At 38.6% G+C, this 217,500-nt stretch overlaps 1 protein-coding gene across 5 annotated transcripts; it reads left to right on the top strand.

Moving 5' to 3' along the window:
• Window positions 1-30,971: 30,971 nt before the first annotated feature.
• On the top strand, window positions 30,972-162,672 carry chl1a (cell adhesion molecule L1-like a). Of its 5 annotated transcripts, XM_036591289.1 has the most exons (28): window positions 73,951-74,127; window positions 83,013-83,172; window positions 84,959-85,067; window positions 90,789-90,979; window positions 91,070-91,192; window positions 96,575-96,745; window positions 96,854-96,883; window positions 96,996-97,098; window positions 98,468-98,649; window positions 100,372-100,506; window positions 102,187-102,327; window positions 104,694-104,805; window positions 110,584-110,750; window positions 110,844-111,009; window positions 113,664-113,788; window positions 114,793-114,894; window positions 115,114-115,311; window positions 116,188-116,258; window positions 121,548-121,770; window positions 126,317-126,432; window positions 127,899-128,103; window positions 129,753-129,875; window positions 132,540-132,719; window positions 139,492-139,599; window positions 143,447-143,608; window positions 145,771-145,902; window positions 151,366-151,438; window positions 159,064-162,672. In XM_036591289.1, the coding sequence occupies exons 2-28, from the start codon at window positions 83,091-83,093 to the stop codon at window positions 159,266-159,268; spliced, it is 3,735 nt and encodes a 1,244-aa protein (XP_036447182.1). In that variant the 5' UTR covers window positions 73,951-74,127; window positions 83,013-83,090; the 3' UTR covers window positions 159,269-162,672. The 5 variants fall into 5 exon arrangements, with proteins under 5 accessions (XP_036447181.1, XP_036447180.1, XP_036447179.1 ...); XM_036591288.1 differs by lacking the exons at window positions 73,951-74,127; window positions 139,492-139,599; window positions 143,447-143,608 and adding an exon at window positions 30,972-31,071 and having other exon boundaries at window positions 159,064-162,669; XM_036591287.1 differs by lacking the exons at window positions 73,951-74,127; window positions 139,492-139,599; window positions 143,447-143,608 and adding an exon at window positions 56,399-56,488 and having other exon boundaries at window positions 159,064-162,669.
• The last annotated feature ends 54,828 nt before the right edge of the window (window positions 162,673-217,500 follow it).

Genomic DNA, 217,500 nt, shown 5'->3' with positions numbered 1-217,500 from the left:
ACACACCACAGCCCAGTCCACCCTCTCACCAACACACACCACAGCCCAGTTCACCCTCTCACCATCACAGATCAGAATGATCCACAAAACATACCAAAAACAATATATCAACAATTGGACCAATGAAATTGCCACAGTTAATAAATTAGAATGCTACAGATCCTGAAGAGAGAATACAGACTAGCAGATTATCTGATCAAAATAAAAAAACCCCAAAGAAAGAAACATCTTACCAATGCACAGACTGAGTGACCACAATTTAGAAATAGAAGAAGGCCATAAAACACTGGAGGCCGAGAGAAGAACGAATATGTAATCAGTGCAGTTCAGGACAAACAGAAACTGAGCAACACTTTCTCTCCTCCTGTAACAGATATAAAGACCTCAGAGAAGATTATTCAGCTCAGTTACAACTTATATCCCATCATTTAAGGAGAAAATGACTAAAACTGAAGATCTGTTAGGGGTGTGTTTAGGAGAGACACCAGAATGTGCTGAACTATCAGCTAAATATGTTTACAGCTGCTACAAACGCAGAGAAGAGAGTGACACAGCGCCTTAAACTGATCCCATGGAAACGTATCATTTATCTGATGTTGTTTGTGTATTTTACAATGTATATGTGTATGTATGTATATGTGTGTATGTACATATGAATATTTTATTATTTTACTCTTTCTTTTACACATTATTTCCCTCTTCACCATTATCTTCATATTCTACTAGGATATTTTAATCGCTTTGGCAACAATTGTTCATTACAATTCATGCCAATTAAGTTATTTGAATTGAAATTGAATTTGAAATTGATTAGAGAGAGAGAGAGAGACAGAGAGAGAGACAGACAAGAGAGAGACAGACAGAGAGAGAGAGAGAGAGAGAGTATTTTTTGAAGCAGGCTGATTTAGTTGGCTACATTACGAGTGGTCGAAACAAAAAATAAACACAGAGTTTGTATTTTACAATCTTAATGTGTTCAATGTGTTAATTCGACCAGAGACTTTAACTAACAAGGTAAAAAAAAAAAATAAAAAAAGTCAGTTTTGATTTCAGGTTTGATTTAAAGACTGAGCTGTTTCCATAATGTATGAGGCACCAAGCAACTTACGTTCCACTCTATTCCAAGCCTAACAATATTCTCTCGCCCACTTATTCCGTTAATTGGTGATATTTGCTCGATACTGGTAATACGTTCATGACCACAGAATCCAGCTCTAAATAGTCCAGTACGCAAAGTGTTAACCACAAAATGTTTCATCTCCTACACACGCGAGAGTCTCCGATGTTCAAATTGAGGTTAGAGGGTGGTCAGATAGCTGTCAATCACACTCTGTACACTCCCTGCCTGCACTCTGCACGCAGAGGACTTCCATTTGAAGTACTCACCCAAGGGCTGACACTAAAAGCTTTTTGACAGCGGCACCGAAAGGCCAGATACGATCATGAACAGCCGTTCTGCTTCGTTTGCCTCCTGCGTTGATCTGCTGTTAAAGTCTATTCTCACTCCGAAAATATGCAGATGAGCCCCCCCCCCCACCTTTATCTTCACAGCAACTGTAGACCCCATCTTTAAAGGGAAGCACTATAGAAAATCCACTACAGAATCTGGCACTGAATTCGCTCCTCGCAGATCAGCATTTATCATGCTATGTTTCAGCTCTGTGGAAGGTTATTAGGCTGTGGAATCCATAATAAGCTGTTTAATCTTGGTAAGGGATGAGGAGATGTGAAATTATGTTTACTGTGTGCTTGAGAGGTGCGAAATATTCAGGCCTTGTTTGATAATGTGCACTCAAGCATGCGGGGCTGTTGTCAGTGAAGGTCGTAGAAGATAGCATCTTGGGTTTATAGCACAGAGCTCTGAATAGCGCTACCAGGTTTCGCTGAAAACTGTGCCAGCTGAATCATATGAGCGTGGAGCAACGTGCCTTTCACCCCACGGTCGGCCCGTTTTAGATCTATTATGTATGTTGAAACCAAGGTATGGTACATCAGTTCAGAGCATATAAAGGAGAGAGGGAAAAAAAAGACAGACCTTCTGTTTTGGCTGTAGAAATTCATGGCTTTACCTAATCAATTTTTCACCAGCAAAATCAATTCCTCTCCTTCTTTCACTTTCTTTTTGGAAAATAGGTAAAGAAAGTCTCAAAGATAAAAGGTTTGCGTGAAGTGGCAGCTTCTGGGCCCCTCCAGCCCCCGGCCTGTAATGATGTCATGTAGTACACTGTCTTGTCTCCACTCACATCGAAGCTATGGGGAAAATCAATTTTGAATAAATTGCTTCCTCGCAAACAGTGCTACTATCTCAGAATCCAGAATGATCATCTTTGAAATACTGTGTATGAGCCCTTTTTAACCCTAGGCCACAAATAAACAGTAGCTAAACCTCTCTGATCATAAAATGCCTCTCCTTTAATTTCCATTAACTGTAAATAGGGATGCACAGTGATATCGAAATCATATTGGTATCAGCAGATAATTGCTTACAATTACAAAACAAAAATTGGATAGATGCTTAGGTTTGACCAATATTACAAAACAGCAGCCAGTTTCTCCAGCACTTTCACTCTCGCGCAGACAAACTGTCAACCTCCAGCCTTTCTACCGTAGCTCCTCGACCTCTTTCGTGACCTAGCTGTTAATGCCCCCTCCTGTTTCCTCACACATCTTTTGTCATATTTGCCACTTCATAGACATAGAATACGCCTACACCAATGAGCCAAAACATTATGACCACTCACATATGAAGTAAAGAATGTTGAATATCCTGTAACATCGGCGCATGTCAAGGTCTGGGATATAGTAGACTATACACTGTTAGAAATAAAGGTTCTGTTCAGGTACATTTGTTGGTGGTGTTAAGGTCTGATTGTGAACCTTAAATAAGTTTCTCCAGGTGAAAAGTTCGTATTTGTTCCTTTTCATAACCGAATGTTTTAAAACAGAACAGTAAAATAAAAGCCTGGAGACGAGACGGGGTGTGTGGAGTCAGTACAGCTTAGAACATATCATTTCAGTGGATTATGGTTCAGTTATGTTCCCTGACTAAAGGTACTGAGATGGAGCCTTGAGGGAACCACCCCAGTGACAGTAGGGGCACTGCCCCAGTGACAGTTTCAGACTTGTTCGATGTGAGAAATGGGCAGACGTTAAGACAAGGGCCTCATTGTTATGGTCAGACGACTGGGTCAGAGCATCCTGTCTACACGCCCTGCTGTGTCTGGGGCTGTGTAGCTGCAGATCAGTCAGAGTGCCCATGCTAACCCCTGTCCGCCATCAACAGTGCCTAAATGGGTGCACAAGTGTTAAAACTGGACCTTGGAGCAATGGAGGAAGGTCACCTGAAAAAACAACTGGTTAATCATGTCTCAGAAAGAATGTATGCATCTGGACACAAGAAGAAAAAGCTTGAAGAGAAGAGTATTTTTTGTGGGTTTAATGCTGTGCTATTGTTTTCAGCATGTAGGATTTGGTCTGTTTAACAAAGCAAGTTGAACTTTCAGCTTCAAAAAATCTGACAAACTCTTTTTCTGTTGATCCAGGTTTAGATACTCAGGCTGTGATTAATCTTTGTGCACATGAAACCATGAACAGCCATCCGTGTGCAACATGAGGAGCCACCACACACATCCTCTAAACCGCTTATCCTTCTGGGTCGCGGTGGGTGCTGGAGCCTATCCCAGCTGTCGTTGGGCAGAGGGCAGGATACACCCTGGACAGGCCGCCAGTCCTTCGCAGGGCAGACAGACAGACATATATATCCTAACTCACACATTCACACAAACACAATCACACCTAGGGGCAATTTAGCGTGGCCAATTAGCCTGACTGCATGTCTTTGGACTGTGGGAGGAAAGGACGCTGGTCGCCCAGCTGGGAATCAGACCCAGGCCCTTCTTGCTGTGAGGCGATAGCGCTACCCACTGCGCCACCGTGCTGCCTGAGGAGCCGCCAAAGAAGGAAAAAATAATCAAACCACCTAAATATAGAAAGTAAAGCATTTTTAGGACAGTAAAAAATGCAATGCTGTCACCACCAAAGGTATCTGCAATTTAAACTGTAACTCATTAGAATCTCAAACGAGCATCCAATTATCAACAATACACAACGAGCCAGTTATAAACGTCTACAATTTAGACAGTTTGTGACAGTCATTGTTATTAGTTAGCCTCTAATTTTACAGTACATCAGCCAACATTATAGAGCGCTCCTAAAAGATCCTGCTTAGGGACTCCAAAATGCCAGAGTCAGCCCTGTGTTTATGTATCAGCATCGGCAGATATGTACAGGGACAATTCCCATATTGCTGCATCTCTAATTGTAAATACTAAACTGCTAGAACACTAAATGCTAAACAGTGAGAATATGCAGTTGTTGAACATGAGCACACAGGGCCCAGCTACCCCAGGATGCAATGCATGTGTCTGTGATATTTGCAAACTTCAGAGAAGGTAAATGCCACATGTCCATGCTTTGACTCAACAGGCTCTACATCGCTTTGTAGTCGTGACAGTGATACTACCATTACGCAGTAGTCTCACGTTCAAACCTCTCTGTTTTTCTTCTTCTACAACGGAGACTGCGAGCCAGGCCCTCTTGTCCAACATCAGTGTCTGACCTCACAAAAGCTCTTCTGGGAGAATGGACAAAAATTTCTACAGACATACTAAAATCTTGTAGAAAGCTTCCCAGAAGAGTGGAAGCTGTCAGAGCTGTGAAGGGGGGACAAACTTCATATTAATGCCTTTGGATTTACAACCCCATTTCCAAAAAAGTTGGGACGCTGTGTAGAATATAAATAAAAATAGGATGCCATGATATGCAAATCATGTAAATCATTTTTTAAAAGGAAAATACTACAAAGACAACAAATCAAATGTTGAAACTGGAAAATTGTATTGTTTGAAAAATATATGCCCAATTTGAATTTGATGCCATCAACACGTTCCAAAAAAGTTGGGACGGGATGTTTACCACTGTGTTTCATCACCTCTTCTTTTAACAGCACTCTGTAAGTGCTTGATACAGGATTTCAGCTGCTCAACAGTTCGTTGTCTGTGTGTTTTTTATTTCATAATGTGCCAAATGTTTTCAGTGGTGACAGGTCTGGACTGCAGGGAGGCCAGTTTAGCGCCCGGACTCTTTTAATACAGAGCAATGCTGCTCTAATACATGCAGAATGTGGTTTGACACTGTCGTGCTGAAATAATCAAGGCCTTCCCTGAAAAAGACGTGGTCTGGATGGCAGCATATGTTACCAAAACTTGTATATATACTGTTCAGCATTAATGGTGCCTTCACAGATGTGCACGTCACCCATACCATGTGCACTAATGCCCCCTATACCATCATGAATACTGGCTTTTGAACTGTGCATTGATAACAAGCTGAGTGGTCTTTAGCCTGGAGGACACAGTGTCCATGATTTCCAAAAAGAATTTCAAATGTTGATTCGTCGGACCACAGGACACTTTTCCACTTCCCCTCAGTCCATTTTAAATGAGCTCGGGCCCAGAGAAGGTGGCAGCATTCCTGGATCCTGTTTATCATGATCAGCAATCACAGCCAGCAAATACTGGTTTTTGGCTCTGTCCCTCACATACAGAGATTTCTCCAGATTCTCTGAATCTTTTAATGATATTATGTACCGTAGATGATAAAAAACAAAAGTTCTTTGCTATTTTACATTGATAAACGTTATTCTTGAATTGTTGCACTGTTTGATCGTGCAGTCTTTCACAGAGTGCTGAACCCCTCCTCATCTTTACTTCTGAAGGACTCCCCCTCTCTGAGACACTCTTTATACCGAATCATGTTACTGACCTTTTGCCAATCAACCACCAGGTGTTTTTTGGGCATATATTTTTCAAAAAACAATAAATTCTCTCAGTTTCAATATTTGATTTGTTGTCTTTGTACTATTTTCAATGAAATATAGGGTTTAAATTATTTGCACATCATTGATGTCACGAAAGCTCCTGTAGGTGTGATGTGTAGGTGTCCCAATACTGTTGCCCATATAGTGTATATACATATATATATGTGCGCCACGGTGGACTAGCAATAGCCTTTGGCTCTTCTGAGACAAGGAAATTGATGGAAGCCATAATACCTTCATACCATGTAGACAAGGTAGAAATCTACAGCTTTAATTTCATCCATATATTAACTCAATATATAATGCATTTGCCTTTCATTGGTTTCATCTGTGTTGCTATGGGGTTTTGTAACCCTGAGGTGACATACCTGAGTCTAAATTCAGAGGCGCCGTGGTATTTTAATGAGCTGATATAGCATGTCTGCATGTAGCCAGCATGAAGGCCCACACACCCTGTGGCACCCTGAGATGAGTGTTGCCTACCCTTGCACCAAACAGCCATGTGGTCATTATATAAACCTTTGGATTGGCTAGAATTAGCACAAAGCCCACCTCCTAGCACAGACCTAATTAGGCTTATCAGTAATTAGGAACAGTGTTGGTGGTGCTGTTCAACACAGTAGAGCAGAGGCAGATTAAAAACTCCTCTCCCAGATCTGCCTTTTGTCTCCTTTGCCACTAATAAGGCTTTGTATCTGATCTTAAACACGTCAGTGCTTTTCATAAGGAGCTGACACGGGCCTGGGCGCTCGTCCTGTTCCACGTGAATATTCATTTCCTCTATTTGCATTGTACATGAATAATTAACTCCTAAACCTTTCATTATGCTAGTTATTAAATCAGACAGATCTGCTCGGCTATATATTTTTGCTCTCTCTCTCTCTTTAGCAGACAACAGTCGATTTCTCACACCGCGTGTTCCACCTGTTCCAAAACCTGTCTCCCTCTGGAAAACGTGCAAGTTCATTAAAACTAGAGCCACCAGACAGATGATCAGCCTCATTCCCAGTGCAGTATCTCTGGCAAACAGGCGTTCTACATCTACCATACACACTCTCTCCTCTATTGATGTGGTAAATACCAGCAGTTTATTAAACCTGCCTTGCTTTTCTACTCAACTTACGAATTACACCCACTATACAGCCCTGAGGAAGAAACTATAGAAACCATGAAGTGTTTCTGGTGGTTCCTGGTGATTTTGTAATGTGTTTTTGGCTTTTTAATGGATTGATATCACAGTGTAAAGGTATCCTAACGGTTTAACAGGTGACTAACAGCTGATTTTAAGCGTATTTGATGGTTTCTTTTTAGGATCTAAAGGTGTTCTGTAGGAAACTAGTTAGTGTCTATTGCAAGTCATTCAGCCAATTCCAATTACAAAGCAAAGCCATTAGGTTTGAATCCTAATAGCTTTTAATGGTCCTTTTTCAGCAGGGACGTCCACTACATAGGTGTACAATTACAGACTGTAGCCCATCTGTTTTCACGCACTGTTTATCAGCTATTAATCAGTTTCTGACCACAGGACCACTAATGATACAGCTCCAAACAGCAGTGACACTAATGTGGGTACCGGTGTCACTGCTAGGTTGAGAATGGTCCCCCATCAAAATGTATATCTATAAAAATATATTCGTTAAGAGAACAGCATGCAAACTGTACATGGTAACTGATGGTTATGGCCTGTAAATGACACTAGCAAGGTAAAGCAGGGGTGTCAAACTCAGCCACTAAGGGTCATATTAAAAAATCTCAACAAATCTGTGGACCAGAAAACGCCTATGTTTTAATTCTTTTTTAATTTACATTTTGCGATAAACCGAACTGACCATTGTTTATTCAAAATATCCAAAACCTCAACAGTAATATATACGCACTTGTGGTAGACTTTGAAATATTACATGAGTATTTGAAATACTCCAAATCTAAATGTCCATCTAATTGTTTAAACTAGACACCTGCCATTCTTTCTTTGCTGAAGGTTCATTAATACTTGGGCTCAGTTTCTGAGCTGCTGAGATAACGTTAGGTATTTATATTGGCTGAACTGCAGTTAGTGATATGACTGGTGTGGAACTGTGTAGAACAGTGTAGAATTGACGTGTAACCACTGTCCCATAGACTGTTGTTGGAGTGGGAGAGTCAGAGGGCACATAATGTTGCAGTGCATGCTGGGGACTGTAGTGCAGCGCATTATGAAACAAGCTAATATTAATACAGACTAAAATACCTTTGCAGGCCTGAGTGGATTGTGTCGCAAGCCTGATTTGGCCCACAGGTCTTGTGTTTGACACATGGTGATCTGAAGGTACAGCAGTGTACAAACACCCTTCATTTAATTTTCAGTCAAAACGTCAATTTAGTACAAGTTTTGATTTTCCAAAGTAAAAAAAAAAGAATAAATAGACAAATATTGACAGAAATGTATCCTTAAAAGCCGTAACAGCTAAATATTAACATTTTTAATATTTAGTGTTTCCTCTCTGCTTTCTTACAGCTTCCATTCTTTTTGGGAGACTTGCTTTCAGTATTTCAAAGGGATATTTTTCCACACCTCCAAAGTTCAGTCTTAGAAGTTGGTTGTACTTTCTGCTTCTCACTCTCAGATTAATCCCAAACACATTGTGATGTTGAAGTCAGGAATTTGGGGTGGTCAGTCCACTGTTCTGAGAACAGCAGCAGATTTTTTGCTTGATTTGCAGTGAGAATTTCTTCTTTTTCATCTAGTTTCTTTCCTCAGTAATGGCTTATTGACAGCTACACATCCTTTCAGACCCACAGCGCTGAGTTGTCTTCTCACAGTGGAAGGATGGACAGAAACACCTGTGCATGTTTTCAGATCTGAAGCAGCTTGATTTTCTCCTCTCTCTCGAAGATGAAAGCTTTAAGTGCTGTTTATCTGACGGTGAGATTTTTGTTCTGTTTTGTTGGTCTACCAGCTCTTGCGCGGTTGTTAAGAGTCTTTATCTTCTAATCATTTTTTAACTCCTGTTTTTGGAAACCCTGTTTTTTTTACTTCACTCTTACAACAGATTTGTTAACAAACAACTCATTCTGTCTCCAATTAGACACATCAGTGTGTTCAGTTGGAGAAAACACCTTTTATTACTTTTAACACAAAATGTGCTGAAATATTTCTGAGCCCAGTTATGGAAAACATATTTTGTGTCACCTTTAACACAGAATGCGCTAAATAAAACAACAATATGACACCAAAAGTGTTAAAACAGGTAACACAAGTAAGTGTGTTGTTATTTAACACATCACTGTTGTTTTCCTTTGACGTTTCCCCTCCTTACGCCTTCCGTATTCCTTATTTCTTCTGAAACGTACAAGAAATTGTACATAATGGTCATTTTGAATGGGAATTAAATGAACGAGGCATGGTCTCTAACTTTTGCACAGCGCTGTATATAATTGGACACTATATAACTATAACATACTACATAACTATAGACTATATAACTGTAACATATATGCTACACGTTCATGTCATTGCACCCTATTTGCTGCATTCTGTGATGAGCAGCACCAAACATATTAAAGTTTACATTTACAGTACCTCACGTTTAATGATGAATAAAAGTCATTCTGACTTTTAATTAACTCGTCAAGAGTTTTGAGTTCAGATTCTTTTATGACTGGTGTCCACTGATGACGACTGTGTTCTGTAGGACAGCGTATAGATAAGAAAGTGGAAGGAAGTAATTCCACTAGCCATTTGCGTTCCTCATTTGAGAGAGAGAAAAGAGAAAAGCTTGGTCTGCCTTATTCTCTGTCTGTATGAGAGAGAAGGGCCTTGTAAAGCTCTCAAATTCCTCACATTCTAATTTAAATCTGCACTGCACAACTTAATTCCCCCCAGAAGAGTTAAACGATTAGAATGCCTATCTTTGCAGAAATGAAACCGTGAGACTGCCCCCTAATGGACATTGTACAGCATCACAGTGTGCAGTGCGGTGGGAATACTGATGAAGTGCCATCTGTTTGTATGGAGGACACCGCTCACACACAGACACACACACTCAAAACTCTGTCCTAAAAGATCCATGTGAGACACTGAGAAAGTCAGAGTCAGCAGCCCAGCACAGAAAATGACCCCACCTAATACTTAATGACCATTTCGTTCAAGGGACGCTGGCCTAAATGAGCTTTCTGACATTTGCACACTTGTAACTTCACTTATGTACGTGAAGCACCTGTACAAACTACCACATTATGCAGAAAGAACATAGTTCGCCAAAGTCAGAACTAATGCTGCATATACATTACACCATAGCCATTCGCTTACCTTGCAAACCATTGGAGTACAAGCAAATGCGTAGCCAGGCTTGTGCTCCAATGCAAAGCAGGTAAGGAGAGTCTTTATGTTGTTTTAAAATCTACCAGTGTAAAAATCTCCTGCTAACTTCTCCATTTTCTCATCACTGATTTCAGGAGATTGAATATGAACCTAACTCTATGGACTATGGACATGATAAACGCACCCAGTGGCCACCAATCAAAATACATTTCTCATCTGCATATGTAACAGAGCTAAAAAGAAAAGAGTTAATAATAATAATTGTAGCCCTTAATTGTGAGAATTCTCCCAAAATTATTGTTCATAAGAAATATTTTTTTTGTTACATATTTCTTGTTATTAAGGGCTGAATTGTTGTTTTATATTTCTTATTTTTTCTAAAAATACTGATTATGGCTCTATTAATAGTTCAGTGTGCTAGTTTGGACTACAATTCCCTGCTGACACGCGCGCAACTGCCAAAACTTGCGTTTTCTGTTCATTTCGTCCCTTCGTGCCTCCCTTACCCCAGCAGCGCTTTATACTAGATAGATAGATAGATAGATAGATAGATAGATACTTTATTGATCCCGATGGAAAGTTAGCAGCCAGTATCAGCCACACAGCACAGGACTGTGACAATGTTCTATGCAGTCTGCATCGGTTTTTGGCGCCAGTTGAGGAATGAGCTAGGAAATATGCTTAAACTTCTGTTTTCCTTTCCTTTTCTCACTTTTGTAGAGTTATGGGCAGCTGCAGCAAACATAACCTTAAAACAGACTGTGTATGTGTGCATGCAGGTACGTTGTAGTCAAATTGTCTTGGAATTGGTTGTACAAAGGTACAGGGTATCCCAAAAAAATTGACATCATTTCGTGGTCTAATAACAGCCAATTCTCCCTCAAATGATCTCAAATTTAAATAAAATGTGTAAAAACTAACCCAGTTTAATTTTTAATGTTTTTCAGGTTGAAGAACGGCGTTCACCAGAAATGAAGAGGCATTGTGTGTGTTAGAATATGCTCAAACAGTCAAACGAGAGTGTGCAGCAGCATTTTAGAGAAAATTCAATAAAAATGCACCAACTGGACAGCAGATCTGGACATGGCACAAAAAACTCAAAGAGGAAGGCTGTCTGTGCAGGACAGAGGGATCTGGACGACCACCAGTATCAGAGATATTACATTAGTGAAGCTGTGAAATCGGTTATAAAATCTACATCCCTCTGAATTTCTTGTTCGAATTTTGATAAATAAATCTTGTGTTGTTCAACATGAAGCCTGTTTAATTCCGTTTGCCAGGACATGTAGTTACTCAGATACTCACATCTCAAATGATGTCAGTTTTTTTGGGACACCCTGTATTATCTGTTCTGTGAAGCTTCAAGAAAAAAAAATGAACTCCCTCACTGTTCTAGCTACAGTTCGTCCACTATACGATCACACATAACTAAATGTACTAGCTAAGCTGTATATTGTTTTTATTATATTTAATTTTCCTGAGTAAATGTGTACTTGTAGTGCTGTGTACTACTGTGCTGGAGAGCTATGGGCAGTCGCAGCAAACATAACCTTAAAACAGATTGTGTATGCTTGTATGCAGGAACAATAAAGACACAGGCAGAGAGGGAAGCCATTGAGTCAGCCGTTTTCTGTGTGTCCGTCCCTTTAATGCGAGCTGTCCGGTATCACCTCCCATTACACATAAAGTTGCATAAACAAGCCCTCATCGACTTGACCTCATCACTTCCCCTGGAAATGATTTCCATTACTTTATTAGTCCAAGTGAAGGGTGTTAGATGAGCCCTCAGCGGGATGAGGGTTTGAGTGATCACCAGCAGCAGAACTTTCATAAAAATCACTGTGACCTGATACATTTCCCTGTTTAAACTCAAAATGATGGACAAAGCTGTTCATAAGCTAAAGCAATAAACATTTCAAAACCATGACATTTAATTTACGGGGCTTTTGGTCTCAAACAACTCTGTACTGTTATAAATGACTATACGGCGACTTCACTTTCCACTGCTAGCTGGTTTGTTAGCATGCTAAAGGCTGCACAGCTAAGAAGAATAAAAAGAAAGGCACTACAGTGCGGCTATACAGCCAGACAAAGCACTTACACTTACACACGTCATGTACATTATGCTCTATTCATTTAAACTTCTTAAAAACGTTTTGTTTGCATGGCTGTCTGATTAGCTTACTAAGGCTAACCTGCCACGTGTGGGTGCTCTCCACTGGAATAATCTGCTCTTCACTGACATTTTCTGCAGAACTACTGCAGGTAGGGTTGTTCGATTCCAGAGATTTTGCAGATGACTGTGATTACAATTCCAATTCCAAGTGAATCGATTCTGAGAGTTGATACTGCACAATAATCTCAATTCCAAAAACCAAGACACAGAAAAGGACATATAGCAAAAACAGAGTATGATATTAATTATATTTAATTATACCTTAGCAATAAAATCTGGAGAGCTGATGCTGTTAGTAGACCAAAGGGGGCTAATCTGTACATGATTCTCCTTTTTATGGGTAGATTCAGCGCTTACTTTGCTTTCCACTTTGACGAAAGTACAACCCCATTTCCAAAAAAGTTGGGTCGCTGCACAAGATGTAAATGAAAACAAAATGCCTTGATGTACAAATCATTTAAACCCTGTATTTCATTGAAAATAGTACAGAGACAACAAATGAAATGTTAAAACTGAGAAATTGTTTTGTTTTTTGTAAAATATAGACCCACTGATAACATTTGGCGCATTACAAAATGAAAAATACGACAAAGGAGACCCTGAACAGTTGAGCAGCTGAAATTCTATATCAAACAAAAATGGGAAAACATTTCACTTTCAGAGCTACAGCAGTGTCTCCTCAGTTCCCAAACACTTACAGAGTGTTGTTAAAGAAGAGGTGGTGAAACACAGTGGTAAACAAACCCCGTCCCAACTTTTCTGGAACATGTTGCTGGCATCAAATTCAAAATGGGCATATATTTTTCAAAAAACAATAAAATTTCTCAGTTTCAACATTTGATATGTTGTCTTTGTAGTATTTCCCTTTAAAAATATGGTTTACATGATTTGCAGATCATTGCATCCTATTTTTATTTACATTCTGCACAGCGTCCCAACTTTTTTGGAAGTGGGGTTGTAAAATACAGCTGGGGAAAATGCTTTTTTCAGACCAGCTGTCAAAATATCTCACATTCTGTGTGCGTAAACCTGAATGTCACTGTATGAAGTCCAAAGCTTTGGAGTTGATTCTCTATTTCTGAATGCCTGGAATTGACAGATTGATTCATCTTGGGATCAACTCCCGGCTCCAGCTGCCAGTCTTCTCAGAAATCAATCGGAAGCAAAACAAGAGAAAAACTTTGTTAACTTACTTGCACGGAATAAAGGGAAGGGGTACTTAAATAAGATGGTATAGCTTATAAAACACTGTGCTAGTTAGCCAGGTCACTCACTGATAATTAGTGAGGGGTGTAGTGAAGCCTTGTGAAACATCAAGCATTCAAAACATTCATTCATTCATCATCTAAACTGCTTATCCTCCTGGGTCACAGGGGCTGCTGGAGCTTGTTATCAGTGCTATTTAGGTGGAAGGCAGGAAATAGCCTACCCTGGACAGGTCGCCAGTCCATCACAGGGACACACTGACATACACAGTCGCACACACTCACACATAGGGGCAATCTAGCATTGGCAGTTAGCCTGACTGCATGTCTTTGGACTGTGGAAGGAAACCCAAACAGACATGGGGAGAACATACATTTGCCCAGCATGCACTGGGCCTACATTTTATCTTGGTCATTCTGTCTATATACTGTAGTTCACTTTCCTCTTTCCATATTTTTTTAATCATTATTAAAAAGGCTTAATCCTTGTGTGGTGTTGATGTGTTACTCAGTGGTCAATACAGCCATAACAATTTATGTAAAAATACCAGATGTTTAAAATATCACAAGTGTCCAGCGTAGGGTTCTCCTTTAGCAGCTGTAGTCAGTCAGCAGCCTGTCCATGTTGTCCACCCTCACACACACACACATATACAAACACATACACACACAGACTCACACACACTAACAGCAGGCCATGTAGGAGGAGAACAGAGTGAAGGACACAGCACCTCCACACTTTTACTCCCCGCCGGTTCACCCAACACCACATGTGTAATATAAATGTGTGGGGGGTGAACAGAGTGAAGACACTGAAAATGGGTTATTTTATATGTTCTTCACAGAAAATGAGCAAAGGCCAAGAATCTGAGGTTGAAATAATAATAAATCACATCATTTTTTCTCTTGGTTAACACTGAAAACGGGTCCCACAGACCCCAACACCACACAAGGGTTAAAGTGAATAAGAATAAGTTAAAAGACGGAGTGTCTTGTTCCAAGTATTTAACAAAAAGGAAGAATTATTACACCAGTTATTATAATTATATAACAGTTATCAAAAGTAGGCTATATGGGTTGGGATACAGAAAGCAGAACCACTCCATCTTTATCTGCTGTGCCGGTGTTAAGGCGACTTCTTCCATTCCTCATCAGCTCTTCTCTTCAGCCTTAGAGAAAATACCTTCAGAGGGAGCAGTGTGAGCTCTTCTGGGATCTGAGATCAGATGATTGACTTGGCCAATGTGTCAATCACAGGTTAAAGCACCAGGTTTCAGGGGCTCAGTGATATGTTATGAAGCCTTGTTTATCTATGACCGCAGGACATTTGCATTTACACCAGACCTTAAAGCAGTGCTTGGAAACATCTGTGCTTCAAAAGCTTGACACAGCGCTGATCTGTTAGTATTGAGGGTCCCATCACTACAGAGATTTGTCTGGACTATGGTTTGTATGTGGTGCATGAATTGACCCTCCTGCTGCTGCTGCTGCTGCATAAACTCAAACTATCTAATTAACCATTGCTCCACCTGTTTTCCCCCGTTTTGTATTCTAATATTTTACACTAACGCTGTTTCCTATCCGGTGTCGACCCCTTCTGAGTCTTGGTTCCTCTCAAGGTTTCTTCCTCTTTGCTCTTAGGGAGTTTTTCCTTGCCACTGTCTCCATTGGCGACGCTCGTGGGGGCTCAGACCTGTATTTTTCTGTAAAGCTGCTTTGTGACAACACCTGTTGCGAAAAGCACCATATAAATAAACTTTGACTTGACTTGACTTGTGGTTGTGGTGAGAGGTAGCGAATGAAAGAATCTGCCCTAATTCTGATTGATGCAAAGAAAAATCTTGACATCAGCTTCCTCCAGCTTAGTCCCAACTCAAATCCATCAGAGGAAACATAAAAGTGCATGAATCTCTCACTCGAAATGATCAGCACTGTCCTTTATTTGAAAGCCAGCAGTGAACTCATGCAGGGTCCTATGGCTAACAGCGAAAAACGGATTAAGGAAACAAGCTGACAGGCCTTTTAAAATACACTGTAGTTCACAATAGAGGAGTCTACTTTGAATTGTTTGATAAAGTATCTTTTCCTTAAATAAAAGAAATATCATACAGGTCAAAGGGACCATGCAACATTATCTAATGCCCAATAATACCTGAACTACAATTATATGCCTAACTATATTACACTGGTGAAACTCAATCTAAGGCTGAATAAAGTAGTTGTTTGCTCTGTCGCTGCTGCTGAGTTGCATCACAGTGCCGTAAGCTTCAAAGGCCACAGTCTCACCCGAGACCAGACTCCAGCACTCAGACAGCAGCGGCTGTCCCCGTATCTTTAATGAGTACAGGAGAAGTGCTGGCATCCCTCTGTGGGCTCAGCGGGGTGTCTCCTCTCTCACTGCTTTTGGCGCGTTCTCTGGACTGAGTGACCCTTTCATTCTATGAACCTCCTGCGGAGAGCGAGCGGGAAAAGGCTTACATGTGAACTTAAAGGACCACATACAGGATGCGTGTGACCGCTCGAGAGCTGAAGATGCAGAGCGGTTGTGCAAGCTGCATGTTCGTATGGAGTTCCTCACAATTACTGTAGATGGCAGCACCATACAAGCAAGAGCAAGTCTATGCAGCCATCACAAGCATAAAATGACTGTGGAATCAGGGTTGGGAGGTTTGTTTCTGTCTCTCAAGTTCAATTTTCAATTAAAACCTTCAAAACATTCTGCATAGGCTGAAGCATTTGTACATACAGGATAGGTGAAATCGCTACACTCACAATATTGTTCAATCTGTATGTGGGTCATTCTACAGAAACATCCACTTTTGTGTCCCTAGCGTTTATAGATATAATACACTTAAAAACCATGTTAGGGTTATATATTATTTATATTTTAAAATAAAGCAATAAGTTATTTTAACAATTACACCTTTTTGATCCTCAATTTAGCAATATTGGTTTTTAAATCAATTATCTAGAATTCCAAGCACCACAGAAGAGCTCGTCCCCACAGTCATGTGTGAAGGCTGAGGCCATATTTTGAAGAAAAAAACATTTTTCTGAAATTTTAACTGCAATAATCTAAACATGATTATAAAATATATAAATTAAATGACATAAAGAAAACAAATGCCATATAAATATTATAAAATATATAATGAAAGTTGTCCCCAGGAGTCGTGTCACTGGTGTTACTGCGTAACTAAAAATCTCTTATTTTGAAATAAAAATCACACTGATGACATCACTTGACTTCCTTTTACCTGTTTTCTGAGGATCTATGAAGAAAAGCACATGGTGAGTCCACTGTGTCTTTCAGTTATCAGAGATTTTCTCATTTAGCTCATGATTTCATATGAAGCTTTTAGCTGAAGTCACTGGTGTGACCGACTTTATTCTGAGGTCATTGTGAAAAAAAAGAATACAAATGGATTAAATTCCATATTTTAGTGGATATTCCATGATTGACAACATGTGGTTTGATGTTCTGTAGCAGACATTTAGTAAAATGCATTTTTCATTAAAAATGTCTCTGGTGTTCCCTTTATTATGTGTAACACCAATGAGGATCAGTAACACCAGTGACTCCTATGGAGAGACAGAAAAGTGGACGTTTCTGTAGAACGAACCATATATGGCTCAATCTGTGTGCAGTGTTTTTGTACATACATCAGAAATTTCACAACAGGCACTATTTTGCTGTTTTATTTTATTTGGCAGTACAATCTCAGAAATAAAGGTACTAACCTGTCAGTGGGTCAGTGCCCCTCTTGTCACTGGGTTGGAACCCTCAAAGGTCCATCTCAGTACCTTTAGTCAGGGAACATAACTGAACCATAATCCACTGAAATGATATGTTCTAAGCTGTACTGACTCCACACACCCCGTCTCACCTCCAGGCTTTTATTTTACTGTTCTGTTTTAAAACATTCAGTTATGAAAAGGTACAAATACGAACTTTTCACCTGGAAAAACTCATTTAAGGTTCACCATCAGACCTTAAAACCACTGTTGTACCTTTTAAGGAAACATTTACACTGTTTGTACCTTGATGAAGGAAAAATGTACCTGAACAGAACCTTTATTTCTAACCGTGTAGGATGAAGAGCTCCATTGCCCTTCAACATGTCATGCCACCATCTAACAAGTCAGTTTATCAAATTTCTGCGCTGCTAAATCTTCTCATCAGCTGTAAATGCTGTTATTGCTAAGTGGATACGTCTAGGAACGACAACAGCTCAGCTGCAATGTGGTAGGCCACGCCTAGGTCACAGAAGGAGATTCCAAACCATTGGAAGCAATGTGAGACTGGCAGATGAGTCTGTGTGGATGTCAGGAGAATACACCCTGCCCAAATACCCACTGCCAACTGTAAATTTGGTTGAGGAGGAATAATAGTCTGGGGCTGTGAAGGGGACTCTTAATGCTACAACATACAATCACTTTTGAGTGACTTCTGTGCTTCCAACTTTGGGGAAGTCTCCTTCCTATTTCAGCATGGTAATGCCCTCAAGTCAAGTCAAGTCAAGAGGCTTTTATTGTCATTCCGAATTACATTCCTCCAAGGAACATCTTGGTGCAACATGGAACAAAATAGACAGTACAACTCACGCGCAATGGTGGGTGCATAAAGAAACTGTTTGCCAGGTTCGGTATGGAAGATAAACGGGATGAATTGGAACACAGACTTCAAGCCAGGTTGTATCGCATCAGTGCTCAACCTTGTGGCTGAATGGACGCAAATCTCCATGGTCATGTACCAAAATACAATGGAAAGCACATTGTGACATCCGTTCACTCTTTGTCCTGGTCTTTCACTGTTTTTGCCTTTTTCTTGTTTTTCCAGTGTTGTGTGTTTTTATATATCTGCCATGGGCCTTTGTTTTCTTGTGACATGTGCTTTTGTTGTCATGTTGGCTCCTCCCCTGTCCTGCCCTGTCTTCACCTGTTCTTTGTCTCCTAGCCCCGCCCTCTCATTGGTCTCAGGTGTTTCTCGTTTTCTGTTAGCATTTATACCCCCGTGTTTGCTCAGTCCCTTTGTCTTGCTTTGTCTATATGCACTGTTGCTGTTTCTTGTTTAGTGCTGGTTTCCTTTGTTTTGTCTTGTCCTGGATTTATCTGTTCCACTCAGCTCTGCCACTGTGTTTTTGGACTTTTTTGGATCTAAATAAAAGCAACTCGCACTTGCATCCTGCCTCAATGCCTCCTACGTTACACATAGACAGGAAAGAGAAGCATTAACACCCATGGTTTTGGGGGTCAACTATTATCTATGGTATAAATAAGTTATATCTTTCTTTTCCAAAACAACAAACTAATTCTAACTCTAATCAAGCAAGAAAAAGTCACGATTTTATATTTCTGTGCCACAGCAGTGACACAGCACACGTTCAAGTTAATGCTATTTTCAACTCCATTGTGTCTTCAGCTTTTACGTCTGAGCCAAAGAGCAGCCAAACCGAAAGATTAAAGGTCACAGACATACAATGCCTCACTCACTTCACCCTGCCAGCTAAGAGGTCAGTCTCTATATTCAGTCACTTGGGGTTTGGCTAAAGCCGCTGTGGAGCTCATCATTCGGAAGCTTAAAAAGAAGCCATTGTTTTAATTACCCCTGTCCCAATTTGTCAGCTTAAAAAATACACCAGGCGTGGTGCAGCATTGAACAGCACGGACGGCACGGCCTGTTAATTGACTTCCTGCATTCCAAAGAAGAAGCACTGCCATGACAACTACAAAGGCATTTCATTGGACAACGGTAGCGAAGGCAGCAAATAAGGTTCATAAACATCCATACTAAGGACTCGAATCTTTCTAATGCAAAACTGTTTCGGTGCACAGTGCACCACCACCAGTGAAATGAGGGGCTGAACGGCCCTCCAGTGTGTGTAGCTGAAAGGGACAAAACACATGGGGTCTTTCATTCTTTCACACAGTCAAATCAAAGACCAGCATTAAAATAACTCACGGAGTTTAACAGGTTTACCCACTGAGAGTCCATTTAGATTTACTGAAGGCTTATTATTTAGTTATCAGTCTTAAAAGGTATTATTCTGTAACTATTCATTAAATAGTCATTAAATCTGACAGTACTTTCCAAAACTGGAGTTCAAAAAATAATGAAAAGATATAGAGAAAACAGGACTCCTAACAACAACCAAAACAGTCATTAAAGCTTTCATCTTTGAGAGAGAGGAGAAAATCAAGCTGCTTCAGATCTGAAAACATCCACAGGTGTTTCTGTCCATCCTTCCACTGTGAGAAGACGACTCAGCGCTATGAAAGTTAGTCTGAAAGGATGAGTTTCACACCACTGAATGTGTTTGGGATTACTTACGGTGGGAATGTAAAAACCAAAAAATGCAACCAACTGAAGAATGCAACCAAGACTGAACTTTGGAGGTTTGGAAAAATATCCCTGCAGATTTCTATGAAATACTGAAAAAAAGTCTCCTGAAAAGAATGCAAGCTGTAATAAAGGCCAAGGGTGGACACACTAAATACTCAACATATTACACTCACTGAGCACTTTATTAGGAACACCTGTACAGCTACCAATTTGTGCATCATTATCTAATCAGCTAATCGTGTGGCATCAGTGCAGTGCATATGATCATGCAGATATCATACCAGCTCTAGGTAACGTTTAGATCAACCATCAGAATGGGGAAAAATGTGATTTCATTTATTTTGACTGTGGCATGATTGTTGGTGCCAAATGAGCTGGTTTGAGTATTTCTATAACTGCTGATCTCCTGGAATTTTCACATACAACAGTCTCTAAATTTTACTCAGAATGGTGCAATAAATATAAAAGTGTCAGTTTTGTGGATGGAAACACTGATGGGAGTGGTCAATTTAGCCTAGCCAGACTGGTTTGAGCTGATATGAAGGCTGTGGTAACTTAAATAACAACTCTGAACAATTGTGGTGAGCAGAAAAGCATCTCAGAATGCACAACCTGCCAAACCTTGAGGTGGATGGGCTACAACAGCCAAAGACCATGTCAGATTCCATTTCTGCCAGCTGAGAACAAAGCTGAGGCTAAAGTGGGCACAGGCTCACCAAAAGTGGACATTTGTAGACTGGAAAAACATAGCTTGGTCTGGAATCTCAATTTCTGCTGAGGTACACAGATGGTAGGGTCAGAATTTAGGGCCAACTGCACGAATCCACTGACCCAACCTGCCTTGTGCCAACAGTCCAGGCTGGTGGAGGTGGTGTAATGGTGTGGCCAACCAGTTTTCTTGGCACACTTTGCACCCATTAATACCAATCAGTCATTGCTTGAATTTGGGTATTGTTGCTGGCCATGGGCCTCCCTTTATGGCCATGATTTACCATCTTCCAATGGTTTCTTATGCCAATGCACAATATCACAAAGCAAAAGTTGTCTCAAACTGGTTTCATGAACATTACAATGACTTCAGTGTTCCATCCAGTGGCCTTCCCAGTCACCGGACCTGAATCTGAATCAAAACTGGACATTTGAAGACTGGAAAAACATAGCCTGGTCTGTTCAATCTCAGTTTCTTCTTAGGCACTCAGATGGTAGGGTCAGAGTTTAGGGCCCACTGCATGAATCTCTGGACCCAACTTACGGTCCAGGTTGGTGGAGGTGGTGTAATGGTGTGGCCAAAGTTTTCTTGGCACACTTTGGACCCATTAATACCAATCAATCATCGCTTGAATGCCACAACCTATTTGGGTGTTGTTGCTGGCCATGTGCCTCCCTTTATGGCCATGACTTACCATCTTCTAATGGTTTCTTCCAGGATGCCAATGCACCATATCACAAAGCAAAAGTTGTCTCAAACTGGTTTCATGAGCATGACAATGAGTTCTTCAGTGGCCATCCCAGTCACCGAACCTGAATCTAATCAAGAATTGCATACTGAAATCATGTCAACATGCACAGAAAGGAATGTTTCCAACATCTTGTGGAAACCATATTCAAATAACTGAGGCTTTTTTGGGAGCAAAGGAAGGCCTTTGCTTGGTGAGTGTATATTTAGATGTTGCAGCTTCTGTGTAATTTTCTTTTTATATTTATTTTTCTAGTTTTTTTTTTTCTGATGCTGAAAATGAATAACTTAATGGCATTTTTTTCTGGAACTAATATTTGAAGTCATTTATGTAGAGAGCAAAAAAGTGAAGCATGGGCCCTTGAAGTTTAAGGGATTAGCAGTGGTGATTTCATCTTGTGTAGTTCTGGGACAGTTTTCTAAAAAGTGAAAAACACCCACTGATAGTGATTATACAATTTAATCAAGACTAATTCTGTGTCCAGAAAACAAGGCCATAAAATCTTGAGCCCATCAAAAGTGACAATTTGCATACAGGGGTTATGTAATCATGTCATATAGCTTAGATAGTTGAGACTGTGAGGCTGATTTTTCATGTTGTAACTGTACATTTCTAATCACTGCAACATATGCCTGGATTAAAACAGAATCACCCATGCAGGGCATGTAATGACTAAGAGGGAACCAATTACACGCATGGCTGGGCGATGACTGTCTTCCTGCACTCAGATTAAAAAGCAATCACAGCACAATTTGAGAAGCTCATTCAAACTCTGTGGGTCCAAGTGAGCCCAAGGAGAACTTCATATTGAAGTGTAATTCTGTTCAGCTATGGAAATATTTAGCATTCTGTTTGGCGTATGCTTCTGTTTTGAGCACACCTCCCACCCAGTGCGCAGGTGAAGGACGTAAATTTAATTTTCCTTTAGCTCAAACTGAGTATCACCTCTGCCGCAACCCCACACTGAAAAAAGTGGGTGGCAAGCTGCACCTTCTCTCCAGCGAGCGTGAAATCCCACGTACAAAACGCCTAAAGGATGTGAGGACGTGAAGCACGAGAATAAGCACTTTGCTCCTACTGATGTCTTGCGCTGCCTGTTAGAAGCTGAGTGGGCACTCATGGTCTGAAAAAAAAAGTCAGGGTCTGTCGCTGCTGCATTAAATGTTTTTAAAGTGGATGCTCCTGACTCAAGGCTTTCATTTCAGCAACATGGCAGTCGTTTCAGTCAGCACAACGATTTGTCCTCTCTCACCTAAGCTGGGCTATGAAAGTTGCCCCAGGCTGTAGCCTAACTCTCTGGAGGTCCTAACAATTAAAACTGGAAATCAAAAGGGGAATAACACGTCAAACTATGTCAAACTACCTCAGTTGCGCAATGTGTCCAGCAACTCATATGAAACTCAGCAAGTTGCAAGTGTCTCAGCCAATCAAAGTGCCAATAACGCACCTCGTGATCGTATCAGACAACATCAATTTAAACAATTAACTAGATTTAGAGAATCAGAGTACAGGGAAATGAACACAGCATGGTATGTCGGGCGGTTGAAAAGGAGACCCCACCCTGACCCCCTGACTGACTCAAGGTTGTTAGTTCTTTAATTTTGTCATTTTCATCCTGAGCCTAACATATCTGCAGAGCTGCTTTAAGGTGAACCTGGCCACCTCCTATTTCTGCTGTTATATCAAAAATATGACTGCAAAATGGCAGAGGGCACCTGCAAGTGAGTCCTAAATGAATGGGTGTCAATGGACAGCTAAAGATGAAAAGATAAAATAGTTTATAACCTCTTGTTCAAGAACATATTCCACTGGTATTGGCTGAGAGAAGACTGACATCATGAACATGAAGCGCTAGGGATGCATAGATACAGACACCAGTATTGGGAATCGGGCCAATACCATGCTCATTTACTCACATTCAAAAAAATTCACTAATACCAACATCCAATACCTGCTGATTCCATGCAATATAAGCCAAGTGTACACTGCCACGCTAATGACCCAAGCTGGCAGTGTAGGAGGCTCGGCTCACACAGACTTATTGACTTCATGCCAGTTGGACACAAAGTCTCTGGTCACTTTAAACATTCTGCCTTGGCAGATTCCCGCCAGGACTATGCTGTGTGATTTTAGCCCATTTTTAACCACACACAATCACAACCGCTTCCCCAATATGGGTGGAGACATGCAGGCTACCTAAACGGAGACTAAAGATGTCCATGTTTCCTTTACTCTGTTTGACTGGACAGAACTGCGAGGTTAATAAGGTGATTTTTAAACTGTGTTTGTAAAGTAGGCTGTAGAGAGGTTGTATTGTCCTACCATGTATATTTCAGTGCACAGTGTTCGCTCAGTACTCGGTGCGCAATGTTATATTGAATTAAACAGCTTTATTTGAAACTATCCGTAGACAGAGCTATCAGCAGGATACGTTTCACACAGCATGGACAGAGTTTTTATACAGTGTGAGTGACCAAAGTGTATGTCAGTGTATGTCTGGCTTTAGAGGACATTCACAAGCTACAGCTCAACCAGCCAAACAAAACACTTCAGACATTAAACTTCACAAGTGAGCTCCATGGATGCATTAGCCTTGGACGTGATTCCTGCTGTCACTGAGCTACAGACACAGTTGATGAAAGAGACAGAAGTAAAAGGTACTTTACTCACAGCTGTAAAGAAGCGCTTTTCTGACGTGGAACAAAACCCGCTCTTCTCTACTGCTGTGGTACTTGATCCAGGGTACCTAATGTAGCATAGTCAGCTAATGCACATCATTTAAAATCAGCTAGATTCTGAAGATTCAACTGTTAGGTACATTGCACTCATTTACCCCAACAACTACATCATCTTAAGTAGGTTACTCAGTATGGTATCGGACTCGGTACTTGTACTCGGTCAGAAATAAACGGTACCTGATGCATTGCTATGAATCACCATTATCAAATCCTAGACCTGTTCAAAACTTCAAAAGTGCTCAAAAATGCACTGTTTCTATGCTGTTTCTACACTCATTGTCCATTTTATCAGCTCCACTTACTATATAGGTGCACTTTGTAGTTCTACAGTTACAGACTGTAGTCCATCTGTTTCTCTGATACTTTGTTAGCCCCCTTTTACCCTGTTCTTCAGTGGTCAGGACCCCCATGGACCCTCACAGAGCAGGTACTATTTGGGTGGTGGGTCATTCTCAGCACTGCAGTAACACTGACGTGGTGGTGGCGTGTTAGTGTGTGTTGTGCTGGTACGAGTGGATCAGACACAGCATGAATAAATAGTTACAATATTAATTAAATAAACCTAAACAGGATAACTGGAGTCAAATCAGTTAATGGAAAAGATCACAACCATTGCAGAGAAATCTGAGCCAGTAAGTTTCTCTTAAAGACACCTTTTCACAATAAATCACTCTGAATGATTTACTTTACTTTTCAACCTTTAAATTATGCCGAATAAAAAAAAAAGTCCGAATTCCTCTTTAGATCGGATCCACTGTTAACACACCTCCACGACATTCACGTAAAAAGCCTGAGCTTTTGTTCTTCGTCGTTTAAAAGGTGCTAAACATCTAAACACGAATTGCTAACAGCCTCCAGACACACACAGGCGCGTGACAGCCTCTCGAGTCTGGCAGTTTCCCATGTCTTTGCCTGTGTGATTGTTTTCACCACCCGTTTTCCTGCCCTTCAGCTGGGATTGGCTGGTTCATTCTCACAAGCCAGAAGACTGTGAGTAGGTTAACTTTAAGTTTAAAAGACTCTTATTAGTCCCACAATGGGGAAATTTCACCTCCACATTTAACCCATCTGTGCAGTGAAACACCACATTCACACTAGTGAACACACACACTAGGGGGCAGTGAGCACACTTGCCCGGAATGGTGGGCAGCCCTATCCACAGCACCTGGGGAGCAGTTGGGGGTTAGGTGTCTTGCTCAAGGGCACCTCAGTCACAGACTGTCAGCTCAGTGGATCAAGCCGGCGACCTTCCGGTCACAAGGCTGGTTCCCTAACCTCCAGCCCACGACTGCCCCATTTAAGTTAATAACTTAACTATTAACCAATCTCAGCGCAGGAGGGAGGGGCTTGTCGGAAAACAGGTGAGGAAAAAATAATCCTTCTTACCTCAGAGTCAAAATCAAGTACCACAACTTTGAAGACTCCAGGGAACCGATCTGTAAACACGTTCTGGAGGAGTTCAGAAGACCGAAACATCGAGTCAGGTAAGACCTGGTGTTTAATGATGAAGAAAAAAAGGTGGAGAAATAAATTATTTATTAATTATTAGCTCACAGCTCGCGAGACGTAGTCCAGGGTGATGTGTGAATGAAACTGATTTCACACAGAAAGGCTATTTTAGGCTATTTTAAACTGAGACCCGCTATTGAGATCAGTAACAGGTCTCAGTTTCACATGTAGACCTGTTACTGTTATTAAACTAACTGAGAAAAAAATGAATCGTGTTGTACACTACCAGTCAAAAGTTTGGACACACATTCACCAGAGAGTTTACCTTATTTTTACCATTTCTCACATTTTAAAATATCAGTGACAGCATCAGAAGTGTGAAATAAAACCCATGGAATTATGGGATATATGGAGTGTTAAACAAATTATGCTATCTCCTAATTTAGATTCTTTCTTTACTTAAAAATAATTTAATATATACAGTACTGTGCAAAACTCAGCAACCACCCTTCATTTAAGTTATTTATTTTCCAGCATCAGGAAGAAAGTAGAAAATATTTCGCTGATGTTGGAAGAAAACCTCGTATCTTAATTTTTTACATTTTCCAGTTTTTGACATAATTTGAAAATACACGTTACCCTTTACATTGTATGTAAATCTTCTTCCGACAGCAGTGATATTTAAGAGAAACTTACACAGAAGCCTCAATGATTGATAGCATTACATTTTTCATTATGTAGTTTTTCCACTCTTTGACGTTATTACATCCTCCGTTCTTTTCAGGAGACTTGCTTTTTTTTTAAAGTTTTTCCACACAAAGTTGCAATTTCTGCTTCTCACAATCCAAGTACTCACATTCAGTAAAGCTGAGGCCTGGACTCTGGGATGGTCAGTCCATTGTTCTGAGATCTCCAGCAGCTTTTTTTTTGTTTGATTTACAAATATTCTTCTTTCTTGACTTCTTTCTTTTCTCAATAACAGCCACACATCCTTTCAGACCCATAGCACTGAGTCGTCTTCTCACAGTGGAAGGATGGACAGAAACACCTGTGGATGTTTTCAGATCTGAAGCAGCTTGATTTTCTCCTCTCTCTCAGAGATGAAAGCTTTAAATGCTGTTTATCTGATGGGGCAGTTTTGGTGGTCTATCAAGTCTTGCACGATTGTTAGAAGCCCCACTTTCTCTATGACTTTTTATATATTTTTTTGAACTCAGTTTTTTTTTTCCCACTTATTTTCCTTTTACGTGCACCTTTCATAAGCAAGTGGATTATTTTACATGTAATCTTCTCAGAAAAATGAAAAAATGAATAGCTTGTACTCAATGGCCATTTTGACTGTATAAATGAAAACAAACAAACAAATAAATAAATAAATAAATAAATGGTGGTCTCTGATTTCTGCGCAGTACTTTATGCACCTTCATCATTTATTTTTGTCTTAGAAGCAAATTTCACTTGCATTTAAACCTGTACCTTTATATGAAAATGTTTTATCATTATAAAAAATGCACATTCAGTTAGGTGTGCCCAAACTTTTGACTAGTATTGCATGTGGACAAGTGAAACTTTTTTTTTTTTTTGGTTGAGTTACTGGTGCATTTAATTATGCAGTATTTATTCCAGGCAGTAGTCTCAGCCATCGTTTACAGTGCATTAATGAATGCGTAATTGTGATAATACTCTGTTGATTAGGTTTTTTTTTTTCAATAACAATTTTTATTTAATTTTCAATTATGAAAAACAGGAAAAACAGAAAACAACAGCAAAAAAAAAAAATTAAAAAAATATAAAAATAAAAAAAATAAAAGGAAAACAAAACCCAAAATAAAAACCAAAAACAGAGGAGGGTAAGAAACTACAGAACCACCCCTCTAACCCATCCCACTAACAACAAGAGACAGCTTGCTAGACATAATGGTGGACATTCTAGACATTCCATTCAAAAACATTTTTAATCACAAACAGACGATATTATGTGAGTTAGACATATCCTACATTTTTTGTACATCTTATATTTTCCTAAAGGTTTACTTACAAGGTTTCTGTGAGTTTGTGAGTCGAACACAGTTCTAATTAATTTTGACACGATATTTTTTCCACCTCCCCTTTATCCCTTAGAATTAAGCAGGCTGTTTGTGTTTAAGGCTTATATGTATATGACATCTCTTCAGCCTGGTATTGTGCCTCAAACCCTCCTTATAACTTCAGTGTGAATGGGTGGAGCTAAACTGCTGTAAGCTGACTAGGCAGGTATATGTAAATGCATTGAGTTTGTGACATTACAGAAAACAAATATTCAAAATGGGCCGTTTTGCTCAGTAACTGTCTACAGGCCATAACAACTGGAGAACGAACAGCTTGCTTTGAAACCCCTTATGGAAAAGTAGTTGGGTATGTATTGTTTATAGTGACATTATCAAACACAATATTTGATTCCAAAATGGCCAAAACCCATTTTTGGTCATTTTCCTGCGTTTTCAAATGTATTCTGTATAGTAAATATTCTTTCCACAGTTTATATGCTGTATCAAACTTCTACTTCAAAAAGAAATGAGAAAAAAATCAATTTTATGAGCCTTTTAATGTTATCATGTTAACCTGTCAGTGTTGTAAAGAGCCTGTGCTCCTCTCAGGCTGAGGTAAAAGTGGAGGTCAATCAGGCTGGTGGCCTTGGTTTTGTCTTCTAAAGGTCATCTATTCAGGCTGCTACAGCTCTGCACAGAGAAATGGGTCAGGCCCCTTTCATTGTGACCCACCTTGACTGGGAATCTGTAATTGGCAAATCCAGAGATCCTCCAGCACCCTGCAGAGAGCAGGCCTTCTGCAGCTTTGTACCTAGACAGCAGACATTGGTCTGTAACAGAGGTTTTATTTTGATGTGGTTTGCAAACCGCTCTCCTTTGATATGCTCTTCTTGCTGTCCTGGCAGTTTCATGCTGTTGACCATAACCACACACAGAGATAAAGGGATGATGAATGACAAAGAGTGAGAAGAAAAGTTACTGGGTTACATTTTACTTAAGGGGGCTTTTATAAGGCTACAAGACTCCTACGTAATACATTCATGGTTTAACTGACATCAGCCTACATAAAGATGAGTCAAGGCAGACTGTAACTGGTGTCATCTGGCTGTCATAAAGGATGCTTTTTGTCAATTTTGATGTGTAGCAGCCATAACATCTATTTCAAATGACAGACTTGCTGGTGGATCATTCTCAGCACTGCAGTAACACTGACGTGGTGGTGGTTTGTCAGTGTGTGTTGTGCTGGTACAAGTGGATCAGATACAGCAGTGCTGCTGGAGTTTTTAAACACTGTGTCCACTCACTGTCCACTCTATTAGACACTCCTACCTTGTCAGTCCACCTTGTAGATGTAAAGTCAGAGACGATAGCTCATCTGCTGCTGCACAGTTCATGTTGGTCATCCTCTAGTCCTTCATCAGTGGTCACAGGACGCTGCCCACAGGACACTGTTGGCTGGATATTTTTGGTTGGTGGACTATTGTCAGTCCAGCAGTGACACTGAGGTGCAAACAAATAGTACCTGCTCTGTGAGGGTCCATGGGGGTCCTGACCACTGAAGAACAGGGTAAAAGGGGGCTAACAAAGTATCAGAGAAACAGATGGACTACAGTCTGTAACTGTAGAACTGCAAAGTGCACCTATATAGTAAGTGGAGCTGATAAAATGGACAATGAGCATAGAAACAAGGAGGTGGTCATGATGTTATGCCTGATCGGTGTATTGTTATATAGCAAAGGCTTTGACTATGAGTTCTCTCAGCTGTGTGCATGAAAGTTTTCTCTCATGAAATTGCATAAAGTTGAAGTTATCAATTTCAGAAGAAGTTAAAAAATAGCTTTTTTTCAAATGTAGTAGCCAAACAAGTGGTCCATGCAAAGTCCCCAAAACATGCCCTGCCTACACACTTAAAAAGATCAAGGGATCTTTAGTAAAGGCAGTGGATCTATTTACATCCATAAGTTCCATATAGAACCATTTGCAAGCTTAAAGAGTTCTTTGTATGGCAAAATGGTTCTTCAGATTGATGGAGAATGTGTTGGATATGGTTCTATACAGAACCTTTTTGAAAAAGGTCCTATATAGCACCAAAAACAGTTCAGCTTTTGTTACGATGTCAAGCCTGTAACAACAGCAGAACCCTTTTAGTTGCTACAAAGAACCCTTTTCAAAAAGGTTCTATATCAAAAATAAGGTTTAATTTTTGGCATCTGCATCATTTTACCTGCTGTTAATAAGTGACTAGAAGCTTTGGTATAGTATAGTGTAGTGGGTAACACCTCCTTGGGCAAGATTCCTAGATTGCCAAGTGCTGTAAATGTAAATATATAGAAGCTGATTATTTTAGACTTCTGTGGATCCAAGAACAATATCTCTACCAGAAGGTCATAAGACAAATAAAGAAAGATATGAATATTAAGATAAGCTGATTTTTTCATCCACCCCAAGCTGCAGATTTACTCTTTCATTGTTTCCATGTCAAATGCGTTGCTATGTATTCCACAGAGTGAAACGCCCCCTGGATTCATTATCCATTTGGACATTTTGTAAGCCCACATGTCTAGGTCTGTCTTCAGCAGTCTGTAGTCAACAGTGCTTGGGGTGAGCAGGTCCGATTCTAAAATCTAAATGGCTTAGACATGTTTAAAGTCATAGTAAAATTATTTTGCTTACACTGGGAGGCATCTAACGACTTTCTCAAATTGTATGTCATTAGATGTTAATATTTAATACAGGAATGTTATAAACCACTTATCCTTCTGGGTCGGTTTAGATGATGGATGGATGAATGGAATGTTTTAATTTGCTTCAAAAGAAGCCTGTATTTAGCTTATCTCCACCACTACAATAATGCTACTTTCCAAAAGGCACCTTATGGGATTTGCAGTATTATGTTAGCACCATGTTAACAGGGATGTTATAGCAGCAGTGTATGGACATTTAGAACTTAAAACACAGTCAATTATATCTTCTAACTGCTTGTAAAAGACATTCAAGTGAGATGTTTATTATTTGCACTTTCAGTAATGATTTGAATGTAATCATCTCATGTTCTGCTCATGTAGTTCATGAAAAGTGCAATTCTGGTGTCCACGATTTTCCTAAATTTGTAGCCAAAGCTGTCTGGTTCTCGGTTAGAGTTTTTATGTTCTAAACAAGTGAAGTAGTTGCCACACAAAAGCATTAAATTGTGGCCCGAGGTTAGCTATATTGATATAGGTAATTATTTTGTCCTCTCAAAATGTGTAAATAGTGAAGAGCTATGGAACTATAAAATCACAGAGGCATGCAATTACCTGTATAGCAACAGAACAGGAAAGGCATACAGCAAACAACAATCTGAAAGTTGGGGTAGAGCCAAGTCATGGCGTCACCCAAGGTAAACATCAGGTGTGGGTAAAGTTGAGCGAAAGTGGAGTGATCGAGATTGTGGGTTGCTCCTGCATTGCAGTGTTGGTGAAGTCCTCCAGCCACACAGCAGCTGTCTTGTGGAAGGTAGGAAGAAGCTCACATACATCCTATTTGGAGGATATTTCAGTTTTAGAGCTGCGAGCCACACCAGTTTGCTTTCCTTCTTCTTTGGCATGGAATGGAGCGCACAGGGCTCAGGGCTCGGGGCACGGACAGTGTTTATAACTCTGCTGTTGATCTAATGTACTTTCCAAGAACAATTCAAATTTTTTGGAGTTGTTGTGGCACCTGACAGCAGCACACATTGAGCCTGAGGCCATGTTTGAACCATGTAGTCATTACCAGAGCCAATTTAAATTTTATTACTAGAAATTCCCTATAAGGTCCAGTTAAAGAACATTTCCTCAAGCAAAGGTCCAGAACATCATAACTTGCATCATGATTCAGTGCCATATACTGTTTACAGAAGTAGCCTAGTAGGTATATCAACATCTTATACAGTCAACAACTGAATGTCAAATCAAATAAAGTACAATTCAGTCATATTTCAACAACATTTATCAGTTTTCTCTTTTTAGATCATGACGTGAAATAACTTCCCTCTGACTCACTTTCCTCTCCGACTGCTGTTTCTCGCCTCGTCCCTCCCCTGTGTGTGCATCACTCACTGGAGTCTCAGTGCTCATCGTAATGCACAGATCTGATTGGCTGAGTAGTGTCACATGTGATATTTAGAATGCATGCGATTGGTCTGGGAGTCTCGCAGGCCCTTAAAGCTTCCGTAAAGCTAGAAAAGTTACGCTGATTAAAATAGACCACCCCGTTGAAATGAAATGATTATCCATAACTTATTGGTTATAGGTCCAGGTCCACATAGGACAGCATCTGGGTCCAGACTCAGACCGCCTATTATTGACCTCTGTTCTAGCGTGACTGGAAACAGAAAACCGGCAGACTGAAATAGTGAGGCCTTATGGCATTTTCAGGAAAATTGCAGATACTGTGATTGTTCTGTTAGCTTCCTATAGCATTCTTTAATGATGCATGTCAGCATTTAAACATTTAAGTTCAACCTGTATTTAGCAAGGCATGTTGTTTTATTGATTAATAGCTGTGGCTGGTAAGGAGCTCTCGAATGTGATGCTACCCCTTTTGAAGACACAAGCACAGACCAGCATGCATTCAATGCTGGTCTAAGCTGGTCCAGGCTGGTTTATGGTGATCTGGTGGTGCTGGTTTAGCTGCTCACCCAGAATGGTCATTACTAGTATCCAAAACACAACATATTGTTGCGTTTACCACTATAGAAGAAAACACAGCTCAGGCACAAGTTGTTGTGCTTTACTAACAGGCTGTATTTGGCCCACATTGTACATAAAGAGAACTTTAACTAACAGTTTGCTCTTTAACCCAAACAAGCCTCAAACCCCCACCCGCCCCCCCACCCCCCTCGATCTCTCTGTCTCCAAAACATAAACACACAGCCAGGGGGCTAGCCTGGCCTTACAATAAGAGTCTCTGTAGAAAGACCCAGTGAATAAATGATGTAGAACCACCACCCAAAAACTAACAGGAAAAACATTTCCCAAACATGCTGCAGTACGCTGGTTTTGCTGGTGCCCAGCTATGCTAGTCTGTGTTGTTTTATCTAGCAGGGACAATTTGTGAGCTATTGATGTTACTTTTAGGCCTTCTGTCCAGTACTGTGAACAACCATGACTGGCCACAACTTCATGACAAGGACCTTCACACTGGGAAATGAAACAATTAAAAGGAAAATACTGCACAAATTTGGTTTTTTTTTTAGTTTTATTTGGTTAATGTAGCTTAACTACAACTATTAACACAAAAAAACAAGATAGTTAGCTTGCAAGCGAACTGGCTCAAAGCAACAATACAGATGGTCTGAAAAGGTTACAGCAAAAACGGCTTCCCTTACCTGAGGGAAACACTGAAGACGCTTTCAGCAACACACTTCTTACTTTAAGGTGAGGAGAATCTAACCTGTATCTGCTAACACGAGGAATCTTTATCTAACCAAGAAGTCGAACTATTACGGCACCATTTTAAGAAAATAAACGATCATATGAAACTGGTTTCTTATTTGGTTTCTGTAAGTGTTTTTGACTTTCTGAATGTCATATTTTACTGACACAGTATTATCACTTTTCATAATCAGCAGTTTAAGATGTACTGCTGTAAGAATATCCCTTTCCAAAGAGCAGCTTTATGTTAAATCCTCAGATGTAGATTAGATAAATATGAGCGTGTGGCTCTTTAGACCTTAGATGAGTCGCTGTTGATAGAGCCACAACAAAAATATGATAAGATTCTGGAGAAACAACAATTCACTTATCCATCAAAAACACGGAGAGACGACATTCCCGGTGAATTTAGCTCAGACTAATCAAGGAGAATAGAAGTCAGTCAGGAATGTTCATAAACACTATGAAGCCCTGCTTCTGTTCTCTAAGCACCTACGTTTTACACATAGGCTAAATAGCAAATAGCCCAGTTATCCAGGTTTATCTCCATAGGAGGGGTCATTTAGGCCAGAATACACTTTCCTGCTGGCACCCACGGCATTCGACTGGATTTACCCCTAAGTAATGTCTGCCTTTGGATTACTTGTGCGGATTCAGGGCTAAACCCATTCGTGTGAATCCCGCTGTGGTTTAGGGGATTAGGAGAGCCACTGTGTACTTCACAAACACAGAGTTTAGCACAATGAGCACTAAAGGCTGAGCATCCCCTTTACGCTTGTTAAATGTAGTGGCTGTTCTCCACCCAGGCCAGAGGCTATGCTTACTGACAAGAACACACTCAGTGTGGATTGTGGAGTGAGGGCAGCGGTCGTTCTGGCATTATCTCTGTGTTTTTACACGTACAGTTGTATGCAGATGTTTAAACACTCCCAATCAAATGACATGTTGTGTTGATTTTGCGAGTGTAAATAATTTAACACATCCTTCATAGGTAATAACTCAAATATGGTACTTTCCTGAACATTTTTGTGCAAAATTTCTGTTTATTTGCTGAGTGTAACATATTGGAAAATATAAAACATAAAATATAAAATGTGGCATAACTTTTGCACAGGGTATATTTTATTATTATTTTTTTTCAGTATGTTAAATTCAGCAAATAAGTAGTCATTTTTACGGTGGCCGTAAAACTGCAAATAAAAACGAGCTGCTAAATGCAGAAAACACTTTCATCAAAATGACGACACCGACGCTACATTTCGTAAACACACTGCAAAAACACATACAACTTCAGGAACACTGCAAAGCCGGTCACAACACACTGGACATGTCTCTGGAAGACTCAAAGGGCTCAAAGGGGATGAAATATCTGTGATGGAAAGTCACTGACAGTGTGTGGACTGTCACTGACAGCTCATGGTTAACCTGGCTGGCTTGTTTGCTGTCTGACATGTCACAGCTGTGCTGTGGTTGTTAATCTGGCGTCACTGGTTAAATGTTCACTGTTACACTCTACAGCTGATTCCCATCACGATACTGTGACGTCAGTAATCTACTCAAACAAAAGTCAGCTTTTACAGGTAAATGTTTGGGCTGCACAGAATTTAAACATCTGAATGTCTCCGTCCTCTCTGAGTGTCCTCCAGAAACACATCTGCTCTGTTGTGACTGGATTCAGCATTTCTGAAGTTGGATGTGTTTCTGTATTTGCAGTGCGTTTATGAAATGTAGCATCTTTGTCGTCATTTTGATGAAAGTGCTTTCTGAGTTTTGCAGCTCATTTTTTATTTGCAGTTTGTTGGCTCTTCTTGGCCACCGTAAACTGTGCATTAAAATTGCAGAAATATCTTCTCTGTAGATGATGTTTGAACTTATTTTCACTTAGAAAATCAACAAAACATGTCACCCGAGCAGGGGTGCCCAAAATTTTGCAGAAAAATGTAGCTACACCTACACTTAAGTAATTTTGAGGTGAACGTTTCCTGCAGAGATCAGGGGGAGTGGATAAATCGTCCAATGTTCTGGAACACATCTAAAGAAGATTCATATTCAGCATTATAATTTGAAAGCAGACTTTAATGACGTTGGCTTTGCTGGATTGCAGGTCTTTGTATGATATATATGAATAGTAAATGAAAACTCTTTTTTTAGATGGCTTGTAATTTTGGTTTTCATAAAAGAAGTTGCCAGGCATTTAAAATCTTTGGTATTTTTACATTCATGACTTAAGCAGTTCGTGAGGGTCTTAAAAGTCTTCCTCCCCAGTTTAATGCACAACACTGTAGTGGTAGTGTGATAGCATTATAGCCATTGATTGCTGGGCTGCCATTATTTGCATATCTTGCCTATAGCAGAGGTGTCAACAGTGCTGCAAATAATTGCTGTATTGTAATTTAAATGCACTGTTTGGGCTGCATTCATAAGAGTTTTGCTGAAGCAAAATTGTATCAGGGCTGGTATATATGAAAGTACACGTCCCGCCTTTATGTTAAGCCTGAAGCAGCTCGTGTTTTGAAAGCATTGCAGAAGCAAAGGTTGTTTTGGGGATTTCGCAGCTAAAGGCTTGTCTTTACATGCATATCTCTTTCACATAGGTCTTGTCTATAGTACTGACAGCATCATGCTGTGGAGATCACAGTGAGAGTTCAGTGTCCTCAGGGGCCGCTTAGGGAATTCTTCACTGCAGGGCTGTCCTCAGCCTCAATAATGAACCGCGCTGGGGTTCCCAGCCTTTGGCGTGCAAGCAAGGCATGAAAACACCATGAAGGCGCTGCATTTGGACTCTGTGACCAAGGCAGTCATTTCTTTTGAGATGTAGATCTGAGGGATCATATTTTATTCCTATATGTTGCTTCGTCAGTGCTGCTTGGTTAAACACAAATAATGACCCTGTCAAAGTCTGATTTTATAGTGCTTGCTTGGGTTTTGCCTCAATTCTGAGACTACGGGAGCTTTCTTTCACTGTTTTGAACTGCTAACCTGAATTTCAACTCCTTGAACATGCAGAAAGTATTTTGTTAGCTTTTTACCAACTGTTGTTTTCTTAAGCCCCGCAGTGGTATATGAGTTACCCTGGTTTGCCGTCACCCGACTGGGTAAAAAATGGGGTCACGACTCCTCCCGCTGGCCGTAGCTAATGTAATTACCGTATCACACGTTTGCCACAGAGTTCTATGACGCTCCTGACAAAAGAAAACAATATTCTACACGTACGCCACCTGTGGAGGGAGAGGAACTGGGTTTCAGTGACCTTTACAGACACGAACGTCCACATGCGCACTCGCACGAACATGCACGAAGGCATGTAAAAGGTGATTTAAAAAAAAAAATAATATAATGATACATTTACAATACACGCTATAGTCATATGCAAAAGCTTGGGCACCACTGCTCAATGTTTTGTTGACTTTTTAAGTTAACACAGCCTTTACAGGGAACATACTAATTTTAAGGCAGAACTGCTGTTTATTTGTTGAATTTAACATATTATGGTAAAAAATTAAAACATAAAATATGGCCTTTGCAAAATGAATGTTTTTATTTTGTTTCCAACGTTAAAGTCAGCCTATAAACGGAAACTGTGCTCTAAAATTTGCAGAACAATATCATATTTAAGTTTGTTCCCTGCAGATTGATGTTGCATTTAATTATTTTCACTTAGAACAAAACATGTCATTGGACTGGGGGTGTTCAAACTTTTGCATAAGACTGATTGCATCACAACATTTTCATTTTTCTGTTAGCAAACAAGGTAGCACTGAAAAAACACACCAACAAAACAGGATATTTAAAAAAGGCAAACAATATGTAGATTGATTTCTTTGATTTAGCGTTAGCATAGAACTAATCTACAAGCACATATCCTGAACAGTTGGGACAAAAAACAGAAAGAAAAACAGAAAGGAATGGTCTGCAAATCTTATATGAAAGCAATTCAAAAACAAAATATTATATTTTTACTACATTGTTTTATCTTAAAGCTGTATTTTCTAAATATTTGCTCATTCTGAAACTGATGCCGGCAACACATCCTAAAACTTGGGACAGTGGTAGTTTAAGACTAGGAGTGTTGTTAAATGATTAGAAAACATTTTAACTAAACCATATAATGCATTTATTCCACATTTTAAACTGTTCTTTGATGTCTATATAGATGATTTGACTTTAGTTGGGGTGAAAAATGCCCAGATGCAGTTTAACACGCCCATTTACAACCCTATGATTTGGCCCTGGATTGAAATAAGCTGTTTTCCATTTTTTAGTGGGTTCATGAATAATTTAATGAGCTCTGCTCCGATTTGCTGGTTTACAGGGAGGCACCGCGATGGCTCACGCAGAAGCAGTGTGACGAAACACACATAGGCAGGAATAAAATGAGCCTCTGTGTAAATAACTAGCTCCTCACACTGTAAAGTTAGCTATGCTAATTCATTACACCAGTGTTTGTAGCATAGCTAGACATTGCAGGATCTCACTGTAAGTAACTAACTTCATTTACAATGGCTTGATAGGAAGTGGTTTAACTTAACTGTAGGAATAAATTTTAGCTTCACAAAACCACAGTTAACCCCTTAAATGGCAAGTTTTATCACACACGTCTATAACCTAAGAACAGCTCAGCCAGTTTGCATTGAAGTTCCTGTAGTTACTGAATAATAAGCCTTAGTGTGTAATAAGCCTGGGATTTTAAGAGGTTGTTTCATGAAACAATGCCGTCTCCACCTCCACCAGAAGGCAGAATAAAATCCCAATCCAAAACATCAAGGCTCACAGTCTTTCCTCACGTTTATACTGTACAGGTGCAGTTTTAAGACACACAAGAAATTTCTCCACAGTGTCCGCAAATACATACATACATACATCATCTAAACCGCTTATCCTTCTGGGTCGTGGTGGGGTGCTGGAGCCTATCCCAGCTGTCATTGGGCGGAAGGCAGGATACACCCTGGACAGGTCGCCAGTCCATCGCAGGGCAGACATACAGACATACACAGTCACACTCACACCTAGGGGCAATTCAGCACGTCCAATCAGCCTGACTGCATGTTTTTGGACTGTGGGAGGAAACCGGAGTACCCGGAGGAAACCCACGCAGACAGGGGGAGAACAGGCAAACTCCACACAGAAATGACCCTGGTCGCCCGGCCGGGAATCAAACTCAGGCCATTCTTGCTGTGAGGTGACAGCGCTACCCACTGCGCCACCGTGCCGCCCCGTGTCCGCAAATAGCTTCAGTTCAAAAGCACAGTCCAGCAGTTGGCCAGCTAGCTGTAGGTTAGGATTTAACGTTAGCGCTGCTGAGTGTTTAAATATGTCTATGATTTACCCGTCATAAGATGAATGTCTGAGTACTCAACATTGTGCAATTAGAGCTCTAACATGATCGCTGGACAGCTTGTTTTGCATGTTTTGCCGCGGTCACTGGTTGAAATATGAATCGGAAAGCTTGTAATGCTCAACATGATGTCTGTTTGTGAATGTTCCACCCAAGCCAATCAGATTGCCCCCATCTTATTCTTGGTTTTACTTCTTTTACACATACATCAGTGAGTTTCCCCTATGAGCCATAGTGCACGTGCATGGCATTGTCGTGCTGTAACACAGAGAAAAACGGCATCAGAAACAGCATTTTTTATTCTGAATTTTATTAAGGCTCAGTTGTTGTGAGGTTTTTTCACATCTAGTCAGTTTTTATGAAACACAAAAGCAGAGACGATGTTTAACCTACAGTAAACTTTACATGGTTCAGTGTGTTTTTTGAAGAGGGACTGGCAAGTAGTGATGATGACAAGGTATCATTTTTCCTTTAGTCACTGCAATTCAAAGACAGAGATTCAGACACTGTGTGTCTTTGTGGGTGTATGGTGGAGTTTGAGGCTCTGCTTCAGCTCGGATCTCTGAGCGTTAAAGGGAGCAAACAAACCGAGAATGGCATTAATGTTAATGCAGTTCTGAGTGATTAATTGTTTTTTTTATATTGAAATTGCAATTTGAAAGAGCGAATTTTGTAACTCAAAAGAGTTGTAATCTTATCTTATCCTACATTATTCAACACTGTCTTTACAGTTTTAAAGTGGCACATTACATTCAGCATTCAAGCTTCAAGCCCCAAAAAATATGTAAGTGCTATTCAGACATATTGCAATATAGAGAGACAATGTAATCACAGTAAAGCCAAACTACTGCCAGTACTAACTCTATCTATTATTTTCCATAGAAGGATTTGAAACTCAGTCACCAGCATACAAAGCCATGGCGTTTCTCAATATTCAATCACAATGTAACTGTCTCACATGCCTCTGGCTCTGACTCACCCAAGGACTCCATTTCCCAGAATTACCTTCACAATCCACGTATCACTGTTCACAATCACCTGAATACTGATCTGTTTCACCTGCTCTGTGTGTCATGTGACTAGCCTTCGTTTAGTTTATAAGCCCAGGGTTTAGACTAGATTCTTTGCGAGGTACTGCTTCTCATTGTTGAGCTACTGAGCGTTTCCTGTGCCACTGTGTCTTATTGTGTTGTGACTGTGTTTCTGGATTATCTGACTTTTTGCCTTGGATCTGGTTGTCTGAGTACTTCCTTGTTATGTTTGTTCTTTTCTGTGTTTTGGGTGTGACTTACGCTTGTTCACCTACTACAATTCTTGTCAAACCCCTTTACAAGTAAAGCCTCATTACTTGTTTTATCATGAGCGTCTGGCTGGTTCTGTCAAGTTACAGTAATGTTCAGTTATAGCTCTATAACCAAGCTGTACTGAGCCTCATATAAAACCTCTCTTTTTCACAATAATGAAAACTTGTATTAAGTTATTAACACTCTTTATTGCTGACATGTTTGGTTGTTGTTTAAAATAACCACATTATGGAATTTGATGCTCTCTCAAAGGGAGGATCAGCCTTTTATTGGTGGCATTTCCAGTGCTGTGGTGATGAGTGACAGGTTGGAGTTAATGAGGAGAACCACAGGTGGTGGTACTACACTAGGCGTCCAATAGTGATGAATCTTGTAGAACCCAGGCCAACACACAAGCTCTATTCCTGGTGTGATGCTGAGGCTCATGTCACTGAAACAGATCTTGAGGAAAATAGAAAATAGACATTGGAAACACCAACCAAAGGGGTACCAACCTGGGGTCTGTGCATGTGCCTCATGCTGGCTGTTTAAAGAGAAACACCTAAAGCGTGATTTTTAGAAAATAATCGTATTTCATTTACAGACACAATATTGGTCAGAATTAATGAATTCAGCACAATTTAAGTCAATTTACATCAGAATAAATGAAATCCTAATAACACTTCTCCATCCTTCAGCACTATGTTAATGTGTATGTTGACTTGATATGCATTTGCTTTGTTTCGTTTTGTTTATTCAATGTCAAAACATGGCCCTGGTATGAAAAGTTCTCAAGGCTGTAAAATACCTGTGGTTTTGTCCCCAAATAATGGACTACTTATCATCCTAGACCTACTATACCCTAGTTGTTGTGTAGAGACTGTCTACAATTCCAAATCTGTCTTTTTATGGTCTTTTATACAGTTGATAGACTCAGAAAAGTGTAATGTGATGTAATTTATCATTATAATAACATTATAATGTCATCATATTGCCCACCCTTTAATGTGCACCCCTCCACCTTACACAATCTTCCAGTACTCTGTTCTCTTCTAGCCTGTCCGCCGCTTACTTGGACAACCTCTCCTCTTACAGAACCAATTGTCCACATTCCTCCTATTGAGTATGGACATGGTTTGCTGGCACTTGAAGTGCGCTTCACTCCATTCAGCCACGCTCTCGCCGTTCAACAGAGCTCTCACTGTGTCTCCCAATATAGAGCAATCTCTCTATTTCACTTTTTCTTCTGCGGCCATGCATCGCAGACCCAAAATACCTCCGGTCAACAGTGTCCTTCAGAAGCTGGGACATGACGTAAAAAAGTTTTCCATTTCTCACTGACTCATCCCCCTCCCACACTGTCTCCTCCTTTGGCACGCTCCCTCTGACTTAGTGTTTTCCACCGAGAGGACGGCCACAATAATTTAGCAGTCATGCATGTTTCAGCTGAAAGCCAGAGGACCTACATGGTGGTTATCTGGCACGCTACAAAGGGTTATCTCAGTACAAGGAAGCGTGAAGAGCATGTCAGGTATTGTGAGAATCTTTCGTGACAGGTCAATACGTGATTTTTAGTGGCGGTCTTAAAATTTTAACAAAGCTGCAAACAGAGAAAAAGCATGTGGTCCCAGTTTGTCCTTCATCACATTCAAAATTCTGACTAATACACTGAAAAAGTCTGAATTGGTTCATTTTCTCATGAATAAAATACACCAAAAAAAAAACATTTTGTCTTTTTAATTTTACTAACTTTTGGCTCTGTTTACACTGGACGTTAATATCCAATCAATGTGATCTGGGGTCTGTCTCACGAAGCAAGTTCAATATTGACAAAGCTCCTGTCTAAATTTTAGCTTCACAAAACCTAACCAATGGAACCACAGTTAACCCCTTTAATGGCAAGTTTTATTACACATGTCTATAACCTAAGAATAGCTCAACCCAATTGCATTGAAGTTCCTGTAGTAACTGAATAATAAGCCTTAGTATGTAATAAGCCTGGGATTTTAAGAGGGTGTTTCATGAAACAATGCTGTCTCCACTGCCACTGGAGGGGTTCCACCTTAGCCAGAAGGCTGTACGTGATTGGTCAGAAGCTCACCGTAGTTGCTCTGAGAGCTGTTTATGGTCCAAAGTCCTGAACTTAACCAGCCCTGGAGGAGGTTAGGTATGCAATGTAAGTTATTATGGTGATGTAGGCCAGTAAAAAGTGGTCCACAGTTGTAAGACAGAAAATCCAGGGTTAGATCAAACTAAGCTTAAAGTTAGCTGGCTAAACAAGAACTCTTGCTTTGTTAGACCCCCCGATCATGGCCATCAGATCATCATCCAACCAAGACATGGCACATTTACCATAGACCCCTTTCACTCTTCTGTATTCAATGCAGAATTTGTCACAGTAGTGAAAACATTACAGCAGCTGTGGCATTTGCGATTGAGAATGTAGAGGAAGTCTCCTTATTACGGTATTTATCTGAAAGATGTTTATTTAGTGGAACAGTTTAGTGGAACAGTTTTCATTTTCAAAGAGGAGCAAGTTTGACAGGCAGCCTGTTTCAATACCGGTTTAAACAAGCCCTCGTCCACTTGGCCTCATCATGTCCTCTCAGGGGAATCCACGGCACCATTTTAAGAGGCATTCCACTACTTGAAGGGTGTTAGATGAGCCCTCATAGGGGTGAGAGATCAAGCAAACACCAGTGCCAACCTCAGTAGCAGAACTTGCCCAGAAATTGTTGTGACCTGATGCATTTCCCTTTTCAAACCCAAAATAATGGCAGACAGAGCTGTTTAGAAGCGATAGCTATAAACTACTTTAAAATTCTGGTAATTTCAAAACCATAAAATCATATTTGCTGGGTTCAAGTTACAAACTACTCCATCTCCAACACATAAATGCTGATAGAACCTTATCGCTTTACTCGACTAGCTGGTTAGTTAGTATGCTAAAAGCTACATGGCTAACGACAGGAAAAAGAAAGGTACTACACGACAGTGGTGAGTCAAAGTGGGTGACAGCAGTCTACATTAAAAGTAACCAATGCTGAGGGCTCCCATGTGGCGCATCTGTCTAAGCGTTGGCCCTGTCATCAGGAGATCGCGAGTTCGATCCCTGGTGATGCTACAGCCGTCTGTAGCCGGGAGTCCGAGAGAGCACAATTGGCCTCTCTGGGTGGGAAGGTTGCCCCCTCTTTTCCCCCCATCACCCAACGCGATGCTAGTCAGTGCAGGCATCTGTTAGCTGACGTAACAGATCTGGCAGTTGGCGCTTTCCTCCGAGCACGTTCGGCTGTCCAGTGGCGAAAAGAAGCGGTGGCGCTTCACAGATCTCAGAGGAAGCCTGTGCTGCCTTCACCCTCCTAGTGTTGGTAGTATTGTGTTGTTGGGGGAGTCCTAACTAGCGGGTGGAATTGGCGACAACTAAATTGGGGAGATAATTAGAGTTAAAATCCAAAAGTAACCAATGCTGTGGCACTGGATAGGAGACTGGCTAAAGAAGATAACAAGCTCTCTGTGAATGGGAGAGAAATTTTGTGGCATGGTCTGTAAATTGGTAACGAGTGTGGTTACACTTGTCTTTTGAATGCATATATGAACAGCACCAGATCTGGGATGCGATTTAATGCCAAGTGTAAACCGTGTTGATGTAATATATTATTCATGTGGAAATGATGTATAACAGGGTGTAAATGTCTGAGACTGCATTAAAAATCAGATTTTTTTTATTTAAACCTTGAAATAAACAACAGTAAGCTTTAGAATAGGGGTGTCCAGACTTACACACAGAGGGCCGGTGTGGCTGCAGGTTTTCACTCCAACAAAGCAGGAGGTCACCTGATGAAATGTGTGAAGACTAATTGATTAAACAAGTAGAATCACGAGAGCTTCAGCTTGTTCGGAGTGAAAACCTGCAGCCACACCGGCCCTTTGCAGATAAGATTGGACACCCCTGCCTTAAGGCAATGTTAGGTAAATGAGCCAGTAAAATTTGAGGACAGGTAGCAGGTATTAATATGACTTGAACCTGAAACCCTAAAATACTAAAGTAATTAAACATTTCCATGTCAGTTAGCTTACATAGAAACACAGATCGGACACTATTCAACATAACATACACTCTATAAACGTAACAGTAACGGTACACACGAAAGTGAAGTCACATAATGTGACCAAAAGACTATAACTAACTAAGTTAACTTTACTCCTAGCCTGCACAACGTCGACTGTATTCTGGTCTAGATTAGACAGGTAACTTTAGCTAACCTCTTTAGGTAACTTGTTAAGAGATCCTTAACTTACTTTTGTAGTTATGCAGGTAATTCTCAATAAAAAGCTTGTACACCTTGTCAAGCTCACTCTTCTTAAAGTTACTCTTCTTCATGGAAAAATGGGGTAAACTAGTTAATAAAGACAGAAACTGGTGAGTCCTTTACATCAGAGACTTAAAAAAGGCAGATTTTTTTCTACATGCCCATTTGTAGATGTCTTCGCTGCTGCCGTCATGTTTTCACCACTGTGACAACCTCCCACGGTGTCAAATATGGAAGTGTGAAAAGAGTCTGTTGCCTAAAATGTTGCTTCTGCTTTCAGATTGAGTTCAGATATCAACCAGATCTCACTTTCCTATACAATTTGTACATTTTAAAATCCAGTGGTGGACGAAGTACACAAACCATGTACTTGAGTTAAAGTAGAGACACTCAAGGTAAAATATTACTGCAGTAAAAGTAGAAGTTCCTCCCTTTAGACCTCCACTTGAGTAAAAGTACTAAAGTATTTGCCTTCAAATGTACTTAAGTATCGAAAGTAAAAGTACTAAAAGATTAATTATGGCTCTGATGTCCTATTATCATTTTTATAACAAGACTCGCTTCATTAACTCATTTTAGGTGAAAATACTCCAGTGTCTCTCTTGGTAAACCAGTCTTTTAATAGAATGTCATTAATTAGTGACGCTGATGTCTATTAAAATTATCATCAGCACAAAACACTGAAGGCCAACAGTTTCCATCAGGTAGAACTGAGTGGCTCTGAAATCACTTTTTGCAAACAAGCAAAGTTTCAGTTTAAGATTTATTTGAACTTAGTTACAAGTTTAAGTTTAATAAAAACTTTAAACTCAGATTCACAAATGAGTTTCCTTTACTAAACTGCATCTGTAGGTCTTCATAAACATAAACTAGCCAAAACTAATTTACTATAAAATGAAATGTGTTTGTATAAATTCAGAAAAAAGACACGTCAGTCACAACTGCATATGAGTACATATTTCTATATTGTGGTCTGTTTACACAAAGTTAGGTTAGTTCATCATTTATGTTGAATAGACTCTCCCAAAATTTTACGCTGCTGCACTGATGTTGAACCGTGTGCTGCACTGGGTCGGTATGACCAACAGGTCAAAACAAGCTCAAAACAAAGTGACCGCTGTGCCCTGATTGGAGTTCTCGCTTCACGCTTCTTTCGTTTTGACGTTACGTTTTTATACACAGATAAACCAAAAGGAACGACAGATTTCTGATAATGTAGTGGAGTAAAAAGTGAGATATTTGACTTTGAAATGTAGTGGAGTGAAAGTAAGAAGTCGCCCAAAATGGAATTTGTTCAGTACAGATACACGAAAAAACTACTTAAGTACAGTAAAGAATTACATTTACTTTGCTACTGTTCACCACTGTTAAAATCAGACTGGAGTGGTGTTGGAGCAGGGTAGATGGAGTCTCATCCTCAGCCTCAGATGAGCCAACCACAAGTAAACGGATATGTTTTGTATGTTAAGCTTCCGAAACATTAATAAAAATTTTGTCAGTTTCATTTTGATTGAATGACAGCATATCTGTGTGAATTGAGCCTTTCAAGGCAAGATATAGTTGCTGGATTAAAAATGTTTGTACAGTTCATGGCAATACATCTTTAAAAGTTATTTAAGAGCCTTCTTTAAAGCATTTAATAGCTTTAAAGAAGATAAATGTCCCTCTCCTGTCATAGTAGGAGGTTCCTGGCTGCATTAAGGAACAAAATGCCTCAGACATTCTGATGCAGAACACTTACAGGCTATGCTGTGCTAGTGCTTTCTAAAACATTTTGCAATGGTGGAGAGCATTCCAGACATTTTAAGTGACAGAGAAGGAAAAGATAGTGAGTTATGTATGTTTAGCTTAGCAGCAGCCACAACTGAAGCACAGCTGGAAGAAAAATATGGCTTAAAAATTGCAATCGTGGGCCTGTTTACAGTTTGAATCAACATGTGGGTCACGTTTGGATTTCACTTGGCCGCATGAAAAAGCCAGGTGAAAGCAGCCTCCGGATGCACTGAGATCAGATTACAATCAGATTATTCAAACCACATTCGGAGGTGGTCAGAGATGGATCTTGACCACATTTAATACAATCGTAATTGGAGTGTGTTTTCTGTATCAACCACTGAGTGCTGACAAGCAGGTGGGAGAATAAACAAGAAAACAAAAGATAGAGGATATGTGAGGCTGGAGTTATCCCCAAACCAAGAGCTTACTGGTATTCTGAGTTGATGACAGTGTCCTAGCTGAGCTTGACCACTTGTATCATAAAAGAGTAAAAAGTAAACAACGGAAAAACAGAAATGACGTTTGAACTTTTCATGCAGGGAGAATAAAATCAGACCTGATCTGGTCATACTGGGCCACATTTTAGGAAAAAGCGTAAATGTAATCCAGCCAAAGTATGTCCAGATACGATCCTGACGTTAGACGTTATCCAGATGTTAATGCAAGGTGTGAACATGCTTTAGGAGTGGTGGGAGAATTGTGAACTTGTTCATAGGTCTGCATTTGAATACACATGCAGGTGTCTGAAATGAACCTGTTTAACAAGAGGTGGAAACAATATTGAAAGTTGTGAGCATAATGTAATGTAGCCACAGGTCTGATCACAATGCATACAAGCAGGTCCGATCACAAGGGGTACAGGTTCAATCACAATGTATACATACAGGTCTGATCACAGTGTGTACATACAGGTCCTATCACAAAGCATACATAAAGATCTGATCACAGTGTGTACATACAGGTCCGATCATAAAGCATACATGCAGGTCCGATCGCAGTGTGCACATACAAGTCCAATCATAAAGCATACATACAGGTCTGATCACAGTGTGTACATACAGTTCCTATCACAAAGCATACATACAGGTATGAACACAGTGTGTACATACAGGTCCAATCATAAAGCATACATACAGGTCCGATCACAGTGTGCACAGGTCCAATCATAATGGGTCCAATAATCATACATACAGGTCCAATCACAATTCATACATACAGGGCCGATTCCAATTCGTAGATACAGGTCCGATCACAGTGTGTAAATACAGTTCCGATCATAAAGTTTGAACACACTATGTACATACAGGTCCAATCACAGTGTATACATACAGGGCTGATCAAAGTATACATACAGGACGGATTACAGTGTGCACATACAGGTCCGATCATAAAGCATACATACAGGTCCGATTACAATTCATACATACAGGTCCGACCACAGTGTGTACATACAGGTCTGATCAGAGTGTGTACATACAGTTCTGATCACAATGTGTGCATACAGGTCCAATCACAATGCATGCTCAACCACCCTGGGATCAGGATGGCAAAATCCAATCATATTCCAATCACAAAAGTGGTTACACATGTTTTTTAAATGCATATATGGACAGCATCCAGATTTCGGATGCGATTTAATGCCAAATGTAAATTGTGTTCATGTAATATATTATTCATGCAGAAATTATATATAGCGGGGTGTAAATGTCTGAGACCAAGATGAAAATCAGATTTTTTAAATTTAAAATTTGAAGAAAAAACAGTAAGCTTTAGCATTTTGAAAAATTCATGAGTGAATAACGGAAAAGTTATGACAAGTAAAATGAAGAAGAAATATTCAATATTCTGCGCTACTTTTAGGTCATTATTTAAAATTATGCACATTTGTGGCATTGATTTTTTTTAAGTCTTATCTCTTCGACTGAAGCTTGTGTTCAGAAGAATCTCAGGTGGATTTGATCGGCTCATCTAAGGCTTTTGCACAGACTTATGGAGTCCAGCTCGAATGCAAAAGCAAAGGGGGGAGATACTCAATCCTACGAAATTCTGAAATTCATGTAAATATTTGAGGGATTCTACTTTTAACTCAAATTGTTATGCTGATAATATAATTTGTCATAAAAATAACTCATGAATTAAATTGAATTAAAATAATGCATTTAATGCATCACATTTTATTTATTGTAGTAATGAGGACCTTAACAATGATTACCGCCATGATCTCTGGGGATGTTTTTGGTCTGATTTGTTTCATTTTTCTATTTTCATTATCTTTCCTCCCCCATTCATCAGACGGACGCCTTCTCCACCATTTTTGAACTTGATTCATATGTAAATGAACTCCCTCCCATGGGGTCCCTCTCTTCAGCGTACATCCTTGGAATGCCTCCGAAATCTTAATTCTCCTTTGAAAGCGCCTTCCGTCTCACAAGCCTGCAACACCTTCGGCTCTTGTTATCAGATGCACAATGGACCACATTCACCAGTGTAACAGTAACTCAGAGACGCCCTCGAGGACAGACGAAGCCTGATGCTGTAAAGTGGGCAACAAATGCAAATGAGTTAGTCACAGGCTAGAAGAGAAATAAAAATAACTCTCTCGACATGCTGTGTTGAATATGTCATTCATATGATGCCACAGGAATAATTGGGGGGATTTTCTCAGTTTAAAAATGTACTGGTCATGAAGAGAGTGGACCTTTAGAGCCATTACGTAAGGCATATGTTCTTGTGGCTGGTTTCAACTGAAGTAATCTGGGCTTCCCAGATTAGTGACACTAAAACCATGTTTCTCCACTCATTAGTTATGGTCCTGTTCACTTTCTTTGCAAATTGCAAGCAAAAAGATCAAAATACATAAAGAAAATGCTGTGCAGCAGCTTGTTTACATCAAACTGACTTTTAGCATTAAAAATGCTGTATTTAATTGTAATTTCATGCATTTTCATAAACATAAAAAGTTGTTTTGAAATGCTATAATTGAGCTGTTTTAGTACTTTCCATAGAAAGGCTGTAGCTTTCTGTAACGTCCAGTTCCACTATGCAGTTTGTATTTGTTATGAAAGGCATGTGAGGGAAATCTGTGACATGACAACTTTTTCAATGTAGGTTTTTGCAACATTTCAGATTCACTAAAATTGAATGGAAAAAAGTTTTGACAATGTTCATAAAACAGTACAGACAACTTCAGTTTCCATAGCCTGCACCATACTGTTGTAGGCCAGAGCGCTAGAGACAAGTCTAAGTCTAGACTAGACTAGTCTATTTGTAATAGTCGGGTCAAGACTGAGACCAGGAGTGGCCGAGACCAAAACCAGATTATACTTAGTCAGAATACAAATCATTTTTAGTTCATTGTACATTCATACTTGTTCATTATCTGTAATAAACAGTGATACATTATATTATAACATATTTTGTAAAATATAACATTAAATAGTATATAGCCTAAAATATTATTAATTATTATTATATGATGGTCTTACACCAACTTTGCATTGTCACTTTTGAAAGCAAATGACTGTGAGATCCTCCTGTGTCCCATCTAAAGTCAACTTAACATAAACCAAACAACATGCATCCATTTTTATTCTTAAATGAAAACATAGTAATTATATATTCTGCCCTCAAGGAATGTTTGAATTTTGAAACCAGTGAACATCAACAAACAAATAATACCTCAGTTGTGTCAATGACCCTCAACCAGCAGCAAACAGTATTTGAACATGTAGAGAAAGGACTGTTTTATGCTGTTTGAAGGTTTTTGTTGATTTTCAGTGATGATAGAAAAACGTTCAGTTTCTAATTAGAACGACACATTGCACTCAGCTGGTCCTTACCCTGAGACCGAGACAAGACTGTGTAAAATCGAGTAAACCGAGTCCATCCATCCATCATGTAAACCGCTTATCCTTCTGGGTCGTGTTGGGGTGCTGGAGCCTATCCCAGCTGTCATTGGGCGGAAGGCAGGATACACCCTGGACAGGTCGCCAGTCCATCGCAGGGCAGACATACACAGTCACACTCACACCTAGGGGCAATTTAGCATGTCCAATCAGTCTGACTGCATGTCTTTGGACTGTGGGAGGAAACCGGAGTACCCGGAGGAAACCCACACAGACACGGGGAGAACAGGCAAACTCCACACAGAACGACCCTGGTCACCCAGCCGGGAATCGAACCCAGGCCATTCTTGCTGTGAGACGACAGCGCTGCCCACTGCGCCACCGTGCCGCCCTTGTCAAAATATAATAAAACATAATAATAGTTAGAGTATCTCAGAGTATTCCATTGTGATACTCAACTCAAGTACAGAAAACAACTTTGTAAGGGTTGCAGACGGAGTCAGACGCATGCAGTCGAGACTAGTTTGATGAGTTTTATTTACAAAGGGGCGATCAAAAAACAATGTCAAAAACCAGAAGAGTAAGTTCAAAAACCAGCAAGTCATAACAGGACAAAAGGACAAGGCAAAAATCAAAACTAAGCACAGGTCAAACACGATAAGGCAAAAACAAACAAGAGAAAAAAACTTGGTATGCACAACAAAGGGTGACGATACTTTGCAAGGAATCTATTCTAAAGCCTGGGCTAATATACTGAGCTAACAAACACTAGAAACAAGGAACACGTGCACATGATCAGACGTCAGGAGAGGCAGAATGAGGATAGGTGCAGATGAGTCCTGAGTCATGTGAGGGAGCGAGGGGTTCAGGGAAATGCAGTCCAAAGCGGGAAGGTCAGCTGCAGTTCCAGCCGAGCCGGAGGCAGGCGTGACAAACTTCAAGATATGTGTGCTCAATGGGTGAAGTTATTGTCATAGCATGCAATACTAGCTATCACAGTATCGCCATACTGCACTAATAAAGGTTCTGTTCAGGTACATTTTTCATTCATCAAGGTACAAACAGTGTGAATGTTCCCTCAAAGCTCCAACAGTGGTTTTAAGGTCTGATGGTGAACCTTAAATAAGTTTTTCCAGGTGAAAAGTTCGTATTTGTACCTTTTCATAACCAAATGTTTTGAAAAAGAAGAGTAAAATAAAAGCCTGGAGACGAGACGGGGTGTGTGGAGTCAGTACAGCTTAGAACATATCATTTCAGTGGATTATGGTTCAGTTATGTTAAGTTATAACTTGAAGTGGAGAATGCAGAACACTTTCTGCTCAGGGGTCTCATCTCCTCTCAGACTGAAGGAGCCATCTTCCACTGACAGTCAGAAACTCTATGACCTCCTCTTTCAATTGGATTGTGATTGGTTCCTCGGCGCCTCACGGTTGTACAAATATCTTGAAAAACTTTATTAAATTGAAAAATAAAATAGAAGAATTTTCACTAGTGCTCTCAGACTTAACACACTCTAAATTTATATATTTTGAGTTCTACAGTTTCTCTTTAGGTTGATTGTGATTTTTTTTTCAAACGTTCTGTAAAGCCACCTGCAACAATAGCTAGAAAAGAATGCATTTGTGGGCGGAGCATGGAAAGGTCAACTCCTCACTGATGCTTAAAAGTATGTGAAATTTAAAAATAATTGAAGGTTGCCGTGTTCACAGTTCCTGACACTCCCTGAGACGAGCTGCTTCCTCTCTGCTTTCTGTACATGTTGTTTTGAGAGGGAAAAAACACGACTCGTCTTGTGTGGCTGTAAAATGCCAGTTCTGCTTGACAGGTTGTTACAGGTAGCAAAAATGAGTAAAGGTTTTCAGCATAACTAGTGTGGCATTTCTGATGATTGCCCCCTGAAGGCCTCGAGGGGGTTTTCGAGTACTGCGGTTACTGCTCTCACTTTCTCACACACACACACACACACACACACACAGACACACACACACACACACACGCACACACACACATACAGACACACACACATACACACCTGCATGCAACAACACACAAACATACAACACATAATTGAAGACTGTATTTTTACAGTGTCAGAATGTGGGGTCTCATGTATGGGCTTGATTTATGTGCTCATACACAGTGGAGTCCAAAAGTCTGAGACCACTTTGAAAATCTTTAGTTGTTTTCATTTAATCCAGCAAATAAACAACAGAAAGTTTTCAGCATTTTTAAAAATGTAAAACAAAGAAAAGTTATGACAAGTAAAAGGAAGAAGAAATATTCCAGATCTGCACTATTTCTAAGACACTATTCAAACTTGTGAAATTGACCATGTTGACCATAATAAAATTTTTTGAGTGTTATTCTTTCTATTGAAGCTTGTGTTCAAATGACTCTCGGTTGGATTTGATCCATGCATCAGAGGCTGCTGTTGCTTCTAGTGATCAGAGTCAGGCCAGCTTGAGTGCACATTATCATAAACCAAAAGAGGGACAAATACAGGGTGATTTAAAAAGATTAATCCAATTTCAAAATGATAAATCATTGCAGATCAATGCAGTAAACTGTAAATGGTTTAAATGAGCATAAAGTTTATTATGTAATTGTAGAAGGTCTCAGTATGAACCTCCTCCAGCTGTACAGACAACATCAACACCATAGTCAAACTCATCCCATACTGGATTGAGCCTGTCGGGTGTCGCTGCACTCACGGCTCTTTCAGTGCGATTTCGGAGATCATCCAGTGTTGTGGAACCAACGCTGAATGCTCTGAGCTGTTGGAGCTTCACTGCCCACGAAAATCACGCTGCACAGTTATGACGGATTCACTCTTATTGAAGTGGAGAACGCAGAACGCTTTCTGCTCAGGGGTCTCATCTCCTCTCAGACTGAAGGGAGCCATCTTCCACTGACCGTCAGAAACTCTATGACCCCCTCTTTCAATTAGATTGTGATTGGTTCCTCGGCGCCTCACGGTTGTAAAAATATGGCGTTCCGAAATTGGATGAATCTTTTTGAATCAACCTGTACTGAGAAAGTCTGAAGTTCATGTTAAAATTTCAAATATTCTGCTGTTCATTCAGGTTGTTCTTTTGAAAATATGTCTTGTATTGAAAAACTTTATTAAATTGAAAAATAAAATAGAAGAATTTTCACTAGTGCTCTCAGACTTTTGGTCTATATTGTGTACAAGTATCTATGTATAATAGGAATTACAAGAACCCTAATCTTAACCTCTGAAATAAAAAAGTGGTTTTATTCTTTCAGTTTTTTAAAAAAAATGAAGCATGTTTTGCAAAGAGCACAAAGTTTTTGCTTCTGACATTGTTAGTTAGTATTTGACTTGTTTTCAAAGTCAGGACATTTTTGTCCTCAAATGTACAAAAAGAAACACACACACACACACACACACACACACACACACACACTCACACACACACACTCACACACACCCTGTGAGTGACAAAAGCAAATGAGCACTCTTTGAAGTCCTGTGGTTTCATTACCTTTAACCACAGAGGCTGGGTGTAAACATTATTTGCCATTCTGTGAATGCTGCTGCTGCAGGCGGTACCGTTCTTCTTCTCTGTCATTAGAGTGAGTCATGAGGTAAGACTCATGCATTGAGACTGGAAACCTGGGCTTGGCCTGACTTTGTCCTTGATTTCTAGTTTTTTTAATGGGCCCAAATAATGGAAGACTTAATTTTCCTCACTGTTTTGAAATGAAAACTAAGCTGCAAAAAACAGCCTAGGGCAGGTTAGCTCCACCCATTCAGGCAAAAGTTATAAGGAGTGTTTTTGAATGAGCCACAATACAGAACAGCCAATCAGAGCAGAGTTCATTTACATACATATATATATAGACAGAGAGAGAGAGAGAGAGAGAGAGAGAGAGAGAGAGAGAGAGAGAGAGTCTTAAAGGTACTGTAACAAAAACAGCCTGTTTAGTTCTAAGGGATAAGGTAAGACTGGAATGAATTATGACTTTTTGGTACATAAAACCACACATACACTGGTGTGCAAAAGTTTTGGCACCCCAGTTAGGTTACATTAACACAATGTCTAGAGAGAACACACACGATTACTGTTGCTGAATTCAACATATTGGTTAAAAAAAAACCAAAAAAAAAAACATAAAATATGGCCAGTGCAAAAGTCATGGCACATTTAGTACTGTATGTTTTATTTTTCCACATATGGTAAACTCAGCGAAATATTATACACTAAAATATGCAGATTTTTTTTTCTAAAAAACTTACTCTACTTAGAAAATCAATAAAACGTCATTTGACCAGAGGTGATTAAATCTTTGCATTTGTTATAAATGAACTTCAGGGGACAAATATAGGATATATTGGGCTCTTTAAAACGTTTCACTACACCTCCCTTCGTCTCTCTCTTTCTCTCACCCTGACCCGACACTCTGCAGAGCTCTAGACCTGCCGTTAATGGTGTCTTTCAGCGAGGCACACAGACTAGAACAAACACACTCATTCATGCATCTCCAAAATGCTAATGTGGCTGAACTACACCACTTTTTTCAAGGGGTTCCCATGTCATGGCACGGTGTAATTGCCCTCACAGACAGCCATTAGTTCAGTCAGCGTTGACGCCAACAGCGACCATCAAGCCCCTAACATAGTTTGGTACCTCCAACCGATGAAGAATGGGCAGCTACTCAACTGGCACTCGATAGTCTGTGGATGATTTGCTCTCAAGCTCTTGTAGGTTTGTTGGTCGCTTTTGTTGAACACCTGATAATTCTCAGTAGATGTAAAGTGTTAATAGGAGAAGCTTGAAAGAAGGCTGGCTAGTTAGGCTGGAGTTTTGAACAGACTTGGTGGAGGGTCAAGAGGCAGTACTCTACAGAACTAGCCTTAAAAAAGGGGGGCCAGAAAAGAGCGATGCCATAGAAGAACCACTTTTGGTTCCCTAAAGAACAATATTCGAAAAATAGAGGTGTGAGTCTGATGAACCTTTTAAAAGTTTAACCCCTTACATTGCCAGGGCCCACCGACAGGCTCAAAGTTTAATTGCACACTTCTATAACTGAAGAACAGCTCGACCAGTTTCATTGAAGTTGCTGTAGTTCCTGATTAATAAGCCTTAGTATGTAATAAGCCTGGGATTTAAGGAGTTAAAGAACCTGTCTACCAGTTTACTGATGTAAATATCCTTCCATTATGTGGAGGATCTTTAACTTGAGTAAGGTTCTTCACCCTCTTCTTTACCCTTCAGTAACTCATTTACAGCAGGACCTTGTCTAGTTTGAATTTATTGTACTTGTGTAGAAGTGGATAGTGCAGTTATGTATATGTCTGTTAGGTTCTGTGTGTTGTTTGTTTTCTACACTGAAATTTTTAAATAAAAATATTTTCACATAACAAATTCTCCCTTGCAGAAATGGTTCTCCTATTAGAACGATCCAAGTGAGGAACCAAGAATGGTCATTCTATAGCAATGCCAAAAGAACTGCAACCGTTAGAGCTAGCTCTGTAAATGTCAAAACTGAGTCAACAAAATTAAGAAAAAACTCCTCTTCAATAATGCTAATTTCTGCTGGCGTCCCTGAAGGATTCTAGTAGTATGTTTTAGTATGTCTAGTAGTTTTAATCTAATGACAATGCATGTGAACATTTGGCTGTTCTAGAATAAACATAGACTTTTGAAGCTTGTAAAAGAAATTCCATATTATACTTGAAGCTTATAGCTAATGGCTTTCTCTTGTATTCACATTTAGCGGTATCTAGGATTTTGAGAATGTCTGAGAAATTGGTCCCACCCCCTGGAAATCATACAGTGATTTGTGAAAAAGTTCCTGATTGGACAATTTTCTGTTTGCCCTTTCAAGAATTGAACCCACTTGTTTCCAACCAAAACATAATAATGCAATAAGAGTTCTGTAACATCTTTTCTGGTTTTGTCTGTTTTCCCTGTTTTAGCCATGTGCTTTTTGTTTACGTTTTCCATGTGCTTTTGTTGTTATTTTGGTTTTGTCTCCTCCCTGGTCCTGCCTCCTTGTAATGGTGTTCATTTGTCTGTAGTCTGTAGCTCCGCCCTCTCGCTTTCCCCAGGTGTTCCTTGTTTTCCCTTTGTGTAGTTATACCCCCATGTTTAGTTTAGTCTTTGTCTTGCATTTTCTCTCTGTTGCTTAGTGTTTTTCCCTGGTTTCTGTTCTTAGTTATTCTGTTTTTTGGATTTTGTTAAGTTTTGGTTTTGTAATAAAAGCAATTTGCATGTGGATCCAGCCTCTACGCCTCCATCATGACAAGTACACTTCTCAAATCTTCTCAAATTTTTAGTCTCCAGAAATTGTTAGACCTTCTCTGAAGGCTTAGAAGGCCCTGAGGGTTCCCCTCTGTCAAATTCATCTCACTCCTAAGGACTATACCTGTAAAAAATTGGAGTTATTTCATAGAAGAACCATTTTTGGCTCCCTAAAGAACATTACAGTTGATATTTCTAGGAAGAAAGAGATATGTAGGTGTGACAAATCTTTTTAAAGTTCAAAGAATCTCCACATAAAGTTCCAATTAAGGGTGTTTTCAAGTATCATACGTCCAAGCCAAGAACCTTTATTTTTAAGAGGGTACTGAGGACAACAAACCATGAAGCAAAATCAACTTACAATGCGGTTCCAAATCATAAACAGTGATTTGTTGTCATTACGCACTGAATGCCCTGTGTAAATAATGAATCCTCAGTGAGAATGAGTTTATGTGAATGTTTTTCCAGGTTGTGTGGGGCTTTGTTGCGGCACGCTCCGGAGATAACGATATTTGTGAAATGTGTGAATCAGCAATGAATCCGTCAGCATGTCAGGACCTGATTGAAGCCTTACTCAACACTCTGCACAGCATTTGTTGTTTTGTGCTGTGATTTTCTTTATTGCACTGTCCTCCATTGACTTCCTCGCCATTGTTCTCTTGTTTAGATCTCTTTGACTTCGGAAGGAACGGGTCCAGGTGCGTCCTTTTAATGCGGTTTTCTTGCATGTGGCAGAATGTCTGTTCATTTTTTGAGGATGTGTATTTTTTGATCTTGTGCTAATAAGTGAAAAGATCAATGGCTGATTTTGTGCGCTGGTATCCGCTTTGTTAAATGTAACATGACAAACCGCGCTTGTGTTTCTTTGATGTTCTGAATGAACCCAACACTGGGTGTGAAGGTCATCTTGACTTTGTATTACTCTTTCTTAGGGCCCAGCCTATATTGGTTGGTCACTAACAATAGTATAAAGGCTCCTCTGACATGAAGAAAACCACTCACTTTCGAGGCTTTGATGCTTTCTAGTAGAGATGGCACAATTTTCCAATGGTGATACCGATACTGAAACCTCGATACCAATACTCCTTTACACACGCTAAGCTGTGAAAGGAGCATCTCAAAGGTTCAGATGTCATTTTTCAGGTGTGCGTTGGGCTCAGATTTCACAATTGGGTCCTCATAACCTGCTTTTAACTTATTTTTTTAATATATGTTTTACTTTTTAATGTATAAAGTCAAAGCACACCACACATTGCAGAAACAATTGGACATATACACTACATGGACGTGGTATTGCAACACCTACCCACTCTAAATCCATAGGCAATAATATGGAGTTGGTCCCCCTTTGCAGCTCTAACAGCTTCCACTCTTCTGGGACGCTTTATACAAGATGTTGGAGAGAGTCTGTGGGAATTTCTGTCCATTCATCCAGAAAAGCATATGTGAGGTCAGACACTGATGTTGGGCGAGAGGGTCTGGCTCATAATCTCCGTTCTAGTTCATCCCAAAGGTGTTTGATGGGGTTGAGGTCAGGGCTCTGTGAGGGTCAGTCAAGTTCTTCCACACCAAACTCACCCAGTCAGGCCTTTATGGAGCTGCTTTCTGCACTGGGGCTCAGTCATGCTGGAACTGAAAAGGTTCTTCCCCAAACTGTTCCCACAAAGTTAGAAGCACAGAATTGTCCAAAATGTCTTGTTCTGCTGAAGCATTAAGATTCCCCTTCACTGGAACTAAGGGTTCTAGATCAACCCCTGAAAAACAGCCCCATAGCATCATCCCTCCTCCACCAAACTGTACAGCTGGCACAGTGCAGTCAGGCAGGTAACGTTCTCCTGGCATTCACCAAACCCAGACTCGTCTATCAGACTGACAGATAGAGAAGCTGATTGGTCACTCCTCAGAATACGTTTCCACTGCTCCACAGTCCAGTGGCGGCGCTTTACACCACTCCATCCAGCACATGGTATTGTGCTTGGTGATGTAAGGCTTGCATGCAGCTGCTCAGCCATGGAAACCCTGCCATGAAGCTCCTGGCGCAGTTTTTGTGCTGATGTTGATGCCAGAGGAGGTTTGAACTCAGTTATTGATCAGCAGAGCGTTGGTGACTTTTATGCTCTATGCTCCTCAGCACTCGGCGACCCGCTCTGTAACTTTACGTGGTCTGACACTTCGTGGCTGAGTTGCTGCGCTTCCACTTTTCAATAACATCACTCACAGTTGTTTGTGGAATATCTGGGATGATAGAAACTCACTTGTTGCAATGGTGGCATCCTATTACAGCACCACTCTCAAATTCAGTGAGCTCTTTAGAGTGACTGATTTCATTGCTTGCTTGATTTTGTACACCTGTGGCACTGGGACTGAATGAAACACCTGAATTCAGTGATTAAGTAGTGTGTCCCATTACTTTTGTCCATATAGTGTATATAAAGTAAAAATAATAATAAAAAAAAATCATAAAAAAGAAAAACAGAGAGAGTTGCAAGATATCTTTAATATATTTAATAGTCAATCTGGTCTTGTGTCATGTTCTTCATATAATCAGTAAACAGTTGCCAGGTTTTGCCAAATGCTTTTATGTTTTAAGCGGTATTTTATCTTTATTAACAGACTACAGCTGTTGATTTCAGTCATCCACATTCAAATAGGAATGTGAGTGTCTGATTTCTATTTTAAGTCAATACACTTTTTGGCAGTCTTATTAAGGTCAAGTTATTCAAGGTCAAGAGATTCGAGATAAGATAACCCACTTGCAGAAAACTGGAGCTGAAACAATTATTTAAAGAAAAGTGAACTCCTACCATCCATGCAGGACCTGGTAGACCACCAAATTATAAATTACAGGTGGTCTCTGACTTTTGCACAGTGCTTTACAGACTAGAGATTGCACCACTGTAAATTTTTACCAGCTGACTAATTCACCAAAGTAGCCAATTAGTAAGCACTTTGTTAGCAGATTGCTGCTGGGCACCAACAGGAGAGGATGTGTTTTGAGTTTCGTACACATCACAGAGGAGTTTTTGTTGCCAGCCTCAGATGGTCTTATCACAGAGTTACACACACTGTCTGAAGTAAACTGCACATAAAAACCGAGAGGAGTGATGAAGGTATGTAGATAAGATGCAACTTTATTGTCATTGTAGTTACACAACAAAACTTCGTTGTGTCTTATCTCTTGTGGCTGTCTGTGCTTCTGAGCACCACTTTAATCAGTCCTTTGAGAACCATACGATGTTTACAAAGCTACTAGCATTTGCATTTCACTGTGAGTGAAAATTCTTCCAATTTTGTTCAGGAATTTAACTGATAACCAATGGCTTGTTTTGACTGTGCACACGTTGTGCTAAACAGCTTGTAATGGGATGTTTTGCGTGTGCAGCCCTTGCTATCAAAGTTGGCTGTTCTGGCTTGTGACAGTATGATTTCAGTTTTACACAGCTTGCAGTGCAGTTGGGCTTCTGTATTTAGCAGAAAAGCAGTTTTCTCAAATCTCTTCCTGGCTTTTTTTCCTCTATTCATTACTGAACTCAGGCACTGCTGAGTCAAGTGCTGCCCTCAATGTAGATAATGCATAAATTTACTAGTTGTCCAGTCCGTGCTCTAAGGTTGGGTACTGAACTCGATACTTTTAAAGGTACTGACCGAATTAAGTCAGTACTACCCTTCACGTTGAGTCAATCAGTGCCAAAGTCCAACACACAGTCAGAGCAATGGTGAGATGAAGTGGTCTCGAGTGTGATTACACTTTTCAAAACTTGCAATGCAAAACTGGACTCTCGTCTCGAGTGACCCGTCTAAGCATTGGCCTCTAATCAGGCGATTGAGAGTTCGATCTATGGTGATGCTACAGATATCTGAGGCCAGGTGTCCAAGAGAGCACAACTAGCCTCTCTCTCTGGGTGGGTAGGATGGCCCTTGACCTTCTCCCCCATTACTCAGAGTGATGCTAGCCAGCGCAGTTGTCTGTTGGAATTGGATATGACTGAATTGGGTTGGAAATTTCGGAAAAACAACAACAAAAAAAAAAAGGCACAGCTGGTCATGGCGATACATCTAGCTTGAGAAAACACCTTGTCAAATACACCGATCAGGCATTTCATTATGACCACCTCCTTGTTTCTACGCTCATTGTCCATTTTGTCAGCTCCACTTACTATATAGGTGCACTTTGTAGTTCTACAGTTACAGACTGTAGTTCATCTGTTTCTCTGATACTTTGTTAGCCCCCTTTTACCCTGTTCTTCAGTGGTCAGGACCCCCATGGACCCCCACAGAGCAGGTACTATTTGGGAGGCGGGTCATTCTTAGCACTGCAGTAACACTGACGTGGTGGTGGTGTGTTAGTGTGTGTTGTGCTGGTACAAGTAGATCAGACACAGCAGTGCTGCTGGAGTAGTTGTAGAACTACAAAGTGCACCTATATAGTAAGTGAAGCTGATAAAATGGACAATGAGCGTAGAAATTCCTTACCAGCATGTTATTTTCTCCCAATCCCCCTAAACTACCCTTGCTGCACAACCCCTAGATTTTGGGAAGGATATCACATGTGCTTCCTCTGAGACAGACATAACAGTGTTTTCACGCCATGCTCTGGTAACAGACTGTGACAGGCTGGAGGTTGTAGGGATGGTTTTGTGAGGGGAGATGGGAGGTAGAGGGGGGTTTTATTTTGTGTGGTGTGTAAAATGTTTTAACTAAATCACATGTTTAAATTGAGAAGTTTGGACTTTTTTTTACAACTGAATCTACATTTTTGTTGTTACAGAGAGAATAAAGTACCGAAAACCACTACTGAAATCTAGGTACCAGCACCAGTACTGGTACCAACCTTCCCGTGCACCCTCTGTTAGAAACCGCTAAAGGCACAGCCATCACCTGCTCACTTTTACTACAGCTGAACTGATTAATCTGCTCACAAAACACCATCATGGTTAAAATACAGAAGCCCTAAAGAGCCACGGATTCATGTTCTATTTACACCATTTCTGCCATAGTGAGTTATTTTCATTTGCTTTCTTGAGGTCTTCAGTTACTTATATCACTATCCTGACACAATGAGTGTTGTTTTCTTAAGATCTCAAGATATTTATGCCATTTTCACAACATCATGAATGCCTTCTCAATAGAACAATGTCTGTCATGTTGTAATAATGATGCAAGTAACTTGAGAGCTCGAGAAAACAACAACAGAGTCACAAGATCTTGAGATTACAAATGAAAATAAGTCATTATCATGGAAAAAAGCAACAACATGTAAAACGGACCCAGACCTAACGTTCAGCAGGAGGATAACATGTTACGACAGGTTAACAGAAACCAAAACCACACTGAAGGCTCAACTCCCACACTATAATATTTGTGTTGTTTAATAATATATTTTTAATAATATATTACAGTTGTATGCAAAAAAACCAACCCTGGTCAGATTGCATGTTTTTTTGATTTAGCAGGTTTTAGTGCATGATTTCTATTCTTTAATTAATTTCAATGTTTTCTAATTTTTTAATTTTTGGATTTTGGAAAGAGAAAAAACGAGATACAATAAAACAAAATGTGCCATAACTTTTGCAAAGGCCACATTTTATGGAATACTTTTTCCCCCACTGTGCTAAAATGAGAAAAATACAGTAATTGAGCATTACAATGTGCAAGGGTTGTTCTCTGCAGAGGAAGTGTATTTATAATTTCATAAAATCAACAAAACGTGATTTGACCGGGGTGCCAAAACTTTGGCATACCATTGTGTTTAATAAGTTGTTTTTCTGCCGTTTGAGTTTATGAAATGTGACAATTAAGAACAATCATATCAGCCTCATTGGAGCATAAAAGTAACATCTATAAAATCTACAAAATCCATAAAAACATAAAATTTAAAGATAAATAAACATAAAAACACCAAAATCTGTATCAGCCACAAAACGTTCCCATTGTTCAGGCTCTGCTCTTCATGTTCCCAAATGACTGAAGTGAGCTTTATCATAATTTACTTGACCTTATTTTCCACTGAATTCCTGTATCTCGGGTCAAACTGAGGATAAGCGTGAGAGGAGCTGTAGAGAAGATTCCAGAGCAGCGCTGAAGAGGGGAGGTGACAGTTTGCTTATCTGACTCTCAGGCTGGCTGTGATTAAGACCTGCTCAGCCTAATAGTGCTGACATACAGTGATGTTTGCTGAATGACAGAGTGCAAGACGCTGCCGCTCGCCCTTTCTATCTGTGCCAAGTACAGCGGCAGTGCGAGGAAAGGCTGCCGAGGCCTGATTTAAGTCTCTCTCTCTCACTCGCTCTTTCCCATCTGCAGCAAACTGATAGCAAATGGCTAAGAACGTTTGGTGAGATTGTAAAGGACTGTGCAAAACACACAGAATATGCTGTGTCAAAAAATATTTGGCATATGCTACCAGTGCAAAAGCACATCTACCTCTGGCTACAGCAGGCCCCATTCGGTCCACAGCAGCAGCATTTATGCATGATTGACACCAATAGGCCATTTAATAAATTGAACACGTTGACTGTGGCGAGGAGGTGAAAAACGTAAAAGCGGAGCTCATTATCCGCCGCGTCCGATCGCGGATGTCGCTTTGGTATGCAGCTGAGGAGGATGACACGGTGGCTCAGCCGGGATTACTGTGTGTCACTGCATGTCGAGAGTCTAATTTGACTACACTTAACATTGTTTGCCGACGTGCGTCATTTCCCAGCGCCTGTAGCGCTGTTTGCATATTATCAGCACCAAATACTATTATTAACCTTTTCATCCAGGGTAAAGAAGCAGTGGCTGTCACATTTATTTTGACATGTAACAAACATCTCAAAATATGAACATATATATATATATATATATATATATATATATATATATATATATATATATATATATGTGTGTGTATTTTTACAGTACTGTGCAAAAGTCAGAGACCACCTTTAATTTATTTCGTCTCCAGTCTCCAGCAAAATAAGTGGAGAAAAAATGTCCAATCTCAAGAGAAAATTGGACTCCTAAGATTCATGCAAGACCTGGTGAACTAGCAAAGCTATCACCATCAGATAAACAGTCCTCAAAGCTGAAGCTCCACTCTTGCTTCAGATCTGAAAAAATCCAGATGTGTTTCTGTCCATCCTTCCACTGTGAGAGGACAGCTCAACACTTTGAGCTGCTGGTGTTCTCAGAACAATGGACTGACCTCAACATCACTGAATGTAGATTGTGAGTAGCAGAAAATGCAACCAACTTCTAAGACTGAACTTTGAATGTGCAGGTTTATTTGAACAACAATACAAGTGGATTAGAATATATTTCATACTTCAGTCACCTTTTATTGTTACTCGTGATGAAACAAGTCAATAATAATCTCTTTCTGATCTGAATTCCTTTCCCAGAAATTTGGAGAAGGTTCTGGCTGCAGACATGCACCACCAGTCTGTTAACGACGTCAGTGCACGCTCTGCAATGCCAATGTTTTTGTCGGTTTTATGAGGAAAAACAATGAATCGCAGACTGTCGGGCAAAACAAAAGTTGGACTAAATTTTGGCGTAGTGATAATAAGGTAATTAAATATAGAAACTTTCAAAATAAAGCCTACCACGACGATAAGATATGAATGTTGGGTTTATTTGCAGAAAAAACAACAGGCTATCCTGAAACTGATGAAAGAAGACGAATAGAACTGTTAGGAATACAACATGATGGTTCTGGTTCTGGGAACTGGCTTGATGTTTGCCATTAGAGACCATTATGAAATGATCAAATCTATCTGAAATCAGTCCCAAAACACCTGATTAAATGATTTGAATCCTTTACACTGTGATATCAACCCATCAGGAAGACACAGAATATCTTTAGCGACAAACTGAAAACCACCAGGAACCAACAGACACTTTTAATGGGTTCTATGACTTTTTCCAACAGGGAGGTACATTAAGTGTAACTCTCCAGCTGTATTATGGATGAAAAATGGATTAAGTGATGATATCAATAAGCAGAAGCAGCCAAATGTTACCATGCCATTGGGCCGCTTCTGCCATTGTGGCAGAGAGTGCATGTGCATGTGACGTCACTGGGGCTGAGAGTGCATCTGTCTGAGACAGACTCTACTGGCCATGCATTCAACAATAAAGTAAAATAATCATGCTTCTTTTACATGGTGATAGGAAACATGTTTCTACGATGATGTATTCACACAGTATCAGGGAGGGTCTCTGAGCTGGCTTTGCTTGATGATAGGTGAGGCTGGTGGGAGGAGGAGGTGAAACATGACATTATTTAGCTGATATTTTCCCCAGTTAGGATTACAGTAAAGCAAGAACATTATGTTTTTTTATTATGATGTCAATTTTGTTTAACATGACCAGGTACATGAACTAACAAGCTCAGTTTAGATCTCAGGTTGACTTTATGAAATTGCCATCTATCATGCTTTGAAACTGATGACAGCATAGCGAATGTACTGAGCAGACTCAGGTTTCGTTCTTGAAGCTGAGCATGGTCTCCAGCTCTGATGTGGCTGTTAACCTAAACCCGCACACGGCGCAGTTATCAAGGTGTTCAGCTGGAGGAGTTTTCTTCCACGTAAATCTATAGCATTATCTGACACACGGCAACAATTTGTAGCATCCAAAGCAGTTCCTTTGAAGATCTTTTTGAAATCTGACACCAGGGCGCACGCTGTCCCGCAGCCTAGCATGTTTTTACAGCCCTTGTGTTACCTCTCCTGACCACTGGTAGTACAGGTTCTGGCTGTCAGTAGCCTGTCAAAGGCTTGTTTTATTGTGGCTGTGTTTGGATTCCAGGCGTTTTCACGGTTGTGTTCATGCTTGTCCACGTTTGCTGAAGGACTGCATATGAGTGAGATAAAAGAGTGAAGCCTAGGTGAGCTGAAGAAGAGGAATCTGCAAAAAGTAAGAGTATTTTAAAAGCTACATATTTTTGAATGTTCTTCTAAAAATTCTAAATGTAGTTTTTAGGCATTAAAGAAACAGCCGGTGCTAATTAAGACTAGTTTGATTGATTAGGACAGGTGATGATGAAGTATTTACCCGGTGGATTTAACCGCCTCCCTGAAGGAGATCTATTTACAGTTGTTTGCTGTGGAACTGTGCAGGTTAATCATTACTCACGTTACTTATTGTGACCATTGGCAGATATGACTGATGCCAGTAAGTATTAAGTAGTAGAGGTGGCCGATATGGTAAAAATGTAATATTGCAATACTTGGAGACATGATACACGATACATAATACATATTACAATATTGGTTTGATAAGTTGATATAGACATAAAACCCTAGTAGTGCCACACTTACTATCAAAATATCAAAAACTCTGTGTACAATCATTTTTATTCTGCACTTCACCATATACACTGCACTAAATTCAAGTAAATAAGGCCAAATATGCTCTGTTTGTAATAAAACATGCAGTTCAATATCCACAATAAGCTCAGAAAAGCTTATTATGATGTAATATCTGACAATAACAATCAACGCCTCTGGTAGGTAGTGACATGATTTAATAACCTGGTTCAGATTTCTGTAAATGATGGAGTCATGCATAACTCCATCCTAATACTGTCCTAACTGTAAATGAAGTCCTCAGATTCCTCGCTGGGAAATGGTTTGTGGGCTCTCACATTTGTACACTTCTGCAGAAGCATTCACACATTCACTTATGGCTTCCTGCCCAAAACCACTCCTGTTGAGATATCTGAGTCATTGTGTGTCAGTGCTCACCAACCCTCCTCCTGCAGATCTGCTTTCCTGCAGAGTTTAGTTCCAACCTGCATCTAACGTGATGCTCTGCTCCTTTATCTAACTCAAACACATTTGATTCTGTCTTTCAAAGACTTCTGAAGAAGTTAATCAGCTGCAGCAAGTGTGGCTGGAATCCAGGCTCTGCAGGACAGTAGATCAGGAGGACCAGGGACTGTAAACGCTTGTGTATGTCATGACAAGTGATGATGGTTAAAAGGGAACACACTTCTGCACAGTCTTTGCTTTGTTAGTTTATTTGGTGAATTAACATTAAGAAGTTATGGCACATTTTATATTGTGTGTCTTATTTTTCTTCCAGTTTGTTAAACTTGTGGTGACATTCTGTATAAATAAAAATAACGCGTGGCCACAACTTAGTAAGGTGTGGGAACAAGATCCTAATGTATGGCTATGACTTGGTAAGGTGTGGAATGAGATAATCAAATCGTGGCCACTACTTAGTAAGGCATGGGAATGAGATCCTAATGTATGGCTAAGACTTGGTAAGGTGTGGGAATGAGATAATTAAGTTGTGGCCATGACTTAATAAGATGGGGGAAAGAGATGCTAATGCATGGCTATGACTTAGTAAGGTGTGGGAATGAGGTAATCAAGTAGTGGCCATAACTTAGTAAGGCGTGGGAACGAGATCCTAATGCATGCTTACGACTTTGTAAGGTGTGGGAATGAGATCATTAAGCCATGCCCACGACTTAGTAAGGCGAGGGGACGAGACCCTAACTCATGGCTATGATTTATTAAGGTGTGGGAATAAGATCCTAATGCATAGTTACGACTTAGTAAGGTGTGGGAATGAGATCCTAATGCATGGCTATGACTTAATAAGGTGTGGGAATGAGATAATTAAGCTATGGCCACGACTTAGTAAGATGCGGGAACGAGATCATGTCTTACTTAGTCATGGCCACGCATTAGGATCTCATTCCCATGTCTAAATTATCTTGTTCCCATGCCTTACTAAGTCATGGCCATGCATTATTATTATTTATACACTCTCAGAAATAAAGGTGCTAAACTGTCACCGGGGCAGTGCCCCTCTCGTCACTGGGAACTTGAACTTTTCACCTGGAAAAACTTATTTAAGGTTCACAATTAGACCTTAAAACCACTGTTGTACCTTTGAGGGAACATCTACATTGTTTGTACCTTGATGAACAAAAAATGTACCTGGACTGAACCTTTATTTCTGACAGTGTACAGGACGTCACCAGCAAGGCTCCATAGAAAATGAATAGGAATAAAGGCACTAAAATGTACAGAAACATGCAGTTTGTTCTCTGTAGAGGATGTGTTCACTTATTTCCACTTAGAAAATCAATGAAGTGTGTAATTTGATTGTTGTGCAGCTCTTGCGTCTATGAACTGTGCCTTAAAGCCGACGATCACTTTACAAAAACAACAATGTGGCGTCTACAACTCACTAAACTGGTCTATATGCAGCACGTACTGTATTTTAGTAGGACTCTCATAGTTGTAGCTCAGACTGCGCGTTGTCTGTAGTTGAACTTGTAATTATGTGTCGGTACGCCTTGGAAGTTGTTCTTAGTTCTGAAGGTGCTTATTGATATCAAGCATATCCAGCTTGTTGGGATTTTTAGGTTTGGTAATGACATTTGAAAGCAATATTTCATTCAGAAAGTTTGACGTCACAAATATCTTCGACTCTCACCTTCAGTAACTGTCTTACCACGAAGGTAGCAGTACATAGATCCCTGCTTCAAACGCCAAATAAAACATAGTATTAATCCTTCACCATATGGATGTTCAGATGCCAGAGAATCTCTACGGAATATAGAATGTAGTGGATGGTTTAGGAGGAGAGGTTTGTTGAACTGTTGAACCTGAGACTCTGACGCTGTTTCCCAAATTTATGACTCTCACAGACGTCCTTACCTTAAACAGCGTCTGAAAAAGCCAAGAAATGTCACGCAGGATTTGTTTCTTCTGAAAGTTTAGTCAAAGAGCTTCATGAACTGAAAGCATGCGTCTGGTTTTGGATGTTCTTTGGTTTCTCTTGCAATGACTCAAGTTGATATACACTCCCTGTCCACTTTATTAGAAACACCTACCTTGTACTTTCACTCACTGGCCATACAGGTGTACAAGTACAGGCTGCAGCCCCTCTGTTCTCATGCACAGTTTGTCAGCCATACTCAAGCTCATTCATCACTGGACAGTTTCTGACCACAAGACTGCTGCAGGGTTCTTGTAGTTGAATAAAACTATTACCAAAACAAAAACTAGCAGGGAGCAAATGTGCTTGTGAACTTTAAAAATACAAATGTTTTTCGAAAAGAAATTTTCAAAACCACAAGAACTAAATCAAAAGATTCTGCTGCAAAATTAACTAAAACAAAATTCAATAACTGAGAAAAAAATCTTTAGTTTTTGCTTTTTCAGAGCTCAGCCTAATGTGGTTTTAATTGTATTCTACCTTTATCAAATACCTACTAACACAGCATTCATCATTATACTAAAAACTAAAACTAAAACTGGAACTAAAATAAAAACTACACCAAAACTATTAAACTAAATAAAACTAAATAAACTAAAACTAAAATAAAAAACTACACTAAAGCTATTAAACTGAATAAAACTAAACTAAAACTAAAATAAAAGCTACACTAGAACTATTAAAACTATTCCACTAGTCTTGTAATACTGTATGTTGCACACAATATTTATTTATTATTAATTATTCCTTGCATTTACAACAGACTGTTCACTCTATATAGAATACAACACATAACTGCTTACTGTAACAGTACGTAACATACCATATATATTGTGTTTATAGTATTATGTGTATATATACATGTGTATATCATTCGTAGATATATTTGTCATTGTGTATATATTGTTCATACAGTTATATTTTTCATAGATACATATACATATTTATACCTTATTGCACAGTTACACTGTTCGTTTTGCACTATTGCTACTATTTGCACTTCTGGTAGATGCTGACTGCATTTTGTTGTCTTGTACTGAGCAACGACAATAAAGTTCTATCTATCTATCTATCTATCTATCTATTACTTTTAAGAAAATAAAAAAACTAAACTAAAACTATTAATGCACCCTTAAAACTAACTGAAACGAGACCAAAAATCAAAATGAAAAACTAAATGAAAATAAAAACTACTAAAACTTTAAAATTATAATAACCCTGGCTTGTTGACCCGATACTTGGGTGGAGGACCCAAGGAAGGACGCAGGAAGATGTTTTAAGATTTTTAAGCAGCATACAATATGCATACTTGATGTGAGCAGTGACATCATGCAGTATGATAACTCTGTGATTTTCTTTTCTTTTTTTTGTTGTGAATTTACAGCAAAAAGAACGTACTGTACCAAAACACAATTGTGTGACTAGAGATGAAATATGCACATATTACTGACACATCACACCACTGATAAACAGTCAGAACCTCTAGTTAGAACCTAAATACTAATGAAGATCCAGAGGATAATATAACTGATAATAAAGCAGACTGCAGGGACTGTGCAACCTCAAAGCTTACATCCATGTTTCATTTTAACTGGTTTGAATAAAATAGACATTAAAGGGGAATTAAACTGATTTTTAAATGTCTGTACAATTCAATCATTAAGATGGAAACAAAGTCATTTGGTGTGAAATACTCAATTCTAGAAACTTGCTGAGAAAGAATTGCTCACAGTGGTGAAGATAGGAACCAGACGTCTGAAGGAGTACACTGAGGAGTGCACTCTCAGAAATAAAGGTCCCAAACTATCACTGGGTCAGTTCCCCTCCTGTCATATGGGGCGGAACCCTCAAGGCTCCATCTCAGTACCTTTAGTCAGGGAACATAACTGAACCATAATCCACTGAAATGATATGTTCTAAGCTGTACTGACTCCACACACCCCGTCTCGTCTCCAGGCTTTTATTTTACTGTTCTGTTTAAAACATTCGGTTATGAAAAGGTACAAATACGAACTTTTCACCTGGAAAAACGTATTTAAGGTTCACCATCAGACCTTAAAACCACTGTTGGACCTTTGAGGGAACATTTACACTGTTTGTACCTTGATGAACGAAAAATGTACCTTTATTTCTAACAGTGTAATTGCAGGACATTGTATGACAAAATGGTACCAAAAAGAAGCTTTTTCATATTTAACAGTATTTTATCATTATCAACACCATATAAAAATGCAGCAGCCCAAATGCATGTTCACTGGTGGCTTTTAATAGTAAATAAAATGGCTATTTTTAACTATTAATTGTCTATACAATTAACCTTTTCACATACAACCACCCTGAATGACTTTATTTACACTATGATAACTGAAATATGAATATTTTTTTCATAAGAAATGATGAAACTCCCCTTTAACACATGCTATATTTGAGGGTGTGTTGTTGTGTGGTGGTAACAGTATTATTTTACCTTTGCTGAGAGTTTATACAGGTATTAGAAAGCAATGATTTTGAAACCCGAATGAAGATTGATTCTTCAAAAGTTCTGCAGAAGTGACTAATAACATATTTCACACGCTTGGTGAGAATTTCACAGGAATTTCCTCCATTCACCATCCTTCTTCATACTCTTCCAGTGTTCTTCATCATGTCTCGGAATCACCTGAATTCTGTGGCGTCGTGGATCTAGATATGTTTACAGTGATTATGGGACTTAATCCAGCAAATCCCAGACACTGCGCAGTGCTATGAGGGCTGTTTGATCAGCCTGGCACTTCCTTTAACATCTGTTTTTCACACTTTGCAGCAGCGAAACCACATTCTCACATTAATCCGGAACCTTCATCGACAGGCATGTTAGGACAGTTTTGAATGCACCTCCCATTACTGAGAACAATTACATTTTCAGTCTTTTGAAACAGACTCACTTCGAGCCTGTTGTTATTCCTAAGAGCAGTTTGTCGTCACGGACAGCGCTCTCTATTAGTTCTGTAAATAATACATTGGGTATCTGCATTCTTTAGGTCCATGCTGTTTACAGGACTTTATGTAACTACTTTGCGTTTGTATGTTTTGCAGTGAAGCTTAGACTTTGTAGCATCCTGTACTTTTGTTACGACCCGGTCTATGGTCAGGCCGTAACAGAGAATGAGACCGGGCTCTCTCCCCAGTCCTGCTGCCAGACCAGACACCGGACACCATTTAAACCAGAAAATGACAGGTTTATTTTCTTCAAAAGCTCAGAAAAGTCGAGGTGACGGCTTCAGGGACGAGAATTTGCCAAAATAACAAAAAAACTACTAAGGATGAAAAACTAACTAAACCTAAAAACAAAAAGACATATGGACATATTTTAACTAGTTTGAATAAAATACACACTGAAGGAAAATTCCACTAATGTTTTTAAGTCTGTATGATTCAATCCTTAAAATGTAAACAAAGTCATTCAGACTGGTTTGGTGTGAAACGCTCCATTCTAGAGAAACTTGCTGAGAGAGAATTGCTCACAGTGATGGTGATAGGAACCAGACGTCTGAAGCATTTAATGCCTCTAAAACTCCCTCACATTAAAAAAGTTAATATATGAAATGTTATGAATCTGTTGCCTGATGCTGGAGACATTTAATACATTCATTGTAGAGGAGTACATGCAGGATGTTGTCTGACAAAATGGTACCAATAAGAAGCTTTTTTTTCCAGAATTAACAGTATTTTGTCATTATTTACATTGTATAAAAACCTCTAAGTTTACTAGTGGCTTTGAATAGCAAATAAAATGGCCATATTTGTGTGGCCATCTCAACCCCTGGTTCCTATTACCACCATTTAAAGAATTTTGAGTCATTAATTTTCCATAGATTGAGCCATTTCACACCAAACCACTCTGAATGACTTTCATCATGTCATTCATCATGATACATCATGATAACTGAAATATGAATATTTTTTCATAAGAAATGATGAAACTCCCCTTTAACACATGCTGTATTTGAGTGTGTGTGTTGTTGTGTGGTGGTAACAGTATTATTTTACCTTTGCTTTATATTTGTTTATACAGGTATTAGAAAACAGTTAGAAAACAAAACAGCACCCGTCCTCTACTTTTCCAATGTTCACAAGAGTTTCACAAAATCTAACAAAGCTTTCACAACTTTACACACTAAGCGAAGCAAAGAGTGGTGTGAAGAGTGCCGGGTTGGTCTGAACAGGTGTTCTTCCAGGTCGTATCAAGAGGGAAAGAGCCCTGAACGTCTCCCAAGATGGTGGCTCAGCGACCTCTTATACAGCCAGGCGCCCCCGAGGGGCCAGTCATGTACCTGCACATAATACAACAATGGAAAAAACACACAAAATGGCCGCAAACAGATACAAAGAAGGGCTATTACGACTTGGGGTCGTAACAACTTTATATGGCCAAAAGTATGTGGACACCTGACAAACACCTTGGGTTTCCAATCCAATCCATGAACATTAATATGGAGTTGCCCCTTTGCAGCTACAACAGCTGTGTTTATAGGAATTTGTGCGCATTCAGTCAAAAGAGCATTTGTGTGGACGAGAAGGCCTGGCTCACAATCGACGTTCCAGTTCATCCCAAAGGTGTTCAGTGGGGTTGAGGTCAGGGCTCTGTGCAGGCCACTGCAGTTCCTCCACACCAAACTCTTCAAACATGGAGCATGCCGAGAGCTTGGACAGTCGGGTTGAATGTGTTTAATATCGTAGCCGCTCCCCTCCTGGGCTCCGATTCAACGAGGAATTATTGTGTGGATGTGTTGTGGATACTACCTGCTGGACTCGTTCAAGTAAGTAAAGAAGTTCCTTCTGTTTTATGTGGTGGGAAAAGTTCAAAAAGTAGGTGTACAGTTACATATTTTGCTTCTACTCTCTTGAAAATAAGGGTGCTACAAAAATAAGGGCGAGACTTACATTCTTAAAAACACAGGTGATAGAAATAGTTCTTCCACGTTTGGTTCCCTAAAGAACCTTTCAATGGATGAGATGTGTGAGTGTGAGGAACCTTTCTAAAGTTAAAAGAACCTTTGCATTATGTAAAGGTACCAGCAAGAACCCTTGAATAAAGATGAAGAGACTTATTATTTTCTTTCCTTCAAACTATGTTTTAATAGAGCTCGCTTTGTGCACAGGGGCTCAGTCGTGCTGGAGCAGGAATATTGGTGCAAATAAATGTCTTAAATGTCTTTGTATGCTTTAGCATTAACATCACCCTTCACTGGAACTAAGGGGCCCAAACCCTGGAACATCCCCAGACCATTATCCCTCCCCCACCAAACTTTACTGTTGGTACAACATAGGTAGTTAGCATTTTCCTTGGACCATCAGACTGTAAGAAGCATGCTGAAATGTGAGTCCAGTGGCAGCATTTAATACTGTTTAATAATTTAACAATAACATTTTGGGAACAGAAATGTGGCCTCTGCAAAAGTTATGCCACATCTTATATTTTATTTTCTATCTTTTCTTTTATCTTTTGTTGAACGCAGCAAATAAAAAGAGGTTGTGCACAGATTTTTGCAGAAAAATGCTACATTTAGTTGTCCTGTAGAGAATGTGTTGACATATTGTCATTTAGAAAATCGACAAAATATGTTATTTGACTAGGGATGTCCAAACGTTTGCATATGACTGTAGGTTTAAGTCGGTAAACATGCAGAGCTTATGTAGATGTCATGTAGCCTTATGAATGCAGCCCTTCAGTTCCTTCAATTCGTTATAAAGGTTATGTTTTTAATTCCACATGCCATATGGTGTCCTAAGTACATTCCTTTGGCCAGCAGTGGGACGAAAATTGGTGAAAGAATAAAAAAAAAAACATATTTTAAAAAACCTCATAAGAAAAACCTGTTAACATGAAAACCTACATTGAATGATCGAATCCATCAACAACTGGTTTCAGATTTTTTCAAATGAGCACCTCTGTTGTTTCAGGGAAAATAAACAATGAAAAGTGTGCGCATCTGCCAAGCCTTTAAGGAAGCATTAGGGATTAAGATGATAGGCTTTATTTGGCTAAGAGGATTCCCACTGTTGACACGCTGCACAGGACTATCACTAATCAAAGCAGTACAACTCCATTGTACTTCATTCCCATATATAACTGTAAAGACTTGCAGAACCACTATGTTTTAGCACACTGTGTAAAAGTTTCCGTATGAGTACCATTTCTTCTGAATAAAGCTGGTTTTATGCTGCTCATTGGATGGCCAGGAATTCCACCACTTCCTGGTCCATTCTTTAATGGTTTGTGAATAGCTCTCGGGATCAGGCTTTGTTGGAATCTTTGTCAAAGGCTTAGTTCGTCTCCTAGCCTGGAGAGAGGCTTTGCTGACATATGTCTCCTCAGTGAATCTCCTTTAGTGCTTTGCTGGAGTGGTGGGGCGTGTTGGAGGTGTGTTTATGTGTGTGTGTGTGTGTGTGTGTGTGTGTGTGTGCGAGAGGGAGAGGGAGTGAATGTGTGGCTTAGTGGAGCATGCCGAGAGCTTGGACAGTCGGGTTGAATGTGTTTAATATCGTAGCCGCTCCCCTCCTGGGCTCCGCTTTAACGGGGAATTATTGTGTGGATGTGTTGTGGATACTACCTGCTGGACTCGTTCAAGTAAGTACAGAAGTTCCTTCTGTTTTATGTGGTGGTGAAAAGTTCAAAACGTAGGTGTACAGTTACATATTTTGCTTCTACCCTCTTAAAAATAAGGTACAAAATTAAGGGCGAGACTTACATTCTTAAAAACACAGGTGACAGAAATAGTTCCCTAAAGAACCTTTCAATGGATGAGATGTGTGAGTGTGAGGAACTTTTTGTTTTTCTAGCAAGAACCCTTAAATAAAGATGAAGAAACTTATTATTATGTTCTTTAGGATTTTTTAAGCCTTCAAAAAGTTCTTCACACTCATAAATCTCTTTTCAAACATGGTTCTTCCAAGTGCCAGATGCGTGAGTGTAAAGAACCATTTTAAAGTTTAAACTTCTACATCATGTAAAAGTTTTCCACGAATTCAAAGATTTCCTTAGAACCCGTTCATTCAGGAGAAGAATCATTTTGGAACCTTTACTTTTAACAGTGTAGCTGAAGTTGGGAGCTCAGTTGCTGCAACAAACCAGTTCACAGCAAATGAGGTCTCAAATATTCAAACAAGGTTCTTCTAGGAATCAACTGTGGTTCTTCTATGGAATTGTTCAACGAGCCCTTTGTGGCACCTTGTTTTAAGACTGTAGTGTAAAGGTTCTGTACAAATTTACAGAACCTTTACATTATCAGGAGGTCCTTCACACTCATGCATCTCATTTACTAAAATTGTTCTCTAAAGAAACAGCCACTGAAAGTTTTTAGGGAACCAAAAGTGGTTCTTGTATGGCTTCAAACAAACAGCACTTCTGACACCTCTGACTTCTATAATACAGCAGAATTTATCCTGGACTGATGATCTGAATATCTTCTCTGGTCACAGGTTCTTGGACTTACATTTGAGATCCTCCCATATGCGATTTTTTGCCCTAATGTGACTCAGATCTGATGTTTTCAGAGATGTGTGGACACAAATCTGATCTTTCCAAATCTGACCACTTTCATATGTAGTGCTAGATCGGATACATATCTGATTCGTGGCCATGCGACCTTAACGTGACACTCAGATCGGAATTCATGTGCTTTTTTCCCACTGCGTGTGACCATCATTCAGCGTTACCATGGCAGCAGTGCCGAACAGAAGTTAAAGCCTGTAAACGGTGGAAAAGCAGCTCATCTCACCTTTTTCTCCTTCGTCTCGCTCTAATAATGAAGCTGAGAGCTGATCAGAGTTAATTATCTTCTCAGCGAAGCTCGTTCTGCTCGTTAGTTTGTGCTGATGATGCTCGTGATTCATTCACGTGACGTTACTGAGTAGGATGAGCTCATGAGGGTCATTTCAGGACGCCGGTTCGTCACATTAATGACAGATTTGAGTCACTTACCTAAACGAGTGTGAACCATCGTGTCAGAGAGATCGGATTTGAGCAAAAAATCGGATTTGAGCAACGAGGCTTGTAATATGAATGTAGCCAAAGATTCCCTGTCTCAGAGTGAACTGGTTTGTTGCAGCAATCGAGTTCTCAACTTCGGCTACTCTTTTAACAGTGAAGGTTCTGAAACGGTCCTTGCCCTGAATGAATGGGTTCTTGGGAAATCTTTGCATTCGTGGAGAACTTTCTATGATATGGAAGTTGTTCAAACTTTAAAATGGTTCTTCGCACTCACACATGTGGCACTTGGAAGAACCATCTGTTGAAAAGTTCCTAAGGAGACTAAAAGTGGTTCTTCAGTGGCATCACTCTCGAGAACCCTTTCTGGCAGGTTCAGGAGTGTAGATGGTTATCATACACTCTGGCTTATATAATAAGGTAGACTGTTATCAGAGGATCTGTTCTTGGACAGTGGATTTGAATATCTTCTCTGTGTGCATATTCCAGGGTATACATTGGAGATAATCTCTCATTTGCCTCTTTCAAAGATCCCTTGTGTCAAAATAAAGAGGTGTATCGCAGCACCAGTTTAGAGTTTCAAAATTACTCTACATTTTAAGGATAAAAATGGTTCTATAATACCAATATAACCAATATTTGTTAGTTTTTGTTTTGGATATATATGTTCTAGGACCTTTTTTGTAAATTGGTAATCTAAAATGGTTCTTCACACTCACCCATCTCATTTACACTGAAATGTTCTTTAGGAAACTAAAAGTGGTTCTTCTCTGGCTTCACTCCAAATAACCCCTGTTGGCACCTTTATCTGTAAGGAAGTGTGTATCCTCTGTAACTACTGGGTTTCACTAAGACTGTTCCTTCAATGTCAGTCCTCGCAGCTTCATAATACTGACATAAGTAATAATGACTCTTTGAATAAGAACTCTTTTCATTCCTTCAGAAGTTCAGTGGTGGTTTGTGTACAGACTGGTCGAACGTTGATACCCTGTTGTCATCATAATACAGATAAGCTGATCACGTGGATCACAGAGTTAATCTGGATTCTTCCCTCCAACACAAACATCTGTAGCTCAAGCTTTTTGGTCTGTCTACTAAATTCACTCTTCCTCATTGGCTGTGTTATCCAAATGTATTTAAACTAAAGGTGCAAATCATTTAAACCCTGTATTTCATTGACAGTATGAACAAAGACAACATATCAAATGTTGAAATTGAGAAACTTTATTTTTTTTTGAAAAATATAAGCTCATTTTGAATTTGATGCCAACAACACATTTCAAAAAAGTTGGGACGGGGTCAACAAAAAGCTGGTAAACTTGTGTAATGCTAAAAACACCTGGTGGTTGACTGGCCGCAGGTCACTAACATGATAAAAAGAGCATCTCAGAGAGGCTGAGACTTTCAGAAGTAAAGATGAGGAACCACTGTCTGTGAACACAGTTTGTTGCTGCATTCACAAATGTAAGTTAAAACTCTAAAACACAAAGAAGAAACCATATATAAACAGGATCCAGAAATGCTGCCACCTTCTCTGGGCCCGAGCTTATTTAAAATGGGGGCGAAGTGGAAAAGTGTCCTGTGGTCTGATGAATCAACATTTGAAATTGTTTTTGGAAATCATGGACACTGTGTCCTCCGGGCTAAAGACCATCAGGCTTGTTATCAGTGCACAGTTCAAAAGCCAGTATTCAGGATGGTATAGGGGGGCATTAGTGCACATGGCATGGGTGACGTGCTCATCTGTGAAGGCACCATTAATGCTGAACGATATATACATGTTTTGGCAACATATGCTGCATCGAGACGACGTCTTTTTCAGGGAAGGCCTTGATTATTTCAGACGATGTCAAACCTCATTCTGCATGTAATATAGCAGCATTGCTCCGTATTAAAAGAGTCCGGGTGCTAAACTGACCTGCCTGCAGTCCAAACCTTTTATTGCAAACATTTGACACATTATGAAATGAAAAATATGACAAAGGAGACTCTGAACTGATGAGCAGCTGAAATTCTTAAGCAAGAATGGGAAAACATTTCACTTTCTAAACTACAGCAGTGTCTCCTCAGTTCCCAAACGCTTACAGAGTGCTGTTAAAAGAAGAGGTGATGAAACAGTGGTCAACAGGCCCCCATCCCAACTTTTTTGGAAAGTGTTGTTGGCAACAAATTCAAAATGGGCATATATTTTTCAAAAAACAATAAATTTCTCAGTTTCAACATTTGATATGTCGTCCAATTACTATTTTCCTTTAAAAATATGTTTTAGATGATTTGCATATCATTGCATTCTAATTTTATTTACATTGTGTAAAGTGTCCCAACCTTTTTGGAAATGGAGTTGTACTCAGTAATACTGAAAAGGGGAAATGTGTGTTATTTATAACCAGTTCCATTTCTGTTGAAAGTCAGATCTGAAAACATGCACCAAATTACATAACTTACAACTAAAAATACCCTCACACCTTTAGCTTCGAGTTCCTATTTGACTGTGCTGCAGTATTTCCTCTTTAGAGGGGGCTCAGTGAAGCTGTTCACAGAGACGTTTTTGGGAGAGAAACTCATTCATTTCACCATGTCAGCAGTTCTGATGTGATTATTGCTGGCATATCCAGCAGGAAGTTGTCTATACAAGTTCTAGGTAGAGGCCATCCAGGGTTCATCTGCTTGTTCCGATTTACTGTTAGGCTCTGGAAGTTCTGCTTAAATCTGCTCAAAGCCCTAAACTTAAAGTAGGGCCTTGCATATCATATTGTTTATTAGTCAGACTCTTAATGTTGAGAAACGTGAAATGAAATGTTCATAGAGGAAAGAAAAACGTTCTTCACTTTAATGTGTGTGAATGTCATGAGATTTTACTCCAAGTAACTGTGGAACTTTTCTTTGTGTCCATTTGTGAACTTAACTGCTTTTGATCCAACTCAAAAATGTTAGTTTGGATGAATTAATACTATTTATTACGGTTTTATGCAAAAGTTAGAAACATTTCTGGTTAAATTACATGTTTTGTTGATTTTCTAAGAGAGTATAAGTGAACACTTCTTCTACAGCATATGTGTCAAACACAAGGCCCGTGGGCCAGATCAGGCCCGTGACACAGTCATTCGGCCCGCGAAATTATTTTTATTTTCGGTTCTTATTAGCCCATTTCACCCTGAGATAATGCCCCAGCATGCACTGCAACAAAGTGTGCATTCTGACCCCCAAAAACAATCTATGGGCAGTTACACAAAAAGAAAAGATGCCTGGTGTCTATTTAAAGCAAATAGGCAGTTTAAAAAACTACCTAAAACAATTTATTTTTGTTTAGAATGATTTTTGAATAAGTATTCAGTGCCTATTTTGCTGTTGCAGTTCTGCTCACGGATTTGCTGAGATTTTTTAAATCTCCTGCTCTACAGGGAACAAACTTAAAATATGGATTTTTTTTCCTGCAAATATTAGTGCACAATAAAGCATGAAGTGTAAAATGTGCCATAACCTTTGCACAACTTTTCCACCTATATGTTAGATTGAGTAAACACACAGTAAGTGTGCATTAAAATGTGCAGAAGTGTTCTCCCTATAGAGAATATGCACTTATTTTCAGACAGTGAACAAGATGCCTGTTAGCCAGGGGCGCACAAACTTTTGCATATGACTGTACATCAAGCCTCAAAAACATGTCAGATCAGTTTCTGCCCTGTTACATGTTTTACAGTGTAACATGTAAAGAGAAGCTAGATTTTTCAAAAAGTTTTCAATAAAAAAACAAGCAAACAAACAAACAAATAAATACATAGATAAATCAGATAAAATGTCTTTTCTTCTTTTTTTCCTCACTATGGATGTGAAACATTGACGTTGTACTGCTGTGCTACAGCCAAATTGCCACTGTTAATGTTAACATGTGTTATGTGATCCTGTTTTTTTTCCTTAAGTACGTATGGATCCATATACATCCATATATCGTTGCTGTCCAAAGAAAAATAAGTATCTCCAAAATAGTACCTTTAACTTTACCTTATAGTATAGTACCTTAGTAACTTTTAATGTAATTTAACGTAAAAAAGATTTAATTTGAAGTGATTTTGGAGCATTTCTATTGGTCCAATCACCATGAAATTTTCACATGATATAAAGGGTATATAAAGGCTGCCAGGTTCAAATGGTGTAAAAAAAAATAAAAATCGACAAAAATGGAGATGGGTCATTCTACAGAATTGTCCATTTTTGTGTCCCTAGCATTTACAGATCTATTACACTTAACAAAAAAAATATTTATATTTTTAAATAAAACAATAAGTTATTTTAACAATTACACCTTCTTGATTCATCAATTAGCAATATTGGTTTTTAAATCAATCATATAGAATTCCAAGCACCACAGAAGAGCTCATCCTCACAGTCATGTGTGAAGGCTGAGGCCATATTTTGAAGAAAAAAACATGTTTTTCTGCTATTTTAACTGCAATAATCTATACATGACTATGAAATATATGATTTAAATGACAAAGAAAACAAATGCCAAATAAATATTATAAAATATATAATGAAAGTTGTGGTCCCCAGGAGTCGTGTCACTGGTGTTACTGCATAACAAAAAATCTCTTATTTTGAAATAAAAGTCACACTGATGACATCACTCGACTTCCTTTTACCTGTTTTCTGAGGATCTATGAAGAAAAGCACATGGTGAGTCCACTGTGTCTTTCAGTTATCAGAGATTTTCTCATTTAGCTCATGATTTCATATGAAGCTTTTAGCTGAAGTCACTGGTGTGACCGACTTTATTCTGAGGTCATTGTGAAAAAATAGAATACAAATGGATTAAATGACATATTTTAGTGGATATTCCATGATTGACATGTGGTTTGATGCTCTGTAGCAGACATTTAGTAAAATGCATTTTTCATTAAAAATGTCTCTGGTGTTCCCTTTATTATGTGGAACACCAATGAGGATCAGTAACACCAGTGACTCCTATGGACAGATAGAAAAGTGGACGTTTCTGTAGAATGACCCACATACATGTTTTTCCTTGGACAGTGACGTTACATATATGGGTATTAAACATGTATGGTATTTCTATATGCATGCGTAGGTGCATGTAGAAGAGCTGCTGTTTTCATTTCTCCTGTTTCAGTCTTCTACTCAGCACTGAGCTGGTCACTGTCTACACCATCTAAACATCCAAATTAGAATCTCTTGCCAAGAAATCAATCTATGGGGAGCATTATCCATTACCTCTGGCTATTACTTGGCCATTCAGTGTCACTAAAGTAGTTGTTGTTAATTTGCACTGGCAGGTATCTGAGGAATTTCACCCATGCGTTCCATGTTTGAGTGAGTTTGAGTGATTAAGTGTGGAATGAGCCTTTGGCGTGTGGAATAGGCCTTTGGCATGTTTTCTTCAGCTGGGTTTTGGTCCATTAGGCCACTTAAAGTCATGAAACCAACAAGAGAGCAAGGAAACAGACCCTATACCTGGTTTATTTGCAGAGTTTTTGGTATATTTGGATTGTTTGGTTTCACATTGTAATTGTAATTGCAGTGTACCAAAGTATACAAACAGGCGTTCATTGATTGATCAGGAATTTCCCCAGGACCCCCTGTATTTTTACCTTGCTTGCACCTTATATTTGTGTTAATGACCTAGTTATGTTACTGTTGGCTTCTAAAGTGCTTTACCATATTCTCTACTGTTGAGTTTGGTTCCAAACAGACTGGGCACTGTCCTGACCAATTTTAAACCACTCTAGTAAGATAAGTTGGACTAACATAAGTTAAAGACCCCCTGCACTCAAAAATGAGGTTTTTAAAAGTTTAACTCTTCGTGGTTTATTGTGGTGCGCTGCTAGATGCTAGTCGAGGCCCGGGAGGCCCTGCCAGTGAGTCCATTGCTGGATTATTTTGATTATGACAATGTTAAATTGTTCCACATCTACATTCATTACACATCTTCCACAGCTGTCTTATAAACTGTCAAATGTGGTTTGTAGAGCTGTTCTAGTAGCATGTAGCATGCTACTGCAGTAGCTTAGCATACTACAGCTTCACACCACAGCACAGGTTTAATGTAGCTTCACTGATGCAGATAAAAAAGAGTTTAATCTGAGGGCTGTTTCTGTTTCTGTGTGGAGCTGTTAGCTTAAGCCACTTTAAATTCATACCCTTGTTAGGACCAGAGCGTAACGTTAGCTTAGCGAGAAGATGAAATCACCACAATATGTAAGAAGATTTCGGTAACACTTTCTATGAATGTCACCTTTGTAAGCATCTATAAACACATTCATAACATGTTATAACGCATCCATAAGACATTATAAACATAGCTATAAATATTTATAAAAATGCATTATATGTTATAGCCATTTTTATTATGCATTATGAATTAGTGCTACTAGTGCTGCCATCAGTGTTTTACCCAATGTGGGAAAGGTAATGTACACCACTGTTAGCTTGGTATTTGTCTTTACTTTACGCTCTCCAAGCTGGGACTGACTTCTTTGGCACTGACATTATAACATGTTATTAACACTACTTATAATGCATAATATAAATAATTCATAATGTATAATAAACATGGCTATAAAGTGTAATTCAGTGTAATTCTTTTTTATAAATATTTATAACCATGTTTATAACGCCTTATGAATACATTATAACATGTTATAAATGTGTTTATAGATGCTTACAAATGTGACATTCATAGAAAGTGTTACCAAGATTTCTTCTGTGTTAGTTCATTTTCTTGACTTTAGCGGTACTTTAAATTAACTCTAGGACGTTCAACAGGTTTAGTGGGTTGAGTAGGAAATGCACCAGCCAGCCATTTAACTGTCTGGACATCCTTTCCATGATTCAGTTAAGTTCAGGTGAAGAATGATGTTTTGAATGAACAATCAGATGTTAAAACAGTTATGTGGTCAGTACGGCGCTAATGTGCTGCTAGGATGCTCCGATGTTGAATACCCTTTTTTGGTGTGTTCCCACCTGCATCAAACTGAACCCTTTGAAAAGGGACCAAGACCTGCAAAAGGTTCGCTTGGTTAGTGCAGGTGGAGTTTGACACACCTGTCAAAATGTGCATACTAATGAAAAGGTTTGATAGGTCCACACCAAGCAAGCTAGAAACAACTCTGTTCAGTTATGTGTGAATCAAGTGACTCACAACATATTAGGCAGTTTTGCGGTTAAGCGTCTTAACTGCACGACTTCGTATGGAAGGAAAAGCGCTGGAAAAAGGAATTCATGCATATTGCGTGTTGTTTTTATGGGCACATTCTTCAACTGTGGCCACTAGTCAGAGAATACAGCCTGTCACATTCTAGGAACAGTATTCTATGCTCATTTTTTCCTTTCCAGCCTGAGGCGAAAAGGTTTTAGAATGATTTAGCCTTGTTAGGCTAGAGCTTACTCTAAATCTGAGATAGCAGTGAAGGCAGATCTCGCTCGAACGCTTTGAAGCCCTAGAGGAACTGAATCCCATACCTGTGCAGAAAGATTGCTAAATTTTTTGTCTGTGTTCATATTTCTCTTTTTAGACCTCTTGCTTCTAAGACTCAGTGACGTGTCTTAGCTTAGAAGTCGGTGGAAGCCGGGGTCTTCATCAGGTTGATGGGATGAGGGGGCTCGGGGGCCTTGCTGTTGGGCTCCTGTCGGCGTTCTTATCTACTGCCTTTGCTGTTCATATTCCTCCTGAGGGTAAGTAATCTGACACTAACATTGTTCAGTGGTTGCTGTTCTTGTCTTTGCTCCATTAATGTTAAACTACAGAGAGATTCACTCGAAAGAGGCCCCGAATATTCTGCTGTAACTCCTGTAAAGTGAAGCAATCTGAACCAAAAAAATATGCTACATACCTTGACGTATGTGTGTTCGATTGCATTACATGCGATGCTGAAAGTGATCTTCGTTTTCTGCCAGACACATGAAGGGGTACGGGGGGGCTGCACCCGGAAGTTGAAAACGGAGATTAACCGTTGCGATGGCTGTCCAGCGCCTAGGAGCACATTGCATGTTGTTTGGTTCAGATTGCTTCATCCCAGCGAGGGTTATTACAGGATATTCGGGGCCTCTTTCGAGTGAATCTTCCTGTATTATCTCTCACGGGCTAATTCTCCTTAGCAAAGGAAGATGCTTTTAGATAGACCACTCTGCTCTTATCGGCCGGTTTGTGAATTGTGAGTAAACAGTCCAAAATGAAGAACAAGCTGTCAAATAGGCATTTCAGAGATCTAATTACATTTTGCAGATAATGTTTGAGAACTCAGGCTTTCATCTAGGTAGATCACGAACATATTGTGTCCAATTTTTGAATGCTCCATAACCTACAGCTAGCTAGCTAACTGCTGGACCATGCTTCTGAAACTGAGGCCAGGCAAGCGCCATTGTGAGTTAGCACGGTCATATTTGCGGACACAGTGGAGAAACATCTTATGTGCCTTATTGAGCAACAAGCCCATGCCAAGTTCTGTGAGCCTTGATGTTTGGGCTAGCTAACATTACAGTAAGCTAACGTATCATTTTATTCCTACAGTGAAGGTGGACTGCTAGTTATCGAACCCTTGTAAATAAAGTAATAAGCCTTCAAAACAAGCACTCTTGGATTTAAAAATTTAGGAAAGTTTAAAAGTTTTTATTAAATAACTTGCTGGGAGTTTTGTCTGGGACTCAGCAGGACAGCAGCCACTGTATGTGAGGGAGAGGAACTCAAGTATCTGACGTATACATATAGCTCTGAATGGTACTTTGGCCGATATGACATCTCCTGTGCCAAATAGAGTCTCACCCAACTCAAATCAAAGTCATTTAGTCATTTAAATCAAAAAAATCAAAAAAAGACCAACAGCATTCTTTCTCTGTCCGTTCAAAAACTAGAAACAGAATGTATGGTAATGTAATGAGATGTAAAGAGATGTAATACAGTGTAGTACAAAAAATCTATAAGAAATGTTCATATGGTGTTCACACAATAGGTAAGTGGTGTTTTCAAATGATTTAAAGCTGCACTTGTAAAGTTTGGAGATTTGTAGTAATGTGGAGATTACAAGCAACGTGCAGAAGAATGTTTTGTAATGTCAGTTGTGCTTTGCACCCCCAGAGCAGATGAATCTGATGATTACAAGCTTGTTGAAAGAGTATTCAGAGATCAGTCAGTCAAAACTTGGTAAAGGATGTGTTTTCCAAGGATGTAAGTGGATGATCTACTATAGTCGGCCGATCTTTATCAGTATAAAGTTGATTCTGCATTTGAGACCTAAACATCGAGCTGGACCTCTTTGAGTGTGTGTGTGACATTTATACGTAAAGATGTATGAAGTGGTCCAGTGGGACAGAGTGGTGTCAGAGCGATCTCAGAGTGAGGGTAAACTGTCACTCCAACTTTGTAAAAAGCCATTCCTCATTCCTCACTCTGCATTTAAGTAGATTTTGGTGCTTCATAAAGTGATGCTTCACATCAGTGACACTGTGTGTTCTTGTTCTGCAGTGGAGCAGCTGCCAACAATCACAGTCCACCCTCCAAAAGCCCTCGTTGCCCTGCCATTTGATGAAAGTATCGCTCTGACCTGTGAAGCCAAAGGCAACCCAAAACCAGTGTGAGTAACCCCAACACTTCACTGATTGATGTGCTGGTTTCACCATTCAGTTAAAGCAGGTGTGTCAAACTCCTTTTAGGTAGCTGGCTGCATTACACTCAGTGCAGTATTAACTGGGCCGGACCAAAAAAATACATTTAGTAGGCCTTGTGTTTGTTTTATTATGTATTAAGGTTCATTTTTTATGAGAAAATTAATTGCACAAATATCACTCATAACGGATTAAGCTGGGTGTTCACAACACAACTTTCAAAATTCTAGCAGATTTTAATGTGGAGAGCATCACAAACAAAATTCTTGCAGAGAATTTCTTGTCTATTTGTCATGAGGGCGCGACACAAGACAATAAAGCAAGGAGAGAGTATAACACACATAACGAGTTTCTGCTACAAATAAAGGCTTTTACACACCAAGCGCATGTTATTACTGTGATTTATTTAGACTCTCTCGATGAGCAGGATGGCCCTGTGTTCCCCCATTCCCCAGTGCGATGCTAGCCAGTCTAACAGAACTGGTGGTTGGCGCTTTCCTCTGAGCATGTTCAGCCATCTAGCCGTTTGAAACAATGCAGTGGCTCACTTCAGAACTCTGTTCTAGCTTTTGCCCTCCTAGCACTGGTGGTATCATGTGAGTGGGGAGTCCTAACTAGTGGGTGGAACTGGATACGTCTAAATTGGGGAGAAAATTGGGAAAAAATAAAAAACATTTTGCAAACTTTCGCTGGTGGCATGAACTCAATGACCAATCAGGGTCATCTCTGCTGTTGGCATGATGACAAAGAAGATTATGGATCGGCAGTGTCCAATGAGCGTCTACACTGTTAGAAATAAAGGTACATTTTTCATTCATTTTTGAGTGTCTAGTGTTCCAGCAGCTAGAACTTTTTCACAAACGAGTCTCTAAAAGCAGCTCAGACTGGGCTACAAACATAATTTAATATGTGGAAGCACTCAAAGTTTCTGCTTTTGAACGAAGCGATGAAGCTCTTCACGCTGCTATCACTTTTCCAAAATGGAAAGTAGTCCAGTGCCACAGTTTGCTTATTCTGTGGGGAGCAAAGGATGTCTTATTTGCACCTGAAGACATTCAGTCCGTTTGTTTTGTGCTTTTGTCTCATGAGGAGCTGCATTTCCAAAAGTAGCTCAAACTGAGTTGGAGATATGAGCTGTGTGTAAAGGAGTTCATACAGTCTTAGTTCCTGAATGAGGCTGAGAAACTCCTCTTTCTTCTTTCTTTCGCTTTTCCAAAGTAGAAAGCCTCCTATACGCTCACAGATTATGCAGTTCATTCCAAAGGACCATTTGATAAATATTCTACTTTAACCTTCAAAAAGAAATTCAAAAACACACTGTGGTATCACATCAAAATATTTCACGTTTTTGTGTCATTTACACGTGCCATTGTGAAAAAATATAGCAGTGACATTGCATTCCCTCGCAAACATCTTGCGTTCCTTTGCAAGTCTAAATCCTTTGCAGGGGAATGCAAAACATTTGCAAAGGAATGCAAAATTATTCAGGGGGATGCAATGTCACATTTCTTTTTTAACCAACGACCCCTTAGGGGCTCTATATATTTGCATCGGGTTCAGTGTGTAACGGCCTTAAGAACTCAAAATCCCAGCACCCCTCCATTAACACAAACAAAGCAAAACTAGACCGGTGTTCTAATATTTTGTCCTACCCATCGATCGGCCCTACCAAGCCTGCGCATATCATTAGTAGAGCATAGTAACTTCATATGTCAAAGGTTTTTTGTATTTTTTATGTCAGTTTAGTACAGACTCAGCTTAAAATGACTGCTTACCCCCTAATAAGGTAATTTAGGCTATCAAAATATTCTACCTACCTACAAATATTCTAATGCTGGTAGTATTTTCTGACAATAATACAACAAAATATCATACATTCTCAGAAAAAAATATATTAAACTGTCTCTGGGGCAGTCCCCCTCTTGTCACTGGAGTGGGACCCTCAAGGCTCCATCTCAGTACCTTCAGTCGGGGAACATAACTGAACCATAATCCACTGAAATGATATGTTCTAAGCTGTACTGACTCCACACACCCCGTCTCGTCTCCAGGCTTTTATTTTACTGTTCTGTCTAAAACATTCGGTTATGAAAATGTACAAATACGAACTTTTCACCTGGAGAAACTTATTTAAGGTTCACAATCAGACCTTAAAACCACTGTTGTACCTTTGAGGGAACATTTACACTGTTTGTACCTGGAACAAAAAATGTACCTGAACAGAACCTTTATTTCTAACAGTGTACCAACAGTTTTATTTAGGGCACTACTTATAAATACGTGCTGCGGTAAGACATTTCAGCAAGGCAGTGTGCTTTGTCTGAACACTGGACCTGTTCTGGCAAAAACACTGGGTGAGAAATGCAGACATCACAGTGAGAACGGGAGAATATTTCACTACAAACTGGCAGCTGACTTAAAATTGTTAAGGGAGTGACTCGATGTCTGGATTCATACATTATATACATGATAAACATTTGCCTGTGTTTAACAAGCAGCTCCTCTGTCTCTGCAGTCTGCTGCACACATGGCTTGCATACATGTCTTATCTCTTCCCATTGCCTGTTGCATGAATCATTCATTCTGACCATCTCACACTACAGTGCTCATGAATGTTTTAAGTTGTAAAAAGCATGTTTGAAAATATTGGAAGGCCTTTGGTCACTCATTTTGCCCTCAAACACCACCAGAAATTGAGCTCCAGACCTGGAAAATTGTAAAGATTTGTCGGTAGGGGGAAATCGGGGTTAAAATCTGGCAAAAATTCATGTAGTAAGTCTCAAAGAAGGCAAAAAAATACACACATACAATTGCATTAATATTTATCTTCAAACAGAACGTTTAATCACTAATGTGGTTCTCCTTATAACATAAAGCTTTGCATGGTGTGGCTCCTCAATACTTGGCAGAGCTTCTTCATCTGTATGTCCCATCCCGTACTTTAAGATCACAAAATTTAGGCCTTCTTAATGGTCCAGGGGGTAAATTGGCTTCTATGGGTGGTTGAGCATTTATTGTAGTAGCTCCCAAATTATGGAATTCTCTCCCCCAGTCTATTCGGGATGCTGCCTCTCTATCTTCATTTAATTCTCTGTTAAAGACTTGTTTTCACTGTGTTATCGTTGATTGGTTCATACTTGAATGTTTACCTGTATTGTCCTCTTGTTTAACATGTTGATGTTCTTCGATTGTAAAGTGTCCTTGAGCATGAGAAAGGTGCTATATAAATAAAAGTGATGATGATGATGATGATGATGATGATAATGTGAGCGCTGCACAGTCCTGTTTAATCTGACTGATTTATTAAGCTGTCAGGATAAACTAAAAAAAGCCAACTTAGCTGATCTTAACATTGTTCTGCATGGTTGTTTGTCGTCAGAAATTTCGGGCAGAGTATCAAAAAGGTGTCCTTCGCTTTCCACTTTGGAAAAGCGAAGGAGAATGGAGAGATACTCCACCTCATTTCAGTGGCTAAAAATTTGAGAGTGCTTTCGCTGACGGCTGGGAAATCAGCCGAGTTTCAGTGGATTTTGGAGATGCAGCTCCACACGAGACGAAACAAACAAGCTGAATGTCTTTAAGTGCAATTAGGATTCAGTTCTTTGGGTCACAGAAGGGACAAACAGTGAAACTGGGCTACTTTCCATTTTGGAAAAGTGCAAGTAGAATGAAGAGCTTCATTTAATTCAGAAGCTGAAACGTTGAGTTCTTCCACATATAACTCGGATGTTTGTAGCCCAGTTTGAGCTGTAGCTGCTTTTGGAGATTCTGATCCTTTTAGTTATGGTGAAGAAGCTCTAGCTGCTTAAGCACAGCTGCTCCGTCACCTTGGGTGTTGCCATGCAAATGCCAAGATGAACGTGATTGGTCAGAGAGTGAAAAAGTGTAATGTCGTGAAAAAATAATGTCATGTTTTCGCCATCTGAAAAATCATGTTGTTCGTGGTGTTCAAGATACCGTAAGCTGTACACCTACTTGCATTAATTTATTGTCGTAAAATAAATTACACTAATTATTCATGCTTGGTGTGTAAAGGCCTTAAGCCTAATCATTCTGACTAATTTAATCCCACTGCGGTTCTCACTTCAGGTTTGTCCCGCGTTTTTCATTCTCTTGTCAGAAGAAGTAGTGCTTAGAGATGGTTGCTAAGCAGTTATTGGTCTTGACTTGTGTCAATCATTGTTTTGCAAATGGTCAAATATGGTCTACAGGATGATTTTAATTTAGAACATGGATTCTAAATTACTCTGGCAGGCTGGATAAGAACCATAGTCATGATATGTTTGACACCCTGAGTTAAACTGTTTATGGTCTGAAACTCTTTTTATGTTTTTAATGATGGCAAATATCAATATCAATATGTGTTCATCACTTTTAATTTATAAGACATTATGGTAACACTTTCGATGAATGTCGCATTTGTAAGCATCTATAAACATATTTATAACATGTTATAATGTATGTATAAGCCATTATAAACATGGTTATAAATATTTATAAAAAATGAATTACACTGAATTACACTTTATAGCCATGTTTATTATACATCATGAATTGTTTATATAATGCATTATAAGTAGTGTTAATAACATGTTATAATGTCAGTGCCAAAGAAGTCAGTCCCAGCTTGGAGAGCATAAAGTAAAGACGAATACCAAGCTAACGGTGGTGAACATTACCTTTCCCACATTGGGTAAAACACTGATGGCAGCTCTAGTTTAAACTCTGACATTTGAAGCCTGTAATGTGCTTTACTGTGAATGTTTTAGTGTTTCAGTAAATCCTTCAGTAAATACTTCAACTTGAAGCCTCACTCTGAACACTGGAGGAGGCTTTAGTACAGTACGCTTCACTTTACTTAGAGCAGACAAATACGACTTATGAGCTCTTATAATTTGTTATGATCAGTACTTATAATTTATTATGTTAACAATTCATAATGCATAATAAACATGGCTATAACGTATAATGCATTTTTATAAATATTTAAAGCTATGTTTATAATGTCTTATGAATGCATTATAACATGTTATGAATGTGTTTATAGATGCTTACAAAGGTGACATTCATAGAAAGTGTTACCGACATTATATTCAGTAATACAGTCAATAAGAAAATTCATGCAGTGCTCAAAAGTAGTTTTAGGACAATTTAGGTCTTGTTCATTTATTTAAGCCAAAGTTATTATTTATTATTTTGTATCCGTCAAGTTATAAAAGTTATAACAACCAGCAATAACGACCAGGTTTACTAACTGAAACAAGTGAAAGTGAATGAGGTAATTAAGTGAAAACTTAAGCAAGGCAGATAAAAGTACTCAACATTAGTAGGATACATTTTTAAAATACATCTAACTATATTCTTAAATGAAGGTCTCTTTTCTTATGTAGATCTGTTTCTAGTATTTTTTGACAAGTTTCGAACACTTACTAGTAGCTTTATAGATCTCATTTAGTGTCCCAACATTTGTTTTGAAGTAAAATGGAGTTTGTTGAAAGTTTTATGCTTTTAATATTGTATAGTTGGACCCAAAGTATTGATTAATAAGTTTTAAATATGGCTTTTAAATATGGTGAAGCACTTTTTACATAATCCATTAACAAATTAAATATGTCTGAAAAGACAAATGATGATACAGGTGTCCCAAGACTACTTTTGAGCACTATAAGATATGTTTATGAATTAAACAGGTTCCACTGGACTAAGAATGGACAAGACTTTAACCCCCATAAGGACCCCAAGCTGATAAAATATGAGAACAATGGGAGTTTTCTGATACCAAACAACAAAGACCTGGCAAAATATCAGGGCAAGTACAGGTGCTACGCCTCCAACAAGCTGGGAACAGCAGTGTCGGAGGAAACCGATTTCACAGTGTACAGTAAGTCACTTTCCATGACTGTCCTTATTAACTCACTGCTGTATATTGGTTGTGTGACAAGCATATATTGTTTTTGTGCTTGTTGCAAAGCTCCACCCAAGTTTCCAAAAGAAAGGATAGAGCCAGTGGTGGTGAAGGAGGGAGACTCTGTGATCCTGGAGTGTAACCCCCCCAAAGGCACTCCACCTGTACAGCTCTACTGGATGACCATGGGTAAGTCATTCACTTACAAGGTTCCACAGCTGCAGCTCTGGGGTTCTGAGAGGTCACAGTTCCATACAGTAGGGATGCATGATATGGATAAAGTAGTGGAGCGCAGGGCTCAACCTAACATAAGGTCAAATATAATGCAGCTATTTTATGCAGTTAAATAAATTCAAGTAGAACATGCTTTTGGTCATTTTCTCGTATTCTCAAAGCCTCTTCATCTGCAAATTTTCCCAATATTTCTTCAGCTTCACCATGTACCATGAACGTAAATTTGAATTGATTTCTGATTACTGATGCATTACACCTGGATTTTTAATCTTCTTCTCGGTGAAACTGCTTTGAAGCATATAACACTTCACAGCAAAAGCCAGGCTACAGTGCAGCCTCCACACAGCAGGGTTGGTTTTCATAGTGCTACGCTGCCAAAGCCCTATTCTGATCGGATTACTCTATCAGGGGGTCATCTTTAAAAACAATGTACATGTCTCCTCAGTAATAAAGCTCACACATCTGGATGGCAGTAAAGTTACACATATTAGGCTGTAATTTCTATTGATCTGGATGTGTGCCACACACGTGGTCATATGTTCGCTGCTCTGATAGACTTTATTTTGTTTCTCCTTCTGCTATTGCTGTCTCAGTGTAGAGAGGATGGAAACAAAGTTCTACCACCCACACCAAGACCATTTTTAACTGTCTAATTTAAATACCTTTCAAATATCTTTAAATATCTATTAAATGCAACAGAACTTGAAGTTGCGTGTGAAAGATTCTATTAAATCTGTCCCTAAACCTAACTTTAAGGAAAAACCTACACCTACTCCTAAACCTAATCCTTACCTTACTGTTGTTGATAATCAGTATCACCAGAAAGTTTGTTAATAATTTACATATCTGTAAATTATCTACAGAGGACCATCCAAATCAAGTGTGACCAAATGTTCACCAAAATCAAAGAGATATGTAACCAGACTGGACTAAATTCATCAGATGACTGATGAGTTTGGTGGAAAGCAGAAGGTAATTCCGTCTTTAATTTTTTCAGGAGAAGATAAAGAAAAACACGGACAGCGCCGATACAGACGGCAATAAAATCTCAGAGTAGCACCTGTAAAACAGAAAATTACCTCAGAATGCAAATTTATCCCATGTGAAAAGGGCTTAAGGCCCCGAAAGTAAACAGTGTGTGTGTTTACATGCACTTAACCCTTTAATGACATTATAAGTCACTATATATGTTCTGATTTTGCCACATAGTGCCATCTTGACAGTTTGGCAGATGTGAATATTTTATAAAATTGGGAGGTCAAAAAAACGAAAACACCAATTGTTTTTATTATTGCAAATTAAAAAATACCAAAAAAAAATTCCATTGTTTTTTTTTGGTGAGGACATTGATAACTGCAGAAAATTCATTCAACGTGTTTACATGCACTTAGGGAATCAGATAATGGGAAAAATCACAGTCTATATGAGTCAGGTAATTATTGGATTACTGCTTTGCAACCCGCCAATAAACCCAGAGAAGATGAAGGATGTGACACAATATCCGGGTTTTTTAAAGCATGGAGTCATTTTACTGGCAAATATGAATATGCATCATCTAGGACATGAAGAACATTGGAATTCCATTTTGTCAAGCATGTAGCTGGTTTCACAACTGCTCCACAAGTGTTTTGTTGCCATTTCATGGATGCTGTGTTAAAGGCTGCTTGCTGTTTCCAGGACAGCCCTACCCTCTGTTTGTGAACGTGTGCTAAGAAAAACAGAGTAAGAGAAAGAAATCAGAGTAAGGGTACACATGCGCTAAAAACCTGATTGCTGCGTTAAAGTTTAGGTCTCTTTATCAGATTTCTTGTCATCCAATAACAGCCTTAATCTGATCTAAGAAATCATAATATAGTTTTTACATGACCGCTTGAGTAATAAGATAAATGCCAAAATCTGATAATGATCGTATTATGGGAGAACATGTAAGTGCATGCATTGAGAGACTATGGGGACTATGCTGTCTGCTACTTCTATAAAAACTTGCTCAAATATTTAACCCTCATGTGGTGTTGGGGTCTGTAGGACCCATTTTCAGTGTTTACCAAAATTGAGAGTGGACAACATGGACAGGCTGCTGACTGGCTATAGCTGCTAAAGTAGAACCCTACTCTGGACACTTGTGATGTTTTAAACATCTGGTATTTTTACATAAATTGTTATGGTTATTATTTAAAAAAAACAATAATACAGGGAGTCCACTGGACCACTCAGTAACATCAACATCAACACCACACAAGGGTTAAATTTAATAGGTTGTGCCTTGCTCCCAGTTTTATAATGCTACAGATTGTGATTGCATTGCACAATATATTAAAAATGCATCGGGGAATCAAAAACATCACAAAGTTGGCCTACATTATTTTGAGCAATTGACCAACTTTCATGTAAGTTTGTTGGATTACATGAATGCCTTGATCCACAAAAACACATACAGAAACATTCACTCTGTACTGTGATTGGTCGAGATGCTCATTACGCAAAGTAAAAATCATTGTGATTGATAATGATAAACAAAGTGAAAATATCCATACACAGTAAAAATCCTCTAAAGGCAACAAACTTAAATGTGCCATTTTTCTGCTAACTTTAATGCATTATTCTACTTTTTCGCAGTTCAGCAAATGAACAGTAATTATACATTAAAATGTGCAGAGGTATGTTCTGTGTAGAGGATGTGTTCACTTATTTTCACGTAGAAAGTCATGTGATCATTGATGCCCAAACTTTTGCATGTGGCTGTACATGAGAAGGTGCAGTGCAAAATTGATATGGCTGCAATATTCGCTCACAGTTCAGGTTTTTGTTCCCCAAATTCTGTTTTTTGAGCTGAAGTTTTTACATGACCACTTGAGTAATAAGATAAATGCCAAAATCTGATAATGATTGAATTATGGGAGAACATGTAAGCGCATGCATTGAGAGACTATAGGGACCATGCTTTCTCCTACCTTTATAAAACTTAGCCTTGCTCAAATATTTAACCATTATGTGGTGTTGAGGTCTGTGGGACCCATTTTCAGTCTTTACCAAAATTAAAAATTAAGCTTTTTTTATTATTATTTCAAACCTCAGATTCCTTGGCCTTTGCTTGTTTTCTGTATATGAGAAGGTGCAGTGCAAAATTGATATGGCTGCAATATTCGCTCACATTTCATGTTGTTGCTCCCCAAATTCTGTTTTTTGAGCTGAAGTTTTTACATGACCGCTTGAGTAATAAGATTATTGCAGTTACAGCCCTGTAGAATGTATCTGTGGGAAAGAACTCCTTTTAATAACACAGCTATCTCTTCATCACTGAACTTTCATTTTCTCTTTTTATTTCTGGCTTGTTGACAGCTTCACTATTTCACTGCGTCTTTTAAACCCTGCACTTTTCAACCACAAGCATTTACTAGGCGATGCTGTGTGCACTTTCACATGATTAGCTACAGGCTTAGTAAACTGAACATTAATGAACGTTGTGGCCACATTAAGTTACCTTTGCACTGTGTTTGCTTGTTTCTTTCCTGGTGAAATGGTTTTGCTATTAGTATTAATAATACATTACATTATTTATTGAACACTTGCATACTTTATCATATTACATGTTGATGCCATTTAATAAAGCTGCTAACTAAACCCTTTTCCAGTGGTAAAATCATTGTAATACGTGCCCTCTTGTAGCTTAATGCTTTAAAATGTAATTACATAAATACATAATTTTGAATGAATAACATCGTCATTCGATTTATGTTCTGCAGTGACAGCTTCAGATCTGCACCTCTGACTTTCGGGAGGGTTAAAGTTGTGGTTTGATGTAAAATGATCCGTTCTAGAGAAACTCAGGGGTGGTGATAGTAACTAGATGTCTGAAGTGTTTAATACCTCCAAAAGCTGCCTCTACTACTTACTACATGAAGTAGATACATATTGCCTTACAATATATTGTTTTACAATAGTGGCCTAAAATATATGTTTTTAACTACACACACAGCAGAGAGGTATATGGGTCATTCTATGGAAACGTCCAGTTTTGTGTCCCTAGCATTTACAGATATATTACACTTGAAAAACATGTTAGGGTTACAATTTATTTATATTTTAAAATAAAACAATAAGTTATTTTAACAATTACACCTTCTTGAGCCTCAATTTAGCAATATTGGTTTTTAAATCCATCATCTCGAACTCCAAGCACCACAGAAGAGCTCGTCCTCACAGTCATGTGTGAAGGCTGAGGCCATATTTTGAAGAAAAAAACATGTTTTTCTGCAATTTTAACTACAATAATCTATACATGACTATGAAATATATTATTTAAATGACATAAAGAAAACAAATGCCAAATAAATATTATAAAATATATAATGAAATTTCCCCAGGAGTCGAGTCACTGGTGTTACTGCGTAACAAAAAATCTCTTATTTTGAAATAAAAATCACACTGATGACATCACTCGACTTCCTTTTACCTGTTTTCTGAGGATCTATGAAGAAAAGCCCATGGTGAGTCCACTGTGTCTTTCAGTTATCAGAGATTTTCTCATTTAGCTCATGATTTCATATGAAGCTTTTAGCTGAAGTCACTGGTGTGACCGACTTTATTCTGAGGCAATTGTGAAAAAATAGAATACAAATGGATTAAATTACATATTTTAGTGGATATTCCATGATTGACAACATGTGGTTTGATGCTCTGCAGCAGCCGTTTAGTAAAATGCATTGTTCATTAAAAATGTCTCTGGTGTTTCCTTTATTATGTGTAAGACCACTACAGACTGGTAACACCAGTGACTCCTATGGACAGATAGAAAAGTGGACGTTTCTGTAGAATGACCCATTTAAATTTTATGTAAGGCAAAGTAGTACCAAAAAAAGACTTATTTTTTCAGATTTACTTTATTTTATATATGTTCACTGGTCATTCTGGAGAGTAAATACAACTAATAATAGTAATATTAGACATTGTGACCCTTGGTTTCTATCACCTCCGCTCTGAGCTTGAAATTTTCTCTACAAAGAACCATTTCACATCAGACCACTCTGAATGACTGTCTTTACATCTCAATTATTGAGCTGTGCAGAAATTTGGAAAACTCAGTGGAATTTTCCTTCAAATATAGTTTACAAATTTTCAAATGAAGCTTAATTTACTCTGAAATGCAGACATGTAACTGCTCAAAGGTGGAAATCTCTATGGCAAAACAGCACTGCATGGTTTGAGGCCTGGAGACTATAATAGTGGACACTTACTGCTGGTTTCCCCACAATGAAGTTTGAGCTTTTTGAAAGATTGCCTTATTAGTGGCTCTGGGTGCTCATGTGGAGCTAACTGGCCCCTTGGTATTGTTCCCAGGTCTTCAGCACATTGAGCAGGATGAAAGGGTATCTATGGGCCTGAATGGAAACCTCTACTTCTCAAACACTCTGGTGAAGGACAGCCGCAGCGACTACTGCTGTTTCGCTTCCTTCAGTACGATTCGCACCATCGTGCAGAAAACCGCCATGGCTATCACCGTGATGCCCCGTATGTATTTACTTCAACTACCCTTTGAAATATAGACACAGATACATTTGTTTTGTGTGGTCTTAAACAGAAAGCACTTAACTTTTTTGGTGCCTTCTGTCTCTCCAGTAAACTCTAGCAGTAAATCAGAAGTCAGTGGTGAGTCAAAGTTTATACTTCTGTTTGTTTTTATTTTACTATAGATGTTTTGAAAATATCTGAATGGTTTAAATCGTGAGTTATGTAATGACGCTTGCATTTGTCATCTCAGGTTTGGAGAGGAAACCAAACCTTCTGGTGCCCCCTGGTGATCAGTCCCAAATAAACCTAGTGAAAGGTGAAGAGCTCGAGCTTGAGTGTATTTCAGAGGGATTGTAAGTTTATACTTTTGCTGCTGCTACTAAAATATTCAAATATTTAATGTAATATAGTACAGTGTAGATTACCCTTTAGTTTATCTATTTACCAGTCAAAAATAATTTACTTTCCAGACAGAGTTATTCATTTTTCAGTTTCAAAAAAGCATCAAATCTATCATTATTTAATGTGTCCACTCTTTACTTGTGCACCGCACTGTCACTTTAACTCTGCCGTCCTTCTGATCTTAAAACCATTTATTTATTTATTAAAACCTTTATTTTGAGTGTCTTTTTAGATGAAACAAACACTCAACAGACTCAAAACATATGAGGGTTAGGATTAGGTTTTGGGTTAAGATTAGAGTAAGGATTAGGTCCAGGGTGAGGGTTAGGATTAGGTTTTGGGTTGAGATTAAGGTTATGGTTAGGGTTAGGTCCAGGGTGAGGGTTAGGTTTTGGGTAAGGTTGGTAAGGTTAGGTTTAGGGTAATGAAAATAACATATTAACAATTCATCTACTAAATGTAAGTAATGTATCAACAGAACATCTACAGGATATTTACTATAGTGTATTTAGATGCTTCACTACTGCTACTGCAGTGATATGTTGTTGTTGTGTTACTGATAATCTGTTAAGAGTTTATTAATCATCTACAAAGGACTACTTCAAATAAAGTGTTACCAAAAAAGTGTTCCCAAAGGAGTCACTCACATTATGTTCCCCTTCAAAGAGACACTAACATTCACACAAGTAACTACCCAGACACACCTCAGCTGCCAGATTTGTCACATGCATCTAAAATGGCTAAAGGAGATATTTCTGAGGAGATTCTCAACACTATGGGTCTGAAAGGATGAGTAGCTGCCAAGAAGCCTTTCCTGAGAAATTGACAGACAAAAATTAAGGTTTTGTGGACTGATGAGACTAAATTTGTATTTGGGCTTACTTTGACTATGAGAAGCAGAAAATGCAACCAACTTCTAAGGCTGAACTTTGGAGGTTTAGGAAAAATATCCCTGCAGATTTCTTTGAAAAACTGGTTTTAAGTGACCTGAAAAGTTTAGAAGCTGTAATACAGGCAACGTGTGGACACACAATACCAAAAAAATGTTAAAAAAAATTAAAATTTATTATATTTAGTTGTTGAGGCTTCTGTGTAATTTTCTGTTAGAAATATGTTTTCTGCTATTTTTTCTATGCTGAAAAATGAATAACTTGTACTTAATGGCTGTTTTGAGTGGAAATTAAAAAAATGAAAGGTGGGCTTCTGGCTTTTGCTCAGTACTGCCTATAAAATAGTAAAATATTGTCTTAGCATTATTCTCAGACACGTGATGCCATGTTTCTGTAAGCTTAAAAACATGCAATGCTTTCTTTATTTTAGCCCCACACCAAAGATAGAATGGACCAAGCTGGGAGAGAAGTTGCCAAAACGTTCCAACATCAAGAATTATGGGAAACTGCTGACTATATCAAAAGTCACAGAAGAAGACAGTGGGAAATACATGTGCAAGGCTAAGAACTCTGTTGGTGAAACTGTCCACTACTTTCACGTTGAAGTTGAAGGTTTGCAGTCATTTAGTTCAATATAAACAACATGTTTGACATTATTCGATTCAAGTAATCATGAATGGAACATTGTAATATATTTTCATTTATATCATGTTTTACTGAGTGAAACACTGTATCAGACAGGATCTCTGAATTAGTTGAGTGCTCAATGATAGCTGGGGTTGGATTGAGAAGTGAGACATGATATTATTGGTTAATATCATAATTTATCTTTCATATATTTTTTCCAAATTCTTAAATTCAGCAAATAAATAAAATGTCTGCACTAAAATTGTCATATTTCTCTGTAATGCTAATATAGGCAGATGTGGATCCAATTTCCACATTTTATAAATCATGATGTATCAGTATCGATTTCAGGACTTATGGAAATAAAAAATATGGACGTTGGCCCGTAATTTCAATATTGGTGCATCCCTACTTTCAAGGAGTTGAATACTTTCACAGGGCATTGTATATAACCCATGTGTCAGTCACAAGGCCCGCGGGCCAAGTTAGGCCCGTGTCACAGGCCTATTCGGCCCACAGAATTATTTTAATTTTTTATTCTGAGATGCACTACAGTCCCCAGCATGCTCTGCAACAAAGCAGTTTAAACAAAAAAGATACCTAAAACAACTTATTTTGGTAACACTTTCTATGAATGTCGCATTTGTAAGCATCTATAAACACATATATATTATTGTTATAATGTATTCATAAGGCATTATAAACATGGTTATAAATATTTATAAAAAAGAATTACACTGAATTACACTTTATAGCCATGTTTATTATACATTATGAATTGTTAATATAATGCATTATAAATAGTGTTAATAACATGTTATAATGTCAGTGCCAAAGAAGTCAGTCCCAGCTTGGAGAGCGTAAAGTAAAGACAAATACCAAGCTAACGGTGGTGAACATTACCTTTCCCACATTGGGTAAAACACTGATGGCAGCTCTAGTTTAAACTCTGACATTTGAGGCCTGTAATGTGCTTTACTGTGAATGTTTTAGTGTTTCAGTAAATCCTTCAGTAAATACTTCAACTTGAAGCCTCACTCTGAACACTGGAGGAGGCTTTAGTACAGTACGCTTCACTTTACTTAGAGCGGACAAATACGACTTATGAGCTCTTATAATTTGTTATGAACAGTACTTATAATGTATTATGTTAACAATTCATAATGCATAATAAACATGGCTATAACCTATAATGCATTTTTCTAAATATTTATAGCCATGTTTATAATGTCTTATGAATGCATTACAACATGTTATGAATGTGTTTATAGATGCTTACAAAGGTGACATTCATAGAAAGTGTTACCCTTATTTTTATTTAGAATTATTTTGGAATAAGTATTCAATGCCTATTTTGCTGTTGTGGTTTTGCCACATTTGGCTTGTTCGGGTCGTGGCGAATGTTAGTTAAAAATGAAATAAAAACACAGCTGGCCCACAGATTTGCTGAGATTTTTTAATATGGCTCTTTTAGTGGTTAAGTTTGTCACCTCTGATATATAATGTACTCTACTATATCTAAAAGCACTTGATTTGACTTATTTTATTGTATTATATTTATTGTATTGAATTCCATCTGGAGCAGTTTTGTCTAAAACATTCTTCTGTAGTTTCTACACAGTTTCTTTGACATACACAGGATGGCAGTGTTGCTCTAGTTGGGACAGTGTCATAAATAGTACCTCACACACCCCTCCTGTTTCTCAGAGCCTCCACGCTGGATAGAAGAGCCTGTGAGGAGTCAGGTAGTGACGATTGGATCTGATGTCCACATTAAGTGTCATGCTGCAGGGAAGCCACAACCCACTGTCACCTGGCTGAGGAACGGCAAACCTCTCCATGGTGAGTTAAACCCAACACAAAGCTCTGACCTCGTCCTTAATAGAATCTGACATCTTTCAACTTCCTGCACACTGTGTACCAATTTTGCTAATTGAAGAGCTTTTTCTTTATAATAAATGTAAAATTTTTGTAATTGATTCTTGAAGATATCACATTTTTAATACTTCTTTTGCTAATACCAACTGTAATAGGACACCCAGTGTGAGTTTTTGACTCCACTGGCTTCAAATGACACCAAACTTTTTGCAATTTTAAAATGTGTTCTTCGTTTCATTGGGTCAGTTCTTCGGATCAGTGGTTTGTGTAGTCTAGAGTTCTGCCTTTGAATCTGAGGCAAACAGCTTGCGCCAAACCTATTCCTTCAAGAGGGACATCTGGGGCTGCATCTTGTGTGTTCTTAAGCCCAGATTAAGGCTCTAAAGATTAATGCTACATATTAAATGAAAGGAATTGTTATGATAGACCTAAACAGTCACATGCGATAGCTTGAACAGGCAATTTACATGTTTTGTAGATTTTCTAAGTGAAAATAAGTGAACAAACTTAAATATGGCTTTTTTTTTTTTGCAAATTTTGCTGCACAAGTTTGGAAATGTTGGGGAAAAAGCATGAAATAGTATGTAACACAGGCCACATTTTAATGTTTTATTTTTTTCCCAATATATATAATTTAACAAATAAACAGTACTCATGCATCAAAATGTGCAGAAGTGTGTTCTGTGTGGAGGATGTGTAACGTATTTTCACTTTGAATGTCAACAACACGTCATTTGAACAGGTGTGCCTAAACCTTTGCATGCAACTGCAGGATTGTAAAGCAGTAATACTTAAAGGGGATTAAATTACTGTGACTGACCAGTAGAAACAACAGACCACTATGATCATTTTTATAATTGATCCAGAAACCAAAAACAGATCTAATCCTAATAAATGTCTTATTATATAATTCCAGTGACAATGTAATGTAACTCAGACTTTTTATTTGGGTACATGGCACCCAAATACGACTGCAGCTCTAATTTAAAATGCTTGAAGCCTCATTATTCTTCGAGAAACCTAGAGGTTTCTCTTAACACACGTCATGTTGATTTTAGTATCAAACAACATTACTTTTGCAAGACATTTTGTGATGACATCTCTTTTATTGCCATATACAACAAATAAGACTTTACAGTCTTGTGCATTGTGAAATTTAAGCTATGCTAACCCTGACATTAACGGAAATTTCTGCGGAAAAATATTTGAGCATTAGAAACTGCAGCACTGTGCAAATAGACGTGTATTTTTTAATCAGATGTGTTAATTTACTGACACAACCAAACTATTTCTGCCCTCCAGGAACAGTTTTACACAGTTTCCAATGAACCACAACATTATAATTTTTATAATAATTTTATAATAATGACTTTATGCATTATTTTATTGTGTTTTTGCTGTCATTTGTCATCCTATTTAATTATGCACAACAAATGTGGAATTTTCTGTGTATATTAAACCAAGTACATTCATTAACTGGCAAAGTTAAGCCTCTAATCCAGTTGTGTAACATCACAGTTCCTGTGAAAACTATGTAATGCTGGAATTTCTTCACTTTCTGTACTCCAATAATAGTGTGTAGTATGTAGTATACAGTATAGTACAGTATATTAAGTCTAACCAACATAAATCTTTCCTCCCCAGAGTTCTCCTCACTCCATAGCAAAGTACAGGACGACACCCTTATCCTTCTTAGAGCACTACCAAATGACACTGCGGTCTACCAGTGTGAAGCCTCCAACACACATGGCACCCTACTGGCCACCGCCAACGTCATGGTCATGAGTGAGTAGCAGTAGCTTGCAGTACTTACAGTTTGGCACAGTCTTAAGAAGTAATGAATAAGCACTGTCATACTACCTATTAACCTCTTAAATAATCAGGTGTATTATGTGGAAAGTAATGCAAATGGTCTCAGTTATAGGAGTGAAGAATGGAAGCCTGGCCTCCTGGTGGGACCTGGGCATTTAAGGGGTTTATATATATATATATATATATATATATATATATATATATATATATATATATATATATTATAATTGCATTTACTTGCATTAAGCTATTGTGTGAATTACACACATTAATGACATAGAATATAATGTAGAATGTAATCGTACTGAACCCTTTTTTAGAAACACCGACCTTGTATCTACGATTTTTACCTATTTTATCAGGTCCATTTAGCATATAAGTGCACTTTGTAGTTCCACAATAACAGACTGTAGTCCATCTGCTTTCCTGTGTAATTTGTTAGCCCTTTTTACCCTGTTCTTCAGTGGTAAGAACTGCTATGGGTATTATTTTTCTGGTGGTACATTGCTTTTATTGCCATACATAACAAATAAGAGCGCTATAAAATTTAGGCTTGCATTACTTCGTATTTTAACCCTTGTGTGGTGTTCAGGTCTGTGGGACCCAAAAGAAAAAATGATGCAATTTATAATTACTTCAACCCCAGATTCCTTGGCCTTTCCTCATTTTCTGTGAAGAGCATATAAAATAACACCTTTTCAATGGCTACAGTGGCTAAAGGAGAACCCTACGCTGGACACTTGTGACATTTTAAACATCTGGTATTTTTACATAAGTTGTTATGGCTGTATTGATTTAGAAAAACAATACTGCAGTGGGTCCACCAGACCACTGAGTAACAGTGAACAATGAACACCACACAAGGGTTAAAGCAGGACAGATAAGCTTCCTTTGATATAAACCGAAAGTGTCTGGCCAAAAAAGTTTAGACATGAGCAACACTGTGCAAACAGGCTGGTTTTTAAAGCCCTTTTGTAAATTTACGGATGCAATCAAATTACGTCTGACCTCCAGGAATAGTTATACCTTTTGCATAACTATATAACATAACTTTAAAACTATATGATATATATGTATATAATGTATAAAAAACAATCCGTGGCCATGACTTAGTAAGGCGTGAGAATGAGATAATAAAGCCTTGAACACCACTTAATAAGGCATGATCTCGTTCCTATACCTTACTAAGACGTGACCACGCATTAAGATGTCATTCCCACACGTTAATACAGTGCATTATTCTTATTAATATGGAATGTCACTGACAGGGATCCGTAATTTAGAGCCACAAAGGGTACTATTAATTTTGAGATAAAAGGAGGGGCTTGAGCAAAGAATCCACTCTGTGCAACACTAACATGTCACTATCATGTCAGTGTCACTGCTGTGCTGAGAAAGATCCACCCAAATAATAGCTGCTCAGTGGTCGTCCTGTGGTGTCCTGACCACTGAAGAACAGGGCAAAGGGGGATGACAAATGATGCATAGGAGCAGATCTGTAATTGTAGCACCTCTATGGTATGATACTAATTTGGTGTACTTGTAGGAGAAGCCCACAAGTTTACAGTTGGATGCAAAAGTTTGAGCACCCCTGGTTAAATTACTTTTTGTTTATTTTTTTTTATAAGTTAGCACATCCTCTATAGGAGACAAACTTAAAAATGGCAGTTTTCTGCAAATTTTAGTGCGCAGCTTTATTTGCTGAGTCTAACATATTAAAAAATCAGAAAACTTGCATTATTTAATGTTTTTCTATTATATTAAATTTAGCAAATAAACAACAGTTGTATATCAAAATTTACAGAAGTGTACAGTTCTCTATAGAGGATGTGTGAAAATCAACAAAACATTTATTTGTCCAGAGCTGCCTAAACATTTGCATACAACTGTATAATGTTTAATGTAAACATCAACTAACATCAATACGGTTAGTATGTAACTAGTGTCATTTCTAGTTTTCGTAACAAGCGTTTTCATCAAGTCGTCTCTGCTTTCATTACAATATAATGTTTATGCTGACATATAATTGCACAAGGGTCTGAGCAGCTGTTCATTTGCAGCAGACATGAAAGTAGTATAACTTGCTGGGAGAGAGCAGCCGTGTGTGAATAAGACCCCTTGCTACAGAGTGTTTTGTTGCTTTCCGTCTTGTTCACTGCTCGCAGCACATCGACGCTCTTTTATATGTTAATAGCTTTCTCAGCACTTAATTGTGGAACTGACTGCGTCTTGCATGGCCTGCTTTCAAACCGCTCGGCTGAAAGTGGTCCATATGCCGCCGCTGCTGTTTGATGTTCATCCACTTGCATAAATGACTAATGGTGTCTGCTTCATCCAAGATCATCCGCCTTTGATTCTGACGCGGGATTATCTGGAGTATGCCACGGTCCGAGGGAAGGGTGTGACGATGGACTGCAGAGTCTTTAGTTCTCCACCTGCTACTGTCCACTGGTCAGTTTGATGCTCTAATAAGTTGACCAGTTCATCTGTGTCTTGTTTTTAGCTCTTAATGTTCATCAGAGCTTTGAGCGACTTAGTCTAAAGTGATTAACAAGCCTCAGGGGATGCTTAATTTACATATCAAACTCAGCTAATTATTAATTCTTGACTTGTAATTGCCATTCAAACGAAGCACCGGCATCTGAACTTCATATATATGAATTTTCATATTTGATCTCATTGACAACTGACGTTGCACCAGCACTGATCTAAGTGTTTTTGTCCAGAAGATTTAAAGTTATTAGAAGGTCAAGAAAAACATTTCACTGTAGTTTGATTGATTTAGCATCCCTGAGTTGCTTCTTTTTAGCAAATTCTTTCATAACTCTATAGTCTGCTTTTGTAGTTATCCCATTAATGTGTATATCATTCATGTCATCAGTTTCCTTTGACCCGTATGTTCTTGCCTGAGCACATATCTGAAGAAAGTTTTCCCGTCAGTCAAAACACACAACTAAGAACTTAAAAAATTCCAACAATTTTCAAAAAATCCAACAATTTTCAAAACTTCTGCGTAGTTCAGCAGCTGAGATGTAAGCTAAGTCATTCAGAGTGGTTTGATGTGAATTGGTTCAATGTGGTGAAACTTACTAGCTCAGATCCCTTTACAGTGGTGGTGATAGGAACCAGGGGTCACAATGTCCGGAACACAAATAACCATTTTATTTATTATCCAAAACAATCAGTGAACCTACACGTCGTCCAAGTTTTATGTGTAATGCTGATAATGGTAACACAGTGATAAATCTGAAAAAAAAAAGTTTTCTTTGAGGACTATTCTGCCTTATAACACCCTGCATGTACCTCTCCACCATAAATATTAGGACAAAACTATTGTAAATCAGTGTCTCTGGCAGCAAGCACTGTAATCTGAGGAAGCTTTTAGAGGCATTAAACTCTTTAGACGTCTGGTTCCCTTCACCACCACTGACAAAGGACATAAGACAAAAGAGTGAAAAGCCTCTGAATGTTTAAACATAAAAAGGGAAACAGAAAACTAAGACGCGTTTTTGGCTAAAGGCAAATATGAGATCAGACTTTCATAAACAAACCCTAAGTCATGCAAGTTTTCCTCAGGTTCCCTGAAGTTTCAGATGCGACAAAAAGAAAAAACAATCAACAAAAGTTTAAGTCAAGTTCTCCACAAAAATAAACAAAAGCTGAAATTGTTCAAACTGGCTTCTGATTGGGTAAAAGCATTTAACCATTTAATTATCGTTAACTCCTATTGATCATATTAAACATAGTCTATTGGTTTCAGAGGACTACTGATTAATAAGAAAACAAAAATGTAAAAAACCCAATGTAAACAGGCCACCTTATGTAGACAGTAGTGCAATAAGCAAGAGGCTGTGTATTACAATGCAATGTGGAATAATTATAACACATTATAACTCACTTTATACAACAGTTAGTTTTGGCCACGCAAGCTGATTGGTTGAGAAGTGTTCTAACTGTGCTGTTATTTCACCATAACATCACAGGTTTTTCACAAACACTGTATCACTCCAGTGAGACGCCGTTGCTAAGCAACGAATTTGACAGCTGTAGGAGACGCTCAAGCCATTTGAACGTTTTTACTTCTTACTTTGCCACAAACAGAAAATGGACACTTTTAAGATCACATTTGACCGACAGCCGATTTGGTCAGACTCTGAAGATGAGACGACACTAAATTCCCAAACTGTCAGTTGGTCTGTGTGGAGCTGGAGAACGTACTGCCGGCTGTGCAGCGAGTGGGCGGAGCTCGTTACTCTGACGTAGCAACAAGCTGCTCATTAAGGAACTATAATTTGGTGAAGGAACTGCGAACATTAAAACATATTAAACGCCGCGTTCACGGCCCAGTTTATGAATTTATTACTTTATTTATTTAACTGTTGTATAAAAGCAATAGAACACTGGAGGAGTGTGTTATCGCCAATACTGATACAAACTGCTTCAGTTACTGTTCCATTACGACTGTTATACTATAAATGAGCTCTGTTCTGATCGGCTGCCCTGTATGGCGCTTCATTCAAAAAGCAGTCCAGGCTGAAACACTTCCTAGCGTTCAATATGAATGGGTGGAGCTAAACTACCGTAGGCTGAATAGGTGTAAATGTAAATGAGGTGGTTTTTTATGACAAAATCACTGAATTCAAAACTGGCTGTTTTTGAAACGTATTTTTCATATATGGACTGTATGGACAGGGCAGTGAATGATATATGTTGAAACTTTGGCAATGTTTATATATTACTTAAAAATCCGTAACATAGTTATAGAAAATCAACAAAACATGCGATTTGATTTGTTCCAATATTTGCATATGAGTGTGTGTGTGTGTGTGTGTGTGTGTGTGTGTGTGTGTGTGTGTGTGTGTGCTTGTGCGTGTGTGTGTATATATATATATTGGGGCATGTATATATTGGGGCAGTCATGGGCTGGAGGCCAGGGAACCAGCCCTGTGACCGGAAGGTCGCTGGTTCAATCCCCTGAGCCGACAGTACGTGACTGAAATGCCCTTGAGCAAGACACCTAACCCCCAACTATTCACTGGGTGCTGTGGATAGGGCTGCTCAATGCCCCCTAGTGTGTGTGTTCACTAGTGTGTATGTGGTGTTTCATTGCACGGATGGGTTAAATGCGGAGGTGAATTTCCCCATTGTGGTACTGATAAGGGTCACTTGATCTTAATCTATATATATATATATATATATATATATATATATATACATATATATATATATATATATATATATATATATATATATAAATTTCTTGTAAAAAAGTCTGGTTCCATTGACTTACATTAAAAGTAAAGTAGGTTTTTTTCCGTCTCCTGTAAAGTTACTATTATGGAAATAAGAGGTTTACATACACAGCTTCAAACATGGTTCAGCCAATCAGATTTTAGAAGCAAAACTATCTATTATGTAATAGACATTAGACTTTCCTGAGGTATCAGTGCACTCAGGCCAAATGGCTATACTGTACTTTCAGATGGTTATTAATTCTGGAGCTGTGCCGTTCGGTACAACACAGCACTGCAAACTGTCCTGTTCCTTTAATACGGCGCTTACAGCTGCTGAAAAATGGACTGACTGTCTCTCAGCGTGATCACTGTTACACTCATGAGCCTCTCCACTCGCATTAACTCATCGCACCTGAGCTTCAGCTTTACAAACTGTTCTTGACACTGATGAGTAGAAAACAGTTATAAAAGCTTAGCTGTAGCGCAGCAAAGACAAAAGAAGGAAAGAAAGCCTCTGAACAGAACCTTTGAACATTAAACAGGGAAACAGAAAAATGAGAACCTTTTTTTGGCTAAAGGCAAAAAAGAGATCAGACCTTTATAATCAAACAAGGTTTCCTCAGGTTCCCTGAAGTTTCGGGAACAAACAAAACAAAACAAACAAAAGTTTAAACCATGCTCCAGTTCTCCACCAGTGTTCAAACAAATAGAATAATCAAATAAGTTTACGAACAAATGAATAAAATAATCAATGATGTAATGGTTTTAATGTTTTCCATAATAGTGAAACTGAAACTGTGGGGAAAATGAAACAGACAGTCACACATCGTCTCCAGGGAAACTAATCTCAGGATGCTTATTATCTCTTTACTTTTATCCAGTCTCCATGATTGTAATTGTATTAAAACAATATTCTATTGCTCTGACAGAAGCTTTTTTGAGCTCTATATTAGGGTAAACAGTCAGCTATTTTAATGCCTATTCAACCTCTTAAATGTGACAGTGATGAAACCATTATTACAAGACTTAACTTCCACACAAATCATTCCCATTTTCAGAGATCACATCACTCTGATCTTTTGACACTCAGTTTACTTTGAGTTCAAAGTACTGCTGTAATTGAGGCTACTGGAGGCGAGTCCGAGTCGGGACTAAGACCTGGAGACATGGAGCCAGAGTCAGGTCATATACTTTGTAGTAGTCGAGTCTGAGAGAGAACGGATTAAGATTTTTTCAGAATCTAAAATAAAAAGAAGAAAAGAGAAAAAAAAAAATTGTAGTTAATTGTACATTAATTATCATTCATTGTACATAATGTATATTAATGAATATAATGAAATAGTTTATAACATATTTTGTAAAATATAACAGTAAATAAGAAATGTAAAATATTATTAATTTTTTGTCTTACTCCTACTTAAATATAAACCAGTATAGACTATAAATAATATATAACATATAATATAGAATAAAAAATATAATAAAAATATAAACAAACAGACTATTCCACTGAGTGAGTTGAAATCATAAGACTACAAAAACTTTACCAAATGTTTCAGTAATGACTGTTTTAGCTCATTTTGAGCTCAGAAATGCAGCCAGGTAAACATATACTATCATAATATTTTTCTTTAAAACACTAAAAGGTTACTTAATTGCAGTTTTGGTTTGTTTAGCAGTGACAGTTCATGTTATGCCCTGATTGTCAGACTTTAGGACACCTTTACTTAAAAACACTGGGATCTAAACTCACTATGTGGTCATAAGGGACAGGAATGCAGCCTCACTTCCTGCTCTGCAGGGGCATGGCTAAAATACATCTCCATCTATGGACTTAAACTCTTTGTATTTCGGTGGTGACACAAAAATGTGGGACATAATTTTTTCAATGAAGTTTTAATTTAAAAATTAAACTTCAGTTCAAAAGAAATAATAATTTTTTTTTTTTTTGCACAAGTGTAAATTTAGGGGACAGACACCTCCTAATATAAAGTACACTACATATATATATATATATATATATATATATATATCGCTGTTGTCTGAAGAAAACCTCATATCTCCAAAATGGTAACTTTACAGGAGAAAGATAAAACATACTTTACTTTACTGTTAATGTAAGTCAATGGAACCAGACTTTTTTCCAAGTCATTTTAGCTGATTTCTTTTGGTCCATTCATCATGAAATTTACGAACAATGTAAAGGGTAACAGATATTCTTGTAAATTATGTCAAAAACTGAAAAACGTCAAAAGGTTTTCTTCTGACAACAGCCATATATATATATATATATATATATATATATATTTATATATATATATATATATATATATATATATATATATATTTATTTATATAGGTGTGTATGTATGTATCATTTTTTTTTTCACTGTTCTTTTGTGTGGGACCACTGTTTGAACTCATACAGTAGAATGGCCCTCAGGAATGTTTGGATTTTGAAACCAATGAACATCAACAAACAAAGAATACCCAATCAATCCATAATGGAAAGGATCAATAAGAGCCTCAACTGGCAGCAGACAGATTCTGTTCAAACATGGAGAGAAATTATTCTGTTTGAAGATTTTTTTGATATTCAATAATAGAAGAGGTTTTCTAACAAGACTGAGTCCAAAAGATGCCCAGATTCATTTACAAGGCTTGAGTACTATAACACTAGTTTAAAGTACTCCTCATTATTTAAAACACTTTAACAGGTCAGCTCTGGTAAATCTGACCAGTGTTTCCAGCCTTATTCACCTCCCCGAGCTCTGCAGGTGTTCATAGTTCTTCATAGTCACCCTCGGGATTCAGCAGGAAGCAGCGAGGGGCAGTTTTTTTTTTTTCCTGTGGCACAAACTGAGGCATTTTTCAAATTCTATCCGTTTGACCAAAATGCACCTCAGACTCCAATAAGCTAAAACTTTAAAACTAGGTTGTTCCCCAGGGCTGCAGTCTTAGGAAAACAGTGAGCAGCTGAGTGTTTGTTTTGCAGGAGAAGAGAAGACCCAGAGGGCTCAGTGGAAGAGGAGAGGTTCTCTCTCCATAAAAACGGCTCGCTGCAGACCCACACAGCTGAGGTGGAAGACATGGGCAAATATATGTGCTACGCTACAAACTCAGAGGGCACTGCAAGCATCAGTGCAGAGCTTTATGTAAAAGGTCAGAGATGCTCTTTCAGTAATGTCCTTTCTTTGCTCTTCTTCCTGTAATTCTCTGAGATGTGTTGTGAAAAATAGCATCTTTCCATGACAGAGCCGACCAGAATTGTTGTCCCTCCCCAAGACATGGAGGTCAGGAGAGGCTCCACGGCAGAGCTTGAGTGCCAGGTGGATTTTGACCAGTCGCTCAGAGAAGACCTGGAAATTCTGTGGCAGAAGGATGGGATCGATATATATTCCAACTTCACTGATGATTCAGGGTGCGTAGCATAGTTTACTTGTAGACCATAAGATCCCAGTGTTGTCCACAGTTATTTTAAACATAACAGTAGCTGTTACCTTAAAACAACCTTATATGACCTACATACATACTACTGGGGAGCCTTCAAGGTCTTCTAAACCTTCAGGGAAGGCCTAATAATTTCTGTGAAATTAGCTGTAGACACAGGCAAGCAAGCTGTCCCAATGGTTAGGACTTCAGGAGCCAAACTGAAGGCCTAATGTGTCTAAACAAGCACTAACAATTTAAAACCAACAGTGGAATCACCCAATCATACTTTGATTTCCAGTGGATGGGGCCAATTGTGGAAGAAAAAAAACATCTTTTTAGGCCCTCTGTATATAGCATTCTAGCCAGATGTTAATAATAAATAGCGGTGACAGTTCTCTGTCAGGGCTCTTTACAGAAGGAGTCACCGTAAAACTGCTACAAGGTAAAATATGTGTTAATAAGGCTGTTACCATCTGCAAAGAAATCATAAAATGTCTTTTTCCAGCTTCAAATGTCCACATTTAATCTAGAACAGTCAGTCGTGTGAATAAACATTAGCTTAGCATTAGCTAGTGGAATTCCATAGGGGCGCGAACAGAAGTTAGCATTGTTGTAGAGGAGCTTTTCCCTCATTTTTGTCCAAGTTTTGGGCCCAATCCTATTTCACCCCTCGCCCCTACCACTTAGCCCTTAGCCCTCTGTTTTGTGTGTTCACGTCTAGGGTTAGGGAGTCCCGATTCTTGTTAAGGTAGAGGGGTAGGGTGAAGTGTTAGGGCTACATGGCCCTCCAAATGGAGTGTTATGAGAAAAAAAGAAAAACCGGCAAGATGGCTGAACAAGAGACCAAAGAAACCCACAAATGTGAGAATTTTCTCTGTTATAAATTACTATAACCACCATATTATCTTAGTTTAATGTTGTTTCAATGTATTATGGTCATTTTCTTCATAACAAGCATAAAAAATCCCTAATAGCATGCTAACGTCTCGGTAGCTAGCTAGCTAAGTTTCCCGTTCCACCTTAAATAGTCCAGCAGTTCTGACGCCTGAATGTATGCAGAATGTACCTGCTGCTCCATTTAAGGTGGAATGGGAAAATTCAAACAAGAAGCTGGTGAATATCTGACTTCAGCTTCATATCACTGAAGAATTAGGGGTGGGTGATAATAAATAATTGTCTTATACCCCCTTTTAGATGCCCTTAGTGTAACTAAAGCCCAGCAGTGAGGAGCTGAACTTTACCCTCCTCTGCTGTCACTGCAGACTGGCAGGGTCGCCTACAGAGCAGCGCTGGTAGCTGTTAATGAAGTAATGTTTTTATTTGAGGGTCTCATTTCAGAGGGAAGATTTCAACCACTACCGCTTGTAACTCAGTTCCAAGGGGTTAAGGTGACACTCGAAAACAAGGGGTAGGGGTTAAAAGAAGAAATGGGACTGGGCCTTGGTGTTCACAGCCCAAACAGAAGACCTTACTTAACAGTTATGTTTCACCATTGGTACATACCAACACAATGTGTCAACCAACCCAAAGTGTTACTAAAGGTGCTTGTTATGAATCCTTACAATGAAGTTTTTGAATATGCTGTATTTCCTTTAGCCTTTAAAAAGTAAGGTGTATATATAGCTCACACAATAAATCATCCATAAGTAGTTTAAAACACCGGTTCAGTCAGTCAGTCAGTATATATAGAACATATATGAATGTTTAAAAAAAACAACAACAAAAAAATAGCTGTTTGGGTTTGAATTGGCTCCGTATTGATTTAAAGTTGACCTAAAGGACTGTTTCAGCCAGAAATGCTAATGTTGACAGCATTGAATGAAAGAGAATATAAAAAATTATGTAATGCTAAATTGGTGGCTTTCATGGATGACTAGTAATATTAGCACGCATGGTAAAAATATTTTATTATAGTGAACCCATTTTGTTGCTTTTAAGGCTGAATTAATATCACCTCTTTTTTGAAACAGAGAACATAGGAATGTTCAAAAACTTCATTTGTACTGTCATGATTGGCCCTTTGGGTCTGAGTTGGTTGAAGGGGAATTCCTCCAATATTTAAAATTTTCTACATTAAAAATGTAAACATCAAAGTTACCCAGAGTGGTTTTAGAGAAACTTACTTAGAATTATTCACAGTAGTGGTGATGGGAACCAGACATCTGTAGCATTTAATGCCTCTAAAAGGTACATCACAGAAGGTTATTACAGGCCACGGTCATGAATACGCTGTCTGATGCATGAGGCATGTTCTGAGACAGGGTTATGATAAAGATTTGGGATAAAACATATTTTCTTTTAAATTAACTCATGGCAGAGAGGTGCATGCCGAGGTAGCACTATTTTACCATCAACATTAGATATAAAACTCATAAGACACGTCTAGGTACACTGTTGGGTTTGGATAGTAATCAAAATGGTTATATTTGCATCAGTAAGTTTCTCTGCAGTGCAACGTGAGCCACGCCAGACCTCGTAGTTTACATATCAATGATTATATTATGCAGAATTTGAAATATCTATGGAATTCCCCTTCAATAAAACACTTATTATGTATGAGACCACATGACACTCATGGTGAACATTTAAGATCTGAGATATGAAACATGTAAACTACTGAATATTGTTTTCGATGATTCACAGGTTCTACATTGAAGAGAGAATACTGTATATATTCAATGTGAGTCACAGCGATGGAGGACTGTATACCTGCATCGCGAGAACGCCTCTGGATGAAGTTACAGCAGATGCACGTATCACTGTGCTGGGTAGGAATTCTCTCTTTATTCATCCTGGCAGCACATTCACAATAGCCTGCCCTGTCTGCACTGCGAAAAATCATATTGTGGCGAGTGAAAGCATCTTAAATGTAGGTGATATATCTGATACTAATACAGTGGATTGTTGTAAGAATAGTATAGTAATTATAAGATAATACCAAGATTTTCATAGACATTTTTTACCTATTTTAACTAATGATAACTCTTTATTAAGAAGCTAACTACACAGAGACTTCATAACAAGTGCATAAGTATTCAAATGACATTTTTATAAAGCAGTAAAGGTTCATTACTGGGGAAAGTTACTTTATAACAGTGTTATAAATGGAATAAATGTGTTCCACTTCAGTTTAATGGCTGTTATGTCAATGTAGCGTCATTTACTTCTTGTGTCATGTTGTAGCTGCTGGTATGAGCTGCTTATATATTGAGGTATTACTTTATAAATATGTTATTCATTGTTTATGCCACTGTTATGAAGTCCCTATGTAGGTAGGATAATAAAGTGTTACCCAAGTTATTTTATCCAGGGAAATTATCTTAATGCACTGGCAGATTACTATAAAATATGTGCAGTAATGTTATTTCACTTAAGATCAGTTTATGTAAGTAGAAATGTCTAGAAATAATAGGGCAATAAGCTTCTTACAACACTTTCATAATGAAAAATATTAGGTAACACTTTACCTGCATAGAAGGGTGTCTACATAACACATTCATAACATCTTACATGAACACTTCATAACATGTTCATGAATGTTTAAATCACCAATTTATAAACTATACATGTTTGACCATGATATCAATATGGACTACTATGTCATCTTACTGAAATACTTTTTTTTTTCAAAATAAAAGTCCTATTTTTTTATTTAAAAAGTGTATTATTTTCACAATCCTATTTTCTGGACAGCCAAAATAAAAATGAACTAAGCTGTTGTTTAATGTCAGGATAACGATTAATCACACCTGTGATGTTTAATGTTCTTTAGATGTTCCTGATCCTCCAGTGCGGTTGTCATTATCTGATTTGAGAGATCGTAGTGTGAGGCTTAACTGGGTGCCCACCAAGGACTATAACAGCCCTGTAACAGGTGATGTGCAGGTTCTTCCTTACACTTTATCCAAGGCTCAAAGTCTACAAAGATGATCCTCCTCCTAGTTCACTCTTTCTAGTTAAAGTTCTTCATATTTAGATGCTAATTCACTGCTCAGGAGCACTTGAGCCTGATCCCACTGGGACTGGCGTACAGTATATATAGAGTGTGTGTGCTGCATTCTGAATGACTTCAGCATCTCGTATTCATGAGCAGAATACAGCATTGAGTATGAGGAGAACCACTGGGAGCCTGGGAAGTGGAAGCCACTTTTGCGTGTATCTGGCAACCAGAACTCTGCCCCGCTGTCGTTATATGGCCACATTAACTACCAGTTCAGAGTCACCGCTGTCAACGCCATTGGCACAGGCCGTCCCAGCAAACCATCTGAGAGATATAAAACGCCTCCTGCTGGTAGGAAGACTACTTTTCTCTCTGGATACTTATGCCATGTGTCCAAACTGTTAAACATTGTAAAATTACAGTGAATGACAGGCTACTAAATGCATTAATTTATCACAGTGATTTGCTATAATATTTACAGTAAATAACAGTAAATTGGCAAAATATACTGTGACTCCACAGTCGCCTGCAGTACAAGATTAAAATACAGTAATCTTCTGTATTTTTATATAACAACTGTAAAAGTAATGCAACTCAGTAGCCAGTAATTTAATGAGAGACATTACTGTTACTTTGATCAAACATTTGTGTTTTTTTTCAGATGTGAGTTCAGATGTCACAATCTTTAACACTAATTTTTCACAGTAGAGTAGACCTTTGGCTGGTCTACTTTGAATTTTGTTTTTATGCAGAAATTTTGAAATATCAGTGGAATTTTTTCAGTGGAAGCATTTTAGTGCTTCAGGAATTCCCAAGATATTTGATTTTGTCTTCTATACATATTTTATATATCATCGCTGTCCAACGAAAAACAAGTATCTCCAAAATAGTAACTTTACAGGAGAGGGCAAAAACGTTCTTTACTTTCAATGTAAGTCAATGGAAAAAGTTTTTGTTCTAAGCGATTTTGGAGCATTTCTATTGGTCCAATCAATTTTGGAGCATTTCTATTGGTCCAATCATCATGAAATTTTCACACAACGTAAAGGACAGCTGCTGAGCTCAAATGACGCAGAAAAGTAAAAATCGCAAAAAATGGTACATGTTTTTCATTGGACAGCAACGATATATAAGTGATATATTGATGATGCTGTGTCCCTGACTGAAGACTGCACACTCAAGACAGACTGGACAGATGGTAATAATTCATATTTCTTTCTTAAACAGCCCCTGATAGGAATCCGGAAAATATTAAGATTGAGGGTCATTTGCCTCATCAGATGGACATCTCTTGGGAGGTAAACAAACTTTCTCTTTAGTGCATGCTGAGGTGTAAGTATAGGTGCATGTTTACACAAACTGACTATCACTGTCCCAAAGGACACACCTTCATAGACTGCGTCCTTCGAAGGCTGTGTAGACCTGCGAAGGCTGAATCGAAATGAGACAGGCTGCTCTACAGTGGATTTCCTGTTTGCGTCATAGCACCGCTGTTTCCGCCCTCACCGTACAGCACCGCTCCTGTACATTTCTTTTAAAGTCCTTTAAAGACAGAAACTGTTTTTTATTTTTTCATTTATGAGAGCTGGAGATGCTTCTCTCTGTCGGCTCTTTGCTCACTAAAACAAAACGAAACATTTCAAATTGGCTTTTTTAACAATTGTATCGTTCGCTTATTCGACTCAGTTCAAACCCAATACCTACATTTCAAAGTGTTTTGCTCCATTCACTCCTCTCCTGACGCCGCCATGTTATTGAATCTTCGCCGGCATGCAGTGAACCTCGGGATATGTTGGCTGGCAAAGGATCCACCAGTTGGATCCTTCGTTGCCATGGAAAAGAAGAACAAATTTCTCGGCTGCATATGAAGGAGGCTTCGAAATGAGACAGTCTAGTCATGCTGCTATGACGCAATCGGCCTTCAAATCCCATCCATCCCCTTCTACCCCATCCATCAATGAAACTGGACCACCATAAGACCATCACTGACCAGATATTATTAGGAGATGGACAATAGTGATACCAGCATGGTAGTGGGTGGTATGAGTGACTCAGGCGCAGCACTGTTGCTACCGCTACACCTTAATGTCACTCATGTGCTTAGAATAGTCGGCCATCCAAAAACATCCAGACAACAGTGGTCCTGTTTTTCGGTGTTTACTGTGTCCACCCTTTGCATTCATTATAGTTTCCATTCTTTTCAGGAGACTTGCTTTGAGTTTTGTTTAAGAAATCTGCAGGGACACTTTTCCACACCTTCAAAGTTCAGTCTTAGGAGTTGGTAGCATTTTCTGCCTCTGACAATCTTAGTGATCTCAAGTACAAGTGAAAACTCACCAGTCCATAAAACCTTACTCCACATCTTAGATGTCCCATTTTGATGTATTCGTGCAAATTTTCTTTTTTTATCTGTTCCTTTTTTCTCAGTAATGTCTTCCTGGCAGCTACACGTCCTTTCAGACTAATAGTGTTGAGTAGTCGTCGTCTCACAGTGGAACAATGGACAGAAACACCCGTGGATTTTTCAGATCTGAATCAAGAGTGGAGCTTGATTTTCTCCTCTCTCTCAAAGATGAAAGCTTTAACCCTTGTGTGGTGTTGATGTGTGTGTTACTCAGTGGTCTGCTGGACCCACCACATTATTGTGTTTTTAAATCAATACAGCCATAACAATTTATGTAAAAATACTAGGTGTTAAAAAAATATCACAAGTGTCCAGCGTAGGGTTCTCCTTTAGCAGCTGTAGCCAGTCAGCAGCCTGTCCATGTTGTCCACCCTCACACACACACACTAACAGCAGGCCATGTAGGAGGAGAACAGAGTGAAGGACACAGCACCTCCACACTTTTACTCCCCGCAGGTTCACCCAACACCACATGTGTAATATAAATGTGTGGGGGTGAACAGAGTGAAGACACTAAAAATGGGTTGTTTTATATGTTCTTCACAGAAAATGAGGTTGAAATAATAATAAATTGCTTCATTTTTTCTTTTGCTAAACATTGAAAATGGTCCCACAGACCCCAAAACCACACAAGGGTAGTGCTGTTTATTTGATGATGACAGTATTTGTGGTCTACCAGGACTTTCACGGTTGTTAGGAGTTCCATTTGCTCTGTATCTTTTATTCATTTTTTTCCAGTTTTGGAAACTGTTGACATTTTCCTTTCTTTTGCAAGATTATTTTATATCTCATCTCATCAGAAATCTCTCCTTTAGCCATTTTCGATGCACATAAGAGCGAAATATGCAAGGCGGCTAAGGTGTGTTTGGGTAGTTGCTTGTGTGAATGTTAATGTCTCTTTGAAAGAGAAACTAATCAGTTACTCCTTTGGGAATCTTTTGTTGGGAGGACACAGATATAATTCTTTTGTTTGAAGATTGTAAGAGTAGAAGAGTTAAAGTGGTTACAGGAAGCTCAAAAATAGAGTGAGCAAATTAAATACAGATAGATTTGATGTTATACGTAGTGCTGGAGGCTTCAGTGTTCCCCAGTGTAATTTTCTGTTACTTAAATGTTTCCTGTGTTTTTCTGACACTGAAAAACTAATAACTTGTACTAATGGTAATTTTTACTGGAAATTACATAAAAGAAAGGGTGATTTCTGACTTTTACACAGTACTGTAGCCTCTAATGAAGTGGACAGTACTTGTACAGTGTTAGAAAACCTCAGCAGCACTGCTATGACTGGTGCACTCATATCAGAGCAACACATGCTACCATGCCTCTACCCTGTTAGTATCACTGTTGTGTTGAGAATGGTCTACTAATCAAATAATATCTGGTTAGTGAGGTCCTATGGTGGTCCCTTTCCATGGATGGATGGGGTCAAGGGGGCCTGATAAACTGTGCAATGAAAAATGAGAGTAATTTTAAACCTACAATGTGCACCTTTATGGCAGGTGTACCTGATGAAATAGCCGATGTTTATGAGTGTTTCATGAGGCGTCTCCTGTATGTTTATCCTTCAAAAAGCAAAGAAGCTTCACTTTTAATACATTTCATTGTATTATCTAAATAATTAACACATGCTGACAAAATAGTTCTTCAGGGAACACGAGGGAAGCTGTGTTTCTCTCTGTATTTCCTCCCTGTAATTAGCTGTTATTTAAGACTGGGCCTGTCACAGGTACCTGTCAAAATAAAGGAAAGCTTTCCAGGCCAAATTCCCAACCTGATTTCCCAACCAACTTCACAGAGACTGCTACTAATTAGATACAATTTATCAGAAATTCTTTCAGAGGAGGTTGAGAAGCCATGGACGCTGACCCTGTACATTCTTACATGTTCACACAAAATCAATCAAATTAGCAATTATTAGATGGACTGTGCTGTGAAAAGGTAATTGCCCCCTTCCTGATTTCTTCTATTGTTGCATGTTTGTCACACTAAATCAATTCAGATCTTCACACAAAATGTTCTATAAGAAAAGGAGAACATAAAGAAACACAAAACGCAGTTTTAGAGAATAATTTAATTTATTGGAGTGTTAGTCTGCTTTCAGACAGCAGAACGTATTTCAACAAAAAAAAAACAGCATTAAACTGTGAGAAATCTGCCTGTGACAGTTTTGCAAAGTGTGTCTTTCTGCAGAGGAGGTTTAATTTTGGTCTGGATCTTTGTACGTTTTGTGCTGCTGAAGCAGAATCTCCAGAACATTTATTCTTCTCTTGTAGATTTCAAATAAAATTCATGATTGGTTAGCTTTTAAAAAAAGGGTTACTCCAGAATTTCATGCAATTTCATGCATATTGCAGAATGTTTCTGCAATGGTTAATCTAGTTATCATTATGGGGAAATACTATATATATATTTGTATGTGTAAGAGCGTTACCCCCTCTTATGCCTTCTTTATGAATAATTTTGTAAAGTATTTAGAAATATGCCCCAATTAATGAAAATATGAATGTTGAAAGCCTCTGTCAGTCAATTGTTCCTTTTTTCCCCGGTGACTTGTTTGTAGCTGTCTTTGTATTCGATAGTTAGTGACAGTTGATGTTCCCTGTTCATTTTTACATCCCTGACTTGTTTTGTAAATGTTGATATAAATGCAAAGTTAAAAAAAATAGTTTTTAAAAATAGCAGAGAAGGAGCCAGTGTTCAACACCACATCACGCATCACACATCACACTAAACGGATAGACTTATTACTGATACTTATTGTGCTTTGTCTGAGAAAGACGAGGAGGAAAAGCCCAGCAGCTTTAATTCTTCCTCATCAGCTCATGTGAACATTAGCAACATTGCCGAGTGCCTTGAACACTACAGCCTGCAAGCAAAGAGACGCAGCATCGTAGTTACACATTCAGGTTAAATGCTCACCAAGCTAAAGTGGCGTGAGGAACTCGTGGTATATTCCCCAAGGTGTTTTATTAGCAAACCTCAGTGACAACAACGCAGAGGATGATGAATTTAACAGTGAATTAATGTTTATCTTTGAGCTGAATACGTTTTAAGTTGCAAACACGAGCAAAACCGTCGTACTGTACAGCCCTGCGCTCACTCTCTGGCTCAATTTCACCTGTCTTCTTTTTTGACTGGTTGCCTTGTGAACAGCCTTTTTTGTGGAAGTTGAACACGTTTCAACTCAATCTGTGAGAATGCATGTCGGAAGGAAACAGTCCTCGGTGGAATAAGCAGAGCCCACAGGATCCTCGTCCTGCCTTTGGATATGATGCTGTTTTGGGTTGAATGCGCTCTTGGCCTGCTTTTTGAGACCTACTATCCTACCTTATATTGCTGGGAAGGATATATGTAAGTGATATCTAAGCTACGTTCACATTATAAGCCCCATTGCTCAAATCCGATCTCTCTGACAGGACGGTTCACACTCGTTTAGGTAAGTGACTCAAATCTGTCATTAATGTGATGAACCGGCGTCCTGAAATGACCCTCATGAGCTCATCCTACTCAGTAACGTCACGTGAATGAATCACGTTCATCATCAGCACAAACTAACGAGCAGAACGAGCTTCGCTGAGAAGATAATTAACTCTGATCAGCTCTCAGCTTCATTATTAGAGCGAGACGAAGGAGAAAAAGGTGAGATGAGCTGCTTTTCCACCGTTTACAGGCTTTAACTTCTGTTCGGCGCTGCTGCCATGGCAACACTGAATGATGGCGCACGCGCAGTGGAAAAAATTCCGATCTGAGCTTCACGTTAAGGTTGCATGGCCACGAATCGGATACGTATCTGATCTAACTCTGAACTCTGGCTCAAACTCATGCAGTAGAACAGCCTCTATTCTAAGAAACCCACAGCGGTGTAGACGTGGTTCAGGATGCCGCTCTGACAGTTGACTAATCAGAACAGAGTTGGCAGTCTGACCAATCAGAGCCCACTGGGCTTATCAGACCCCAACAATAAAATTATGAATATTCAAAATGAACATAATAGGTCCACTTAAATTTGATTTAATGGGTTGATTGAGTAACTAAGGGGGCATTTACTTTTTCACACACAGCCAGTTCGTGTTGGACAACTTTTTTCCTTCAGTCAATGAAATGATCATTTAAAAGCTGTATCAGGAGGGGGAAATATATTTTGGCACTAACTCTGGTTGTAAACACTGTCTTTGTGTCTTAGCCTTTGTTGCCCATAGAACACAATGGGCCTGGTCTAGAGTATAAGCTGAGCTACAGGCAGCTGGGCGTTGAGGATACCTGGACTGAGCACATCTTGAAGAGACACTCGTTTGTTGTGAAAGACACCCCAACATTTGTTCCTTATGAGATCAAGATCCAGGCCCGCAACCACCAGGGCTGGGCTCCAGATCCCAGAGTGGTGACCGGATATTCAGGGGAAGATTGTGAGTGAAACACCTCTTTATACTCTTCACCTTTACCTAAATCTATGTGCTTTAGGAAACCTATGTGTACATCATTTGCACAGTATAGTATATTCAACACAACCATTGACAGAAGTAAGTCAAAATCATGTTGATGTAATAAATCTTATTTAATGTATTTGAAATAAAACTGAATGCATTGCTCTTTCCAGTGTAACAGCAATGCTGGTGCCTCCAATGTCTAACAAAAACTGTGCACGTTGGCGCTCGTTCAAAATGTAGAAGCAGCGATGACAGCTGGTGTAGACATTTTGGCAGAATACACAAACATTTGTGGTGAGAAGAGAGATGCTTAGTCTGACGAGGCACTGCTGTCATTCATCTTTTATTGTTTAACTCACATAAATTATATCTTATCATTTGCCTCCTGGTCAATGATGTGATTTTTCCTTTGTGTGTAATTATGTTTGTCCATGTCTTCAGTTGCCTTTTGGCATTGTCTTGAGGATAATGCAACAGGTTTGGTTATTTCTATGGATCTGTTCAGCTCAGAGCACATGGACCCAATGTTCTCCAACAAACCCTGACATTTTAATGATGTATCAAATCATGTCAAACTGGGGTGCTGCACAGATTAGCATTTGCTCTCTTCTAACACTCTGAATTCTGTTTATGAAGGCCTTGCTAATCAGCTGATGAGCTGAATCAGGTGCGTTTAATGACGCTGTGTGCTGAAGCCTGCATTGTTTTGGCCTGCGAGGACTGGATCCTGACACATGAGCTCTAGAGCAGAGGTCACTAATAAGCAGACTGTGGTCTGAGTCCGGACCCAGGCACTGTCCTATGTGGACCTGAACCTATAACAAATAAACTAAGGAGAATTATTTAATTTGGACAGGGTGGTCCTGTTTTAATCGGCATAACTTTTCTAGCTTTACGGTCCCACTTCAGTGGCCCGGGAGACTCACAGACCAATCACATGCATTGTGAATATCACACGTGACGCTACTCAGCCAATCAGATCTGTGCATTATGATGAGCACTGAGCCTTGAGTGAGCGATGCACACACAGGGGAGGGACGAGGCGAGAAACAGCAGTTGGAGAAGAAAGTGAGTCAGAGGGAAGTTATTTCACATTGTTTGCTCTAAAAAGAGAAAACTGACAATAAATGTTATTGAAATATGACTGAACTGTACTTTATTTGATTTGTCATTCAGTTGTTGACTGTATAAGATGTTGATATACCTACTAGGCTACTTCAGTAAACAGTATATGGCACTGAATCATAATGCATGTTAGACATTATGATGTTCTGGACCTTTGCTTGAGGAAATTTTCTCTAACTGGACCTTATTGAATTTTACTCAAAGACCCCTGGTCTAGAGTGTTCCCCTCCATTCACACGGATTTGTTTAGTTTATTGTTCTTATTCTTGAACAGCCAACAGAAAGGGGTGCATAATATATAGGCAGACAACATATTAATAGTCTTTCTTAACGATTGGAATTACAAACAATAATTACGACTGAAAATTTAGCACCTTGTTTTTAGCTCTCACACTCTAACATGCAGATCACACGTGTCAAGCTCCAGTCCTTGTGGGCCAAAACACAGCAGACTTCAGCTCACTGCCTCATTAAACACCTCATTCAGCTCATCACCTCATTAGTAAGGCCTTCGTGAACTGAATTCAGGGCGTTAGATGAGCGTAAACATTAATATCCACAGCACTTTGGCCCGGAATGTCCCCGGTTTGACATGCCTGATGTAGATGGACAGCGTAGTTGATAACACCACCTCCCCACACACAAAACATTGGGAGTTTGGCTGAAGGTTGGAATGCCACTTTTCTACCAATACAAATATACATACACACAACTATACAGGTTATTTCACATGTACTAGCCATTCATACGTATGAACATATGATCCACTCAGACCAGCGCAACACACACTAACACACCACCACCACGTCAGTGTTACTGCAGTGCTGAGAATAATCCACCACCCAAATAGTACCTGCTCTGTGAGGGTCCATGGGGGTCCTGACCACTGAAGAACAGGGTAAAAGGGGGCTAACAAAGTATCAGAGAAACAGATGGACTACAGTCTGTAACTGTAGAACTACAAAGTGCACCTATATAGTAAGTGGAGCTGATAAAATGGACAATGAGCGTAGAAACAAGGAGGTGGTCATAATGTTATGCCTGATCGGTGTACATCAAGGTATGTAGCGTATTTTTTGGTTCTGATTGCTTCATCCTAACAGAAGTTACAACAGATTATTCGGGGCCTCTTTTGAGTGAATCTCCCTGTAGTAGTATGCACCATGCTCTATTTTTATGTTGTTTATGTTGGAGCTGGTGATGTGGACTCGACTCCAAAACAATCGTTTCTTTAACTTCAACACATCTGGGAGTCGGAGTCGACTCTCGGACAATGACTCAGAGAGTTAAAATGCTTGGGGTCGACTCTGTGAACTCTGTTTTCTTCCTTGTGAGTGATGTGAGGGACATTTTGACGGAGGCGTTTGTAAAGCAGAAACAGAGTCTGAGTTTGAGTAGAGTGATGTTTAATTACCAGGCTGTGAATGATGCCAACACGGCTCCCCAGCCGCTGTAAGGAGTATGTCACACTGCACCCCACACATTTTCTTTTGAAAAGAGGAGCAAGATGACATCCAGCTGCTCAGGAATGAAAACTTGGTTTCTGTTCAAAGAATTGAAAAGGAATTTGAAAATGGTTCCCTTTCAAAAAGAATTATGGCTCCAGTAATGATTTACTCAGCACATCACTCTGACTTTCCCTTCTCCCCTCACTGTGTGAAATAGGCTGATGGTAAGATGTGTTGAAACATTAGTCAGCTCTGATCATTTGTCAAGCTGCCTGATGTTACTCGCTACGACTTATCAATTTTTATCATAATCACTATTATCTGTACTCAAAAAATGGATAAACTTTGGTTCAGAATGGTTTAGTCTCTGTTATAAACCTTTGTCAGCAGCTCTGGTGCTGTCTTGGTTAAAACAAAGTGAAGTCAAGGAGTCGACTCAATCAACTCCAGCAGACAAGATCTTAGGATGAATCAAGAAATGCCTGAGTCGTGCATCACTAGATGAAGCAGCCTTGCAGCTCTTGGGAGTGCTCTCTTAAAAAATTCCCTTTACTAGATAACCCTTGAAGAACCAGCCTATAACAAGGGTCATCAGCTCCAGTCCCAGCTGCTCCTGTAGATCCTGTATGATAATGATACTATAGTGAATATCTTTCTGTAGACAGTTGTTTATTTTTTATGGTTATTTTATTATAAATATTACACACATACACAGATCAGGCATAACATTATGACCACCTCATTGTCCATTTTATCAGCTCCACTTACTATATAGGTGCACTTTGTAGTTCTACAGTTACAGACTGTAGTCCATCTGTTTCTCTGATACTTTGTTAGCCCCCTTTTACCCTGTTCTTCAGTGGTCAGGACCCCCATGGACCCTCACAGAGCAGGTACTATTTGGGTGGTGGATCATTCTCAGCACTGCAGTAACACTGACGTGGTGGTGGTGTGTTAGTGTGTGTTGCACTGGTTTGAGTGGATCAGACACAGCAGTGCTGCTGGAGTTTTTAAACACCTCAGTGTCACTGCTGGACTGAGAATCCACCAACCAAGTCCACCAACCAAAAATATCCAGTCATCAGTGTCCTGTGACCACTGATGAAGGACTAGAGGATGACCAACACAAACTATCGTCTCTGACTTTACATCTACAAGGTGGACTGACAAGGTAGGAGTGCCTAAATAAGTGCCTGACTCCAGCAGCACTGCTGTGTCTGATCCACTCAGACCAGCACAACACACACTAACACACCACCACCATGTCAGTGTTACTGCAGTGCTGAGAATGATCCACCACCCAAATAGTGATAAAATGAGCTGATAAAATGGACAGTGAGCTCAAGGTCATAATGTCATGCCTGATCGGTGTATTCTGCTATTTTAAATGAGATCCAGGCCATATCTGTATGTAATTATGGCATTTTAAAACATTTTAATGCAAAAAAAGCTACAATAAAAGCTTGGGTAATTATCCTGATCCCTTTTTTAAATACCAGCACAATGAGGTGTTAATTATCATTACTGAATGTTGGTGTTTGTTGGAGAATGTTGGACTGGTGTTCTCTGAGCTTTAGAGCGTGTTGTGTTCTTATATAAAGACTATTTTTTTGACCGTTTGTTCTAGAGTGCGCACCACCTCTGCCCAGTAAACCCTACAGCATGTGTCATGTAGGCTACATGTATGTGTACTGTTAATACTGTCTGGTTATTGCTGTAGCACAAACCCACTTTTCGCCCCTCACACCGACCTTCCTCTCTTGTCAGTTTACATGTTAGTGTGTCTGTGTTTGTGGCGAGTAAACAGCTGAGTTGTGTTCGACGCTGACCCATATCCCCCTCAGTGTTAAATCTATGGATGCACCTGTGTGTTATCCTGTAGTGTGTTGGCTCCAGCCCAGCGTTTGTTGTGTGTTTAACTCAGACCCGTGTGTTCTGACTGTCCTCTCCAGTGCCGCTGGCAGCTCCTGAGGACGTGTCTGTGGAGGTGTTGAACTCCACGCTGCTCAGGGTCAGCTGGTCCCCCGTCCCCCAGGCCCAGCTGAGGGGCCATCTTGGCGGATACAGCGTGAGTGTCTGACCCGCAGGTCTCTCGTGTCCTTCCCACCACTCGACACTGTCTGGGTTACGGCCCTGCGGTTCTTTAGCTAGGTCAGGAGGGGAAAGTCATTTAGCCACAACCCGGCGGTTTGTAGCTATTAATGGACCTCCTCCTCCTTTTTTCATCTCTTTACACTTATCTTCCTTTCATCTCTTGCCGTTCTTCTTTCTGTCCCTTTGTTGCTCTAACCCTGGGCCTCTAGGTCAAAATATATTATTTATGAAAAATACTTATGTATAATTACGATATATAATTATTATATATATATTTTATTATTCTGTTTTATATATAAGACTTTATTCTGAGTGGTCCTTTGTAGATGATTAATAAACTCTTAACAGATTATCAGTAAAACATCAACATTTCAGTGAAGTAGCAGTAGAGAAGCATCTGAATGCACTGAAGTAAATATCCTGTAGATGTTCTGTTGATACATTACTTACATTAAGTAGTTGTTTTGTTAATTTGTTACTTCAATTAAGCAAAACCCAGCCTTATCCAAAACCTAATCCTAATTCTGACCCTAACCCTAACCTCAACCTCAACCAAAAACCTAATCCTAATCCTAACCCTCATATGTTTTTGTCTGAGAATCTGTTCAGTATTTGTTTCATCTAAAAGGACACTCAAATAAAGTGTCACCGTTCTTCTACAAAACAAGACTTCAGAGTAACAAACCCCCTTTCCTCACTTTACTATGATGTGCTACATGTTTAATGACACTGAAATGGTTGATAATGATAGGAAAGGTTTTAATAAATCAAAATGACCTTGGTCAGACTTTGTCCTGGTGGACATATTTTTGGCATGGTGCACCTTGTGGATGATATGTTTCTGCATCAGTCAATTTTGCTCAGAAAAGCAATTTTTCATTGTCTGTTATCCATCCAACAATATGATTCACATTCAGTATCATAATTTTAAAAGTTCTCATAATGTTAGACATTATATGTTATGAGAAATTGCTGAAATATGTATGTTGCCTAGAAGCAACACTGTGCAACAAGTGAATTTAGCCAGTATAGCCTAATCCTAACACTAACCTTAACCTCAGCCCAAAACCTAATTCTAACTCTCTCCCTGGCTCCTTATATGGTTTTTTAATGTTATTGAGAGTCCGTTGAATGTTTATTTAATCTAGAAGCACGACTCAAAATAAGGTGTCACCCATATATATATATATATACAAATGTATTGTCCACAGAAACTCCATATCTCTATATCTCCATATTTTTCCATTTCTATCTTTCTACTTCAGCAGCCGTCCTTTACATGGAGATTTTATTCTCACTTTTTTCTCTTGTTCTCTAACCTCACTCTTCTTGTTTGACTCCTTTCCTTCTTATCTCTCAATCTTTTTCTTCTCTCTCTCTCTCCCCCATTTGCCTCCCTCTCACTCTCTTTTTTTCCACTTCTCTGTGTCTCTTATTCAGGTGCATTGGTGGAGAACTCGTAGCCTGTTGACCTCTAAGGAAGTTCCTGCTGAGAAGCAGTTTCTCACTCTCACGGGGAACAGGAGTCACACCATGGTTCCTGGACTGAAGCCTTTCTCCGAATACCGCCTCACTGTCAACGTCTTCAACAGGAGGGGCAACGGCCCCAGCAGCAGCCTACTCACCTTCACAACACCGCAGGGAGGCAAGTGCAGCGGTTACACATCACTTACATTCCAAACAGGGCTTTCAGAAAGCGTTGCTGAGTTTTATTTAAGCTCTTTCATTTTTATGTGGTAGTATAAGTGCTCTGGTACTGAAAGTAAGGCCAGCTAACCTCAGTCTCAGAAGCGTAGTTCAGAGTAATTCACTGTTATTTTTCTCACTCGTAGCTCTTTTAAATACGCAGAGAAATTGTGTTGAAACCATGGTTTCTTATCTTTGAAGCAATACCATATTTGTGTTTACAAATAGAAGGGGGGGAGATTTAACCCCTTAAACCTCTATTGCACATATTATGAGAGCAATATTTTCAGTTTCTTACATTGGACATGATAATTAAATTAAAAACAATAAAAAAGCGTGTTGCATGCCTTTTAGGGTATGTTGCCAAGAGGCAACATTGTGCGATGTCATAAAAGATGTTCTATATCCAAACATTTGGAAAAAAACTGAGTAACCACACAATCATACAAGTTCATCTTTAAATATTATAAATGCTAAAAATTTATATCAAGTTATTTTTAAAGACGTTGCCTTACTATGAGGAAACATTATGAAGTAATTATTGGATTTCTTGCAATACAATCATTTGAAACCACATGTATCAGTAAAACCATGCTAAAAATAAGTCATTTTCAAATAATCAGAATTGGCTTTCATTAATATACATATATATATATGACAATTATGACAGTAAAACATACTGCATACTATCTACCACATCACAAAACAGACTAGAATGGGCTTCTAGATACTAATGTTTCATACGCATTAATACTACATAATTTTGCTTGCATAAATACACAAAAACATGACGAGTTAAATCTTAATTTTCATATTATATTTATAAATGAAAAACTCTCTTAAGCGAGTGAATAAGTGGCACTTCCTTTGCTACTGGCTAAACTCACTCGTTGCGCAATGTTGCTTCTAGGCAACACATATATTTCGGCAATTTCTAATAACATATAAGGCCTAACATTAGGATTAGGGTTAGGATTAGGGTTTAGGTTTAGGTTGAGGTTAAGGTTAGGGTTAGGATTAGGGCCAGGGTGAGGGTTAGGATTAGGTTTTGGGAAGAGGCTAAGGTTAGGGTTAGGATTAGGGCCAGGGTTAGGATTAGGTTTTGGGTAAGGTTGGGTTTTGCATAATTGAAATAACATAACAACACATCTACTTAATGTAAGTAATGTATCAACAGAACATCTACAGGATATTTACTTCAGTGTATTCAGCTGCTTCTCTACTGCTACTTCACTGATATGTTGCTGATGTGTTACTGATACTCTGTTAAGAGTTTATTAATCATCTACAAAGGACTACTCAGAAAAAAAATCTTATTTGTCAAAATGAAATGGAAAGAGAAGTGTAAAGTTAATACAGAATGTAAATCAATTGTAATTTTAAGCATTGCATAACTCACAGTGTCGTTACATCATTACACATGAATAGTAAAGCAAAACAAAACTAAAAGCTCTTGACTTATAAAAGCTAAATTGGCTTCACAGGGTTAAATTTTAAAAGCTGTAAGTTGTATTAAATTCTCTGGTTCTGCGGTTCCACCATGCTTCACTCTGTTAGTCAGATTACTGAACCTGGGCCAGGGATTAAATGTGTGCTAATTGTGTGCAGTTCCTGAGAGACCTCCTATACTGAGAGCCACAAACCCTCAGGGTGACTCTATCACTCTGGTGTGGGCACCACCACTCGAAGCCAACGGCATCCTCACAGGCTACAGACTACAGTACCAGCTAAGTATGTGAACATGATCCCATTCCAGTTACATCACACACTTTGGCTGCATGTCTGTTCATTGTATAAGCAGTGATTAATAGACAGTGCTAATCTGTCAAGCACCACCGTCCTTGACTACTGTTACTAAACCCGTACATTACAAAATTTCACAGAGATAGACCTGTTTAACTGCACTCTCATAGTAAAAGGTATATTATTAATTATTTCTAGTATTTCACAATATTTCTTTTCACAATAAATCACTCATGTATTCATCATTTTATTGTGAAATCAACTGAAATCAACATCAAATTATATGCAAAAGAGCATACTTGAGATGGTGAATAAATATGTTTAGTCTTTTACTTGAATTAAAATAAAAAAATTCAAGTCATTATCTTTCATATATAAATTTACAGTAAATTACTGGCTGCTGAGTTGTTACTTTTACAGTTGTTATGTAAAAATACAGGAGAAAACCGCTACATCACTGTAATCTTGTGGTGCAGGTGACTGAAGTTACAGGAAGTTACTGTTATTTACTGTTAATATGGTAAGGTAATGTGAAAGTAATGCAAGTAGTAGCCTGTAATTTATAGTTTACAATGTAAATTTTTTACAGTGTATTAAATTGTCACTGGAGTGGTAACCTCAAGATAGTGGTCTCCATCCCTAGTCCTGGAGATCTATTTGCGACACCTGCTCCAGTTAATCAACCTCTTCCTAAGTCCCTGATAGGCTAGACCAGACAGTATTGGACTTAAGTGGGTGGTGCAGCTTATTGGATACAGATTGGAACTAAGGCTATGTTTACATTACCAGGCTGAAGTGGCACAAATCCATTTTTTGCCCTAATGTGACTCAGATCTGATGTTTTCAGAGCTGTGTGGACACAAAAATCTGAACATTTCAAATCCGACCTGACCCACTTTCATATGTGGTCCTAGATCGGATACGTATCCGATTCGTGGCCATGCGACCTTAATGTGACGCTCAGATCGGAATTCATGTGCTTTTTTTCCACTGCGCCATCATTCAGCGTTACCATGGCAGCAGCGCCGAACAGCAGTTAAAGCCTGTAAACTGTGGAAAAGCAGCTCATCTCACCTTTTTCTCCTTCGTCTCGCTCTAATAATGAAGCTGAGAGCTGATCAGAGTTAATTATCTTCTCAGCGAAGCTCGTTCTGCTCGTTAGTTTGTGCTGATGATGAACGTGATTCATTCACGTGTCGTTACTGAGTAGGATGAGCTCATGAGGGTCATTTCAGGACGCCGGTTCGTTCACATTAATGACAGATTGGAATCACTTACCTAAACGAGTGTGAACCATCATATCATAGAGATCGGATTTGAGCAAAAAGTCAGATTTGAGCAATGAGGCTTGTAATGCGAACGTAGCCTAAACTCTGCAGGAAGGTAGATCTCCAGGACCAGGGTTGGAGACCACTCCCTTGAAGGCACATCTTCAGTATACATCATTCAAAAATGTTCTATTGCAATTATAGTTTTTAAAAATTGGTTTGACTCCTGAGAAACTGGACGTAGTGTACCTTTAAAACTTATTTAAGGTAAGGTACACAATATGACCTTAAGCATCATGGTTGGGCCCTTAAGGCAGGTTGGAAACAGTATTGAATCTGCACTGTCCCAACAGCTTGATTTGAAATCACACTGTAAAAAATTGGAACAGGGCCAAAGTTGATTTGAAGTGTTTTTGCAGTTTTAATTGATGTAAAAGCGGATCTTTATGGATGGTGTAATAGGCAGGAAGTTCAACACACATCACATATCACAAATTTATAGACTAGCTATCATTGTGCTTCTTTTTGGAGAAGATAAGTCCAGCAGGTTTCTCATCAGTCCATGTGAACATCAGCAATGTTAGTGCTTTGGACACCACAGCCAGCAAGCAAAGTGATACATCACATTTCTGCATTAAAATGAACTACTCATCAAGCTGAGGGATGTGATAATGCAGAGGATGATACATATGCCTGTGAACTAATATTTATCTTCTGAATGTTTTAAAAATCACAAACGTGAGCAAACCTGTCCTGCTGTACAGATCTGTGTGCTGTCTGGGTCAGTTTTTCCTGCCTTGTTTTTGATTGGTTACCTCATTAAAAGTGACACATGATACACACAGCTTTTCCACTGAAGTTGAACATTTTTCAACTCAATCCGTGAGGAGCCTCACCAAAAAAATCTGGGAACCACAATGGGAAAAACTGGGCCCGTGGTGGAAGAAGCAGAGCCTGCGGAATCTGCATCCTGCCGTAGGATATGATACCATTTTGAGCGGAATATACTCTGCTATCTGAACGCAGCCTTAGTTCCTCTAAACTGAAATTTTGCTTTGCATTGTTTCATTCAAAATATTTATTTGAGTTGAATAAAACCAAATTGCTTGTTACCACATGTAGTATTTTTCTTTAGGTTAAACTCATGAACCATTTTTACAGTGTAATAACACCCTAAATTTCTGTTATTGACAAAAGCTTAAGTTGTGCTCTGCAATTTCTCATTGTTTTTCTCTTTCTATGCTGTACATTTGTCCAATTTCACAACAGTTGCTCCAAAAGAGCACATTTGTGGGCAGGGAATGGACAGATCTTTCACTTCTATGCATAAAATAGATAATATACAGCTCAAGCTACAGACCTGTCACTGTGTGTCTCATTACAGTCAATGAAACAATGGATGTGGACGAAGCTCACACAGTAAGCATCAGTGGACCAGACACAACACAGCTGGTTCTTTCTAACCTGAAGTTAGGCAGTCAGTACCAGTTCTACCTGAGTGCTTGCACTGTGGTGGGCTGTGGACCAGCTATCAGTGAAGAAGAGGGCACTGTACGCACAGCACGTGAGTATGAAACGTTGCTTGTAAGTCTGTCGTACTGTACTGAAAAAGTATTAAAACACCTCCAATAGGTCCATGAAGGTGTTTCCTTCCTTGCATTTTGTTGCATGACTCTAGCATTGTTTTACATCCGCCGTCCTTTGATCATCTTTTATTCATGTTCATCATGCCGTCCAGTGTTTGGCTTGTTTGTGGAGGTTTTGTTTGTAGATTATCCCACTAATATAGTGTTTCTTTCATGAAGACACATTTCATGAAGAGTCCACAACATCAGTGGCCACATCAATCAGTATGTATCATTTAGAGAAGTATGTAGCTGATTTAGTTGACATGTAGTTTTAGGTAGTGGATAGTCTCAATTTGTTAACATAGCATTTTCAAAAAGGGATGCATGATATCGGAATCATATTGGTACTGGCAAATGATTGCTAAAAAAAAAATAATATATATATATATATAATGTTATTGCATAGATGTTTAGGTTTAACTGTTATTTCAAATTATGGTTTAATGACATACAAGACTGTGCAAAAGTCAGAGACCACCCATCATTTATTTAATTTCCAGTCAAAATGGGCATTAAGTAGAAGCGTCAGTAAAAAAAAAAGCAGAAAACATATATTTGACAGAAAATTATACACAAGCCTCAGGGACCAAATACAGTATCAACCATTTTTAGTATTCAGTGAGTTCTGTTCTTTCAGTCCCGTTTTCTCTACAGGTTTTCTTGCTCTACTTTTTTCACTCATTTTCCTTTGACTTTTCCCTTCTTTCTGCCAAAAAGACTCTTATTTCTAATCTCCTCTAAATATCTCCTAATCAATATCATGTACTTAATGGTGGTTTTGAGTGGACAATAAAAAAAATGGTCTCTGACTTTTGCACAGTACTGCATTTAGGTTACTGTGAGAGAACAGAACATTTAGTAGATACTGAGCTACTCTGCCAAAATGTCTGCATTTTACTCATTTTACAGCATTTGTAAATGCTCTAATTCTCCATAGGAATATAGTGATATATTCATACCACAGTTCAATCTCAATACTTTTGTGATTTTGTATTCTCATAAAATTTAGAACTAAATTTGAATGAAGAAAAATGAAGACCGTAATCATGTTGTTGCATAACTTACTAACAACATTAGAGCTTGGAGGAAGTACGTGGAATGAATCAATGCACTTACATTAGATGACATGATTAATAGCATGTCACATCCCCACAAAGCACATTGTCACAGATTCAAATTGCAGTATCACAATATCATGTTGCATTTTTACACCCCTAAAGCTAAATTTGACATTGCATAAATGTTTATATCAGCATCCACATCGACAGATGTACATAAAAATATCAGAAATTGAAACTGGCCCACAATCCCCATATCAGTGCATCCCTACTTTCTCAACATGCTTTTTTTTAGCCATTTAATTTATTTTTAAGTTTGATGGTCTCTAGATTAGTTTGCCTTTACTGTATTTTTCTTACATTCTCATTTTATTCTCATGAAGATTCATTTCAAGAAGAATCTACGACGTCGTTTGTCACATCGCCAGAGATCAGTATGTATCAGTATTTGGGTTAATATGCAGTTCAGCCTAGCTGAATACTTGGAAGCTAATAACATCCATTTCTTACCACAACGACCTTCTAAATAAGCTTTTCAATTATTTCATTGATCTCTTATTTTTAAGCCTCACTGTAAGAGTGTAATGCATTACAGCAAGCTCATGAGATCTCTCCCCTCTCTATCCATTTTCTCTCACTAGGTCAGCCATGTTTTCATCCATTTTTTAATTAAATGTGCAAAGTAGATATTTAATCAATAATGAGCAGTTAGAAGGTCTATCTAATATTCAATACAATCCAGTTAAATGCTATTTATCCATATTCTGTGCTCTTTCTAAGCTGATTTTTCTTCACCGGCGTTCACGACCTCCCCTGAGATGAGTATGTACTAGCATTAGTAGTTAATAGCTTTTCTTTTAAAGCCTCAACCAGGATTCTACACAGAGAGGCTGGGTTTGGTGCAGCAACAAGAAGCTTTCAAGTTGCAGTGCTACTGGACTGTCGAAACCTTTGAAGTGTACATAATATGTCCAAAAGTTTGTAGACACTCATCCAATGTTTCTTCTGAAATCAAGGGTATTAATAGGCAGTTTGTCCACCCTTTCTTCCTATGTTGGAACAGTGCTGTGAGGATTTGATTGCCTTTAGCCACAAGAGCATTAGTGAGGTCAACTCGACCTATAGGTACTGGACGATGCCTCATCACTGCAGAGAATGCCATTCCAATGTTACACACTCGGGGGGCTTTATACCACTCTAGGTGATGCTTAGCATTGAGAACGTTGACCTCAAGCTCATGTGCAGCTGCTCCACAGCATCCTATTCTATGGCCAGTTCTTTTCTATGGAGTTTATACAAGCTGTGTATGCTCAATTCCCATATGGATGAAAAATATATCTATATATTTGCTCATATTAAAAATATATGCGCATAATATATGAGCCTGAATAAGAATTTATGTACAGTATACATGCAATGTATGAGATGCTTTAAAATATGTGCAAAATATATTTAAATCTGCCTGTTTTGAATATTTAAATACATGCCAGTAAATGTACTTATGTGGCAATGAATTGAAATATCAGCACATATGTAGATAAATATTTAAAGTGTCAATTTTAAAGAAGGACATATATGCCAAACATATATGGAAAGTAGTGCTGGGCAATATGGGAGAACTGTAATATCACAATGCAAGGTATTTTCACGATACCTTTTTTTCTGACATCTGGTATATTGGAATAGAGAAAGTGCCAAAGCGCCACATTTAAAAAATACTATCAAAAACTATGAATCCAATTACTTGTGTTTAATATTTGACATACTGAGCTGCATTGAATCCAATTAAACAGGACTAATTACGCTCTCTTTGTAATCAAACAAGCAACTGGAAATTGTTAAGTACTGACAATATTCACAATATGCTCATACAAGCCTATTGTGACGTATTGTGACATAATTCATCATGGTAATGATAAATATTGTCATATTGTTTAACCTTAATGTAAATATGTTACAAACTGCACATATTTTGAAAAAGATATGGAAATACATTTCATTTGCATGTGAGCTGAACGCCTGTGTCATCAATCAGCGTACTGAGTAGCCGGGTGCCTGGGTCCTTTTGGACATATAGTGGACAATAAATACATCTAGAATGGTTTCCGGCTAGTGATGGAATGCCTATGACATCAATTTGACCATTCCTGGGTGGGGCTTTAAAACTTCTGTGACCAAAAAATCTATATTTTTTGCTATTATGTGTTATATTATGTGTAGGCCAACATTACAGTAGTGACAGCATGTGGTATTGATAGTGGCAGTGTTACAGCTGTAGAGGCTGTAGTAGTAGTGCACTAGTAGAGTAGTAGTTGTAGAAGTAGCACTAGCAGTAATACATTCTTAAAAATAAAGGTGCCAAAAAGGGTTCTTTGGATCGATGCCGTAGAACAAATAACGTATTTTTTTGATTCCCTAAAAGACTTTATAATGGATGCTTCTTTAAAGATTAATGACCGCCCCTCGTATAACTCCACTCCTAGTATAACTGTAAAAAATGCTCAGAAGAGGGAGGGACATTTTGCATCATTTGGGAGGGGAAGAAGACGGACACTATGATGCAAAAAAGTAAACCAAGAAAGTAACAGTGCTCTTCTACTGTCACCTTCACAATGATTCAAACTTAGCCTTTTAGCATAATGGCAGAAATGCTGATGAAATAAACGCATGCCTTTATAAAATACTTTATCTTTCTTATACAGTCAGGTCATTTAGGTGAAGTTAAATGATGAAGATAAACTGAAAATGCAGACGTTCAGCTTTCCTCATTCTTAGGGACTCAAAAGTAATGTGAGAAACTTATCATCATAAATTAAATTGTGATTTTTAACTTGGTTTTAAAACCTTTGCAGTCAACGACTGCCTAAAGACACTGCGTTTTCCTCTGGGGATGCTCTGAGAGGCCTTTGCTGCAGCTGTCTTCAGCTGCTATATGTTCTTGGGGCATGATAGCTTCAGTTTTGCTTTCAATAAGTGTAATGCCTGCTTGATTGGACTGGTCAGGTGATGGACATGGCCATATGCTGTGGTAGGCAACTAAGATAACAATAACTTTGTCTGTGTCTTAATATATAAATGGACCTGACTGGAGTCTCAGCACGCAGACAGAGACGAAAACAGAGAAGGATGACTGATGTTATGTTGAAGTGTTGAGGTCCTTTGCTATTACAAAGCACTATATTTCAGTTTTTATTGAGAATATCGGTTATAAAGCGTAATTAGAACCATTTTTATAAATGTCAAATCTACTGTTAGTATAAAGAAGCTTAGTAAAATGAAACCACCACATAATATAAAGGTTCTATACCAATTTAGTTTTCCTTACACCTCCACATCCAAGCCAAGAACCATTTAGAAACCTTTATTTTTGAGACTGTAGGAGCGGTAGCAGCTGTAATCGTGGTATGAATGGTGGTGGTAACAGCAGTAGTAGCGATTGTTGTTGTATTACTTACTCAAAGAAGAACTGGAACTGGCTTTTATGTATTATTCAACAGAGGAGACCATATTGACCAGTAATGTTTGAGTTAGCTGATAGTGTCTTTGCTTGATCTGCCTTCAAAAGATGCTAAAGCATTGTCCCCGTGCTTCTTTTTAAAGAGCACACAGAAAAACAGCAGCATGCTTAAAGCTGCAGTCAGGAACTGGCAGGCCAATTTTTGGCATTGCAGCAACTCGCTTTGTTGGCTTTCAAATAACAACAGCACACCCACTAAAATACCCACTAATATTGTTGGCTGCTGACAGAAACACATTGTTTAAGGCTCATGCTCGCTGAAAAGAGGGGCTGCCGAAGCGCGGGTGAGCAAAGGCAAAACAAAGCATTGTGCGTGATGATTCGAGACTGATGGCTCATGGTTTCTTGAATCCGGATGACACACATGGATATTGCATTTTGGATGCTGACAACGAGATGTCAGCTCGCCAGGCAACATCAAGACGACTGACAAATCCTCCTCTACTGTAGTCTAACCTACTGTGATCTGCATGTGGTATGAAATCCTGTCTCTCTGTCTTGCAGGGCAGCCTTTCTCTTTTACTTCATCCTACACTGTCATTGCTACTGACAACCCCACCATTTCCCCCATAGGTATCTACCATGGTGCACCATCATTTTCTCAAGGCTTTATTTTTTGAAATCTCATGTTTCACATGATATCTGTAGCTTTAGGAATGTAGTACATGCTTTGGTAAAGCTGCACTATGTAAGATTTTTTTGTTACAATTGTGCCCGGTTTGGATTTCACAGGTTTTTCAGACCACGTTATACGTTTTTATGCATTAACATTAGCAGCACACAATCAAAACGAAGGTCCAGCTTGATTTTTAGGTTTTACATTTACAGCATTTGGTGGACACTCTCAGCCGGAGTGGCTTACAGTCTGGACGAAGTACACAAAACATGTACTTGAGTTAAAGTAGAGATACCCAAGGTAAAATATTACTCCAGTAAAAGTAGAAGTTCCTCCCTTTAGACCTCCACTTGAGGAAAAGTACAAAAGTATTTGCCGTCAAATGTCCTTAAGTGTCCAAAGTAAAAGTACTAAAAGATTAATTATGACTCTGATGTCCTATTATCATTTTATAACAAGACTCTGCTTCATTAACTCATTTTAGGTGAAAATACTCCAGTGTCTCTCTTGGTAAACCAGTCTTTTAATAGAATGTCATTAATTAGTGACGCTGATGTCTATTAAAATGATCATAAGCACAAAACACTGAAGGTAAACAGTTTCCATCAGGTAGAACTGAGTGGCTCTGAAATCACTTCTTACAAACAAGCAAAGTTTCAGTTTAAGATTTATTTGAACTTAGTTACAAGTTTAAGTTTAATAAAAACTTTCAACTCAGATTCACAAATGAGTTTCCTTTACTAAACTGCATCTGTAGGTCTCTGTTCATAAACATAAACTAGCCAAAACTAATTTACTATAAAATGAAATATTGTTTGTATAAATTCAGAATAAAGACACGTCAGTCTCAACTGCATATGAGTACATATTTCTATATTGTGGTCTGTTTACACAAAGTTAGGTTAGTTCATCATTTATGTTGAATAGACTCTCCCAAAATTTTACGCTGCTGCACTGACGTTGAACCGTGTGCTGCACTGGGTCGGTATGACCAACAGGTCAAAACAAGCTCAAAACAAAGTGACCGCTGTGCCCTGATTGGTGTTGTTGCTTCGCGCTTCTTTCGTTTTGACATGTTACGTTTTTATACACACATAAACCAAAAGGAACGGCAGATTTCTCATAATGTAGTGGAGTAAAAAGTGAGATATTTGACTTTGAAATGTAGTGGAGTGAAAGTAAAAAGTCACCCAAACTGGAAATACTTAAGTACAGTAATGAGTGAATAGTCTTTCAACACACTCACAATCAGCAGTTTCATCCACATGAGAAAGGGGTTCGAAGCACAATCGATGTTCTGCACAGTACGTGTAATTACACATTTCTACCAGAGAGGTCTCCAAATCCCCAAATCTTACATAGTATAGCTTTAAATAATTACTATTACACATAATCTCCTCTAGATCTTCTCAACTCCTTTATCTTCAGGGCAATGCTGGGTCTCTTGCCTTAACTAAAGTGTCTTGGTGCTTGTCTGTCTCTTTTTCTGTCTTTCTTTTGGTCTCTCTCTCTCTCAGCACTGTTCAACATAAGCACCACTGTTAGCCACAGCTTTGCAAAAATCAGCTGGACAGCAAGAGGAAGACAGTCAGACTCAGAAATCTATGTTGCAATTATGGACCACAGTAAGAAACTCCTGCTCTGCTTGATTGACTAATGATAGACTGATAATAGCAGTGGTTAACTGAGTAGGAAGGCCTGGGCTTGGGCACTGTCAGATTAAAAAAGGCTTTAGTGGTGTAAATCTCAGACTTCACTATGATTTGATTATGATCCTCATAACAATTCATCATTAAATCTCAGACTGCACCACGTTTTTTTTTGCACCACATGTTTAATTCAATGTGATAACACATCTCACACTAGTTTGGCAACCAGTGAGATCCTAATGAAGTGGCTTCACTTCATGCCTGAACTATTGATGTGTTGAAAATATGTCACAGATATATGATATATAATACAAGCCCATTTCCAAAAAAAGGGATGCTGTGCAAAATGTAAATAAAAATAAAATTCAATGATGTGCAAATAATTTAAATGCAAAATTTAATTAAAAATAAGACAAAGACAACAAATCAAATGTTGAAACTGAGAAATTGTATTGTTTTTTGAAAAATATATGCCCATTTTGAATTTGATGCCAACAAAATAGTTCCAAAAATAGCTATTCTTGAATTGTTGCACTATTTGATCATGCAGTCTTTCACAGAGTGGTCAACCCCTCCTCATCTTTACTTCTGAGAGACTCCGCCTCTCTGAGATGCTCTTTTATACCCGATCATGTTACTGACCTGTTGCCAATTAACCACCAGGTGTTTTTTTAGCATTACACAACTTCACCAGCCTTTTGTTGCCCCCGTCCCAACTTTTTTGGAACGTGTTGCTGGTATCAGATTCAAAATGGGCAAATATTTTTCAAAAAATGATAAAGTTTCTCAGTTTCAACGTTTTATATGCTGTCTTTGAAGCATTTTCAATGAAATATACGGTTTGAATGATTTGCCCAGCATTGCAATTAAACCTTTTTTGGAAATGGAGTTGTATAATATGATATCTATCATGAATTAACATATATTAATTTCTACTCCCAGTTTGTTATTACTACAGTGGTGCCATTTTGAATGTAAGAAATCACCATAAGAACATAAGATCTTTGATTTGATTGAACTCACAGATTGTGATAATATTGAATATTGGCCCAAGCCTAGTAACTCTTAACTAATAGAGTCATATACACTACTATTGAAAAGTTTTGAATCGCTTGTCCAATTAAATGATCAATTTTTCAAAATTCTGCAGATTTAAGTTGTTAAGATGTAAATAAAAAGTCATTCAGAGTGGTTTGATGCAAAACACTCCATTCGAGAGAAACTTACTGTTCGCAGTGGTGGTGATAGGAACCAGACGTCTGGTCTGCTTTTAGTGTCTCTAAAAGCTACTTTACCGACAGCTACTACATTAAATGGTATCAAATACATTGCAATATGCAGGAAACATTATTTTATGATACCTTTGAGATAAAGTTTTGGTCTAAAGTTTTTAAAAAGCCATTCATGATAGAGGTGCATGCATTGCATCATAAGGCAAAATCACTGGAGGTTAGGGAACCAGCCTTGTGACCGGAAGGTTGCCGGTTCGATCCCCTGAGCCGACAGTATGTGACTGACGTGCCCTTGAGCAAGACACCTGACCCCCAACTGCTCCCTGGGCGCCGTGGATAGGGCTACCCACCGCTCCGGGCAAGTGTGCTTACTGCCCCCTAGTGTGTGTGCTTACTAGTGTGTATGTGGTGGTCAAAATGCAGAGGTGAAATTTCCCCATTGTGGGACTAATAAGGGTCACTTAACTAAACTTAACTTCACTGATGCTCATCCACAGACATTTTGGGGGGGCAGGGGCCCAAAGGGGAAAGGGGCAACTTAAACATGATTTAAACTTAATTAAAATTACTGTGTATTGCAGTCACTCTTATCAAGAGTGACAGTGTAATCAGATATAACTAAACATAGTGCTCAAAAGTATTCCAAAGGCAGCTAAAAGCTCAAACCTATGCAGGTTTTCTGTGTAAATACTGTGCTTTGCATTTTGGAACTGTCAGTTAATGTTAGTTTACTTCAGCAATAAAATCTGGAAGCTTAATATTAGCAATAGTTCGATTCATAGCTACTCAAACTTCATACAGCAGCAGACGAGAATAAAAATCTTACTGTCAGATCAGCTGCTTTGGAATCTGGTGATATGGAAAAATCAAAAAATCAAGATATCTTTGGGAAAACAGTGCAGATTTTAGTTTGGATCTGCCAATAAAAATAAAATACTTTCTAAAATTATTGTGATTTCTTGAAGAAATTGGTTGAGGATATCTCTTCATACCCTCCCTTCTTCAAAACAAAGTAAACATCTTCAAATCTACACTATTTATGTAACATAGTTATCATTCAAAACAGTGAATTTTGACAAAAAGCGACAACTTTAATGCAATTTTAATGTAATCATGCAGATAATCACCTAGTTTTTATGATGTACCTGTAATCTAAATACTGCCCTGCCCACTACACCATTAATTCACTAGATATCAGTCAGTTATAGCTCTATTTAAGAGCCTCTCAGATTCTCCTATAAATCCCTGTTTTTTACAATACTAATAACTGTTGTATCAAATTATAAACATTGCTAATTTCTGACCCTATGTGTTGTGGTTGTTCAGAATAACCACAGTATGGAATGTAGCACTTTCCTAAAAACATTACAGTGTTTTATTGGTGGAATCTCCGTTGTTGTGGTGATGCCAGACAGAGTTAATGAGGAGAACCACAGGCAGTGGTACTGCACCAGAGGGGGCGCTGAATTCCACAGAACCCAAGAACTCTGTTCCTGAGGTGAGGCTGAGCCTCATCTTACTGAAACTGACCTTGAAGAATGACGGAGCCAGAACTATTATACAGACCAACCAAGAGGGCAGTTGTACAGTTTGAGGGCAAAGGCAGGGGCTCACATGCCCCCTGGGGTCTATCTGTGCTCATTTTGGGTAGTAAATAAAATGGTTATATTTGCATGGGTATGTTTGCGTTGTAGTCAATGCACCCCTGGTTCCTATCACAGCCACTATACAGACGTTTTTATTTTGTGAACCATTTCAAATTAAACCACTGTAAATGTTAGCATTTATATATATATATATATATATATATATATATATATATATATATATATATATATATATATATATATATTTGGTATATATCACTGTTGTCGGAACAAAACCTTGTATCTCCAAAATAGTAACTTTACAGGAGAAGGAAAAAACCTACTTTACTTTTAATGTAAGTCAATGGAACCAGACTTTTTTCCACGTCATTTTGGGTCGTTTCTTTTGGTCCGTTCTTTATGAAATTTACACACAACGTAAAGGGCAGCAGGTATCTCATATTAAAAATTGTGATATTTCAAATTGTGGCAAAAACTGAAAAGCAACAAAAATGGAGATACAAAGTTTTCTTCCGACAGCAGCGATATATAGTTACATACACGATCATGTATGGAATGTAGTTTTTAAACATTATAAACTAGACAACAGAAATTACTTTTATCCAACATTTCTGACAAATTTATTATTCGTTAGGAACGAATTATTGTTTTGAAAACAGCAAAAGGCTATTAAATAACAAAGAAAATACTTTTATTATTGTTTACCACAAAATTTGACCAACATGTTTGTAATACAAGGCATTTTCAGTATTAATTTGATTCTAACTTTATTTCTGTACAGCTCCTCAGTCAAATTGCAATCATTTGCAGCTCTTTTGATCATTCTGGGTGCATCTGATGTTAAACATACAATCCCAAACTTTTGAACAGTAGTGTGTACTGCAGTTTTCTTTGCATGTGTAATCACTTAGCATGACGGTAGTGGGTACTGCACTGCGCTTTCTGGTGAAGGGCTAACACTTTCTGGTTGCGGACCTCCTGTAGGTGATGGTATCTGGAGGATTTCTGAAGCTGTAAACACGTCTAAGTCTTTCCATGTGATTGAGGGACTGGAGCCAGAGACTGTGTACACAGTTCGACTGCTGGCTACCCACTGGCCTGATAACTCTAGTCTTTTTGAGGAGGTTTTCAAGACAAGAGGGAAAGGTGAGAGGGTGGAGAGTCTGTTTGGAAGAACACCACCGGAGGTAGAGCTAGACGCTTTAGCCATAGCTGTAAATTAGCTTCCAATTTTAGGTTTGCATGCATGAACACGAGGCACTGAGAAAATCCAGTCATGCTTTATTTTGACGGTCCTCTGCAGCTTGTCTGCAAACGCTGAAATTGTTAAAAACTAGTGGAAGTCAGTTGAGAATCAACTTCTACTAGTTTTTAATAATTTCAGCATTTGATTAAGATTAGATTCAAGCTCGTCGGATTATGTTTAGCTTTTGAACTAAGGTTTTGGTTAGAATGAGATATTTCCTTGAATATACACTGATCGGGCATAACATTATGACCACCTCCTTGTTTCTACGCTCATTGTCCATTTTATCAGCTCCACTTACTATATAGGTGCACTTTGTAGTTCTACAGTTACAGTTGCATACTTTGTTAGCCCCCTTTTACCCTGTTCTTCAGTGGTCAGGACCCCCATGGACCCTCACAGAGCAGGTACTATTTGGGTGGTGGATCATTCTCAGCACTGCAGTAACACTGACGTGGTGGTGGTGTGTTAGTGTGTGTTGTGCTGGTCTGAGTGGATCAGACACAGCAGTGCTGCTGGAGTTTTTAAACACCTCAGTGTCACTGCTGGACTGAGAATAGTCCACCAACCAAAAATATCCAGCCAACAGCGTCCTGTGGGCAGCGTCCTGTGACCACTGATGAAGGACTAGAGGATGACTAACACAAACTGTGCAGCAGCAGATGAGCAATCGTCTCTGACTTTACATCTATAAGGTGGACTGACAAGGTAGGAGTGTCTAATAGAGTGGACAGTGAGTGGGCACAGTGTTTAAAAACTCCAGCAGCACTGCTGTGTCTGATCTACTCGTACCAGCACAACACACTAACACACACCACCACGTCACTGCAGTGCTGAGAATGATCCACCACCCAAATAGGACCTGCTCTGTGAGGGTCCATGGGGGTCCTGACCACTGAAGAACAGGGTAAAAGGGGGCTAACAAAGTATGCAACTGTAACTGTAGAACTACAAAGTGCACCTATATAGTAAGTGGAGCTGATAAAATGGACAATGAGTATAGAAACAAGGAGGTGGTCATAATGTTATGCCTGATCGGTGTAAGTTAAAGTAAGCCTCTATAGTGTATCTAGAATGGACCATCCAAATACAGTGTTCATGTAAAATGTAACCCCCTTAAAGGGCCCACATATTGGTAAAGTGTTAAAACATACTGCTCTCAGTCTATATACGGAAACTAATCTGCAAAAACATCCTATTTTGAGTTCATAAATCAACGCGTTCAGCGCGTTTTGGTCAAGTTGCATGTTTCTTGATGACATGATTCGTGAAGTGAGAATAAGTTAACACGTCCTCTACAGAGAACACACTTCTGCACATTTAATCTGCACGTTTTTCATTTACTGCATGTAACATATTGGGAGGAAAAAAAATGGCATGTGAAAAAGTGAGGGCACATTTGATATGTCATGTTTTATATGTTTCCAATCTGTTTAAATATAGCAAATAAAAAAATGTCATATTTAAGTTTGTTGACAGTGGAAGATGTGTTAATATCCCTTAAAAAATGAATAAAACATATTCTTTCACTACAGGTATTCAGACTTTCGCATGTCATTGTATACCTGCCTAATCAGTCGGCAGCAGTTTAGCCCCACCCATTCACACTGACTTTATAGGTAGTGTTTATAAGTAGCCTGAATTGCTTTTCGAGCAAGGCACAATACATGGTAGCCAATCAGAGCATGTATAGTTTACATATCCTAAGTGCAGTAATATGATAAGGGGTAAAGAGAAGTTGTAAAAATTCAAGGAAAAATTGAATTAGGGCTACTTTTGCTACATAAACACATGCAAAAGTGGACTTTAGAGCTAAAAATTGACATAAAAGGGCAATGAAGGATATGTGCCTTGTGAGTTTTGGGGTAAGTCCACATTTTTAGGCTTTAGGCCGAGTCTTTACAAAGTCATAAAAATGAGGAATTGAAGCCAGGACCCACCAGCAGGTCCACGGTGTTTAAGTGGTCAATCCATTAGCCTGACAAAACATTCCAAAGCCTCGAGAGATGCACTCTCAAGCCACAAGACCACTGCTGACAGCTAATGCTTTGTGTTCTCGCAGGTATGGCAGGTGTGTATGAAAGCATTTCATCCAGCGGCTGGTTTGTGGGTATGATGTGTGCTGTGGCCTTGCTCACCCTGGCGGTTCTCATCGCATGCTTCGTGACCAGGAACAAAGGCGGAAAGTATGCAGGTACGGACAAGTTGATTGCAGAGGTCACTTTGGCCTCCCAGGGGGGCCGAATCACAGTGCCGTTTGCGGCTGAGGTGAGTGAATGCTGGTCGTCTCTCAGTGTCACGGCGTCAAGGCCTCCGTGACTTTTTCCCTGGCTGGTGCTCCACCCGCTGTGCGCGTTACCAGGAGTGTCAAACAGTCCGAATGAGATCACTCAGCTTTGTTCTTGTGGTCACCAGCACAGCCTGCCTGAGGCTCCTGCTGGGCTTTCTGATTCTCATCTCATGCACACGTACACATACCACACCACACATACACAGGGTTTTGTCCCATATGTATTATATGTATTTTATGTAGTAATAATAATAATAATAATAATAACGATAATAATAATAATAATAATAATAATAATATATGTCGGATCAAAACCTCGTATCTCCAAATAGTAACTAGTAACTTTACAAAAGAAAGAAAAACATACTTCATACTTTACTTTTAATGTAAGTCAATGGAACCAGACTTTTTTCACTTCATTTTAGTCCGTTTCTTTTGGTCCATTCATCATCAAATTTACACACAATGTAAAGTACAACAGGCATTTTCAAACCATGTCAAAAACTAAGAAACAACAAAAATGGAATTACAAGGTTTTGTTCTGACAGCAGCGATACATATATGTATATATATATATATATATATATATATATATATATATATATATATATATATATATATATATATATAATAGATATAAAAAAGTCTCGTTACAGTGACTTACATTAAAGGTAAACTATGTATTTTCCTTCCCCTGTAAAATTATATATATCTACATTTAATATTTTGCAGATTTTCCAAGTGATAAGTTGATTATCACATCCTCTACAGGGAACTCACTTAAATATGACATTTTTTATGTTTAATTCAATGTAAAATTACTATTTTATGATGAGTTTAACATATTTGAAATGAATAAATCATAAAATATATTAAAAAAAAAAAACAGCCGACAGTCTGTGACTGAAGTGTCCTTGAGCAAGGCACCTAACCCCCAACTGCTCCCCGGGTGCTGTGGATAGGGCTGCCCACCGCTCTGGGCAAGTGTGCTCACTGCCCCCTAGTGTGTGTGTTCACTAGTGTGTATGTGGTGTTTCACGGATGGGTCAAAATGCAAAGGTGTGTGTGTGTTAAATTCAGCAAATAACAGCAACTGTGCATTAAAATGTGCAGAAATGTGTTCTTTTCACACAAGACATGCATTTTGATCACAGGCACCCAAATGGCTGCATACAAACACATATGATCCATATGTATTATACCGTATTATATACAGCACTAGTACTGTGCAGAAGTTTTAGGCACATGAGAATGTCAGAATAATAGAATACAAAAGCTGAAAAAACATTACAATGAAATATTACAATAAATACAGATAACATTAATACAGTAAGTAGTGGTTTTATGTATTGTGAATTTGTATTATGTGAATTTCACTGTTGCCTTTACATTGTGTGTTCATTTCATAATGAATGGACCAAAAAAAAAGTCTGGTTCCATAGACTTACATTAAAAGTAGAGTATGTTTTTTTCTTCTCCTGTAAAGTTACCATTTTGGAGATACGAGGTTTTCTGCCCACAACAGCGATATGTTGTCTGCCAGAACAAAACATTCTCAGCTTTTAATATTAATTAATGTAAAGTGTTTTTGTCAAAGTAATTTTGGACCCGTTCTATTGATCTGTTCATACTCAATATAAAATGTCAAATTATTTAGAAAATTACTACAATTACAATAATAATTTAAATGGAGATATGACATTTTGATATGACAGTAACAGTATATAACTACTTAAACAATATATTTCATGTCCTACATAACTAAATCTACTTATACACAATATTCCCTTCATGTGTTATGTATTTATAAGTGTAATAGTAATTTTCTAAGCCTAATCCTAACTTTAATCTCTGTAAAGAAAAAAAAAGTTTTGCCCTTTTAGTTTAACAAAAGGAAACATTCTGTTTTTGTATAGAAGCCTTTTACAGTAGATTACCTTTCGCTGTTGTCGGAACAAAACCTCATATCTCCATTTTTGTCGTTTTTAAGTTTTTGTCATAATTTGAAAATGCCTGTTGTCCTTTACATTGTATGTAAATTTCATGATGAATGGACTAAAAGAAATTATCTAAAATGTCTTGGAAAAACATCTGGTTCCATTGACTTACATTAAAAGTAAAGTAGGTTTGTTCCTTCTCCTGTAAAGTTACCATTTTGGAGATACAAGGTTTTCTGCCCACAGCAGTGCTTTATTCCCTCTGATTTCCCTGCAAAGTCAGAGCGTTATTGTGCTGAAAACGTATGAAAACAAACTGACGCACACAGACACCGCCCAGTTGCCTGACTGCCTGCAGGAGCTGTTGACACAAAACGCTGAATATTTCATCACCTCTGCATTTCTCTTTCCTACCCATCTGTGACTTTTCATGAAACTCATCTTTTGTCTCATTTGAAGCTCGTTACTTTTTAATCATATTTACCCGAGCTGTTTGAAATAGGAAAATATGCACGGGGACGTAATTCGAATGTTTGAAGTGCCGAGGATGAGAGCTCTGCTTCGTGATATTATTAGCTCTGAATGCTCCCAGCTAAGGCAAAATAGGCATGCAATTCACAGTTATTTACCTGCCTTAAATCTCTAAAGCTTCAAAATAATACAGCCTATTTTCTAAATTTCATTTTAATAGCCTTGATCACACTGTGACTGATGTTATTTTAGCAGTAAACCCATAAAAACTTGTACGGTGTAAGCCTGTTATTACAATTACTGACAATTTTATGCCATTCTTAGTTATTATGTGTTATGAATAGGGAAGCATTGCACTGTATGGTTACTGTGAACAGTGTGGCAGCTTTGTAGTGCGACTGTGCTTTATAGGTTGCAGGACGTGGATCTTGCTTTAAGGTTTAAAGGTTAAAGAAATATTATGTACTATTTTAACAAAACTTTCAACAGTTATTTACATGTGTATTTATTTTGCTGTGATTAATGCAGTGGCTGGAATTGTTAAAGGATCAGTCTTCATTCATATTCCATGAAGCCCCTGCGGAATACTGTATGCATTAATATGGAAGGTAACTTGGGGAAGGAAGCCCCCCCAGAGTAATATTTCCTCCCACCTTATTTTTACTCCTGATGAAGTGATGGGGTCAAATTTAATCTTGACACATTTACCGAATGTCTAATTTATTCTGAAATGTCATCCGGATCACTGCGTTCCTTGGACTTCTTGCTTTTTACGGTCAGGTTTGTCATTGAATAATAATGATCTATGTATTTATACAAAGTTATAAGATTAAATATATTTATTTTATGAACATATTTAATACATTTATACAAAGTATCTAGAATAATTGTTAATATATATATGGTTATGTAGGGTTCTAGAGAGAACAGTACATTTTGAGAGGTGCAGGTGTAGCTGCATCGATCATTAGCTAGAATCATTCAAACTTGCCCAGTAAATATTGTCTGTTGAGCACTGTTGTTTCGTTTAATTGTTGTTGTTATGAAAGTGGCCACAACAACAAAAACAACAATAGTAATAATAATAATAATACTCTGAGCTTTACTGTCTTTTGTTATAACATATTAAAATTAAGTGGAATCATTAAGACAAATTCAGTTTCATTATGTGTTGTCCAAAATTTCTAGACAAGATTTGTTTGGGGGGGGGGGCGTTACCCCAGGTAGGGGGGTGTCTTACCCCACTTTTATTTTATTTTTTATTTTTTAATGAAAGCAAGTGCTTTTATATCCATAAAACAAACTTGAATGCTGTCCCAGTTTATTTCCTCTAACTGTGTGCAGGTTTATGCATCAACATGCATACATGCTAAACTCATGCACAGATATGATTCAGCTTTACAGTAAATGGATGCTCTTTTTAAGGGCTGCGTTTCTCCCCATTTTCCCCTACATTTGTCATATATATCTATGAATGCATGTACACTAGCATTCAAAAGTTTGGAATCACTTCTCATATTAATACTGGTGTTGTTTCATTTAATAATGCTATAGATTTAAATACCATAAGCTTGACCTCAGAGGATGTTTTACTCAATATTTCAAGCTTTTGGGCAACACCAAGGAGTCACCATGAGGCACTCTGAATGTTAACTCCATTATAACTTCATTCTCAAAGTTTTACAGCTTTTTCAGTAACTATGGAATCATCTAAAGCTCTGTTTATCATTCTGGTCACATCTAACATTTCTTTCTTTTTATTAATTATTTGAAATCTATTAAACTGTAGCGTAGAAGCATCTTAATAGAATAATATTCTGCATGTATCCTCAACAAATTGGTTTCACATTGTTTTAAAAAGTAGTGTTTATGTATATACAGTATATTTAAACAGTTTATAGACTTCTAGAATTTAAACTTTAAGCGTGCTATGACTTTTTAGTAATTTTTGAAATTGGGTGAAGTTTGCAAAGGTAGTTTTTTTTCTTTTTTCTTTTCTTTCTTGATTAGCATTCGAATACTGTACATCGCTGTTATTGGAACAAAACCTTGTATCTCCATTTTTGTTGTTTTTTCAGTTTTTGACATAATTTGAAAATGCCTGTGTGTAAATTTCATGATGAATGGACCAAAAGAAACAGCTCAAAATTACTTGGAGAAAAGTCTGGTTCCATTGACTTCCATTAAAAGTGTTGTGGGTTTTTTCCTCCTCCTGTAAAGTTACCATTTTGGAGATACGAGGTTTTGTTCCAACAGCAGTGATATACAAGTAGGCCAATGTATGTAAAATGCCCAAATTCAGAATCCTACATAATAATCATACATAACTACTATTATTTTATAGAAAATAATGCTTTGTGGATCTAATAGTCAGATGCAAACAGCATCACAGCATTTTCCTCACCAGCCCTCTACACTCTGAGGTTAAAAGTGCCCCTAATCTGTTTGTAAAACTGTTGAAAGTTTCTAAGTTTGTTCTGCCTCTGGTGCTGTCAGCGGTACGACCTCTTACACATCCTGAGCTGAGAGGAGCGCCTGCTTTTCTCCGAGTCCCGCTCGGTGTTTCAGTGGGAAATACAGGCCTTTGCTTACTTCAAAGTTTGTACACAAAACACAGCTTATCTTCAAGGCAGTCAGTGTCCTTGAGAAGCTCTTACAAAAGCAAAGCAGAAAGGACACTCCGAGATCTCCTCTGCCTCTTTTCATTCTGCGCTTCAAACTGCTGGATTTCTTTTTGCCCAGCTGCTCCGTTTCCTCTGTAACATTGCATGAATATAAATCAAAGAATAACACCAGCCTCTCAATCGTCAAATGATATCAAGGTGAAATTTTTAAGAGCCGGGTTCTCCTAAAAAAAACGTGCTAAGAAAAGCAGTTCACTTCACGAGATGAGTAACGTTTGATGGTTTCATTTTATGAAAGCAGTTTTCATTGATTGTTCGGGTTCTTTGTCCGACAGTGAAAGAAAAGGAAGACGTTCGGACGGATCTGGAGGCTCATTGTGTCCAGGAAGAGACTTCCTGTGAATATAGGTAAGCAGTCCTCACTACTGTTGACAGATGCTAACCAGTGGTGTAACTGCCAGCAGTGTGGGTTCTAATGGGTGGCTACACTCGTACTAAACTGTCACTAAGGGTCTGTTTTCAGGCCTTTTACTTACGGATCATAATTGGACCATTTTCTATTGCAGTTATATATTTTTAAGTTGCTTTGGCTCCACAAATGTCTTGATTCCATGATTTTTATTTTATTTTTCTATTTTAAAATGTCAGGCTATTGTTATACCCTCAGAAATAAAGGTACTAAACTGTCACTGGGTCAGTTCCCCTCTCGTCACTGGGGTGGGACCCTCAAGGGAACATCTCAGTACCTTTAGTCAGGGAACATAACTGAACCATAATCCACTGAATGATATGTTCTAAGCTGTACTGACTCCACACACCCCGTCTCGTCTCCAGGCTTTTATTTTACTGTTCTGTTTAAAACATTTGGTTATGAAAAGGTACAAATATGAACTTTTCACCTGGAAAAACTTATTTATGGTTCACAATCAGACCTTAAAACCACTGTTGGAGCTTTGAGGGAACATTTACATTGTTTGTACCTTGATAAACGAGAAATGTACCTGAACAGAACCTTTATTCTAACAGTGTATTGTAGTCAAGGCCACCAGAGGTGAGTCTGAGCCAAAACCAAGACTTTGTAGTAGTGGAGGCAGATATTTTGTAATTTTATGTGATTTTTTGTAAGATCTAAGGTTTAATAATACATAGTCTATTATATTATAGTCTTAGTCCTACTCTGCGTTGTAACTTGTGAAAGCAAATGATGGTGCAGTTACTTTCTGTCTCTTCTTCTCTAAAACTTATTCAGAATCACCACCTAAAGCTACCTGAATATAAACCAAACAACATATTCATTTTTATTATTAAAAGAAAACAGTAATAATAACATTCTGGTCTGCTCTCAGGGAATATTGGAATTATGGAACCAATGAACATCAACAAACAATTCCCTGTTAAGCCGCATGAAAGGGATCAGCCAGACCCTCAACCAGCACCTTTCAGATTTAATTTAATCATGTAGAGAAGGGACTGTTTTATTCAGTTTGAAGATGTTGTTGATGTTCAAAAATGAAAAATTTTGTTTCCAGTCACCTCAGACGGGGCACTATGAGACTGTACTCGAGTACTACAATGCCAGTTGTACCTTGAAGGGTATATTTACCTTGTTTGTACCTGGTAAACAAAATTGCACCTGCACAGTACCCTTTTTCTGACAGTGTACGACAACGTAATAATATACGACAAACATTAGCCTTCATTACACACTGTTAGAAATAAAGGTTCTGTTCAGGTACATTTTTCATCATCAAGGTACAAACAGTGTAAATGTTCCCTCAAAGGTACAACAGTGGTTTAAGGTCTGATTGTGAGCCTTAAATAAGTTTTTCCAGGTGAAAAGTTTTTGTACCTTTTCATAACCGAATGTTTTAAAACAGAACAGTAAAATAAAAGCCTGGAGACGAGACGGGGTGTGTGGAGTCAGTACAGCTTAGAACATATCATTTCAGTGGATTATGGTTCAGTGATGTTCCCTGACTAAAGGTACTGAGATGAACCCTTGAGGGTCCCACCCCAGTGACGAGAGGGGCACTGACCCAGAGACAGTTTAGTACCTTTATTTCTGAGAGTGCAGTCGTCATTCTTTTTTTTTATTCATTCAAGGTACTTTTTTCGCACGGGGACCAATAAGATCCTAGTTACACCACTGACGCTAGCATGAGGCTTTCATTTAAGCCAGTGTTCATAACTCTGTATCTCTCTCTCTCGAACCCTACATGCGTGACGTTTATTCGGATCCACACAGAGATCGTTGCTCACGGCCCTTTCTGAGCTGACTAACCGGTTCACGCAGGTAGTGGAGCAACATGTCGTGCGAATCCATGGACGTGTTTGTGTGTGTGTGCTGTAGATACTCTGTTACAGTCCGTCTGTGTAGTGAGAGTAGTGCTGTAGAACACTTTTGCTTGAAGCTCAGTACAGTACTGCATAATCAATCAAAGCCATTCGTAACCATTTCTATTATCTCTAGAGTAGTTAGTCAAAAAAGTAAGCCTTTACAAACTAATTTAAATGAATACAAATTAAACCATTACAAAATAATTAATTACATCTCTCAAACTGTAATGGGATTCCATTACCCCAATTCCAAAAAAGTTGGGACAGTATATGAAATAATAATAAAAACAGAAAGCAGTGGTTAGTACATTTTATTTGACCTGTTTTACATTGAAAACAGTACAAAAACTCAATATTTAATATTTTACCTTATGAACTTTTTGTAAATATATGCTCATTCCAAACATGATGCCTGCAACATGTTCCAAAAAAGTCGGGACAGGAGCATGTTTACCACTGTGTTACTTCACCTTTCCTTTGAGCAGCTTTTAACAGGCAGTTAAAGTCTGAAAATCAGTATGTAACATTAAGAATTGTCACTAATGAAACAGATTTTCTGCAGTTAAGTAAAATTTGTTTCACTAGTGACAATTCTCAATGTTACACACTGATCTAACTGCTCACCATGGTTTTGAAGTAAACGTGTCAAAGTCTGAAAACCAATGTAACATGAAGACCTGTCACTAGTGAAACACAAATATTCTGCAATTAAGTACATTTTTTCATGTTTTAATCAAAAAATATTGTGATTTTATGTGTGGACAACTGTACAAAGCTGCGTTTGCTAGTCATGTCATGGCTAGCGTTTTGGAATTATGCTCAAAATTAGTTAAAATTGTTACTGTCGAACATTTGGTAAAGTTTCAATAGTGTTATGATTGATAGTGTAATGATTTCTTTTAGTGAAATTAACATAATTAATGTATCGGGTCACTCAACCAAAAGGATTTTAGTTCAAGTCATTCAAAGATCTCTGACTGAACTGAATTCGGTTGAATAGTCCTTACATGCAGCAGTGCTAGACTGGAGCTGTTTTTCTTCGCATAGTATAAATAAACATTCTTATTAATCTGTTTTTATGTTACAATTGCCTCAAAATATAATAAAATTAATAATAAAACTGCTAGAATTGGTGGTACAATCGCAATAATGCTCTCAAGTTTCTGTTATACCATGTTATATTAGCACTTGTGTGCTGGGTTTTACGACCACAGCTCACCACTTACCACTTCCTCTCATATATTACTGCATATTTATAAGAATTTAAACTGTAAAGCTTTGTACGACTTCAAAAGAGGAGAAAGTAATCAGATTACTATCACACGCTGTTTTGTACTCAGAGACCCCCAGCTAGACATTCTGTCTGTATAACAAAGATGATGATTCAACTGCCATCAGTTGCTAACAATCGTGGTGAATTTATACCAGTTTGAACTTGTTAGACACCATTATGACAGCACTGTAGGGGAATTCTGTTCAGACTTCAAGCAAAATGTACCCAGGGTCCCCTAGTTGAATCACTTTTCCTTCTTTTTCCTCTTTTCCAAGCCAGTTAAAAATCAAGAAGGAAGGCTGTCGGAGCCAGCGAGAAGGGGCACACGCAGTTAGCTCCTATAATTGCACACAGTGCTGCTCAGATCAGTAATATGTTTCCATCTCATTACACTTAGACACAGAGATCCCTATTTTGTTCCTCCCTCAGGAAACGAGCAGTGCTGGTGTGGATGCTCGGGGCCCGCTCAGCGCAGCGCTCCTGCTTTTTAGTCTCCTAACCACTAGCTCGTTTGAACATCTGCTAGCGGAGGAAACCAGATAGGGGGGGAACGTCTTCGGCACCAAATGTGCCTCATAGCATCGGCCTCTGCGGCTTTCCAAAGTGCATTTACTCGAGCTCACACAAGGACGCCCTTCTGATTCACAATGCTTTTGGGAGAAGAGGAGAGGTAGAGTTTGTTTTCCCAATTGCTGTGCGGTTGAAGAGCAGACACTTATCCAGCTGGCCTATATTATTTATTCAGTACATAATATAATAAGCTGGAAAGGGAAAAGAATATTAGCAGCTGCACATGCACGCGTGGATGAAATACACAATAGCACAATGGTGGTACAATGAACAGCCCACATATTCTACTATCTGGGTAATACAGCATTTTTTCGGTCTCATATCAACGTATAAACCCTTTTTTTAGGATTCTTTTCACACAATTTGAACGAGTCAGTTTCACTTTACGTTGTGTGACCATTTCATGGCAAGTGGTCCAATAGATTTGGTTCAAATTTACTTGGATTTAAAGATCTAGCCATTTTAATACAATATCAAAACACTGAAAAAATTCATGTTCAAAGCAGTGTAGCAAATCTGGCCTCCTCTAAAAGTCTCTCATTTACTGTCTTGTAGAAAAGCTCCATCAATGATCAAAACTAGGAATCTGAGCACATCCTATCAGAGTTAAGTGGGCAGCAAGAGACTGAGCTTATGCTATTCACATACCCACATTCAAATCACTAGTCTTTTTTTTTGTAATTGCTTATCATTTCTAGGGGTTGCGACTTTTTGGGCTTATCTTGTTAGAGGGCTGGTGTGAATGCACTGCTGCGGGTCACCCTTTTAATAATAAGTCAGACACGTCAGGACATTTTACAGAGACTTTAGGACCACATCATATATCTTACATATTAACGTCATGCACACAGCCTCAAAAAGAAGGTCTGGCCCAACGTTTAGATGTTTTAACTCTCTTTGAGTTCTCTTTAAATATTCTTTCAACACTTTTGTAATCGTCAGATTGATCCACTTTGGGAAGGGGTCCAAAGCAGTATATGAAATGATGATAAAAACAGAAAGCAGTGGTTAGTAAATTCTATTTGACCTGTAGTGCAGTGAAAACATGCTCCTGTCCCGACTTTTTTGGAACATGTTGCAGGCATCATGTTTGGAATGAGCACATATTTGCAAAAAACAGGTAAGTTCATAAGGTAGAACATTAAATATTTTGTTTTTGTACTGTTTTCAACGTAATAAAGGTCAAATCGAATTACTTTATTATCATTTCATATACTGTCCCAACACAATTGATATCACACAGTGTTCTTCTGCACTTTGCATGAAATTACACAGTTCCACCAGAGAGGTCTCCAAATCCCCAAATCTTGCATAGTGTAGCTTCAAAGAAGGGAAGCCACATCGAATGACAAGATCCCTCACAGTTCAGTAAGGAAAGTTCAGGCTTAGTTTAAACATATCATACAATTTCAACACAGATTTTGTGGGGCTGCGTTGGAGAAGAGATTCCAGCCGCTGTAGACTGTCTGTGAAAGGCAGTAAAGACTGTGTGGAAAGCAGTTCTTTTAAAAAAAACCTTTAAAAAGCACTGTGAGGTTGTCTTTCATGACTAGAAGAGCTGCTAAACACTACAATGTCAACAAGAATTGCTCAAATCGTTGTTTTTTGCGATGCCAACTGAACTATAAATGAGGACAAAACAGGAGGCTGGCATTTTATAGTGTTTATTGCCGTTTTGTAGCTTCGCTAATCTTGAAGACAAGCTCACTCTGCTTTCCTGTACTTTCCGAAAGTTTGTTTGAATAATTTAAAGGAACTTCCCACACATTCTTCACAGTTTGGGTTTCACTGCTCCACACATTTCCTAACACAGCCCCACAAAATCTCAGTGGGTTTTAAAAAGGGCCTGAATTTCACTTTAAGTGGAATTTCTCAAACTTTTACCCAATTTAGTCACTCAGATTAACTAAACTAAATCATTCTTGTTGATTTGATGTTAAATAGCTCCATTCTAGAGAAAGTGAGTCATAATTGTTCACAGTGGTGGTGAAGGGAGCCGCATGTCTGAAGAGTTTAACAGCTTTAAAAGTTCCCTCACAGAATGTTATTAGATTAAATAGTTTGAATGTGCTGCCTGTTGTCTAAGACATTGTTTTGCAATGAGCTTTCAGCCTAAAACACATTTTGTATGGAAATCCATTCATAGCAGAGGTACATGCACAGCAAAATAGTCCCCAAAGAAAAGTAATTTTTCATATTTGCCACTATTGTATAAACTTAAAAATTTATGAGAATGTGTTGTCCATGGTTCTGTGTAGAACCTATTTGAAAATGGTTCTATATAGCACCAAAAAGGGTTCTTCTGTTGTCACAAGCTTGACATCATAACCATAGAAGAACCCTTTTTGGTGCTACACAGCATCAGACCCCCATTTGGTTCTATATAGCACCAAAAAGGGTTCTTCTACTGTCACAAGCTTGACATCATAACCATAGAAGAACCCTTTTTGGTGCTACATAGCATCAGAACCCCATTTGGTTCTATATAGCACCAAAAAGGGTTCTTCTATTGTCATAAGCTTGACATCGTAACCATAGAAGAATGCTTTCTGGTACTATATAGAACCATTTTCAAAAAGGTTCTAAATGGAACCATGTATAACACATACTCCATCAATCTGAAGGACCATTTTCACCATGCAAAGAACCATTTAAACATGAAATGGCTTTAAATAGAACCATTGCCTTTACTAAAGAACCCTTGAAGACCTTTTTAAAGTGCCATTTTTAAGTACCATTATCAATATTTTACATAAAAACTCAGAAAACACATGCAAGTTCACTGGTGGTTCTCGGATCATAAATAAAATGGTGGAATTTGTGTTGTAGTCATGGTGACCCCCGGTTCCTATCACCACCACTGTAAAGACATCTGAGCCAGCAAGTTTCTTTACAGTGAACCAATTCACTTCAAAACACTCTGAATGACTGTTTACATCTCAGTCATTTAATTATGCAGGCAGTTTGAAAAATCAGTGGAGTTCTTCCTCAGTGCTTGTCTTTTTGGAATATCCATTATTTGATATTATTTGATATAACAGACAGAATAAACACATCAAAACAGTGGCTGAACATCAATGTATGATTGTTCTTTTTGCTTGCCGGCACATTTAGAGCTCCGTCAAATATCAAAAATCACATAAAACCTAAAAATATGCGTCTTTACACCCCTGCTTGGAGTAAAATCTTCATTCAGTATTATTAAATACTCAATTCAAATACACATTAAGAGCATTTTTACTTCTCCTATAATGTTGCATTTTAAAGAGAAGGTATGATTTTGCTATGACGGCCACAAAGTGTGTAATTAAGAACAAAGCGACCTCAGAGCCGTCTTATTAAAGACTCCTTTTGGCTGGTTTTCATTTGTATCCAGTCCTTAATGGCGTTTCGTGGAAATGGCGGGGCGTCGAGGTGACCCTCTGTCTTCTAAGAGACACCTGCTAGCTGGCTGTGTGCCTGTTCACAAATTGGCATCTAATCTTGGTTTGTTCCTGTGCGCTCCTGGGGGACTAAAGTAGCCTGACAGGCTGTTTGTCTACAGGCACACACACTCACACACACACTGCCTCCCCACTCAGCCCCTCTCATTGGCTAGCATTACCTCAGCCCTCCGCAATTTCCCCCCACACTCTGTCTCTGAGGACACCTTAAATTGCAATTGCCCCTTGAAGCTTTCGCGATATGCAGTCTACAATTTGCAATTAGCAATTAGCGAAAAGCCATGATTCCACCCTGCTCCCTCCCTTTCCCTTGTTTCTTGCATTGTTTAGAATCCTCCCTTAGTCATAAGCCCTTTCCCCTGGACCGCCTTGAGGCGAGGTGAGTCATTTTTCGCTTTGTTTTTTGACAGCGACAGTGACGAGAAGCCTCTTAAGAGAAGCAAGCGATTGCTAGAAGGAGATGTCAGCGGGGACGACAGCAGTGTGGACAGCTCGGTCGACTATGAGGACGAAGACTCCGAGTTCAACGAAGACGGGTCATTCATCGGTGAATACGCGGGCCATAAGCGAAAGCTGTCCACGGAGGTGAACGGACACACCACAATGACAGCCTGAGAGAAATTCCCTCTTTGGCACTTTTGGACTATTTAAGGTGTTGGAGTGAATGTCAGCTTGCTTGTATTATAAGATGACTGCGACTGGGGTCTGTTTATGTGTAAGTTCTTTACAACGTGGGTGTGAAGCGTCCATGTAGTAACTTCACCCGCAGTGAAAAACTACACTGTTAAAAATAAAGATGTGAAAGGGTTTTTTTAGTGATGCCGTAGAGGAGCTGCCTTTGGATTTCCTGCAAAAGAGTGGGTGGTAGTTTAGAGGAACGCTACAGCATTTTTGAGCTTGATCTGAATCTCTATAGCGTAATGTCGCTCACCACCCACACATCCAAGTACTTAGTAAATAATAGACGTCAGTGGGCAGATTTTTGAGTTGACCATGTTTCTACTCCTTTACTCAGTACAGGAATAAGCATCAAAAGTATTGCCCATTGTAAGTGACGGTACTCTACCTATGTGGCATATAGAGATTAGGTTGAGGTATCAGGCCACAGATTGGTACCAGGCTGTGGAGCGTTTGATACCAGTCCAGGTGGTTGCTAAGGTGTTGCTAAGCTGTTGCTCTGATATACCAATTAGTTGTTCAGATGTTGCTTGGCCATTGCTGTGCTAGGAGTGTCAGTGTGAGAGATGATCCTTTGTGACATTGTTTGTGCCAGTTAGATTTGAACTCAACATTCTGGCACTTTATTTGCTGTGGGGAAAAAAATAATGTGAACGGACAAAACATAAAATTCGTATACGGGACCAAAAGCTCAAGCATACTATTCCCAGATAGGCTTTACAGTTGAGCGAAGTTTCATGGCTGTGGCTTGAAAGCTGTGGCCTGTGAAAATGGTGCAAAAGAAAGCACAGAATAAGAACAGTAGCTTGAAAATTGTGGCTTATTAACATAGTACAAAAAATATAGATTAACAAAAAGAAGAACTTAACAAAGAACAGTGTGTTGGCTTTGTCAAGCCAAACTAATAAGCTGACAACGTTAAAAAGATGTTTTATTTAGGCTACAAACAGAAAAACTCCACTGAAGACAAGAATAAAAACTATACCAAGACAAAAAAGCATAATTGAATAAAAACTGATGATAGTGCTTCCATGTGGCAGGAAAAATATTAATATGAGGCAAAATATCTGTCTGAAGGTAGATCTTTCAGCAGGAGAGCCACATTTATGGCCAATATCTACTAATTTAGTAAATGTATCTTGATTTATCCTTTTTAACATATGGTGCATTTCTAAAATGCAGACAGACTTCTATGTGCATCAAGTTGCAGCAGCTGGCTGAGTTTAGTGGTGCATGATTGTTCTGTGGGCTTGAATAGGCCAATCATGTGTGTATTGTTGTCAACACCGCTACACACCACCACTCCAATCCCCCCACCCCACACCCCCTATCAGTCCATTAAAACTGTTGCTGGGCATTGGTCACGCTCTTATAAAGGTTGGGAACTGCTTTAAAGAACCATCCACTGAAAGGCTCTTTAAGGAACCAAAAGTGGATTGTCCCTCAAAATGACTGTGTATTGTTGTAAGTTGAAGCCTTTTGGCACCTTATTTTTAAGAGTGAAGGACAGTCTGTCTGCACACGCTCTGTGCTTTAGCGTTCCAAAACTGGACAGATTAGGTCCCGTTTTTTCCAGAACACAGTGGGTTTTGCTGATGAAAGGGAGATAAATTGGCTGTGGTCAGTCACAGAGTTGATGTCATGACAGCACAATTTTCGGTTACACGCTGCTTTGCGTGGGCAGGCGCAAGTCCTCTCAGTAAGTCATAATGAGGTACGGCTTCCAGGAGCCAAAAGGTTCCCTTTGATGTTGACACAATGGAACAAAACCATTATTTCTGATTCTTCTATTAATCTCAGAGCACAACGTCTTTCAGTTTAACCGCGCGTTCGATAGAAACTGACACTGACGCCACCAGCTGACGAAGGAGAATCCAATTGAAGAGGTCAGAACAGAGTGGGCAAGGTTCATCCTTGCGAAAGCATCTGGAGAATTAAACTGGACTCTAGTCTTACCAGAGACAAGATATTCTTCCCCACGTAGCTTACACAAATAGCCGTTGGAGCAGGGCTCTTTTCTCTGACCCTCGCTGACCAAGTAATTAATCCTAGCAGGAGTGGACTTGACTGCGTTTTGGCCTCAATTAAACTAAGTCTGGGTCAGACTGAGGTCAGTGTTTTCCTAGAAAGCAGAACATTCCAGGAGCGCCCACACCAAGTGACGTTGTTTGAAGCCTCAGTCACGATAGGTACGCCCAAGGCTAGACTGGAAGATTAGCGACAGAAGCAGCTGGCTAGCTTACCAACCATACAGAGCAAAACATAGTCATTCCAGATGTTGATATACATAGTGTTGCACACCAAATTGTGGCAAAAAGTGTAAATAATGTCCTCGGTTGACTGAAGTGACTGATGTGCAGCAGTGCTTAGCCAAGCAGCTAATCTAGCAGTTGCAAACTGGCTAATTTGCCAAACATAAACAGTATAAACACAAATAAGCACAATTTTACCTGGTAATTATACACTTGCATAGTGTTACACACCAAGTTGTAGCAAAAAAGTATAATCAACTAGCACAGTTGGTGGCAATTGCTAAGCAGAAGCACTTTACCAAGGAGCTAGCAGTTACCAAGGTAGCTAAATCACCATTAAATAACACAAAAGTACAGATATTGTATACTTTTGTGTATACAAATGTAGTTTGGTGTATACAAATATAGTCTAATACAGTCTCCTGGCTGACTGTATATCATGCAGTCTGTTTATGAGTTTATTCATAGCCAGTGTGGAAGAAATGTTTAAAGACTTGAGCTTAGACACCGCTAAAATTAGCATCTCCTCCATTTTGCTGTGCTGCTACAGGAAAGCTGCCTTCAAGTTCTGTCAGAAATATAGTGATTTCAACACGAATGGCACCACAATGTTGTAATTCCTTGCTGAAAAAACAGCACAGACCAGAATTAATTCCTAGTCTAAGCTGGTTTACGTTGGTCTAGTGCTGGTCTGGTGCTGGTTTAGCTAGTCACCCATCATGGTCATGCTGGTTGACCAGCATACCAGCATCCAAAACACAACTTATGCTGGTTTTGCTGGTTTTTGTAGCAGGGAAACTAATATGAAATTCCGATTTTTCTATAAGCCATGATTTCCAAGTTGGAGGCATCATTAAAAAAGTTGTGGTGGCCGCTGATATTTGTATTGTAAATGGGTTGTTATTATACAGGGTGTCCCAAAATAATTGACATCATTTGAGATGTGAATATCTGAGTAACTACATGTCGTAGGCAAACTAAATTAAACAGGCTTCATGTTGAACAATACAAGATTTATTTATCAAAATTTGAACAAGAAATTCAGAGGGATGTAGATTTTATAACCAATTTCACAGCTTCACTAATGTAATATCTTCCGGTACTGGTGGTCATCCAGATCCCTCTGTCCTGCACAGACAGCCGTCCTCTTTGAGTTTTTTGTGCCATGTCCAGATCTGCTGTCCAGTTGGTGCATTTTTATTGAATTTTCTCTAAAATGCTGCTGCACACTCTCGTTTGACTGTGTTTGAGCATATTCTAACACACAAAATGCCTCTTCATTTCTAGTGAACACCGTTCTTCAACCTGAAAAACATTAAAAATTAAACCTGGTTAGTTTTTACACATTTTGTTAAAATTTGAGATAATTTGAGGGAGAATTGGCTGTTATTAGACCACGAAATGATGTCAATTTTTTTGGGACACCCTGTATACTGATATTTCAGCAGCCACACATGAACACTAAAATCTTTTCACTCTCATAAAGATGCTAAACGGTAGGGATATGTGAACATGTGCTACATATGCAATGCGATTCAGGGCTTTTAACTGGGTAAGAACACATTGAGCATCCTCCAAACTGCACGCTGCCACAAACTCCATTCAAACGAATGCACTTTCACTCTTTAAAATGGTGTGACTGGATTTAAAAGAAGATTTTTGCTAAAAGAACCAGAAATTCATACAACATGACGTTTGACATGTATTACATTCTGTGCCTACTTTTATACCTTATCTCTGCAGATATCTTTCTTGTTTGTGCTGTACATAATGTAGGTAAACTTATTTTCTTCTGTTTCTCTGCAGATGTTCTTTTGTGTTTTGTACATTCTTTTACTTGTATATACTATTGTTCATACTAATGCCTCAGGATGTTTTATTATTAGAACATCCCTCAAAGTACAATGTATGATATTTATGATTAGAAGTACAATCTCCCCGAAACTAGAGGCTATTTCTTATGCTTATGAGCCACATCACATGCAGTGGGGTTTATATTTTATGACCATTCATAATGTAATGATTCACTATTATGTACCCAGGATAAAAAAAAAACAAAAAACAGTCTTTTCTACTTTTTATGACTATTCAACTATGTTGTGTGTTTTATGTTGTTGATGATGAGCCCATATTATAGGTTTCACTAAGTGAAGGCAAAATTAGACAACAACAAGAACAATGTGTTGTGTGTTAAACAGAGATTTAAAGGGGAATTTACATTAAATTAGAATTTTTCAAGAAAACTATGAATCATTAAATGTGTTTATAAAGATATAAACAAAGTAATTCAGGGTGGTTTGTTGTGAAGTGCATCTTTCTAAAGAAACTTTAACCATGTTAGAATGGGTCACAGTGGTGATGGGAAACATCATGATAGGAACCAGGTGTCCAGAGTGGTCAGTGCTCCTAAAAGCTCTCTCACAGAAAGCTGTTATGTGTAGTTGTTATGAATAGTGATGCACATTCTGAGTAATTTTAATACTTGAGTATCCATAAGAGTAAATAAACAGATATCCAGATGAGGATGCATTAAAAAAACATATTTTGGCTGATATTAATGTAGAGCTGTGCTCTCCTTTTTAGGTGACAGCACTGGTGTTGCACAGAAATGTTGTATCATTCAGGAAAATACATTACAAAACATGTTTTATTATTCAAAAATAGCAGAGAAAACTTAATAAATGTTTGTATTGGATGAGTAACATAATGGAAGCTCCCTCAGATGAGATAATGAGCTAAACCTACTGCTAACCAGTAACACTGGATGATGATGGAGACTCATCGTCTTCTACAGGTGGTCTTTCATCTTGATTGCATGAATTTCCAACCTCTTAGTTTGTCAGAAAAATATATTTAAACGTATATATTTAACATCAGTTTAGCCTATTTGGTGATAAAAGCAATACATATTTAGGGATTGAGAAGTTGGGTAGTAAAAAAGAATCAAATGTTATAATTAAGTAACAAAAACTATAAATGTAAACTTTAATAATAAGAAGGTACCAATACATCGTTAAATCAGTAAACTCTTACAATTACAGTATAGTAACAGATCAGATAAGGATAAATAAATAAAAACATAAATTAATGAAATTTAAACAAATAGGAGATGTAGGACAATAAATGGACAATAAAAAAAATAACAAGAATAAAATAAATAAAAAGAATACTAATAAAATAAATGAAAGGAATAAAAATTCACTAGGGCTGCAACAACTAATCCCTGTTATTGCTGACATCGATAAAAAATTGTGGCGATGAATCACGTTATTGATTAGTTGGCTTGGCGTCTCTTATATTTCACGTGAGTGAAAGCGGGAACCAGAGATAGTGAAGCTGATTAAGTAATATTACAGCGTTGCACACAAACCAAAACAAACTAAAACTATGAAACAACTTACATTAACATCGTCTAAAATACTGGTTTCCTGTGTGAGCTGTGAAACTGAGCTCAGTGGGCAGCATGACCTTCAGGGCTGAGTAAGAGACATGTTATCCAGTTCTTCTCCGGCTTTTGGCCAGAGGTGTAGCCAAGGGGTGGCCAAGGGTGGCCAGTGCCACCCTATTATGAAGCATGGCCCATCTGACCACATCAATTATGGAAAGCGAGACAGACAACCATCATCAGTCAGCTATAATCAATAAAGCTTAAATTACGCTTTATGGTGTAAATCTGCCATTGGGGTAGTTACCAATCAATCATAAGAGTATGATGATGCTGCATTTAATAATTAGCTTATCTTGCTATGATAGGCTATTTTGCTCAGGGAACAGGTGAGTCATGCGCAATGGGTCCTTTTAGCACTGCTGCTCTGTGAGCTACACTGTGAAGTAGAATATTCAATGGTAAGATAACTTAACTATCAAACATTATTCAGATATAATCATCTATCATGCTGACCGATTATTTTTATAGCTGAATACATGCCTGTGTTGTAGGTTACATTATACAGTGCTGTCTGACTGGCTTTCTGATCATTAGACTCCTGTATAACTTCTACTGAATGCAGCCTAAATGAATAACTTCTATGGCCTGTTTGTGTCAGATGTTTCTTTCATTTTAATAGAGTAATGCAATGTTATTTGTCTTAGCACTGTGCCGCCACAATAAAAGCTCTGGATCTTACCTGGCCACCCTATTCTAAAAGTTCTAGCTGACCTCACAGAGCTTTAGGTCGCTGATGTGTTTTAAAACTCCATTTTCAGTATTTGAATGTGGACTGATAAACACATATATTTGAAAACGCTGACATTGTGCACGTTGTTATTGCTGTTTTACATATGATGAGCTGATATGTCTTCCTATCTGACAGGCTGGTGACTGGACTGTTAGTGATCTGTAATATCAAATTTCATTACATGATGGAATCGACCACGCAGAAGCTTATCTCACCACCAAACAGCTTATATTGGACTGCCATGTAAAATTTGTGTTGGTTTTTCAAAAACAGCTTTCAGAAGCAATGCAGAATATCTGTTGCTCTGACAGAGATAAAGAGCCTCTTTTAGAAAATATGAATCAGGTATTTCATCCCACACATGCCCATGTTAAAGCACAACCATTTTAAAGCACTCACATTTGTAGCAAAATACACAGTGATTCCAAAAGATTCATCCGATCTCAAAATGATTTATTTCCCTTGTAAATCATTACAGATCAATGCAGTAAACTGTAAATGGTTTAAATGAGCATAAAGTTTATTATGTAATTGTAGAAGGTCTCAGTATGAACCTCCTCCAGCTGTACAGACAACATCAACGCCATAGTCAAACTCATCCCATACTGGATTGAGCATGTCGGGTGTCGCTGCACTCACGGCTCTTTCAGTGCGATTTCGGAGATCATCCAGTGTTGTGGAACCAACGACGAACGCTCTGAGCTGTTGGAGCTTCACTGCCCATGAAAATCACACTGCACAGTTATGACGGATTCACTCTTATTGAAGTGGAGAACGCAGAACGCTTTCTGCTCAGGGGTCTCATCTCCTCTCAGACTGAAGGGAGCCATCTTCCACTGACAGTCAGAAACTCTATGAGCCCCTCTTTCAAGTGGATTGTGATTGGTTCCTCGGCACCTCACGGTTGTAAAAATATGGTGCTTTGAAATCGGATTAATCTTTTTGAATCACCCTGTATAATATCACTTGCTTACTCACAAATATGAGCAAAATATTCAGGCTTTACTGTCCTGTTAAAACATAAATGCAGCATTCCACTGAATTGTTGGTCTGTATATTTTCTCTGTCTTCCTGTGATAAAATGTAACAAATACCCAAATGGTGATTTCATATTCAAATACTGTTCCCTCGAACGCTTAACTGAGCACTCAAGTATCCATGCACATCCCTGATTATGCTGGGATGTGTATGGGATATGCTGCAGGGGTGGGCCTGATGCCTCAGGCATTGTTTTACTATAGTTTTAAAATAAGGTTTCAGCCTAAAACACTTTTTAATACATTCTCTGCAAAAAGGTACATGCAGGGTGTTGCAAGGCAAAACAGTACACAAAGAAACCTTGTTGTTTCCATATATACCACTATTTTACCATCGTTAACACATTAACATTACATGTAAATGTGTGGGTTTACTGGTGGTCTTAGATAGTAAATAAAATGGCTACTTTTGCATTGTAGACACTGTGACCCCTGGTTCCTATCAGCACCACTGTAAAGAAATTTGTGTTTCTCTACAATGCACCCTGTCATATCAAACCACTCTGAAAGACTTTGCATCTTAACCACTGAAATACACAGAATAATGTGTGAAATTACCCTTTAAGCCAACATGTGGGCATATGGCCACAAACCCAAGTCACAAAACATGCAATACCGTATATGACTAACAACATCTGTCTATTACATTAAACCTTTCATTATAGAAGGTGTGCTATCACACCTTTGGTTAAGGGAGTTAAGTGTGGGTTTTTGTGCAAGGGATATGGGTTCATTCTAATTAAATTGTGTAGAATCTTTGGGGAGCACTGAATCATCACATCAGACACTTATAATGTGCACTCCAGATCTTTCAGATCTCTAATAATGGGCAATATGCATATTAGCCTCACTGCAGTGAAGCGCTTTCTATCAGGTATTATGCACTACAATACACTTGCATAGAAAAAAAGTACTATATTGAATTGAGTTCTGAATAAATGTTTTGTTTTATGAAACATTCTATTCACTGTATTCACTGTATTAATATATTATGACATTACTATGATTATTATTCAAATGTTGTACAAACATTTGCACCACAACTAAATGTCTCATTTAAAGGGCCCATGCCATGAAAGAATTCATTTTTCTTGGTGTAGTTCTTAAACATTGTTTCAAAACATACTGTTCACCCCCCGGTCCCTATAGTCCATATATGAAAATTAATCCCAATTTAAATTATTTTTGTAATATCATATAAACCAGTACTTTTGCATATATTCATCTATTGAACCTACAGCTGTTTAGCTCCGCCCATTCACACTGGAGTTATAAGGAGTGTTTCAGCCACTACAAAAATAGCTGACGTTGTCAAAAGTTGGTCAAATTCTTATATGTAGGGCTATAGATGATAAAAGCTGATGCTGAAAACAGTCGACCCAATACAAACATTCCACCTTACAATAGTTACATCTTCAGATTTAGCCCAGCATCCTGGTATTTCAGTCAGCGTTTAGTAGGTGTACAAGACAAAATGGCCTATGAGAGAAACAAGGCAGGTGTACTTAATAAACTAGCAGCTCAGGACTACAAAGCATGAGCGCCTTAACAAGCCACAGTCGTGACTGAGACGCCAGCAGCAGTGCAGCTCGCTGAAATCAGAAAAGATATTACTCTTTTCTCAATGCTACCTTAATAAACCAACAACAATCAATCAACCTTTCTTTAAACTCGAGCCACGAGAGGGTCTGCGTCGATGTCCAACAGTGGGGTCCAGCGAGAAGGCCGCACGCCAGCATCCAGTGGCAAGGTCCTACGAAGAGGCCGCGCACTGGCATCCAGCGCATTGCTGCATTGAGGAAGTCTGCGGTGGTGGTGGTCGCAGGTGCCATCTTAAAACTGCTCCACCCAGCGTGAACCGAGCGACCCTCCGCATGTGCCCAAAGAAAGCTCAGGAGGAAAGAGGGGATCAGAGGAGTCTGCCCACTGATCGTCCTCACGCTCCTCCAAGGTGGAGAATCTCAGGTAGAGGCAGAAGGTGCTGCGTTGGGCGCCTACCGCCGTGTGAGTTCTCGCAGGTCATACTCCACGGCTCCATCTGGTGAGGCGTTTCTGCCCTCCAGCTCTGGTATCTTCTGGGATAGATGGGCATAGCTTTCACAGCTGTGCGGAGAGGTGAGTGTAGGCATGGTGGAAAACCACCAGCATAAAAATAAAAATGAACTCTTAGCTCATTTTCGCTCTGTCGCTCGCGGTGACGTGACCATCAAAGCATGTTTCTGAATCATCCACATGTTTCTGAATCCTCCACAGAGCAGAGGAAGAATTACATGTGGAAGATGACTGCCTCTCATCTATCATTAAACTGCTCGCTTTAACATTAGATCATGTGCTGATTTAACCCACAGTGGCTAAACGATTTCCCTTCACTTTTGAAACTCAAAGTCAGTTTGCTTATCAAAAACAATCATGTTTATAAAAGTTCTCCTCTGTCTGCTTTCTTTGTGCTGCTGAATTTGTTGTACAGCCCGGTTGGATAGATGACTGATGAAGTAATGTTCCATGGAACAGGTGTAATGTCATGGAACACACTCTGGTTCACTTTTCAATCAGAGCCTGACTGTGGTCTCCAAGGGCCTCTTTACACCATGCGTTAACATGCAGTTTTGGTGAATGAATCATGCATAGATTTCACATGACAAGCCAGGTGTAAACACACCCAGGACACTTTGTGATCAGATTACGATCGGATCACCCAAACCACAATCTGAGGTGCTCAGAGATGGATCTTGACCACCTTTAAACAATGTGTAAACAGCATGCATTTTCGTTATCTGTATACAATTACATGTCAAGTCAAAGTTTATTTATATGGCGCTTTTCTCAACAGGTGTTGTCACAAAGCAGCTTTACAGAAAAATCCGAGTCCGAGCCCCCATGAGCGTCGCCAATGGAGACAGTGGCAAGGAAAAACTCCCTAAGAGCAGGAGGAAGAAACCTTGAGAGGAACCAAGACTCAAAAGGGGAACCCATCCTCCTCTGGTCGACACCGGATAGCAAACAGCGTTAGAATAAAATATTAGAATACAAAACGGGGAAAAACAGGTGAAGCAATGGTTAATTAGATGGTTTGAGTTTATGCAGCAGCAGCATCAGGAGGGTCAGTTCATGCAGGTGAGGTTTGCACAGCGTCGTACAGCATGAAGCTCAGTGGTGGTCAAAATGGTCCAGAAGAAGCAACAGCATCAGACACACAGAATGAGCAGCTGTTCAACTCTGCAAAGAAAAGGAAACACACAGAGAGTCAGTTCTGTAAAGAGTGACTGATCACAGATTACAGTATAAACAGAGCAGCAGAGACTCCGGCAGGTCTAGTTATTACAGCCTCACTAAGAGGGAGAAACCAGGAAGGTAACAGAGACACAAGGCTTCCTGAGATGTCGGCGCCCCTCCGCTCCACCGTCAACAAACTTGAATGAGCATGTGAGGCAGCGGGATAACAGCACCAACACTCCCAGTTTACCATAATACTCTATGACCATGAACCCCCAGATCTGTACCTTTTACCTAACAAGGGAAAACTAATTACCAACACTCCACTAAACAAGTACGTTTTTAGCCTAGACTTAAAGACTGAGGCTGTGTCTGAGTCGCAAACACTGACTGGAAGATTATTCCAAAGCTGGGGGGCTTTGTATGAGAAGCTCTCCCCCCTGATGTAACTTTATTAATTCTAGGTACTAATAGTGAGCAGCACCTTGTGATCTAAGTAGGCGTGATGGTTCATAGTGAGAGAGAAGTTCACTCAGGTACTGAGGGGCGAGTCCGTTTAGAGCTTTATAGGTCAGTGAAAGAATTTTGTAATCGATGCGAAATTTAACTGGCAACCAGTGTAAGGTTGATAAAACTGGATATGGTCAAACTATGAGCAGAAATGTCTCAGCCAAGTGCCGACTAGCAGGTGAGAGGATAAACAATGAAACAAAAGATGGAGGATACATGAGGCAGAAATTATTCCCCGACCAAGAGCTTTCAGGCACTCCAGGGTGATGAAAGCGTACTAGCTGAGCTTGTCCACTCATATTAGGAAAAGAGTAAACATAAGTACAACAAAAGCGACGTACGTGATGTGCTCTTTACCCGGGAACTCTAAAATCAGATCTCATGCGATGTGTAAACAGGTTCTAAGTGTTTCAGGGCAGGTTTAGTCTGTTGTATAGTTCTGTCAATCGTGGCTTTACATGTACTTTCTCTCTCCACAGTCTGCAACGTGCCACATGCAGCATTCGCGAAACGCTGTAGACCATTACAGAAGATCGAGCGACGGATTTAAAGCCTTTCTGTTCTGGCTGCTACAGCAAATGCCGTATGAGGTTGTCATGGGAACCTTTATATAGAAGGATTTTAATAACACTATTAACATTTCACATCTAAAATGAAACAAGATGTCCACCTTGAAATATGTTCTCATTTAACCCTTTTACCTGCAAGTCAAGTGCCGGAGATATTATTATATATTTAAATGGGGAGTTCAGCAAATAAAAGTACAGCGTTCTCTATGCCCGTTAAACGCGAGCTGTTCGCTGAGACATCTTTTCCAGTGGCGTCTGGAGAACGTACGCTTTTTATTCGCGGTGATTTTCGGGTATATTACCCTTCCTCTACCCAAAGCTCTTCAAGATTAAATAGGCATCCAGCTATAATCAGATGATTCCACAGGCAAAGCAGTTGAAACGCACTCCATGCTTTATGCTGAAATAAAGGTCATTCACGCCGATAATCCCTGAATTGCAGCGGATTATTCCTTTATCCATTCTAAAATTGCTTTCTCCGTAGAGCAGTAAACCCCATGGAACATTAACAAAAGATTACCCCTCTCCACTCGCCCAACAGCAGGTCTTGGCCTTGCCAACTGCTCTGGGTGTCGCACAGGCCTGCGCCTCTCTAGCTTTCAAATACAATATGAAGTCAAGCTCCAATCAGCAAGTCCCGAGAACGGAGAGTTGTATACGTTACGAATATCCCAAAGCTGCAAGAACAACTAGGATGAGCTGGTATTTGATCCCACCTTATTTTGAAAAAAAATTAAAAATGCTCTGCTCTCTCTAACACAGGGTGAAGAACCAGAAGGCCAGAGTCCATCACAGTTTGATATTTCTGCTCTCCTGCTCTACAATCTCAGAAAAAAAGGAATGAAACTGTCACTGGGTCAGTGCCCCTCTTGTCACTGGGGTGGGACCCTCAAGGGAACATCTCAGTACCTTTAGTCAGGGAACATAACTGAACCATAATCCACTGAAATGATATGTTCTAAGCTGTACTGACTCCACACACCCCGTCTCGTCTCCAGGCTTTTATTTTACTGTTCTGTTTAAAACATTCGGTTATGAAAAGGTACAAATACGAACTTTTCACCTGGAAAAACTTATTTAAGGTTCACAATCAGACCTTAAAACCACTGTTGGAGCTTTGAGGGAATATTTACACTGTTTGTACCTTGATGATGAAAAATGTACCTGAACAGAACCTTTATTTCTAAAGTGCAGCACAACAACTAAACCTAGTAATTCACTGATTTGAATGAGGAGTGTTTGAGCAGGAAAATCACCAAACTGTGCAGAAATCTGGTCCTCCAGGACCAAAGTTCACCACCTCTGCCTTAACACCACCAACAGCTCTCAGCAGCAGGACCAATTAAAATCTGCACTTAAACTGGAAGGCAACATTTTTGAATGAAACATCAGTTTGAAATATTAGTCAAATCCAAACATCTTTCTGATGCCGTTTTTAAAGCAAATATCTGCCGATACCAATATGATTCCGATATTGTCCATCCCTAGTCTACAGTCGTAAAATGGTACTACAGAGTGATTTTGAGGGCACTCGATCTCCCTCAATGCACTAGTGAACATCGGCTGAATGTACACCAAAGTGCATTGTGAGTCTCTTGTTACTAAGCAACGGACAGAGGAACATTAGCTAATGCTATGAAAAAATGAAACAGTACTGCTGCAACTCACTAGTCTGGTAAATGTCTTTACTGTGATGCACAGAACAAAATGTCACTTGCAATATTTCTTACTGCGACCATGCTGAGCAAGAATTTGATGATCTTCTGAGATGTTAGCCAGCAAAGTTTGCTATCTAAGCGAGCCAGAGACGTTTTAAAGGAGGAGACCGGTCCCTGGTTGAAATATGAATGGGAAAGCTCTTAACACTTGTTGAGATCTGCACCAGCACAGTAGCCAAAACCAGCCAAACGCTACAAACTAATAATCAGGGATGGAGGAGTAGCTAAGTTTTTGTAGTTAACTACAAATTTTTGTAGCTAGTAGCTGCAGCCACTACAGTTTTATGAAATAGAGCTAACAGCTGTAGCGCCTACAAATTTTTGTGGAGCTTTAGCAATAATTTTCACTACAATTTCGCTACAGACTTCGGACAATCCGCGCAAAATCTGAACCACAGAACGCGGCCGTTAACTGGGCTGGTGGCGACTGTGCAGTAATGACTGAGCCGCAGACAGTTCGAGCAAATGGGCACACGCTGATCACCCCTTACTAGCAGGCTTAGCTCAGGGGTCGCAACCGAAATGTTAAGAAGAGCCATTTTGTCCTTTCAACAAAAATGAAACCACCTTGGGAGCCACAACATTTTATATCCGTTTTACCATCTTGGCGATAAGTATGTCTCAGTATGTGCTGATGTTCTATTTCAGGCTGAAAATTGAATAAACGAAAACTCAGACTTACTTTGCTCTGCTTCAAGCTTTAAGTCAGTTGTAGTTGTTTTCTCGCATCTCAGGAAACTTGTCCTTGTAAAATGTCTCTCAACGCTTCTCATTCTCCTGCTTCTCGTTTGAATTTTCCCGTTTCACCTTAAATGTAGCCTGAGGCGCCAGATTGTACTGCTGCGCCATTTAAGGTGGAACGGGACAATTCGAACGAGAAGCTGGAGAATGAGAAGCGACTTCAGCTTCGCGAGATGTGGCAGGTTAAACGTACGAGGAGGCCAGCTGAGTGTCCATTCATCTCCAAATTATCGATGTTCGTCTTAAATCTCTCTCTTTGCCTTTTCGTTATCTGCGTTGCTGTGTGTCCAGCAGTCTGCCCCTCAGTCTCAGCGTTAAAGGGTGAATTAGCAGTAATGCGTTAACTCCAGCGTTTAAGACCATTTATTGTGAAAACTGTGTTAGAACTGTGTGTTATAATGATTTTACAGTAAAGGAGGATTATTATGTTATTTTGGCTAAAAATCTAGTTCTGCTGTGGAGCTGCAGCAGCTCTGCAGCAGTGCAGAGATTATCCAGGCCTGATTCTCACCCCAAACAGAGCCATAGTCACTGATGAGGATTGAGGCTAAAGTGTTACTGAAGTTTAAAGGACTCCGAATGCCCGTACAGATCTTGCTGAAATGTTTAAATTGGAGCAGTTTTATTTTTTAGCAGTTCACAATGCTTTGCACTAAATTGTTTGGTTTGTATCCGATTCATTTTGTTGATTTTTGTAAAGAAAGCCTGGAATGATTGACTTTTTTGTTGGATATCTCGCCTTTGGTTGTGTAAGTTTGATTGTTGGTCACACTTAAACTCACTTTTTGGTGATCTTTTTGTATATTTGCAGCGTTTCGATTGTACGTTTCTTTCTGGCTCATGATTAAATGCAGTGCCTTGTTCACACTGTCAGCTGGGCTTGTTTGGTGTGTCAGGTGGAAATTCACAAACATTCTGACATTCACGCTGGAAAAGTTTCTGGAAAAGTAGCTACATTTCTGGAAAAGTAGGTAATGAGGTTTTTGTCAGTTTTTACCAGTGAATTCAAATTTGTTTTATTTTTTGCAACAGTAATTGGAATAAGAGATTGGAGTCTGGTCTTGTGTTGCTGGCATTAAGTGACCATTGGTGTTGCAAAGATGGTTGCAGACACCAAAGAGTCATGCCAAGGTTTTTTTTGTTTGTTTTTTTTTTTACAGCGAATACCTTTGGAGGTGTGGCATCACCTTTACACCATTCTCAGCCCTGAAATGCTTAGCTGGTCTATTTTTAGATTAGCTGTAAGATGCTCACTTTGTCCTGTAGGTGAACGTCCTCTGTTATTTCCTGCTAAGCTTGGACTGATGAGAGCACTGAGGGTATGTGTTTTTTTAGGATGAGCGTGGACAGCATGATAAATCAACCGTCAGCGCATATTATGCTGCGCGAGACGCCCCATGGCTTCATCTTCATCATTGGTGACTGTCCCACTAGCTCTTTGGCAGGAACAGAGGGCATGAACACAATGAGATAGCCAAAGCCCTGTCCAGCTGAAAGGATCTTAAAAAGGATGGCTTACAGATAAGGGCAGCTCAGGTATGGAAGTGCCTTAGTTAGTGTTTCAGTTTTCAGTTTTTTCAAAGGGTCACCAAATTTGTCTTGAAAATTGTCTTTAAAGTTTAACTTCATGCGTAAACATTGTTAAATGTTCACTGCACAGTCCATTCAGTTCATATATGAAAAACAGCTTCAGAAACATGATGTCACAACCAAGAACCTAAACACAGATAGGTCATTCTACAGAAACGTCCACTTTTCTGTCTCTCCATAGGAGTCACTGGTGTTACTGGTCCTTATTGGTGTTCCACATAATAAAGGGAACACCAGAGACATTTTTAATAAAAAATGCATTTTACAGAACGGCTGCTGCAGAGCATCAAACCACATGTTGTCAATCATGGAATATCCACTAAAATATGTAATTTAATCCATTTGTATTCTATTTTTTCACAATGACCTCAGAATAAAGTCGGTCACACCAGTGACTTCAGCTAAAAGCTTCATATGAAATCATGAGCTAAATGAGAAAATCTCTGATAACTGAAAGACACAGTGGACTCACCATGAGCTTTTCTTCATAGATCCTCAGAAAACAGGTAAAAGGAAGTTGAGTGATGTCATCAGTGTGATTTTTATTTCAAAATAAGAGATTTTTAGTTACGCAGTAACACCAGTGACACGACTCCTGGGGACAACTTTCATTATATATTTTATAATATTTATATGGTATTTGTTTTCTTTATGTCATTTAAATCATATATTCCATAGTCGTGTATAGATTATTACAGTTAAAATAGCAGAAAATGTGTTTTTTTCTCCAAAATATGGCCTCAGCCGTTACACATGACTGTGAGGACGAGCTCTTCTGTGGTGCTTGGAATTCTAGATAATTGATTTATAAACCAATATTGCTAAATAACATTGTTTTATTTTAAAATATAAATAAATTGTAACCATATCATGTTAAGGGTAATATATCTGTAAACACTAGGGACACAAAAATGGACATTTCTGTAGAATGACTCAGCTGCAACAATAGACCATTTTTAATTCATTAAGATTTTGTTGTCACAACTATTCATATTGAAGAGATAAGGAGTGTTGTCTCTGCAGACAGCCTGTAAGTCGTGGGAGAAGAGGGGAGAAACAATTAAACGTTGTGCTGTTCCTGGCTGTCAAAAAGGAGATGCATCACTGCAGCCTTTCAGAGAAAACCCGAGCACTAAAACGAGGGGCCAAGACTTAATATTTTGTTCCACATTTAAGCCCACACCGGGTTTCGAATGGGGCATAATGGAGAGCCAGTGGTCATTTACATATCGTTGCTGTCAGGACAAAACCTCGTATCTCAAATATGGTAACTTTTACAGAAAAAAGGAAAAAGCACCTTTTAATTTAATCTAATTAGAATGTATTGCAATTAATTTTGGACCATTTCTATTCTATGCATCCTGAAATTTTGACACAATGTCAATTTTTTTTTTTTACAGGCAGCAGCTATTTTCATATGATGTAAAAAAAATGAACAATGACAAAAAATGGAGATACCAGCTTTTGTTCTGACAGCGATGATATATATGTGTTGTTCTACTAAATTAGCCTGAACTGCAGTCCCAAAGTAAAAAAAAGAAAAGAAAAGAAACACTGAATGAATTATTCAGACCTCTACAAGTTATGCTTGTTATGCTTTATTTAAACCAAAGGCACTAATTGAGATAGTAATAAACAAAATACGTACAAAATTTGCTAAATTTGTACTTGTGAAAATATTTTTTTTCTTTTTTTTTCAATGTGGTTTTTAAAAAGATCTTTTTGTTTCTCTTAAAGCGAAGTTAAAGGATTTTGATTTATCATGAGTTAAATTTTTGCTTAAAAAACTGTCCCACGTTTCTGTGTCACTACTGAAACACAAACAGCTTTAGTCTGTAGATGGAGCCTTATTTTAGCCACACCCCTGCATTTTAGAGCAGGAAGTGAGGCTGCATCCCTGTCCATCATGACCCCATGCTGAGCAGTTAGATCATATTGTTTTGAAGTAAAAATTTGTTATTTGCTGCATTTGTTATTCATGTACTGGCTACTTTGAGTTATGCTCAAAATGATGTTTTGTAAGTAAAGTAAAATTGTCACCACCGAAACAGTCACTACTGAAATAATTGGTGAAGTTTCAGTAGCGTTACGATTTTTTCTTAGTGACAAAATAAAATGTTCAATAATTTATTTTAATGAAATAAACATAATTAAGGTATAGAGTCTCTCAAAGCAAAAGAATTTTGGTCTAAAGTCCAAAATGTGTTTACTGACAAAAGCAGCCTGTTTAATTCTAAAGCATGATGAAAGAGCATTTCAGGGCTCTTAGAGCTGTTTTTGGAATAAAGCAGTCTGATCTGAATCTAATTTATTTGCCTGTTAATGTCAGATAACACCTAATGATGATGACCAGCTTTTAGGGTATTTTTCAGCAGAAAAACAAGACATTTTTTCCTCATTCTTTCCACTGTTTGCTGTCTTTTCAACCAACCATGGGCCTACTGTCATCTGTTCGAACCTCCTATGATATACTGTCAGAGAGAACATAATGGTGAAACGATTCTTGGCAATAATCAGTAAAGTAACGATTTACCCGTCATTCTAGTCATGAATAGATATTTTTGGATTACCATATTGCCACCACATTAACATGCAGCTATAAGAGAGCTCAGGTTTGGTGAGTGATATAAAAAATAATTGAGGTGAGTCGTTGTTTACATTCCCCTTGACTCTCTCGGTGTAACTATGCATTTTTAGCACACAATAAAAAAACAGCAGCACTTTTAGCAAGAGTGCATCTGGGAATTCCATGCCAGGTGACCCAGAATTAAAGTACGATGACCCGGACTTCAGGCAGCACAAACACAGCTCTCACTTAACTACAATAAACAGAGCATTTTCCCTCATCCACTCGACGGCGGTGTTCATGATTCAGCGGCTTTCAATCATTCATAAAGAACTGAAGCTTTTTAAATAAATGGATCACAGCATTTGTGGACAGATGTTGAGTGCTGGTTTCTGTCTTGTGTCAGGAAAGCAGTGGGGTAACTTCAGCATTCATCAAATGTGAAGGACACTCATTGTAACAATCTTCATAAATCTTCATGAAGAATACTCCAGGTTCCTGGTTCATGGAGAGATGACATGACAGGTGTGATTAAAAGCGTAAACACTTTGTATGTTGTTTCATTAAAGAATGGAGCCATTGCTCTTTTCTTTAGACCATGAATACAACAGCTAAAGACTGAATTAGGACTGAAAAACCAAAAAATTAAATAGCACACCGACACCTCCTGATGGTGTGCTCCGTATTGTTCATCACACAAACAGTATGGATCCAGATCTTCACACAAAGTAAGACCATGTAAAGGCTGATTCACATGGAGACGTTTTATGTTTTATGTTTTATGTACATTCATATTAATGCTGTCTTTCACATCAAGCCCAAAATTGACCAACTGTGACACCACGTAAAATGTTTAATTAGAGTCAGCTCTGTTTTCTGAGATGTATGGATGCTTAAAAAATCAGGCTGACCAATCAGAGCTAGTTTCAGTCCAAGCAAATGTGCCTCAAGATGTCTGGAGAACAGCTCATCTTGCTTGTGGAAGGGCGCAGACTTTTACGACGTATGACAGAAGTTAAAGCTACCCTGTGTAAGATTTGGGGATTTGGAGACCTCTCTGGTGGAAATGTGTCATTGCATCCAAGAACATTTTGTAAAGTCTATAAAGTTTGTGCTTTGGACGATGAATCTGATGATTGTGAGCGTGTTGAAAAAGTATTCAAAGAAAACTCGGTCAAAACCTGGTGATGGACGTGCCTTGTGAATGATCTGCTATTGTTGTGATATCAGTATAACGTTGGATTTGCATTTGAGACTTAAACATCAAGCCGGACCTTCTTTCTGAGTCTGTTAAAACATAAGGACGTATGACGTAGTCCAAAAAAACTCCTGTGAAATCTGACATGATGCCTATTATTTATCAATTATTATTTCAGGCTTTATTAGGCTTTTTAGTAATGCTTCTTCTTTCAATTGAAAAAAATATACATCTTACATAGTGCACCTTTCAAGAAAACATATATGAGGCCATATATATATGAGTACCTTAGTACAACAAAGCAACTGTTTATAGCCGTCATATTCGTTAATAACACAGCCTCTTGTGTAATGACCCCCCATGCTGTTGTCTGTTTTGTAGAATCAAGTGTAATGAGTGTGTGTGGCTTTTAGTTGCAGTGCTTAAAAGAAAAATCATTAATCGTTGCTACTACTTCTACTAAGAAATCCGTTTCCTCCTCTTCTGACGTTCTGAGAATGCTTATAAAAATGCATCAGACGCGAAGTGAAGGTTCAACTACTTTTATTAAGTAAAATAACTTTAGGTTGCATGTAAACATTGTTCATTTTTTAAAAAAATGTACTGTTCACTCATCAGTCCATATGGAACAGTCCATTTTGAATACATTGTTCTTGTGATGTCAGGAAAACCAACTCATTTGCAATTATTCAGCCACTCAACCTACAAGCCGTTTGGCCCCGCCCATTCATGATGAAGTTATAAGGAGTGTTTCAGCCTGAACTGCTTTCTGAATGCAGCAAAATACAGGACAGCCAGTAAAGACACAGCCTGTTTAATGGTGAGGGATAAAGAGATGTTGGAAAATGATCATGTCAGAAAGAATTATGACCATTTTTGGTAAACTACATAAAACCGCAGTAAGGTCTTAAGTGGACCTCCAGGGCGAATAATACAAGAAAAATGTTAGTTATGGGATCTTTAAAGAACACAGATTACAGAAATTATTTTCTACTCTCTTCTGATATTCAGTAATGTAAAGGTTATGGGGGTTGTATAGTAGACAGTGATTTCTTTGGTTTGGTTCACATGAAGCTCCTGCATGTCTGTCTGAGAGAGATGTACAGTACCAGCCTAGACCGTCACTCTGAATAGTGGGGGCACAGAGGCCAAGGCTGCACATTGTAGTTTACTTCATGCTAAACTGAATTAAGGCTGAAAAAAGAGAATGAAAAGCTTTCACTAATGACTGTGGCTGTTGGAATAAATATCTCTGTGATCTGAGAAAAAAATACCTAGAGGACCTGAATAAAACAAGCAATGTATAGAATATATAATGGAGTGGCAACATAATGACAAAGAACATGAAAGAGTTGTAGAGGAAAAGCTGAAATACAAAGGTCAAATGAGAAATTCAAACTTTAACAGAGAAATAACCACAATATCTTGTCTTCCACTTATCCAGAGATGCTGTGGCAAACAGCTACTAGGTACAGATTTTTGCTAGCCGTCCATTATTTTGGACATTTCACAACTCGTGAAGTAAAAACATTGTGCTGTCACGATTGCTTGGTTAAAGTTAACTGCAAACGAATCACTGATTCAAATGTTCTTGATGAATTAACAATGATTTGTTGCAGTGGGGCAAAAAAGCATTTAGTCAGCCACTGATTGTGCAAGTTCTCCTACTTAGAAAGATGAGAGAGGTCTGTAATTTTCATCATAGGTACACTTCAACTATGAGAGACAAAATGAGAAAAAAATCCAGGAAATCACTTTGTAGGATTTTTAAAGAATTTATTTGCAAATTATGGTGGAAAATAAGTATTTGGTCACCCACAAACAAGCAAGATTTCTGGCTCTCACAGACCTGTAACTTCTTCTTTAAGAAGCTCTTCTGTCCTCCACTCGTTACCTGTATTAATGGCACCTGTTTGACCTCGTCATCTGTATAAAAGACACCTGTCCACAGCCTCAAACAGTCAGACTCCAAACTCAACCATGGCCAAGACCAAAGAGCTGTCGAAGGACACCAGGAAGAAAACTGTAGACCTGCACCAGGCTGGGAAGAGTGAATCTACAATAGGCAAGCAGGTTGGTGTGAATAAATCAACTGTGGGAGCAATTGTAAGAAAATGGAAGACATGCAAGACCATTGATAATCTCCCTCGATCTGGGGCCCCACGCAAGATCTCATCCCGTGGGGTCAAAATGATCATGAGAACGGTGAGCAAAAATCCCAGAACTACACGGAGGGACCTGACGAATGACCTGCAGAGAGCTGGGACCAAAGTAACAAAGGCTACCATCAGTAACACACTACGCCGAGAGGGACTCAAATCCTGCAGTGCCAGGTGTGCCCCCTGCTTAAGCCAGTACATGTCCAGGCCCGTCTGAAGTTTGCCAGAGAGCATATGGATGATCCAGAAGAGGACTGGGAGAATATCATGTGGTCAGATGAAACCAAAATAGAACTTTTTGGTAAAAACTCAACTCGTCGTGTTTGGAGGAAGAAGAATGCTGAGTTGCATCCCAAGAACACCATACCTACTGTGAAGCATGGGGGTGGGAACGTCATGCTTTGGGGCTGTTTTTCTGCAAAGGGGACAGGACGACTGATCCGTGTTAAGGGAAGAATGAACGGGGCCATGTATCCTGAGATTTTAAGCCAAAACCTCTTTCCATCAGTGAGAGCATTGAAGACGGAACATGGCTGGGTCTTCCAGCATGACAATGATCCCAAACACACCACTCGGGCAACGAAGGAGTGGCTCCGTAAAAAGCATTTCAAGGTCCTGGAGTGGCCTAGCCAGTCTCCAGACCTCAACCCCATGGAAAATTTGTGGAGGGAGTTGAAAGTCCGTGTTGCCCAGCGACAGCCCCAAAACATCACTGCTCTAGAGGAGATCTGCATGGAGGAATGGGCCAAAATACCAGCTAAGTGTGTGCAAACCTGGTGAAGACTTACAGGAAACGTTTGACCTCTGTCATTGCCAACAAAGGTTATGTTACAAAGTATTGAGTTGAACTTTTGTTATTGACCAAATACTTATTTTCCACCATAATTTACAAATAAAGTCTTTAAAAATCCTACAAAGTGATTTCCTGGATTTTTTTTTTCTCATTTTGTCTCTCATAGTTGAAGTGTACCTATGATGAAAATTACAGACCTCTCTCATCTTTCTAAGTAGCAGAACTTGCACAATCAGTGGCTGACTAAATACTTTTTTGCCCCACTGTAACAACTAGAATGACAATGCACATTTTAAATTCTCCTGCTGGTCCGTTCTGCAGTAGGAACAATATGAATGTTATGAACATAGTGTAGATGTTTTGGAGATGCTCAGTCTGTCTTTAACTGTCAACTAAATGTCAATTAAATGCAACTAAATCTAAAGCTGAGTGTTACAGATTCTATTAAATCCAACCATAAGCCTAACACTAACCTTAACCTCAACACAAAACCTACACTTTCTCTTAAACTTATCCCTTTATCATAATGTTGTTGATAATCAACGATCACTAGATTAAGTATCACCAACAATAAAAAAAAAATTTTTACATTAAGAAAAAATTCACCAGAAAAATTTACATAACCATTTTCCAGCCTTTATCTCCTAGAATTAAACAGGCTGTTTCAGTTACTGTGCCTTTAAGACTGATTTGCTTCTTTCTGATTCGCTGCTAGAAGCTCAAACACTCCTTATAACTCCAGCATCAGTGGGTGGGGCTAAACTGCTACAGCCTGAATAGGTGGATATATGTAAATGAGTTGGTTCTTGTGACATCACAATGTTTTGCAGCTTAGGCTCCCATATATGGACAGTATGGACTACGGAGTGAATGGTACATTGTGAAAACTTAACGATGTTTACATATTACTTCAAATTAGAGATCTGCTAATTTTGAGAGGAGCAGGCAGTTAACCAGTGCGGGCGGGAGCGGGACAACACATACATGCAAAGAAATTCTGCAAATAAATAAAGATAATAATGATAACGATCATTGGATAATTACAATATATACATAATATATAACAAAAAAATAATGAAACTGAATAAACTCAATGTAAATATTTGTGAAGACACCAATCACATGAACAGCCTGCACACTGCTTTCTTTTAGGCTACAGAGATGTTGGAGCTTTCAGACAATCAGACGTCCACAGCTGTGGTGAGTGCTCTTCAGAAAGGCCGAAACAAGAAAATAAAGCTGACCAAAGGCAAGTCAGCACTGATCTTCTGTGGGAGATGAATAAAATTATAAAAAAAAAAATTATAAAAAAAAACAGAAAATGTTTATCATAACTTCTGCACAGCAAATTCAGCAAATAAACAGTAATTTTGCATTTAAATGTGCAGAAGTATGTTCTCCATAGAGGATGTGTGCTTCTTTTCACTCTGAAATCAATGGCATTTGACCACCCAAACTTTGGCATATGACTGTAATTATTAGCAGTGGTGAACAGTAACGAAGTAAATGTAATTCATTACTGTACTTAAGTAGTTTTTTGTGTATCTGTACTTTACTGAAGTTTTTCCATTTTGGGTGACTTTTTACTTTCACTCCACTACATTTCAAAGTCAAATATCTCACTTTTTACTCCACTACATTATGAGAAATCTGTCGTTCCTTTTGGTTTATGTGTGCATAAAAACGTAACATGTCAAAACGAAAGAAGCGTGAAGCAGGAACACCAATCAGGGCACAGCGCACTTAGTTTTGAGCTTGTTTTGACCTGTTGGTCATACCGACCCAGTGCAGCACACGGTTCAACATCAGTGCAGCAGAGTCTATTCAACATAAATGATGAACTAACCTAACTTTGTGTAAACAGACCACAATATAGAAATATGTACACATATGCAGTTGTGACTGACGTGTCTTTTTTCTGAATTTATACAAACACTTTCATTTTATAGTAAATTAGTTTAGGCTAGTTTATGTTTATGAACAGAGACCTACAGATGCAGTTTAGTAAAGGAAACTCATTTGTGAATCTGAGTTTAAAGTTTTTATTAAACTTAAACTTGTAAATAAATCTTAAACTGAAACTTTGCTTGTTTGTAAATAGTGATTTCAGAGCCACTCAGTTCTACCTGATGGAAACTGTTTACCTTCAGTGTTTTGTGCTTATGATAGTTTTAATAGACATCAGCGTCACTAATTAATGACTCTATTAAAAGACTGGTTTACCAAGAGAGACACTGGAGTATTTTCACCTAAAATGAGTTCATATAAGAGTCTTGTTACAAAAATAATAATAGGACATCAGAGCCATAATTAATCTTTTAGTACTTTTACTTTTGATACATTAGAAGGTGAATACTTTAGTACTTTTACTCAAGTGGAGGTCTAAAGGGAGGAACTTCTACTTTTACTGGAGTAATATTTTACCTTGGGTATCTCTACTTTAACTCAAGTACATGATTTGTGTACCTCGCCCACCACTGATTATTAGAGACAGTCAGCCTGCGATATACGTCCTGGTATTCAGGGGGTCCCATGTTAGCTGGCTACTTCAGTGTTATCTGGCTGCTAACTCGTTTGCCATAGTGGTGCTGACGCTTCAGGTGGTTAATTTAACAGTTCAACTTTTGGAAACACTCTTTGCTAGTTTGGTAATGTGCTCTTCCTCACTTTAACTGAGATCTTACTCATCTCCTTTTTGGTCTTCAGTTTAGGGACTGAGTAACAGTTCGGAAATTGGGCGAGTTACAGTTGATAAGCTAGTAAGGACCAACTGGGTAAACCAGTGTGCTACAGCGCCACCCTGAGGCAGAGCAGTGCTGCAGCTCTAGCTAGTTAAGAATATCAAAGACAGAAGTTGATTGTGGGTGCAGCAGCTAAACAATGAGCATCTATTTTCCCTGACAAACAGCATAACATCATAATAAGTTTATTCTCAGGGACCAGCCAGAATTTTGATTGAGACATTCAGAGGGTCCAAGAGGTTAGTTAGAGCATCCCAGACCCCCTGGAACCCCTAATTAACCTCTTGGATCCCCCAGAATTTTGATTTTGAGATATTCAGGGGGTCCAAGAGGTTCATTAGAGCATCCCAGACCCCCAGGAACCCCTAATTAACCTCTTGGATCCCCCAGAATTTTGATTTTGAGACATTCAGGGGGTCCAAGAGGTTGATTAGGGGGTCCCAGACCCCCAAGACCCCTTGTATTTCGCACCTTGGTCACAGCCCTGCTCTCAAAGTTCCCTTTCCTGGCTCCACCCCTTCCAGTCTCCTTCCTCGTCATCATCGTTTGCACCTGTGTTTAGTTTATTTCCTGTCTTTCCCAGGTGCTTGTGTAAAAAGCCCTCATGTTTCTCTTCCTCTTCATGTTTGCCACACAGACTGTTTTGTCTTGCTGTGCTTGTCTCCTTTTGTTTTATGTTTCCTTGTTGTTTTGGTTTAGCCTTTTTGGTTTAATAAAGTTCTAATAACCCGTGTCTGCACCCTCAGCACCCCTCCATTGTGCCAGTGGATAAAAAGGGACACAGAATCTTCTTTTTTAATGTGCTCATACATCATAAAACGTGCTGAGGGTGAACCGATAAATCTGTGAGAGTGAGTTTACCTCAAAGCACCTTACAAAGTAATGAGAGGGGGCAAAGTGTAAGATGTTTTTAAAAAAAAACGAGGTGGAAACGCCGGCTAGGAATATATTTAAGCTTTCAGATATATTTCATGCAGTGGTTGCATATAACACTAGTCATTAAATATGCATGAAGGCATCATTAATCACCAGGATTTGCATATGGTGCAAAATGGTGTGGGGTACATCAGAACTTTTGATCATTATTTATTTATGCAGTTGTGTTTGACAGGCTGCTGGTTAGCTGGGAAAACGTAAAAAAGGCAAGATCACATATATCACAGTAAAATAAATAGTAAGGAATACAAAATAGCATAAAGATAAATGCATGAAAACATCTCAAGAGTTCCTGTTTCACGGAGGTACATTTAAAATGCTGACTCGGGGCGCTTTAAGCTGCTCCTGACTTTATTTATGCAGTTCCTCTCCTTGAAATGTAAAGCCTGGCATACAGTGTATTGGCATATTTTATGAATCAAAAGGAGCCGCCTTTCATTTTTTGTATTAAGCTGAATTATAAATGACTTTTTCCAAGGTGGAGGAGCTGCACCAGTATGAAACTGCTCCTCATTCGCTGCATCTTTCAGCATAATCCTGAAGTGATTAGACCAGTGTTTCATAGTTCTAGCTCTGTGGACCACCTGTTGGCTTGGTTTCACTCCTCAATTCAGTCAAGGATTTGACGACTTCATCAATAGCTACTGATATGACTCACATGAATGGAAACACAAAACTGTAGTGCAATTGGACTACAGAATATAGCAGAATGGAGAAGGTAGCGCTCTAAATCACCTTATCATAGAACAATAGATCAGATATTTTGATAGCCTAAATTACTTAATAGAGGGTAAGTACTAACCTGCAGCTGAGTCTGTGTAATATACTCCTTAAACGTTAAAATAACGAGTAATAAAATATTAGAAAAACGAAGTACCTATGTTATACTAATGACATGCTTAACTGCAATAGAACTACTTAATGGCTAAGACAAATTATCACAGCATTGGCTCTACCTAATAAGCAACATAAGCAGCTACGTATGGCCCTGTGGCTTCCAGGGGGCACCCTAACAGTTTCTAGGATATTACTGAATCCCTGTGCTGTCTAAGATGCTCCAGTTAGGGGAACTACATCTGGTTAGTCATGTCTCAAAACGAATGTACACATCTGGAATTGAAAAACAGAAAAAAAACAAGACAATGAGGGGAAAAAAACCTTGAGTATGCATTTGTTTCAACTTGGACAACAAGAAGTAGTGGATCTGGGGTCTGTCAAACAAAGCACTAACTTAAGCCCTATTCAAACTGGATTAGTTTTACTTGAGGAAATGTTGAGTGATTATTGATGAAATCCGCGATGCCCTCAGTAATACAGGGAGATTCACTCGAAAGAGGCCCCGAATATTCTGTTGTAACTCCCGTTAGGATGAAGCAATCAGAACCAAAAAAAAAACGCTACATACCTTGACGTATGTGTAATCGATTGCATCACACGCGATGCTGGAAGTGATCTCCATGAAGGGATACGGGGTTATGCACCCAGAAGTTGCAAACGGAGGTTAAATGTCGCGACGGCTGTCCAGCGCCTACCTCATCGCTCCGACGCAGGGGCATCCCAGCTTCTTGGAAAGCTCCATATACTGAGGAGCACGTTGCACGTTGTTTCATTCAGATTGCTTCGTCCTAGAGAGAGTTATTACAGAATATTCAGGGCCTCTTTCGAGTGAATCTCCCTGTAGTAGTCCTGCTTGAAATGACATCGCAGTAATGAAATTGGGCAACAGAAAATGGCGCCTCTGTTTCTTTTCTTTTTTTTGCGACCTGAAGACAAGGCTAACTGCTAAAATGAAGCTTGATTTGACCCAGTTCCTTAATCATCAAGCTCATGACCAGACTACTGAAATCCACAATAATTCAGTCTATATTCCCTTGATCTATGATTATACACCATAATTTCAAATCGCCATTGATAACGGGCATCACCTCAAACCTCATCACCTCCTTTGTCCAGTGTGGCTTTTACATTTTATTTGCATTTGTTTTGTTTGCAACCACATTTAACATTTTGCCATACAATATATTATTATTGTTCGGAAGTGTGGCACCTGCCACATAATACTGAGGTCAAAGTCTGCTCAGTGATGTTTCGATCTGGGCTATTTGGGGCAATTTAGGGAAATTACACAGATCTCTCATCCCATACAAATCAGCCAGTCAAATCACGCACAAATTACATTCCCAGTCCTCCTCTGGTGAAACGAATCCAGCTTGAATAAGACTTTAGACAGGCTTTCTACAAACACAGCTGTGATTAACTCATTCTACAACAAAGTCTTAACATGACTTTTACACTAAGCTTAACGTTAGCTGGGTAGGCAAGAAATACTGTGTGGTGAGGATCCAGAATGCTGAGAAGCTTATCTGTAATTTAGACTGAAACTTATCAGAACTCTAATTTAGAAGTAACTCATCAGCAATACTCAAATTAGCCAGTTATATATAATGTATATCATTTAGACATCATCATTGTCATTAGTTAGTCTCTAACTTTACAGTATATCAGCTAGCAAGATGGGGGCCCGCAAAAATCCTGCTTAGGGCCCCCAGAAAACCACAGCTGGCCCTGGGAGGAGAAAATTTCTAATCAAAATTAAGAAAATCAGTCTTATTTCACGAAGTATTTTATTGGAGTACATGTACAGTGGTGTGAAAAAGTGTTTGCCCCCTTCCGGATTTCTTATTCTTTTGCATGTTTGTCACACTTAAATGTTTCAGATCACCAAACAAATTTAAATATTAGACAAAGATAACACAAGTAAACACAAAATGCAGTTTATAAATGAAGATCTTTATTATTAAGGGAAAAAGAAATCCAAACCTACAGGGCCTCTGAATGGCTTAAGAAAAACAAAATTAAGACTTTGGAGTGGCCTAGTCAAAGTCCTGACCTGAATCCGATTGAGATGCTGTGGCACGACCTTAAAAAGGCAGTTCATGCTCGGAAACCCTCCTATCTTTGTCTAATATTTAAATTTGTTTGGGGATCTGAAACATTTAAGTGTGACAAACATGCAAAAGAATAAGAAATCAGGAAGGGGGCAAACACTTTTTCACACCACTGTATAATATAACATACTAAACAGAGTAGACTAGACATGTTAATATTAAAGGGCTCATATCCTCACACACCCCAAAACAGGTTTGGTATGTTATTGTGCCTTCAAGACTGATACATGTAAAAGATGTCTGTTCTGATTTGTTGTTCTGGATTGTACCTCGTTCAAAAAGTAGTTTGGACTGAAACACTCCTTACATTGTCAAAGTGAACTGGCAGCGCTAAACTGACATGGGCTGAATAGATGTTGTGACATCACGAAAATAATTAATTCAAAGCCACTTTTTGCAGTTTAAATTCCATATATTGACTGTTGGTGTTGGGGAGTAAATGGCACATTTTGAAACCTTAACAATGTTTACATACTATAATCAAACTCATTTTAAAAAAAATGAGAAAGCCCTTATATATAAATAAATATAAAATGAACTAGTGTAATACTAAAATAAAATGAAACACAGTTTGGTCAAATGATGTGTGAAGTGAAAATAAAAAACATTCTCTACAGGGAACAAAATTATGCGTCTTTCTGCAAATTTTAGTACAAATTATTGGCTTTTTTGCTGAGTTTAATATAACAAAGTTTTAAAGTGTGCCTTAACTTTTAATTTTGTATTAAACTGTGTAGAAGTGTGCTCTCCGTAGAGGATGTGTAACTTATTCTCACTTAGAAAATCAACTAGACTTGTCATTTAACCAGGAGCACCCAAACTTTTGCATACGACTGTATATAAAATTGATATGAAAAGAGTCGAGGTTTACACACACGTACACATTTTCAGGAGACATGTAATCCTACGGTACATCACGAAGTAATTTGAACATCTGTATAATAATACATTTATTTCACAAATAAAAAATTAAAAAACACTCCAAGTTCCCACTTTATATTCCCTCTTTAGTCTGACCAGAACTCGCCCGGTCACACTGGGCATACCATTAAGGCCTTAACTGATCCAGAATGCAGCAGCATGACTCGTCTTAAAACTTCCTGAGTTTACTCACCTCACTCGACTGCTGCGTCCTCTCGCTGGCTTCCTCAAGCTGCTGCATAGACCGATTTGGAGTGAATGTCAAGGTATTGTAGTGGTAGGAAAACAGCAGAAACAAGTGGAGCAAAGTGGCCGAGAGCCACGGAATAACGTCAGAAAATATCTGGTTGTGCTGTTGGATGCCAGGGTAGGAATCAAAAAACAAATGACCTTCATTTTTTCAGAATACCACTTTCCATCTTGACATACAGCTCAACAAGCAGTGCGGCTGCATGGCTGCGGCACAACCCTACCCTGCGATGATTAGCCTACATTAGCTGGAATTCGGTGTAAACAATATATCTAGATAATATTCACGTTTGCATTTCATAAAGGTCATATTGTGTTGGCCCTACAGCTAACTGCTATAGCTACAGACTGTATTAGCCCTACATTAGCGCTACAGCATGAAATACAGGTTTTTTATATACACCCAGATAATAGTAGCAGCAGTAGTGATTTACCTTGTTCTAATATACATTAAACAATGCAGAAGGGTTAATACTGACCCAGCATACGAGTGCAGTTAGCCGTCAGTGTGTAACTGACTTCTTTATAATAGCCCACGTCTTGTATAGCTGCGTTTTATGTCCTTGTCACTGGCCAGGCAGCACATCGTCCATAAAACACAAAAACCATCTGACAAATCTCAGTGTTCAAGGTCCTGGACATGACCGCAAAGTACAAATCTGTACGCCTTAAGTTTTTTTGGTGTAGACACTTTTTTATATTTTCCACAAAGTATACACAGATGTCCAGCCATTGTAACCATTTGGCTAGGATCCTTCACCCATTGACCCGACAGTAAGCACAGGTCAGGAAACCTGACCTCATTACTAAAGGTTAGATTAGTGTTTGACAACCTGCATTCTGCTGGCAAACTATTAAAATAATTGGAGAAGACATCTGGATGATGCATATTCCTATACCTGACACCTCTATGCTAACGGTCACTTTCTCCATCCACAAAACAGGTCATCTCTGTTTACAGAAACAAAAGGTCTACTAGATATTAAAGTAAACATGAATTGGAAATCACTTGATGTATTTCCGAGTGAAACAGATGCTCAGATGGAAATAACTGTAGGTGGGACATGATGTTATTCTTCAGGATTTGATTGGAGCGTGAAAAACAGTTGTTCTGAAATGAACATAACTCTGTCGGTCAGCAGAATCGGTCTGTTTTGCAGAAAAGCCAATAGAAAATAACAGTTTGTCCAAAATGAAAGATAACGCCATTTAATTTAGATTTTCTGTAGTTTCTGAAAAAAAAAGATTAATTATTTATTGAAAGCTTGATTATTATGTATGTCTTATACTCTTTAGATGTAGATGAAGTGAAGCGCTGGTTAGCAGGCTCCCTTTTTAGCCTCCACACAGCTTCTGCTTTTCTTACACTGTCACTGAAAAAGCAGGAAAAAGGGACTCAAAAGTACCCAAAATGTGTAAGAGGAACAGTGTGTGTATGTGTGTGTGTGTGTGTGTGTGTGTAGTTGTGCTTGTCGCTCCATCATCAGCTGACCTGCATTACAGCCTCACAGCATGGCAGAAAACCTACAAAGAAACAGCACAAATTCTGCTAGATATTTGCACATGAATATGAGTTGCCAGCACGAACGAGCTAAAATAACTCATACGTGATTATTTTACAACCAGTCCAAAGACCAGAAGTGAGAGAGTGCGTACAGACAGAGCGGAGGTGATACAAGACAATCAGTCAGGCTGGTGGGAGGGGGAAGGAAAACATGCTAAGATATTATTGCTTGGTATAATTTGGAAACAGCTGGAAAACTGTGACGCAATCAAACGTCAGATGCTGTTTAGAGGCGGTAAGAGTCGCTACACTTCAGTCAAAGATTACAGAGAAACAAGAATTTGGTCTGAATGATGTGACACAATGTATTGTACTTAATGTGACCAACAACATTAACTAACAAGGGAAGAAAGGTCCATTTGATTTCAGGTTAATAACTCAGAGCTGAGCAACTGGTAGGTTTTGTTATCTGCAAATTATCTCTTAAAATCATTATCATTGTCCAGTATACTACTAAAATAAGCTAATTAGAGGATAATGTTGTGGTAACAGGACTTGTAGCTGCAGAACATGCCTGTCCTAATGGAATGTCGAATGTCTGTAATGTTTAGACAGAAATGTTCAGCGCAGAAACTAAGGCCCAGTCCCATTTCTTCTTTTTACCCCTACCCCTTGTTTTCAAGTGTCACCCTAACCCTGAGAGTTACAAGGGGTAGTGGTTGAAATCTTGCCCTACGAAATGGGACCCTCATATAAAAAAACAAAACAAAACAAAACATCACTTCATTAACAGCTACCAGCGCTGCTCTGTAGGCGACCCTGCCAGTCTGCAGTGACAGCAGAGGAGGGTAAAGTTCAGCTCCTCACTGCTGGGCTTTAGTTACATTTAGGGCATCATATGCCTTCAAAGAGGGGGGCAATTATTTATTATCACCCACCCCTAATTCTTCAGTGATATGAAGCTGAAGTCAGATATTCGCCAGCTTCTTGTTTGAATTTTCCTGTTCCACCTTAAATGGTGCGGCAGTTACATTCTGGCGCTTCAGGTGTCAGAATTGCTGGACGATTTAAGGTGGAACGGAAAAGTTAGCTAGCTAGCTACCGAGACATTAGCATGCTATTAGCAATTTTTTATGCTTGTTATGAAGAAAATGACCATAATAAAGTGAAACGACATTAAACTAAGATAATATAGTGGTTATCGTAATTTTTTAACATAGAAAATTCTCACATTTGTGGGTTTCTTTGGTCTCTTATTCAGCCGTCTTACTGTTTTCTCTTTTTCCTCATAACTCTCTGTTTGGAGTCTCTGAAAAACCTCCGTTTGGAGGGTCATGTAGCCCCAACACTTCCCCCTACCCCTCTATCTCAACAACAATTGGGACGCCCTACCCCTAGACGCGAACGTGCAAAACAGAGGGCTAAGGGCGCAGTGGTAGGGGCGAGGGGTGAAATGGGATTGGGCCTTAGAAGTTCCAATTATCAAGTTAGGTGCCAGACAATGTTGCATGGAGCTGTTAGACTGCTAGCTAGCATTTACACCAAAACCAGCTCCACCCTTCTGTCCAGGTTAGCACAAGGTGCTAACACAAGCTTGGCTGACAGGTTTTGTTCAGACTAACTGATGATCCACTGACATGTTTAGGAGATAAAGTCTCAAATCTGACAAAGTGAGATGCTTGTGTTGGAGTGACAAAAGCACAGAATCTACTGTTCTGAGGTGTGTTGTGCTGTTAACCTGCTAACTAAGATAGCCCTTGCAGCACAACCAGCTCCATGATGTCTTAAATAACACTTATTTTCAGCAGTGGTTGATGTTATGTTGAAGGCATGAGCTGAAAATATTGCTGATTTATTTTCTAGTTAATAACGTTACAGTGGAAGCTAATGTTTTATGCTACGTCAGAGACATTATAAAGGAGGAGAGTGGTCACTGGTTGAAATATGAACAGGAAATCTCGCAAAGCTCACTGTTTGTGGAGAAAATCTCACCATTCAATAAAAAATGCAGTGGCCAGTTTTGGGTTTTTAGGTCTCTTCCCATTCAAAAAGATATGAGCCTGGAAATAACTGCCTAGCGGCGTTGCAAAGATGATCATCAAGTAAACAGACTTTCCTATGAGGACATTGGCTACGTTCACATGCTGGCAGTGGATAAACAATGGCAAACCGGACACTCCATTATTTTCAATGGAGCCACAATGGAAAATTACGCCACCGCCAGCAGCAATGCTCTACGTTCTGTCATAACTTAAATTTTCCCAATTTTTGCAGTTGCAGTTGATGGTAGCAGTGCAATAATCCAGATGATAGCCATGAAAGCCATACATCTCAGTTTGGCTTTCATGGCTATCAAAAAGGTGTTGGAGTCCAGATCACCTTTATTTAACACCTACACAAGAGGAACACTTCTTAACCCCTAGAATATGTTTATGTAGCAATCTGTGTGCTTCTGTCTCCTGTTGCAGTATTTTAAAGGTAATTATAAATGCTTAGATATGTTATCAAGGGCAGTAACTCATAATCGGGACTCAAATGTAACTCATATATTCAGTAGAGATCAACACCTTGAATCAAGCTGCTTCTTTCTTGATATCTTGATGTGGAAGCCATAACCGCACTGACTGATCATATACATAATGCTGATAGAAGGTCAACAATAGGGCTGCAGAACACTTTTTCTGGGTTTTAGGAATACTGTCTGTGCTTACTCATTACTGTACTGTACTGTACTTGATATCTGTACTTAATCATTATAGCTTAGTTTGAGGTAACACCATAGTGTAGCCACAGTAATGAGGAGAACACACTTGAAGAGTGTGAAGGTTTAGAGATGCTCCTGTGCCATTTTTAGCGGTTTCGTAGGCATAACAATAATACATAAAAATATTTATTATAAAACAGATAGTTCCGGTCCTAAAATCTGATTGGCTGAGCCATGCTCAACGCCGTTGTAAAATCCACAATGTACCCACACCTATGACCATCTCACAACAACTGAATTGTGTATCACTGCACCACGGCACAAAAAAACCCTTGTGTTGCTAATGGAATAATCCTTGACTCTCATGCTGCTCGCATGGACCTCTGGGTATATTGAGGAACCCGTTTTTGTTTAAACTGAGGGGCTGGCAGCTTAGGTTCTTAACTAGAACTAGGCTTGTCAGCTAGCCAACAGGCTAAAAGATAGAAAACATGCCAAACAACTCCATCATTAATAACCTAGGCTTGAATTAAAGCACTTACGGTATGAGTAAGTGTACAATGGCAGTATAAAAGTCTAAAAAATGTAACTTGGATGGATTACACACTTCAAATGTTCATGTTTTAGTCAGAAGTCGCGTCAAACCCAGGCTGAATCCCAAACGAGATAGCCTAAACAGTGTGCTAGCAATGAAAGTTTAGAAATTCTAGCCTCTGCAGCCAAATAGTTCAGCATTTGTTGAGTATGAATGTGTCTGAATCACAAATGACTATTTTTTTAGCTGTATTTTGCTCTGTTGGGCTGCAGGATCCAGTATTTAAACTCCTACGTAGTGCACTATGTAGGGAGCAGGGAGTCGTTTGAGATTCAGCCCCAGTGTGAGAAGAGGGCGCCACTGGATTGGTGCTAAATAAGACTCGTGGTGGTAATTTGGTGACCAAAAAGTACTTATATAGAGAAGGTTTTGCATTAAACAGTGCTGTGTTATCATATGTTCATTTTTATATGATAAAAGTCATTTAAAAAAAAAAAAATCATGAAATGACTGCAAGGTACAGCGTTTGGCGATCGAACGTTCTAGTCATTCAGTGTCCCATGATTGCTTGATCGCTATACCATACTCTAAAGGAACTACATTTTTGGCGGAATACTTGTTTATGTCGATTATTATTAATAATAACTCAAATAATTTTCTGAAAAAGTATGTATTTTATCATATTTCATGTTGGTAATAAGCCATTTAAGACCTTGCACTACTGCGATTTTATCACAGGGAATGGAGCTTCAGAACACCTTTCCTGTGATAAATTGGAATAACTCGTGGCCTCTCGTGGCTTATTGTTCTAACCATCTATAATTCAACATAGACTATCTAATAATGATTTGAATTACACATTTAGGGGTAGTTTAATAGAATGCCCATGAATATCTTTTCTTCATTTTATAGTCTTTTCCTCTACACAGCCACCCAGGTTATGGAATGAACCTCCCCTGCTGTCTTTAAATGCAGAATGAAGACTGATCTCTTCAGTAAGCAGTTCAATTAACACTAATTGCACACAGCACACTGTGAAAACGACTCTGTGTTGTTTGTAGGTATATATTTAGCAGGGGTGTTACAATACGCATATTAATATTCTTTTTCCCTCATGGAGGCTGCTGTGAATCAAATACAGATTTTATCCTATGAAAACAAAAGTGTGATATCAAACATAGAGACATAAATTGATTATTGGTTTCCACTGTTATATTAAAATACTCAATCATGTTCCTAAAAGAGACATTTATTTATTTATTATCTGATATGAGATACTATTTGTGTTAAACATGGTGGTGCAGTTCTGTTTTTGCAGTTCGAAGATGAGCCGAGAAAATTAAAGATAAATGAAAATTGACTTTTTTTACTTCTGTATAAAAATTGTATCATACTAAGGCACAAAAACCACAGCACATACTGTATTATGAAATCTGTGCCTCTGTGTTACAGGTGTAGTAGTTAGAGGTCATATCTGACTCTAGACTGTTTGCACGAGCTTATTCATACTCTTCATACTCATACTTACTTTCAGAAAAGACTACTTTTTTGAAGCACTCTGGATAAATGCCTTTGTTAAATGCCTCAAATGTCAAGGTAAATGTTATATTAAGTGTCTGCAGACCTATCCAAGGTCTAAATTAGGTAAGATACAGGTAAAATCACTGTTTAAAGATGTGCCTAATGTGATACCATACACTTATACTTTTTGTTTGTTTGTTTTGTTTTTGTTTTTTTTTATTAGTATTTTTATTAGTAATGTGTTTAATATGATAAAATTGAATTGATCATAAAATTAGATGATAATGATGGCTACCAGCTCTGATACAGAATTGGGCATCCCTAATGTTTTCTGTTTAAGAAGTGTTAAGCTTTTGAGAGGAAAAAAAAAAAACAAAAAAAACAAAAAAATCTTACAGCCTGTTTAGTTTGGCGAATGGTATTGGGTTCATTTCTGGCTGATTCCAGGTTGTTCAGCTGTTCTTCTGTCACAGCTACCAACTGAAAAGCTGCTCAGTGGTGATGACGGTTTGGGAATTTAGTGTGGTCTCATCTTCAGAGTCTGACCAAATCGGCTGTCGGTCAAATGTGTATCCATTTTCTGTTTGTGTTCAAATGGTTTGAGCGTCTCCTACAGCTGTCAAAGTTGTTGCTTAGCAACGGCGTCTTAGTGGAGTGATACAGTGTTTGTGAAAAAAATGTGCTGTTATGGCGAAATAACAACACGGTTAGAACACTTCTCAACCAATCAGCTTGCGTGGCCGGAACTAACTGTTGTGTTGTGTGTGCGTGTGTGTATATATATATATATATATATATATGTGTATATATATATATATATATATATATATATATATATATAGTAAAGTGTATATATATATATATATATATATATATATATATATATATATATACACACATATATATATACTACTTTGTACTACTTTGTAGTTCTACAGTTACAGACTGTAGTCCATCTGTTTCTCTGCAGACTTTGTTAGCCCCCTTTTACCCTGTTCTTCAGTGGTCAGGACCCCCATGGACCCTCACAGAGCAGGTACTATTTGGGTGGTGGATCATTCTCAGCACTGCAGTAACACTGACGTGGTGGTGGTGTGTTAGTGTGTGTTGTGCTGGTCTGAGTGGATCAGACACAGTGGAGTTTTTAAACACTGTGTCCACTCACTGTCCACTCTATTAGACACTCCTACCTTGTCAGTCCACCTTGTCGATGTAAAGTCAGAGACGATAGCTCATCTGCTGCTGCACAGTTTGTGTTGGTCATCCTCCAGTCCTTCATCAGTGGTCACAGGACGCTGCCCACAAGAAACTGTTGGCTGGATATTTTTGGTTTGTGGACTATTCTCAGTCCAACAATGACACTCTCTGCTATTTGTTGGTCCATGGGGGTCCTGATTGTTAAAGAACAGGGTAAAAGGGGGCTAACAAATTTTGCAGAGAGGTAGTGGCCAGTCGTTGTATATGTATAAATTCCACTGTCGCTTTCTGAACACAATGCTCACGCACACCTGTTTGCCACTGCTAAGATGCTTTTCCACTAGTGCGCTGATGGGGTTTTCGATATTATGTAAGTACAAAGCTATTTGTACAGTTTATAGCTTAAACACAAATATTTGAAACTCGGAACAAACACTGAAGTAACAGTCTTTACTTTGGATGTTTTTTTTCTATTTGATATTAATGTCTTCAGTGAGGATTTCACTCAAAGCCATCTTTGAATATTATTGAAATCTGTTAGCCTGTTAACTAACACTTTGGGGCCGATTTACTAATGTTTTCTGACTTTGGCCAATGAGTCAAAGTTTGAACTTGAAACAAATGGCTAAAATCCTCTTCTACTTGGTGTAAACAGACTTTCATACAAAAAGCATTTGTGCCGAACATGTACTTATATATTGTTCTTGTCCTGTTTAATTACGAGTCTGTGTTTTCTTGAAAATTCTTCGTAGTTAAAGTTGCCTCTCTTAGTAAATCTGCTAAAATGATAACACCAGAATTTAAAGTTTGCTCAATATGACATTACAGCGCTGTTTTACACTCTCTCGTTCATCAGAGACATCTGTATGTGAAACGGCAGCTGCGGGGGTGAAAGTGTGAAGGCTGGCTGAGAGGCAGTGGCAGCGCTAATGCGGCAGAGACTTCACATTTCACAGCACGGTCTGAAAAAGAGGAACTGTTCAGGTACGTTTTTGTTCATCAAGGTACGAATAACGTGGATGTCCTTTTAAAGAAGGTACAGCAGTGGTCTTAAGGTCCAGTGTTGTACCTTAAATAATTAATTCCACGGGAAAGGTATGTATTTATATCTTTTCATAACCTTTCTTTGATGTAATGCCCTAATGCTTTAAAAAAGAGAAGTAAAACAAGAACCCTGGAGTCAAGACAGGGTTTATGGAGTCAGTCCAGCTTATAGAGCTATAAAAAATATATAAACATTAAATTTAAAATAGATGAAAATATGATTGCAATGGAATGTGGTACAGTTATACACACAAACTAAAGGCACTGAAAGTGAACCCGTGGTACCTCCCCAGTGACATGAGGGGTATCACCCCAGAGGCACTCTACTACCTTTTGTCCTGGGTGTGTAGATGCTGTGACATGTAGCATCTGTGTGAACCTGGCATGCAAACTGCAGTTTTCTTCCCTATAACTTCTTTAAAACACTTCATGTTGAATTAGTCAAAGCAAAAGTCTGTAAATTAGTGAACACCCAGTGTAGAGTTCAGTACTTCTCAGACAACTTTATGCCCTCAGTAGGAAAGTCTTAGCATTGAAAGCCATGTCCATCGACTACACCATTAAAACACAGGCTTAATATAGTGTTACAATATAGTCCATAAATGATTTAGTATACTGTGCTATATCTGTCTGTGTGCCACTGTTAACAGAGTGCAGAGATCTGTCTGAAATACAGCCGCTATAATCTGTCCAAAGCTTATCCGAAGGGCATAGGCTGTACGTTTCCCTCGTGTAATGCACAATTCAGCATATTGAAAAATAAAGTCATTTTGCAATATAAAGCTATAGGAGCATTGTCCTGCAGCCTCGAGTGGAGATAAGGCCGTTCAACATGTGTGCAAAGTTTCGTAAATGGCCTTGAGTCTGAATCTGTCCCTCTATTATGATACCAAAATTAACCGGTTTTACTCATTTCATCTCTAGGAATAGAATGACAAATACTCCTGTGTCTGGAATCCACTTATAACATCCCTACCTGAGGGCTAATTGACCTAATTATGTTTCAGAGGGCCACAACAGAAAAAAAATCATTTATCTTTTCCTTTCTTTCTTTAATTGTTTACTATATTGCAAAAAGCGACATCTATTTAAATTTAATTTCTCGTGTACTTTTGAATCACTTAAGACAGTATTCGATTACTAAGGCTTCGGAAGGCAGACAGCATCAATTGTCTGTACAGCATCCGCCTTATCAGAGTAGATAGAGAAGTGTCCCTTGATAAATGTGCATTAAAATCTATTAAAGTTCTCTTCTTTCACATTTGCTGAAGCTTATGAGGCAGAGAACTTTTTCTAATTAAGCTGAGGTATATTATCTGTTGTACTTTGGAGCTTCTTTATTCAGAGATATCTCCACGAAATAATTCTAGTCTAGCATGAAATTAAGCCTAAATCTAGACAAAAATGCTATTTTAAATGGTAAATCACCTTTTCCATTGTAATTTAGTCCAAGGCTACACGCTTAAACATAATGGATTCTTGGGGTGGTGGCATAGGAGAACCACATTTGGTTCCTTAAACCATCTACTTGTACTTTAATGCATATTATTAGAGTACATATTTAGTGCATATTATACATATTTACACTTTTTAAACATACTTAAATACATACTAAATGTATTTAAGTGTATTTAAATTAAGTATATTTAAAGTATTAAGCTATGATTGAATGTATTAAATGCTTTTAGTTGCTCTAGCAACGTATCACACAGACAAATGGAAAAGACTGGAAGATGATCAGAAATATCAGCATATAGTAAACCATTAGTACTGGATACCTCACTTATGTTGGTGATGATATTATCAATTGATCTTTTAGTATTTAATGTTATTCTACTAGGCTGGTTAATCAGGGGGGAAAGATATGATGCAATGAACTTATTAATGAAGTTGGATGGCTGCTGCTAAAGAAGGTCAAGATCAAAATCTCCCATCATATATCCAATTTTATTTTCCTCTGTGATTTTATTCAGAATATTAGTATTTTTTTAATGTATGGGTATTTAATTGTGCCCTGCGATGGACTGGCAACCTGTCCAGGGTGTATCCTGCCTTCCGCCCAATGACAGCTGGGATAGGCTCCAGCACCCCACCGCGACCCAGAAGGATAAGCGGTTTAGATGATGGATGGATGGATGGTATTTAATTGTGGAGGTCTATAGATACAAACAATTATAACATTTTTTACCACATAAAAATTGAGCTCAATGGTCACCGTCTTCGCCTCATCAGCCAGCAGTGCTACTAGATCACGGCTCAAGAAAATAATGTGATTTTTAATAAAACAGAGACGCTCCCCCACCAGGTCTGGCAGTCCTGTAGTACGAGATCAGACTGTATTCAGGAAAATGAAACATTGAAGCTGTGTGATTATTCAACCAAGTTTCAGGCCTAAAATAGTAAACTGAATTACTTATGTAGACAAAGCAAGTCAACCAATTTACTGAAACAGCTAGCCACATTGCTCAGCTATCAAATTCTAATTATTAATAATTATTACTAATTATTAAAATTAGGTACTTCTAAGATTCACACACTTCAGCTCAATTTAACAATTTTCAAAAACATGAAAATATCTAAACAATGTGAATTGCTAACATACAGCGCTCTGACGACATATGTAGGTCCACTGGCCTTTTTTGAATAGTAAGTAAAATGGCTATATTTGCACTGTAGACATTGTAACCCTTGGTTCCGACGACCACCACTGTAGAGAAATACAGTCATTAAGTTCTTCTACATCAAACCTGATCTGCAACCTGCACTGACTGAGATTGTATACATCTCAACCATCAAATTATATAGAAATTTTGAAAAGTTTGTGGAATTGCCCTTTAAAATTCCTCAGTATACTGCCTCGAGCTGTTGGCATGCTCACTGGCACAAGACGACCTGAGCCATAGAGGTTTTGAGCCACTGATCAAGCTTCTGCTGCACTGTGGCCTCTGTAAAGACGTCCTGCAGTCTTCCAGACTGCTGAGACGCATTTTTAACAGACCATGAGGGGAGAGAGCTCGACGTGTGGGGGTCGCGGAGATGCTCTTTGAGAAAGCAGACAGTTCCCTTCCTCCCTCCCCCCATCCTGCATAAGCCCTTCTGTCAGGACTTTCTCAAAGCTCTTAGTGACAACCGACCCACTGTAGCGCTATTTATTCATGGAGCCATTTGCTGCAGGGCTGAACACACTCTGCACATCCCTGCCTAGAGCCACAAGATCAGCACAACTGTATGTTAGAGATGGTGAAGCCCCAGCCACCAGATGATGCTCGGCGTTCAATTAATCAGGAATGTGTGGCATGTTCAAAAGCTATCTTGATCAAAACAAAACCTTAAGTAAATCCTCTTTTAACCTTTAGGAGTTGCATTTATTACCTATCAGTGGTGAACCGTGACCATTACACTAAACCGTGTCCTAACAGCAAACAAGCGTTCATGTGGTATCACATCCCATCACAATGCCTTCAGGATGTTTACACTGGAAACGTCAAGTTTTAGTGTCGATATAAAACGTAAACAAACCGCTATCAAATACTAGCTCAAGATCAGGGGTCGTTCTACAGAAACATCCATTTTTGTGTCCCTAGCATTTACAGATATATTACACTTAAAAAAACATGTTAGGGTTACAATTTATTCATATTTTAAAATAAAACAAGTTATTTTAACAATTACACCTTCTTGAGCCTCAATTTAGCAACATTGGTTTTTAAATCAATCATATAGAATTCCAAACACCCCAGAAGAGCTCGTCCCCACAGTCATGTGTGAAGGCTGGGGCCATATTTTGAAGGAAAAAACATGTTTTTATGCAATTTTAACTACAATAATCTATACATAACTATGGAATATTTGAAATAAATGACATAAAGAAAACAAATGCCAAATAAATATTCTAAAATATATAATGAAAGTTGTGGTCCCCAGGAGTCGTGTCACTGGTGTTGCTGTGTAACAAAAAAACTCTTATTTTGAAATAAAAGTCACACTGATGACATTACTCAACTTCCTTTTACCTGTTTTCTGAGGATCTATGAAGAAAAGCACATGGTGAGTCCACTGTGTCTTTCAGTTATCAGAGATTTTCTCATTTAGCTCATGATTTCATATGAAGCTTTTAGCTGAAGTCACTGGTGTGACCGACTTTATTCGGGAGTAACTGGGAAAAAATAGAATACAAATGGATTAAATTACATATTTTAGTGGATATTCCCTGATTGACAGCATGTGGTTTGATGCTCTGTAGCAGCCATTTAGTAAAATGCATTGTTCATTAAAAATGTCTCTGGTGTTCCCTTTCTTCACCAATGAGGATCAGTAACACCAGTGACTCCTATGGACAGATAGAAAAGTGGACGTTTCTGTAGAATGACTCAAATATCCTAGCTACACTATTTATCATCTGCACATAAGCCTATTTTATTATGATATTTCAGGTGCAGATTTTACAGCTATATAAATTAAATAAGAAATAATAATAAAAAACAATAATATTTATAGTAAATACAAGAACCAACATGCAACATTAGTAGCCTATACTGGATAACACTGGTTATTTGGTTAACCAACTTACCTTGATGAGCTAATGATGTGCCTAACTTGGCTCAATAATGTAGTTAAACATGGCATTTCTATTATTTGGAACATTATTTTATTGTGTTTTTTTTTTCATTGCAAACCATCTAACAGAATAAAATCTTATCAGAATAAAATCTGACAGAATAAAATCTAACAGAATAAAATCTTATCCCGCATATGTGAAAATAACTATAGATCCCTCTTTTCCATTTCGAGGTGGAATGATGAGGCACAAGGCCCATGTTCCTCCTTTTTGCGTGTTCACGTCTAGGAGTAGGGCATCCTGATTCTTGTTGAGATAGAGGGGTAGGGTGAAGTGTTAGGGCTACACGACCGTCCAAACGGAGGTTTTTCAGATACACTCCAAAAGAAGTGTTATGAGCAGAAGAAAAACTGTGCAAGATGGCTATAATATGAAAATATTGAAAGAATATGAAAGAATATGAAAGAATTTTCTCTGTTAAAACTTTAAGATAACCACTGTATTATCTAGTTTAATGTTGTTTCAATGTATGTTAGTTTTCTTCATAACATGCATAAATATTGCTAGTAGCATGTCTCTTAATTTCCAGTTCCACCTTAAATGGTTCAGCAGTTACATTCTGGTGATTTAGGCCTCGGAAATGCTGCACCATTTAAGGTGGAACAGGAAAATTAAACAAAAAAAAAAATCTGACTTCAGCTTCATCTCACTGAAGAATTAGGGGTGGGTGATAATAAATAATTGCCCCCCTCTTTGAAGGCATATGATGCCCTAAATGTAACTAAAGCCCAGCAGTGAGGAGCTGAACTTTACCCTCCTCTGCTGTCACTGCAGACTGGCAGGGTCGCCTACAGAGCAGCGCTGGTAGCTGTTAATGAAGTAAAGCTCTTTTTATCTGAGGGTCCCATTTCAGAGGGAAGATTTCAACCCATACCCTGTAACTCAGTTCCAAGGGGTGACACTCGAAAACAAGGGGTAGGGGTAAAAATAAGAAACGGGACTGGGTCCAAATATAGAAGTGGGTCGTCTGTCAAAAACAGCACTTTGCAATGCACTCTGCCACTCGCTTGGTGTTAGAATAAGCTGTCCAATAGTGTCATTTCTGCTAGTGCCCCTATGGGGTTTCTGATGTCATGTTAGCACTTTCAGTGGTCATTTTTGGCCAATCTAGATTAAACAGACATTTGAAGCTTGTAAAAGACATTCCATGTGTCTTATTTGAAGCTTGTAACAGACCTTAACATATATTTTACCTTGTATGTAGCAGTTTTATGTAGCAGTTACTCCTTAAGTGAAGAGTCCTGGCATAGAACGGCTACTGTTTTCCATTTCTAACAGCTGAACTGATTAGGCTAGCAGTCATATTTATAGTCAGTTGGTTCCACCTTGATTTGACTGTCACTTCCTAATTATGCTGGTAGTTAATCTAACCTGTAAGGCCTTCAGTTCGGCCTCTGAAGTGCTAACCAATAGGAGAGCTTGCTTGGCTGCATCTACCTAGATACCACAGCGATAACAAATATGATTCAGCAGTTTTCCATTGGATGTTTCCAGAATTTAAGCCTTTTGTTTCCAACCAGAACTTTACAATGATGATTTTATTCAATAAAGATTAACTAAAATGTAAAGATCCTTTACTTTTTTTGCCACGTTTTTGTTTCTTGACACTGAAACACACAGAAAAACATCAGACGTACAGACTCAACCCTGTCCATTCAGAATGTAAATCAAATGTAAATGTAATTCATTGTGTAACTCACTATGTAATGACATATGTAACTGTGTAATACCATTAGAAGAGTATAGCAAAGCTAAAGACTTCTAAAGCAAACATTTAGTTGAAAGAAACCATAACCTTGAAACGTCTGTTGAACATACACTGCATTTCATTCATTAATCAAACATCTAGTAGGTCAGAAATGTGTGCTGAAGCCGCAGCAGAACAGAATCAACATTCAGCTGCTTTTCTTTAATACGAGTGAAATCTACAGTGCACAGAATAGAAAAGGCGGCGGGGTCTGGCTGGGTGGGCTAAAGCCTCACAGGGTCTATGCATCACTGAATGGCTAACCTGTAACTCTCTGAAGCACTTGTAATTGGATTCTGAAAGACAGTAATGCAGCCTGGCCTGGCTCCCAGCCTCTTACAATGAACATGGTAAATCTTATTGTCATTTCTATTATCCTTCATTGAAGGTGTGCTTTTCTCACATACTGGAAACACCATGTAGCTTAATAGCGGACTGTAATGCTTCTGGATTCATCGCATGGGAATGATGTGAGCAGGCCAACTGGGCATAAAACCATCCACTTACCCGTGTAGCTTTCCTTCGTACTGCTTTCTGCTGGAGAGTTTCAGTTTATACTATTTCCATTTTTTATTTCCTCCATCTTTGCTGAAACTACTGCAAATGACTGGCAGTTATAGGGACGTTTGTACATTCGTACATTGTACATGCTCTACATTTAACCCTTGTAAGTCACAGGCAGTAGAAGCATGTTTTCGTTCTATATTATTTCTCAGTTGAGGCTCATTGAAATAAGCACACTGCAAAAAATGGTGTTTTGACAAGTAAAATTATCTTAAGTACAGTCAATGAATCTAATATTTCTCCTGTTGAGATTGTTGTATGCTTAATTTAGGATTATTAACCTTATTTCTATACATTTTTACTAATTTTGAGTAAATTTATTATATACATTTCTCTCACTATATTGGCAGATCATTTTGTTCACTTTAAAAAATGTGCTTTTAAAACCAGCAAAATTATCTGCCACTATAGCGAGATAATTTTACTTAAAACAAGTGTCTAGAAATAAGTTAGATAATCTTATAATAAGTGCACAACCATCTCAAAATGGGAAATATTAGCTATATCAACTAGGTTTGAGATCATTTCACTTGATAAGATGCCATTTTTTGCAGTGCAGGGAAAATTTAGACAAAAATGCAGATTCTAAACTTTAAATCAATGCCACATTTGTGTTCATGAGTATAAGAGGAGACATTATAATTTGAGTTTGATAAAAAGTTATTGTTGTGTTTACAGTTTTGTTTTATGGGAAGAAAAACATTCTTTACATATTTGCCACATTTTCAAAACAAATGGATAAAAATCTAATATGCAGATTCGATATTGAACATAAATTGAATGTAAATATAATTTTTTGCGCACCTCTCTACATAAGTAAATATATAGTTGTGATTCATTTGAATAGTATAGCAAAATGAAAGTTAAAAAAAAAAAGTCTATGGGTTGAAAGCTTCAAAGGCAGCATATATATGTGACCATTTACATTATATTATGCTAGTATATCCCAGTCTATCAGATTCTGGAGACAAGCCATTTGATTATCAGCCACCGTCAGATAATAATCAGCTCAAAGCCACAGACGATGGAAGAGAGGACATGGTTTTTCTGATGCGCCTGGGACAAAAACCTGTCATGACTTACTGCAGGGGGCTCAAAGTGTAAATGAGGTGGCAGGGCTGCCGACTGCAGCAGGAGGATCTGCTCTGCACTGGAAAGATAGAGCCAGAGGAATGAAACCAGCATCTGTCAAATGGAGTGAGACCCTGAAGAAAGCTCTTAAAGCCTGCAGATGACTGAAAAATCCAGGAGGATTTTTTGCCTCCCTGGCTATTCTTTTCCACCCAAGCTTGCAAACCTGTCTTCACTTAGGGTGTTCTATTCACAGCTTTAGGTCGAGATGAAGAACAGATACTGTGAACAAGATCACTGATGAGTCGTTTACATGTCGATTGTCATGGTTTTGCTGATTGGACTGTTCTGTGCATGCTGATTGAAGCTGACAGTTCCTTCTGGAGCCAACATTAAAAAGATCAGGCTACTGTACTCACTGTGTTTATGAACTTACTGTGTTTGAATCAGGGCGGCACGGTGGTGCAGTGGGTAGCGCTGTCGCCTCACAGCAAGAATGGCCTGGGTTCAATTCCTGGCTGGGCGACCAGGGTCCTTTCTATGTGGAGTCTGCATGTTCCCCCCGTGTCTGCGTGGGTTTCCTCCGGGTACTCCGGTTTCCTCCCACGGTCCAAAGACATGCAGTCAGGCCAATTGGACATGCTAAACTGCCCCTAGGTGTGAGTGTGTGATTGTATATGTATGTCTGTTTGTCTGCCCTGTGATGGACTGGCGACCTGTCCAGGGTGTATCCTACCTTCTGCCCAATGACAGCTGGGATAGGCTCCAGCACCCCACCACGACCCAGAAGGATAAGCGGTTTAGATGATGTATGTGTTTGGATCGTTTTTATTTTAAATCACTCCTTAACCTGCATTGCCGCGAAGCTCTCAGATGACTGAAATCTTTGAGTGTACCTTTTTCTCCACCCAAGCTCAGAGTAAGCTTGAGGACACCGAGGTGCGGACCTCTGTAGTTTAAGAAGGGTTTTTCACTCTCCTCCATTCATGAGAATAAGCAGAAAATCACACAGAAGCCTTAGCGACTATATATAATATGAAATTTCGAGTTTCGAACTCAAGAAGATGGTTACTTTTTCTATTTCTCACGATCCAAATAATCTCACATATGGAGGTCTGGGCTCTGGGGTGGACAGTCCATTGTTGTGACAACACCAGCAGCATCTTTGTTGTATTTGCCAAGTTTCCCCTTTTTTGTCTATTTCCCTTTCTCAGTAATGGCTTATTGACAGCTACACATCCTTTCAGACCCATAGCGCTGAGTCGTCTTCTCACAGTGGAAGGATGGACAGAAACACCTGTGGATGTTTTCAGATCTGAAGCAGCTTGATTTTCTCCTCTCTCTCAAAGATGAAAGCTTTAAGTGCTGTTTATCTGTTGGGGGCAGTTTTGGTGTCTAGCAGGTCTTACATGGTTCTTCGGAGTTCCATTTAAACTTCAGTTTGGGAAAATCCTGTTTTTTCCCCACGTATTTCCTCCTTCAGTATGCAAGTGGATTATCTTATACCAAATGTTAGGATCCCAGCAAATGAGATCATCTGAAATGTAGTCAATTTCTTAAATTATGTCTAATATATTTCATTTTGTGATTGTTTAACTTGTTTTAAATATTTTTTTATCTTGTGAAATTGTCTTATACTGTTTTTGGCAGATATTTTTGCTTGTTTTAAGTGTTACTTCTGACGTAGATGGCATTATTTCTTGAGACAAAATTATATGGAAATGGAATAAGATCATTTCACTAGATAAAACTGTTTAAAACAAGTAAAAATGTCTAGAAATGGGTTGAATAGTCTATTATAATATATTTATTTTAATACTCTTACAACAGTCTTTTAGAATGAGAAATATTGACCACATTTGAGATGTATTGGCCAAAATAAAATGCTTGCAGTGAAATTGTCAAATTATATCTGTAGTCAGTACTAAAAACACAGAGTATTGTGCGCATTGACTTGACCATGTATATGATCTCACAATGTAGGAATCATTTTAGATCAGCCTATATTGCAAATACAGATTTCAACAATAAACTGATACTTTAATCAAAACCTAATTACTGTCATAACATTTTCAGCTGCTTATTTATTCCACTTATGCCATGTGAATGAATTCTGAGCTTCAACCTTTCTGTAGCAGCAAGACGTGTGATAGTCTTGACTTCAATGGCATCAAAAGACTCCTTCATGCAAAAAAGCACAAACTCCTGGAAAGAGACCACCCATGTGGCACAAGACACAGAGAAACGTGGGTGTTTGGTTGACAAAAGATGCACTACTAGTAGGCCTTGAAGGCCGAGCTCTATGAAACAGCTGGATTTTCATGTTGTATTTTATTTTGCTGTGGTTTTAGAGCCTACAGTGGACATGGGATGTAATGGGGCATGTCCTGAGGTTAAGGCTGAAGAAAACGAGGGTAGAAGAGCCAAAAAAATCCAGCTTTTATTTAGCCGTGACACGTACACACCAAGAGACATAAATCAAAGGGACTCCTGTTGATCCAAACCCCGGATCAGAACAAACAAGAACAAACAGAGAAACCGGCTTCCTGCTGCATTTTCCCCATAGTTGAGGTTTCGACAGGACTTTTGAAAGGAACGGGGACAGATTCAGGCCAGCTACAGTCCTAATGAGGGTGGAGGAAATTCAGGTGAGGCCTGCTGTTCCTCACAGGGGGATGAAGCTCCACCACCTTTATCTTCACTGAGCCCAATTATTCTGCATTGTTTCGCAGGCCAAACAGATGGTACGCTGAAAAAAAGGAGTGCGTTAAATTTTACCAGGTTTACTTATATAATTTGCACATGAATAACAAATATGACATGAATGCTGCTGCTGCCAAAAGTGAATGAACTGAAAGACGAAATGCTGTTAAGGTAATGTATTTATTTTACCGAAGGAATTTAGTGCATTACTTTTTTAGCCTAAGGCTGCTCTTTCTGCAAAACAGTGACAGAGTCTCCTGCATTTGTAAGTCAGGCTCATGGGTAAGAAGGACATTAATACAACTTCTGCAGAGAGCAATGCTTCATGCCTGGGACAAACGTATTGTGAACATGCCCCCTATAAGCCACATTCACCTGTGACTTGTCTCACTAATCAATAAGCTAAACTAGGGTCATTAGCTAGGGTCACAGCTAAGTCAGGGTTAGTGACTCAATTTCAGCTTCACAAAACATAACAGACACAGCCGTGCTTAACTCAGTTTAGGGTGACGGTCGGCAATTTTCTGTTAATCCAGATTAAGATACTTAAGCTATGAGTAATCCTCATGTGTGTGCACGCAAAGCATGATGTTATGATGAACAACCAGTCGCCTAAAACATGAGGAGTCAAGTTTCTTAGGGTGCGTTTATACTTATACTATGTAGTTCGGTTCTCTTGGTCTGGACCAAAGCAGAAAATGGTACATAGCTGCATTTTAGTTCTGGTTGACGTAGCGTTCACACTGATACATTCAACATTAAACCAAAAGATGTAAACAAAAGACATATGAGTGAAAGGTCACGACTATTTCCATTTCAGTTCCTTCTGATGATCAAGACTCTGTAGACAGACTAACCAGCTGTGTGTCAGATATTTTCCAGTGGATGCTAAAAAATTTTCTAGAATTAAATCATGAAAAAACTGAAATACTGATCGTTGGAAAGCTGCTTTATGAGAAACTTGGTTCTTTAGCTTCATTTACCAAACCTGAAGTATGAAACCTGGGTGTGGTCTTAGACTCTGAGCTCTGTTTTATCTGCATGTAAAAAGTCACTATAGCAGCTTTTTATCGTTTGAAACAATCACTAAAGTTCGGCCTTTTCTCTCTCAGAGCGACGCAGAGAAACTCTTTTATGCATTTGTTACAGCAGAGTTGATCACTGTAATGATCTTCTTACTGGACTTTCTAAGAAAACAATACATCCTTTACAACTCGTACAAAATGCCTCAGCATCCTAACAAAAACAACACAGAGAGATCAGATCAGTCCTGTTTTAAAAGAGCTGCACTGTCTGCCTTTATCGTTCAGGATAGAGTTTAAAGATCTGCTACTAGTTTTTAAGGATATAAATAACCGTAAAGCACCGCTTACATCACAGACTGTCTGTCTGTTTATGATCTTAGACCTGCAGATACTGACCTTCTGAACACCTTCAGTAAAATACAGAAAACGTGGAGAGACTCATTCAGTTATTCTGCTAATAAACTGTGGAGCTCAGTTCACCTTTTACTAGACAGTCGAGCTCAGAGCTCACTTTTAATAAACATCTAAAAATGTCTTTCTTTAACTTAGCATTTAATGAAAACTCTGCCTCTTGGTATTTATCTTTTAATTTCATCTGTGTCCTTTTCTTGTGATTCTAAATTAATACTTATAATTTCTTGTATGACTGTTTTTCATCACCTGTCTGGCATGAAAAGTGCTATAGAAATAAAAATAGTTATTATTATTATTATTATTATTATTATTAACTGACTGGGCAGATTTTATGATGTGCAATAACTTAGATGATGTCCACCAAACTTTCTGAATCATGCTGCTTTTTGTTCTGTCTGGGCTTATTGGTTTTATTTATGCCTTGTTTCATATGTCTTGTGATATTAGAGCAATAAGCCATGAGGCTCCCTGTGTTACTGTGGTTTTGTATGACGCAAAGCAGCCTGAAATCCCTGTAACACAGCTTTGAGTGGCTTACTGCTTTTACAAAATGGAGAAACTTTGGCGCCTTAATACGTTACATAATTTCTGTGTGCAGCTAAATTGTATGTTGAGTATTTTATAATTAAATAATTACCGATTCAGAGCTTATGAAGAGATGATAAAACACATGCATGTATCAAAACAGCATCAGAAACTTAGATGTCTTTGGTCCATATTGCGTTCATATTTCAAACAAACTGCACCAGAGTTCATTTTGAAGCGAACTGAGACTGACCTGCTCAGGGGATTCGGCTCTGCTGGGATGGCAGCGCTCTCACTTGCTCTAATGAACTGCACTAACAGATCTCACCAGGATTTGTTTTAATCAAAGCAAACCTGCCAAGTCTGAACACAGCCTTATTTTAGAAGAAAGACAAAGAAATCATACTGTGTAAATATGCATGAAGTCAACAATTCATAAAGGTGAAAAGCAACACTGTCGCCACTGTATTAGTGCTTATTCTTGATAGTAGTATGATTTGTTTTCTCTGCCAGAAAGTGATATTTTTCTCATCACTGATTGGTCAGAAGCTCGCCCTGATTGGTCCAAGAACTGTTTATGATCTGAAATCCTGGACCTAATCCTGCCCTGGAGCAGGTTAGGCATTCAGCATAAGCTGCCATGGTGATGTAGCCTGGCAGACAGTGATCCAACATCATGAGACCAAAAATTCAGGGTTACTATATCAGACCAAACTGACACATGCATGTCCACTCTGGGCAGTAAAATACAACCCCATTTCCAAAATAGTTGGGACGCTATGAAAAATGTATATAAAAACAAAATGCAATGATTTGCAAATAATTTAAACCCTATATTTCATTGAAAATGTGTCAAAGACAACCTATCAAATGTTGAAACTGAGAAATTTTATTGTTTTTTGAAAAAATAGATGCCGATTTTAATTTGATGCCAGCAACACGTTCCAAAAAACTTGGGACGGGGGCAAAAAAGGCTGGTAAAGTTGTGTAACGCTTAAAAAAACACCTGGTGGTTAATTTTCAACAGATCAGTAACATGACTGTGTATGAAATGAGCATCCCAGAGAGGCAGAGTCTTTCAGAAGTAAAGATGAGGAGGGGTTCACCACTCTGTGAAAGACTGCACCATCAAATAGTGCAACAATTCAAGAATAACGTTTATCAATGTAAAATAGCAAAGAACTTTTGCTTTTCATCATCTACGGTTCATAATATCATTAAAAGATTCAGAGAGTCTGGAGAAATCTCTGTATGTGAGGGACAAGGCCAAAAACCAGTATTTGCTGGCCGTGATCTTTGGGCCCTCAGGCAGCACTGCATTAAAAACAGACATGATTCTGTAGTGGAAATCACTGCATGGGCTCAGAAACACTTCTGAAAACCACTGTCTGTGAACACAGTTTGTCGCTGCATCCACAAATGCTGATTAAAACTTTTAAACGCAAATAAGAAACCAAATATAAACAGGACCCAGAAACGCTGCCACCTTCTCTGGGCCCGAGCTCATTTAAAATGGACTGAGGGGAAGTGGAAAAGTGTCCTGTGGTCTGACAAATCAACATTTGAAATTCCTTTTGGAAATCATGGACACTGACAAAGACCACTCAGCTTATTATCAGCTCACAGTTCAAAAGCCAGTATTTATGATGGTGCATTAGTGCACATGGCATGGTTGACGTGCACATCTGTGAAGGCACCATTAATGTAAAACCACATTCTGCATGTATTACAACAGCATGGCTCAGTATTAAAAGAGTCTGGGCGCTAAACTGACCTGCCTGCAGTCCAGACCTGTCACCACTGATCATTTGGCACATTATAAAATGAAAAAATATGACAAAGGAAACCCTGAACTGATGAGCAGCTAAAATCCTATGTTAAGCAAGAATGGTAAAACATTTCACTTTCAAAACTACAGCAGTGTCTCCTCAGTTCCCAAACGCTTACAGAGTGCTGTTAAAAGAAGAGGTGATGAAACAGCGGTAAACAGGCCCCCGTCCCAACTTTTTTGGAACATGTTGTTGGCATCAAATTCAAAATGGGCTTATATTTTTTTTAAAAATGATCAAATTTCTCAGTTTCAACTATTATCAATAAAATAGAAATAAAGAAGAGTTTAAATGTTTTTAATTTAAATTTTGTTTTTATTTACATTTTGCACAGCACCCCAGCTTTTTTGGAGATGGGGTTGTATGTTGTATGTGAATTGGAGTTTTCTGTCTATTTCTACCACTATATAAAAGAAGCATGATGCCTTTATTGTTGGATGCACTGCGATTTATATGTTTAATTGCAGAAATTTTTAGGTTGTGATACAAACAAAATAAAAACTGTACATATATTTAGCTTAGTTAGATCATATTCTTTACATATCAAAACACAAACAGCCATTGTTGTCTCAGCATTAAATAGTTAAAAAGGAAGTTTTGCTCATAGTTGTCTGTAGTTTACTGAGTTTGGCAGAACTGGGTGGACACACATGGAACAAAAGCCATTCTATATAATAAGAGACTTGTTATAGGGTCGAGTACGATATTGAGTCCTGAATATGGTGCTGGAGGAGGTCTCTTCAGCTCACTGCAAGGGGCATATTAGATGTGATCAATAGAGAAAGGCTTGGCACCGCTGAATATCACTGAAAGTGCAATTTTAGTCATGAAATATTCATCGGGAGCATTGCAGCCAATGTATACGTGTTGGATGATTTATACCCTCAAGAAAAATGGCAGTACAAAGCCAAATGTGACCAGAAGCCCTGCCCACTAACTCCCCTGCAAAAAGAACCAGCTTGGAACACTGTGGACCTCCTTCATTGATTCTGCTGAAACTCTTACAGATCCCAAAAAGTAGCCTATGGTGGTGTGACATGAATTCACAGTAACCCCTGTACCACCTGTCTTACTTCCGACTTCCATTAGATCCTTAAGGGGTTCTACGAGGGTTCTTTTAGGAAAGGAAATGGCTTTTTGTAGAAACATGAGAGTGCAATGGACCATATTATCACTGTCAAAATAATCCCTGTTTTTTGCAGTTTGTGGTTTTCTGCATATTTGAGTTCAGTAACTGTGCTTTTCATGATGATTGGACCAACAGTAAAATCGCTACTTCTCCTGTAAAGTTACCATTTTGGATAGACTTGGTCTTTTGGACAGTGAATATATGAATGCTTCAGTGGTTCTTTGAAGTTAAAAAGTGGTTCTTTTTATGTGCCATTCTAAATATACTGTAGTTCTAGCCATTCCAATTATGTTTCACTTGCCTCCACATATTTATATTAGTTATTATATGCTTTGTTGCATAAATTATTATTATAATTGTATGGATAGAACATGTCTATAGTGGGCCTGTTGTATATGCACTCTTAAAAATGATGGTTCCTCGAGTGTTTTTTAGTAAAGAAAATGGTTCTATACAGAACCATAAACACCATGAAAGGGTTCTTTCCATTGTTAAGAGTTCTTCAGATTGATGAAAAAAGTTCTGTAGATGTTTCTATATAGAACCTTTTCAAAAAGGGTTCTCTATAGCACCAAAAAGGTTTTTCTATTATTACAATGTCAAACCTGTAACAACAGAAGAACACTTTTTGGTGCTATGTAGAACTCTTTTCAAAAAGGTTCTATATAGAACCAAATAAAACACACTCTCCATCAATCTGAAGAACACTTTAACAATGCAAAGAAACTTTTAATCATGCAAAGGGTTCTTTAAGTGTTCAGGGTTCTATATAGAACATTTTTTTACTAACGAACCATTGAAGAACCATATTTTTTAAGTGTGTAGTTCTTTAAAGACACTTTAAAAATGGTTCTGTCTATCATCATAAAACAATCTGCTATTGTTACGTCACATTATGTCATACTATATTGATACATTTCTATACAGAACCTTTTTGAAAAAGTCTTTCTATTATTTTTCCATTGACAATAGAAGAACACTTTTTAGTGCTACGTAGAACTCTTTTCAAAAAGGTTCTATATAGAACCAAATAAAACACACTCTCCATCAATCTGAAGAACACTTTAACAATGCAAAGAAACTTTTAATCATGCAAAGGGTTCTTTAAGTGTTCAGGGTTCTGTATAGAACATTTTTTTTACTAAAGAACCATTGAAGAACCACATTTTTAAGTGTGTAGTTCTTTAAAGACACTTTAAAACATTCTGCTATTGTTACGTCATATTATGTCATGCTATATTGATACATTTTGCTAAAGGGGGTAGAACAAACATTTTTTGCGAACCCTTTTCTGGGTCTTTGGTTGTTTTATGTACAAACCAAGGTATAAGGAAACAATGTATGGATCATTTTTGATTTTAGCCTCACTTTGGGTTCTGTATGTATTTAATAGGGAATCGTGACTGTTAGGCCTTTAGTAAGCCTCATGCTAATAATGCTAATTTCTGCTAATCCTCCATGGCATTTTCAATAGTATGTTCCTGCTAAGCTGGTGTGTTTAACCCTATATGGGCACTGGGGCACCACCCAACCAGGTACCACAAGCAAAACAGAAGAAATAACTATTAAAATATAATTATATTTCTACTAAATACTTAAGTTATGGTTTATATGTGTCTGTGAACCTGGACGGAGGGTTGAAAAAATGCATGTGCATGGTCATATATGCTGTCTCTGTGTGGAGTACAATACGTTCTACTGCACTGCCCTTAGCCAATCAGCAGCACAGAAAAATACTGACCCAGGGCACTGAAGAAAATGCCATTGACCGATTGAATGGCCATTGTTGGCAAAATGAACAGGTTTAGTCACATTTTCTCCCATTGAAAGTTCCTATTGAACATAACATAGCCTACTAATACAGCTGAGGTGCTAATTTATAGTCCATTTGAAAGAACTGGTTGAAATATTAAACATTCAGTGCTCATACTTTGTGTTTGAATAGCACAAAGAGCAGTTTAATGAGTTTCCCCAAAGGGGGTTTATAATTGTATGCCATAGTTTTTTCACTTAACCTTGTTTACCAGTTTGTTTTTTCCTGTTTGATGTTATTTTATTATTCTCATTGTTGTGACCTTTCAGCTCAACATCTAAATGTCTGTTCACACTACATTGGTGTGTCATTTTGCTAGATTTCCATCGTCTTATTTTATTTTCGACTGATTTTATCTATCACTGCTGTCAGAAAACCTTATATCTCCAAAATGGTAACTTTACAGGAGAAGGAAAAAACCTACTTTACTTTTAATGCAAGTCAATGGAACCAGAATTTTTTCCAAGTCATTTTGGGTTGTTTCTCTGCATTCTTCATGAAATTTACAGACATTTTCAAATTATGTCAAAAAACTGAAAACTGTTCCTTCCGAGTGCAGCGATATGCAGTGTTATCTGTTGAATGCTGCACTGATTGTGTTTGTGAACAGGCTGGTTGTGAAAGGGTTCAGCTGGTCTTGTGCTTTTTATTTCGGGGTTGATGTTCAGCATATTGTTTAAGGCTCCATTAGGTCTGTTGCTTTGTCTTGGCATTTTAAATGTGTAACATCTACAAAACATTGTGTTTAAAGATAAATTTGCTGTTGTAGTTTTATTTATGAGGCATTTCATAGCCCTGGCTTGTAACTCACACTCACTTAAGTGTTTTTTTTCCACAAGTGGAAGCTGTCAGCCCTCAATGGCTTCTTGTGTGTGTCATTAGAATGAACACATTTGCTTAAATAATGGTTATGGAAACTGGAAACATGGCGAGAGGCTCGTATTCACAGCCAGTGATCAGCAGTATCTAGAACATCCAGAAACCCTAGGGTGAAAAACCGATTGTAAACCAAAACATGACTGTTTGATTCTGTTGTCACTTCCTATTAATGTTAGTAGTTAATCAGACACATTAGGACTTCTGTTCAGCTACTGAAGGTCTAACCAATGGAAGAGCTCACTTGGCTGTATCTAACTACATACCACAGGGAAACAATCCTGATTGGACAGTTTTCCATTAGATGTTTTAAAACTGTAACCCTTTCTTGCAACTAGAACCTAATAATGAAATGAAAGTATTACTACAATAGTTGCAGAGTTTAAAACAAGAAGCCAAATTATATTATTATAACTATTATAACTAAAAATTACAGACATGCATTTTTTGATGTCTGTAAATCATTAGGCCTTCACTGAAAGCGTAGAAAGCTCTGAGGTTCCTTACTCCATGTAATAAATAAGTCAAAATAAGATACAGAGCATGCGTTATGTTTGATGGACATTCAGAAAATCAGAAATGGGCAAATGCCAATCTGATATTTCAATGGATGAAACAAAATATTTAAAAAAAATGGTAAACACGGTAAAACAAGGTAAAAATGTTCTTAAACAGCACTAGTTATCTGAGACTAAAGGCATCAAAATCAGATGAATTTGTAAAAATTAAAACGTCTGTATTTCAGCCTTTATTTCAACCAATAAAATGATTTCCAGCAACACATAGACATGGCTCTATTCTGTGTATGAATGAGCTCATTTGAAGAAGAAAGGATGAGTAAGTCTGCAGCACCGTTCACCCAGTGCTCTGCAACTCCTACTCATTCTTACTTCTACACCAAAACAGGATGAGTCTTTATGACGCTGCATGCGCTTTCTGGACAAAGACACTCCAACTAAATTTGCAGACTGATGTAAAAACAGATCATTTGCTCATTGATGAGATATCATCACATGATTGAAGCTCAGCTA

This window comes from Colossoma macropomum, unplaced genomic scaffold (assembly GCF_904425465.1).
Source record: "Colossoma macropomum unplaced genomic scaffold, Colossoma_macropomum, whole genome shotgun sequence".
Lineage (NCBI taxonomy): Eukaryota > Metazoa > Chordata > Actinopteri > Characiformes > Serrasalmidae > Colossoma > Colossoma macropomum.
The sequence above is the reverse complement of the archived record's forward strand: the minus strand, read 5'-3'. Positions and strand labels throughout refer to the sequence as shown.

What these genes read in the sequence shown, in the direction of transcription:
- chl1a (XM_036591289.1), top strand. Translation starts at nt 83,091, where the DNA reads ATGAGGGGGCTCGGGGGCCTTGCTGTTGGGCTCCTGTCGGCGTTCTTA. An exon ending in GCCATCTTGGCGGATACAGC is followed by an intron (nt 126,433 to 127,898) that starts GTGAGTGTCTGA and finishes TCTCTTATTCAG; the next exon opens with GTGCATTGGTGGAGAACTCG. An exon ending in TTTCAAGACAAGAGGGAAAG is followed by an intron (nt 143,609 to 145,770) that starts GTGAGAGGGTGG and finishes GTGTTCTCGCAG; the next exon opens with GTATGGCAGGTGTGTATGAA.